The sequence below is a fragment of the Cetorhinus maximus genome, chromosome 1 (assembly GCF_964194155.1).
Source record: "Cetorhinus maximus chromosome 1, sCetMax3.hap1.1, whole genome shotgun sequence".
Classification (NCBI taxonomy): Eukaryota; Metazoa; Chordata; class Chondrichthyes; order Lamniformes; family Cetorhinidae; genus Cetorhinus; species Cetorhinus maximus.
This window is the reverse complement of record NC_135879.1, coordinates 203,770,729-204,025,243: the sequence shown is the minus strand read 5'-3', so window position 1 is coordinate 204,025,243 and position 254,515 is coordinate 203,770,729. Positions and strand designations below refer to the sequence as shown.

Here is a 254,515-nt window from a genome sequence, read left to right as displayed (position 1 = left end):
AAGGGGCAGGTGTTGCATCTTCTGCGTGGGCATGGGGAGGTGCCATAGGTGGGGGTTGAGGAGTAGGGGGCGATGGAGGAGTGGACCAGGGTGTCCCGGAGGGAACGATCCCTACGGAATGCCGCCAGGGGGGATGAAGGGAAGATGTGTTTGGTGGTGGCATCATGCTGGAGTTGGCGGAAATGGCGGAGGATGATCCTTTGAATGCGGAGGCTGGTGGGGTGTTAAGTGAGGACAAGGGGGACCCTATCATGTTTCTGGGAAGGAGGAGAAGGCGTGAGGGCGGATGCGCGGGAGATGGGCTGGACACGGTTGAGGGCCCTGTCAACGACCGTGGGTGGAAAACCTCGGTTAAAGAAGAAGGAGGACATGTCAGAGGAACTGTTTTTGAAGGTAGCGTCATCAGAACAGATGCGACGGAGGCGAAGGAACTGAGAGAATGGGATGGAGTCCTTACAGGAAGCGGGGTGTGAGGAGCTGTAGTCGAGGTAGCTGTGGGAGTCGGTAGGCTTGTAATGGATGTTGGTGGACAGTCTATCATCAGAAATTGAGACAGAGAGGTCAAGGAAGGGAAGAGAAGTGTCAGAGATGGACCATGTGAAAATGATGGAGTGGTGGAGATTGGAAGCAAAATTAATAAATTTTTCCAGGTCCCGACGAGAGCATGAAGCAGCACCGAAGTAATCATCGATGTACCGGAGAAAGAGTTGTGGGAGGGGGCCGGAGTAGGACTGGAACAAGGAATGTTCCACATACCCCATAAAGAGACAGGCATAGCTAGGGCCCATGCGGGTACCCATAGCCACACCTTTTATTTGGAGGAAGTGAGAGGAGTTAAAGGAGAAATTGTTCAGTGTGAGGACAAGTTCAGCCAGACGGAGGAGAGTAGTGGTGGATGGGGATTGTTCGGGCCTCTGTTCAAGGAAGAAGCTAAGGGCCCTCAGACCATCCTGGTGGGGGATGGAGGTGAAGAGGGATTGGACATCCATGGTGAAGAGGAAGCGGTTGGGGCCAGGGAACCGGAAATTGTTGATGTGACGTAAGGCGTCAGAGGAATCACGGATGTAGGTGGGAAGGGACTGGACAAGGGGAGAGAGAAGGGAGTCAAGATAATGAGAAATGAGTTCCGTGGGGCAGGAACAGGCTGACGCGATCGGTCTGCCAGGACAAGCTTTAATAACCCTGGCTGCATGGGGAAAGTCAGAGGGAGAAGACGGTAGACAATACAACAGGCAAACTGGGCCCAGCCAGGCAGTGCTGATGTTTATCCTCCACATGAGTGGCAGTGTCAAAGCCTCCTGCCCCACACCCACTATGTGTGGTCCACATGGTTCCTCACTGCAGCTACACTAACCCTTTACCAGCATCAGCCGCTGGCTGGGAGCATTCCAGTCAATCACTCATCATGTGATACAATTACAGTGGGGGGAGCTTCGACCCAGTAATCCTGTGGGGATGAGGGGCTTCCGACGGGGAGATTGCGTCGAGCGTGCAAGCACCTCTACATGTCTCCTTAATAAAGTTAAGCCTTTTCTTCACCAAACCTGCTGCCCCATCAAGTCATTACATTTGGCGACAAGGGTAAAAACGATTTTTGCCGTGCACTAACATAAAGCTATCCTAACGTGTGGAAGCAAAACGTCTAACCTGATTTGAAACCTGACTACCCCGAACGGGCCCAGTTCTAAGTCGTTAAGTGAGTTAGTGGAAGTTGCACTTTCAAAACAAACCATCTGTGATCATGAATCACTCTGTTATCTCAATCAAGTTTGTTAAACTCAATTCCACCACCTCCAGCATGGTGCCACCATCAGGCACATCTTTCCCTCCCCTTTCAGCATTTTGAAAGGACTGTTCCCTCTGTGACACCCTGGGCCACTCTTCAATGGCCCCCCAACACTCTATCTCTTCTCATGGCAACATTCCTTGCAAACACAGGAGATGTAACTTTTTATCTCCTTGCCCCTCGCTGTCCAAGGTCCCAAACACCCCTTCCAGGTGAAACAGTGATTTATGTGCACTTCTTTCAATTTAGTCTCCTGTATTCGCTGCTATGCTCTACATAGGGAAGACCAAACTCAGATTGGGTCTTCATTCAGTTTCCTTTGCATGTTTCGATTTTAATCTTGTTTCAGCTTTTGGATGGCAGTTGTTCCTTATTCTGCAAATCACTATTCCTCTAGACACATATTTTGTTTCTTTACAATACCACTTCCTTTGGTTCTGCCCCACCAACTATTGTAATTTAATTTTTCCCAGCTTCTGCCCAATCACAGTCCTCCCCTTTGTTCTTTTTCCACCCGCCACGATTTGACCTATTTAAAGTCTATGACATTTCTAACTTTTCCCAGTTTTGATGAAAAGTCATCAGCCTGAAATGTTAACCCTATTTCCCTCTTCACAGATGCTGCCAGAGCCTAGTGTGTCCAGCATTTTCTGTTTTTTCAGAACGTGAGTTGTGAGAAGGATGCAAAGAGGCTCAAGGGGATTTAGACAGGCTAAGTGAGTGGGCAAGAGCATGGCAGGTGGAATATAATGTGGAAAAATGTGAAATTATGCACGTTGGTAGGAAAAACAGAAATGCAGAGTATTTCTTAAATGGTGAGAGATTGGGAAGTTTTGATGTTCAAAGGGACCTGGGTGTCCTTATTCATAAGCCACTGAAAGCTAACATGCAGATGCAGCAAGCAATTAGGAAGGCAAATGATATGTTGGCCTTTATTGCAATAGGATTTGAGCACAGGAGTAAAGGAGTCTTGCTGCAATTGTATAGAGCTTTGATGAGATCGCACCTGGAGTATTGTGTACAGTTTTAGTCTCTTTTGCTAAGGAATGATATACTTGCCATAGAGGGAGTGCAACGAAGGTTCACCAGATTGATCCCTGGGATGACAGGCATATCCTATGAGGAGAGATTGAGGAGACTGGGCCTGTATTCTCTAGAGTTTAGAAGAATGAGAGATGATCTAATTGAAGAATGTAAAGTTCTTACAGGGCTCGACAGGGTGAAAGGGCAAGAAGGATGTTTCCCCCGGCTGGGGGAACCAGGGTACACAGTCTCAGAATAAGAGGAAGGCTATTTAGGACTGAGATGTGGAGAAATTTCTTCACTTAGAGAATGGCGAATCTTTGGCATTTTCTATCCCAGAAGGCTATTAGGTATGTTCAAGACAGAGATTGATAGTTTTCCAGATATGAAAGATATCATGGGATATGGGGATTGTGCAGGAAAATGACATTCAGGTAGAAGATCAGCCATTATCTAACTGAATGGCAGAGCAGTCTCAAAGGGGCCAAGTGGCCTACTCCTGCTCTTATGTTCCTATGTTCCTAATTTAAAATATGTGTGTTTCCTGTGCTGTCCATCCCATTTAACAGTGTAGATTTTGAGGAGATAAAATGTTTTTATTGAAGAAAAGAGCTGCTTCTGCCAAACAAGAACCCACCCAGTCACATAAACCCAATGTGGATTTGTGGTCTGAAGTTTTTCTCCTTCTCCCACCATGTTAACTATTAGTTATTAATACAGTTCATGCTTCTTGCAATTTCCAGTAAATATTTGCGGCATATATTTACTTATTGGCAGAGCAGTACAAATATTTCTTGGGCGATTTACTGTCATCCAAACAACTTGAGGAGTGTAGGTACGTGGAAAAGTAGGAACGTGCTGTTTAATGTGATTCGCCAGTCGTTGGGACGTACGGCCTACGGGACAGGGATTACACCAGCACTGAAATTCATATTCCACATTACTCATTTGTGTGATAGGCAGAATGTCAATTTGGCTTGATGGTAGCATCCTGTTAGTGGAGAATATCACTCGTGTTTCTACTGAACAGTAACAGTGTGAAATGGCTAGCTTCACTTGTTGCTCAAATTTTGAGACACCTTACCTTTCCAAGGTACTCTGAGGTAGACTGGGCACTTTTCTGGACTGAAATTGACGTTCTTAGGCTCATTCATGAGTTTGTGTGATATATGATTAGGGTAGCCATTATCTCGCAGGATAGCTTTGATGGACCATACTTCAGCATCTAGCTTTCTCCAGAGCATGAGCCTGTGCCTCTGTATTATGAATCCAGTATCATTAGCAAAATGCCACCATTTCCTTAATGCCCTGCAATGTATATCTATGAAGTGGTGGATGAAAACAATGTAACGCAAGCATTCCGGAATGGAAAGGAGCACAATTGGCCCTCAGGCGGGGATGCCACCCTCTGCGCCACAAGGTTTCCTGTCAGCTACCTTATTATCCAAAAATCTGTTGATCTCTGTCTTTAATGTACTCAACAGCTTAGCATCTACAACTCTCCCAAAAGATTTGTGGATGCTTACCCCATATGGAAATTAAGAGAACTTGAATGTAATGAGCTAGTTCCACAGAAAACTGCATGTTTGAACTTCATAAGAACATAAGAAATAGGAGCAGGGGTAGGCCATCTGGCTTCTCAAGCCTGCCCGCCATTCAATAAGATCATGGCTGATCTGCCCCAGGCCTCAACTGCTCTTTTGTGCCAGCTCCTCATAACCCTCAACTCCCCGATATTTTAAAAATCTAGCTATATCCTCTTTAAATACTTTCACTGATCTAGCCTCCACAACTCTCTGTGGTAGAGAATTCCAGACATTCACTACCCTCTGAGAGAAGAAATTCCTTCACATCTCAGTTTTAAATGAGTGCCTCCTTATTCTGTAACTATGTCCCCTAGTTCATGATTCCCCCACTAGTGGAAACATCTTCTTAACATCTCCCCTGTCAAGCCCCCTCAGAATCTAATAAATAAAGTCCTAACCTGTTTAGCTGTTCTTGATAAGTCAATCCCTTCATCCCAGGAATCAGCCCAGTAAATTTCTTTTGAACTGCCTCCAACGCCAGTATATCCTTTCTTAAATACAGGGACTAAAACTGTTCATAGTACTCCAGGTGCAGACTCACCATCATCCTGTACAGTTGTAACATGACTTCCCTATTTTTAAACTCCAACCCACTTGCAATACAGGCCAAAATTCCATTTGCCTTCTTAATTACTTGCTGCACCTGCATGCTAACATTTTGTGTTTCATGCAAAAGAACACCCAGATCCCTCTGTGCTGCACTTTTTTGGAGTCTCTCTTCATTGAAATAATCGTTTGCCTTTTGATTTTTCCTACCAAAGTGCATGACCTCACACTTTCCTACATTAAACTCCATCTGCCAAATTCTTGCCCACTCACTCAGCCTGTCTATATCACCTTGCAGATTCCTTAAGTCCTCAAAACAACATGCCCTCCCACCTATTTTTGTATTGTCAGCAAATTTGGATACATTACATTCTGCCCCCTCCTCCAAGTCATTAATATAGATAGTAAATAATTGAGGCACTAGGACTGATCCTTGTGGCACTTCACTAGTTACGTCTGTCCAACCTGAAAAAGACCCATTAATTCCGATTCTGTCTTGTGTGTGTTAACCAATCCTCAACCCATGCTAATACATTACCCCCAATACCGTGAGCTCCTATCTTGCGCAATTATCTTTTGTGTGGCACCTTATTGAATGCCTTCTGGAAATCCAAATACACTACATCTACTGGTTCCACTTTATCAATCCTGCTTGTTATATCCTCAAAGAACACTAGCAAATTTGTCGAACATGATTTCCCTTTCACAAAGCCATGTTGACTCTGTTTGATTGCATTAAGCTTTTCTAAATGTCCTACTATTTCTTTCTTAATAATGGACTCTAGCATATTCCCAATGGCAGGTGTTAGGCTGACTGGCCTACAGCTTCCTGCTTTTTGTCTCCCTCCCTTCTTGAATAGGGGTGTCACATTAGCGGTTTTCCAATCTGCTGGGACCCTTCTGGAATCCAGTGAGTTCTGGAAATATTTTGACCAATGCCTCCACTACATCTGCAGCCTTTAAACCCTTGGATGCAGGCCATCAGGTCCTGGCAACTTGTCTGCCTTTAGTCCCATTAGTTTCTCAAATACTTTGTCCCTCGTGATCGAGACTGTTACAAGATCTTTCCTCCCATTAGCTCCTTGCTTATCTGATATCTTTGAAATGTTCATAGTGTCCTCCACCTTGAAGACCGATGCAAAATATTGGTTTAAAATATCTGCCATTTCCTTGTTCCCCATTTTCAATTCTCCAGTCGCATCCTCCAAGGGTCCCACTCCCACTTTAGTCACTCTCTTTCTTTTCATATGCCTGTAGCAGCTCTTGCTGTTTGTTTTTATATTTCTTGCCAATTTACTTTCATAATCAATTTTCTCCCCTTTTATTAACTTTTTAGTCATTCACTGCTGGTTCTTAAAAAATTCCCAATCCTCTAGTTTTCGCCGCTTTGTATACCTTAGATTTTGAGTGGATACTCTCCGTGACCATCTTTGTTAACCACAGGTGGGTCATCCTTTTCATCGAGTCCTTCTTTTTGACCGGGATAAATTTTTGCTGAGCGTTATGAAATATCTGCTTAAATGTCTGCCACTGCTCATCCACTGACCATCTCCTTGGTCTATTTTCCAAGCCTGCTTTAGACAACTCTTTCTTCATACCTCTGTAATTGCCCTTATTTAAGTTGAGGACACTGGTTTGAGATCAGAGTTGCTCGTCCTCAAATTGAATTTGAAATTCTACCATGTTGTGATCGCTACCTCCAAGAAGATCCTTCACTGTGAGATCTATTAATCCTACCTCATTACACATTACTGGATCTAAAATAGCCTGCTCCTGGATAGGTTCTGCAATGTATTGCTCTAAGAAACAATCCCCGATGCACTCTACAAATTTGTCTTCTATGTTACCCCTGCCAATCTGATTTGTCCAGTCAATATGCAGATTAAAATCACCCATGACAATTGTAGCGCCCTTTTTACATGCCTCCATTATTTCCTGATTTATACTTCGTCCTACAGTGAGGCAACTCTTTGGGGGCCTATGGACGACTCCCACCTGTGACTTCTTCCCCTTGCTATTCCTTGTTTCCACCCAAACTGATTCCACATCATGATCTATTGCACCTATATCATTAATCACCACCGTACTGATAGCTTCCTTTATTAACAAAGCTACCCCACCTCCTTTTCCTTTTTGCCTATTTTTCTGGAATGTTGAATACCCTTGGAGATTGAGTTCCGAGTCTTGGTCACCCTGCAACCAAGTCTCTGTAAGCCTTAAAAGAACAGTATTTCAATTTTACTACAGAGTACTGGTTCATAGTAAGGGGAATAATCATTTTAGGATAGTGTTAGAAAGGTGAGCGAGCAAAGCATCATACACTGGAAACATCCAAATGGAAAAGACTGCATTCAGTGTGGTCTAAGTGCTTTGATGTAGAAGGGTGGCAACAAGAGTCCACTCTTTTCTAAACTTGATTTTTATGAATGACCCAAACATGATTGAAGTAGAATTAACTAAACTGAAAATATTTTGCAATCTAGCCTGAGATACAACATAAATAGGGTGAAGTATATGGTACTTGGTCAAGTACATAAGCCAGTGTAAAAAGACCATAAGATGTAGGAGCAGAAGTAGGCCATTCAGCCCATCGAGTCTGCTCTACTATTCAATGAGATCATAGCTGATCTGATAATCCTCAATTCCACTTTCCTACCTTTTCCCCATAACCCTTGATTCCCTTACTGATGAAAAACCTATCTGTATATCTCAGCCCTGAGTATACTTAATGACCCAGCCTCTACAGCCCTCTGCAGTATAGAATACCACAGATTCACGACCCTGAGAGAATTAACTCGTCACCTCTGTCTTAAATGGGCGACCCCTTACTCTGAGATTATGCCCCCTGGTCCTAAAGTCTCCCACAAGGGGAAACAACCTCTCAGCATCTACCCTGTCAAGCAGATCAACCTCTTGAACCTTCTCTGGACTGCATCCAATGCCAATATATCTTTCCTTAAATAATGGTACCAAAACTGTTCACAGTATTCTAGGTGTGGTCTAACTAGTGCCTTGTATGGTTTTAGCAATACTTCCCTGTTGTTATACTCCATTCCCTTTGAAATAATGGCCAACATTTCATTTGCCTGTCTCTTTATGGGGTATGTGAAACATTCCTTGTTCCAGTCCTACTCCGGCCCCCTCCCACAACTCTTTCTCCGGTACATCGATGATTACTTCGGTGCGGCTTCATGCTCTCGTCGGGACCTGGAAAAATTTATTAATTTTGCTTCCAATCTCCACCACTCCATCATTTTCACATGGTCCATCTCTGACACTTCCCTTCCCTTCCTTGACCTCTCTGTCTCAATTTCTGATGATAGACTGTCCACCAACATCCATTACAAGCCTACCGACTCCCACAGCTACCTCGACAACAGCTCCTCACACCCCGCTTCCTGTAAGGACTCCATCCCATTCTCTCAGTTCCTTCACCTCCGTCGCATCTGTTCTGATGATGCTACCTTCAAAAACAGTTTCTCTGACGTGTCCTCCTTCTCCCTTAACCGAGGTTTTCCACCCACGGTCGTTGACAGGGCCCTCAACTGTGTCCGGCCCATCTCCCGCGCATCCACCCTCACGCCTTCTCCTCCCTCCCAGAAACATGATAGGGTCCCCCTTGTCCTCACTTATCACCCCACCAGCCTCCGCATTCAAAAGATCATCCGCCGCCATTTCCGCCAACTCCAGTATGATGCCACCACCAAACACATCTTCTCTTCACCCCCACTGGCGGCATTCCGTAGGGATCGTTCCCTCTGGGACACCCTGGTCCACTCCTCCATCGCCCCCTACTCCTCAACCCCCACCTATGGCACCTCCCCATGCCCATGCAGAAGATGCAACACCTGCCCCTTCACTTCCTCTCTCCTCACCGTCCAAGGGCCCAAACACTCCTTTCAAGTGGAGCAGCATTTCACTTGCATTTCCCCTAACTTAGTCTACTGCATTCGTTGCTCCCAATGCGGTCTCCTCTACATTGGAGAGACCAAATGCAAACTGGGCGACCGCTTTGCAGAACACCTGCGGTCTGTCCGCAAGAAAGACCCAAACCTCCCTGTCGCTTGCCATTTTAACATGCCACCCTGCTCTCTTGCCCACATGTCTGTCCTTGGCTTGCTGCATTGTTCCAGTGAAGCCCAACGCAAACTGGAGGAACAGCACCTCATCTTCCGACTAGGCACTTTACAGCCTTCAGGGCTGAATATTGAATTCAACAACTTTAGATCTTAAACTCCCTCCCCCATCCCCACCCCCTTCCCGTTTCTTCCCCCTCCCTTTTGTTTTTTCCAATAATTTATAGATTTTTCTTTTCCCACCTATTTCCATTATTTTTAAATCTATAACTGTAATACCCTGTCATCAGTCTTTCCACCTCACCCCCACTAGAGCTGTACCTTGAGTGTCCTGCCATCCATTCTTAATTAGCACATTTTCTTAGATAATATCACCTCCTTTAACACGTCTTTGTTCCTTTTGTCTGTGATATCTTTTGATTATCTGCTCCTATTACTGCTTGCTTGTCCCTACAACCACCCCCCCCACCCCAACTTCTCCACCCCCCCCAACACCCCCAACCTTAAACCAGCTTATATTTCACCCCTCTCCTAACTTTACTCAGTTCTGCCGAAGGGTCATGAGGACTCGAAACGTCAACTCTTTTCTTCTTCGCCGATGCTGCCAGACCTGCTGAGTTTTTCCAGGTAATTCTGTTTTGTTTTTTCATTTGCCTTACCTATTACCTGCTGAACTTATATGCTAGCTTTTTGAGATTCATGCATGAGGACCCCCAAATCCCTGTGCTGCAACTTTCTGCAGTCTTTCTCCATTTAAATAATATTCAGCTCCACTATTCTTCCTGCCAAAGTGCATAACATCACATTTTCCCACATTATATTCCATCTGCCAAGTTTTGGTCCATTCACTTAACCTGTCTATATCCCTCTGTAGACTCCTTGTGTCATCCTCACCTCTTCACTATTTATATTATAAAATAAGGTGATACATAATTACATCTATATTTCTCTCCTTTTTTACCCCAGTAGTTGTTTCTTAGTGCATGCAATGGGTGATTGAACTACACAATAAAAATTAGTAAAATGCAAAATATTTACCCTTTTTATAGTTTAAAAAGAAATTTGAGATTTATGCTGCAGGAGCCAAACTCATTGCGGCAGCCAAAAGTGGCTCCTGCCTATACACTCTAGGAGTCATTGGCTAATTTTGCACTCTCAACAGATACGCTGACTCAGCAGTTCATATTAGAAATTCTCTTGTGTGCTGCACATTATTTTCTGCCATTCTTTTTAAGTGATAAGAAAACAGTGCACGAGAGATACTTTATCAAGTAATATGTGTTCAGAAGGCAAGCTAATTTGCTTAGCGTGCCTCATCAGAAATTTTCTCACAGGTAAATTTATTTCAAAACAGGCCCACCTCCTTCCTCAAATATTGATAGAAATGGTACAATTTAACTGCCCACAGCCACCCAACATATATTACAAAATGAACAAGCAATGCAAGGTTGGAGGGTATGGGGAGAAAGCGGGAGCAGGCTATTGAGTTGGATGATCAGCTGTGATCATAATGAATGGTGGAGCAGGCTCGAAGGGCCGAATGGCCTACTCCTGCTCCTAGTTTCTATGAATCTATGAATCTTGCCTTCCCACCTATTTTTGTGTCATCCGCAAACTTGGCAATAGTACATTCACTTCCCTCATCCAAGTCATTAATATATATTGTAAATAATTGAGACCCCAGCACTGATGCCTGTGGCAATCCACTAGGTCCTATCCTGTAGGTTACCATCCTGAAAATGACGCTCTTATCCCAACTCTCTGTCTTCTATTAGTTAGCCAATGCTCTATCCATGCTAAGATACGACCCCCAACACCATGGGCTCTTATCTTATGAAGTAGTCTTATGTGCAGTACATTACTGAATGCCTTTTGGAAATCCAAATATATTACATCTGCTGGTTCTCCTTTGTCCATCCTGCTTGTTACCTCCTCAAAGAATTCTAATCAATTTGTAAGGCATGATTGCCCCTTTATGAATCTATGCTGACTCTGCTTGATTATATTATGTATTTCTAAATGCTCTGCTAATACATCCTTCAGAATAGACTCTAACATTTTCCCACTGACAGATGTTAAGCTAACTAGCCAATAGTTACTGTTTTTTTTGTCTCCCTTTTTGAATAAGGGTGTTACATTGGCAGTTTTCCAATCCTCTGGGACTTTTCCAGAATCGGAGGAAAATTAGCAGGGCATCCACTCTCTCTGTAGCTACTTGCTTTAATATCCTGTGATGCAACCCATTAGGTCCAGAGGATTTATTGGCCTTTAGCTCTATTAGTTTCCCTAGTACTTTTTCTCCAGTGTTAGTTATTATATTTATTTCATCCCCTACTTTTGCCCTTTGATTTAGCATTTTTGGAATGCTATTAAGTGTCTTCTACCGTGAAGACTGATACAAAGTATTTTTTTAACTCCTCTGTCATTTCCTGGCTCCCCATTATTATTTCCACAGCCTCATTCTCTAAGGGGCCTATGTTCACTTTGGCCTTTCTCTTTCTTTTTATATATTTAATGAAGCTCTTACTGTCCGTTTTTATATTACTTGCTAGTTTATCCACAAAAGTTTATTTTCTCCCTCTTAATTATTTTTTGGTCATCTTTTGTTGGTTTTTCCCAATCCTCTGGCTTCCCACTAATCTTTGCCACATTGTATGTTATTTCTTTCAATTTGACACTATCCTCAACTTCCTTGGTTAACCATGGTTGGTTTAACCCCTTCCTAGAATCCTTCTTCCTCACTGGGATATATCTTGTGAATCATGAACTATTTTCTTAAACATCTGCCATTGTTCATCAACCGTCTTTTCTGCCAAACTCCTTTCCCAGGCCACTCCAGCCAACTCTGTCCTCATTCCTTTGTAATTACCTTTATTTAAGTTTAGCACAGTTGTTTCCAACCCAAGTTTCTCACTCTCAAAATGAATACTAAATTCTATCATGTTATGATCACTGTTTCCTCAGGGGTCTTTTACTCAGATCATTTATTAAACCTGCCTCATTACTAGATCCAAAATAGCCTGATCCCTGGTTGGATCCGCAAGATATTGTTCTCGGAAACTGTCCCAAATACACAATGAATTCTTGCTCATGGCTACATCATTTAACCTTCTTGTAGATTGGGAAAATCAAAGTATCCCATGATTTACATGACCTCGTTATCTTCTGTTTTATTCTCTGTCCTACAACATAGCGACTGTTAGGGGGGGCCTAGAGACTACTCCCACCAGTGTTGTCTTCCCCTTGTTATTTCTCACCTCCACCCTTATGGATTCTACATCTTCCAATCCAAGATCATTTCTTGCTATCGTACTTATTTCATCTGGTACTAACAAAGCTACCCCACCACCCTTTCCTTCCTGCTTGCCCTTTCGAAGTCACATGCCCCTGAATTATTTAGCTCCCAGCTTTAATCTCCTTGTAACCATGCCTCCGTAATGGCTAAGATCATGCACATTAATCTCTATTTGTTCTAAATCATTTATTTTGTTCGAATATTACATGCATTTAAGTAAGGAGCCATTAATTTTGCCTTTTTACCATTTTCCCCTCTTTGACCCTATTTGCTGCTTATTTTTTTATTGTTTGTACATTATCCCTTCCTATCACCCTCTGGATATCAACACCTAAATGGATGCCCTACAATGCTGACATACTCTTTTGCTTTGTAAGCCTACGTATCCCTTCTCCAGAACCCTCCACCCCCTCTATTTAGTTTAAAGCCCTTTATGCAACCCTAGTTATTAAATTCACTAGGACACTGGTCCCAGCACGGTTCAAGTGAAGCCCATCCCACCAGGACAGCTCCCTTCTACCCCAGTACTGATGTCAGTGCCCTGTGAACTGAAACCCATTCCTCCCATACCAATCTGTGAGCCTCGTATTTAACTCTAACTTTTTTTACCCATGGCTCAAGTAGTAATCCTGAAATTATTACCTTGGAGGTTCTGCTTTTTATTTAGCTCCTAACTGTTCAAATTCTTTCAGTTGAACCTCCTTTCTAGTCCTAGCAATGTCGTTGGTTCCAATGTGGACGACAACAACTGGATCCCTCCCCTCCCACTCTAAGTTCCTCTCCAGCTCTGAGGAGATGTCCTTAATCCTGGCACTGGGCAGGCAACACAGCCTATGCTCACAGCTGCAGAGAACAGGATCTACCCGCCCCACTAATTATACAGTCCCCTACCACTGCTACATTCCTATTTCCTCCCCCAACTTGAATGACTCCCTGTACAATGGAGCCATGGTCAGTTCGCTCATCTTCCCTGTATTCCCACCGTCATTCACAGCTTGTAAGAACCTCGTAGCTGTTAGGCAATTATAGGGGCAATTACCCAACAACTGCATGCACTCAGTCCTAGGTTAAATTGAGTTTCCTAGATGAATTTATATGCTCCTAACACAAAAGTCCTAGCTGAGTCACTTAGTGAGGACCCAGTTTCAGCTGCTCCTTAATTAAGCTGCTCTTACACTGGAACCCTTGATAAAACCCTATTTAAGGCTGGCGACTACAGAATTTAAACTGTAGATTTCAGTTTAATGCCAACTACAAACTAAATTAGGTTTGTACAAAATAAAAATTTAGAATTTCTTACCCAACAACTGCATGCACTCAGTCCTAGCACTAAAGAACTAATAAAATTCTTTCAGCTTTCTTTTTTTGATCTGTTCGTGGCTATTTTCTATTTACACCATCCGCTAACACCATAACAGTACTGGAAAGGAAGAATATAAGAAATAAGAGTAACTCAAGCTTATTGGAGCCTGCTCTGCCATTCAGTAACATGGCTGACCTTCGACCTCAACTCCTCCTTCCCCAACTAACCCCATAATCCCTCAGGTTCCTCCTCCTTCTTGAATTCTCTGCCCAAAGGCAGGTCTGACCCATAGCTCCACAGTCCCCACCATGGGTAGGGCAAGGAAGCAGGTCCTGAAAGCACCCTAGCTGGAATGAGGATTGAACCCTGCGCCATTGACACCAATCTGATCCAGACCAATCATCTAGCTAACTGGACCCTAAGGGAATCCTAGTTGCTATGATAACATACACTTTTAAATGGCTGTTGTAACCTGGAGCTATGGATAGTGATGGAATTTTTCCTGCTCTTACTGTCTGACACTGGCGTATATTGGAACGATTTACAAGTTGATACTCAACCTGTTTGGACACGTTATGAACGCACCTTCCTTGGGCTTCAAGTTCTGAAGTGCGAACCCAGAGCTCTGGCTCTCAGACAGGGACACCACCCACTGTGCCACAAGATTTTCTGTCGAGTTCCTTATTATCCAAAAATCTGTTGATCTCTGTCTTTAATATACTCAACAACTTAGCATCCACAATGCTCCCAAAAGATTTGCAACCCTTGGAGTGAAGAAATTTCTCCTCATTCCAATCCTAAGTGGCTGACCCCTTATTCCAAGACCATAAGCTCTAGTACTGGACTCTTCATCCAAGGGAAACATCCTCCGATTGCCTACCTTATTAAGTCCCTAAGTATTCTTAAATATGTTTTAATAAGATCGTCTCTCATTCTTCTAAACTCAGAGGAGTATAGATCTGGTCCACTCAGTCTCTCTTCATAGAACAGTGGAAAACTCATATGCTTTAAATGGGGTTTCAATGAATTTATGATGCTGGAGTTAGAAGGGGCTCCAAGGAAACATAGGATATACAGCATTCGACACAACCAGTCCATGCGAGCATTTATGTTCCACTCTAGCCTCCTCCAATCTTTTCTCATCCAAATCTCCCATCATATGCTTGTCGATTTTCCCCTTAAATGCATCTATTCTATTCATTGCAACTGCTCCCTATGGTAGCAAGTTCCACATTCTCACCACTGAGTGAAGAGTTGGTGAAAACACCTGACTTTTGGAAAGAAAAACAACACTGAATTCTTAAAGGCTTTATTTTAGGGCATTCATTAATTCATATTAATATACTACAATTTTGCTGTTCTATTATGAGTGCCTCTGAAAAATAGAGGCAGTACGTGTGATATAAACAGCTGTTATCACAAGAGATATCATGCTAAAACTGTGCATTACCTGACTTACCTCAAGTTACCCCACATCTGGTGGAAGAGATTCCTATAACCTTTTTGAGTCCCAGAGACTTACAAAAGATAAAAAGGTGGAGAAGGCATGAGTTTCTAAAATCCAAGCATTAGACAGCGCCAGTGTACTTTCCACTTGGTCTCATGACCCTGCAATTTCCCTGGATGTGAAAATCTCTAACAACAGCAGTATGTTCAAGCCTTGTGGCACATGTTTGCCTTTCATGGATTGAGCTGACATTACAAAAGATTTACACTGCCGGAATAATTAGCCAGAAATCCATAAATTTTATTATTTTTTAATCATCTTCATTTAGCACAGAAAAAATTCCTAAAATATATATATATATATATCTATATACACATATTCCTTAATTTATGACAAGGCAGCAATAATAATCTGGTTAAAAAGTTAGAGGAAAATTTAGACTAAATTTCTAACTACTTTTGAAAAAATATATTTAAGAACTTCAGATCTGAACATAAAAATGGCAGTGCAGATTTTCAATGTTGCTTTTTGGAATGTATATTAGAGTGTTATGGTACGATCGTGGGGATAAAATGGAATTCATGCTTTCACATTTTGTAAAGCACCAAATAAAGGGTGAAAGGTTTAATATTTGCAAATGGTAATAAAAGTCACGTAATTTATGTAAATCTGCATCTATGTAAACATTAAAAACACATCATCTGCTCACGTACTCACTGCAAGTCAATAAAACAAAATTAAATTTTTTTATTGCTGTTCTGTGGGGGTGGGGGCGAGTGGGGGGGGGGGAAACCTCCTCAATGCAGATCCTTAAAATGGTGCCCATATTGTAGCATAGCAACTGATGAGCGGACAGCAGGTCATCTCAACTTCAGGTTTAAATATACCTGTGGCTGGCCCCTGCAAATCAGATGGTCTTTGTCTTAGTTATGTGCAAATTGGAAGGATTCCAAATCTCGCAGTGTACAGATGTGAAAGTCTAACGTTAAACACGTTGCAATCTTCCTCCAAGATATCCTGAGAATTATATATTTTTAAAAATCAATATTTTCCCATCTGTACAGTTGCTTTTAAATACAAAAAAAGTCTTTGCAGGCAACAGTACATTGATGATTTCAGCTTGCGTTTGCACCTGCTGTTTCATATGTTCTATTGCTGACACCTGGTTCAGAGTGTGGGCCTTTCTTTCGGATGCTACGGCCCGAAGAAATTAGGTCAGCATAGCCTTGTTGATGTGAGAATGCATAGCCTGATCGACGGTTAGACGCATTCCGCTGGAAAGACCTAGGTCTACTTGGTTTGGGCAAAAGTTCGATCTCATATTTTTTGCGGTTCATTTGAATCTGTCATTAAAAACAAAAGAAAATTTGTTTAATGCATTGCCACCCACTAATTGAAGGGCTTGCTAAGAGATTCAGGTCTGACAAAGCTAAGACGACCTACATCAAACATTTGCAGCAAAGTCACAATGTTGGCCACTGCAAAAGCTCATTGCTGTTTATGTTGCACTTGGCGCAGAGGCAAAGTTTGTTTCATTGCTGGTTTGTCCTTTAACTGAGGTTTACACCAAAAGCTTATATTTATATAGCCCCTAAGTATAATAAAACATCCCAAAGAGCTTCAGAGGAGCATTATAAAACAAGACACCAAGCCACTAGGATCACTGAATCATTACAGCACAGGAGGAGGCCATTTGGTCCATTGTGTCTGTGCTGGCTCTCCGAAAGGCAATTTACCTAGTGCCATTCCCCGGCCTTCACCCCATAGACCTGCCATTCTTCCTTTTCAGATAATAATCCAATTTCCTCTTAAAATGCATTGATTGAACCACCACACTCTCAGGCAGTGCAACCTAGATTCCAACCATTTGTTGTGTGAAAAAGTTTTTCCTCATGTCTTAATTGCTTCTTCTCCCAATTACCCTAAAACCTGTGTCCTTTTGTTCTCATTCCTCCACCAATGGGAATGGTTTCTCCCTATCTACTCTGTCCAGACCCCTCATGATTTTGAATATCTCTATCAAATCTCCTCTCAACCTTATTCATGGAGAAAAGTCCCAACTTCTCCAGTCTATCTTCATAACTCAAGTTCCTGATCATTGGAGCCATTCTTGTGAATCCTTTCTGCACTCTCTTTAATGCCTTCACATCTTTCCTAAGTGTGGGGCCCAGAACTGAACACAATACTCCAGTTGAGGCTGAACCAATGTTTCAAACAAGTTTAACATAACTTCCTGGATCTATGCCCCTATTAATAAAACCTAGGATGCTGTATGCTTTATTAAGCACTCTCTCAGCCTGTCTTGCCACCCTCAACAACTTAAGCACATATACACCCAGTTCTCTCTGCTCTTGTACCCACCTTAGAATTATATCCTTCATTTTAATTGTCTCTCAATGTTCTTCCTAACAAAATGAATCACTTCACTGCATTAAATTTCTTCTGATACTTGTCCACCTATTCCACCAACCTATGTCCTACACAAGAACGCAGGAACATAAGAAGTACAAGGAATAGCCATTTGGCTGCTCGAGATAATGGTTGATCTGATTGTAGCCTTAACTTCACTTTCCTGCCTGTCCCCTATAACCCTCGAATCCCTTGTCAATAAAAAAAATCTGTCCAACTCAGCCTTGAATATATTCAATGACCCAGCCGCCTCTGCTCGCTGAGGGAGGGAATTCCAAACACTAACAACCCTCAAAAGAAATTCCTCCTCATCTCTATCTTAAATGGGAGGCCCTTATTTTAAAACTGTGCCCCCTAGTTTTAGATTCCCCACAAGGGGAAAAATCTTTTCAGCATCGACCTTGTCAAGTCCCCTCAGGATCTTGTGTCAATAAGATCACCTCTCACTTGTCTAATCTCCAACAAGTATAAGCCCAACATGCTCAACCTTGTCTCAGAAGGCAACCCCTTTATCCCAGTAATCAGCCTGGTGAATCTTCTTTGAACTGCCTCCAACGCAAGTATATCTGTCCTTAAATTAAGCAGGCAAAACTGTACACAGTTCTCTTGGTGTGGTCTTACCAATGCCCTGTACAGTTGTAGAAAGACTTTCCCACTTTAATACCCCATCCCCCTAGCAAAAGGCAGCCAACATTCTGTTTGCTTTCTTAATTACTTGCTCTATCTGTAGTTCATGTACAAGGACACCCAGGTCCCTCTGTACTGTAGCGATTTGCAGTGTCTGGAGAGACGGGATATTAGGCCAGATGACCAAAAGCTTGGTCAAAGAGGTAAGGTTTATGGAGCATCTTAAAAGGAGGAAAGAGAGGTGTAGCGAGGGTATTCCAGAGCTGAAGTCCTAGGCAACTGAAAGACATGGGCACTAATTGTGGACCAATTAAAATCATGGATGCAAAAGAATTGAGAGTATAGATATCTGAAGGTTGTGGAGTTGTAGGAGATTACAGAGATAGGGAGGGGCATGGAGGGATTTGAAAACAAGAATGAGAGTTTTAATGACGTTGCTTGGGCAGGAACCAATGTAGGTCAGTGAGCACAAGGGGTGATAAGGGAATGGGACCTGATGAGAGTTGAGACAAAGGCAGAAGAGTTTTGGATAAACTCAAGTTTACAGAAAATAGAATGTGGGAGGACCAGCCAGGAGAGTATTTCAATAGTCAAGTCTAGATGTAGCAAAGCCATGAATTAGGATTTCAACTGCAGTGGAACTGGGAAAGGAGTGAAGTTAGGCAATGTTACAAAGGTAGAAATAGGTGATCTTATGAGACATGAATATGGGGTTGGAGGCACATCTCTGGGTCAACTGCGATACCAAGGTTGCCATCAGACTGACAATCTCAGACTGTTCCCAGGGTGAGGGATGGAGTCAGTAGCTAGGGAATGGAATTTGGAGTGGGGACCAAAAACAATGGCTTTAGTCTTCCCATTATTTAACTGGGGGAAATTTCTGCTTATCCACGACCAGACATCAGATTAGGAGTCTGATTTGGGGATGCGAGAGGGGTGAAGAGGTAGAGCTGGGTCACATCAGTGTACATGTGGAAATTAATGCTGTGCCTCAGGATGATGTCATTGAGGGGCAGCAAGTAGATGAGAATTAGGAGGGGGGCGGGCCCAAGAATAAATCCTTGGCGGGTACCAGGAATAACGTTGAAGGAGCAGGAGGAGAAGCAGTTACAGATGATTCTCTGGCTATGATCCGATAGATAAAAATGGAACCCGGTGAGAGCAGTCCCATCCAGCTGGACAGCAGTGGAGAGGCAATGGAAGAGGATGATGTGGCCAATTATTTCAAAGCCTGCAGGCAAACAGAGAAGGACAAGGATCCAAAGTTTAGCTTTGTCACAGTCACACAGGATGTCATTTGTGACTTTGTTAAGAGTCATTTTGGTACTGTGACAGGTGCAGAAACCTAACTGGAGGGTTTCAAACATGGAGTTCAAGGAAAGATGGAAAGAGATTTGGGAGGTGGCAACACATTCAAGGACTTTGAAGAGGAAGAGGAAATGGAGGTTGGAGATGGGACAGTAGTTTTCAAGAATAGTAGGGTCAACGGATGGTTTTATGAAGAGAGGTATGATGAAGGCAAGTTTAAAAGGAGAGAGGGATCAACAGGTGGAGAGACTGTTTACAATGTTGGCGAACATGAGGACCAGGATGGGAAATTGGGTAATCAGCTGTTAAGTGGGAATAGGATCGAGGGAACAGGAGGTGGAGCTCAAGGACAGGATGAGCTCAGAGGGGACATGAGGGGAGATAGGAGAAAAACTAGAGAAGGATGCAATTTCATGACTCAGGCAGTGGGGAGGGATCATCATAGGATGTTTGGCGGGTGGCCTCATAGAAGGAGGGGCGAGGCTGAGTCAGCTGATCGGATGTACTCTTAGTGACAAAGTAGTCCATGAGCTCCTTGTACTTCTTGTTGGAGGGTGGAGGGGACAGGGGTTTAAGAATACAGTTTGCAGTTGAGAAAATAAATTAGGAGTTATCTTTATCATTACCAGGATCATCCTGGAATACAAGTGGCCCAGCCAGATCTGGTAGTGGATGACTAAACCAGCTCTCCACTATATCCTTTCAAGTCTGCATCCCTTTGACTTAAGGGAGTGGAAATGAGGGCAGTACCAGGGAATCAGCCAGAGTGAGAGAGAGAGAGAGAGAGAGAGAGAGAGAGAAGTGTTTTATTGGAGCCAAGGGCAAATGTGGAAGTGAGTGTACAGTTGAGCAAATCAATAGCTGCAGAAAAGTTGTGGCAAATGGAGGGCTAAATGCTGGACAGAGGTTTTGAAAATGCATTTCTAAGTGAAATGGGGAATAGCTTTTTCCAGGAATGGATACAGGAAGAGGTAGGGATGGGAAAGGAAGAGGGGTGTGGGTGGAGAGTGATGCAAGGAAGTGATCAGAGATGGCCTTATCTGTAATTGATATGCTAAGGCTAGCAAGACCACTTGATATTGGGACATCATAACATTCAATGCTATGGCAAGTGCTGGTAAATGGATTAGGTAGGTAGGTCAGGTGCTTCTCACGTGACAGTACAGACTCGATGGGCCGAAGGGCTTTTTCTGCACTGTGTGATTCTGTGATATGCCAAGGTCAAAGGGGTGGCCATTGTAGTGTACTGAAAATTGCATTGTGCATTTTGTCCACTTAAGGTTACCATACCCATATAGCTGCAGAAGGAGTCTAGGAGGCGAATAAAGGGATCCATGTTTTAACACCATGTGAGGTTCTGATTCTGAATGCTTCTTACTGAATCTTACTGTTTCTTATCAAGAACTTCACAGCCGTGAAGATGGGTTGGTGAGTTTGCATGGAGGATACTTGAGGACAAGAAGGCAGTAAAATCAAAGGAGAGAACACACAATCAGTTGAGATGGAGGCTGAGAAGTTGTTTGGTGTTGTTTGGTGCAGAGGCTGAAGGAAGAAAGCAGTGAAGATATCTTGGCAATCTTGATTACGTCAAAATACTGTTTAAATTTTGTCCTATGCTTGTGCAGAGGCAATCAATAGAGCAGTTGTCTTTCAATTAGCTGTGGTAACATTTTGATCATAAAATCTGGAGGACCATAGTTAAGAAAAAAGGATTCACCAAGCGGTGCACATTTTAAATCTAGTTATCCTTCTTATCCATCACCAAAAAAAAGACAGCTTCTTCTGCACCAGAATATTTGTCACTCCCTCACTCCTCAACTTCTGGAAATTCAGGCAACATTCTTCATATTTCAACCTCTTCAGTTTTAGTCAGTTTTCATCCTTCCCTTTCCTCCTTAGCTCAATAATTCCCCCTTAACCTCACTTTTCATTGACACTCCATCCTTCCTTCCATGTCCTAGTATCTTGGTCACTAACCACCGTTGTTTTTATTACTCTCACTGTGGCTATTGCCTGCCATATTAAAAGAGGTAGAATTGGTCCTATAGAGTGAGGACATAATTAAACAGAATTTGACAGAATTCAGATTAGATAGTTTTTTTGATTTCCTGCCTCTGGTCCATCTGAAAGCCCATGTTAACTAACGTTAGAAATAGTGGATAGTTCACATTTTCAATGTGCTCTGCCAGCAGGTAAGGTTCCTAGCCAGGAGCACAAACTCATTAATTTATCTTTATAGCATTTTTATCTAAACTGAGTGGTAGGCCTGCATATTCCTTCACCATAGGTAATGGGACAGAGAAGACAGAAAATAGCCCAGGAAATTTTGCTTTTCCTCCTCTCCCATTCATCCTGTTATCAACAATCTAAGCTATCAACCCTTTAGCAACATATTAACAGGGGTAGGTCATTCAGCCTCTCAAGTCTGTTCTAATATTCAATTAGATCACGGCTGATTTGTTATAATTTATGCGCCTTGGTTTCATATCCCTCAATATCCTTGTCGAGCATAAATCTAAATCTTTGAAATTTTCAGTTGACCAAGCAATCACATCGTTTTTGGGGAACAGAGTTTCAAACTTTCACAACCCTGTGTGTAGGAGTGTTTCCTGATATCATTGCAGAACTGGCTAGTTTGGTTATGTTGCCTTGTTCTGCATTCCCATCAGCAGCAACTGTTTCCCTCCACTTACAGTATCAAATGCTTCAATCATCTTAAATGCTCCAATTACATCATCCCTTAATCTTTACTCAAGGGAATACAATCCTACTCTATGTATGCTGTATCATGATTAATCATTTAGTCCCCTTGTGAACATGTATTGAATCTTCTAAGGCCAGTACCTCCTTCTGGAAGTATGGTGCCCAGAAATGAATGCAATACTCCAGATATGGTCTAACCAGAACTTCATAAAACTGTAGCATAACTTCCACCCCTTTGTTCTCCTGCTTGCTCGAGATAAAGACCAACATTGACTGTTCTTTTGCCTTTAAACGATGGCAGGGGCCAGGACACTGTGCCTTTCTCAGTACCGCTGACCGAAGACAATAACAGATGGGTGGTATTACTGATTGTGCCATAAGCGCAAGGTAGTACATGGAGAAGTCCTAACTACCTCTTGGAAATACTCAAGTAGGTAGCCTCCAGTTGAGCTCTTCCCAAATCATTTAAGGCAGAGGCATCTTTAGGGTTTCAACTTCCTTTATATTCAGTCATTCCCTGCTCTGGCTCTGCTGAACTGCCACTTAATAAGCAACTTGTCTTGTATTTTTAAATGAAACCCAACCTAGGAAAATGTGACAGGCTTGTGGAAATCCTGAACAAATCACCACCAGTCACAAAGCCACCCTGGAGAAAATTCCAGCTCTTCAATTAGGCTCAAGGAACTAAATGGCCTCCTTGTATTCTTATGCTCCTATAAAGTCTATCCTGCTGCTACAAAAGAAAACATAAATATTTAAGCAACTTAAAAAAAAATCAACTTCACAAATGAATTCAACAACTTTGCTGAAGACAAACGGCATTAAAATTATGAGGGGCCGAGATGGGTATAGACAGGAAAGAACCGTTTCCCCTAGCTAAGGGGTCAATTACAAGGGAGCATAGATTTAAGGTGATTGGTAGAAGGATTAGAGGGGACATGAAGAAAGACTTTTTCACCCAGAGGGTGGTGGGCATCTAGAATTCACTGCCTAAGCTGGTGGTTGAAGCTGAAATGTCCAACTCATTTAAAAAGGTACCTGGATCTGTATCTGAAATGCTGTAACTTGCTAGGCTATGGACCAGGTGCTGGAAAGTGGGATTAAAAATGAGCAGCTAGTTTCTATTTTACTCTTTTTTTGGACGGCGCAGACATGATAGGCTGAATGGCCTCTTTCTGCAATGTAACCTTTCTATGGTTCTGGAAAAAAAACTGAACATCCAAAATGTTACTTTCTGAAAATGGATTGAAACAGTTTTTTCTGAAATTGAGCGACGGTAAATCGTAAAAATTTTGACAACCAGTTTGTTACTTACTTTGTCAGTCTCCGATGGGTTGATTACCTGAATCAGGAAACGGACTGCAACAACAGGGAGGAGACTGACTGCCGCAGTTAATATGATAGTCAGCCATAGGTACGGCTGTCGAAGAGCATTGGGAGCAGCACCTACGTGAAGAATACAATTGAGATTACTACAGAGTTAAAGTCTAAAGCTAAAGTTGAATTTAAAATCACTTTTCTCAGGCTCATTGCATCAAATTTCAATGAGCCTTTTTGCTCTCAGTTAGGTGTAAAAATCTTTGTACCACACTAATTAATGCAAGATATTATGGAAGAGGAGGCCAAAGAGCCCACCTTCATCACATACAGTCTACCATGGACTATGACTGACGATCCTCTACCCTTAAATTTGGCATCAGCCTCAACTTGTAGGTGACCTAGCACCTCTGAGTCAAAAAATGGTGGGTCAGTCTGGCCCACCTGCCCTCTCCAGCAGTGGTAAAAAGACCTCAATCTATTTGAAGAGGGGAATGTTTCTCGGTTTCCTGGCCAATATTCATTCAACAATCAAAACTAGTAAAACAGGTTATCTGGTTACTTATCTCATTAAATTTGTAGGACCTTGTTGTACATCAATTGGCTTCCACATTTCCCTCCATTCCACAGTGACTTCACTTCAAAAGTGATTTGGGACATTAATTGTGAAAAGTGCTATGTAACTTCAAGTTCTTTCTTTTCTTCTCGTAACATTGTAGAACACGGGACAGCACCACAACTTAGGCAATAATCACAGCTCATGAGGAAGATGGTACATTACTGCAGATTCCAATTGTACTGTACCATCAGTACCAATCCAAAATGCTACCCATTACACATATACAGGCATACAAGCTGCACTTTACATTGGCACAGTTCAACTATTTTTAGATTTTCATGTACCCCTGACCTTTGCAATGACAAACCTATTAGCATCCTTGCATACTGAATTAAAAATACTTCTTGCCATTTATTTTTGCCACAAGATCCTAACAGAAACTGCCTTTTAAAACAATTTAAGGCAGTTACTGAGATATGATAGTTAGCTTCAGTGCTCCTGAGCTAGGGATGATGGTGGTAGGTGTGAAATCCTCCAAGGATCCTATTCTCAATTGCTGCATTCATTTCGACAGGGTAGATTTTGGCTATTATGGCATTAGAAGGCAAAAATCTCGAGTACATTGAATGTTATGGCAGACAGTAATAATGAAAATTTCAGTAAAGACACTAGCACCAAAAAAGCCATAGGGAGTAGGGTGTACTCAACAAGGACCATATGAGAAAACATTTTCAGGAGAGGAAAGGGAAAACATAAAACAAACACTCATCTACAGAGAAAATATATTTCAATTCTCACTTGGTTTTCTCCGTAGGCAGATGTGCAAGGCAGAATAATCGGGGCAGCGCCGTGGGTCAGTACCTGCTTGGCCCTACGTGAACAAATTTCTCCCCGCAATGTTTTGCTGGGTATCTATGTACAGTAGAATTATTGTGTCAAACAATTTAAATTTTGGTGGATTTAACGTACAGCAATACCACGGATGTTAGTGCTGTGGAATGGGTGCATGACCACATCCACCAATTGTCAGCATCAGGGAACGGACTAATTACTGAATAAAACAAACTTCAACCAATCCACAGTGCATTTTATCTATATTATCAGAAAAAGCATCCACATTTCTGCATTCAGCATGACTCTCATTTCCCATGCTAATTATCCACATCACTGGTCTTGGCATTAATAGGCAAAAATTGACAAAAAGTGCAAAGTGTTAGGCTGAGCCTTAGGAGTCATTTAAAACTGAATTGAGACGATCCAAACTAATTTCTTCTCGCCGCCTCTGATGTTAATTTAGGAAGAGACTTTTCTGAATGATAAGTGAAAGAACTGTGCTTTAATGTATTGAATCTCACTAACCCCTGTAGATATTGGTTTTTAAACATTCCAGCTCAACCAACAAATTTAAATGATGAAATTTTTTCTTTAAACAAGGAGGCGCGTGGGAGTATAAGTAACATGGACTATTGGACCAAATGGCCCATTTTCTGTGCTGTAAATGCTTCGTAACGTGACTGACCAGTAAAGGTAAAAACCGATGGAAATAGGATATGGATTCCTGCACTGTGAAGGTCAAACATGATGGCAAAATATAAAACGATACTTCCAAAGACTGAAAAGGCATTGATAAATGTCCAGTAAGAGGTGTCCAAAGCAATCTGCAAGAAACAAATTAAAATTTGTGAGCAAATATGATATATAAATACGTTTATATCACGTTCCTGCAACATGTAAAATGTAGCGAATGCTCAGCTTTACATTATGTAATTATGTCATTTATACATTTTGTTTTCTGGATGTTACAAATGAAAACAATACATCACTGAAGAGATGAACATTTGACAGTGGCATTGCCCAATCACTCTGTAATTTATGCACTGATTTAGATTCTAGTTAATTATGCATCAACTGAATGTAATATTGCTTACCGTGCAGAAAACAATGACCTGAAATTTGAGGTAGAGTAATGATGAGGTTATCAGCAATTGCTGTTATTAAAGAGTAAATTGGACAGCAATACCTGGCTGCTGCACGTGCGCAGTTTAACATGGCAATCAAGAGGTTGCTGTTTGAGTTGCCCTACTCGTCCCGAGGCTGCGCTACACTGGTATCTTGCCCCAAGAAATGCTGGGAATGGTGTAATGTTGCAGTTCTCTTCAGACTGGAGGGCGGGTGGATTCCCAGCGGTTATAGTACTAGGACCACTCCTTTCGCTTATCTATATTAATGTCTTTGACTTGGGTTACAGAGCACGTTTTCAAAAATTGCACAAAACTTGAAGCATTGTGAATCGGGAGTAGGATAATGATAGACTTCAAGAGTGTCAGCCTTGATTTTTGTACTAAAGACCTGGAGTGCGACTTGAACCTGGAATGCATGAGTCATGGGCGAAAGTGCTACCAGCTTAGCCACAGCTTACACTCCAGGACAATTTACAAGAGTGGATCCAGGAATAAGGGACTTCCAGTTACCTGGATAGACTTAAGAAGAGAAGGTGGAAAGGAGATTTGATAGAGGTGTTCAAAATCATGAATGGATCAGACAGTAGATAAAAACTGTTCCCATTGGCGGAAAAGTTGAGGACCAGAAGGTATCAAATAGAGGTGAATGGCAAAGTAACCAATGCAGAATTATGGATAAGGGCAGGTGAGTGGGGCTAGCCAAGTTGCTCCTGCAGAAAGCCAATACGGACACATTGGGCTGAATGGCCTCCTTCTGTGCCGTAACCATTGTAAGATTCTATTATCCATTAAAGATTAGAGCTTGTCCGTTCAATTGTAACAGTGCAATAAGTCTTAATGACTGCCAACCCAGCTCTTCTAAACTGACAAATTTAGCATTTACAAATCTAGATTCTAATTTGTTCGGATTTTAATTAGTGTTGAAGATTTTTAATTTAAATAAATCTTGTAAACTTTGTTGGAATTTGAAATGGAGGGAAAAAATGGGATTGAACAGGATAAAACAATTTCCCCATTATATTTTATTCCTTGGGTATAAAGGAAAGTATCCCATATGCCTTCTTACCCACCTATCCTGTTACTTTCAGGAATCTGTGGACATGCACTGTAAGGCCCCTGTGTTCTGCTATGCTTCCCAGTATCCTGCCATTTATTGTGCATTTGTATACCTAGATTGCCCTACCCAGATGCATTACCTCCCACTCTCTGGATGTCACCAGACTCCAATACACTGTTGACAAGAATAGCCAACTTGCTCGCTGTAGTAGAGGGCAGTTGCATATGTGAAATCTGAATGAGGTGTCCCCATCTTTGGGGGAGGAGAAAAATGGAGTAATCCACAAAACTTCTACTTACCTGGAAATTGACAGTTATGATGAGAGATGAGGCTGTAGTGACTGCAAATGACTGGTAATCTGTTGGTGCCTCACCATCCTGACCCATTGTTTGAAGGAATGCTCCATAAGGTATGAAGAAAATGATCAGGGACACAGTAATACCATGAAACAAGCTGAGAAAGAACTTCTTGAAACTGAAGTAAGAATCTTTCTGCCCAGGTATATAAAGCGCTGGAAACCTAAGACTCAACTTGTCGGTGACATCCTAAGGATGAGGGGAAAGGGAGAAAGAAATTGAAAAAAAAAAGGGTAAACTGTGTAACATTACAAGAACATGACAGATGTGGTCCATTTTAATCACACATATTTGGCTTGGACGGGATTTGAGTTTAATTTGTATAATGCTTTGCTTCATAGAACTAATGTTTACATCAGCACAATAAATAAAACAATTTATATTTATATAGCACCTTTAACATAATGAAGTATCCCAAGGTACTTCACAGGAGCATTATAAGACAAAATATGACACCGAGCCACATAAGGAGATATCAGGTCAGATGACCAAAAGCTTGGTCATAGAGGTAGGTTCTAAGGTGTGTCTTAAAGAAAGAAAGTGAGGTAGAGAGTCAGAGGTGTAGGATAATTCCAGAGCTTAGAGCCTAGGCAACCGAAGGCACAACCACCAAAGGAGGAGTGATTAAAATCCAGGATGCACAGGAGGCTAGAATTAGAGGAACACAGGTATCTCAGAGGGTTAGAGTCAGTCATTACGGCGCAGGAGACCATTCAGCCCATCAAGTCCATGCCCATTCTCTGTAGAGTCAGTTTCATTCCCCTGCTCTATCCCGTAACCTGGCAAGTTTATTTCCCTCATCTAATTTCCTTAGAAATCATTGATCATTTCCACTTCCACCACCATTGTAGGCAGCAAGTTCCAGGTCACTACCACTTACTGAGTCAAAAATTTCTTCCTTTATCCCCCTGTATCTTTTGCCCAAAATCTTAAATCTTTGAACCTTTGTCCTTGTAACATCAGGAAATGGGAACAGTTTTTCTTTGTCTATTTTATCTAAGCCTGCCATAATCTTGTACACCTCTATCAAATTTCTCTGCAACTTCCTCGCCCTAAGAAGAACAACTCCAGCTTCCCTGACTTAAGGAGATACTTGCCATAGAGGGAGTGCAACAAAGGTTCACCAGACTAATCCCCAGCTGAGATGGTGGGATTGTTTTATGGAGGAGAGATTGAGGAAACTGGGCCTGTATTCTCTAGAGTTTCGAAAAATGATCTCATTGAAACTTACAAAATTCTTACAGGGCGTGACAGGGTGGATGTAGAGAGGATGTTTCCCCTGGCTGGTGAGTCTAGAACCAGGGGATGGAATCTCAGAATAAGGGGTAGGCCATTTAAGGCTGAGATAAGAAGGAATTTCTTTGCTCATTGGGTGATGAATCTCTGGAATTCTCAAGAGGGCTGTGGAAACTCATTCATTGAGCATGTTCAAGACAGAAATCGGTAGATCCTGGATACTTATGACATGAAGGGAAATGGGGATAACGGGGAAAAATGGCATAGAAATAGATGATCAGGCATGATCTGTTTGAATGGTGGAACAGGCCTGATGGCCAAATGACCTACTCCTGCTCCTATTTCCAATGTTCCTATGACCTAAATTTTAGCTGGAAGTCTTTATCCCTGGAGCCATTCTGGTCAGCTTCCTCTGCACCCTCTCAAGGGCCCTTATGTCCTCCTCAAGTGCAGTCAGAACAGGACAAAATTTCTCATGTATTGTTGTGGGGCTGGAGAAGATTATAGAGATAGGGAGGGCAAGCCCATGGGGGGATTTGAAAATAAGGATGAGAAATTTAATGTCAAGACATTGGCTCCCAGTCAATGTAGGTCAGCAAGCACAGGGGTGACAGGAGAAAGGGACTTACTGCGAGTTAAGACATGGGCAGCAGAGTTTGGATGACCTCAAGTTTTTGGACAATCGAGTGCGAGACACCAACCAGGAGTGCATTGGAAAGAGATAACAAAGGCATGCATAAGGGTTTCTGCAGCAGATGAGCTGAGACAAGGGCAAAATTACAAAGATGGAAGTAAGCAGTCTAATTTATGGCATGAGTATGAGGTCAGAATCTCATCTTGGATTCAAATGTGACACGAAGGTTCAGACAGACTAGCTTAATCTCGAACTGCTGCCTGGAAGAGAGATGGAGTCAGCGGCGAAGGAATGGAGCTTGGAGCAAGTACTGAAATCAATGGTTTCAGTCTTTCCAATATTTAATTGTAGGAAATTTTTGCTCATCCAGGACTGGATGTTAGATAAGCAGTCTGATCATTTTGCAACAGTGGAGGAGGTAAGAGAAATGATGGCAAGGTCAAACTGGGTATCATCAGCACACATACAAATACACACAAAGTATACTGATGTTGAATGTATGAATGGAATATACCTGATCAAGCACCCCAACGACCAATACTGGGAGACTACTGTACAGAACATTGTACAGTGTAATAAACCAATTCTCAAATGCAGTCTGTGCACAAGGAGAAACAGAAAACATTAGATTTCTATAACTCTCCAAATCATAATTATTCCTGAAACATTGGAATGCATATTTATCAGTGTAAAAACAAACTTATTTAAATCACAAAAATGAGTGCTACTCAACAGTAATGCAATAAACGTTGAAAAAATTGAAATGTGATTAAAAAGGTAGACAAGAATAGTAATCCTACCAAACATGACCTTAAGCTAGACCCTGTTTACCATGCCCTTTGAACTATTAACTTTAACTCAATTATTAACAATTAACTCAATGCTTGAATATGTCTCAGCCCCTCAATTCGCCACACCCCCAATGGGCTCTCTTAATCAGGACCCTTGCATGTGTTCCATCACACCCTCAAGCACTTAGCACTGCTGCATGCCTCACACCAATGTCTCTCAGATTGCACACACTGTCAGCTATTCAACCTTGACAGTCATATTAGCCAGGCAGATTGCACAACACTCACTGACACATTTTCCTCTCTTCCAGGGTGGGGAATGCTCATAACCAGTGACAACAGGAGCTAACTGGACAGGGACAGATGCACCTTTATGTCCTGGCACTTGCAGAGGAAATACTGTTGGCCATTATTGAGATGACCATTACTGAGGCTATGGCCGGCAGAGGGTTTAAGCCATTACAGAGGATATTCTCATACTTAAATAGCTTCACATCCCCTCCCCTACATCACACCATCTGCAGCTTGTAAGGAGTGTAAGTATGAACCTCTTACTTGCTTACCCGCCTCCTCCCCTTATTACATTACCCTTGGTGCCTTTTTCTTTCCAGGTACTCAATAAGTCCAACTTTGCAAGCAGCAGAGAACAGCACAAAGGGGGCGACGATGAAGACACACCATCACTCAATTTCACATTCGCAGCCACCAGCTCAGATACTGACATTGCATGTAATTTAGAGGTTGGATTTGCAGATGAGGGTATGATGGAACACATGCAAGAGTCCTTATTAAGTGGGACCTTAGGAGGTGAGTGATGGAGGTGTGGTGAATTGAGCAGGGGCTGTGGCTTGTGCAAAACATGGTATTTGATGATGTATTTACTGTCCTTGTTCACTCGTGTGAAGACAATGGAATTTCTTGTGACACTATATCTTGACTGCTGACGTTGACATCCATGGTTATCCAAGCATATCCGGAGGGCCTTCTCCAGACACAGGGTCATCTCCCCTACTTTCCAACTCCTTTACCAAGACCTCCAGTGCAACAACTGCAAACAGAAAACTGTGCAACCTGCACTGCCTTCAAACCTAAACCAAAAATCACATTTCTGCTCTCAGCCTGCTGCAATGTTCCAGTGAAACCCAGTGGGAGGAACAGCACCTCACATTCCCATTAGGCATTTTACAGCCTTCTGGACTCAACATTGAGTTCAACAACTTCAGACCATGAACTCTGTTCTCCATTTTGATATTTTTTCCCCTAACCCCCCCACCACCGCAGGGCCAGTCCATAACTTGTTCTTATGTTTCCCTTTCAGAAAGCACTGACCTATGTTCTGTTATTAACAGATTGTTATCTGACCTTTCTGCCACTATTAACACCTGCCTTAGTCTTTAACACTATTACCACTCTCTTTGTCCTATGTCCATGACATCTTTGTCAAATCTCTACCGAGTTCCCACCTATCCCTGACCTTCTATTTTGCTCCACCTGCTCCTCTCCAACAGTATAAAACCCATCACCTTTCTACCTGTCTTCAGCTCTGAAGAGGAGTTGGACTCGAAACGTCAACTCTGTTTATCTCTCCACATATGTTGCCAGACCTGAGTTTTGCCAGCATTTTTAAAATTCATTTATGGGATGTGGGCATAACTGGCTTGGCCAGCATTTATTGCCCATCCATAATTGCCCTTGAGAAAGTGGTGGTGAGTTGCTTTCTTGAACTGCTGCAGTCCACGTGGTGTAGGTACATTCACAGTGCTGTTAGGGAGGGAACTCCAAGATTTTGACCAAGCAACAGTGAAGGAGCGGCGATATATTTCCAAGTCAGGATGCTGGGTGGCTTGGAGGGGAACTTCCAGGTGGTGGTGTTCCAATGTATCTGCTGCCCTTGTCCTTCTAGATGGTAGCGGTCGCGGGTTTGGAAGGTGCTGCCTAAGGAGGCTTGGTGAATTTCTGTTTTTATTTCAGATTTGCAGTATCCATAGTGTTTTGCTTTTATTCCCTTTTAAAAGGTGCTGACTAGCTTTAAGCACTGCAGTCTAGATTTAACTGGTGTTAGCCATTCATGACATTGGCTCTGTGCTCAGGCGTCCAGCCAATCTACAGGGCTGTTAGCGCTGGTTGGATGTTAAAATAAATTTACAACAGCAGGTAGCAAGAAGTTGGGGTGCTGAATTTGTTGCAATCAATCGGCATGGTTCAATCATGATTCACAATCTCCTGGCTGTTTTCAGAGGCCACTACATTTAGTCCCCTCCTTAATGATCAAGATATCCTCCCCACAAGTACGGTACAACAAAAATGTACAGTGACTTTACACAATATGCATATGTAAAACTTGAAAATTCAGTTTAAAATTAGAAAATGCAAAATGAAATTGCAGAATTGTTTAGACATATGAAAACAAGGAATCACTTGAGCCCCTGGAAAAAATGTAGCCATGTCTTACAGAATAGTAATAGTAACTTCAACTGGAATCCTCTCCCTTACTATTAATGGCATGCAAATAATTGGCCAATTAAGGTAGTAACAAAGATAATTGAAGGAGTAAATAAAGATGAAGACCCTGATACCATTCCTTCCATCTGTAGCCATGATGGAATTATTTTCCTACTTTCAAGAGCTTACGAAAGTTTTTCTTCTCTATCATACTTTTTTCCACCCATTCCATCCTTTCTCTCTTTCCCATTTGGTGAAGTGTGATTGTTTTCCCACACTCTAAAGCAATGTGCTAGAAGTTGTTGCTGCCATTAATCATTTTACTCATAACTGTGGCAGATTAAATAATTGCTTTTACCTGTGCAGAAAATCCATTGAAAAAGGAGTACCAAAAGTGAACGAGTGTAAAGGCAAAGTTTTTGTAGAAAAAGTAGGTTAAAAACTTGCACATCCGGATGTACGACCATCTCCCATGAACCAGGAGCAGTCGCTTCAGAAACCGAAACTGCCCAAAAGCATAGTCACTCGACATGACAGCCTGCATGCCTTCCTGGCCGCTGATCCCTACGCCAATATGCGCAGCTGTAGCATGGGACAAACAAAACTACTGGTCATCGACACCTTCAAATAAGTTAAACACTGCATTTCTCCAAAACAGATCAAGGAACCCAACCACCACATGATACAGTCTTTTAGTGGTGTATTGTTAGCTGTAGGACCTAGTCCAGTTACATATAGTTTTAAATTGAGAAACCTAGCTGAAAAGGCCAAGGTCTCCAGAAACTAACATTGAAAAAGGAAGCAGTTTAAATTAGATAAAGTAGTCAGTTGATTTTGTGCTGATGGGAACTGAGCTGATTTCAAAGTCTTCTTAAATTCATTAGAACTACAACTTTCATACAATTCTCAGCAATTTAGAAGCATACTTTGGTCCTGTTCTGCAGTAAAGCCCTGACCCAATGTTTTTCAGTTAAGAAAAAAAGCAAACCAACTTATTTTCTCCTGAAGTAATTTAAACAGATCATATTAGGAGTAGTACCAATAATTATCATCATGCACTACACAATATGTAAAGCAACTGGGATATCATGTTTTTAAACCAAACTCATGCTATTTCAAAACAGTTATAAAAGAAAGCATTAGATAGCCTGTTCCAGGTTGCAATCATTCCTTAAATGGTGTTTGTACCAAGCCTATTAAAGTACTGCACAGCCAAAATTAGGAGAGCAAGTGAGTCTGAAAGGCATAGAAATTATAGGCCAGTTAAGGCATAAGGGAGTTTGGCAAGGTTGGATGGTATTTATTTTAATGCCAGGAGTCTGACGAATAAGGCAGATGAGTTGAGGACACATATTAAAACATGGAAGTATGATGTCATTGCTGTCACAGAGACATGGTTGAGAGAGGGGCAGGGTTGGCAGCTCAATATTCCAGGATTTAGGGTCTTCAGCGAGACAGGGAAGGAGGTAAAAGAGGAGAGGGTATTGCAATATTGATCAAGGAATCAATTACAGTAGTAAGGAGGGATGACATCTGAGAAGGCTCCTCGAATGAAGCCATATGGGTAGAACTTAAAAACAAAAAAGGAGCAATCACATTGCTAAGAGTGTACTATAGGCTTCCAAGCTGTCAGAGAGAAATAGAAAAGCAGATATGTAGGCAAATATCAGTGAAGTGTAAAAATAATAGGTTTGTAAAAGTGGGGATTTCAACTTCCCCAACATTAACTGGGTTAGTCATAATGTGATAGGTTTAGAGGGAGCGGAATTCTTAAAATGCATCCAGGACAGCTTTTTAAGCCAGTACGTAGAAGGTCCTACAAGGGAGGGGGCGGTCCTGGACTTAATTTTAGGGAATGAAGCCAGGCAAGTGGTAGAGGTATCAGTGGGGGAGCATTTTGCAGATAGTGATCATAACTTCGTTAGATTCAAGGTTGTTATGGAAAAGGACAAGGAAGGGCTAGAAATCAAGAGTTCTAAATTGGGGGAAGGCTGATTTTAATAAGATCAGATATGATTTGGCCAGAGTGGACTGGGAGCATCTACTTTTAGGCAAATGTGCGTCAGAGCAGTGGGACTCATTCAAGAAGGAAATAGGGACAGTACAGAGCCAACATATTGCAGTAAAGATAAAGGGTGGGACCAACAAATCCAGGGAACCCTGGATGTCGAGGGATATACAGGATTGGATAAAGAGAAAAAGGGAGGCTTATGGCAGATAGCGAGGGCTCAAAACTGCAGTAGCCCTAGAGGAGTATTGAATGTGTAGGGGGGAAGGGGGGAAACTTAAAATGGAAATTAGGAGAGCAAAAAGGGGGCATGAAAAATCATTGGCAGGTAAAATAATGGAAAATCCAAAGTTATTTAACAAGTACATTAAGAGTAAGAGGATAACTAGGGAAAGAGTAGGGCCCATTAAGGACCATAGTGGTAATGTGTGTGTGTGGAGCCGGAAGATGTAGGTAGGGTTCTAAATTAATACTTTGTGTCAGTGTTCACGATTTAGACTTGAATGTAGGAAGGTTGATCAGTAAGTTTGCGGATGACACAAAAATTGGTGGGGTGGTAAATAGTGAGGAGGATAGCCTTAGATTACAGGAGGATATAGACGGGCTGGTCAGATGGGCTGATCAGTAGCAAATGGAGTTTAATCTGGATAAGTGTGAGGTGGTGCACTTGGACAGGACAAACAAGGCAGGGAATACACAATGAATGGTAGGACCCTGGGAAGTACTGAGGATCAGAGGGACCTTGATGTGCATTTCCATCGGTCCCTTAAGGTAGCGGGACAGGTGGATAAGGTGGTTAAGAAGGCATATGGGATACTTGCCTTTGTTAGCCAAGACATAGAATATAAGAGCAGAGAAGTTATGCTGGAGCTGTATAAAACACTGGTTAGGCCACAGCTAGAGTATTGCGTGCAGTTCTGGAATTCGTATTATAGGAAGGATGTGATTGCACTAGAGAGAGTGCAGAGGAGATTTACCAGGACGTTGCCTGGACTGGAGAGTTTTAGTTATGAGGAGAGATTGGATAGACTGGGGTTATTTTCCTTGGAGCAGAGGAGATTGAGGGGGGACATCATTGAGGTGTATAAAATTATGAGGGGCATAGATAGGGTATTCAGGAAGGAACTTTCCCCCTTGGTGGAGGGATCAATAACCAGGGGGCATAGATTTAAGGGAAGGGGCAGGAGGTTTGGAACTGATATGAGGAAGAATTTTTTCACCCAGAGGGTGGTGGGAATCTGGAACTCACTGCCTGAAAGGGTGGTAGAGGCAGAAACCCTCAACATTTAAGAAGTATTTGGACATGCACTTGCGATGCCATGGCATACAACACTATGGGCCTAGTGCTGGAAAATGGGATTAGAATAGTTAGGTACTTGTTTGACCAGCACAGACTCGATGGGCCGAAGGGCCTTTTTCTGTGCTGTAGACCTCTATGACTATGACCCCATTGGCTCAAAATTGAATCAATGGCATACAGGCTCCACTTTAGTTCTCCCCTTGCTAAAATTCCATTTAACACGAGGGATGGGCCCTGTTTTCTTGTTTAGGACCTTTCAAATAGAAATCAAAAGGAAAACAGCCCTGCAAGAGATCTTCAAACTACCAGCCCTCGCTCCACTTACTTTTAATCATGTTAACATCATTAGCGCCATCTCCAATTGCCAGGGTAATAGCTTTCTTGTATTTTTTCACCAGGCTCACCACCATGGCTTTCTGTTTGGGAGTGACACGACAGCAGACTACGGCAGTGCACTGGCAGGCTAAATCCACAAAGTCTTTCTGTCGCTTTTCTTTAGCGGCTTCATCTTTCTGATCCTTTTCCATTTGCATCCTCTTCTCATCCTCTGTTTTTGGCCGCCTGAACCATTTTTTTCTCCTTCTTTTCTTCTCTCTGAGTATTTCATTCTAGAAAACAAGTGTACCACGGGATCATAAGGAATGGAGTGGGCCCCTCAATGAGATCATGGCTGATCTGTGGCCAAACTCCACAATCCAACTTTGCCTCTTTTAATATAATATCTTAGATTAACAAAAATTGACTAATCTCAATTGACCATCATCAATTGCTGTGTGCAGAAGAGACTTCTGAAAGTTCCGAGAAGTGTTTCCTAACTTGACTCTCGAAAGGCTTGACTCAATCCTTTGGGTTATGTCCCCAAGTGCTGGACTCCTCAATCAGTGAAATACCTTCTGTCTAGCAACCTTAGCCACTCTACTTAATACCTTAAAACTTCAATCAAATTATCCTTTAACCTTCTGAATTCCAGTAACTAAAACCCTAGTTTGTGTGATCCCACTTCATTATTTAATCTTTTTGCTAAGTCTGCACTGCAATCCCTCCAAGGCCACATATCCCCAAGCAGTGGTGCTCAGAACTGCTCACAGAACGCCAGGTGTAGTCTCGCCAGTGTTTTGCAAAGCTGTAGCACAATTTCCAGACCCTTGTAGTCTAATCTTCCATTTATAAAGCCCAAGAAAATGAATACTGTGATTAGAGATTTTGATAAAAGGGAATTGAGGCTTTGCTGAAAGAGAGGCTAAGGGGTGCATTTGTCCTTCCTTATCCTTGACACAATGGATGATTATGGTCAGAGGAATAGAAATTGGATTGTAAGGGTAGGAGTCACCAATATATTTCCAATATGAGATGTGGTATCTTCGGAAACATAAATCTACAGAAACTGGCACTTCATGTGGAGAGGGTTTTATTCTTCCGCTGCAACAGGGCTGAGGTGTCAAGATAGTCTGTTAGATGAAAGAGACAACCTTGTTGAAATTAGTTCAGGGCCAAACCCACCTCCCAGCATCAAGTCACCTAAGGAAAACATGCTGGGTAAATTTACCAAGCTGGATCTAAAAACCAACACCCCTCAGACTCCATTAATAATTTAATTTAGTCAGCTCCAGGGAAGAAAGTGGTGTTACAAGGGAAGAGTTGGTGTTTTCCTGGAAAACCCTTCACCTGTTCGGTGGTAACACAACAGGTATAAATTTTAACAGAATGTGCTGAGTGGGAAACTGATGGGATCATTTTGAATGCTGGGTTTACACCCTCCTAATATTATTCTCTCTTGATTTCAATTGAAAATAAGATTGGATAGGGTATAAAACAGAATTGCACCTGATCTAATGAGCTCCCTGATCGGCGGGTTAAGTTAACATTGCAACACCCTTCCCCCCCCAACCCGTACTACGCCTGCCTGGATTGGAATTCAGCTCAGATTTACACTGCCTACTGTTTATTGTTGTAGATTGTTAATATTTCATACATCTTCAAACCGAGACGATGTTTATTACATACCAGCCAGGAACCGGTGATGACCATTGCGGGTTTTTCATCACTATTGAAGATATTGTTTTTGGAAGTGTTAGCTTTTCCTGCTGCCATGCTTGTCCTGTTACTTTGCATGGTGTTTAGTATACCACTGAAAGATCAATTTAACAAATCTCACTGAATTGGACAATTCTGACATTAATAGTGTCATGAATACTGAACTTTACAAGACAGTTATGTTTTGAAATGTACCTTTAACTCCAAGTGAAACAGATAATTCTGAACAAACATCTGCTCAGAGTCATGCCCATGTGTGATGACTGCCATGGGAATAAACTCAAACAAACAGAAACCCATTGAACTGTTGGGTGCTGCTTTTAATACCTTCACAAAGTATCGCACAAAAGGACAGCTGCTGTTTTGAGAAGGGGAGACAACGAGGCTATTGCAGTAGGGAAGCAGGTGGATTGTTTTTCTGTTACCAACCAAGCAGGATGCTGGCGTGAGTTTGGTTCCTGTCAGAATGAAACGGAACAGAACAGATGTGGCTCTCAGAGATTTAAGGAATGGAGAGTCGCCAAGGTGTGCCTTGTTGGGGATAATCGGATCCGCAAAACTCAACAGGGAGTGGAAAAATTGTCGAAGGGCACTAAAAGTTTCGACCTGGTGTGGCTGGAAGAAGAGAATCTGCTGGAGAACTGGGAGTGACTGTGGGACAGTTCCTGTAATAATACATATCTTCCTGAAGTGCGGCACACAGTGAAAGGGTTTCGTAAGACGTTTCGGTTGCGTTAGTTAGCTAATGCAAAACTTAGCTTTTTCGTTAGTTTGATGTATTAATTGTCTGTCAATTAACATTCAATCTATATTGATTTTAGTTTGTTTGTTACAGTAAAAGTCTTAAAAAATGAAATCTTGTCCCTCCATTCTTTCCATTGGTTGCTGGTAAATTCATCCCTTTTCAGAAGAGATAACAAATTGGGGGTTCTTGGGCAATCAAACCCAGAGGCTGTAAAGTGGGTTCACTGGAATTTTCCAGAGTTTAAACAAACATGATTTCACATAAATTTTTGCTGTATTCAGTGAAAAGTCAACATGACCACTTTTAATGCTCAGGCATTTTGCTAGGAGAAAATGTGTCTGTTAATGCCTCAGAACAGTTAATAAAGGTTAATTTGAAGGCTGCGGCAGAGGAATTATGGGTCAACTTGAAATCCTGTGTTAAAAAAGCAGAGTTTGTTGAGTGCTCAGCACTTGAACCTCGAAGAGGAAAAGGGTGATCCCGATAGCACTCAAGTTGAGTTAGCTATACTTCAATAACAAATGAAACAGCTTGAATTCGAGAAAGAGAAAAGAAACAACTTGAATTAGAATTCCAAAGAGCAAGAGAAAGGGAGAAGTTAGAAAGAGAAAGGGAAAAAGAAAAAAAAACATTGATTTTAAAGAGAAATGAGAAAATTTGAACTAGACATTGAAAGGCTTAGGTTACGCGAACCTGGGGTGGTGGAGTTATCCTCAAGTTTTAACTCCTTGCCAAATCCAAACCAGGGGTGTTTGTTTAATGCTTAAATTCAGTGAGGAAGGAGTTGAAATGTATTTGGTGTCATTTGAGAGAATTGCCACAAAAGCGCAGTGGCCAAAAGTAAATTGGGCTATTTTAATGCAAAGTGTATTTGCAGGGAAAGCTTTGGAGGTGTATTCATCTCTTTCAGATGAACGGTCTGGTGACTATGATACAGCAAAAACTGTTGCTCTCGACACTTGGGTTAGTGCCAGAGGCTTACAGACAGAAATTTAGAGAAGAAACATTTCTAGTTAGACTTCTGTGGAATTTGCTCGAGAAAAGGGGGTGGTGTTTGATCGGTGGTATCATTCGATAAAGGTCGAACAAGACTTTGAAAACCTTAGAGAGATGATTCTGATGGTGCTCCGAAAGGAATGGGGTCTCACCTGGAAGTCCCTAATATTTCTAAGATAAGGGTGGCTGTAGTAATGGCAGACGACTGACAAGCTGTCTCACAAGCATATTAGTGACAGACCATTGTTTGGAAGCTCGAGAGAAATGGGAGAGAAAAGAAATCTGATTATAGTGGGGAAATTGGCCCAAGGGAAGAAACAGTCATGCCTCAGGAGTAGTCAGAGAGAATCTGGAAGATAAATTTGATTCAAGAGGATTGAAATGTTATCCTATTCGTAAAAAAGGTTGAATGTTAGAAATTAAAAAGTAAGACTGTAGCATTTCCAAGATGGCACACTGCTCCTCCAGAAAATACTGTCCAAGTGAATAAAACTTCTAACAAGCCAACTAAAGTGGATCAGGATGCAGGAAATAATGGAAGTTTTCTGTTTAAATGTGAAGTGTTCTCATTCTTGTCTGGTGAAACAAGATTTATCCATTCTCTTATATGGAGTTAACTTAAAATGTGGCTTAATTACTAGTCCTGTAATTGTGGGTGTTGTTTTAATTTGCCTGTCGGCAGTATAGATTGCTTATTAGGAAACAATTTGACTGGGGGTAAGGTATTGTCTTCTCAAGTGGTTTCAGGAAAGCCCATTGAGGCTGTTGAAACTGAAGTTGTAATGGAAAAGATGAGTGACTCGGGGAAAAAGAAATCAATAATTTTCTGTTATTTTAAATAACAGAATAATTTTAAAAGAACACTGGAACATCAGGCTATAAAGAAAGAGTTAGTGGCAGTTGGAAACAAGTTAAAGCCATTTGAATTAAAAATGCAGGAAACGCATGAGTAAGGTGTGACAATGCAGAAAGAAACAGTACTCAAAGTTCATGACAAAACAAAGGAAAGGTTCTGCTGAAGGGTCATGAGGACTCGAAACGTCAACTCCTTTCTTCTCCACCGATGCTGCCAGACCTGCTGAGTTTTTCCAGGTAATTCTGTTTTTGTAAAGGAAAGGAATGCTTTGAAGGAGAGTGGGAAAAGCCAAATCCAGTGCTGACATGATAGACCTGTGAGGAAGGACACATGTTCTTGATAGAAAATTGAAACTTCAAAATGATGAAGCAATTGCTTTTGCTAGTGAGCAATTAGACTAAGCACAAAAACAGTGGAAGGGTGTAAAGCAAAAAAAATTAAGAAAACAAAAAGGAGTATCAAGTTTTCTTAGCTGAACATCAAAACAACCTTAAAAGTTTTTAAAGCAGCTAAAGAGGACTTCACTTGACAGATATTGAACTGTTTGCACAAAAGGAGGTAGTATTATCCTGCATCTCCTGAAAAGGAAAACCGAAAGGTTAGATCATGAACTTCAGTGTAAAGGTGATCTTGAATTTAAACAGGTAGAAGTGAATTCAATTCTTATGAACGACAAATTGGATATCTGGTTGATTGAAACTTTTTTCCAAGGCTTGGACATTAAAAAACAAGCAGACACAGAAGAAAATGGAGGTCAAGAGTAAAAAACCAATTAGAGTGGTTCAGAGTCTGTTTTAGAAAGTGAACACAATCCAGTACAGATTTTAAAAAAGCAACAAGAATGCAAAACCTATGTATAATCTTTTAATCAAAGAGAGGGAAAAGCCATACAGACTACTCAAAATGAAAATGCAGATCTTTTGTGGTGATTGACAGAAAATGAATCAACCAGTAGTAAAATAAACTTGCATTGACAAGTTCGGACCCTTAGGACTTTAAATCTTAACTGTTACATGTGATTGGCTGTTATGGGTTAAGTCTTATGATGTTGGCAAGATGGAATGTTTAATGATGAAATGTGACAAGAGGGAAAATGTACTGTGTACAATAAGTTAAGTTGTTAAAGTGCTTAAATTGTTGACATTTTTTGCATTTTATTAGTGTCCTGGGGGAAAAAAATTACTACAGTAATGTTTTTCCATTTTTTGGTGGGGGTTGGGGTGGGGTGGTGGTGGTGGGGGCAGGGTGCAGGTGTCATTCTGTGGCGAAGAACTCATCTCATGACTTGCCAAAGCTTGTCCATCATCTACAAGACACAAGTCAGGGGTCAGATGGGATACTCTCCACTTGCCTGGATGTGTGCAGCTCCAATAACACCAAATAAGCTAAACACTATCCAGGATAAAGTAGCACACTTGATTGGTATCTCATCCACAACATTAAACATGCACACCCTTCACCACTGTGTGCCAGTAGCAGCAGTGTTCATCATCTACAAGATGCACTGCAGCAACTCATGAAGGGTCCTTCACCAACACCTTCCATCTAAAAGAACTAGGGCAGTAGACACATGGGAACACCACCATCTGCAAATTCCCCTTCAACTCACATACCATCTTGACTTGGAATTATATTGTTGCTTCTTCATTGTTGCTGGGTCAAAATGTTGGAGCTCCCTCTCTAAAGGACATAGCTGCTAGGCTGGGTCTGCGGCAGGTGGCGAGGGAACCAACAAGAGGGAAAAACATACTTGAACTCATTCTCAACAACCTGCCTGCCGCAGATACATCCCTCCATGACAGTATCGGTAGCAGTGATCGCTGCACAGTCGTTGTGGGGACGAAGTCCTGCCTCCACATTGAGGATACCCTCCATTGTGTTGTGTGGCACTACAACCATGATAAATGGGATAGATTTTGAACAGATCTAGCAACTCAAAACTGGGCATCAATGAAGTACTTTGGGCCATCACCAGCAGCAGAAATGTACTCGAACACAATCTGTAAACTCATGGCCCAGAATATCCCCCACTCTACCATGATCATCAAGCCAGGGGGTTAACCCTGGTTCAACGAAGAGTGAAAGAGGGCATGCCATGAGCAGCACCAGGCATATTTATTGAGGTGTCAACCTGGTGACGCTATAACAAAGGACTACTTGTGTGCCAAACAGCATAAGCAGCAAGAGATAGACAGAGCTTAGTGATCCTACAACCAATGGATCAGATTTAAGCTCTGCAGTTCTGCCACATTCAGTCATGAATGATGTTGGACAATTAAACAATTCACTGGAGGAAGAGGCTCCACAAATATACCCATCCTCAATGATGGAGGGGCCCAGCACATCAGTGCAAAAGATAAGGCTGAAGCATTTGCAACAATCTTCAGCCTGAAGAGCCAAGCGGATGAGCCATCTTGGCCTCCTCCAGAGGTCCCCAGCCTCAAAGATGCCAGTCTTCAGCCAATTCGATTCATTCCACATGACATCAAGAAATGGCTGAAGGCACTTGATACTGCAAAGGCTATGGGCCCTGACAATATTCCGGCAATAGTACTGAGGACTTGTGCTCCAGAACTTGCCATGCCCTTAGCCAAGCTGTTCCAGTACAGCTACAACACTGGCATCTGCCCGGCTATGTGGAAAATTGCTCAGGTATGTCCTGTACATAAAAAGCGGGACAAGTCCAACCTGGCCAATTGCTGTCTCATCAGCCTACTCTCGATCACCAGTGAAGTAATGGAAGGTGTCATCAACAGTGCTATCAAGCAGCACTTGCTTAGAAATATCCTGCTCATTGATGCCCAATTTGGGTTCTGCCAGGGCCACATAGCTCCTGACCTCATTACAACCCTGGTTCAAACATGAGTCTGAACTCCTGAGGTGAGGTGAGAGTGACTGCCATGACATCAAATCTGCATTTGACCGAGTGTGGCATCAAGGAGTGCTAGCAAAAATTGAGTCACTGGGAATCAGGGGAAAAAATCTCCACTGGTTGGAGTCATACCTAGCATAAAGGAAGGTGGTTGTGGTTGTTGGAGGTCAGTCATCTCAGCTCCAGAACATCACTGCAGGAGTTCCTCAGGGTAGTGTCCTCGGCCCAACCATTTTCAGCTGCTTCGTCAATGACCTTCCTTCCATCATAGGGTCAGAAGTGGGGATGTTCGCTGATGATTGCTCAATGGTCAACACCATTTGCGATTCGTCAGATACTGAAGCAGTCCATGTCCAAATGCAGCAAGATCTGGAAAATATCCAGGCTTGGGCTGACAAGTGGCAAGTAACATTCATGCCAGACAAATGCCAGGCAATGACCATCTCCAACAAAAGAGAATCTAACCATTGTCCATGGACGTTCAATGGGATTACCATCAATGAATCCCCCACAATCAATATCCTGGGGATTACCATTGACCAGAAACTGAACTGGACTAGTACGGTGGCTACAAGAGCAGGTCAGAAGCTAGGGATCCTGTGACGAGTAACTCACCTCCTGACTCCCCAAAGCCTGTCCACCACCTACAAGACACAAGTTAGGAGTGTGATGGAATACTCCCCACTTGCCTGGATGAGTGCAGCTCCCAAAACACTCAAGAAGCTTGACACCATTCAGGACAAAGCAGCCTGCTTGACTGGCACCCCATCCAGAACTATTCACTCCCTCCACCACTGAAGCACAGGAGTAGCAGTGTTTACCATCTACAAGATGCACCGCAGGAATTCACCAAGGCTCCTTAGACAGCACCTTCCAAACCCATGACCACTAGCATCTAGAAGGACAATAGCAGCAGATAGATGGGTATACCGATACCTGGAAGCCCCCTCCAAGTCAGTGACCATCCTGACTTGGAAATATATCACCGTTCCTTCACTGTTGCTGGGTCAAAATCCTGGAACTATCTTCCTAACAGCACTGCAGGTGTACCTACACCACATGGACTGCAGCAGTTCAAGAAGGCAGCTCACCATCACCTTTTCATGTGCAACTAGGGGTGGGCAATAAATGCTGGCCCAGCCAGCAAAGCTGACAAGCCGTGAATGAATGAAAAATAGAAAAATTCAGATTCTCTTGGCTTCAATGTAACAAGGTATAGAAATAATATTTTCCGTATCTTTAATATATAAAAACTAAGGTGCCAGCGCTTAGGCCACTCATAAGAAAGTTACAGGTTAATGCCCCATTCCAATCAATTGAACAAGTAATCTAGGTTGAGAACTCCGTGCGGCACTGAAGGAGTGCAGCATTAATGCCTCCTCCCCTGTGCCCCCAAAAAGAGAGACATAAATCAAGGCTCCTTCAACTTTCGAGGGTGAATGCAAAAATCTGATGGACTGATTATAAGAATATTATGACTAATATTTATTCCTTAAGCAACACTTTCTTTACAAAAAAAAAAATGATAGTCATTTATCTTATTACGTTTAGTGGAACCTTGCGTGCAAATTGGTTTCTGCGTTTTCGACATTATAACTGTGTTTACACTTCAAATGTACTTTATTGGCTGTAAAACGCTTTGGGGATCCTGAGGTAGTTGAAGATGCACTAGAGCTGCAAGTTCATTGTGTAATAAAGAATTAAAAATACTCACTTGATTTGCTCTCCATCATAAATAGTCATTTCATTAGTTAGTAAATTGCAGGAAAACCCAATGTTTTCAGCAGTTTCTAGTTGAAGAGAAAACACCTTTTATTAGATCAAAAATGTATATAAACATGAACATTAGAAGAAATTTTTTTTAATGATGCTCATCAAGGAGAAGAATGACAACTTATGCAACATGGAACAATTCCTATATTTGCTGTCTGTTGTCGCTTGCAAACAATGCAGATTCAAAATTAATGCAGATCAGAGGAGAGCAACCATTCCCAGTAAAAGCAGAAAATGTTGGAAAAACTCAGCAGAGTTAATGCTTCACGTTGTGAAGCTCTAAAGAAGAGTCATACGGACTCGAAACGTTAACTCGGTTTCTGTCTCCACAGATGCTGTCAGACCTTCTGAGTTTTTCCAGCATTTTCTGCTTTTATTTCAGATTTCCAGCATCCACAGTATTTTGCTTCATACCGTTCCCCAATCCTGCCCTCAAAAAGTACATTTTAAAAATCCCAATCATGAAGAATCATTACAGGCCATCAGATCACTGCAAAGGTTATTACTTTATCTGCCTTTGGACCCTTTGCCAGCCAGACTAAAACTGTCCAAACATTTTTCATTAAGAGCCCAAAGAAAGCCAACAGACAAAAACAAGTTTTTGGTGCTTTCAGTCAATGTTGAATTTAGCCCAAAGTCCAGAGGTTGAAAGGAATGTTCATCCCATTATACAATTCCCAGAAATAGGCAAGAAGTTCATGATTTGATTAACCAAATATCATAATTCATAAACCTTTAAAACATTAGCACAAATTAGGAAGACCATTCACTTACTTTTGTTCACCGATCCATATCAACACTAAAACCGGCCCATTATAGTTTCTAATAATTGCAGCTCCTAATTGGTTCTTAGACTATTACAACACAGCATTACATGTTTGCCATAGTTTAGGCCTCTCATATAATAAATCAGAAGCTTCTTCTGAAAGGCCATTTTTGGTTCACAATGAAAAATCTCATCTGGCAAGAATTCAGGATGTAAATTGCTGAATCTTGGTAATGTGATACCAGCAATTGTCCTAGATTTAGTAATAATGCTGGCTCCTAGCTAGTCGGGCATAAACAAACCACTTTGCATGCCTGTTATCCTCGGGTACAAATCATCACTCCATCGTTTTACTTGGGAACTGATTAAAAACTTCGCTGCACCAATCATAATGAAGATTACTTCTCATTCTCAAACATTTGTTTAAGTAAAATTTATGAAAAGATTTTTGGTCTCAGGGAATCAAGGGACCTGGGGAGAGGGCAGCAAAGTGGAGTTGAACCCAAGATTGGCCATGATCGTATTGAATGGCAGAGCAGGCTCAATAGGTCATATGGTCTACTCCTTCCCTTTTTTCTTGTGTTTTTGTGTTTTCAACTGGCTTGTAGAAATCCCTCAATTTTTTGGTAGAAGAACATATTTTAGAACATTACCTGTTCTCAAATTGACTATTTCAACTAACTACTGTTAGCATCAAGGACTCCCATGTTACATCTGACGTAAAGTAAAACTTTCTTTACTCAACTTTGACTAGATGCCTCAGCCCACCTCATAAGAACATCTATTCAGCATAGTGATTAATTTCCATTACCAGCAATCCTGTGACCTCACTGAACGGGAATTGCCAGCCTGGTGTTAATTATTGCCAAGATACTATGGAACTGGGACGAAACTGGCCAAAAAAAAAATCAAACCTTTCAAGTCAGCAGAGGGAGAATATTTGTATTCACTCAATCTTGGCGAATTTGAACCCAGGTCCCAAAGGTTAAACTTTACATCTAAGTCACTTCATCACCAAATCCCCTCCACACTCTTAAATTTTAAGAACTGATCTTGAGGGTTCCAATGAATGGTTGTTGAAATCGCAGTTATCTATATAAAAATGTATTTTTAATGATTAGTTACCTTTTTTGTCCCCTGTTAGAACCCAGATTTTAATATCTCCTCTTTTAAGGGTTTCAATTGTCTCTGAAACACCATCCTGCAGTTTATCCTCTATAGCAGTTGCTCCTAGAAGCTGGAATAGATTGCAAGTATGAATGTCATATTGGAAAAGTAGTAAGCAAAAAAAGATAAAGACCCTTAAATTGTACAACCAGGTACCAGCATACAAGTGCTTCAGATATAGTATGACATAGTTAACAGTCCATTTGACTGAAATGGTCTGCACCTGTCTTCAATCTCCATGAGGTCCCTCCCATGCTACTTTATCACACTCTATGAGCATACACTTCTATTCCTTTCTCTCTCATGTACCTATGCTAGTTGCTTCAAGTACAACTTCCACACGAGGTGTCAGCTGTGGCTCAGTTCATAGCACCCTCGCCTTTGAATCAGAAGGTTGTGGGTTCATGTCCCACCGGAAACCAAGAACTGTGATTGTACTCGAAAAAGATACAATCTGTGACTGTTGATAACTCGAAAGAGTTACAACTTCCACACTCTATCCACACTCTGGGTTAAGAAGTTTCTCCTAAATTTCTTATTGGATTTATTAGTGACCATCTCATGATTGATGTACTTAAAAAAATTCTAAGCACTTCCCTTTCAATTGATGTGTTCATCCACAAGAAACAAGGGGGATAACAAGTGGCTTGCAAGCGAGTAAACACACAACGAAAGGAGGAAATTGAAATTCATAGGGTGAAAAAAGGAAGCTGTTTAACCCTCCACCCCTCATTTCCTGAATGAAGAAACTCAAACAGAGATAAAAGTGCTGACAGCACACCACTGCCACTGAGATCTACTGACTGATGATATGAATGAGGAATGAACCCACAATCTACTGACCTCATTCTTTCGAGTCAGGGAGAGTATGTTCTACACAAAGCTACATTTTTGAACCTGAGCAGCAGGATGCCATCTACTTTTCTCATCGGCAGTGCCTTATTTACATCATTCTTATGGCCAATATGATCAAAAAAAACCAAAGCTAAAATATTTGCTCCAACCCCATAACAGCTATAAGTAAACATTTGTAAAGTTTGACCAAAACAATATGGAAGTGCAAAAATTCCTTATCACACTTAAGATTATAGGTTAATTCCACAAAATATTCTCTGTAGCCTATTTCAACTTAAAAAATTTTAAGTACTGAATACTTCAAGAGCACGAGAATAAAGTTTAAAAAAGAAAGACTTGATGCAGCAAAGCTGACCTCCTATAGAACTATGAAACATATCAAGCCAGACAGAATAATCAGTTTGAATGACAGGACAATCAAAGCTTTACAGACCAAAGGCTGTTGAATAGATAAAAGGATGATATTTAAAAAAAAACTGTATATACCAACAAATTCTTTTCAATTTCTTCACTGACAGCACTAACTGCTTCCTCACGATTGCTTGTGGCAATGTTGGCTGCTTTATATTTTTTATTCCACTCTGCAAACTCTGCTTCATTAATGTCCTTGTATGACAGACACAAAGTTCTGAGCGTTTCATCTGCAAATTCCTGTGAAATACAAATAGGTCTTCATTTTCTGTCCATACTATTTTACTTTAAACTCCAGTGCTCCTTTCTTCAAGTGGAACAAAAGGGCAAGAAAATTCATGAACTTCCACAGAATTGTTTCGATATGAGCAGATAGGAGACAGGCTGTCTGTTTCCAAGGATGCTTTGGTCTCAAGATTGAGTGTCTGCTTTAACCCAGTACTAGCTCACCTGTCTGGGTCCAGAGCATGCTTTCACTACCCAAAGTCTAGGCATACAAAAGCATAACTCAAGGGATGTAACAATGTAAAAGGTTCTGCTAAATCAATTGGATATCATTATACATGCGTTATCTGGAAGGCAAACTGATGAACACTTTAGTTAAGGCAAGACCACCTAAATCCTGAAGCTGCTTCATCTTGGTGTATGTACATTGTAGCAAATCTCACTGTAATGAAAGTTACGTATCTCTTAACAAATAATAAAACTATGCACACTGGCCTTTTTAAGTGGGCTGAGAAATATTGATCTTTCTTGAACAGTCATTTTCTCTATAACCTGACCAGCTATCCATATTCTTCTTCCTAATCCTCACAGCAAGTGGATGGCTCAACCGCCAACAGAATAGAATGGCAGTTAACAAAAAATAGCTGGAGTGGAGATAGCAGAAAAAACTTGTCATAATCTTCCAATCTTCCCTAGATATGGGGGGGGAATGCCAGAGAATTGGTGAGTGGCAAATGCAATAACCTTATTCAAGAAAGAGTCTGAGGTAATTCTTAGTAACTACAGCCTGGTCAGGTTTAACATCACTGGTGGGCAAGGTTTTGGAAACAATAATCAGGGGAAACAAAAAAAAAAAAATCAACAGACACTTGGAAACATTTGAATTAATTATAGCGAGCCAGCACAGATTTGGAAAAGGCAGATCGTGCTTGGCTAATCTAATTGATTTTTTGTGTTGAAGCAACAGAGAAGGTTGATGAAGAATATGCAACGGATGTTGTCAAACGCTTTCATAAAATCCATAAAGACAAAGTATCACAGAAGAGGCTAGTTAACAACATTGAGGATCATGGAACAGGAAGGTCAGTTTCAGCTTGGATAAAATATTAACTTAAGAACAGAAAACAGTGAATTGTGGTAAATGATTGTTTTTCAGACTGCAGGATGGTAGACAGTATGTTCCCAAATTGTCAGTTCTGGGCCCACTGCTTTTTTTTTTGATTCAGTACAAATGGCTTGGATATTGGAATACATTGTAAAATTTCAAAATTTGCCAGTGATACCAAACTTGAGTGTGGATGATATTACTTGACTGCAACAGGACACATATAGACTAGCAGAATGGGTAGACAAGTGGCAGATGGAATTTAATACAGGAAGTGTGAGATGATGCATTTCGACAGAAGAGGTAAGGGAGAGGGAATATAGATTTAATGGCACAGTTGTAAAGAGTGTGCAGGATCAGAGGGACCTGGGGGTTCATGTGCATATACCTTTAAAGTTTGCCACCTGGCATGTTGAGAGAGAATAATTAGCAAAGCATATGGGACCTTGGGCTTCCTAAATAGAGGCATTGAGTACAAGAGCAGGGAAGTTATGCTGAACCTTTTTAAAAATTCTGGTAAGGCTCCAATTGGAGTATTGCATCCAGTTCTGGTCACCCAACTTTAGGAAGGATGCAAAGGTCCTTGCAAAGGTGCACAGATTATTTACCAGAATGGTTCCAGGATTTGAGCTGCAATATTAGATTAGAGAAGCTGGGGCAAAAAAGATCGAGGTGAGATTTTATAGAGATGTACCAAATTATGACAAGTGTAGATATAGTAGACAAAGAAAAATTGCTTCTTTTAGCTCCTGATGGCACAAGGACAAGGGGACTCATATATAAGGTTTTGCACAAGAAATAGTCGGGTGGGGTGGGGGGGGGTGTATAGATGAGAAATTATGAGAAATTACTTATCTTTTTAAACGCATCACGTGGTAATAATCATTTGCCACCTGCAAGGGTGGTGTAAATGAAAACAATGATTTTGAAAGGAAATTGGACGATCACTTGAAGGAAATAAACTTGCAGAGCTATAAGTATAAAGCGGGGAGGAATGGGACTGATCAGATTGCTATGTAGACGGACCGTATTGGCTCAATGGGCCACATGGCCTCTTGCACCCTACTGACGCTGAGCTCCTTTGTCTCGGGAGGAATCAGTCGGCAGAGCTGCTAATTCATGTTCCCATGCCAGTGGAGGGATCACAATGTCTGAACAGCACCATTCAAGCGTGACTTTAGTTCTGTCTAAATTCAAGTCAGAATGCCTACTCTATGCATTTGAAAGGGGGTGCTGAATCCTCTATGGTCCCATCTTATCAGCGACAGGTTCAATGACTGTTCATTAACCCTTTGGGTGAAGTAATAAACAGACTAATCACCTTTTTGTCTCGACAGCTCCAGCGTGCAACCGCAAGACTGATTTTAAAACCATTGTGAAATTACAAACCAAAAATATGCTGCAAAATACACTATATCCAGACCCCTTCCATTGAAAAAAATCAAAAAGCCCAAAACAATGAAAAACAATCACTATCATTTCAAAAATTATGAGACAGCCTTGGAACTTCAAGCTAATAACAGTTCATCAGGCAGAAAAAAATCAGGGCTGTATTAATGATCAATAGAATAGAAATACATACAACAAAAAGAACAGGAACAGTGGCAAGTATCTCCCTCACCTTTAAAGCTTCTTCAGTAGACTCGTGATTTGTACTATTGGGATCTAGTCTCTCATATATCACTGTATCAGCACCTTTACAATAGAGTTTGATTTTACCCTCTGGTGTTCTCACTGAAAACACAAGAAAATAATGGTAACAGTTTGTAACTCTTTTATAAGCAAAACCACAATTTGACCAAGCATTTAAGTTACAATGCTGTTATACAACCAATTGAACATAATTGACCAACTTCTCAATATGAAAAGGTATACCTATGGCTTACTTGTGCTTCCTATCTGAAAGAGGTATTACATATCCCATTTTTGCTTTTCTCTCCATCTATAAGTATTGAAAAACTTGTGTAGAACTCACTTCTTGCAGATGTCACATTTACTTCTTGTAATACTTTCCCCAATCATACTTTGTTAACACACTTCACTATATAAAAAAACATGCACATCCCCCAAACTGCAATGAGCAAAAAAGCAGTTCTGCCAGTAGAATATTAAAATACCTGCATATAGTATGCATTTACTACAAGTATCATATTTACATTTATCATATCACATTTCAGATGTCACAGTTTAGAATACCTAACTGATTGGGAACATTACTACAGCAGATCTACTAGTATAATTTAAAAAGTTGAGAGAAAAACAGTCCATCACTCTTGAAATCCTTCTGTTTCACAGAAGAAAATATGGCTTCTTATTGGAAGATTTCCTCAGTACACTAAATGCTGCAAAAAAACTGTTCTTCCCGAATAGGTTTTCAATTGTTACACACCAGAGATGGGGGCAGGATTTAATGCCCCTCTGCCACCCCTTACCCCGGTGGCGAGTTTCGAGGTGGGGATATTTCATTGGTCAGGAGGGTGCAGGATGGGGCCCCATCTCCACCCAGTTAAGTCCAGGGCGAGAAGGCTTGTGGACTACCTTCATTCCCAGACACTAACTAATGCCCACTTAAGGACCTCATACCGTTGCCGTGGGTGAGAGAGTCGCTCATTCAAAGGCACACAGTGCCTGATTGAGGGACCCGGCATCTAGCTAGTGAACCCCACCCTGCAACCCCCATCCCGCCTTCACTCATTTGTGTGGCCTCAGTGTAGGTAAGTCCTTGTTGAATAATTTAAATAATTTATTATGTTCAATTATCAAGGAATCTGAGTGTAATAATCAATTAATTCAATATGGTATCATGCTATATGAGTCCCTCTCTTTAGGTGCATTCATACTTGACACGTGATGTGTGCCATATTGCCAACGGTCAAAGTAGGGTTACGTTTTATGGTTTTACCACAGGACAAATGTTGAAGAGAATCACTGTTATATTTTATGTCTTGATTAGAGGATACATGTGAAGTCTCTTGTCATTTAATAGCGAAAGCAAATGCTGCAGAAATTAGGATTTAGGAAGGGGTTTGACATTTTTGCTGCATTCCTCTCAAAAGTAAAATAGCTTTAGGTCTCAAACTACAGTTGTATGTCTTAAACTGTATTCGCTTTTGAACTTCAAGTGCCTTAAAGAGAAATTTGCCTTCCTTCTATGTATAAAGCAGATTTTGTGCATTACCCTGGTTTTTATTATCAGTTTCTATAATAGTATTGTAGTTCTGTAGCTTTTGTGACTTTTATTTCTTATGAACATGTAATGTATTAATAGAACATGGTAATTGTAATGTGTCTATTTCTTCCTGAACTTTAGCATACTATTCATCTTTATGTATTGACTTTATATGTACTATAGTAATTTTGAAATTGCTGTATTAGTTTCAGCTTGCGTATCCCTTGTACTTTTAATTATTTGCCTTTAAGTAACTTGCTTCAGGTGTCAGCAGTCAGTATGAAGTTACATATAGGCATTTTGAACGCTTAAGATGTATCAGTTAGGTCTTTTGGGACATGAACCCTAAAGGAAATCAATCATAAGTGACACTACACATCCTCATCTTAAATAAATACCTTATGTTGCCTTGTTATCTTAGTGGAAACACTATAAACTTAATAAAATAACAGGGAAAAGCTATAAAGAGATGTTCCTACATTTGACATCTTCAGAACTAGTTAAGAGTTGATGGAAAGTGACATCAGGAAGATGACCATCACCCTTAAGTGACCAATCAGACATTGATCATGCACCATTTAACCAATCAGGGACTGATCATGTGTTGTTTGAGTCAATCAGAACTAAAGGCTACTACTGACCATGCATGAAAGTAGTTGCTAGCAAGGGTTAATGAGCAAAAACTTTCAGTAGCTCGGTGTGCAGCATGAAGAAAATAGACTTTGGTCAACAGAAGAAGAGGACCCCCAACCAGAAGTCAAGAACCGGTGTTCCAGAGTAAACAGCTGATCTACTTCCCTGTTAAGTATTGTAATTTTGTACTTATTACAATTAGCTTAATAAATTCTGTGGAACTTGTGACAACATAGTTGCACCTGGAGTGGTCTGTAGCTAGTCAGGAACTGCAGGTTCCTTTTAGTTAACTTTCCCAACTCATTCTGACAATTGTAATTGACTTGAGTATTACAATTGAGATAAGTGTGAATTCCAGATCTTACATCAGTCCCTTGTTGATCTTGGGCCTCTGGTGGGTGCATTGCCAGCAGCTGCCACCACTCCTGGTGGTGCTGATGGGCAATGGTGAGCTGCCAGCCTCTGGTTGGCTGGCAGCTCTGGGGATTTCCCCACTGGGGTCCAAAACCCAGGGAAGGCCCGATGCTGGCCAGTTAAGTGCCTGATGGGCAGGCTTTCCACAAAAGAGGTGATCTGGGGCTCCTGCTGGTTTTCCAGTTGGCAGGTGAGACCCCCGTCGCCAACATGAACTTCCACCCAGTTTTTCCCACTAGATTGACCAACTTTCAGGAAACCTTTCAGGATCAAATTAGAAAAACTACTGGGCAACCCACAGAACCAAACAATATTCAAAACATTTTTGAAGTCCTTCCATGGTTCATTCCTCAGTCAGCCAATGTCTCTGCAGCTTGTTGCTCAAGCTGCTTCTGATGCATCCTTTTACAACCCCCATTATCCACCAACTTGATTTTATCAACTCCATCAGGTGACTCCACCTGAACCCTGGAGTTCTCAGCCTTATCTCAGCTCCATATCTCACCCACCTTCCTGCAAGTGCCCAGTTTCAACTCGTACTCTGCCAACCTGTCTCCAATATTGATAAAGAGGATATATTAGAAAGACTGCCTTTAGGTAAAAGTTGATAAGTCACCAGGTGATGGGATGCATCCAAGGATACGGAGAGAAGGAAGGAAGGAAATTACCAAGGCACTGGCCATAATCTTCCATCCCCCCTTAAATATGGGGGTTACAGTGACAGATGACTGGAGAACTGCAAATATTACACCTTTGTGCAAAACAAAAATACATGAATAAACCAAGAAACTATACAGCAATTAGTTTAACCTGGGTGGTGGGAAAATTTTTAGAACCGAAAATCGAAGACAAAATTAACAAGTTACTTGGACCAAGGTGGATTAATTCAGAGAAAACCAGCACAGACTTGTTAAAGACAAACCACATTTAATCTTGTTGATTGAATTTTCTGAAGAGGTAGGGAGGGTTGATGTGGTGTACACAGACTTCCAAAAAGTTATTTTATAATGTGTCACATAACAAGCTTGTCAGCAAAGTTGAAGCCCATGGAATAAAATGAATAGTGGCAGCAAGAGTAAAAAGCTGAATATTGCTGAAAAGAATTGTTTGCAGAGGACAAGTCGCTGTGTATGAATGCATGTCACCTATAACAACTGTAAATGGGCCACATTATGAGCTTGACTGGTTATCTTAAATCGGTTGTTAGTGTCACTATTAGCACACTCAGGATTGTTCAGGCAATGCTATTGTGAGATCTGGTGATAGGACATGGTGTTTGAAGCAGAATTTGTAGCTGAATACAGTTTTCACATCAAGGACATAGATGAACAGACTACATAGCTTGAAAGTGGCAAATGTTCTTACTTACAAATGATGGACATTCGTTTCCTGTCGCTGTTGAAGTCTAACATGGCGAGCACGTCATATGTCCTTTTTTCGTCAAGTTCACTTATTGTAATGGAATTTTGCGTACGTGAAAGAAAGACAAACCCAAAATTCCTGGCTGCAGTAACGAGGGCCCCTTCATCTGGAGAGGCTGCTTGATATACAATTTGCCCTGTTCACAGGTGCAAAAGAAAATGTGATCCAAGTACAGTACAAAGTTTGCAACAGCAAGTTTAAAAATCAATTTCCTCCGTGTTCTCCACTGAAGATCAAAAGTAAGCAATGTTTGTTAAAGTTGCCATCACTGCTCCAATAGCTGACAGGAAACCTAACCAAAAGCAGGATAGGTCCGAGTGCTAATTTTCTTTCCCACGATGGAGAACTTTGTTTCCATGAGGTATTTTTACCCATCAACATCATAAAATTGAACATCGTGTTGAGGAAGCTTAAAGAAGATAAGGCACTATCTCTGACACTCCTCACTCCAGTCACTCCCAAATTATCTGAAATTTACTTGTTCTCAAATGTGAAATTTCGCTTAATATTAATGGGTCTTAATATAGTTTTGCTGGTTACTATAACACATGGATCAGATGTTTTGGAGGCCCAGGATACAGCTGGATGCATTTTTCTTCTTGTGAGGGCTTAATATGACAACACAGAACATCAAAAATATCTTCAGAATCCCATTTACAATGATATATTTCATAGGTCTTTCAATACAGTGCTGCATACCCCTTCTCCCCACCCGCTGATTGAAAAGCTGACTGTTAGAGATTACAGGTCAAATCTTGAATAGTATCTGGAGATCTGTCATACAGCTCCAAAATTCTGTAAGGGTCAATGAGAAACTCTGTGAACCCAATGAGGTGTGTTCCCCCCCACCGCCAACACCCCCCCAACCAAGGATGATATTTTGTAGTTGGCAGATCCTTTGGGGGAACCTAACATGCTCTAATGCCCCAGCATTTTAGTACCAAAATTTAGTAGCAGCATTACAGAAAACTCCAAATTGCTGGAAAATGCTTAAAAAATTCAACGACAGAAGGAAAAAAAACAGACACTTCTGGGACCATAATCATACCAGGAAACACATTTGGTACCAGAAATTGCACCGTCTTGAGAAATTTCTAAAATCTCCAATGCAAAAACATACTTGTGTGTACTTCAGGTTTTCCCACCCCCACCACCATAATGACATTGATACAATCGTGCAGATGAACTTATAATAAGCACATAGCTTAATGTACTACCATTGTGCCTACTCCTGATCATATGTCAGAGGTGAAGCCAGTGGATTTGTTTCCACAGATGTCAACTGAATTGATGCTAGCATATTAACATAAATCCTGAAATTCAATTTAATAAAAGGCAGTTAAACTTACTGACTTGCATTGGCAATGGCCTCAGTTACACATTGTTATCCAAGGCAGTTTTTCCAGTTATATAGATTCTTCACTATTTTGAAATGGTTTGCAATTGGCATTGAACAATACATGAAACTAAGGCCCCAGCTTGCCTGTTCTGGTGCTTGGAGAAGATGTTTAAGAATCTGTGGCACGAATTAAAAATCAGGAAACCCTTTTTCCCCTCTGGTTCTGGCCAACATTCATCCCTCAAGCAAAACCAATCATCTTAAACATTTTAACTGGTGATGGCTATTTGTTTGACCTTACTTTGGTGTAATAAAATGTGGCAGCTTGCACAGTCACCACATTTCAAAGTAATTTATTTTGTGTGACGCACTTTAAAGCACTAGGAGAAAAAATAAGATTCTATAGGTGTCATTGTATGATTTGACCACTGCCACTCCAAAGCAGGATGTCACACTCAGGTACCACAGGTCAGAGCATTGGGTTCACAATGTTCTAACTCCATCTCCAGCCTACCGGCATGGAATCACGGCTTCCCCAATGTCAGTCTGGATTTGGAATCCCTTGTTACATCTTTCTTCCAAGAGCATAAGCATGGCAATAAAACAGTTAAACGGGGATAGTTGCAATTATTTTAATTCAGCAACAAGTACCCAGTGATGAAAAGTTCAGCCACAACAATTAAAAGATACTATCAGTGCTTGTTGTCGCAGTACCATGTGTATTTCCAAGTGTTTGTACAAATCTAACTTCGTAAGACCGTTCAAAATGGGGCACATCATTGTTCTTGACTTACCATTATTATCTTCCACCATCACAGTGTGACAGAGTGCAAGAAGTTTAAAGAATTCCCCTGCTACTGGATCTTTTCCTGAACGGATGAGTTGAGGCAAGTAATGATCATAAAATTTGAGGTTCCCATCAGCATAGTTGTTCCAGCTGAAGTCCACAAGCTGCAAAATAAAACATATTTGCTCTATGAAATTTTACAAACTTTTAAATAATCAACAATAAGCTGCAGACAATGGTTATTGCAATGCCTAACTGGTGAAGATTACAGCTCATCGAGGACTGGATGTCGCTCAAGCTGTCTGACAAAACAGAAATGGTAGAGGGGTTGCCAGTGTTTATGCTCCACTTGAGCCTTCTCCCATCTTTCCTCATTTAAATCTACCATCATAACCGTCTATTCCTTTCTCCCATAATGCTTCTCCAGCTTCCCCTTAAATGCATCTATACTTTTCGCTTCAACCACTCCTCGTGCTAGTGAGTTCCACATTCTCACCACTCTTTGGGTACAGAAATTTCTTCTGAATTCCCCATTTGATTTCTTCTTGATTATCTTTTATTGATGGTCTCTAGTTATGCTTTTCCCCACAAGAGGAAACATTCTCGCTATATCCACTCAATCAAAACCTTTCATAATTCTAAAGACTTCTAATTGGTCAACTCTCAGCTTCAAGAGAAAAGAGACCCAAGTCTGTCAATCCTTTCCAGATACATATACCCACACATTTCTGATATCATTTTTGTAAATCTCCTCTGTGCCCTCCCCAGTGCCTCTATATCCTTTTCATAATATAGTAACCAGAACTGCACGCAGTAGCCCAAGTGTGGTTTAACCAAGGTTCAATACAAGTTTAGCATAAGTTCCCTACTGTTCACATCTTTCCCCCTAGATAGAAATAAAACCTACTGCTTGGTTTGCTTTTTTTATGGCCTTGCTAATCTGTCGCACATTTAGTGATGGAGGTATTTGTACTCAGATTCCTTTATTCCTCTACCTCATCTGGACTTGCATCTTCCAAGTAATAAGTGACTTCTCTATTCTTCCTACTTAAAATGTACTACTTCACATTTATCTGTGTTGAGCATTATCTGCCAATTAACCATTCTGCAATGTTCTGTAATTTGTTGCAGCCCTCCTCAGTTTTGACTATCCTCTCCTCAGTTTGGTGTCATCTGCAAATTTAGAAATTGTGTTTTGATGCCAAGGTTCAAATCATTTATGTAAATTGTGAGCAGAAGTGATCTCAGCACTGACACTTGTGGAACACCACTCCCCACCTTTTGTCACTCTGAACAACTACCCTTTAGTCCCACTCTCTGCTTTCTGCCTTGAAGCCAGCTAGCAAACCATTCTGCCCCTTGTCCCTGACTCCACATTCTCTGACCTTATTCATTTGTCTATTATGGGGCATCTTATTGAAGGCCTTTTGAAAATCCAGATAAAACGCATCTACTGCATCATCATCATCAACTCTGTCACCTCCTCAAAAAATTTAGTAAGGCTGGTCAAGCAGGGATTTTCTTTTTGAAATCCATGCTGATCATTCATTATTAAAACTCTCATTTCTAGATGTTCTTCTTCAGTAAGAATTCCATTACTTTTCTTACCACTGACATTAAGCTGACTGGTCTATAATTCCCTAGATATTTTGTCACCTTTCTTAAATATAGGAATTACATTAGCTAATGGTCCTATTCCTTTCAAAACTTTCTATTTTGATTTATGTGCCTATCAATGTTTCATTATTTTGTTTTATGTTCCTCGATAATTTAATTTCATAGTTCCTCTTTGCCTTCCTGATTGTACTACTTTAAAACTTTTCTCCCAATCTCTTCATACTCTTTCTTATCATGCACTCTTCTTGCTGTCTATGTAGTAGGGGGTCAGTATGTGGAACCTATGAACATACAGATGAACAAAGAGGAGTAGGTCATTTGGCCCCTCGAGCCTGCTCCACCGTTTAATAAGATCATGGCTGATCTGACAGTAACCTCAAATCTGCATCCTGCCTACCCCTGATAATCTATCACCCCCTTTGCTTACCAAGAATCTATCCAGCTCTGCCTTAAAAATATTCAAGACTCTGCTTCCAACACCTTTTCAGGAAGAGAATTCCAAAGACTCATGACCCTCTGACTGAGAACATTTCACCTCATCTCTGTTTTAAATGGACAACCCCTTATTTTTGAACAGTGACCCCCTAGTTCTAGATTCTCCCACAAGGGGAAACATCCTCTCGACATCCATCGTGTCAAGACCCCTCAGGGTCTTAAATGTTTCAATCAAGTCGCCTCTTACTCTTTTAAACTCCAGCGGATACAAGCTTAGCATGTCCAACCTTTCTTCACAAGACAACACACCCATTCCAGGTATTAGTCAGGTAAATCTTCTGTGAACTGCTTCCAATGCATTTACATCCTTCCTTAGATAAGGTAACCAATACTGTACACAGTACTCCAGATGTCATCTTACTGCTCTGTATAACTCAAGTATAACCTCCCTAACTTTTGTATTCAGTTCCCCTCGCAATAAATGATACCATTTTATTAAGCTTTCCTAATTATTTGCTGTACTTGCATCTAGCTTTTTGCGATTCATCCACTAAGACACCCAGATCCCTCTGCATCTCAGAGTTCAGCAATCTCTCACCATTTAGGTAATATGCTTTGCTTTTATTCTTCCTGCCAAAATAGAAAATTTCACATTTTCCCACATTGTACTCGATTTGCCAGACCTTTGCCCACTCACTTAACCTGTCTATATCTTTTGTAGCCTCGTTATGTCCTCATCACAAATTACTTTTCTACCTATCTTTGTATCATCAGCAAATTTGATGCATCCCTTCATCCAAGTCATTTACATAAAATGGTAAACAGTGGAGGTCCCAGCACTGATCCCCATGGCACACAGGCAGATGCACTTGCTACAATCTTCAGCCAGAAGTGTCGGGTGGATGATCCATCTTGGCCTCCTCTGGAGGTCCCCAGCATCACAGATGCCAGTCTTCAGCCAATTCGATCCACCCCGCGTGATATTAAGAAATGGCTGAAGGCACTGGATACTGAAAAGGCTATGGGCCCTGACAATATTCTGGCAATAGTACTGAAGACTTGTGCTCCAAAACTTGCTGCGCCCCTAGCCAAGCTGTTCCAATACAGCTACAACACTGGCATCTACCCAGCTATGTGGAAAATTGCCCAGGTATGTCCTGTACACAAAAGGCAGGACAAATCCAACCTGACCAATTAGCGCCCATCAGTCCACTCCCCATCATCAGTGAAATAATGGAAGGGGTCATCAACAGTGCTTATCAAGCGGCACTTGCTTAGCAATAACCTGCTCACTGACACCCAGTTTGGGTTTTGCCAGGGCCACCCAGCTCCTAATCTCATTACAGCCTTGCTTCAAACATGGACAAAAGAGCTGAACACCAGAGATGAAGTAAAAGTGACTGCCCTTGACATCAAGGAAACATTTGACAGAGTGTGGCATCAAGGAGCCCTAGCAAAACTGGAGTCAATGGGAATCAGGGGGAAAACTCTCCGCTGGTTGCAGTCATACCTAGCACAAAGGAAGATGGTTGTGGTTGTTGGAGGTCAGTCATCTCAGCTCCAGGACATCACCGCAGGAGTTCCTTGGGGTAGTATCCTCGGCCCAACCATCTTCAGCTGCTTCATCAACGACCTTCCTTCCATCATAAAGTCAGAAGTGGAGATATTCGCTGACGATTGCACAATGTTCTGCACCATTTGCAACTCCTCAGATACTGAAGCAGTCCATGTCCAATTGCAGCAAGACCTGGACAATATCCAGGCTTGGGCTGATAAGTGGCAAATAACATTTGCTCCACACAAGAGCCAGGCAATGATCATCTCCAACAAGAGAGAATCCAACCATCGCCCCTTGATGTTCAATGGCATTACCATTACTGAATCCCCCACGATCAACATCCTGGGGATTACCATTGACCAGAAACTGAACTGGACTAGCCATACAAATCCTGACTCCCCAAAGCCTGTCCACCATCTACAAGGCACAAGTCAGGAGTGTGATGGAATACTCCTCACTTGACTGGATGAGTGCAGCTCCTACAACACTCAAGAAGCTTGATACCATTCAGGACAAAGCAGCTTGCTTGATTGGCACATCCACAAACACTCCCTCCACCACCGACGCACAATAGCAGCAGTGTGTACCATCTACAAGCTGCATTGCAGGGATTCACCAAGGCTCCTGAGACAACACCTTCCAAACCCACGACCACTACCATCTAGAAGGACAAGGGCAGCAGATAGATGGGAACACCACCACCTGGAAGTTCCCCTCCAAGTCACTCACCACCCTGACTTGGAAATATATTGCCGTTCCTTCACTGTTGCTGGGTCAAAATCCTGCAACTCTCTTCCTAATGGCACTGTGGGTGTACCTGCACCACATGGACTGCAGCTGTTTAAGGCGGCAGCTCACCACCACCTTCTCAAAGGCAACTAGGGATGGGCAATAAATATTGGCCCAGCCAGCAAAGCCCACATCCCATGAATGAATAATGAAAAAGACACCATTTGTCACATCTTGCCAACCTGAAGACGACCCATTTATGTCTACTCTCTGCTTCCTGTTAGCCAGCCAATCTTCTATCCATGCCAATATGTTAGCTCCTATATCATGAGCTTTTATTTTCCGCAGTAACCTTGATGTGGCACCTTATCATATGCATTCTGGAAATCTAAGTACAGTATATTTACCGGTTTCTCTTTATCCATAGCACATGTTACTTCCTCAAAGAACTCCAATAAGTTGGTTAAACATGATTTCCCTTTCTCAAAACCCTGTTGACTGTGCCTGATTATATTTTTTTAAGTGCCCTGCTATAACATCTTTAATAATAGCTTCTAACATTTTCCCCATGACAGATGTCAAGCTAACTGGCCTGTAGTTTCCTTCTTTCTTCCTTCTTGAATAATGGAGTTATATTTGCTATCTTCCAATCTAATGGGAACTTCCCTGAATCTAGGGAATTTCAGAATATTAAAACCAAAGCATCAACTATCTGACTAGCCACTTATTTTAAGACCTTAGGATGAAGCCCATCAGGACCCGGGCTCTTGTCAAGCCGCAGCTCCAACAATTTACTCAGTACCACTTCTCTGGTGATTGTAATTTTCCTGAGTTTGTCCCTCCCTTCCATTTCCTGATTTATAGCTGCTTCTGGCATGTTACTTGTATCCTCTATAGTGAAGACTGATGCAAAATACCTATTCAATTCATCTGTCATTTCCTTGTTTTCCAGTATCAATTGTCCAAGACTATATTTTAGTCATCCTTTGCTGTTCCTTATATTCTGTCCAATCTTCTGGCCTTCCACCTATCTTTGCACAATTATATGCTTTTTCTTTAAGTTTCATACTATCTTTAACCTTCTTAGTTAACCATGGACGGTGTATCCATTCCTTGGACTTTTTCTTACTCATTGGAATCTATCTATTTATCCAGTGAATTCTGAAATATCCTGTTAAATGTTTGCCACTTCATCTCTATTGACCTATCTCTTAACCTAATTTTCCAATTCACTTAAGCCAGCTCTGCTTACATGCCCTCATAATTGCGCTTACTTAAAGTTTAAAAACACAGTCTCAGACCCACTCCTCTCTCCCTCAAACTGAAAGTAAAATTCAATCATTTATGGTTCATGGTACCTAGGGGCGCCTTCAGAATGAGATCATTAATTAATCCCATCAATACCAAGACTGGTATGGCCTGCTCTCTGGTAGGCTCCAGAACATGCAAAGAAACTGTCCTGATTTCCTGAACTCCTCATCTAGGCTACCTTTGTGCACCTGACTTTTCCAGTCTATATGTAGATTAAAATCTCCGATGATTATCTCTGTGCCCTTCTGACAAGCTCCCATTATTTTTTCCTTTATGCTTAACCCTACCATGTGGTTACTATTATGATGACAATGTCTTTAATTAACATGACCAATGGACACCATGCAATGAAACGAGGAAGGAACTAAGATTAGACCCTTAGGGGATTCCAAAGGTAACAACACACAGGCATTACTGAAGATGTCCTGACTACAAATGGTTAAGTAAGAGTGAAACTAAGTGAGGCAAGTTTCACTGAGCTGGACAATGCAGCTAGACATTGGAGAAGAGGTTTTGGAGGTAAATGGGTGTTTTCAACTATGTCAAAGGTTGTAAGGAGGGAAAGGAGGGAGTGTACCATGTCACTAAGGATATCAATGTGGCTTCAATTAAGGCTATGGGCAGTGGTAGATACCCGATAGGACATGATCAACGGAGCTGCAGCAAAGATGGGCAAGAATTGGAAAACAACACATTCAAGAACACTGGAGAGGAACGGAAAGAGAGTGAGGCCACCTTGATGGAAAAGATAAGAGTTGTTGACACTGTGTACTTGAAACAGGAAAGTCTTACATTGCCCTATTACTGATAAGCAGAAAAATTCAGGTGATAAATCTGCTTTACTAAGGAAACTCAACTCTTGTCCCTTGCCCCTGACCCAACTCCCTGAATAATCATTGCCTTTCATTCTAGCCATGAGGAAACAAAAGGACTTCGCAAATCAAGGGATAATAAATCATAACTCTTCTCCACCAGAAGAAGAAAACATGCATCCAACAAAGCATGCCGAAATGGAAACTATCACTGTGGTTAGACAGAGGTAAACCAAGTATGTGTAATATCTGAACTGTTTCACCATAAAGTATGTTAGTACATCCACATTCGTGAAACTAAAAAATACAAGTTAGTCTGATTCTGAAATCCCATAGAAGAGCAAGTCCTGATTTAAGGTGCGCCATTTTAAGTCATTCTGTTTTAATGTAATTCAGGTAATAGTGCTCATATTCGCAGTTATCATCGGGAGTTTTGTTTTAGCGCTATTTCACGATGAGTCTCACATAGGGTCCTGTGACATGATTGGCACCATTTTGGAGCAGCCACTCCCACTCACTGACCCTCCCGCCAACTCACTTGGTTGTTGCCGACCTTCCCTCTCGCCACCTCTCCAGTTTGCGGCTTACCTCTGCATTCCGAAGCTGTTCTTCCTGCCTCTCACTGCTCATCTAGCGAGTCCTCGCACAAAACAAGGGTTCGGGAGAGGGAAGCATTGAACAGGAGGGTTGGCGATAGGAAGTGGCAGCGAGCACAACTGGCAGTGAGCCGGAGGGTGGGGGAGCAGGAGGGGCAGCGAGCCAGAGGCAAGTAGAAAGAGGCAGCATATTTCTTTCCTATTTTAAAACTTATCTGATTTTAAAAGCTATTTCATTTATGAATAAAGGAATGCAGCAAAGTATTCAAACTTACTAAGTATAATGTTTTAATTTTTTTCCGATGCGAAAGATCCTACAGAACCCAACAACAGCTTTTACATTGGTTATAATCAGAAGATATGATACGCTTAATACTGTTTCATTTAAAGTTGAACTTTTATGGAACAAATTTAAAACTTTAAGCAAGAGCTTATCTGTAAATCTTTTACCAGGTTCTCCCTAACAAAGAACAAACCCTAAAGCCAAGAGTATAGGCTCCTTGACCACCAACACTTCCAATTTGAAATTCTGATCATACTGTCAAAATCCCTCTATGACATACCCACTTTGTATCACTGAAAGGTCCTCCAGACAGACAACTGTCTGAAAATACTGCATTCCTATAACTCAGGCCTTTTGCACATCCCCCACTGCCTTCATTTCACCATTGGTGGCTATGCCCAAACTCTGGGAACTCCCCCTCTAAAATCTCTTCAACCTTCTGGAGAAAGAAAGGGTCAGGTTTATGATCCCAGAGATCGTAACAATCAACTGCTGATACAAGTCTCTCACACTGAACCTCAGTTTACACTCAATGCTTAGCCATTTAATTTGATGAAGGGATCATGCTTGGATAAACTCCCCTACATTTGATGTGCTAAATCGGAATTATACGAGGCACAAAAGATTGCTCACCCACAATTCATTCCATCCCCATTTTATAACCTCCATTTCTCTCACATCAGATGGTGGGCGGAGCAGAGGAAGATCTTACACTTTATCCATCCTCCCTCTGGTAAGAATTGCAAGGCCAATGCCTGGTGCATTCATGTTCCTCCTCCACTCCCTCACATACATTATGCTATAGCCTACTTGTCTACACATCCATCAATAGGTGCATCTATATAGCACCTTTAATACAGAAATAGGCACGGTGGATTGTGGCAAGGTCAGGGGTGGGGAGGTGTTGGGTGGTGTCGGTGGAAGGAAACCATCTAATTTTTCTATAATTTAGAGATAAATAAATTCAATGAATATTCTTTTTATCCTGGTCCCTTTTATCAATGCATCCTAAAACATATTAAACTTGTTAAGCAGAGGTAGGATGAATGGGCTGCACTCAACTTATGGAGTCACGTCCAAGGTAGAAATTCACCTACATGATATTTGAGTATCGCAGAGTGTTATGACCGATGCAGTTGGTAGTGGAGTTATTTAAAAATCCCAGAGGGAAAGTTTCAACAACTGTCATAACCTATAATTTTAACTGTTTGAGATGCAACTCTAAATTCAGGAATCAGACCACCAGTTCTTGAGGCTTTACATTAAACTGATTGAAACATTTCATTAATTTACACAGGTTAAAATATATGGCTACAAATTATAACTTTTAACAAATTCCCAAACTAATCTCCATTAAGACAACGGCAGCCCATAGACCAAACCAAACACCAGGCAAAGCATTTTCACCTTACGAATTCAAAATGAGGTTCTTTTCACTGTGGAGCCAGTTGGAGGCTTACAGCTGCCTTTTGATCTGACATTGACTCTGCCCTGCACACCCAACAATTACTGAAGTTACACCTAGCACCACCGATTGAATTCAAATTCTCATTGTCTCACCAGTCTCTTTGAACTTTACCTTTTAATAATGAAACCCCATTCATTGGACCAATTTTATTAGTAATAAACATATGGCTTGGTAGCTGTTAGAAAGGTGCTAAGTTTTCACTCCACTTCTTGAATGCTCTATTCAAAAAAATGCAAATGCATGCTACCTCCCTTACATATCAAAACTAGTACATATCAAAGCATCCAGACTAGCTGGCTTTAATCTAATTAAGACACACCTGTAGACTAAACCTCTATTTTAAAAGAAAAATATTTTCCATAATATTATATACATTAATAGCTTCCTGACACTGAGAAAAAAAACACATGCTGTTGAAGCTTTTCATCTTGCATTTAAGAGCTTTTACTTATTTACATTATACTTATAATGAAGTTATGAACCTATTCAAAATGCTTTACTATTGCAAAAATGACAAATATTTCATAAGTACATTAATTATTAACAAAGTTCAGTGGGATATTCCTGGTCTACAGCTGCTTGCTATTATCTAACATCTTGCAGAATTACACGCCATCCCAAAAACTGAAAACAAATTTCAATGCAGAATGCAGCAGCAGAACTCTGCATACTTCAAATGTTTGTAGCATGATTTCAGCATCTTCACCTTCAAGTAACTGACTTATTAAAATTAAGCAACCAGTTAGTTTTACCTCTACTTTGTCAGTCTTGTCTCCCGCAACATTGCACAATTCACCTGTAGAAGAAACAGAAAATTATACTGAGAACCTGGGAGGAACTATCAGTGGCAGTCTGTACACTGTTACTAGTTACTGGACTAGTAATCTAGAGGCCCAGGGCTAATGTCCTGGAGACATTTCCAACATTTTACTTTTATCCAATGTTCTGGGGACACTGGTTCAAATCCCACCACAGCAGCTGGTGGAATTTAAATTCAATTAATTAGTAAATCTGTGATCGAAATCTAGTCTCTGTAATGGTTACCATGAAATCATCGATTGTTTGTAAAAACTCGTCTGATTCACTAATTTCCTATAGAGAAGGAAATCTGCCATCCTTACCTGGATGACACAAAGATTGGCCAGGCGGTTAACAGTGAGGTTGAGTGTCTTGGGCTACAGGAAGATATAGACGGGATGGTTAAATGGGCAGATAAGTGGCAGATGGAATTTAACCCTGAAAAGTGTGAGGTGATACACTTTGGAAGGAGTAATTTGACAAGGAAATATTCAATGAATGGCATGACACTAAGAAGCTCTGAAGAACAAAGGGACCTTGGCGTGTGTGTCCATAGATCTCTGAAGGCAGAGGGCATGTTAGTGGGGTGGTGAAAAAGGCATATGGGACACTTGCCTTTATCAATTGAGGCATAGATTACAAAAGTAGGGAGGTCATGTGGGAGTTGTATAGAACCTTGGTGAGGCCACAGCTGGAGTACTGTGTGCAGTTCTGGTCGCCACATTATAGGAAGGATACGATTGCACTGGAGGGGGTGCAGAGGAGATTCACCAGGATGTTGCCTGGGATAAAACATTGAAGTTATGAAGAGAGGTTGGATAGACTTGGGTTGTTTCCATTGGAGCAGAGAAGACTGAGGGGCGACCTGATCGAGGTGTACAAGATTATGAGGGGCATGGACAGGGTGGATAGGGAGCAGTTGTTCCCCTTAGTTGAAGGGTCAGTCAGTGTGTTGTCAGACCCTTGCACACAACAGTTTCCAAATATTTGTCTTTGTGGACTGTGCATACCAGGGAGCCTCAAGGGTCATGAGTAAGCTTTCAAGCCATTGGGCAGCAAGCTAGCTTGAGGCATGAACATACAGCATACTTGGTAAACTGGAGTTACTGAGAGTTACCCCATTTACTGTTTGGATTGACTTCTTGGGTCATCTTTTTAAAAACAAAGATACACCAGTCATCTTGGAATTATAAAAATACTTACTTAAACTTTCACTTTTACTGGGACAATACCCATGGTTCAGTGCTCCTTAACAGAGTTTCTATTTGCACTTCCACTTTTCTACTTTCTACACCCTATAACCACAGAGATTGCATTATGCATCCATTACATTACACAATTGGTAGAACATGGCTCAAAAGCTTACTCATGACCCATGAGGCTCCCTGGTATGCACAGCCCACAAAGACAAATATTTGGGAACCGTTGTCTGCAAGGGTTTGACAACACACTGTTCCACTTTCACTTGGAATATTGCGTTCAGTTTAGAACATGGTGAGAAACGAACTCAAGTTAACTGAGCCCCTTCATTTTTATCACAGTATTAAATCACATTATGTCCATCCCCTGCAGTCGTGCTGCAATATAAATGCAATAATAGCCCAAGAAAAAAAACAGTAGCATTTTAAAAATATTTATCCATTGATGGACATCACTGGAAACACCAGCAATTATTGCCCATCCTGAATTACCCATCCCTAACTGCCCTCGAGAAAGTGGTGAGAACCCCTCTTGAATCACTGTGGTCCATGTAGTATGGGTACACACACACACTGCTTTTGTTTTGGGAGTTTCAGGATTTTGACCTAGTGATGAAGGAACAATGACACATTTCCAATGCAGGATGGTTTGTGACTTGGGAGAGCAACTTACAGGTGGCAACGTTCCCATGCATCTGCTGCTCTTGTTCTTTTAGGCTGTAGAGGTTGTGGGTTTGGAAAGTGCAGTTGGAGAAGTCTTGGTATATTTAGGGAGATTAGAGGTGAACAGGTTTATAATCTATTTTTATATCACAAGGAATGAAGCATACCATATGTAGTGCCACTGATACTACACTTCTTAAATGCCATGATGTTCTGTGTAAGAGTTCCTGTCTTATCAGAGAAGATGTACTCTATCTGCCCAAGCTGCTCAGTCAGTGTAGTTGTCCGTGCTTTGGCTGGAGTATCCTTTTCAGCATAATACATCTGGAGATCCCAGTTAATGAAGTAGCTTTGACCCATGCGAATCACTTCAACACTAAGGGAGAGATTACAAACAATTTTATTCTTTACTTACACATTCATAAACAGCACAAGCAGCAGGTGAGGCCTGTTATGGCTTCAAATGCAATCCACTCATTCTTTTTCCATAAATTAAAATGTATTCTAAGTTTGATCATTTTTTTTTCCTTTTCAACACACCAGGTTTCTACAAGCTGTTCGCAGAAAGGGAGTTGACAATTCAAACTTAGGTCTCCTTGGAATTATTAATAACAACAGAGGAGGCACAGTGGGACTTGAACTCCAGTCAGTCGATCATTCATCTGGGCTTTTGGGTTCCTAGCCCAGTAACATAACCATTATACTACCATTCCCAATTTGTTACTGCCAGGGAATAAGGAGAAAATGGCCACTGAAATAACCTAACAAGCCACTCACTTAAGGGCAATTAAGGATGGGCAATAAATGCTGGCCTTGCCAGCAACACCCACATCCCCCACATGATTTAAAAAGACAAGTTCATGCGCTCAACTTGGTGCATTACAGGGGATGTTTTCCTTTCATGCAGGCACACAAATTTAAGATAATAGAATGAGGCACATTTACCTTACATAAAGTGAAATAGGTACCAGGGTGTTCATAACAATGATATAACCCCAGAAGGTGATAAAACCTCTGTATGAAGGAGACGTGTCCTCGCCATCATAAAGATACCAGGACCGGGTGACATTGCCAATTTCACTTTCCCAGAATGTGTGTCCAATAGCAAGGCCAGTTGACAGAAGAATGAGGAACAGAAAGATCTGGAAAGTAGTAAAACTGCATATGTAGATCACTTATTCTACTAAAACGACCAAAATGTTACTGCATAATTGCACAGTAGAAGGTTTCTGTTTTACCAAATAAACTATGTAATTCATCAGCTGGTCAATTTTGGTCCTTTTGAAGTTAGTTTTTCCTCCATTCCTCATGATTTTGGTATCAGCTCCTGTAAGACAGAATATATAGTGCAACAGGGTTACATTTATTCTGGAGGAGGCTATTATTCTAATGGTTCTTTCTACCTCAGCAACTTTACTAATCATGTTATCTGGAGACTGTAATTCTGTAAGTTAGTTTTTTGGTATTTAAGATGGTACTTTCCTTGCACATCAGGGCATAATGAAGGAATGGGCTCAAATAGTGTAGCAAACAACTGCATTTTAAGACTTCAAATCCTAGGTGGTTACATGCCAATTGCCAAATTAAAAAATAGGTATTTCTGAAAAGTTTACCCTTTTCTTAAGCTCATGAAATATTTATGAAACAGTTTTTTAAAAACCCAGACATGCTCAGAAGAAGTGGAATAATATCAATCCTTATCAGGCTACCTTCTGTCATGAAAAGCTGATTATAGCCACAATTACGTACAGGCATATTGAACTTTTTAAGAAAGAGACCTGTGTGTTTTTAAAGAAATATAAGCAAGAACACTGAGCAAAAGATGACTGATAATGTAAAGTGACCACTTTCTGGAAAAATTCATAAGTGAATTAGACTGACAGACCTCCTCAGAGAACATCGAATGTCATACCTGAAAAGGTGTCATGGCCTTCAAGCAGAGATATTTAAAAGGGTCATAGGAAAGATGCAAAAGACTGAACTTAAATCTCCTGTAGTTGCAGAGACAAGACTGATTACCACATCCCTGTAGTTACCTAAAATTCATCTCCTGTTGATTCATATCTCAGGGTGTGTAAAATGGTCAGAGATCAAAGAAAATAAACACTGGGCACAAGACATGGCTTTTTCCCCTTACAGGAATACACAGGGAAAAATGGGTTAAAAAGCTAACTGCAGAGCAGTGCACAGTGTGTGCTCGCGTGCTAATGTGTGGTGTATGTGACAGCAAGACCAACTAGTCACCCCTGCAGTTGCAGGCGAAATCTCTCTCTCTCTGTGCTGGAGGCAAGGCTCAGGGGAAGCCGCAATCAAAAAGGAAATAGGACTGCTTCTTCAGCTATCCTGCAGAACCAAGTGCCTCCAAACCCATTGCCCAAGTCAGCTCTACTGGAATCACCCAACTTAACGGCCGCAACACTTTACCATCTCGGCCTCACGCCAAAGACTGATTCGCCCTCGAGGTGGGATGTAGTTGCATTGGAGTTGGTTCAGAGGAGGTTCACTAGACTGATACCAGAGATGTGGGGCTTGTCTTATGAGGAGAGGTTGAGTAGTTTAGGCCTGTACTCGCTAGAGTTTAGATGGATGAGAGGAGATCTAATTGAGGTATGTAAGATGCTAAAGGGGATAGATAAAGTAGACGTGGCACGGATGTTTTCCCTTGTGGGGCATTCTAGAACGAGAGGCCATAGTTTTAAGCTAAGGGGTGTTAGATTTAAATGAGAGATGAGGAGGAATTACTTTTCTCAAAGGGTCGTGAATCTGTGGAATTCACTACCTCAGAGTGTAGTGGATGCTGGGACGCTGAATAAATTTGAGGAAACAGACAGATTTTTAATTAGTAACGGGTTGAAAGGTTACGGGGAGAGGGCGGGAAATTGGAGTTGAGGCCGAAATGATATCAGCCATGATCGTATTGAATGGCGGGGCAGGCTCGAGGGGCTGAAATGCCTACTCCTGCTCCTAGTTCTTATGTATATCTTTTTAACTTTTACTTAGACTTAGCTTCTCATTTTTGATTTGTGTGTATTTGTGTTATTATTTTTCTTTGGGTTTTTACTAAGTATTAAACTTACTCTTTCTTGGATTCGAGAAAGCCTGGTTAAATTGGCTCCTCCTTAAAAGGAAAATAAATAATTTGGACTGGGAAAAGGTGTCCATGGGAAAGGGGATCCCTTTCAAATTAACCTTGTTGCGACCAACCGAGGGGGTTGAATAAAGAAGGGGAGCCAGATCATTCCTCCTCACCTGGGAGCATAACAAAATTGGGGTCCCATTCAGGAAGTAAACAAACTGGGGGACCTCGCCCAGGGACTTTTCAAATCATCGCGGTAATCCCCAGGGTGTAGAGTAATAAACATGGTTAAATACCTGCAAATATCACGATTCCATGCGTTGTCTCCGTGTTGCGGACTGTGCAGCCACGCAGTAAGATCGAGTTCGCATCTAGAGGATAACTCTGGTTCCTCCAGTATAAGGTTCCTGTAAATTTGTCCAGTCGATTGTTTGGCTCTTCACAGTCTATCAAACCTAGAGCAAATAAAGTTGCTTGTCTTTGGTCTAATGGAGTACTAAGCATCCTCCAAAAAAATACACTGACAAAAATTACTTATTTTACACAACGTGTAACACTAGTTAGAAAACTATGCAAGCGCGGAATCACAGCTGCTCAGATGGTGAATCACGTTGGAGCGCAGATACCTTCTGTCATTACAGAAGGCTAAATAGAAGTCAACAATGCCGAAACACCATGGCTGATCTGAATGGGTGAGCCGAGGTCTCAATTTGCTGCCAAAACTAAAGAGCAATGCTGATGTCATGGGCATTAGTGGCCTGAGTTAATGTTTGCTTGCAAAGTTGGTCTCCAGGGGCCCTTTCAGAAACACATCTCATAAAACACAACTAGGCGACTCCTCTGCAAGACATTGCTAACTTTGAAGGCAAGGTTACATTCACATTGATCTTACTGCAGTATCTGGGCCAATGGCGAAGCTATCAGCACTCTGTTATTATTGATCAAATCGGACAGCAAATGCTGGCGTCTGCACGTGCATAGTTAATCATGAAAATCTGGAAGCAGAGTTGCTTTGCTGTTACATAAGCTGCAGTACACTGCGACCTCACCTATAGAATATAAAAACATAGGGATGAGGTTTCGCCAAAAGTGCAAAGGCCGCTTGGCCTTTTTCGCCTGCCGCCAACCAACGGTTGGATGGGCAGTGAAAAATTCCAAACAATTAATTGATTAAGGGCCTTAATAGGCCGCTTAATGCTCGAGGGGCCTGCTGCTGACTCCTGTGCGTGCCCGCCAACCGAAATATCACGTGAGTGCGCGATGACGTCAGGACGCTCACCCGACATCATCACGCGTTATTTTACGCTCGAGCGTGACGGGCGCATGCCCGCAAGCCGAGTGCAAAATTCTGGCTATAGATTCTTTCTTGGGATGTGGGTGTTGCTGGCAAGTTATTGCCCCTCCCTATTTGCCCTTGGGAAAGTAATGAGGAACCACCTTCTTGAACTGCTACAGTCCATCTGCTGCTGGGAGGGGAGTGCTAGGATTTTGATTCTGCGACAGTGAAGGAACAGTGATATAGTTCCAAGTCTTAGTAGTGTGTGGCTCAGCGGGGAACTTGCAGCTAAAGACGTTCCTATGCATTTCTTGCCCTTGCCCTCCTAGATGTTAAAGGTCACTGGTTTAGAAGGCACTGTCAAAGTTCCGGGAGTTGCTGCAGTGCATCTTGCAGATGGTACACGCTGCTGACACTGTGCATCGATGGAGGGAGCATGTGCTTATGGTGGTGGGTGAGTGCTGATCAAGCAGGCTGCTTTGTTCTGGACAGTGTCAAACTTCTCGAGTGTTGTTGGAACTGCACTCATCCAGGCAGGTGGTGAGTATTCCATCACACTCCTGACTTGTGCATTGTGGACAGGCTTTGGGGAGACAGGAGGTGAGTTACTTGCCGCAGGATTCTTAGCCTCTGATCTTGTAGTGTTTATATGGCTAGTCCAGCTCAGTTTCTGGTCAATGGTAATCCCCAGGATGTTGATTGTGGGGGATTCCATGATGGTAAAGCCATTGAACATCAAGGGGAGATGGTTGGACTCTCTTTTGCTGGAGATGGTCAGTGCTGGCACTTGTGTGGCGCGAATGTTACTTTCCATTTACCACCCAAAGCCTGAATGCTGTCCAAGTCTTGCCACACATTGGCACAGGCTGCTCCAGTATATGAGGAGCTGTGAACGGCACTGAATACTGTGCAATCATCAGCAAACATTCCGACTCCTGACCTTATAATGGAGGGAGCATCATTGATGAAGCAGCTGAAGAAGGTGGGGCCTGAGGAACTCCCACAGCACTGTCCTGGGACCAAGCTGAATGGCTTCCAACCACCTCAACCATCTTTGTGCTGGGTATGACTCCAACCAATTGAGACTTTTCCCTCTGATTCCCCTTGATTCCAATTTTGTCAAGAATCCTTGATGTCACACTCGGTCAAATGCTGCCTTGATGTCAAGGGCAGTTGGTCTCACCTCCCCATGAGTTCAGCTCCTTTGCCCATGTTTGAACCAAGGCTGTAAACCAAGGCTGTAATGAGGTCAGGAGCTGAGTAGTCCTGGCAGAACCCAAACTGAGCATCATCTGAAAAGGATGTGAAGCTATAGTACTTCCCACTGAACATGCCAAAAAAAAAAAATTACAGCTGGTACATTCAGGTGTAAGTGAATTTTCAAAGGTGTGAAAACTGTCAAGCAACCTCCCAGACAGTAAAAATGCTCTTTTTAAAAGTAGAAGTCTCATTGCTAAAGAAATTATGGCTGGAAATTTAATAAACTACTTCATCTTTGCCTTTTACTTTTCCCTTAACCACACCTTTCTTTCTCTTACTTCATTTCATTTTCTGTACATGAATTAAATATTCTAAATGATGCTTCCTGGTTTAAATTCTGCGTGTCTCATTGAGAATTTTTCAATTTTGTTTGGCGAAACTTACAGTTGTTTGTCCTGTTCACAAATGCCATATATCCAGTGGAGAGTGCTATGTTGAATTAGTTCTTTAGCAACTACAAGTTGCCACTCAAAAGCCTGTGGGCAGTTGTAAGCATAATGAATGGGGCGCACCATTCTTTTCCGCTGACTGCAAAACCTGGGTCATTGATTGAAAATGGATTTGCTGACAGGAACACTAAATTTTGAACTGTGCGTTCAACCATTGTGACTACATTCATGTGAACACACTCACCATCAAAAGATTCTAGATTGCTTTCTTTCTTAAGCAGTCTGTCTGTAACTTCCAATGACATTTTAAACTTCAGGTTAGTTTCACTGAAAGCATAATGAAATAAGATCCATTAACTTAACAGAACAGAGTCGTTGTAAATAATTAAATCGTGTGTTAATTTTCTATTTTGCTAGAATAGAAAAGCAATATTAAATTGGCAATCCGTCACAGTAAGGATGTCCTTCTCAGGTAAATGTAAAATGTTTATCTGTGGCCTGACTAATATTTATTTTTTAAAAAGCACAAACTGATTAACAGCTGCATTTGTATAAAAGCAGATGCTTTCTTGGATCATTCTGCAAGTATCCAACATACATGGAGTGACAACCCCAAGAGCTAGCTTAAGAAAATTCAACAAGATTCCAGGTAGCTTTCAGGAGCAGTAGAGTCCCTCGTCTCATGGGTAGGAACCATACCTACAGTCTGGATCACTGAAAGCATGCACAAGCTAAAGAGACTCAAAAAAAAAGCTTCAAAATGTATACATAGCCTCTACTGATTGCAACCAAATTCAATTTAGCCAATCTAATTGCTAAGGTGAAGGTTACTACTTGTAAGAACATATTTAAGATTGCAACAAAATTTGATTTGTCCTCTCACTAGAGACAGGTCATCTGTTTCTGTAATCCAGATGCAAAAGTCAAAAATAATGGTTGAAACTACGGAAATTTTTAATTTACTCAGTCTGCTGCTTTCTGCCAGATAATATATTGGCCAGCATGGGACTCACATGTACAGACATTTGGATCCCCTGCAAGAAATGTCAGCTTTCCACCTGTGCACAAAATGCTCCAATTCTTTCCATGCGCACTAGTACACAAATTCAAGGCATCTGCATTAACGTTGAGGGGACATCTGGGGTTACTTGGAGAAAGGTGTTACAGGAAGTGATCATTTCTATCAGCAAACATTGTCAGGACTCGGGGAAACACAGACTGTAAATTTGTATGAAACAAAGGCCCTGCCTACATGTGCAAAAGGAATGGTAAAGACTATATGGCACTATTGAGAAGGGAGACAGGGAAATCTTCGGGATTCTTGACTAATAGCCCTTGCTCAACCAACTTCATTCATCTCACTGCTGTTTCTGGATCTTGTTTTTTTAAAATGTCTCTGTTATTGTGGCCATTTCAGAGAGAACTATATTAAGAAAGGTTTTTAAAAAATAAACCTGCAATTACAGTAGAACCTCAATCCAATGAAACCAGTTATGGCGTTATGGCTGAAAAGCATTTATTATCAAAAAAAATGGCGATTGGCAAAAAAAAGTGAAATGAGCAGCCCAAGTCAGCATCAAAAAGTAAAAATTAGACAATTATGGTACCTATGAAGCAATATATTCAATATGCCACTCATTGATTGCATCATGAACTAACTACAATGTGGTGTGTACAGGAGAAGAAGATGCCTAGACTTTACCAAGAGGATTGTCCACCACTGAATTAAAGGCTGGTTGCAAATCTAAGTTCTTACCCATCAAGTTCAGCCGTTTCCACATAACAAAGACTGTTGGGCTCTGAACTGGACAGCAGTAGTATATCAGCCTAAATAATTAGAAAAATATATATATATATATAATCCAACATGACAGAAGAATTGCTAACATTATTTTGTCCAAAAGATGAAACTTACTGGAATAAAATCATCTCTCTGCAAGCGTACAATATCTCCAACTTCTATGTTTCTCCATTTTTCTGGTTTAAACCTATTAAATGTAGAAATATCTCTCATTTACTGTTTTGGTAACCCAGTAACAGATATAATTGACTGCGAAAACAGTGAACTAAAATAAGTTCCAACTCTAAATTTGTTTTACAGAAAGTACCCATAGGTTGGCTTGTTCCAGGTGCCAACTTTTAAGAGAAGATCTACAACTCTGCATTGCTGTAAACTGAAAAGTTGATTGCTCTTTTTTGTATTCATTTTGCAGCAGGAAAGTCTCTACATTTTTGCTATAGTGATGTTCTTTTTTGGCAGTTGCTGTTCTATTCCAGGAGCCAGTTGGTGAAGGGTAGAACTGGAGCCAATCTTTGCATAATTATATGTATTTACAGGAGCTACACATTACAGGCATACACCCCTAACCCCATATATCTGGGACTCCAGTGAATGCCAAGTCAATGCCCATCACCTGCGTACAATTAAAGACAGTTAATAGACAATTAATTGTTGCTATACAATTTTAAAGAATTTTCTCAGGCGCAGACATATGAGCACTCTAAGGTGAATGTAATCCAGGCACACATTCTATCCTAGAAGTGCATTCCTCAATTATTTTTTGCAGTATTTCTTGGGTTATAAAATGCATGCATTGTCTGGAGTTTCTTCAGGATGGAATTTTGATTGGACATTAAACGAAATTCCTGTCTACACGTTTAAATGTAAAGTTTTCTGCAAGGCTGTGAAATATCCCTGCATGATCAAAGCCAAATTGAAGGCCAAGAAAGATCAGGTTTATTTCTTTCAAAAAACTATTGGAAATAAAGTAACAAATATAAACTTTATTTTAACAGCAGCTTTCAGTTTCCTGCCAGAGGCAAAAGGCAACACAAGTGGAAGGCTTACAGCTCCCACTCCGACAGCAGAGGGCAGCAAATTAATTTAATCATTTTCAGATTTGGTAAAAATTCAAAGCAGAATATCTGGACCATAGGGTGAAGCTTGCCTTATCGTCTGTAATGAGCGCAAAGAAAATTTCTTCCCGTGGTGTACTCCAACAGTCTAATTTCTTGGAATGTTTCAAACTCACACCGATATTTAAGAAAGGGCAAGAACAGGATACAGCTTACATTTAGAACACAACGAATAGGTTTTAAAAAATCCAAGATACCTGCCATCCTGCAGAACTTCACATTTCCGATTATTGACAATTCTGTCCATCTTGTGTCTTGCCTATGATACACAAGGCGAATAAACAAAATTATTCAGTGTAGTGTGTAGCACCTTTTTCAATCACAAATTTCTTATGTCCTTTGTACTCTAGGAAGTGTACACTTCTGTACTATTTATACATGGTGCTATGAATTCTTGTTATGTTAATGGTTAATTCAACATGTATGCTTAGGACATATGGCCTCTGTGACTTCGGTCACATCAAAGTCACACTGCAATATGAAGGACTTTTGGCCTGTGTGACTCGAGTCAAATCAAAGTTGCACTATAGCAGGAAATGATGGTTTTGTGACGAGCAAAAGGCAGGGAAGGACAGATATCCAAACTTTGTTACCAGCTGTGATCAAAGGGTATGCTTTAAAATATATGAATCAATGGACTTTGGAGCTATAACTAAATGGGTGTAAAGGTTAAGTCTGGCAAATGGTTATCCAGGAAAAAGTTAACGATGGACTGTTTAGGTTTTGAGGATACCCTATGCACAGGTCCATAACTATTGACAAATGGAATAGTAAGATCAAAAATACAACAGCAATATTAGAATGCAGCATGAACCCTGGCTGAAGGAGATAAATACAGACAGCAGAAACAGGATCAGTGTGCAGATTTGAAGACATAGGGAGAGAAAGAGGAATAAGTCACAAGCCGTCTGTTGCCACTAGAGTCAGTGAAAACCAGAACAATCTGAACTAGATATCAACTGCCTTCTTTTAAGTATAACTTTTGTTGCTTAATGAATGACCCTGATGTCTCTGCATTGTGTTTCCTCATCCAAAATTTATTTTAAGAACATAAGAAATAGGAACAGGAGTAGACCATTTGGCCCCTCAAGCCTGCTCCGCCATTCAATAAGATCGTGGTTGATCTTCTTCCGTTTCGGTTTCCACATTCCCATCTAACCCCGATGACCTTTGATTCCCTTGCCTAACAAAAATCTATCCACCTCTGCCTTAGAAATATTCAATGACCCCGTCTCCACCACCTTCTGAGGCAGAGAGTTCCAAAGTCGCACAACCCTCAGAGAAAAAAATTCTCCTCATCTCTGTCCTAAAAGGGCAACCCCTAATTTTAAAACAGTGGCCCCAGTTCTGAATTCACCCAAGAGAGAAAACATCCTTTCAACATCCACCTTGTCAAGGCCGTTCAGGATCTTGAATACTTTAATCAAATCACCCTGCACTCTTCTAAACTCCAGTGGAAAGAAGCCCAGTCGGTCCAACCTTTTCTCATAAGACAACCCACTCATATGAACCGCCTCCAATGCATTTACATCCTTCCTTAAATAAGGAAAGATTTTCTGTTCACCTCTTCTGTTCAACCTCTTAAAGTACTCGGCAATAGAAATGCCTCACAGTAAGTTTGGCAACACAGTTGGCAAGGCACTGCCTGGCATCAAATTGATCAGGGGTTTGATTACTGGTTCATCTTAAATTAGAAAGGCAGACAAAGGGCACTACAACTAGCCCAGAAAGCCTTGGCTAATGAACATATTACTATTTCCTGACTCCTAAATGCATTGTAGGTATCAGATGAAAATTGAAATCAGACTTTACTGTGATATCGCCCGTTATCAAATAACTTGCCAATATTCACTGTGCTGGCATGTACAAAATGTGAAGAACCAGGCCACAGCTTGAGGCAAACCTCCTGGGAAGGAGGATGGAAAATTGAGGGGAGGGGAAAGAATAATTGATCCAAACTCTAATTCCATGAAATACATATAATTCATCATTATAATCTGGATTTACTTTATTGGTGAATGCGTAAATGGCATAGGATTTTGGGTGTTTCCTTATGCCGAATTTAATTTGGACAAATCGTTCTGGAATCAACCACAAAAGGAAGCCATTCAGCCCATTGTGTCTGTGTCAGCTCTCTGCAAGTACAACTTACCCAGCTTCTTTCCCCTGCCTTTTCCCCATAGCCCTGCAAATATTTCTCTTCCAAGTAAATTATCCAATTTTCTTTTGAAAGCCACAGTTGAATTTGCCTCCGCCACAGACTCAGGCAGTTCATTCCAGATCCTCATCACCCGCTCTGTAAGGACGTTTTCCTCATGTTGCCGAAGTTTCTTTTGCTAATTACCTTCAATCAGTGCCCAGTGTTTCTTGATCCTTCCACCAATGGGAACAGTTTCTCTCTATCCTCTTTATTCAGACCCCTCATGATTTTGGACATCACTAGCAAATCTCCTCTTAATCTTCTCTTCTCTGTTATTCACAATAAGTGGTTGTAGTGGAAGAATTAATCCAGGCTGGTCTTTTGGTTCAAGATGGTTGATTTTCAAGACAGCTTCTCAGTGCTACTAACTTCCTAATAGCTTCTCCACAAAGTGTTCCAGCTGTATCTTTTTATTCTGTTTAGATGGGATAATCAATGCCCATCACCTGTTTAACTAGCAATTATGTTTAACAAGGTGATTGCCATGCAGTGTGATTACTTATACATTCGCTGTGGCTCAGTTCATAGCACCCTCGCCTTTGAATCAGAGGGTTGTGGGTTCATGTCCCACTCCTGGAAACCAAGAACTGTGATTGTACTCGAAAAGAGTTGCAATCTGTGACTGTTGGTAACTCGAAAGAGTTTCTCCATGGTGAACAGCTCCAACTTCTCTAATCTATCCAAAGAACTGATGCTCCTCATCCCTGGAACCCAATCTCATGAATCTTTTCTGCACACTGTTTAATACCTTCATATTCTTCCTAAAGCGGGGTGCCCAAAACTGTACACTACTCCAGTTGGCACCTAACCAGTGTTTTATATAGGCTTAACTTCTTTGCTTTTGTACTCTATGCCTCTATTTATAAAGCCCAAGATGCTGTATGTTTTATTAGCCACTTCCTCAACCTGCCCTGGCACCTTCAGTGATTTGTGCACATACAGCCTCAGTTCCTCTGCTCCTGTGCCCCTTTTAGTATTGTACTCTTTGTCACCTCTCCTCATTCTTCCTGCCAAAATTAATCACTTCACACTTCTCAGCACTAAGTTTCATTCGCCACTAGTCTGCCCATTCCACCGGCCTTTTGAAGCTTATCACCATCCTTCTCACAGTTCATATTACTCCCAAGTTTGTTTCATGTGCAAATTTTTGAATGGTGTCCTGCACACCCAATGGTGATGAAATATATTAAAGTCCATTTAGGATAATATTGTACAATTGTGTTCATTTTACCCCGAAATCTACAAATAACTGGCTTTAATCATAGGACTATTTCATTTGGAGCAATCTCTCCAAGGGATCTTTGACCATGATCCCACCCCTCTTCCTCATTTCCAACTCAAACTCAATCCAACTGTGTACAAAATGCAAGATGTTTTGATCGAGGCCAAACTTAGCCTCAAGCCTGAATTTGCCAAAATCTGGTTGAAGGTATTCCTCAGTTTCAGCACATGATCCTCAAACTGTCCTGTTCTTTTACCACCTCCAACATTTTTCTTTACAGCTAAAGAAACAGTTCAAATAAAATTTTTTAAAAAACAATTTTTCAGAATGCTTAATGATTTTTCTCCTGAATTAGTTGCAGGAATATCCAGGAGATCAATTTTTAATTCCTGGAGATTTCAGAGCATCCTGGAGGGTTAGCAGCCCTACCGAAACACACATTCATTCCAACAGCAAGACCTACTTTCATCTCCACTACATTTCTCATCTCCTTCTCCATCTCGACCTTATCTTCACTCACAATGAAACTCATAATCAATGACCTCATTATGCAGGTTATATTTTCTCCCCACCCCGACATCTTCTTTGCTGACTTTCGAAGTTCCATCCTCAAACTCCAGTTCATCCAGAACTCTATGGCTTGTACTCTACCAAAAGTTCTATTCACTTCTTTGCTTGCCAGCTCCATAGACTTCCACTTTTCCCTTCCTCACCAGGGGCAACAAACTCAAATCCTCATCCACTTCTTTAAATCTCTCAATAGTCTCACTTTTATTTGAAGGTGGGAATCACTAATTCTACTTAAACATCCTTTGGGATTGGCCAGAGTCCAAGGAACTCTGGATATCCACAAGACAAACCGCAAGCTAATTCCTTTAAAACCCTGGGTTCTAAGTTGCCAAAGCCATGAGACTTACCCATTACCCACCTTAAGCTTCAAAAAACCCACAATATTCCAGATTTGGAAATTGAAAACTTTTTTTTTTAACAGTCAACATTCACTTTCAAATTGTTCTCACAACTTTACCATTTGCTCTTCCTCTCATCTCTACTTAAATCATAGATCACAGACCCCAAATCTCATGTTCTTGTAAATTACAATGTATTAGCAACACCAGAACACATTTAATGGAGTTATTTAGATGGAAACATCAGGTTCCAAATGTGCCGATGATACCCAACTCTAACTCAGCACCACCTTTCTCCAAAGCTTCATTGGCTGTGATTGACCACAGTGTTTGTCAGCCATTTTGGTGGGGACCAAAGAGAATGGCTTGGGTCTTCCCAATATTTATTATGTATTGGGAAGAATGAAGCTATTGTCTTTGGTTCCTGTTACAAACACAGTTTCCTATCCACCAACTAGCCCTCTTTCTGGCAAATGCCCAAGACTGAACCAACCCATTCAAAACTTTGGTGTCATATTTGATCCTGAGGTGAGCTTCCGACCAGATCATGTACCTCCATCTCCATAGCATCAGCTGACTCCTAGCCTGCCCGAGCTCATGTACTGCTGAAATCCTCATTCATGCCCGTGTTACATTTAGACTTGACTATTCCATTGGTCTCCTGTCCAGCCTCTGATACGCCATCCTACAAAATTTAAGATTAAACTCAACTGCCTGCACCTTAACCCACGCCAAATTCCATTCACCCATCACCCTCCTCTTCTGGACCTACACTGGCTTGCAGTCTGGCAATGCCACAGTTTTAAAATTCTCATCCACATTTTCAAATCCCTCCATGGTCTCATGCCTCCCTAGTTCTGTAACATCACGTTATATGACGAGAGGTATAAATAAGATAGAAGCAATCCAAAGACTTCTTGTCTTTAAAGGCAATTCTGCACGAAATACACCAGTGTCACATCCTGGATTGAGGATTTGGAATGGGAATCACGACAGCAAAGGAGTGGGAAAAAAAAATCCGACTGACCGTGTTCTATAAAATATCGAGTGGACTGGTGGGAATTGACAGAAACAAATACCTTGCCTCCTTCCGGCGATGAAAAAACACAAGACAGCCATCCACACAAACTACAAAGATCATTTGGTTCCAAGACAGCGTATCAACAATCTTTCTTCCCAAGGACAATTCCACAATGGAACAAGCTGACAAAAGAAACAGTCACAGTCCCATCACTTGAAATCTTCAAGACCCATCATTAGATTATTTCCATGTATAAATTTTCATTACTGGATGATGATCTCGGCAGGTCATGCCTGGTTTAGCTAGTGCCACCCATATAAATGTTGGCGGAATATGGATGTGTGTGTGTGATGCCGACACAAATAAAGCAGAAGCAGGAGGAGGAGGAGGATCAGCATTTCCAGGCAAGCTTTACCATGATCATGTTAGTCAATGGAGAAGGTAGCATAGTGGTATTGCCACTGGACTAGTAAACAAGAGACCCAGGATAATGCTCTGGGGACTCTGATTTGAATCCCACACAGCAGAAGGCTGAATTTGAATTCAATAAAAATCTAGAATTAAAAGTCCAATGATGACCATGAAATCTTTGTAGACTGTTGTAAAAACCCATCTGGTTCACGAGTGCCCTTTAGGGAAGGAAATCTGCCATCCTTACCTGACCTGGCCTACATGCCACTCCAGACCCACAGCAATGTGATTGATATTTAAATGCCTTCTGAAAAGGCCTAGCAAGCCACTCAGTTGTATCAAGCCGCTGCAAAGTCTAAAAGGAATGAAACCGGACGGACCACCTGGCATTGACCTAGGCACCAGAAATGACAATGGCAAATTCAGCCCTGATGACCCTGCAAAGTCCTCTGGGGAATTGTGCCAAAATTGGGAGAGCTGTCTCACAAACTGGTCAAGCAACAGCCTGATATAGTCATCCTCACAGAATCATACCTTACAGATAATGTCCCAGACACCACCATCACCATCCCTGGGTGTGTCCTGTCCCACCAGCAGGACAGGCCCAGCAGAGGTGGTGACAGAGTGAAGAGGGAGTTGCCCTGGGAGTCCTCAACATTAATTCCAAACCCAATGAAGCCTCATGGCATCAGGTCAAACATGGGCAAGGAAACTCCTGCTGATTACCATGTACCTCCCCTCTCTCAACTAAGGAACCAGTGCTCCTCCATGTTGAACACCACTTGGAGGAAGCATTGAGGGTGGCAAGGGTGCAGAATGTACTCTGGGCAGGAGCCTTCAATGCCCATCATGAAGAATGGGTCAGTAATTCCACTAAAGACCGAGCTGACCAAGTCCTAAAGGACATAGCTGCCGTACTGAGTCTGCAGCAGGTGGTGAGGAAACAAAACTTACTTGACCTCATCCTCACCAACCTGCCTGCCGCAGATGCATCTGTCCATGTATCGGTAGGAACGATCACCACACAGTACTTGTGGAGACAAAGCCCTGTCGGTGCAGGCTCGATGGGCCGAAGGGCCTCTTCTGCACTCTGAGATTCTGTAATTTCACACTGACGATACCCTCCATCGCACTTTGGGGGGTGGGGCACTATCACCATACTAAATGGGATAGATTTTGAACAGATCTAGCAACTCAAAACCGGGCATCCATGAGGCATTGTGCACCATCAACAGCAGCAGAAATGTACTCAAACATAATCTGTAACCTCATGGCCCAGCATATGCCCTGTTCTATCATTACCACCAAGTCAGGCAATCAACCCTGGTTCAATGAAGAGTGCAGGAGGGCATGCCAGGAGCAGCACCAGACACACGTAAAAATGTTGTCAACCTGGTGAAGTGACAACACAGCAGTACTTGCGTGCCAAACAGCACAAACAGTAAGTGATAGGCAGGGCTAAGCAATCCCACAACCAACAGCAATGTGGTTGACTCTTAAAATGCCCTCTGAACAAGGGCAATTAGGGATAGGCAATAAATGCTGGCCAAGCCAGAGATGCCCACATCTCATAATCGAATTTTAAAAATACTCACTGGAGGAGGTGGCTCCACAAATATCCCCATCCTCAATGATGGGGGAGCCCAGCACATCAGTGCAAAATATAAGGCTGAAGCATTTGCTATAACCTTCAGCCAGAAGTGCCAAGTGGATGATCCATCTCGGCCTCCTCCTGGGGTCCCTAGCATCACAGATGCCAACCTTCAGCCACTCTGGATGATCATTAAGTGATGGGAGGTATCATCAACAGTGCTATCAAGCTGCATTTGCTCAGCAATAACATTACAGCCTTGGCTCAAACATGGACAAAAGAGCTGAACTCCAGACATGAGACGAACAGTCCCTTGACGTCAAGGCAGCATTTGACCAAGTGTGGCATCAAGGAGACCTATCAAAACTGGAGTCAATGGGAATCAGAGGAAAACTCTCCACTGGTTGGAGTCATTCCTAGCACAAAGGAAGATTTTTGTGGTTGTTATAGGTCAATTACCTCAGTCCCAGGACATCACTGCAGAGGTTCATCAGGATAGTGTCCTAGGCCCAATCATCTTCAGCTGCTTCATAAATGACCTCCCTTCCATCATATGGTCAGAAGTGGAGATGTTAGCTCTTGATCACACAATGTTCAGCACCATTCGCAACTCCTCAGATACTGAAGCAGTCCATGTCCAAATGCAGCAAGACCTGGACAATATATAGGCTTGGGCTGACAAGTGGCAAGTAACATCCGTGCCACAGAAGTGTTAGGCAATGACCATCTCCAACAAGAGAGAATCCAACCATCGCCCCTTGATGTTCAATGACATTACCATCGCTGAATACCCACTATCAACATCCTGGGGGCTACCATTGACCAGAAACTGAACTGGACTAGCCATACAAATACTGTGGCTACAAGAGCAGCTCAGAGGCTAGGAACCCTGAAGTGAGTAACTCACCTCCTGACTCCCCAAAGCCTGAAAACAATGCACAAGTCACAAAGTGTGATGGAATACTCCCCACTTGCTTAGATGAGTGCAGCTCCCACAACACTCAAGAAGCTTGACACCATCCAGGACAAAGCAGCCCACTTGATTGGCACCACATCCACAAACATTCACACCCTCCATCACCTGCGCACAGTAGCAGCTGTGTGTACCACCTACAAGATACACTGCAGGAATTCACCAAGGTTCCTTCGACAGCACCTTCCAAACCCATGACCATGACCATCTAGAATGACATGGGCAGCAGGTATATGGGAACACCACCACCTGGAAGTTCCCCTCCAAGTCACTCACCATCCTGACTTGGAAATATATCGCCGTTCCTTCACTGTCACTGAGTCAAAATGCTAGAACTCCCTTCCTAACAGCACTGCGGGTGTACCTACTCCACGTGGACCACAACAGTTCAAGGAGGCAGCTCACCACCACCATCTCAAGGGCAACTAGGGATGGGCAATAAGTGCTGGCCCAGCCAGTGATGCCAATATCCCACGAATGAATGAAAATAAGTCCCATGCAGTTACTCTGGAATTAGGAACTGTTGATCAATAACAGAATTTGATGCAAAATGCAGTAGTTGTGTTCAGAGCCAGTTAATTTTTATCACTTGGAATTGTTAAAAAATTGATGCAAATTCACTTCTGCTTTGCTGCAGTTGTTAAAATTACCACACGCATACATTATAGATGATGCATGGTTGAAACCCATGACTATTTAATTGATGCCAAGGCACTGCTGCTGTATGGTCACCTATAACAAACTTTGACAGGCAGATGGCGCCAATTCTCTATTAACCTTTCATCGAAAATCTTTCACTCCTCCCAATTTGAATAGCCTCTCCAACTTGCAGAACATGCAGAGATGGTTTTGCTGTTCAGGCAGTAAGCAGGAGGTTCAACGTTATTAGAATGCGTGGTTAGACAAAGAAACAAAATAAATGCTTACAATATCGTCAATAAGGTCCTTCATTGCTGTTATTCCCAGCACCACCACCAAAGGCACCAATGTGGTGTACCAAGCCAAGGTTGAGATCTGAGGAATGGCCTAAAGAGAAAACGAGAAAAAAAATTTCTTATGGAAGCTTAAACCTCATTATCAGATGATAAAATCATTAAGATTCAAGGCGTTCTTTGATCTTTTTATTATTGTTATATCACACAGGTGGATACACACATGATTCAACTGGCTGCTAAATTTTCCACTTGTGCATCACTGCACCAATATGCCTTTAAACAAACCAAGTCAAATTTCCCTTCCCCCAGCTCAAAACACTCAACCTCAAGGAAGCAATCAAATGAGCTATGTGCAATTTTCAGCAAGTCCAAAGAAAAGTAAAACTGCAAACACTGGGAACCTGAAATATCAAAAAACAAAATTCCCGAAAATAAATAGCACCTCAATTCAGTGCCTATGAATTAAAAGATATTGTTCAAATGAATGCCCCTCAGCAGAACTTACCCAAAACATTCATTTAGCTTTCGCTTTCAGACACTTGCGGACATGCTTGCTAATATATTATATTTTTATTTCAGAATAATTAAATTTATTGACCGCAACAATTTCTGGAGCGGTTGAGAATATTTCACCATCAGGTAAGAAAAGTCCACTATATTGGAAATGCCTTTTTGCCTTACATTTACAAGAAATATTTGCTTTCCACCAAGCAAAAGGAAATGTGGAATGAAAAAAGTTTAAGCACTGTCAGTCTTGGCCAGTGAACAGAAAATGAATCTTTAAATGAAGCAGTGATTTTTGTATAGTGATAAATGCAATAAATTTAGTTTATATTTTAAAAAGATAGCACTGAGAGGAGGAGAGGTCATGTAGAAAATTTAGGTTTACAACATTGAGTATATATTTTTTTAAACCACCTACTTGCAGAATGAGAAGGATCAAAAAGTAAGCGTTGGCTGCCCTTTTAAATTGCTCCATCAGGTTACGTGGTAGAAAGGTTAAAACATTGTATTTGTACGTCCGGATAGCATTCCCCTGAAAATAAAATTGAACCATTGTTATAAATCGGAAAATGCTTCAATGCAATGAGGCCTTAAATTCCGTGCCCAGACATTGCTATCATTGTGCATTCTGTCTGCTAAGATTTTGAGATTTAAGGTATTGCAAAAGTTGTTAGGCAGAAGATTAACAAAAGCTACCCATGAAGAGTCTACTTACAGAGTATTTGCGTGTTTTAAAGCAACTATACTTTGTGACAGTGAACTGATTGTTAAAGTTTCTGTCATTTGCTTTGACCTTCCACGTGTATTCTGAAATATAAAGCACAGTGAAGAGAGTTCAAAAATGTTCAAAGTTAAGTGTGAAAACAAAGACATTGAATTAAGACTGCTGTTAACCTTTCTTTAAAAAAATAAACCCTTAGGTTATTGTAGCTTAGTTTTCTTCTTGGGAGAAAATTTTTACTTTTGCAGAGGCAAGATCTTTCTAGGATAGTAACTCTCCAAAATGGTGTTGTCTCCCAACTTTAGCCTCTTGTGCACACTGAGGCAATCTGTGGTTTCAAAAGCCTTTGTTTTTTGAGACAGGCCCTAACTGAAATAGAAGCTCAAGGTCCCCAGGTTTCTGGAAGAGGGTGGTAATTGGATTTCTTGGCTGTGACATCAGACTTCTGGCCAAGGTTGCTATGGAAACCGAAGCTAATTGGGAAGAATAAAAAGGAAAGAGGTCAGGTTTCAGCCTGTGGCTGAAAGAGAGACAGGTACTCTTTGTGTTCAGCGTTTCTCCCAGGGCTCAGAATAGGGTGGAAGCTCTGAAAAGTTGAGTGGGCAGTCCAGGCACAGTGAGGCATTGGTTTTCACCAGGGCTGACCATATCATGTACCGGGGTGGTATGGGGTGGTCAGAAAAGGTCTCTCCGAGAAGCTACGCCTTCAGGATTGTCGTAAACTGAGTAAAGGAGGTTCGGCAGAAGTGCACGCTTTTGGTGATCATCTTTTCGGTGGAACCTGGATGGAGTAGAGCTATTGCGAGAGGCTACCTGATGATGAAATCCTGCGTGACAAAGAGTAGTGGATCTCTCCTGCAGGAAAATAGGGTTGTGAAAGAATTTAGAACCACACGTGGTGTCACTTACATGCTAAGAATGCAAGCTGAGAAATCCGAAAGATTCACCTTTGTCGTTATTAGCTGTTTAAAATGTATAATTTATGGTTTCTGTTGAATATGAGTTGCCATTAGATCACAATGGAGAGAGATGACCTCAGCTCTGGAGATCAAGGTGTAGAATTGGTTCAGGTAGAGATGAGAAATAGTAAAGGTAAGAAGTCACTTGTGAGAATGCTTTATTGCCCCCTAACAGTAACCGCACTGCAGGATGGGGCATACATGAAGAAATAATAGGGTCTTACAAGAAAGTTACAGCGATAATCATGGGTGATTTTCATCTACATATAGATTGGACTAATCAGATTGGCAAAGGTAGCCTGGATGATGAGTTCATAGTATTTTTGGGACATTTTCTTGGAGCAGCATGTTCGAGCGCCATCCAAAGAGCAGGCTATACTAGATCTGGCAATGTGTAATGAGACAGGATTAATTAATGACCTTTCAGTTAAGGCACCCCCTAGCTAGCAGTGATCATATCATCATTGGACTTCACATTCAGTTTGAGGGAGAGAACAGTGGATCTTCGACAAGTGTTTTAAACTTTAAAAAGGGCAATTATGAGGGCATGAAGTGAGCAAGGAAATTAAGTTAGGGGATTGGTCAGTAAAGATGCAGTGGTAGACATTTAAGGAGATATTTCAGAATACTCAGTGAAGATACATTCCAGTGAGAAAGAAAGACTCTGAGGGGAGGACGCATATTTACAGCTAACTAAGGAAGTTAAAGATAATATCAAGTTGAAAGAAAAGGCGTATAATTCCACAAAGAGGAATGACAGGTCAGAAGATCGGACAGAATATAAACAGCAGCAAAGAATGACTGAAAGATTAATAAGGAGAGGGAAATTAGAGCACAAAAGTAACCTAGCTAGGAATATAAAAACAAATATTAAAAGTTTCTACAGGTATTTTAAAAGAAAGCAGTAAAGTGAATGTTGGTCCTTTAGTGAGAGAGAATGGGAAATTAATAACGGAAAATAAGGAAATGGTGGATGAACTGAACAGATATTTTGCATCTGTCTTCATTGTACAGGGTACGAATAACATCCCAGAAGTAATTGTAAATCAGGTGGTGAAAGTGAGAGACGATCTTAAGGCAATCACAATTACCAGCGAAAAGGTACCAAGAAAATTATTAGAACGAAAAGCTGACAAGTCCCCAGGCCCTGGTGGACTTCATCCTGCTGTTAAAAGAATTGGCTGCTGTGATAGTAGATGCTTTGGTTTTAATTTGCCAAAATTCCCTAGATTCTGTGAAGACTCAAGACTCAAGACTCAGACGTCTACAGCACAGAAGGAGGCCATTCGGCCCATCGTCTCCATGCTGGTCAACAAAGATCTGACTACACTAATCCCATTTCGAGCACTTGGCCCATAGCCCTGGAGCTTTGGCAATGCAAGTGAATATCTAAATACTTGAATACTCAAGCACCCTTTCAGGCAGTGAGTTCCAGACTCCCACCACCCTCTGGCTGAAAACTTTTCTCCTCAACTCCCCTCTTAACTTTCGACCTCTTACCTTAAATCTATGCTCCCTGGTTATTGAACCCTCTACTAATGGAAAAAGTGCCTTCCTATCCATCTTATCTATGCCCCTCATAATCTTATACATCTCTCTCAGGTCCCCTCTCAACCTTTGCTGCTCCAAGGAAAACAACACCAGCCTATCCAATCTTTCCTCATAGCTCAGACCCTCCAGCCCAGGCAGCATCCTGGTAAATCTCCTCTGCATCCTCTCCAGTGCAATCACATCCTTCCTATAATGCGGCTACTAGAATTGCATGTAGTACTCCAGTTGTGGCCTAACCAATGTTTTATACAGTTCCAGCATAACCTTGCTGTTTTTGTTTTCTATGCCTTGGCTAATAAAGGCAAGTATCCCATATGCCTTCTTAACCACCTTATCTACCTGCCCTGCTACCTTCAGGGATCTATGATCCCATCAGGGATTTTTGGTCCCATCAGATTGTAAAATAGTGAATGCGACTCCACTGTTCAAGAAAGGAGGGAGACAGAAGCAGGAAACTACAGACCACTGAGCTTAACATCAGTCAGAGGGAAAATGCTGGAATCTACAAACATACAAATCTATTATTGAGGAGGTTATAGCAGGGCACTTAGGAAATGTCAATACAATCAGGTAGGGAGGCAGTAACATGGTTTTGTGAAAGGGAAACCATGTTAGACTAACTTATTGGAGTTCTTTCACAGGATCTTAATGGCACAGGAGGCCATTCGGCCCATTATGTCTGCACCGGCTCTCAAAATGAGCATTATGACCTAGTGCCACTGCCCTGCCTTTTCCCTGTACCCCTGCACATTGTTTCTGTTCAAATAATCATCTAATGCCTTCTTGAATGCCTGGATCGAACCTGCCTCCACCACACTTCCAGGCAGTGCATTCCAGACCCGAGCCACTCGTGTGAAAATGTTTTTTCTCACGTCACATTTGCTTCTTTTGCAAATCACTTTAAATCTGTGCCCTCTCATTCTTGATCCTTTTATGAGTGGGAACAGCCTCTCCCCATCTACTCTGTCCAGCCCCCTCATGATTTTGAGCATCTCTTTCAAATCTCCTCTTATCCTTCTTCTCTCAAAGGAGACCAGTCCCAACCTCTCCAATCTATTTTCGTAACTGAAGTTTCTCATCCCTGGAACTTGAAGAAAATACAAGCAACGTGGATAAAGAGGAACCTGTGGATAGGCTGTACTTAGTGCCACATCAAAGGTTACTATGCAAAATAAGAGCTCCTGGTGCAGGGGGTAACATATTAGCATTATTGATTAGCTAATGGGCATAAATGGGTCTTTTTCAGGTTTTGAGTCTGCAAAGGGGTATGGATAGGATAAAGGATTGGGCAAAATAATTGGCAGATGGAGTATAATGTGGCAACATGTGAACTTGTCCACTTTGGCAGGAAGAATAGAAAAGCAACATATTATTTAAATGGAGAGAGATTGCAGGACTCAGAGGTACAGAGGGATTTGGGTGTCCTGGTACACGAATCACGAAACTTTAGGATGCAGGTGCAGCAAGTGATTCAGAAAGCAAATGGGGTGTTGTTGTTTATTGCAAGGGGAATGGAACATACAAGTAGGGAAGTTTTGCTACCATTGTAGAGGGCATTGCTGAGACCACATCTCGAGTACTGTGTGCAGTTTTGGTGTCCTTATTTAAGAAAGAATATAATTGCATTAGAAGCAGTTCAGAGAAGGTTCACTTAACTGATATCTGGGATGGGAAAGGTTATCTTATGAGGAAAGGTTGAACAGGCTGGGTCTGTATCCATTGGAGTTTAGAAGAATGAGAGGTGATTTTATTGAAATATATAAAGATCCTGAGGGGACTTAATATGGTGGATGCCGAAAGGATGTTCCACCTGTGGGAAAGACTAGGACCAGGGAATACAGTTTAAAAACAAGGGGTCTCCCATTTAAGGCTGAGGTGAGAAGAAATTTTCTCTGAGGATCATGAGTCTTTGGATCTCTCTTCCCCAAAGAGCGGTGGAGGCAGGGTCATTCAATATTTTTAAGGCAGAGGTAGATTCAGGGTTGGTAGAATAAGAAGTTATGGCCACAATCAGATCAGCCATGATCTTACTGAATGGTGGAGCAGGCTTGAGGGGCTGAATGGCCTACTCCTGCTCTTAACTTGTGAGCTCGTAAGAAGATGAGCTTCAAGAGGATGTGTGACATTTAGAAAGGACAGGAAGCTAGGAAAAGGTGGAGTTGTTGCTCTGTTAATTAATGATGGTATTAGTGCATTAGAGAGGGATGACCTAGGTTCAGTAAATTAGGATGTTGAAGCAGTTTGGGTTGAGATGAGAAAGGATAAAGGCAAAAAGACACTTGTGAGAATGGTGTCCAGGCCCCCCAATTGTAACTACACAGTAGGACAGAGTATAAAGGAAGAGATAATGGGAGCTGGAGCTGGTCAGAAAGGTACAGCTATAATAATGGGAGATTTTAATCCACAGAAAGACTGGAAAAATCAGAAGGATAAAGGTAGTTTAGATGAGGAGTTCATAGAATGTTTTTGGGGTAGGTTCTTGGAACAGCACCTTCTGGAGCCAACCAGAGAGCAGGCTATACTTGACCTGTGCAACTAGATGGGATTAATTGATAACCTCAGTGAAGGCACCCCTAGGCAGATAACATCCCAGAAATAGCTGCAAATCAGGAAATGGAAGGAAGGGAGGAACCCGGGAAAATTACAATCACAAGGGAAGTGGTATTGACCAAATTGTTGGAGCTGCGGGCTGACAAAACTCCAGGTCTGGATGGACTTCACCTGAAGGTCTTGAAAGAAGTGGCTAGTGAGATAGTTGATGCATTTGTTTTAGTTTTCCAAAGTTCCCGAGATTTGAGCAAGGTTCCATTAGATTTGAAATAGCAAATATCACTCCTTATTCCAAAAATAGCAGGACACAGAAAGTAGGAAACTACAGGTCAGTAAGCTTAACATTTGACATAGGGAAAATGGTGTTATAACAGGGTACTTAAAAGTTGAAGGCAATTAAGCAGAATCAACATGGCTTTGTAAAAGGGAAATCATGTTTAATCAAGTTACTGGAGTTCTTTGAAGGAGTCGCATGTACTGTATTTAGAATTCCAGAAGGCATTTGGTAAGGTGCCACATCATAGGTTATTGCGGAAAATAAAATAAAAGTAGGTGTTAACATATTGGCATGGATAGAAGATTGGCTGGCTAACAGGAAACACAGAGGGTAGCCATAAATGGGTCTTTTTCTGGTTGGCAGGATGTGACAAGTGATGTGCCACAGGGATCAGTGCTGGACCTCAACTTTTTACAATTTATATAAATGATTTGGATGAAGGGACCGAAGTTTTGGTTGCTAAATTTGCTGATGACACTAAGATAAGTAGGAAAGTAAGTTGCGAAGAGGATGTAAGGAGGCTACAAAGTGGCATTGATAGGTTAAGAGAGTGGGCAAAGATCTGGCAAATGGAGTATATTAGAGGCAAATGTGAAATTGTCCATTTTGGCAAGAAGAATAAAAGAGAAACGTTATCTAAATGGTGAGAGATTGCAGAGCTCAGATTCAGAAGGACCTGGGTGTCCTCGTGCATGAATCACAAAAGGCTAGTATGCAGGTACAGCAAGTAATTAGAAAAGCTAACAGAATGTTATCGTTTACTGTGAGGGGAATTGAATATAAAAGTAGCTTCAGTTGTACAGGACACTGTTGAGACCACATCTGAAGTACTGTGTAACAGTACTGGCCTTCTTATTTAAGGCAAGGTGTAAATGATTAGAAGCAGTTTAGGAGAAGGTTTACTATACTAATACCAGGAATGGGCGGGTTGTCTCTTGAGGAAAGGTTGGATAGGTTAGGCTTGTATCCACTGAAGTTTAGAAGAGTAAGGTGACTTGATCAAAACCTTTAAAGATCCTGAGGGGTCTTGACTGAATGGTTGTGGAGAAAATGTGGGAGAATCTACAACTAAGGTCATGGCTTTGAAAATAAGGGGTCGCGCATTTGAGAGAGAGGAGGAGAATTTTTTTCTCTGAGGGTCATGAGTCTTTGGAACACTCTTCCTCAAAAGGCAGTGGAAGCAGGTGTTATGGCACAGTCAATGGTAAATGCTGAGTTGCTCAAATCCCAAAGGGAAACTTGAAACAACTGCCACAACTTTTTGCAATTTGTATATATTTCGAGATGCAGGCTTTGAATTCAGTAGTAAAAAGACCAAGTCTTATAGGTTTCTTACAAAACTAAATTAAACCTTTATTAATAGAAGAAATGATTTTAAGTACCTACGTAGATCTACAAATTACCACTATGATAACTTCTAAATCCCCTAGTTAATCTAACCCCCGTTACACTTTCGTTATGGCAACAGTTAAGATGCCTAGATTTCAAAAGACCCAAGCAAAGTAACACAGAATATCCTGAAACATTCAAATTCAAAGTAAGTTTTCTTAATTTCAGTTCTTTGTACACAGCAGCTTGAGGCTTAGATGCTGGAGACTTTTCACACTTTAGATCTTAGAATACTTACCCTTACAGACAGCCTTCTCTCCTTTATACATATTTTCCCCTTTGAATGCAAATTCCCATTGTTTCACTGTCTTTGGACTTTACCTCTCTAATAATAAAAATCTCTCATAGTACCAATTTTATCAGTAATCTTTGGGAAAAATAAACACAGTTTCTTAACTTCTCCTGGCTATGTAAAACATTTCACCCCTCCTTTGAATTCAAGCTAGTCTGATTTATTTAAAAATGCAAATGTTCCCTTTACACCTATGTTTACCTACTTAACATTTCAAACATAGCTTATCTTCCGTTACATCAGAGCCTTCATACCAGCTGCCTTTAATTCAATTAAGTCACATACACACACCATTATTACTCTACTTTACAATAAATTCCAATAACATTACGAAAATTATTATATCTTCCTGACATAGGGTCTTTGAATATTTTAAGGCAGAGCTTTATGGAGGGAATGGCAGAGCTTAGCCTGAAGTTCGTTCCAAATACTGTGTAGTTCCAAGCTTATGGGGGCGGGCGGGGGGAGTGAGTGGCCGGGAAGGACACTCTGGACATTTTAAAAGTAATAGGCTTCAAGCTGCTTTTATCCCATTTTCTACAGTTGAACTTTAATTTTAGGTATTAAAGTTATGTTCGAAAAACATGAAGCATGAACTAGATATTCCCAGTTTTCAGATCTTCAGTGTTTACAGTATCTCCCCTTATCAGTTTATTTGCGATGCAGACTGCTTTAAGCTTTTGTCTGCCTGTGGAAATTGATTGAAAGTTCTCTTGAAAGTTTGGTACAGTACATTATAGAATCTTTGATGTCAACTTAAGATGTTACTTACTGAAAATGTTATCGTAGTTGGATGGGCAAGATGCCCCTTCCAGAAAACCATGCTGGCTGCCATTTACTGGATTACTTTGAATAAATTTGCCCTTTATTTCTTCCTGATGATCAATTCTAATACATTGCAAGACTAATGGGGTTGTAATTACCACCATTTGCAGTTCTAATTTCTTTTTTGGAAAATCAATACCACATTTGCTCATTTCCAATTTGGTGGGGGAATGTCCTGTGTTCAGCAGTTTCTTCATAATGATCCTCAGCAATTTTATGGGCTTCATCCCTTTTGTCACCATGCAACCCCAAGCTACATGCTTGTTGTCCCGAGATCCAGCGTTTGTTAGCCCTTTCAGCCAGAGGGATCTTTACACTACGTACTTCTAGCCAGCCTCGTTTGTTGGAAGGCTCATCACCCCACCAATGAGACTACAATTTACTTCCTGGTAACTTCTGTAGATATTCCATTTTTTGCTTTCTAGCCTCGCCTTCTCGCATCGTTACAAGGTTAACTGTGCTTTTCAGCCACCCGTAACATTAACATGTCCAAGCGCCTAAACAGCCTCAAGTTGCCATTTGCTTTCAACTGCTTCCAGCTTTCATACTTATGCAGCTTCATAGTCTTAAAACATGGATTTTATCTTTCAAACCTTTATTCACTTGATCCATCTTGTACAGATACAAATAATCTTATTCCTGGTTAGTCTCCCTTCCTTATTTTTCCTTTGTACAAAACATGTCAATTTAATTCATAGTCTAAAATAACTGATAATTGAGCTTTACCACTTTTTGGTTGCCTTCCCGCCTCCATCTGTTGGTTGATGCGGTTTTGCTCTGCATCTTCCAATCTTTCAGTAGAACTATCCAATTCGTTATCAGTCTCGTCATCACTATATGGCACCACATCGTCAAATCCTCTGCCATCATCACCATCACCAAGGCTGGAGACTCTGTCAGTACTCATCACCTTAGCGGTCCCTGAAAGAGAGAGAAAGGGGCTGAAGTCAAAATCAGAGGAACCGAGCAACAATTTCTAACAGGAGGTGACAAAAGAAATTTTTTTTAAAAATCACAAAATCATTGAGATACCGTTGACCTCCTGTAAAGAATCAGCTGTTTTCCATTTTTAAAGTTAGTATATTTCCTTTGCCCTCTCCTCTGACTTCACGGACCTCCTGTCCTCCTTGAACATCACCCTCCCCATAAACAGTCTGACCCATATTCATAGCAAGGTCACAAAAGGAGGCAACGAGAGTGGCAGGTGCTATCTCAGAACCATAGAACTGTGGAAAAGTTATGGTGCAGAAAGAGGCCTTTCAGTCCATATTGTCTTCGCCAGCCGAAAAAAACATGGGGGAAAAGGAAAAATTAGCAATTCATTTTTAATCCCATTTTCCAGCACCTGGTCTGTAGCCTTGCAGGTTACAGCACTTCAGGTGAAGATCCAGGTACCTTTTAAATGAATTGAGGGTTTCTGCCTCAATTTAGGCAGTGAATTCCAGATGCTGACTACTCTCTGGGTGAAAAGATTTTTCCTCGTGTACCATCAGATCCTTCTTCCAATTATAAAGGAAAGATCATTTTTTCCTAATAATACTGTGGGATACTTTAAATCAGATGTGTGTGTGTGCGTTGAGGGTGTGTGTGTGTATATATAGAGGGTGTGTGTGTGTGTGTGTGTGTGTGTGTGTGTGTATATAGAGGGTGTGTGTGTGTGTATATATATATATATATATTATATATAGATATATAGAGGGTGTGTGTGTATATAGAGGGTGTGTGTGTGTGTGTAGAGGGTGTGTGTGTGTGTATAGAGGGGGTGTGTGTGTGTGTGTATAGAGGGGGTGTGTGTATGTGTGTAGAGGGGGTGTGTGTGTGTAGAGGGTGTGTGTGTGTGTGTGTGTATATAGAGGGTGTGTGTGTGTGTGTGTAGAGGGGGTGTGTGTGTGTGTAGAGGGTGTGTGTGTGTAGAGGGGGTGTGTGTGAGTGTGTAGAGAGGGGGTGTATGTGTGTGTGTGTGTAGAGAGGGTGTGTGTGTGTGTGTGTAGAGAGGGGGTGTGTGTGTGTAGAGAGGGGGTGTGTGTGTGTAGAGAGGGGGTGTGTGTGTGTAGAGAGGGTGTGTGTGTGTGTGTGTGTGTAGACAGGGTGTGTGTGTGTGTGTAGAGAGGGTGTGTGTGTGTGTTTAGAGAGGGGTTGTGTATGTGTGTGTATAGAGGGTGTGTGTGTATATAGAGGGTGTGTGTGTATATAGAGGGTGTGTGTGTAGAGAGAGGGTGTGTGTGTGTGTGTAGAGAGGGGGTGTGTGTGTGTAGAGAGAGGGGGTGTGTGTGTGTGTGTGTGTGTGTATAGAGAGGGGGTGTGTGTATATAGAGGGTGTGTGTGTGTAGAGAGGAGGGTGTGTGTGTAGAGAGAGGGTGAGTGTGTGTGTAGAGAGGGGGTGTGTGTGTGTAGAGAGAGGGGGGGTGTGTGTGTGTGTATAGAGAGGGGGTGTGTGTGTAGAGAGAGGGTGTGTGTGTGTGTGTGTGTAGAGAGGGTGTGTATTTGTGTGTAGAGAAGGTGTGTGTGTGTGTGTGTGTGTGTATATAGAGAGGGGGTGTGTGTGTAGAGAGGGTGTGTGTGTGTGTGTGTGTGTGTGTGTAGAGAGGGGGTGTGTGTGTGTAGAGAGGGGGTGTGTGTGTGTAGAGAGGGGGTGTGTGTGTAGAGAGGGGGTGTGTGTGTGTGTAGAGAGGGGGTGTGTGTGTGTGTAGAGAGGGGGTGGTGTGTGTGTAGAGAGGGTGTGTGTGTGTGTGTGTGTGTAGAGCGGGTGTGTGTGTGTAGAGGGGGTGTCTGTGTGTGTAGAGGGGGTGTCTGTGTGTGTAGAGGGGGTGTGTGTGTGTAGAGGGGGTGTGTGTGTGTTTAGAGGGTGTGTGTGTGTGTGTATAGAGGGGGGTGTGTGTGTGTGTAGAGGGGGTGTGTGTGTGTGTGTAGAGGGTGTGTGTGTGTGTGTGTAGAGGGGGTGTGTGTGTGTAGAGGGGGTATGTGTGTGTGTAGAGGGGGGGTGTGTGTGTAGAGGGGGTGTGTGTGTGTGTAGAGGGGGTGTGTGTGTGTGTAGAGGGGATGTGTGTGTGTAGAGGGGGTGTGTGTGTGTGTAGAGGGGTGTGTGTGTGTGTGTGTGTGTGTGTGTAGAGGGGGTGTGTGTGTGTGTAGAGGGGGTGTGTGTGTGTGTGTGTATATAGAGGGGGTGTGTCTGTGTGTAGAGGGGGTGTGTGTGTGTAGAGGGGGTGTGTGTGTGTGTAGAGGGGGTGTGTGTGTGTGTATAGAGGGTGTGTGTGTGTGTGTATAGAGGGGGTGTGTGTGTAGAGGGGGTGTGTGTGTGTGTAGAGGGTGTGTGTGTGTGTAGAGGGGGTGTGTGTGTGTAGAGGGTGTGTGTGTGTGTGTAGAGGGGGTGTGTGTGTGTGTAGAGGGGGTGTGTGTGTGTGTATAGAGGGTGTGTGTGTGTGTGTATAGAGGGGGTGTGTGTGTAGAGGGGGTGTGTGTGTGTGTAGAGGGGGTGAGTGTGTGTAGAGGGGGTGTGTGTGTGTAGAGGGGGGGAGTGTGTGTGTAGGGGGGGGTGTGTGTGTAGGGGGGGTGTGTGTGTGTGTGTGTGGTGTGTGTGTAGGGGGGGTGTGTGTGTAGGGGGGGTGTGTGTGTGTAGAGGGGGTGTGTGTGTGTTTAGAGGGTGTGTGTGTGTGTGTAGAGCGGGTGTGTGTGTGTGTAGAGGGGGGGTGTGTGTGTGTGTAGAGGGGGGGTGTGTGTGTGTGTAGAGGGGGGGTGTGTGTGTGTGTAGAGGGTGTGTGTGTGTGTGTAGAGGGGGGGTGTGTGTGTTGTAGAGGGGGTGTGTGTGTGTAGAGGGGGTGTGTGTGTGTGTAGAGGGGGTGTGTGTGTGTGTAGAGGGGGTGTGTGTGTGTGTAGAGGGGGTGTGTGTGTGTGTAGAGGGTGTGTGTGTGTGTGTGTAGAGGGGGTGTGTGTGTGTGTAGAGGGGGTGTGTGTGTGTGTAGAGGGGGTGTGTGTGTGTGTGTGTGTGTGTGTGTAGAGGGGGTGAGTGTGTGTGTAGAGGGGGTGTGTGTGTGTAGAGAGGGTGTGTGTGTGTGTAGAGGGGGTGTGTGTGTGTGTATAGAGGGTGTGTGTGTGTGTGTGTATAGAGGGTGGGGGTAGGTGTGTAGAGGGTGTGTGTGTGTGTGTAGAGGGGGTGTGTGTGTGTGTAGAGGGGGTGTGTGTGTGTAGAGGGGGTGTGTGTGTGTAGAGGGGGTGTGTGTGTGTAGAGGGGGGGTGTGTGTGTGTGTAGGGGGGAGGTGTGTGTGTAGGGGGGGTGTGTGTGTGTGTGTGTGTGTGTGTGTAGGGGGGTGTGTGTGTGTAGGGTGTGTGTGTGTGTAGGGGCGTGTGTGTGTGTAGGGGCGTGTGTGTGTGTAGGGGCGTGTGTGTGTAGGGGTGTGTGTGTGTAGGGGTGTGTGTGTGTGTAGGGGGGTGTGTGTGTGTAGGGGGGTGTGTGTGTGTGTAGGGGTGTGTGTGTGTAGGGGTGTGTGTGTGTGTAAGGGGTGTGTGTGTGTGTAGGGGTGTGTGTGTGTGTATGGGGTGTGTGTGTGTGTGATGGGGTGTGTGTGTGTACGGGGGGGGTGTGTGTGTACGGGGGGGGTGTGTGTGTACGGGGGGGGTGTGTGTGTAGGGGTGTGTGTGTGTGTGTGTAGGGGGGTGTGTGTGTGTGTAGGGGGGTGTGTGTGTGTAGGGGGTGTGTGTGTGTGTGTAGGGGGTGTGGGAGGGGTGTGTGTATGTGTGTGGTGTGTGGGTGTGTTGGGGGGTGGGTGTGTGTGGGGGTTTGGGTGTGTGTGGGGGGGGTGGGTGTGTGTGGGGGGGTGGGTGTGTGTGGGGGGGGGTGAGTGTGTGTGGGGCGGGTGTGTGTGTAGGGGGGCGGGTGTGTGTGTAGGGGGGTGTGTGTGTGTAGGGGGGTGTGTGTGTGTAGGGGGGTGTGTGTGTGTAGGGGGGTGTGTGTGTGTAGGGGTGTGTGTGTGTGTGTAGGGGGTGTGGGAGGGGTGTGTGTGTGTAGGGCTGTGTGTGTGTGTGTGGGGGGGGTGAGTGTGTGTGGGGGGGGTGAGTGTGTGTGGGGGGGGGTGTGTGTGTGTGGGGGGGGTGTCTGTGTGTATAGAGGGGGTGTGTGTGTGTAGAGGGGGTGTGTGTGTGTTTAGAGGGTGTGTGTGTGTGTGTAGAGGGGGGTGTGTGTGTGTGTAGAGGGGGGGTGTGTGTGTGTGTAGAGGGGGTGTGTGTGTGTGTGTAGAGGGGGTGTGTGTGTGTGTGTAGAGGGGGTGTGTGTGTGTGAGTAGAGGGTGTGTGTGTGTGTGTGTAGAGGGGGTGTGTGTGTGTGTGTAGAGGGGGTGTGTGTGTGTGTAGAGGGGGGGTGTGTGTGTAGAGGGGGTGTGTGTGTGTGTAGAGGGGGTGTGTGTGTGTGAAGAGGGGGTGTGTGTGTGTGTAGAGGGGTGTGTGTGTGTGTAGAGGGTGTGTGTGTGTGTAGAGGGTGTGTGTGTGTGTGTGTGTGTGTGTAGAGGGTGTGTGTGTGTGTGTGTGTGTAGAGGGTGTGGTGTGTGTGTGTGTGTGTGTGTATATAGAGGGGGTGTGTGTGTGTGTAGAGGGGGTGTGTGTGTGTAGAGGGGGTGTGTGTGTGTGTAGAGGGGGTGTGTGTGTGTGTATAGAGGGTGTGTGTGTGTGTGTAGAGGGTGTGTGTGTGTGTATAGAGGGGGTGTGTGTAGAGGGGGTGTGTGTGTGTGTAGAGGGGGTGTGTGTGTGTAGAGGGGGTGTGTGTGTGTAGAGGGGGTGTGTGTGTGTAGAGGGGGTGTGTGTGTGTAGAGGGGGTGTGTGTGTGTAGGGGGGGGGTGTGTGTGTGTAGGGGGGGGTGTGTGTTGTAGGGGGTGTGTGTGTGTGTGTGTGTGTGGTGTGTGTGTAGGTGGGGTGTGTGTGTGTAGGGTGTGTGTGTGTAGAGGGGGTGTGTGTGTGTTTAGAGGGTGTGTGTGTGTGTGTAGAGGGGGGTGTGTGTGTGTGTAGAGGGGGGGTGTGTGTGTGTGTAGAGGGGGGGTGTGTGTGTGTGTAGAGGGGGTGTGTGTGTGTAGAGGGGGGGTGTGTGTGTAGAGGGGGGGTGTGTGTGTGTAGAGGGGGGGTGTGTGTGTAGAGGGGGTGTGTGTGTGTAGAGGGGGTGTGTGTGTGTGTAGAGGGGGTGTGTGTGTGTGTAGAGGGGGTGTGTGTGTGTGTAGAGGGGGTGTGTGTGTGTGTGTAGAGGGGGTGTGTGTGTGTGTGTAGAGGGGGTGTGTGTGTGTGTAGAGGGGGTGTGTGTGTGTGTGTGTGTGTAGAGGGGGTGTGTGTGTGTGTGTGTGTGTGTAGATGGGGTGTGTGTGTGTGTAGAGGGGGTGTGTGTGTGTAGAGGGGGTGTGTGTGTGTAGAGGGTGTGTGTGTGTGTAGAGGGTGTGTGTGTGTGTGTATAGAGGGTGTGTGTGTGTGTATAGAGGGTTGTGTGTGTGTGTAGAGGGGGTGTGTGTGTAGAGGGGGTGTGTGTGTGTGTAGAGGGGGTGTGTGTGTGTAGAGGGGGTGTGTGTGTGTAGAGGGGGTGTGTGTGTGTAGAGGGGGGGTGTGTGTGTGTAGGGGGGGGGGTGTGTGTGTAGGGGGGGGTGTGTGTGTAGGGGGGGGGGTGTGTGTGTGTGGTGTGTGTGTAGGGGGGGTGTGTGTGTAGGGTGTGTGTGTGTGTAGGGGCGCGTGTGTGTGTAGGGGCGTGTGTGTGTGTAGGGGCGTGTGTGTGTGTAGGGGCGTGTGTGTGTGTAGGGGCGTGTGTGTGTAGGGGTGTGTGTGTGTGTAGGGGGGTGTGTGTGTGTAGGGGGGTGTGTGTGTGTGTAGGGGTGTGTGTGTGTAGGGGTGTGTGTGTGTGTAGGGGTGTGTGTGTGTGTAGGGGTGTGTGTGTGTGTAGGGGTGTGTGTGTGTGTGTAGGGGTGTGTGTGTGTGATGGGGTGTGTGTGTGTGATGGGGTGTGTGTGTGTGATGGGGTGTGTGTGTGTACGGGGGGATGTGTGTGTACGGGGGGGTGTGTGTGTACGGGGGGGGGGTGTGTGTGTAGGGGGGTGTGTGTGTGTGTAGGGGGGTGTGTGTGTGTGTAGGGCGGTGTGTGTGTGTAGGGGGGTGTGTGTGTGTAGGGGGGTGTGTGTGTGTGTGTAGGGGTGTGGGAGGGGTGTGTGTATGTGTGTGTGGGTGTGTGGGTGTGTTGGGGGGTGGGTGTGTGTGGGGGGTTGGGTGTGTGTGGGGGGGGTGGGTGTGTGTGGGGGGGTGTGTGTGTGTGGGGGGGTGAGTGTGTGTGGGGGCGGGTGTGTGTGTAGGGGGGTGTGTGTGTGTGTGTAGGGGGGTGTGTGTGTGTGTAGGGGGGTGTGTGTGTGTGTAGGGGTGTGTGTGTGTGTAGGGGGGTGTGTGTGTGTAGGGGGGTGTGTGTGTGTGTAGGGGGTGTGGGAGGGGTGTGTGTGTGTAGGGGTGTGTGTGTGTGTGTGTGGGGGGGGAAGAGTGTGTGTGGGGGGGGTGAGTGTGTGTGGGGGGGGGTGAGTGTGTGTGGGGGGTGAGTGTGTGTGGGGGGGTGAGTGTGTGTGGGGGGTGGGTGTGTGTGTGTGGGGGGTTGAGTGTGTGTGGGGGGGGTGAGTGTGTGTGGGGGGGTGAGTGTGTGTGGGGGGGGTGAGTGTGTGTGGGGGGGGTGAGTGTGTGTGGGGGGGGTGAGTGTGTGTGTGGGGGGGTGAGTGTGTGTGGGGGGGGTGAGTGTGTGTGGGGGGGGGGTGTGTGTGTGGGGGGGGTGGGTGTGTGTGGGGGGGTGGGTGAGTGTGGGGGGGTGGGTGAGTGTGGGGGGGTGGGTGAGTGTGGGGGGGTGGGTGAGTGTGGGGGTGTGGGTGAGTGTGGGGGGGTGGGTGAGTGTGGGGGGGTGGGTGAGTGTGGGGGGGTGGGGTGGGTGTGTGTGTGGGGGCTTGGGTCTAAGTTAATTAAACTGCAGACAGTCAGACTGCAAGGTTTAAATCATTAAAAAAGGAGTAAGTGTAAAAAAAGACATTTGAAATGGAAATAGATGAGCTAAGTGGGATACAGTGTGAATGGAATTTGCATTTTTAGATATGTTGAGAGGTTGTTTGATTTTCAAAGGGACATGATAAGATGTTTACAACTGGCAACATAAATAAGGCAAAGTTATTAAGTTTATTTTTCCACAAATGCACTGGCCATAATGACATGAAAGATTTTTATATTCTGGGACAAGTAACTTCCAAAGAAAGGTTGAAATAATGGGATTTACAGATCAAAAGGGAGGAAATATATTTAAGGAAAGGTGGAAAGCTGTATGGGGGTGGCTGAGAGAGATCTTGAAAAGTGCACTGTGTGAAACAGACCCGTAGAAAACAGCCTCGAGCCATCCTGGAGAAATTTGCTGTTTCAGAAAGCAAGGTTGTGTTAAAAGCTTGGCATTCCATTGTCGAGTGAGCGGGAGAAAGAAGTTGTGAAATACCTCCCTTATAGCAACAGTGGATGCTTATGTTAATATTGCTGGATGTTTTATAGATTAAGAATCAGTTTGGACTGTTGGCTGAAAGGGGCATGTAGTTGGGAGTCTCGTTAAATAGAAATCTTGTGGGAACTATTATAAAACTAAATGTAACTAACTGTAATCTGGTGTTGAATTGTTTTTAAGTAAATGTTTTAATTTAATGTTTAATATCTAAAGGTGGTAGTGGACACGTTACTTCATTGTACAAACGTCCTCATAATAAATACAAATTGCAAAATCGTTGTGATAGCTTGGACAAGTTTCCCTTTGGGATTTGGTCAGCCTGGCAAATACCATCTGCCATATCATAACATAATCACCTTAAATCTCTGCCCCCTGGTAATTAACCACTCAGCTAGGGGAAACAAGTCCTCCCTGACTTCCCTATCCAGGTCCTTCATAATTTTGTACACCTCAATTAGGTCACCTGAGTCTCCTCTGTTCTGAGGAAAACAATCCTAGTCTATACAATCCTTCATCAAAGCTGCAATTTTCAAGTCCTGGCAATATTCTTATAAATCTCCGCACTCTCTCGAGCTTGTCCTTCCCGTAATGTGGTGACCAGAACTGTACACAAAATTCCAGTTGTGGCCTAACCAGTATTTTATACAGTTCCATCATTACACCCCTGCTTTTGTATGCTATACCTCTCCCAATAAAGGAAAGCATTCCCTATGCTTTCTTTACCACCTTATTCACCTGTCCTGCCATCTTCAGGGACCTGTGGAGATGCACTCCAAGGTCTCTCACTTCCTCAACCCTCTCAAAATCCTCCCATTTATTGAGTATTCCCTTGCTTTGTTTGCCCTCCCCAATTGCATTACCTCACACTTAGCTGGCTTGAATTCTATTTGCCACTTGTCCACCCACTCAACCAAACTATTGATATCATTCTGGAGACAACAGCTATCCTCTTCACAAATCAACTACACAGCCAATTTTTGTGTCATTTGCAAATTTCCCAATCAGGCCTTCCACATTTAAGTCTAAATCATTAATATATACAGCAAACAGCAAAGGCTCCAACAGTGAGCCCTATGGAACACCACTGAAAACAGTTTTCCATTTGCAGAAACATCCATCGACCATTATCCTTTGTTTCCTTTCACTGAGCAAATTTGGATCCAACCTGCCACCTTCCACTGTCTCCCATGGAATCTCACTTTTCTGACCAGCCTGCCACGGGGAACCTTGTCAAATGCCTTACTAAAATCCATGTAGACGACATCTGCTGCGCTACCCTCATCAATCCTCCTTGTTGCTTCCTCAAAAAAATGCTATTTAAGACACGTCTTCCCCTAACAAAACCACGCTGATTATCAGTCCGTGCCTTTCTTAGTGACGTTTTATCCGGTCTCAGAATTGATTCCAATAATTTTCCCACCACCAAAGTCAGACTGATGGCCTACAATTATTTGGCCTACCCCTCGCACCCTTTTAAATATTGACACAAAGTTCACAGATCTCCAATCCTCTGGTACCTCGCTTGTATCTAGTAGGATTGAAAAATGATCCTCAAAGCATCCGCTTTTTCCTCCCTGCCTTCGTTTAACAACCTGGGATACAATTAATCCAGCCATGGTGATTTATCCACCTTCAAGGATGTCAGTTCCTCCAGTACTACCTCTCTCCTTATGCTTATTGTATTGAATATTACACACTCTTCCTCTTTAACTAGAATGCCTGCATCATCCCTCCTCTTAGTGAAGGCAAAGTACTCATTGAGAACCCTGCCCACATATTCAGCATCAACATAAAAGTCACCATATACATCTCTCCCAAACCTTAGTTATTCTCTTGCTCTCAATGTACTGGTACAGCATCTTTGGATGTTCTTAGATTTTACCTGCCAATATTTTTTTTCGTATCCTCTTTGCTTTCCTAATTTCCTTTCTTATTTCACCCCTGTTCTTTTTATACTCCTCTAGGCTTCCTACAGTATTAAGCTTTTTGTGACTATCATAAGCTTTTTTTTTCCTGCTTTATCTTACCCCGTATGCTTCCAGATAACCAGGGGACTCTAGGTTTGGCAGTACTGCCCTTTTTCTTTGTGGGGACATGCCTACACTGTGTCTGTAGAATCTCACTTTTGAATGCCTTTCGCTGACTTGACACCGTTTTCCCTTGTAGTAGCTGTATCCAGCCCAATTTCGCGAGCTCACTTCTCAGCTTTGTAAAATTTGTCTTTCCCCCAATTTAGAACTTTTACTCCTGTTCTGCCTTCGTCCTTTTCCATAATGATGCTAACATTATGGACACTATCTGCAAAATAGGCACCCACTGCTACTTCATCCACTTGCCCAGCTTCATTTCCTGAGACTAAATTGTGACCCTCTCGTTGGGCTGGTTACATGCTGGTTAAAAATGTTCTCTTGAACGCAGTTTAACAAGTTTGTGCCCTCTGAGCCTTTCACACTGTTCGTATCCCAATTAATATTAGGCTAATTGAAGTCCCCAACCATTGCTGCCCTATTGTTTTTGCACTCCGAAATTTGCCTACATACTTGCTCTTCTAACTCCCTTGCACCATTTGGGGGTCTACAATACACTCCTTGCAATGTGACTGCCCCTTTTTAAGTTTCTGAGCTCAACCCATATAGCTTAATTTGATGCTTCATTTAGTATACCATTGCTCCTCACAGCTTTAATTGATTCTTTAACCAATAATGCTACACCCCCCACCGTTTTTATCACCCTCTCTATCCTGCCTGAAAACTCTGTATCCAGAGATGTTGAGCTGCCATTTTTGCCCCTCTTTAAGCCAAGTTCTGTTAAAGTGATGATATCATGCTGCCATGTCTTTATCTGTGCCTTTAGTTCATTGGCTTTATTTACTATACTCCTTGTATTTACATACACTCCTTTTAACACTGCCAAATTCCTTTTGAAAGTACACTTTTTAACCTGTGCTTCTGTCTTTCAGAGTCACTAACTAATTTTCCACCTTCCTTTCCCTACTCTGAATTTGCCCTCAGGTTCCCAGCCCCCTTGTGGTCTCTCTACATAAATACACTCCATCACTGACAAAATCCATCTCCAAATACTTCCTTATATCACCCAGAACCTCCTGATCACTCAAACACCAACCCCACCCCCATAATCCCACAAAACCCAGCTCCTTCTGTAACCATCAGTGGAAAAAACCTCTTCCCTAGTCACTCAAAATGCAGTTGAAATCCCAACTACCTCACCTTGGGCCACTTATCACTGCAAATACATGTGCAGCCATCCACATGATTAACCACTGCTCACGGTTGCCTTGGAGGATGCCCTAATCTTCAGCATAACCATCATTCTCTTCAGATAAAAGCAAAATACTGCAGATTCTGGAAATCTGAAACAAAACCAGAAAATGCTGGAAAAGCTCAGCAGGTCTGACAGCATCTGTGGAGACAGAAACAGAGTTAATGTTTCAAGTCCGTATGAAGAAGAGTCATATGGACTCGAAATGTTAAACTCTGTTTCTCTCTCCACAGATGCTGTCAGACCTGCTTGAGTTTTTCCAGCATTTTCTGGTTTTGTTTCATCATTCTCTTCAGTTCTGATCAATCCATTTGGTTATGATCCGCTTCTGCACCCCAGTTAGAGTCACAGACTCAAGCATACAGATACACAATTGATATAGATATCTGTCATCAGACTGCCAGCGCCACACAAATGCTTTCGGGTCTTGTGGTATTCTGACTGAACTGTCCAATATTCCAGAATAATGCTGGAGAGCACAAACAACCCTTCAGCTTTGTTTCTCCACTGAAACACTTTTCCCTGCTCTCTCCACCATCACCCGCAACAGATCTGAAGAGCTCAAGGACTGCTTTATCACTACGAATGAGACCATGCATGTAGCTGCCTCCAATTCCCATTTCTATCAAACCAGAGACACCTCCTCAACTAATATTAAATTAGGAACAGAGGAGTAGGCCATTCAGCCCACTGAGCCTGCTCCGCCAATCAATATGATCATGGTTTTGTTATCCAGTTTCCCTCATAACTCTCAACATGGCTTCTCCCATATCCTGTCATCAGAAACCCACCTTCTTCCCCATGTTCACATTCTATCCTGCTTACTCATCACCCCTGTTGCTGATAGCTTACAATCTCCCTACTCATTAAATTTAAAATTTCTTTCATGGCCTTAACCCTGCCCATCTGTGCCTCCTCCTACAACCCTCTGAAAATCTGCATTTCTCCAACTTCTGTATGCAGTACATTCCAACTTCCCTTCGCCATATCAGCAGCTAAGCCTTCAATACGTAGGCCCCTCGGTCTGGAATTTGCTCCCTATACCTCTGCCTCTCCATCTCGCTCTTCTATTTCAGAGAATCTCCTTAAAACCCACCCCTTTCACAAAACTTTTCATTATGCTTAATATTTCTTTTAGCGTGACATACATTTATGGCTGATTAAGCTTTTATGTCAATGGAGGTTGCTCTTGCTTCTGCAGACAATGTCTCACCACCACAACACCAATAGTGACTACTCCTAAAAAGCAATTCACGTGTTTGGGAATGCCCAGAGAACAAGGTAGATATCAAAGCAATCTCTAATATTCCTTTTATAAGCCCCTCAGGACTCAGTGAATAACCCCGCAGAGCTACAGCATCCAGCAATCCAGCTGCATACCCAAGGATGTCAATAAAAAGAATATTGAAATCATTAAAATTGACTTCATGGAGGGAAAAAGAAAAAATTGAGGCTCTTACTGAAAGCACAGGAATGCTTAGAGATTGAAGTCTTGGGGGTTGTGGGGATTGAAGTCATTTATTCTTAGAAACATGCAAGAATTAATAATACATGTACAGTTGGAAGTAATTGAATGCTCGATTACTTGGCCCTTGTACAGCAAAGGTCAGAAAAGCTGTGACAGTCTTCCCTGTGTGAAACTAATTTGTGTTTCTGGAGGGCTTAAACCAGGTAACCAACATATAAAATAGCTTTAAGTAGATTAGGGGAGCCAAAAGCAGTGATCAGAGTACCTGGTATTATGGCACAGATGATATTTGAGTATCAGACTAGTAGACTAAGGTGTGACAGTCTGGCACATTCACCGTCTCTATTTAGCAGGGTAAAGAAGTGATGCTGTGCAACCCTGCAAAATCAAAGAGTACAACGTAAAGTACTGGGCACTACTGATTTATACGAGCCAGGCCACAAGAGTGAATTGTACAATTGGTATCTGTTGTGAGATGTGTCGGACATGCTTCTTAGATAGACTGTAGACATACTCTGGTCTCTGCTGAACACTTGTTTATTGCTAATAGTTCTAAACAGGTAATGAAGCAAGCATGTAGCTCTTAGGCATTATTCCATCCTCTCTCTCTCTCTCGAGTCTAACACATGACTGACTAGTGTTAGTGGTGCATCATCTATGTCATACATGAGCATATCGTATCTGTTAACTCTTTATATTACACCTCCAAGTATGCTATCTAATTTTTAACAATAACATGAAAATATGTCTTCAACTATTTACATCGCATTTCTGTAACTCCCTTTTTACAACTACAGTTCCAACTCTTCCTCTCCCCAAGTTGCACTGCTGGTGGATTCAATCTCCCATGGTATTCTCAGCCCTTAAGGAAGACACCTTAGAGACATGAGAGCTTTCTTCTGCATCCGGTAGGACATTATCTGCAGAATAGGACAATACTTCAACAGCATAGCTGTCATTGTTTCTGGGATGCAAAGAGTAGGTTGCAGGATGACTGAACTGCAAGGACAACAAAGACTTTTCAATGAAAGACTGCTGTAAAAGAGAAGACTGAGGAGAATCAGCCTTTGGATTCTCTGGGTTTAGAAGAGAACTCAGGACACTGAGGAACTTGTTGCTCCCTTGAAGGACTCTGGGAAGAAGCTCCAGAAGGGGAACGATCTTCAACTTCAGGAAAGACTGTCACAGCTATATTGTGCACTGCTGTATCAAAGATTGAAAAGGGATTGAAGATCTAAGATTGCAATGAGCCTCGGTGATGAAGGAAAAAATGACCAACTTCCTTTAAGACTGTCAGGAAAAGAGATGATTTCCCAGTGATATTTCAGGAGGACTGTCTACTTTCTGTAGGCAATTAAACAGATCCACACTTCTCTCTGTATGAGGTTGCTCCACTATGGGCAAAGGGACAACTTGTGAAGAACATGGAGACAAGACAGCCTCATCTTTCGTATGGAGACAAATTTCTTGTCAACAGGCACCTCAGGGATAAGATTGCTGTGCAGGATTCTGCAGCCTCAGAAATGGTAATGATTCTGTCATAGCTTCCATGCTGACTTCCAGCTCTGAAGAGAAGATGACTTTCAGCTGGTACTGGTGTATGGGTGGCAATTGACTCACACTTGCAAGGTACCATGATCCTCCGTGGACTCTGACCTGGGCTCAGGCAAAGCATCCTCTGTGGACTATTCTTCATGAACAGCAGGTGAAAAAGTGGACAGTGCCTCCATAGATGCAGCGGAATGGAGATCTGAATATTGCTCAAATTGAAAGCAAAGTTGACTCTTTGAAAAGGGCAACAGAGACTTCAAATGGTGCATCCATCAATAGGAAAGATGAATTATTCTCTAGGACCTCAACATCCATGAGATCACTCAGTACTGAAAGGAAACAAGATGTTCAGCTTCCCAAAGTGGAATACTGGCTAAAAAAAATACCTCATGGCCTGATGCTGCAATTCTCCATACAGACAGGATGTCTTGGGTCTGTATTCACTTTGTTGGTCTCGGCCACAGTGACTTAGTTTGGTTGGATGTGTTATTGGGGTTGGTGGGTCGGGGGTGGAGGCGTGCATGTGCGGTGGTGGTAATGGTCATTACTACTCTGGACCTGGAAAAATAGAAGCCAGAATTCCCATACCAAATTGCTGTTCAGTGGCTTGTGTTGGAAAGTTTACCTGTGGTAACCAGTTTTGGCTCAGCCATGTTGCCAGACACATGAGAGAAGAAATGTCACTTAGCCAAAAGAATATCCGTATCCATGAAATTATTCTACAGTCACTGACAATGCCAGGAGCGAGTTTGGGGGGGTAAAAACAACTTTGAAAACTAGACTATGATGTTAAAAACAATACTGACAAAAATGGTGAAACTTAAAAACAAAAAAATTATGCTGGGTTTACATCATATGAGTTAAGTGATTGTTATTCCACAAATAATTCGACCAGTTGTGTTTGTATCTACATAACAAGCATACAGCATCTAACCCATTATGTCAATTGATCCTTGCAGCTGTAATATGAGTTGGTGACTATTTACTTAGTCAGTGCTTAATTTGATTACGTCTATGAATTATAATTGCTTTAAGTGGTTTGCCTTAATAATTAGCTTTTGAAGTGGCTAATTGAACATGAGCCTCAAGTATGACAGTTATTTGCTTTGTGTATTGGAATGGATTCTAGGACTATAAATAGAAAATGGCTTCAATTATTTACACTAATGTTCAGCACCTATATATTAAAACACAATTGAAACATGCTTCTATTTGGCATGTGTCTATGACAATATGATACTAAAGTATAAAGTTACAATTGTTGAAGTACTTGGGAAGGACTAGTGAAGGGCTTCTTGCAATACCAGAACTTACAATGCCATGATCATTCTTAGTGCAAATGCAGTGCACTGAACATGGAGAACTAAGTCAGGAAGGTTCATGTCATTAATGCAGAAGCAGCTAATAGTGATTATTTTCCCCACTCCATGACTATCCCCTCACTTATGCTATATGTTATTTCCTCAAAATGAACAAGCAAGAAACCCAACTGCTCCTTGTGAAGTCTCATTAGAGCAGTCACAGCTAGGCTTGATAACCATACTTCCTCATTGCTGGAGTTCTGCAAGTTGTGAAGACTACTGGAAAAATAAGAGCAAGAATGGATAACCCTGCTTCATGAATGTTATACTAAGTTTATATCTAACCAGCTGAGGGAATAACATGCATTTTTCCAATAGGCAACAAAGGTAATGATTCTCATGCCCACTGGACTCCAAAATGCCAAAAACATCAGTGGACATGGTGAAGAAGCATGACTTCATTTCAAGTTGTGAATTAAACAGCAATGTTGCTAATGCCTAGTCCACACTACAGCTGCTTCATAACGATTTTGATAAGTATTTGTTTTTAATCTGTATTTTCTCCAATTGGTTCAAAGTCATTGGTCCAACAAGTCAAGCTTGCAATATGTTAACCAACAGATGTGACACACAATCAGCACTTCTTTTTTCTTTATTCATTCATGGGATGTAACTCTTTTGAGTTATCAACAGTCACAGAATGTAACTCTTTTCGAGTACATTCACAGTTCTTGGTTTCCGGGAAACTCTTTCGAGTTACCAACAGTCACAGATTGCAACTTCTTTCGAGTACAATCACAGTTCTTGGTTTTTCCAGGAGTGGGACATGAACCCACAAACTTCTGATTCAAAGGCGAGGTTGCTATGGACTGAGCCACAGCTGACACCTCCTTCATGGGATGTAGGTGTCACTGGGAAGGCCAGTATTTGTTGCTCACCCCTAATTGCCCTTGAGCTGAGTGGCTTGTCACACCATTGCAGACAGCAGTTAAGAGTCAACCACATTTGAAGTCACATGTAGGCCAGACCAGGTAAGGACAGCAGATTCCCTTCCCTAAAGGACATTAATGAACCTAATGGTTTTTTCTTAATGGCATTTGAAAATGGTTTCATGCTCACCTTGACTGAGACTAGCTTTTCAATTCCAGATTATTATTTGAATTCAAATTCCACCAGCTGCTGTGGTGGGATTGAACCCTTGTCCCCAGAATATTAGCCTGGGCTTTTAGATTACTAGTCCAGTGACATGACCACCACACCACCATCTCACCCTTAAAGGAATTACAAATAACTGAAACACATGAAGGATTCAAAATCCCAGTCTGAAATGGCTAATTCCTCATCCTAAGAGCATGGCCCGAGTTCTAGACTCTCCAATCAGGGGAAACAACCTATCAGCATCTGCTCTGTAAAGCTCTCTCAGAATTTCAATCAGAAAGCCATTACAGCACAGGAGACCACCATTGAGTCTCATTTCCCTGCTTTACCTCTGTAACCCTGAAAGTTTCTCTTCCTAGCCCTGAAAGTTTATTTCCCTGAAATGCCTGTTCAACTTCATTTCAAAATCATTTATTATCTCTGCTTCCAACACCCTCATAGGCAGTGAGCTCCAGGTTATTATCACCTGCTGTGTAAAAGGCCACCCAAATCTCTTGCCCAAAACCTTAAAACCTGTTTCCTGTGGTCCTTGTAACATCAGCTAATGGGGAACAGCTGTTCTCTAACTATATTTGTCATAATCTTATACACCCCTATCAAACCCCCTTCACAATTTCCTTTGCTCCATCGAGAACAACTCATTATAAATAGAAAAGGAATTTAATTAGAACAAAAAAGAGCATTAGATTGAAACACACAAGAAATCTGCCCTATTGCAATGTTTCTTCTGAACTCCAGAATATATAGACCCATTTTACTCAATCTCTCCTCACAGGAGTCAGTCTAGTGAACCTTTGTTGCACCACACCCAAGGCAACTGCATTCTTCCTTGGGTAAGATCATCAAAACTGTACTCAGTATTCCAGCTGTGGTCTTACCAAAGCCCCATACAATTACAGCAGGACTTCATTAGTCTAATACTCCTACCTACTTGCAATAAAGGCTAATGCACTATTTGCCTTCTCAGTTGCTTGCACACCTGCATGTTAACTTTGTTACCCCCCAAATTCCATTGCATAAAAATTACTAGTCTCACTTTTCAAAAACTCTGCTTTTCCATTCTTGGATAATTTCACATTTCCTCACATTAAATGCCATCAGTCACCTTGCCCAATCACTTAACCAGTTTGTATCCATTTGCAGTCTGTGCCCTCCTCATATCCAACTTTCCCACCTAGCTTTGTATCATCAATATATTACACTTGGCCCCTCATCCAAGTCATTGATTTAGACTATAAACAACTGAGACCCAAGCACTCATCCTTGCAAAATTCCATAACATTTTCCATTCATTCTTGACAGTTTTCTGTTTGTTAACCAATCCTCAATCCATGCTACTAATATATTACCCCCAATTCTTTGAGCCATTCAAACTTGGATCACAACTTCTGGCTGTGCACCATTCCCCTGCATGATGATCTGCAATCATACAGTGACACCATTGACCCTGGCAACACAAGATGCTAGATCCACATCAATGGCTGCAGAAGCCTCTCTCAATCCTCCTCACTACTGCACCCGCTATGACAACTGCATTTCTATACTTGGCTATACTCTCTCAGCCCACACTCCATTGTACAGTTATTTGCCCCACGATTCTGTGCACCTGCTCTTGTCTGCACACTGGGGGTGTCACTAGCCTCACCAGCATTCAGCAATGAAAATCAGTTTGAGAGAGTCACACAGGGAGGGTCCATGCACTGCCTACCTTCCCCTACCCTGCTAGATGGCCACCCACTTAATACCCTGAACAACCTACAGCTGCGGGTTGACCACCTCCTGCAATGTGTAGGCCAGGAAACTCTCCGCACCCCAATATGCCCAACATTGACTCAAGGTGCTCCTGGAACTGAGAAACCCCGAGGTGAAACAACTGGAGGCATTTCCTGCACAGGTGGCTATCCAGGACACATGAAGCACCCTGAAGTTCCCACATGGCACAGGAATTATATTCAATGAGTATCAAGCCACCTTAATGTATATTTACTTCAAGTTGATAGCTTGGTTTATGGACTTGCTTCTGGCATTGTTTTAAGTATAAAACACCATTATCTCCTATTTACACTTTTCACATTTAACTATATAACTAACTCAAGATATTTTCCTAGGGCTCAGTGTTCCTTCTGCACTGGATAGAAAATCACCCAATTTGTGTCAGTGCTTTGCTATTTCACATGCTTTGTTCGCTGAACTCTCCCTCTATTCCCCTTTTACTGTTGTCCTTCAGTTTAAATAACTTGGCACCTCCCTCCCTCTCTGCACATAGAACATAGAACATCAAAACTAGGAGCAGGAGTAGGCCATTCAGCCCTTCATTATCATGGCTGATCATCCAACTCAACAGCCTGCTCGCGCTTTCTCCCCATATCCTTTGATCCCTTTCGCCCCAAGAGCTATATCTAACTCCTTCTTGAAAACATACAATGTTTTGGCCTCAACTACTTTGTGGTAGCGAATTCCACAGGCTCACCACTCTCTGGGTGAAGAAATTTCTCCTTATCTCAGTCCTAAATGGTCTACCCGTACCCTCAGACTGTGACCCCTGGTTTTGGACTCCCCCACCATCGGGAACATCCTTCCTGCATCTACCGTCTAGTCCTGTTAGAATTTTATAGGTTTCTATGAGATTCCCCCCTCATTCTTCTGAACTCCAGCGAATATAATCCTAACCGACTCAATCTCTCCTCATATGTCAGTCCCGCCATCCCAGGAATCAGTCGGGTAAACCTTCGCTGCAATCCCTCTATAGCAAGTACATCCTTCCTCAGATAAGGAGAACAAAACCGCACACAATATTCCAGGTGTGGTCTCACCAAGGCCCTGTACAATTTGCAGCAAGACATCGCTGTTCCTGTACTCGAATCCTCTGACTATAAAGGCCAACATACCATTTGCCTTCTTTACCACATGCTGCACCTGCATGCTTACCTTCAGCAACTGGTGTACAAGGACACCCAGGTCTCATTGCACATGCCCCTCTCTCAATTTATAGCCATTCAGATAGCCTTCCTGTTTTTGCTACCAAAGTGGATAACCTCACATTTATCCACACTATACTGCATCTGCCATGCATTTGCCCACTCACTCAGCTTGTCCAAATCACACTGAAGCATCTCTGCATCCTCCTCACAGCTCACCCTCCCACCCAGCTGTTTCATCTGCAAATTTGGAGATATTACATTTAATTCCCTCATCTAAATCATTAATATATATTGTAAATAACTGGAGTCCCAGCACCGATCCCTGCAGTACCCCACTAGTCACTGCCTACCATTCGGAAAAAGACCCGTTTATTCCTACTCTTTGTTTCCTGTCTGCCAACCAGTTTTCTATCCATCTCAATACCCCAACCCCATGCGCTTTAATTTTACATGCTAATCTCTTATGTGGGACTTTGTTGAAAGCCTTCTGAAAGTCCAAATAAACCACATCCACTGGCTCCCCCTCATCAACTCTACTGGTTACATCCTCAAAAAATTCCAGTAGATTTGTCAAGCATGATTTCCCTTTCGTAAATCCATGCTGACTCTGTCCGATTCTGCCACTGTTTTCCAAGTGCTCAGCTATTAAATCTTTTATAATGGACTCTAGAATTTTCCCCACTACCGATGTCAGGCTGACTGATCTATAATTCCCTGTTTTCTCTCTACTTCCTTTTTTAAATAGTGGGGTTACATTAGCTACCCTTCAATCTGTAGGAACTGTTTCAGAGTCTATAGAATCTCAGAAGATACCACCAATGCATCCACTATTTCTAGGGCCACTTCCTTAAGTACTCTAGGATGTAGATTATCAGGCCCTGGGGGTTTATCGGCCTTCAATCCCATCAATTTCCCCAACGCCATTTCCCTACTAATACTGATTTCTTTCAGTTCCCCCCTCTCACTAAACCCTGTGTTCCCCAACATTCTGGTATGTTATTTGTGTCCTCCTTTGTGAAGACAGAACCAAAGTATGTATTTAGTTGGTCAGCCATTTCTTTGTTCCCCATTATAAATTCCCCCATTTCTGACTGTAAGGGGCCTAACATTTGTTTTCACCAATCTTTTTCTCTTCACATACCTATAGAAACTTTTCCTAATTCCTGCTCTCACCAAATTCCCATTGTAAAGTCTTCGCTCAATTTTGTATCTTATTCAGCCAGTTATGCAAGTTTATTCACCTAGTTTATGGTCAATCAAAAGTCAAGAGGTAACTTTTCAATTCATTTTGAAGTGAGAGAACTAGAGAAGGACAGGCTTGCAAAGGTTAATTACCCTGTAGCAACTTCATGACCACATGCAAAGAAGCCTCCACATCAATACAAAATTTGGAACAGTCTGCACATCAACCAAATGATAATCTTTCCCATCCAGGATATTGAGGGTGTTAACTGTGGGACTATACAAAGCGATGTGCAAACCATCAATGGTACCCAAGGTCACGGGAAAACCAAAGAACCCTTTAATCCTGGATGGCCTGAATTTGCTGTTGTCTTTTACTGATGCCAAATTGTGTGAATTGCTCCAGCTATGTGACAATGCATGCCATGGACCACTGGGTAATATTACAAAGATCACCAATGACTGCTGTAACTTCATTTCAGGCAAAGTTAAATGCATCCAGGCAGATGATTTTGGGTACAGGTCTTCATGTAGTAACTGCCAGAGCATCCCTATTATGACTTTGGTGAAGTCCACGCTTTAACACCAAGATCCTCACTAAGGCCTGTAAATATTTTTTGGTTTGGGGGAATAGTGGGAAGTAATATCTTGTTGAGCAATGCCTCCTCCAAAGTCACTTGACTTTACTTCATCAGCTCTTGCTGCTCTGCCTTCATTGTAAGACAACAACAAAAACTTGCATAAGATAAAAACAAAATACTGCATATGCTGGAAATCTGAGACAAGAACAGAAAATGCTGGAAAATCTCAGCAGGTCTGGCAGCATCTGTGGAGAGAGAAACAGGGTTAACGTTTCAAGTCTGTGTGGCTCTTCAGAGCTGCATTTTGTAGAACAATGTCTCGAGGCACTTCACAGAAGTGTTATTAAAAGAAACAAATCATCATTGATGAAAATAAAGTCAAATTTCTTCATTTAGTTGTAAATTTCAATTTGGGAATTTTCCAGCTGATCTCTTTCTCAGGTCCATCAAACCTCTCCTCCTCCTTGCACTCCACCCAGGGAAGCAGTAGCACCTTGTAAAGCACACTCACCAGTGATTTCCAATCATAGTTCAATGGTTTCGAGCTTCCCAAAAAGCATTACTCCATGATGTTTCTTTTTGATATCATTCAGCTTGAACACATACTTGAGATTGGACCAACAAAACTATCCTCCGACTGAAGTTCTTGCATAGTGTGTGCCTTTCTTGCACATGTGATACTTCATTTGTTTCACAATTTAATTTTCTGGCCCTATTGCTTTTAGCTAACTGACTTGGCATATTTCTCATACTAAATTTATGCTAAATAATTCATACATGTATCCAAATTTCTTACAGCTGGTGGTGATGCGCCAGTATACTGCACTGGAGCAAAGGTTTTCAGGCTGATTGGGATAACATGGGCAGGCAGCATTTGTCCAGCTTGCATCATTGAAAGTCTCAATGCATCTGGCAGCATCTCCTCCTGCTGCAGCAAGATTTCAAAGTGCTTTTTCTTTACCTAAGTTATCTAGGGAGTGAACCAGAACAACTTTCGAAATTGAAGTTTCATATTTAAATAGGCACCCCCTGTTAAATGTATGTACTGAGAGTGGAAGATAAAGGAATGATTTCAATGCTAGAATTATTTTTTGCTTATTCACTGTTTATAATACCACAGGGCCTCCTCCCAATTTGCAGTATCCACAATGGTGCTAAACCTCAGGACCTACCTCTCCAGTGGTGTTAAGTGGCAGTAATTAGTTTGATACATCTTACATACCAGCTTGCTGGAACAGCTTGGCTAGGGGCGCAGCAAGTTCTGGCTCACAAGTCTTCAGTACTATTGAGAGTATATTGTCAGGGCCCATAGACTTTGCAGTATCCAGTGCCTTCAGCCCTTTCTTGATATCACATGGAATGAATCAAATTGGCTGAAGACTGGCAGCTGTGATGCTAGGGACCTCCGGAGGAGGCCAAGATGGATCATTCACTCAGCACTTCTGGCTGAAGATTGTAGCAAATGCTTCAGCCTTATCTTTTGCACTGATGTGCTGGGCTCCCCCCATCAGAGGATGGGGATATTTGTGGAGCCTCCTCCTCCAGTGAGTTGTTTAGTTGTCCACCACCATTCACAACTGGATGTGGCAGGACTGCAGAGCTTAGAACTGATCTGTTGATTGTGGGATCACTTAGCTCTGCCTATCACTTGTTGCTTATGTTGTTTGGCATGCAAGTACACCTGTGTTATAGCTTCACCATGCTGATACCTCATTTTTAGGTATGCCTAGTGCTGCTCATGGCATGCCCTCCTGCACTCATCATTGTACCAGGGTTGATCCCCTGGCTTGATGGTAATGGTAGAGTGGGGCATATGCCAGGCCATGAGGTTGCAGATTGTGTTCGAGTACAATTCTGCTGCTGATGGCCCACAGTGCCTCACGGATGCCCAGTCTTGAATTGCTAGATCTGTTCAAAATCTATCCCATTTAGCACGGTGGTAGTGCCACACAACACGATGGAGGGTATCCTCAATGTGAAGGCGGGACCTTGTCTCCACAATGACTATGTAGTGGTCACTCCTACCGATACTGTCATGGACAGATGCATCTGTGGCAGGTAGGTTGGTGAGGATGAGGTCAAGTATGTTTTTCCCTCATATTGGTTCCCTCACAACTTGCCGCAGATCCAGTCTAGCAGCTATGTCCTTTAGGACTCGGCCAACTCAGTCAATACTGGTGCTACTGAGCCACTCTTGGTGATGGACATTGAAGTCCGGCACCCAGAGTACATTCTGCACCCTTACCACCCTCAGTGCTTCCTCCAAGTGGTGTTCAACATGGAGGAGAACTGATTCTTCAGCTGAGGGAGGGCGGTACATGGTAATCAGCAGGACGTTTCCTTGCCCATGTTTGACCTGATGCCATGAGACTTCATGGGGTCTGGAATAGATGTTGAGGACTCTCAGGGCAATTCCCTTCCAGCTGTATACAACTGTGCTGCCACCTCTGCTGGGTTTGTCCTGCTAGAGGGACAGGGCATACCCAGGGATGGTGAGGGTGGTGTCTGGGACATTATCTGTAAGAGGATGACTATGTCAGGCTGTTGCTTGGCTAGTCTGTGAGACAGCTCTATCAATTTTAGCACTAATCCCCAGAGGACTTTGCAGGGTAGACAGGGCTGTGATTGCCGTTGTTGTTTCCGGTGCCTAGGTCAATGCTGTGTGGTCCATCTGGTTTCATTCCTTTTTTGAGACTTTGTAGCGGTTTGATACCACTAGGCCATTTCAGGGGACATTTAAGTAGTCAACCTCATTGCTGTGGGTTTGGAGTCACTTGTAGGCCAGACCAGGTAAGGACAGCAGATTTCCTTCCCTAAAGGAAATTAGTGAACCAGATTAATTTTAAGATTAGTATAAGGATATTAGTGAACCAGATGGGTTTTATCAACAATTGACAATGGTTTCATGGTCATCATTAGACTTTTTTTTAAAATTCCAGATTTTTATTGAATTCAAATTCCACCATCTGCCGTGATAGGATTTGAACCCGGGTTTTACCCTGGTTGCCCTGCAGAGCATTACCCTGGGTCCCTGGATTACTAGTCCAGCGACAACACCACTACACCACCGTAGAGATATAGTTCAAAGGCAGCATGTGTGCCACTTACAGGGGTACTTACAGGAGGCAGTGCTCCTATACATATGCTGCCCTTGATCTTTGAAGTGGTGGAGGTTGCGAGTTTGGAAGGTGTTGTTGAAGGAGCCTTGGCTAGTTGCAGTGCAGATTGTAGTAGACACTGCTGGCAAAAGTACACCGGTGCTGAAGGAAGTGAATGTTTGAGGTGGTAGATGGGGTGATCATTGATTTTCTTGAATGTTGTTGCACTCATCCAGGCTTGTATGGAGTATTGCTTCACACTCCTGACTTGTGCTTTGTAAATAGAATACATGCTTTCGGGAGGCAGAAATAGAGTTACTCTGACCGACTTTTGTAATCACAGTATTTATATGATTGGTCCAGTTCAGTTTCTAGTCAATAGTAACCTACCAGGTTGTTGATAGTGGGGGATTCAGCAATTGTAATGCTATTGAATATCAAGGGGAAATGGGTAGATTTTCTCTAATTGGAGTTGGTCATTGCCTGGCACTTGTGTGGCACACGTTACTTGCTACTTATCAGCCAGGCCTGAATATTGTCCAGGTCTTGCTGCTCGTGGACACAGATTGTTTCAGTATCAGAGGAGTCGTAAACGTGCTGAACATTATGCAATCATCTGCAAACACCCCAGTTTTGACCTTATGATGAAGGGAAGGTTGATGAAGTTGCTGAAAATGATAGGCCTAGGGCACTATCCTGAGGAACTCATGCAATGGTGTCCCAGGACTGAGGTGACTGACCTCCAACAACCACAGCCATCTTGGGAAGAAAACTCTCCACTGGTTGGAGTCATACCTAGCACAAACAACCACAACCATCTTTGTGTTAGGTTTGACTCCAACTAATGGAGAGTTTTCTTCCTGATTCCCACTGACTCCAGTTTTACTAGGGCTCCTTTATGCTGCACTCAGTCAAAAGTTGTCTTGGTGTCAAGGGCAGTCACTCTCACCTCACCTTTGGAATTAAGCTCTTTTGTCAACGATTAGACCAAGGTTGTAATGAGATTGGAATCCTACACTCCAGTACTGTCCTGAAGGAGTGCTGCAGTTTCAGAGATGCCATCTTTTGAATGAGGCCTTAAATCAAGGTTAAGGTCTGTTCTCTTGGAGGGTGTAAAAAATCTTACCCGAATATGGCTGGGGGTTCTCCCCTGTGTCCTGGCCAATATTTATCCCTCAAACAACATCACCAGAACAGATGAAGTGGCCATTGTCTCATTGCTGTTTCTGGGTGCTTGTGCACAAATTGGCTGTTGTGTTTCCAACATTACAATCGCAACTACACTTCAGTGGTTATAAAGTACATTGGGATATTAAGTCATGAAAGGTGCTACATTAATGTAAGTTATTTCCTTCCCTGGTTTGAACATGAGGCAACAAGATGGCACCAGTATGTTTTTTTTTCTCCATGACAAAACCTAACCTGAAATGCTGGAATAATAGCCAATTCTTTCAGTGCTCAATTACTGCTGTCCTTTAGAATCTGCCTCAGAACAGGCTGAATCAATCCCAATGAGCAAGGTTTTTCACTCTGCCTCAGAACAGGCTAGTCATGCAGTTAGAATTAAGAGGACTCGCATGTATTGAAAAATAAGAACAAAATCAATTATTGAACCACAAGCACTATTGTTCTTTTAAAGTTCCAATTCAAAGTCTTGCCATCTGGTTCAGTGTGGCAGAATGCCAAATGTGAAGCCCTTAGAACTCCTGTTCCAGGGCACTTACTCTTATGAAGCGATTATTTAACCTCCCATTTATTTTGCCTCAAAAAGTGATCTCAGGATCCAGTCCTCATGTCAGATTGGAATGGGCAAATTAATTTTATGCATCAATTTAACAACTGAAACCAAATGGAGAAAGGGTCACCTTACTTGCCCGAGCTTTTTGATGGCCCTGAGTTTGCTCTTTCTGGTGGATATGTGGGTGTTGCCAAAAAGAGAATAAGCACACATGATCTTCAGAAACTTTGCAGAACATATGATGACAATTGTATATCAAGGTAGCTTGCTGGAGTAAAAGATTAAAAACAGAAGACTATGAATCATAGAGATTAAAATTAACTCCATGAGGCAAGTTCAACAACATCAAGCTACAAAGTGTGCAGAAGTGACCTCATGAATGAAGCCCAAGAATGGTAAAGTTATCGTGGTGTGTTGTACCTATTTGTTTTACAGTAATATGGGGTTGGGTTATACATTAAGGAAAGGCTCCCACCACCCCAGTGCAATTCTCAGGGGTGAGCCTGCATCAGTTTGGCCGGCTAACCCCATTTTTTTGGCTGACAATCCTTTATTTATTGAAGGCAAGGCCTCCACTGCTCTCTGGGAGGAAGTCCTGCCTCAGAGCTGCCAGCCAATTGGAATCTGGCAACTTTGCAGCATTGGCAGCACCACTGGGAGTGATAGCAATGCCAGTATTACAGGAAGCCCAAAGCCCAGGTAACTCTGGGATCTCACCAGAGCTGGCTGCCAGGCTTCACTCAGGGGGGGTGCGAGGGGCATGCTGTACAGGGTGGGGGCGGAAGGGAAAATTGTGTGTGTTTGGAGCAGGGGAGATGGTGGTATCTCCAATTGGCACTGGGCACCCAGAAAGGAGACATTCCCCCCACCACCATTTTGCTGGCCAGCGACCCACAGTGCTCAAGTTATGGGGCTGCACATTTGGTGCAGGCCTCTCGCCTCCTGTTAAATCTGAGCAGCAGTGAATTGAAGCTCCTAACTGGGCATGGATTGCCCCTTAAGGGCCTCAATCAGGCCATGGGCAAGCAGCTTATCTGACGCTTTCCTCACCGCTTGTAAAATTGCAACGGGCAGAGGTAGGCAGGGGGCAGTTACGCTGCAAATAGCAAGGCACACTATTTTTCTGGGTTTTTTTCTCTCCACAGATGCTGTTAGACCAGCTGAGTTTTTCCAGCATTTTCTGTTTTCGTTTCAGACTTCCAGCATCCGCAGTATTTTGCTTTTATCTACACTATTTTGCGGGTCCACCTACCTGCTTTCCTGCCTGAGTGTGGTCCGTAATATCCAGCACATAGTTACAAGTGCTGTAAGCAGGTAGACAAATGTCTCCATTTTCAGAGCTACAGCTGTGTAAATCTCTAGTTAGACTGCACCCAAAGAACTGTGGTTATTTCAAGACACTGCACCTCAGGAAGGATATACTGGCCTTTAAGGGGTTGTAGTGCAGATTCATCAGAATAATGCTGGAGCTAAAAGGAGTTAAATTATGAGAAAAGATTGCATAGACTAAGCCAGGGTTCCCTTGAATATAGAATATTGTGATCTAGTTAAGGCGTTTAAGGTGACTAAAACAGTTGATAGACAAAGTGGAGAAGGAGGTGAACAATGTAGTGCAAAGCTAACTGAAAACCTCTTCCTCATCTTCAAGCAATTGACATCAATAGAACAGCAATTGTTAGAAGTTTTCATTGTATCCACCCAAAAATGTGGAAAATTTCCCAGGAGTATTCTGCCCAATCCAAAAGCAGGACAAATCCAATCCAGCCAATAATAGCCCCACCAGCCTGTTCTCAATCTTCAGCAAAGTAATGGAAAATTCACTGGCAGTGCCATCAAGCAACACTTACTCAGCAATAACCTGCTCATTGATGCTCAGCTTGGATTCTGATAAGATTACTCAGCACCTGACCTCAGTGAAGCCTGTGTCTGAAATGCAGAATTACAGAGGCGAGATGAGAGTGATTGTTCCGACATCAAGACAGCTTCTGACCAGCTGTGACATCTAGGAACCTTTGTAAAATTTAAGTGAATGGGAATCAGTCTGAAACCTCTCCACTGCCTGGAACCATACTTAGCACAAAGGAAGATGGTTGCAGTTGTTGGAAGCCAATCTCCTCAGCCCCACGCTATCGTTGCAGAGTTCCTCTTAATAGTATCCTAGGCCCAACTATCTTCAGCTGCTTCATCAATGACCTTCCCTCCATAACATGATTGCCATGTTCAGTTCCATTCATAAATCCTCCTACAATGAAACAAGCATACGCACATGCAGCAAGAACTGGACAACACTCAAGCTTGGGCTGATAAATGTTACGTGAGAACACAATTGCCGGTAGCGCTAACTTCAACAAGGGAAAGTCTAATCATCTCCCCTTAACATTCAATAGCTTTACTATGGCTGATTTTCCCACCAAAAACATCTGGGGTTGGTGCTAGGTAGGGCAGGGTGGGATGGAGGGCATGGGGGTCACCATTGGTTACAAACTGAACGGGACAAGCCAAATAAATACAGTGGCTGCAAGAGCAGGTCAAAGGCTAGGAATCCTGTGGTGAGTAATTCACCTCCTGACTCCCCAAAGACTGCCATCTACAAGGCACAAGTCAGGAATAGAATACTCCCCACTTGCCTGGATCAATGTGGCTCCAACAACACAAGAAGCTCAACACCATCTGGGATGAAAGGAGCCTGCTTGATCAGCACCCCATCCACCACCTTAAATATTCACTCCTGCTGCCACCATCGTACAATGGCAGCAGTATGCATCATGTACAAGATTCACTGCAGCAACTCACCAAGGCTCCTTTGATGGAGCCTTGCTAACCTGTGCCCTCTACCATTTAGAAGGAAGAGGGCAGCGGGTGCCAACATCACCACCTGCAGGTTCACTTCCAAGTCACACACCATCCTGATTTGGAACTATATTGCCTTTCCTTCATTGTCACTGGGTCAAAATACTGGAGCACCCTTCCTAATAGCAACGAACATACCTACACCACCTGGACTGCAGCGGATCAAGGCAGCAATTAGGGATGGGCAATAAATGCTGGCCTTGCCAGTGACACCCACATCCCATGAATGAAAATAAGGCATGTAATGAAATGCTACCAGTATGATTGGAAAGCTTTCTCGTTGCAATCCCGCCTCACCAATAGGACTCACTTTGAGTATGAAATTTAGCCAAATGAAAAAGATGAAAGCAATGACTGAATCTGGATTTAATACACAACTCACATTGCTTTCATACATAACTGTAACGACAAAAAGTACACTGGCTGTCGGTTGCCTTGGGGCACCCAAAAGTAAATGCAAATTCTTTTCTTTCTATAAGGCACAAAATAAAGCACAAGATCAACATCCTTTGCCTTAAGGATGCATGAAAAACATTCAACCCAAATTTGAATGCCCACTAGGGGGAAAGTGAACTTGGAGATACGGCCGTCAGTCTTTTGCAGGATCCTGCCAAAGTTGTCGAGAATCAATACGCGAGAACCTGAACGCATGCCGAACTGGAGAAACTGTCAGCGGCTTCAAAAAAAGTTTTAAAAAATGACTGATAAGCCCTAAAATTCTGGGGACTCAATTCCTACCCTAAATGCAGGTCCTGTGACATGAAGAAACAAGTTGAATGTTTAGTTAGATTGAAAGGGCATTGACATAGAAGTTCATTGTAAATTAAACTGTAGTCATATCAACATTTGATCACATGTATATAGGAAAATAAAAATAAAGGCAGATATGTTCTTGCCCGGGGTGGTGAAAGAGAAGAATGGGTCTTGGGCATGTTGGACAGGTAGAAAATTCTCCATGAAGGAACGAAAAATGACGGACTCGCATAATCCATCAACAGTGTTGAAATAGTTAAGGATAGGATTTTAAGAAACCATACGTATGAGGAGACTCAACACTCAATATATATACAACTACTGAATTGCAAAACCAGTAGAATATGCAACTAAATAGTCAAAAATAGTTGAATTCAAGTGAAAGGAATTCATGACCAAAATGGTCAGAGCATGCCTTATGTATAGCAGCTTATACTTATCAAGATGCTAGACATTTGAGCAGTGAAACCAGTGCCAAAAGAGCGATCTTTACTGAGGGCTAATTTGAAAAAATACTGGAGAAACATCTTTTCAGCTGTGAAAGGAATGCAAGAGATGATCTTAGAGGTACATAAGATAGTTAACTTATGCAAGTGAATTCACAGTGCAAAAATCTTGCCACAGACCACACATCCATGTGGTACACAATTCTATGCTTTGAAAAAGATAAACACTTGATAGTTTAATGCCATTTCCTTTTTAATTTATATGCTAACTAATTGAAGCACTGTATCCAAATCATCTTCATTTGTAACATAATCCAGTCATTAGCAGGAAACAAGCTCTAAAAACACATTTTAAAATGTTCAAGCAATTGTGTTTTGAGTGCTCTTGGAAGTTTGCCAAGTGCCCTTTTAGAAAGGGATAATGCTCCTGTTGCGAATATCTAGCTCATAATTCATATATTTTAGAACGTAAGAGTTTGGGGAATTAAACTTCTCACTGTAGAAAAATGGGGTCATCTAGTGAAAACTGATACCTTGAAGTAAATGCAATTCAAACAAGCTTGGAGTTTATTAATTTTAAAAGGCAGCATGTGCTTTTGTCTTGCAAGGTCAGAATTAACATTGAAGAACACTTGAACAATGAATGATCATCTCTAAGCTTGTAACAGAGCCAGGGAGTCTGGAGAGGGCAATACATCCATTAGAAATCTACATTTTCTTTTATTATATTCATGGAAATGTGGGCATTGCTGGCTAGGCCAGCATTTATTGCCCATCCCCAATTGCCCTTGAGAAGTCGGTGGTGAGCTGCATTCTTGAACTGCTGCACTCCATGTGGTGTAGGTACACCCACAGCATTGTTCAGGAGGGAGTTCCAGGACTTTGACCAAGCAACAGTGAAGGAACGGCGATATATTTCCAATTCAGGATGGTGAGTGGCTTTGAGGGGAACTTTCAGGTGGTGGTGTTCCCATGTGACTGCTGCCTTTGTCCTTCTGGATGGTAGTGGTCATGGGTTTGGAAGGTGCTTTCTAAGGAGCCTTGGCGAGTTCCTGCAGTGCATCTTGTAGATGGTACACACTGCTGCCACTGTGCGTCAGTGATGGAGTGAGTGCAAGCTTGGGGTTAGATGGGGATGGGGTGCTTTGTCCTGGATGGTGTCAAAGTTCTTGAGTGTTCTGGGAGCTGTACTCATCCAGATAAGTGGAGTATTCCATCACATTCCTGACTTGTGCCTTGTAGATGGTGGACAGGCTTTGAGGAGATGAGTTACTCGCCGCACGATACCTAGCCTCTGACTTGCTCTTGTAGCCACTGTATTTATTTGGCTAGTCCAGTTTAGTTTCTGGTCAATGGTGACCTCAGGATGTTGACAGTGGGGGATTCGGTAATGGTAATCTATTAAATGTCAGGGGGAGAAGGTCAGAGTCTCTCTTGTTGGAGATAGTCATTGCCTGGCACTTGTGCGGCATGAATGTTACTTACCACGTGTCAGCCCAAGCTTAGATATTGTCCAGGTCTTGCTGCATTTGGACATGGACTGCTTCAGTATCTGAGGGGTCACGAATGGTGCTGAACACTACGCAATCAGCTGTGAACATCCCCATTTCTGAGCTTATGATGGAGAGAAGGTCATTGATGAAGCAGCATGATGGTTGGGCCTAGGACACTACCCTGAGGAACTCACACATTGATGTCCTGGGATTGAAATGATTCACTCCCAACAAACACAACTGTCTTCCTGTGTGCTAGGTATGACTCCAACCACCTGGGAGGTTTCCCCCGATTCCCATTGACTTGTTTTGCTTGGGCTCATTGACGCCCCATTGGCCTAACACTGCCTTTATTGTCAAGGGCCGACATTCTCACCTCACCTTTTGAGTTCAGCTCTTTTGTCCATGTTTGGCTGAAATGATGTCAGGAGCTAAGTGGGCCCTGGCAGAGCCCAAACTGAGCGTCAATGAGCAGGTCATTGCTGATTAAGTGCCACTTGACCGTACCATTGGCGACACCTTCCATCAAAAAAAAATCAAAAATCAGCGGATGAAAGATCCAGGCTCTCACAAATAAAGGATTTGCTGAAGTGTGAATGAATTCCGGGGATTATTGTAGCAGATTCTATAGCACAGGTTACTTCAAGAACTAAGCCTTCCAGTGAACTCTCTAGTTGTCGACAGCACTGTTTAAAAATTCAGGAATCGAAAACAATCCCTATAACAAGCATTGTGCTTTCGAAGGACCTAAAGATATTGAGAACGGGGACTTTAAATCAAACTCAGGAGTGCTGCAACATTAAATTTTTACATATAAGGCAGCTATAAAGATTGAGCCCCAAGACAAAGTAACTTTGTATGTTAAGTTTTCAAGTTATTTTCACAATTCCCATGGATTTGTCAACATTTGAGATGAACACTATACTACACTACTTTCTTCAAACACATCCATGTGACAATTAAACATCAAAATAGCCTGCATAAAAGTTTTCCACAAAAAGGTGTTCAAGTCACCTTAAGCAGCTCACCATTACAGTCAGTCTTTCAGGCTCACACCTTTAACTTTTAGTTAGGTGACTTCTTGCAGCCGAAAGCCTATGAACTGAAGCTTATAAAGCTTGTGTCTACCTTAAATGGCATACGATGCCACAGGACTAACAACAGTCCTCTGCTTACAGTGGAAGACAAAAAACATCAAAACTCATGCATTTGTTCCGAGCTTTAAATAATAGCCAAATGGATTAGGAAGACTATTCACGTTATCAGGAGGACACACTGAAGGGACTACAAATTGACAATAGGCTTACACCATGTGCAAACTGAAACTGATGCAATTTCCACCGTCCCCCAACCCAAGTAGCCCATTATGTGATACAAGGGAAATAGCTGATCAGAGCCACTATTCAACTTGCCTGCTGATATAAGCAGTGCAAAACAGAAAACCGAAAAGCATAGATAGATCAAACATTATGATGGAAGGCCTACCTTTCAGTCACCCAACAGGCCATTTGCTGCTGCTAGCTTTTGGCCAATCAAATCACATCTTGTCCAGTTCTTACATATCTTAACGCTCATAATATATTTATTTCATTTATGCATAGTTACATACACACAACCTGAACTTCTGTCATAACAAATCTCTTTGATGGTTTGTCCATTTAAGACGCAATTAATTTGTGCAGACTCTGACAGCCTCACTAACTCACTCAAAACCCAATCACTTGGGGTTAAAATCTAGAGATAAAACTTAAGTTTCACAGTTGACTGCAATGGAAAATGATTAGCATGCCTTGGGATCAAGGTATTAAAAAAAAATAGTTCTTAAAATAAGCAATAATTTAATTAATATCTGGACCCCAGCTTGTATCGCAATCAAATTCTCTGAGCTAAATACGCTGTGACCAGCAGACAGCAGAGGCTGGATTTTCAATTGCCCACAGGAGTATGGCTGGATGCAGACATATTTCCAAATTAGTGTGCTCAGATGGCATGTCAGTCTTGATGTAATGTTTAGTGCCATTTGCAAACTCTTCAGATAATGAGGCAGCCTGTGCTCTCATGCAGCAAGATTTGGAAAACATTCAGGCTTGGTTTGATAAGTGGCATATAGAACTCACCCCGCTGAAATGCCAGATAACCACCAGCACATGTACACAGATACTGACGTACCTCCTCTACCTCCCAGCTGAATGCTGGTGAAATCTGGATTCATCTCGGAAAGCAAAGACTGCCTCATCAACTCTCCCAAATTGCAAGCAACAAGTGTGACAAAAGCAGAGTTTTTAAATCCTCGGAAACAATTCTGCAGTTACCATATAAAATATAAGTAACCAATATAAGATGGCAGTTGACTTCCTTTGATCAAACTCCAAAATGGGAGATCGATCTCAAGGGCTGGGGTTTCAATCCAGGGCCAGGAAGCCAATACCCAGATCCTGACTCTGTGCCACATCAGCATCACTGACACAACACTATTTTGCAATGCAAAAGACTAATTGGGCCAGAGGCAAGTTCACTGCCCAATTACTAGGGCTGGGCGCAACCTAAAAGTGAAACTGGCTCTGGGTGTGTGGATCTCCTGCAATTTTCAAAGCCAATGGAGCATAGAAGTGTTCAGAGGTGACACCATTTGAGTTTTGTCATAAGAGATTTTGACGGATTAAAGATAGAGAAAAACTATTCCCTCTGGTGAGTGGGTTAATAACCGTAAATCTTCGATTTAAAACCATTGATGCACGATTTAGAGACGAGATAAGGAGAAACTTTTCCCACTCAGCAGCCAGGGTCTGAAGCACGAATTAAGAAAAGATAGTGTAAAAACAGAAAATGCTGGAAAAGATCAGCAGGTCTGGCAGCATCTGCGGAAAGAGGAACAGAATTAATGTTTCAAGTCCGTATGACTCTTCTTCATAGAAAAGGTGGTGTAAGCTCATTCCATGAACAATTTTAAAATGGATATATAGACAGATACTTGAAGATTAAGAGATTTAGGGGTTATGGACAAAAAGCTGGAGTATTCACAAGCATGATGGGTTAAAAAGCTTCCTTCTGTGCTGTAATGTTCTGATGCTAAATATTTTGCATTGCAACATTTACAGTACAAAAGAATTCTTTGCAGAGACATTGGAAAGTACATTTTATAACCCAAGTCCTGGGAAAAAGAAATGTCTGGTTTGTGTAAAACTGGTTGAAACTGTCCTATTGCAGTTTATGACATGCATTTTTAAAAGATGTGGATCATCCAACTAAAGTCATGAATGTGGTTATGATAAATTCATTGTTTTAACCAAGTACTGTTTCCTTGGTGATATTTTAGAATGGTATTGATGATCTCAATTTTTGAAAAGGCTAAAAAGGTTTTGAGAAGTGCGTGCAGAGCTTTCAAAGCAGCTCTGCAAAAGCTGAGGAAGTATCTTTTTTCTAATTCTTTCACAGGGCGTTGCTGGCTAAGCCAGCATTTGTTGCCCATCCATAATTGCCCTGGTGGTCAGCTGCCTTCTTAAACCGCTGCAGTCCATGTGGTGTAGGCCCATCCACTGCACAGTTAGGAATGGAATTCCAGGATTTTGACCTAGTGACAGTAAAGGAACTGCAACATATTTCCAAGTCAGGATGGTGAGTGACTTGAGGAGGAGAACTTGCAGGTTCTGGCGTTCTCAAGAAAATGTTTCCCTCATCCTAGAGGTTGCAGGTTTGGAAGGTGCTGTTGAAGACGATTCAGTGAGTTGCCACAGTGCATCTTATAGATGGCACACACTGCTCCACTGCGCAGGAATAAATATTTAAAGGTGGTGGATGGGGTGCCAATCAAGCAGGCTGCTTTGTCCTGGATGGTGGTGTTGAGCTTCTTGAAACACTGGTGGAGCTGGATTCATCCGGGCAAGTGGACAATATTCCATCACACTCCTGACCTGTGCCTTGCAGATGAACCTGTCCTTGTAGCCATAGTATTTGTACAGCAAGTCCAGTTCACTTTCTGGTGAATGGTAAGCCCCAAGATGTTAATAGTGGGGGATTTAATGAAGGTAATGCTATTGAGTGCAAGGGCCCATGGTTAGATTCTCTCTTGCTGTAAATGGTCATTGCCTGGCACTTGTGGCGTGAATCTTACTTGCAACCTATCAGCCCAAGCCTGGATATAGTGAAGCTCAACATAAACTGGAAGAACAGCACCTCACCTTCCAACTAGGCACTTTACAGCCTTCCGGTCTGAATATTGAGTTCAACAATTTTAGATCTTAAAATCCCTCCTCCATCCCCAACCCCTTTCTGTTTCTTCCCCCTCCTTTTTGTTTTTTCCAATAATTTATATAGATTTTTCTTTTCCCACCTATTTCCATTATTTTTAATGTATTCCACCGATCATTTATCTATACCTTTTATGCCCTTTTAGTCTTATTTCACCCCACCCCCACTAGAGCTATCTATACCTTGCTTGTCCTGCTATCCATTCTTAATTAGCACATTCTTATAGATAATATCACCACCTGCAACACCTCTTTGTTCTTTTGTCTGTGACAACTTTTTGTTATCTGCTCCTATCACTGCTTGCTTATCCCAACAACCGCTCCCCCCCCCCCCCCACCCACTTAAACCAGCTTATATTTCACCCCTCTCCTATTTTTTACTTAATTCTGTTGAAGGGTCATGAGGACTTGAAACGTCAACTGTACTCTTCTCTGCCGATGCTGCCAGACCTGTTGAGTTTTTCCAGGTACTTTTTATTTTTTGGTCTGGATATTGTTCAAGTCTTGCTACATTCACACATGGACTGCTCCAGTATCTGAGGAGTTGCCATTGGTGCTGAATATTGTGCAATCATCAGTGATCATCCCCACTTCTGACCTGATGATGGAAGAAAAATCATTGATGAAGCAGTTGAGCTGAGGACACGACTGAGATGATTGACCTCCAACAACCATAACCACCATCCTTTGTACTAGGTATGAGTCCAACCAGTGGCGAGGTTTTGCTGGGGCTCCTTGATGCCACCTCGGTCAAATGGCACCTTGATGTCAAGGGCAGTCACTCTCACTTCATCTCTGGAGTTCAGGTCTTTTGTGCCTGTTTGGACCAAAGCTGTTGTGCATTAAAGGAGCTGAGTGGCCCTGGCAGAACCCAAACTGAGCGACAGTGAGCAGGTTATTGCTAAGCAAGTGCCACTTGATACACTGTTGATGAGCCTTTCCAGCACTTTACTGATGATCCAGAGTAGACTGATGGGGCGGTAATTAGCCGGTTTGGATTTGTCCTGCTTTTTCTAAACAGGGCATATCTGGGTAATTTTCCACATTGCGGGGTAGATGCCAGTAGCTGTACTGGAACCGTTTGGCTAGGGGTTCGGCTAGTTCTGGAGCACAAGTCTTCTATACTATTGCTGTAATGTTGTCAGGACCCACAGCCTTTGTAGTACTGAGTTCCTTCAACTATTTCTTAATATCACGTGGAATGAATTCAATTGGCTGAAGACTGGCATCCGTGATGCTGGGTACCTCCAGAGAAGGCCGGGATGGATCATCCACTTGGCACCTCTGGGTGAAGATTGTATCAAATACTTCAGCCTCGCCTTTTGCACTGATGTTCTGGGCTCTCCCATCATTGAGGATAGGGATATTTGTGGAGCATCCTCCTCTAGTTAGTTGTTTAATTGTCCACCACCATTCACGGGACTGCCGAGCTTAAATCTGACTCGTTGGTTGTAGGTTCACTTAGCTCTGTCTATAACTTGCTTCGTATGCTGTTTGGCATGCAAGTCGTCTGTGTTGTAGCTTCACCAGGTTGACACCTCATTTTTAGGTGTGCCTGGTGCAGCTCCTGGCATGCCCTCCTGCATTCTTCATTGAACCAGGCTTGATCCTCTGGCTTGGTGGAAGTATTAGGGAAACGAATGGGGCTAAAGGCCAACAAGTCCCCTGGACCTGATGGGTTACATCCTAGGATATGAAAGGAAGTAGCTGCAGAGATAGTGGATGCACTGGTAGTAATCTTCCAAGAATCCTTAGATTCTGGAAAAGTCCCAGAGGATTGGAAAACTGCCAATGTAACACTCTCATTCAAAAAGGGAGGGACACAAAAGACAGGTAACAATAGGCCAGTTAGCTTTACATCATCCATCATTGGCAAAATGATGGAGTCTACTATAAAGGATGTAATAGCAGAGCATTTAGAAATGCATAACATAATTAAGCAGAGTCAGCATGGCTTCTTGAAGGGGAAATCATGCCTGACAAATTTATTAGAATTCTTTGAGGAGGTAACAAGCAGGATAGATAAAGGGGAACCAGTAGATGTAATATATTTGGATTTCCAAAAGGCGTTTGATAAGGTACCGCACCTAAGGCTACTTAATAAAATAAGAGCCCATGGTGTTGGGTGTAGGATATTAGCATGGATAGAGGATTGGCTAACTAACAGAAGACAGAGTTGGGATAAGGGGGACATTTTCAGGATGGCAACCTGTAACGAGTGGAGTGCCACAGGGATCGGTGCTGGAGCCACAATTATTTACAATATATATTAATGACTTGGATGAGGGAGATTATTGTACTATTGCCAAGTTTGCAGATGACACAAAAATAGGTGGGAAAGCAAGTGGTGAGGATGACACAAGGAGTCTACAGAGGGATATCGACAGGTTAAGTGAATGGGAAAAAACTTGGCAGATGGAATATAATGTGGCAAAATGTGAGGTTATGCACTTTGGCAGGAGAATAGAAGAGCTCAATATTATTTAAGTGGAGAAAGACTGCAGAAAGAAAGCTGCAGCATAGAGGGATTTGGGGGCCCTCGTGCATGAACCACAAAAAGCTAGCATACAGGTTCAACAGGTAATAGAAAATAGAATGTTGGCCTTTATTTCAAAGGGAATGGAGTATAAAAATAGGAAAGTCTTGCTAAAACTATACAAGGCACTAGTTAGACCACGCCTAGAATACTGTGAACAGTTTTGGTCCCCTTATCTAAGGAAAGATATATTGGCATTGGAGGCAGTCCAGAGAAGGTTCACTAGGTTGATCCCGGGTATGGAGGGATTTTCTTATGAGGAGAGGTTGAGTAGGTTGGGCCTGTACTCATTGGAGTTTAGAAGAATGAGAGACGACCTTACTGAAACACATAAGATTCTTAGGGGGCTTGACAAGGTAGATGCTGAGAGGGTGTTTCCCCTTGTGGGAGAGTCTAGGACCAGAGGGCATAATCTCAGAGTAAGGGATCACCCATTTAAGACAGATGAGGAGGAATTTCTTCTCTCAGAGGGTAGTGAATCTATGGAATTCTTTACCGCAGAGAGCTGTAGAGGCTGGGTCGTTAAGTATATTTAAGACTGAGATAGACAGATTTTTAATCAGTAAGGAATCAAAGGTTATGGGGAAAGGCAGGAAAATGGAGTTGTGGATTATCAGATCAGCCATGATCTCGTTGAATGGCAGAGTAGACTCAATGGGCCGAATGGCCTACTTCTAACTCCTACGTCTTATGGTTATGGTAGAGTGGACGGATATGCTGGGCCACGAGATTACAGATTGCGGTCGAATACAACTCTGCTGATGGCCCACTGCACCTCATGAATGCCCAGTCTTGAGCTGCTAGATCTATTCAAAATATATACCATTTAGCTCGCTGGTAGTGCCACACAACACAATGGAGGGTATCCTCAATGTGGCTTAATTTCCACAAGGGCTGTGTGGTTATCACTCCTACCAATGTTGTCATGCACAGATGCATTTGTGACAAGTAGATTGGGGAGGATGAGGTGTTTCCTTCTTTTTGGGTCTCTCATCATCTGCACAGACCCAGTCTATTAACTGTTTTTTTAAATTATTTTTTCATGGGATGTGGGCATTGCTAGCTAGGCCAGCATTTATGGCCCAATTTCCCCTGATTAAGTGATGGTGTGCTGCCTCCTTGAACCGCTGCAGTCGATGTGGTGTAGGTACACCTGTTAGGAAGGGAATTCCAGGATTTTGACCCAGCGACAGTGAAGGAATGGTGATATATTTCCAAGTCCAGATGGTGAGTGGCTTAGAGGGAAACTTCCAGGTGGTGGTGTTCCCATCTATCTGCTGCCCTTGTTCTTCTAGATGTTAGAGGTTGTGGTTTTGGAAGGTTCTGTCGAAGAAAAGAGAGTGTTTTAGACTCAGCCAGCTCAGTCAATCGTGGTGCTACTGAGCCACTCTTGGTGACGGACATTGAAGTCCCCCACCCAGAGTACATTCTGTGTCCATGCCACCCTCAGTGCTTCCTCCAATTGGTGTTCAACATGGAGGAGCACTGATTCATCAGGTGAGGGAGGGGTGGGGTGGTAGGTATAAATCAGCAGGAGGCTTCCTTGCCTATTCTACTTGCTATTTCTACTTAGTTCTGTTGAAGGGTCATGAGGACTCGAAACGTCAACTTTGCTCTTCTCCGCCGATGCTGCCAGACCTGTTGAGTTTTTCCAGGTATTTCTGTTTTTGTTTTGCTTGCCCATGTTTGACCTGATTTTATGAGACTTCATGGGGTCCGTAGTCAATGTTGAGGACTCCCAGGGCGATTCCCTCCTGACTGTATACCACTGTGCTGCCCCCTCTGGTGATGGTGGTGTCTGCGACATAGTCATACTCAAGGAATCATACCTTACAGACACTGTCAGGCTGTTGCTTGACTAGTCCATGGAACAGCTCTCCCAACAGCTCTCCACAAGCCCCCAGATGTTGGCAAGGAGGACACTGCAGGGCTGACAGGGCCAGGTGTGCCATTGTCATTTCTGGTGCCTCGGTTGATGCCGGGTAATCTGTCCGGTTTCATTCCTCAGCGACTTTTCTGTAACTGTTTGATACAACTGTACAACTTGGTGCACTGGTCAGTGGTGGCATGCTAGGACATTTAATCAAGTCAATCACAATGTGGGCCTGGAGCCACATGTAGGCGACACCAGGTAAGTACAGTAGATTTCTTTGCCTAAAGAACATTAGTGAACCAGGTGGTTTTTTTTCCCCTTATGACAATGGTTTCTTGGCCACCACTACTGAGACTAACTTTTAATTCCAGATTTATTAATTCAATTTAAATTCCATCAGCTGCTATGGTGGGATTTGAACCCATGACCCCAGACCATTAGCCTGGGTCTCTGGATTACTAGTCCAGTGACATTACTACTATGCCAGTGCCTCACTCTTGGCAAGTTTGCATCAAAATTACCAAAAGACAATAATGTATCACAGGAGCCATAAGAGTCTTTAAGTAAACAATGTTCAATGCAACAGCTATAAAGAATTATTGTCTAAGATAAAAGCAAAAAATTGCGGATGCTGGAAATCCAAAACAAAAACAAAAATACCTGGAAAAACTCAGCAGGTCTGGCAGCATCAACGGAGAGGAGCACAGTTAACGTTTCGAGTCCGAATGACCCTTCAACAGAACTAAGTAAAAGTAGAAGAGAGGTGAAATATAAGCTGGTTTAAGGGTCGGGGGGGGGGGAGACAAGAAGAGCTGGATAGAGGGCCTGTGATAGGTGGAGATAATCAAAAGATGTCACAGACAAAAGGTCAAAGAGGTGTTGAAGGTGGCGACAAGGAATGTGCTAATTAAGGGTAGAGAGCAGGACGAGCAAGGTACAGATAGCCCTAGTGGGGATGGGGTGGGGTGAAGGGATCGAAATAGGCTAAAAGGTAGAGGTAAAACAATGGAGCGTTGAGCTTCACTGGAACAATGCAGCAAGCCAAGGACGGACATGTGGGCATGAGAGCAGGGTGGTGTGTTGAAATGGCAAGCGACAGGGAGGTCTGGGTAATGCTTGTGGACAGACCGAAGGTGTTCTACAAAGCGGCCACCCAGTCTGCGTTTGGTCTCTCCAATGTAGAAGAAACCGCATTGGGAGCAACGAATGCAGTAGACTAAGTTGAGGGAAGTGCAAGTGAAATGCTGCTTCACTTGAAAGGAGTGTTTGGGCCCTTGGACGGTGAGGAGAGGGGAAGTAAAGGGGCAGGTGTTGCACCTTCTGCGGTTGCATGGGAAGGTGCCGTGGGAGGGGGTTGAGGTGTAGGGGGTGATGGAGGAGTGGACCAAGGTGTCCCGGAGGGAACGATCCCTGCGGAATGCCGCCGGGGTGGGTGAAGGGAAGATGTGTTTGGTGGTGGCATCGTGCTGGAGTTGGCGGAAATGGCGGAGGATGATCCTTTGAATGCAGAGGCTGGTGGGGTGATAAGTGAGGACAAGGGGGACCCTATCATGTTTCTGGGAGGGAGAAGAAGGCGTGAGGGCGGATGCGCGGGAGATGGGCCGGACACGGTTGAGGGCCCTGTTAACCATCGTGGGTGGAAAACCTCGGTTAAGAAAGAAGGAGGACATGTCAGAGGAACTGTTTTTGAAAGTGGCATCATCAGAGCAGATGCGACGGAGGCGAAGGAATTGAGAGAGTGAGATGGAGTCCTTACAGGAAGCGGGGTGTGAGGAGCTGTAGTCGAGGTAGCTGTGGGAGTCGGTAGGCTTGTAATGGATATTGGTGGACAGTCTATCACCAGAAATTGAGACAGAGAGGTCAAGGAAGGAAGGGAAGTGTCAGAGATGGACCATGTGAAAATGATGGAGGGGTGGAAATTGGTTCTGTTCAGTATTAGGTAAACTATTCCAGGAATGGTGGAGTAGGAGTAAGAGGAAGGGCTTTAGATTTTAATTTAAATTGGCCATTAACTTTTTATTGCCTCTTCCAGACGAGGAGGAGGATGGGGGGAGGGAGAACGGTACAGACAGGAGGATGAAATCCAACAGAAGTCAGCTTTATGAAGCAGTATGGCTTTTCTCATGAAACGTGGATGGGAAAATTTATTTCCAAGTAGTCACAAGATGTGAGCATCACTGGCAGGACCAGCATTTATTGCTCATCACCTTGAGGCGGTGGTGGTGAGCCATCTTCTTGAACCACTGCAGTCCATCTGGTGTAGGTACACGCTACAGTCCTGTTAGGAAGGGAGTTCCAGGATTTTGATCCAGCGACAGTGGAGGAACGGTAATATAGTCCCAAGTCAGGATGGTGTGGGGCTTGGAGGTGAACATCCAGGTGGTCAGGTTCACGCATCTGTTGCCCTTGTTCTTCTAGGTGGTCGAGATCAATGTTGATTAAACCAAGATTATAACTCACTGTAGGCACTCTCAGAGTTTAAGTGAGGGTTTCCCATTATAGCTTCTCAATACGACAAGTCAGTCCACTATGACAAATAAGCAGGCTGCATGGTTATACAGTCAAATCCTAAAAGGTAGAGTCTTAACAATAGAAACGTAATTATCATATCTTTAATGTAGACAATAACCTTAACTCCAAACTCCTCAAATTCTTGGACATCAAACAAAAATTGTTACTCAGTTGGCTGGGTAGCTGAATGGCTCACTTCTTGCAGTGGTTACTGTCCTGGATGAATAATTCTGAGAACAAATCCCACCATAGTAGTTATTTTTTTAAAAAAAGAAAAAAGCTGGTTACAGCTAAGGCAATCCAACAGTGTCAAGTTCAACTTGTTGAGTTACATCCCTCAAGGATGGAAACGTGCCATTTATATACATTACAAATGTAATGGTGGTTAAGTGAACATTACATCTGGAGCTATGAAATGCCCTTAGAAATATATTTATAAATTATTTTCCTCCCGACTTTGCTCGTGTCTGGAGAGATTCATCAGTGCTGCTGCTAGTGGTCATTGGTCAGATCACATTAAAATATTAATGAGTGCATGATTTTTCCCCATAATTTCTCCTTGTACTGCCACCATCTAGCACTTGATTGAGTATACACAATGAAGGATTATCGGATTGTTCAGTGAACTTTAAAATGGTGTACTTGCCCTGAGTATTCGGTCCCTGTGTGAAGTGTTTGGCAGTGTCATAATAATGGTAACATTGGGAGTCCATCATTTCGCACAATGTTTACATTGGGGTATTTTGTGTTCAGCAACTTCTGCTCATGTGTTTTCATTTTAAGTCCCGCATACTGAAATTTTCCACTTCTATTCCAGCATGAGTCTCACTTAGCCAAACTGTGTTTCCCATAAAATAAACCAATATTAGAGCTTTGTTTTATATAATGAAAACAACAGGAAATTATGAATTTCCCATAGACATCTACTGGCTGCCATCTATCAGCAGAATAGATGTTTGTTGTTGCTCTTTTTTAAAAAAAGTCAAATATCATTCTGCATGAGAAGGCAGAAATCACCACTGAGGTAAGAAGTTAGTTCAATAAAAGATGACTAGGTTCTCAGTGTATAAAGTGATGAAACCCCCACATTGATCTGAAATTCAATAGAAATGGTTTAAGATTATGCAATTTGTGAAATTTGTGAATATTAAACTACTGGATAATTTTGGCAATTAAAGAGCAGCTATTCTCATTTTGCCAAATCTTCAGCACAGTATAAATGCTAGTTAACAGTGCAAAACCCTCATGCCCGCCATTTGCAGGTTGCAAGATCGAAGATCTTAAGTTACAAGGCTTGAACAATCGTTTTACCGTATCACTAAATCGAAACCCAAATTGCCAGATTAAGAAATCCAATAAGTTAATGAAGGTTTCCCAGTAGCTCCCAATCTGCACCAACACCTACATTTCAGAAATTGTTATGAACAGCTTACATCAGAAGAATTCTCAACTCATTCTTTTATGTTCTTGGCACAATGACAACAATATTGCTTCAAATCAAAGTTAAAAAAAAAAATTCAGAGGCCTAGCCAAAGGAACAAGATCACATGGATAAGCAAACACTCTGCTGTACTTAGAGATAGAAAGACAGAAATTACAAATGCTGAAAACCAGGCTTTAAAATAATAAATGCTGGACGTGTGCAGCTGATCAAAAACTCTGAAAGAAGATATTTCTCAGGGACAGTCTGATCTTTTGTCTTTTCAAGTGCTGACAGCGGTGTATTTCTAGCATTTTCCTTTTGTATTTCTCTATCCAGCCTGACCGTAGTTCTCAGTTCAACCCACACACTTATTGTCCTGCAGTGAATGGAAGCCAATCATTCATCACCATTGTCAAGGCTAAGGACTCTATTACTTATAATAATGAATACTATTTGAATTGTTGGCATGCAAGAAGATGGCTGTGCAGTACTGTCAATAGCATAGTGAACCTGGAATACAGTGCTGCATAAAGTGGACACTCTGTGGACATCACCTTTTCTGCACCAGATGAAAACATACAAATAAACCAGAACTCTCAAGGGTGCTAAGCTAATATCCAGCATCCTTGTGCATCTTGATGCCCGCTTCGTACCCCTGCCACGGATCGCTGACGGAAAAATATGACTTTCATATGAAATTCAGTTACATGTAACAAACGAACAGATGGCAGCAAAATAAAAAACCCTCCATTCCATCATGCTCAAAAGCCAGCTAAATTTACTCAAACTCCCAGGAGACCTCCCGCATGTTAGGGAGTCCAGATTAAATGGAAGGTGGAAAATAAATATCCAGAGCTCAGTCAGAAAGTTGCAGGTTTAAACCCAACTCGAGATATGAACACACAACCTTTGCAATCATTACACTGTAACATCTGGATCCCCCAAGGATCTATCCTTGACCACTTTGGTATTTCTCATCCACATGCTACCCCTTAGAAATCAACCAAGGATATGACATCAGGTTCTATATGTCCATTGATGATGCCCAACTCTACCTCTCCACCATCTCTTTGACCCCAGCTTCTGCATCTGAGATTACAAAGAAAGGGAGCGGCATTCCAAATTTCCTCCCTTTGTCATCTCCTCCATCACTATGCTCCAAGAAGTCTGCCTCTAGCACCGAGTGCATCCTCCACACCATTTATTGTACCATTTGCTGCCATGCCTTCAACCCGAAGCTCATAGCTTAGAAATTCGCACCAGGAAACTATCCACATCTCTCTCCTTTAAGAGATGCCTTTAAAACACTTCTAATGGCCCCTGCCCCACGACTCCATCCCCATGCTTGGCATCAACTTTTATCTGCTTACAATTCAGTGAAGTGCATAGAAATATTTTTCTACAAGTTATGTAAATGCAAATAGTTGTTGCTCAGCTTTTCTGTATGTTGCACCTACAGCCTATTGGGACAGTCTGATGGAAATACCCTTTGAAATCAAGTTGACATTTTGTTTGACACAGCCGAAATGCATTTTTAAAACCGTGGTTTGCGTATTTCTTCGTATATTTTAAAATGCCATCAGTACAGAGCACAATAAAGATCGTCAGAATTTTTCCAAAATATTGAGACAGCTAGGGGAGGTCTCAAGATCCACAGTATGCAATGTGGCCAAATTTGAAAAGAGCAAGTGTGAACACAAGATAACTCCACTTCTAATCATCCAGTAAAGCCTGGCCTGTAAAAATTCAGATTAAAAAAGATTATTTTATAAATTGCTCTGTAAGGAAATCGAATTGACATGAAATAGGTCTCCAGGAGGGCTGTTGCACTGTAGGGCATTTGTTTTTTTGGAGGTTTACCTTATGATAACTGGCGACTGCCCATCATAAGCCACTTCAATGTTGCTGGGTCAAAATCCTGGAACTCCCTTCCCAACAGCACTGTGGATGAACCTACACCACATGGACTGCAGCTGTTCAAGAAGGCAGTTCACCACCACCTTCTCAAGGGCAACTAGGAATGGGCAATAAATGCTGGCCCAGCCAGCGAAGCCCACATCCAGTGAATGAATAAAAAAAAACTTTAGGCGGCAGCATAAACGTCACTTAAGGCAACTCAAAAAAAAAACAGCTTTGAGGTCTGGGGTAGAATGAAGTAGAATAGGGAATCATTTATTGAATTTCTATCCACGCATGCACAGATTCAGAGATACCTTCCCTCTAAGTTTTGCATAACAAATTCAAATAACATTAAGTTTAATTCTAATAGCTGATTTATATTCAGCCATGTTAGGCCATCAAATTCAGCAGGAAGCAGGAGCATAAAGTGGTAACTCATTGCTAACAATTCGAAGAGTAGAATCCCAATATGTCTCACAAATGCTAAACTTTTGTTACTCTAGCATTCTCTCAAGGCAGACGATGAACCTCTACTGTATTTGTAATGTGCTTAGATTTGAAAGATCACAACAAACAAAATTAACTAATGATAAATGAAATAACTAAGCAACAAAAAAGTTACATGATTGAATTTGTAATTCAGAGGGAGCAAATGTCGTTAGCTTTAAACAATATTGATTCAGCCACACTGATTACAAAATGAAACAAGCAGCTTACCCTTTCTCTAAAGCAGAGGAATAAATTGCAAGCAATTGAAGATTGCACTACTTTGCTGCAAAACCATTTTCCATCCATACATAGTGAGAGGCGTTAGCAGACCTCAGTCTAAAACTTAATTTAGTTAAATCATTCCACTTCTACCATCCCTCAAGAGAAAACACACCTTTGTACCTTCAAAAGAAACTGTGCTCAGCCTTGTATCTGATCATAACTCTCACTCCTATATTTCTTTGATGTTGGCAGCTATAATAACCACAGCTATTAATCATTTGGTAGGCACAGTTATATGCTGTCTGATGGAAAGGCTCCTCTGGCAACAATTCCAGGTAGGCCTCAGGTAAGGCAACAAATTATTCATTTAATGTGGCTCCAGTGCCCAGTCTCTAGTTAACAGACAAATGGAGATAGCACTGCCCACCTTCAGCAATTTGGACCAAACCAGGCCTGATTCAAACTCCAGCCAACAACAGATGTCAACTATCAACATTTCAGCCCCTGTGTTCTTGGAGATATTTCTGCCAAATGGTGAAAATGGGTGCAGTACTACTAAGACCAACTTGTTTGCACATTTTAATCCTACTTGCCAAATACAAGAATTTGAACTTGCCCGGAGGTATGGACCACGAACCTGAAGGTTTAGCACTCAAATGCTGAATAGATGCAATTTTCATTGCAATACACGTATTCCAGAAAAAAAAATCCATATTTGGGGTTTTACTATAATATGTTGCTGCAATATCTGGGGCGGAACCTTGACCAATTTGTCAATCAATTAGTTAGTTGCACATGATTACTTTCATTAAAAGCTGGGCTGGTTTCAGTTTGATTAATGCAAAGATGACTTGTTTACCACACAGTAACAATTTGTGAAGAACGACATTAAACGTCAAAAAGTAAAATCAAGTCGCGAGCCTAACCTGAAGATTGTCAGCACACCACACAGCACAAAGTTCAGCTCTTGTCTACAAACTGTGCTCATGCGCACTTAAAGAAAAAGATAAAGAGTGCACACTGGTTTCTATTTTGCAGTACAACACAATAAACTTCACAAACTGAAAACAACAATGTCTGCTTGAAATTACAGTTGGCAAAAAAAGACGAATGCTTAACATAGGGTAAACACTCCTCTATCCACCAACTAAACCTCAGCATTAAATGTTTATTTTAAATGGGTTAATGCCTTCATCAGTGCAATGTCCATGGGAGCACTTTAAGAACTGGCCTGCTGTTTTCACCAACAGGGTTTAACCCTGTATTTTAGAAGTTTTGAAAACCACAACTTGAAACACAGCAACTTAATCAGTATCTAAACGATCAAAAGTTTCAGCAGGAAATTTCATTCATACTGAGCTTATTTCAAAAATGCTGACTCACCCTGATTACTTTAAAAGGAACTTGGAAAGGTAAAAACTGGCAATTACAGGATGCAGAGTGGATTTTGCAACAACGGCCACTCCCATTATACCTTGTACCCCTATAATAAACTTCACTGCTCAAGATCCAATTAAACACTTCCACGGCACACAAAAGAGAACAAGAAGCCTTGTTCAGCAGTATCGGAACGATTATTTTCTCAGGGTGGAGAGGAGGGTTGGACGTTGTTTGGATACAAGTTTAGGTCAATGAGAAAGGTTTTTAAACAGTCTTTTGTTCCAAATGGGAAATTCACAAGGCTGCTTATGTCTATTAGCTTAAATTCAAATAAAGCAAATGAGAAAAAAAAACAAACAGTCCTGTGGAACAAAATCTCCAAAGCACAAAAAGCTCAACAACCACTTATGGTTCCAATGAAGCTCAAGGAACAGTATCTTTCAAATCAGACATTTAACAGCCTTCTGGACTCACCGCACTTTTATTTTACTGTGGGTCGCAAGACCCCAATGTTGGGACCAAATGGGGATACCGAGCCCGCACTTGCTGGCAGTGGGACCAGCTCAGCCATTTTGCCTATGGGCAGGTTGCCAATGCTGCTGGCCCAGAGGGTGGGTGCTGCTGCTGAGGCAGGTCAAGGATCCAGAGGGCATCTCACCAAGAACGCGCCCTTGGGACAGCTAAATATAATTAAAAATTCAGGATGGATGAGGGAGGAAGACTCCACCCAGAGGGGAAAGCTCTCCAGGAGAAGAGTTGGGTCTGTGGGAGCTGCCTTTCCTGCCCACAGCCTGCCGTGCAGCATTGAGCCTCTGACTTTGAAGACGCCCTGGGCTACCACAAGGAGGCTGCCAACATGGCAGCCACTTAATAGCCCCCTAACAGAATCCTTAATTATGAAAATCAGCTTCCTGCCTCCATTTAGCAAGCAACCAATCCACATCCCGGCCCGACTCAATTCCACCACTGGAATCTACCTGATGATGGGACTGCACCAGGGAGCAGTCTCAACATGCGAGGCTCCTGCTATTTTGCCAGCCAATCTCCACTCTATTCACACCATTTGGGAGTTGGTAAAATTTGAGTTCGACAATTTCAGATGACCTCTGCCCCGCATTTTTGGAAGGCAGCTGTTGGTGATTATTCTGCTATTCCCATTTACACCTCCCGTGTTTTCTTTGCTTGACCCATTACCATTTTTGGTCTTGCACCATCATTTTTGTCATTTAATCTCTCCTGCCTTGAACAGAACTTCTCTTTTTCTCTGCCCCCTCTTTTCCCTTCCTCTGACTTGCTTAAAACCCATCACATTCCTAACTTTTCCCTGTTCTGATGAAAGGCCACTGACCAGCATTAAGTGCTTCTTCCTCTCTACAGATCGTGCCCGACCTGAGTCTTTCCAGCATTTTGTCGTCGTTTCAGATTTCTAGTATTTTGCTTTTCATCTGCTTAGATGCTGCCAGTTTATCAATAACTTGACTGCTATTCACTGCAGTTTGCTGCTCAACATTTAGAAGTACAAACCAAACTAATCAGTTTTCACTGGGAAAACTGCAGAACTGGCTTCCTCTGGGAAAACATCACGTGTTTCCACGTTCTGCCAATTGATATAAGGCACATGCTTCCAGGAGTGATCCAATACAGAAAGAGAACTGGACACACAGCTGTGTTCATCAATGCCTTCGACTCTGCTGCAATTTCACACGTCAGTGTGCCCTCCTCTCCACAGCACAGACTGAAAAGGTCCATAAAAAGATAAGGCCAATCACGAATGAACATGCTACGCATCTTACATGAAAGTCATGAACAGAAAGCAGTCTCCCAGTGAAATGCATTGCTTCCTTTTTGAACCTTGCGTGTTTTGTTTGTATGTTCATATCATAGAAACAAGAAAATAGCCTAATAGACTAAATTCACTTAACAAATTAACACACCTGAATATATTCGCTTTAACTTGCTGTTTCATAGTCCATTGGTAGTCATATATCAGCTAGTAAATTTCAAATGTATCGTTGATTGACGTTACTCCAGGTGAAATGTTGTAAACCAACATGATGCACCTGGACTTCGACCATTAGCATCAGTTGGCAAAATAAACACACGGTCATAAAGGAACACAGTTATTGTGCTATTTGTGAATTGAAGAGGAAGGAAGGTGAGACTGGAGAATTCTACGATTCCATGAAATTTGGAAAACATGAAAGTTAGATTGCACTCAAGTCAGGCAGCATCAGCTCTGAAATGTTAACTGGCTGTTTCTCCAGAGTTGCTGCCTGATCTGCTGAGTAATTCCATTTTTCTCAGCGTACATTCGAAGATTTCTTTTTCACAGAGGATTGTTAGAACATGGAATACCTCACAAAAAGTAGATATGAAGGCTATAATATCCAAGAGGGAACTGGAGTTATTTGAATAACTATAATATAAAATTATATGGACAGGGTGGGGGGTGCAACGAAATAGGATTCAAGTAGTTGGCTTTACTTGAAGCGCTGGCACCAGTACAAGAACGATGACCTGTTGGGCTCTTTCTGTGATGTAATTTCCATGATTTATACATAATTGATGGAGAGGGGAAAAGAAAGAAGATACTACATACTGTCTACCACAGTTTTCTAGAGGGGGCCTAACCAAGATATTTTGCAAGATCTTAACTCCACATTTACTTATATTAAATGTAATTTACCAAATACAGGCCTATTCCCCATGAAGCACATCAGATTGTAACTATTTTTGTGTTTTGGATTATCTCAGATTTATGAGCCAACCTCAAACTTGTGGATATTAATCCTTCATCCAGATTGTTAACATAGGTTGTGAAAAGCAACCCCCAAGGAACTCGACTAGTGACCAATCTCTACGTAGAATTGCTACCATTAATGATGACTATCATTTCTGAGGATGAAACGGATTTGCTGTCCAGCCCAGGGTTGCCCTCCACTTCCACAGGACTTGATGTTGGTACAGGAGCCTAGTATGTGACACTTGGTCAGAAACTTGTGGTGGGGGGGGAAAGAAAAAAACACAAACCACACCATCTCAATCAAGCTACTAACCCATTAAAATATAGTAGCCTAATGAAGACTTCAACCAGAATGCAATGATATAACCTTTTCCAGAAGCTACATTACAAGTCTCTCATAACATTTCCACAGCCAATGTAGTCACACAGTGAATCCCAAATGATCCATTCCAACAACTTTCCTCTAACTGACATCATGTTTATGGGCTGATAATTTTCCATTTTTGACTTACTGCCCTTGAAAATTGGCATGATATAAGCCTCCCATCAGTCCATGTTTACTTTTGCTCAGTTTGAATTTCAACACCCATCACCAAAACTAGGCACAAAGTAAAAGTCAACGCATTTGCTCCTTACTTAGAATTTTTGATCTGCTCATGATTCATCGTTTTTTAAAAGTTAGTTTTTCTGACAACATATTCATTTAAAAGGCACGTAAAGAAATTGTACTGGAGAAAGCTGTGAGGAAGATACAAACAGATAGACAGGTAATCAAGAAGTTGGTAAATGATATGGAGAAGTGTGGACTCATTTATTTTGATGGGAAAATCGAAAAAGTGAACATAGTAAGAGACAGGGAAATGTTGGCATTCAAAGGGATCTGGGTACCCTTGCCCACAAAGTCAAAGTTAGCAAACATTTAGGAAAACAAAATGGCATTTTGGCCTTTTTAAAAGGGGATTGGAATATAGGAGTGAAGAAGTCTTACTACAATTGTATACAGCCTTGGCAAGACCACACTTGGGCCTGAATTTTTGGATGGCTGGGTCTTGCTTCCTGCCATCTGAAGAGTTGGCAGAGATGACCGCCCTACAGCCAATTTACACTCCGATGAGCATCATTTAGGTGGGACTTGCGCCTCTTACTCGGGATGAAGTCCCACCTTAGAGAGCTGCTGGCCAATCTGATTGGCTGGCAGCTCTCCAGTCCGACTCCCCAGTCTCCTGTCCATTGCAGCAAGTACGCTATTCAAGAAGATGTCGGAGACTAAGTCCGGGAACTGGAGGCCCAGTTAACTTCAGGGGGGTCCCAGGATAAGGAGGGTAGGAAAGGCAGAGGGGTGACTGGGATAAAAACCAAAAACTACTGCGGATGCTGGAAATCCAAAACAAAAACAGAATTACCTGGAAAAACTCAGCAGGTCTGGCAGCATCGGTGGAGAAGAAAAGAGTTGACGTTTCGGGTCCACATGACCCTTCAACAGAACTGTTCTGTTGAAGGGTCATGTGGACCCGAAACGTCAACTCTTTTCTTCTCCACCGATGCTGCCAGACCTGCTGAGTTTTTCCAGGTAATTCTGTTTTTGTTTTGGGGTGACTGGGGTCCTGGGGGATAGGCCGAGGAGGGAGGGAGGTCCAGAGGACACCGGACCTTAAGGGTGGAGGGGGAGGCGTCCAACTTCAGAAGGGGGCTTCTGATGGAGGCGCCCCCATGCCCCCCATCCCCTTCCCAACCTGGATGTAACTTTGATATAATTCAGGCTTGTTCAATCTGTCTGCCACCCTAAAAATTGAGGCTGGGTGGGAAACATAAGGACCTCAGCTGGGGCAATGGTGGGCTTCCCATCCAAGGCCTTGACTGCCATGGCATAAAATTGCTGTGTGGTCAAGGTGGACAGGGACCTGGAGGGAATCCCCTCCCCACACCTCCCCCAACCTAAAAACCAGCTGGTGGGGGTGTCTAAAATTCTGGTCCTGGAGCAGCACTGTGTACTGTTTTGCTCTCATTACCCAAGGAAGAATATACTTGCCTTAGTGAGGAGTGCAATAAAGGGTTCACTGGACTGATTCCTGCAATCATCCTCCAAGGGGAGATTGGGTAGAATCGACCTGTATTATCTAGAGTTATGAACAATAAGAGGTGAAACGTTCCTTAAGGGACTTGACAGGGTAGATGCTTAGATGATGTTTCTGCAGTCGGGGAATCATTGAATAGCTATAGCACAGAAGGAGGCCATTCAGCCTTTCAGTGTGTGCGCTGGCTGTCTGCTTGAGTAATTCACCCAGAACCACTCCCCACCTTTTTGCCATCATCCTGCAAATATTTCCCCTTCAGGAAATGATCCAATCCTGTTCTGAAAACCTTGATTAAATTTGCCTCCACCATACACTCAGGCAGTGTATTCCATATCCTAACCACTCGCTGCATTAAAAGGTTTTTCCTTGTGTCTCCATTCCCTTTTTTGCCAATCACCTTAAATCGGTGCTCTTGATTCTTCCACCAATGGGAACAGTTTCTCCCCATCAGCTCTGTCTCGCCCTCTCAACATTTTGAACGCCTCTATCAAATCTCCTCTCAACCTTCTCTTCTCCAAGGAAAGCAATCCAAATTTCTCCAATGTATCCAAACAACTGAAGCTCCTCATCCCTGAAACCATTCTCATGAATTTTTTCTACACCCTGTCTAATGCTTTCACAACGTTCCCAAAGTGTGGTGCCCAGGATTGGATGCAATACTCCAGTTGAGGCTGAAAGATTTTTTATACACGTTTAACATAGCTTCCTTGCTTTTGTACTCAATGCCCCTTATTAATTAAACCTAGGATCCTGTATGCCTTTTTTGGCTGCATTCTCAATTTGCCCTGCCGCCAGTAGTGGGAGTCTTGAGCTAGGCATCAGTCTCAGCATAATAATAGGACAGCCAATTAGGATTGAGATAGAGAGCAATTTCCTCATTCTTTACCACGTTGAATGCATTCAGGACAGATAGCTGGAAATTTGGCAGCAAGAGAATCAAAGGATACGGTGATCAGTAAAGAAAGTTAAGTAGGAGTTAAGGTAAAAAATCGCTGATGATCATATTGAATAGCAGAGCAGGTTCAAAAGGCCATATGGCATATTCCAACTCAGTGGCTCAGTGGGTAGTACTCATGCCTATGACTCAAGGTTTTGGGTCCAAGTCCCATTCCAGGACTTAAGCACAGAAACCAAGGCTGACCATTCAGTGATGCACTGAAGGAACACCACACCGTCAAAGTGCAGTCTTTCAGATGAGAGCTTAAAACAACCAAGGCCCCAAATACCTTCTCAAGTGGGCATAAAAGTGCCCACAGCACTCTTTCAAGGAGGAGCAGCGGAGTTATCCACAGAGTCCTGGCCAATATTATTTATCCCTCAGTCAACATCACACAAGTAGATTATCTGGTCATTATCACGTCATTCTTATGGAAACCTGTTATATGCAAATTGGTTGCTGTGTTTCCTACATTTGTTACAATCCTGGATCAGGCCCCCCAGTTTTTGGTAAGATCTGGTTAGGGACCATTGTTTTGTTTAAAGCAGACAAAGTCTGAGATTCAAGACACTTGCTAAGAGAATATAGCCACAAGATTCCACGGTTTTTGAACAAGCAAAAGAAGGTCAAAAAGATAAAACAACTTATGATATCTATCTATACTCTAACATTCAGGGTTAATACGAGGCACATGTGAATTAACAAGCAAACTGTGGTCGAACACACCATGTCGAACAATAAATAGCAAATGCGACCAAGACAGATCCTGCTGATTTCTCAGCTACCAACTCAGACATCAGTAAACACTGAGTCAACCAATCTCCTTGAAACGCTGCCTCCCTCATGAGGAACTCCAAACTTTTCACTTCGAAGATCCGAGTATCTGAGACAGTCCAAGTTAAAGCAGCTTTAAGGGAATTCGCTCGCTGCATACCAGGGTTTCAATCCCGTATCTTGAGACTCCGCTCCCCTGGATTTCTAAATCTGCACTGCAGCCTCGATTTACTGGCACAATTTCAGCTCTTCAATAGTGGGCTAGCTTCACTGAGCTGGCACTCATCTGGATTTCATTAAGCTCCCATCTCCCCAGCTACACCAACCTATAAATGGCTGAGGGGGCTGCTTCTGAGTCCTAAGCCTTTCCAGCACAGAGCCAGTGACCTTCTGCCACCTTCTCAGAGCCCCAGGACTTCCTGAGCCCTAACTGCACAGAGCTATTGAATGGCTCCGGGGACTTAAAAAATTACCTCTAAAATATTACTATAAACCATGAACTAGGTACTTATAACACATTACAAAAGGAACTAGGCTTCAAATGCACTTCATTGGCCATAAAGAACTTTGAGATGTCCTGTGGTCAGGCAAAGAGCTATATAAATGCAAGTTTTAAAAAATCATTTCTTATGCTCTTATTTTCTTAAGCACAACAACTTGGCTACTTCCATTTTGCTTGCGGTGACTAACCGATTGTGTCACCTAACACAAAATGGAAAAGGATGGCCTAATGTGTACGAGGAAGGCAATTTCAGCTTGGGCCTCTCCCAATGATGGTGTGCAACTCAGACAGAGAAGAAACAGCAATGGTGACAGACATTAATTTCCAATTCCTGTGGGGAGGGGTGGGGAATGCTAACGTGGTGCAAACCTCTTCTCATTATTTTCATTCGGAAGACTTGCATAGAAAACACGAGGGCCAATATAGTTAAAAAAATGTCTCCAATACTATTTACAGGAAAATATTTTATTACAACTTGTATTCATATGCCTGGGGTGTTGCTTTGGGCTGCATTAAAGTGCTTCATTTGGAGTTTGGTGAGAGGGGGACTTTTAAGGGTTACTTTCTATCTAAAGTCTAATCTTGCTTTACTTTAGCAACTAACTAAAAGTTGCTCTTTGGGTTGGGAGAAGGTGAGTTTTAGTCCAGCTTTAAAACATGGGTTATGCAGGCTCTGCTTGCAGCTGCAGCTAGTAAATTAGTTAACTGGCTTAAACAGGTTTTCAGAAGATAATTTCAGGATTACTCCTAGTGCCACATGCTCGCAAGAGAATAGGAGAATAGGCTGGGTGAATGCATGGTTAGATAGATGGTGTAGGAGGAAAGGATTTGAATTCCTGAGGCATTGGCACCAATTCTGGCGAAGATGGGACCTGTACAAGCTGGGACGGGTTGCACCCCAGCAGGACTGGAACCAATATCCTCACAGGGGTATTCGCGAGTACTGTGAGGGAGGGTTTAAACTAGATTTGCAGGGAGACGAGAACTTGAGCAGGGAGTCACTAGAGAGGGAAACAAAGACAGGAATGAAAGACAGAAAAGTAGAAGGCAAAAGTGGAAGGCAGAGGAAACAAGGACTAGCAGCAAATGGGCCCATAGTACAAAAAATGTGTAAAACTGTTAAAAATACAAGTCTAAAGGCACTGTATCTGAATGCACAGAGCATCCGCAATAAGGTGGACGAATTAACAGTGCAAACGGTTGTAAACAGGTATAATATGATTGCGATTACAGAGACATGGCTGCAGGGTGACCAAGGCTGGGAACTGAATATCCAAGTGTACTTGATATTTAGGACAGACAAGCAAAAAGGTGTGATGTGGCCTTGTTAGTTAAGAATGAAAAAGTGCAATAGTGAGAGAGGATATCAGCTCAGAAAATCTAGATGTAGTCTGGACGGAGCTAAGAAGCAACAAGGGGTGGAAAACATTAGTGGGAGTTGTCTGTGGGCCTCCAAACAGTAGTGGCAAGGTAGGGGATGGCATGAAACAGGAAAATAGAGATGCACGTAACAAGTGTGCTACAGTAATTATGGGTGACTTTAATCTACACTGGGCAAAACAAATTAGCAATGATACTGTGGTGAATGAATTCCTGGAGGACGTACAAGTTTTTTTTTTAGACCATTATATCGAAGAACTGACTAGGGAACAGGCTTTCCTGGATTTGGTATTGTGCAATGAGAAGGGTTTAATTAATAATCTTGCTATGTGGGGTCCTTTAGGGGACAGTGACCATAACATGAGAGAATTCTTCATTAGGGTGGAAAGTAAAGTAGTCCGATCTGAAACTAGGGTCCTAAATCTTAAAGGAAACTGCAAAATTATGAGGTGTGAGTTGGCTAAAATAGATTGAGGAACATCATTAAAAGGCATGACGGTGGATAGGCAATGGTTAATATTTAAGGAACAAGTGTATGAAATGCAACAGTTATACATTCCTTTCTGACGCAAAAACAACAGGAAAAGCGGCCCAACCATGGCTAACAAAACAAATTAAGGATAGTATTAGATCCAAAGAGGAATCAGATAAATTTGCTAGAAAAAGTAGCAAGCCTGAGGATTTGGAGCAGTTTAGGATTCAGAGGAGCTAAAGATTGATTATGAGGGGAAAAGTAGAATATGAGAGTAAACCTGCAAGGAACATAGGAGCTTTTACAGTCTGCTTTTATAACTATGTAAAAAGAAAAGGATTAGTGAAGATAAATGTAGGTCCCTTACATTCTGAAACAAGGGAATTTATAATAGAAAACAAGGAAATGGCAGAGCAATTAAACTACTACTTTAGTTCTGCCTTCATGGAGGAAGACACAAATAACTTCCCAGAAATACTAGGGAACCAAGGGTCTAGTGAGAAGGAGGAATTGAAGGAAATTAGTATTACTAAAACAATAGTTCTGGAGAAATTGACGGAACTGAAATCCCCAGGGCCTGATAATCTACATCCCAGGGTGCTATAGGAGGTAGTAGTGGATGTGTTGGTTGTCATCTTCCAAAATTCTGTAGATTCTGGAACAGTCCCGGCAGATTGGAGGGTGGCAAATGTAACCCCACTATTTCAAAAAGGGAGGGAGGGAGAAAACAGCGAATTACAGACCAGTTAGCCTAACATCAGTAGTAGGGAAAATGCTAGAGACTATTATAAAGGATATGATAACAGGACACTTAGAAACGATCAACAGGATTAGACAAAGTCAACATGGATTTATGAAAGGGAAATCATGTTTGACAAACCTACTGGAGTTTTTTTTGAGGACATAACCAGCAGAATAGATAAGGGAGAATCAGTGGATGTGGTGTATTTGGATTTTCAGAAAGCTTTTGATAGAGTCCCACATAATAAGTTAATGTGTAAAATTAAAGCACATGGGATTGGGGGTAAGATATTGCATGGATTGAGAATTGGTTAGCAGACAGAAAACAGAGAGGAGGAGTAAATGGGTCTTTTTCGGCGTGGCAGGCGGTGACTAATGAGGTACCACAGAGATCAGTGCTTGGGTCCCGCTATTCACAATATACATCAATTATTTGGATGAGGGAACCAAACGTAACATTTCCAAGTTTGCTGATGACACGAAACTTGGTGGAAATGTGAGCAATGAGGGGGTGTTAAGAGGCTTCAAGGTGATTTAGACAAGTTGAGTCAGTGGGTGAATACATGGCAGATGCAGTATAACGTGGATAAGTGTGAAGTTATCCACTTTGGTAGGAAAAACAGAACGGCAGGGTATTATTTAAATAGTGATAGGTTGGGAAATGTTGGTGTGCAAAGGGACCTGGGTGTCCTTGTACACCAATCACTGAAAGCAAGTACGCAGATGCAGCAAGCAGTTAAGGCGACAAATGGTATGTTGGCCTTCATTGTGAGAAGACTCGGGTACAGGAGCAAAGGTGCCTTACTGCAGCTGTACAGGGCCTTTGTGAGACCACACCTAGAGTACTGTGTACAGTTTTGGTCTCCTTGCCTAAGAAATAATATACTTGCCATAGAGGGAGTGCATTGAAGGTTCACCAGACTGATTCCTGGGTTGGCAGGATTGTCATATGAGGACAGATTGGGCCAACTAGGCCTGTATTCACTGGAGTTCAGAAGAATGAGAGGGGATCTCATTGTAACGTATAAAATTCTGACAGGGATGGACAGACTGGATACAGGGATGACATTTCACTAGGTGGCCTAGAACAAGGGGTCAGAGTCTCAGGATATGGGATAGGCCATTTGGGACTGAGATGAGGAGAAACTTTTTCACTCAGAGGGTGGCAAACCTATGAAATTATCTACCACAGAGGCTGTGGAGGCCAAGTTACTTAGTATATTTAAGAAGGAAATAGATAGATTTCTGGACTCTCAATGCGTCAAGAGGTATGGGGAAAGCACAGGAGAACAACATTGAGACAGAGGATCAGCCATGATCATACTGAATGGCAGAGCAGGCTCGAAGGGCCGAATTACCTACTCCTGCTTTCCTTGTTTCTATGTTAATGTAATGAAACATCCCAAGGTACATCACAGGAGCATCATAAAACAGAATATGACATACAAAAATATAAGAGAAACCGAATAGTAAAAAAGTAATATGGGTCAATTAAAGCTGAATGCAGCACAATAAAGAAATGGCAGGTTCTTTTTTTTAAATAAAGTGTGACTCTGTCCACTGTGGAAGCTGATACCAAGGATTAGATCAGTTGCCACAGTGGTTAATGGACTGAATGCCAGCCACAACTATAAAAATAGGCCAACAGAACTTTGTGAATTTCATGAAGGGAAACAAAATAATGGGACTCAAGATAGACTAAATGTCCAGAACCTGCTCTGTTTCCACCCCAGAGGGAGTATTAGAAGAAATAAGTGAGGAAATTGCAGTTATGTTTATAATTCCTCAAGAGCCCTCTGGAATTTTGCCTTTGGATTTAAGAATTTCAATTGTCACTCTGTTCTTTAAGAAGTGGGTGGGGGTCAGAAGCAAACTACGACCCGATATTTTAACATTAATTGTGGGGGAAGTTTCTGAGCATTGGAGCAAGCATTAGCTGATCAAAGAAAGCGTACCTTTCTGAATAAATCTGTAACAGATCTGAATAGTCTCAGCAAACTGAGGTGTGTGGGCCAGGGAGTATCCATGTATACCTGTCTATATGAGCTTCCAGACAGCAGAACAAAGTTCTGCATGAGATTAACAGAAATGAAAGTGCACAGAATTGGAAGTAACCCTGTGACATGGTTTGGTAATTGGTAGGGAAACGTTCTCTTATTTGCAGGATGTGACAACTGATGCTCCCAAGGAATCTGTGTTGGGGCCTCAATATCAAAAGGGTGCAGATGACACTATTAGACAGGAGTTAGAAGTTATAAGGGATAACTATCAACATCCTGGGGGTTACCATTGACCAGAAACTGAACTGGACTAGCCATATAAATACTGTGGCTACAAGAGCAGGTCAGAGGCTAGGAACCGTGTGATGAGTAACTCACCTCCTGACTCCCCAAAGCCTGTCCACCATCTACAAGGCACAAGTCAGGAGTGTGATGGAATACTCTGCACTTGTCTGAATGAATGCAGCTTCTACAACACTGAAGAAGCTGGACACCGTCCAGGACAAAGCAGCCCACTTGATTGGCACCACATCCACAAACATTTACTCCCTCCACCACCGACACACAGTAGCAGCAGTGTGTACCATCTACAAGGTGCACTGCAGGAATTCACCAAGGCTCCTTAGACAGCATCTTCCAAGCCGTTGACCACTACCACCTAGAAGGACAAGGGCAGCAGATAGATGGGAACACCACCACCTGGAAGCTCCCCTCCAAGTCACTCACCACCCTAACTTGGAAATATATCGCTGTTCCTTCACTGTCGCTGGGTCAAAGTCCTGGAACACCCTTCCTAACAGCACTGTGGGTGTACCTACACCACATGGACTGTAGTGGTTCAAGAAGGCAGCTCACCACCACCTTCTCAAGGGCAACTAGGGATGGGTAATAAATGCTGGCCTAGCCAGCAAAGCCCACACCCCGTGAATGAGTAAAAAATAAAGGAAACATAGACTAAATGAATGGGCGAAACGTAAGTGAAACTGTGGGAAATGGAGTTCAATGTGGGGAAGTTCAAGGCCGTGCATTTTGAATCCACCATCCAAAAGAAATGCCAACAGAAAATACAAATCTGGAAGCAGAGAAAATAGTGGGAGGAAAATGTTGCAGCACTGAGAATTCCTGCAGTCCTTGATGAGGTTAACACCTAAATTTTGTGTTAGTAAATATTGTACAGGGGGAATTAATGAGCTGTGAAGAATTGCCCGAAATAGCCAACATGTCTCATAGGCTGTGAGCAACACCTTTTAATTAACTCCTATGGTTATGGTAAATGGTTAACATTATTTGCCCAATGAAGGCAGCTGCCCATGATAAGCATAGTGGTACAAGTGGTGGGAACTATACTTAAATCAAACTTTAATTTGCACTGCAGGCATTGGACACAACACAAAGGCTTTGATCATTCACTACAAGAAGAATTCATTTAGCTGCCTTTGCAGCTATTGCATCACCTGATCAGTATGAAACCTAACAAATCTGGACACAGTGAGCACCAAGCAGTAATTGCTAAGTTTATTAGTGGACAAGCTCATTGTCTGAGTATTGAGTCACAATGAGCAAATTGATTAAGATATTAAAGCTACCAACTATTATTCTCCAGATTTTTCCTTGCACATGGCTTGCAGCAATCCAGCTTTCCTAACTAGATGAGTCAATCTCCATCTGTTACACCAGAAACCATGGAGTTCTCTACTGATTGATTAACTCTGCACTGACCAATCTTAACCAGTCATGGTTGGTGTGTTGCAATTGGTTTCAGCATCCCAGGCCAGAGGTCAAGAACCTGCGGCTTCAGAGCTGTGCACAGCTCGCTCAGAACTCATGCAGTTCCTGGCCATTATTAATTGAACCCATTTTCATGGTAATTCAATGGACTATTTTTTTAAATTTTGTTAATATTGTACTTGTGAGAAAGTTTCAATTTACAACTTTTCTGCAAAACAACCTTTAAAATGCTGTTGAAAAACAAGACAAAGGCACATTTCATTATTGCCATTTGAGTGACAGCTTTGCAGTTCTTAAAATACTGCATTTTTGACTAAGTTTTTAAAAAAAAAATTCTTAAGTTGGCCCCTGTTCCAGACTTCAGAGGAAAGGAAAAGTCAGGGTGTCACTTCCACATGCTACCCAACAACTGACTAGGTACATCTGGAGTTTAGTTGTGACACCCACCAAGAAAAATTAGCCTCATACCACTAGTCATTTGGAGCAACACATTAAGGATAGCTATTTCAATGAACTACCACACACAACTCCATCCAGAAAATACTCAGCATGTTCAGGAAGCCAGAGACAATTGAGGCAAAAAAATCCAATTCCAATACAATGAGGTTTATTTTCCACTTAAGCCAATTGAATTTAATACTGTGCTATGTGCTTTGAGTGATGCTATTAACACATCGCCTCAAATCAGTGATAACACAGCAACCACCAACGGTTTCACCTTATTCTGTTTAATTTAAAATATTGTCTTCAGGTGTAAAACTTCGATTATTATACTATCCTCAATTGTCAAAGTTGAAGCACATGTAAAGAACGTTGCACACTTACCCCACTTTCACAGCTGAATTCAAGGAGGGGAAGTCCACCTGCCCAAGAAGAACATACAAAAGGGCACAATTTACATCAGGATACACAAGTCACTTTAACTATGACACCAACTAAGGCCCAGAGTCTCAAGACCAGGAAAAGCTGAGGTCAGGCTGGTTCTTGGGCATAGGAGGCACAGATAAGTCCATTTTTTTTTTGAAAGGTTCCTTGTGAGCTATGAAAAGCAAGTGACTCTGCCCCCTCTGCTCCACGTGATTCAATGCTCACTCATGTGCAGTGACAACATTTCCGTCAGCTTTGGACAGGAGTCAGGGTCGCAGCATGCCAATGAAGAGTCAGAGGTTCACTTTGGCCCCTGCACCAAATTCCCACGCTGAAAAAAAAATGGAGTTCAATTGCCACTCAAGCAACCAAAGGAGCAAACTGCTGTCTTGGGCAATAGGATAGCGTTAGGGAGGTTATATACTTGTAAGCAAGGTTAGATAACCTGTCAGGGAGACAAGCACTCATGTGCTTCATTTCTGTAACAGAAGTAGACAAATTGTATCAAGTTTATAAACAACTCTATCAATCTAATTGCCTGAGTGTTTTACTGACTGCAGAATAAAGCAGCTAATTATACAAACCAAATTTTTTATGACCTAGCGTTAGCCTAGTTGACCCAAGAGATTTTCTTTATTCTTTCATGGCATGTGGGTGTCGTGAGCAAAGTCAGCATTTGTTGCCCATCCCTAATTTCCCTTGAACCGAATGGTTTGCTAGGCCATTACAGAGGGCAGTTGAGAGTCAACCACATTGCTATGGGTCTGGAGTCACATGTAGGCCAGTAAGGACAGCAGATTTCCTTCCTTGAAGGGCATGAGTGAACCAGATAGATTTTTACAACAAATCAAAAATAATTTCACGGTCACCACTGAGACTAGCTTTCAAATCCAGATTTATTAGCTGCCGTGGTGGGATTTGAACCTGTGTCCCCAGCACATTAACCAGGGCCTCTGGATTACTAGTCCAGTGACATCATTATTACGCTACCATCTTACCCAAGCAGGTCACTTGGTGAGGAACAAAAAGATGGTTTCATGAATATACTCCCAGCTCCCATAATCACACTAGTAGATGCCGGAGTCAACCTCCTTAAGGAAGCATTCAATCCCCTCAAGGGTGTTGCTGGCATCACTGGAACCAATTAGATATCTGTAGCAGACCTGAATTCTTCATATCCACCTACATGCCCTTGCCATATCTTAAATCCCATTTCGCTAAATATGTAACTTGTTTCCTATTTCTAGTATTTACTTCGATTACCTCCTCTAGTTTCTCATTCCAGAATGTTACATCCAATTTTAAGCTGGTATCCCCCTGTGCTGCAGGTAGCAAATATGGTAGTTTTCCTATTCCAATTGTATTGATTGCTTTACCTGGGGTTAAATCACATTGATATCTGTTGTCCAAGGGCTTCAGTTTCTCTACAAATTATTTTTCCTGTTATTAACAATTAATACCTCAGTGTTACTTATATTTTCACTTCAACCACACACTTACTTTCAGAATATTCTATGCTTCTTGTTCTGCCCAGATACTAATGCTGTTTTTTTTTGGTCATTACAGGGGTACAAATACTACAAAGTTTTATTTTGGCCCAATGATACCACCAAGTAGTCTGTATCCCAAGATTCTTTAAGTAACAATGTGGTTTGTCTTTTATGACTTGCCCAATTATAGATCAACTTCTACATAACAAAAAAGTGCAGATAGTTAGAACTTAATCCATCCTTCATCTGTCTCAGCTCTGGGATTTGCTTATTAAACATCTGTGCCCCATCACCTCCTTTTCATTGTACTGGAACATCCTTAATATTCTTTGACCAAGTTTTTCGTGACCTCTCCCAATATTTCCTTGCCGCAATGCTGTCAGATTTAATCCTGGGATTCGCCTTAGGACCTTTTACTTTGTTAAAAAGATGCCGTATTAATGCATTGTTGTTGTTGAACTGTTGCTTTCAATATTTGCAGCATGCAACATGGTGTTGATTCTGATATGAAAACAGTATCAATCTCAGTTTGCTACTTTTTGAATTTCTGTTCTACCCAGATGCTGGTTAGAATGTGGAACTTGCTACCACATGGAAAAGCTGAAGTTAAGAGCAAAGAACCATTTAAAAGGGGAGCTGGCAAAGTACATGAATCGAAAAAGGAACAGAAGATAATGCTGATAGCCAAATTAATTGAATCAGGAGTAAGGTTGTATGAAGCATAAATGTTGGCATAGACCAGTTGGGCCAAATGGCCTGTCTGAGCTGTAAATTCGATGTAATTTGGTGACCCGCTGAATATTTCTGGGGTCCAGATGAACAGGCATTATTTGCTTTTACTATTACCAATATTTAATTTATCTACTTAATAAGCTCATCATTTTATCAATAGCCTCTCCTTCCTATTCATTTTGTCCAATTTCACTCTTTTCAGTTAACTTGTACTAATAGGTGCCTTCAGCTCACTAACATTTTTAATAAATCTCATTTCTAGCATGCTGACATGGCAAATGATGTGTGCCAGGCGGACCAAATCCATGAGAGAAACTTGGTCGCGCCATCACAATGGTTTTGTAATTTGTATTTATTACGAGATGTGTGCACTGAATTCAGAAGTATTAAGTCCAAGACCTTTACTGATTTTAAAAATTAAATTAAAATATTTATTAACAAAATAAAAGGTGTCAAGCACATACATAAGACTACAGTTATTATAATAACTCCTAAAATTCCTAATTAACATGACCCCTAGTTACACTCCCTTTAAGGCAATGGTCAAAAATAGATTTTAGATTTAAAACAAACTCAGCAAGAAACACAATACGCTGGACAGTGGAATTTCAAATGGCTTTTCCCCAACTTCAGGTTCGTCACAAATGCTGGAGGTTTCATTAAGGCTATTTCACACACTCCTGTTAAATTTTACATGGCCTTCTGACACATAGCCTTAATATGTAAATTCTATTGCTCCATATGTCTTTGAAACTGTATCTTCCTGACAAAATAAAAACTTTCATGTTGCCATTACATATTGCCAGCAACCTTTGGGAAAAATGAACACATTATTTAGCCTTGCTTATCTGGCTAGTTGTAAACAGATGAAGATCCCATTGAAATCCAAATCTCCCTTCATTTATCTAAAAATGCAAATTCCCTTCAAACTTTACATGCTAAGCCAGTGTCAATGTTTACTCATTAGCAAGTCAAGCACCTAGCTTCTTTTGATGATTTAAAGCTTGCAGTCTACTGTAATTAAATCACACACAGACCAAACTATACTTAACCCCATAAACCTACTGCACAACAAACCAGAACAATATTGTGAAAATTGTTATACTTTCATCACACTCTTCATAATAGATTTTTAATCAGTGGGACACTACCTACAGCATAATAATATGGTTGTGGCAGCACAACTTTTCAGTAGACTAATACCATCATACCTCTTTGCAGGACAATGATTACAAACACCAATGCGACTTGGCAAATTTATCCAGAAATTATTTGAGCCATCGACTAACAAGTCCCCATCTTTCATTTGCAGTCTGTGCTGAGTGAGCTCTCAGGTGGACTGGTGTTAGGATGGTAAAATTGTCAATACATTAAAAGGAAAAACAGTTTGGCCATTACACTTGCTGGCTATTCCTAGCCACTACTTCCCAGAAAAAAAAACTGTCATCCTGGAAATAGGCTCTACCTTGTTTGGGATGCCCCTGAATAGTCAGAAAGTTGCAAGTTCAAACCCGAAGCACAATCCACGATTATACGAGTGCAATGCACAGGGAATGCAGCATTGCCACATGTATGAGCTTCTGCATTATTTTAAGAGGTCAGAGAGTTCTCTATATCCTAACATTCCTGCATCAGCCACCATCAACCACAAATGAAGTGGTACTTTTTTTCAAAAAGTATAAGCTCTTTGTGGAACCTGTAAAGACTGCAAAGAGAACCTCTGTGCACGCCCTTCATCAGGCCCAAGTCATTGTATTTGTTTCTTGGTGTAGATGTTGAAGGACAATCAACCGAAGTAGATGTATATCAAGGAAGGGATCAATACTTTCAGTAGAAAACAAAAAGTTGAAAATAAGAACTAAGTAACAGCAAACCATTTCTACACTTGTGAACAAGTGAGTCAGACATGCCTGCCTGCTATCATATTGTGAGAAACACAATAATGACACTTGCCTTGCAGATGCACTAGTTTTGGCAAGACTTGAGCATCACAATATTATTATTAATTAATACATCATCCACTTCCTCCTTTCTTAGAACTTAACTTTGCAGCATGCCATCAGATATAATGTTCTAGAATTTAAGAACAGCCCTCAATTCTATTGTGATCAGGTATCATTAGCACATGAAAACAAGTTCCATTTTTGACATTTAAACCCCTGCAACAAAAACAAATAATTGGACTCATTTGAGTTTAAACTGCAACATCAGAAAGCCTGAGGGCAATGCATAAACATCTACAAATCTTGAAGTATAAAGGAATAATTTATACAGTTAGAGAGCTGTAAATTACCAATACCACACACTGAACCATAAAAACCAGAGCCACAAAGGTTATGGTGCAGAAAGAGGCCATTCAGCCCATTGTGCCTGTGCTGGCTGAAGAGAGGGAAAAAAAACTAACCACTCATTTTAATCCCACTTCCCAGCACCTGGTCCGTAGCCTTGCAGTTTACAGCACTTCAGATGCAGATCCAGGTACCTTTTACATCTTTTGATTATCTGCTCCTATCACTGCTTGCTTGTCCCCACAACCACCCCACCCTCAACTTCTCTCTCCCCCCCCGCCCCCCACCTTAAACCAGCTTATATTTCACCTCTCTCCTAACTATACTTCAGTTCTGTTGAAGGGTCATGTTGGACTCGAAACGTCAACTCTTTTCTTCTCCACCGATGCTGCCAGACCTGCTGAGTTTTTCCAGGTAATTCTGTTTTTGTTTTGGATTTCCAGCATCCGCAGTAGCTTTTAGCTTTTTGTTTTTACCTTTTAAATGAGTTCAGCGTTTCAGCCTCAACCACCAGCTTAGGCAGTGAATTCCAGAAGCCCAACACCCTCTGGATGAAAAGGTTTTTCCTCAAGTCCCTTATAATCATTCTGCCAATTACCTTAAATCCATAGCCCCTGGTAACTGACCCCTCAGCTAGGGGAAACAAGTTATTCCTGTCTACCCTATCTAGGCCCCTCAATTAGGTCACTTCTCAGCCCACTCAACCAAACCATTGATCTCATTCTGGAGTTGACAGCTATTCTCTTCACTAGCAACTACATGGCCAATTTTTTGTGTCACCTGCAAATTTCCCAATCATGCCTCTCACATTTAAGTCTAAATCATTAAGATATACAACAAACAGCAAGGACCCCAACACGAAGCCCTGTGGAACACCACTGGAAACCCTTTTCCATCTGCAGAAACATCCATGAACAGCTTAGAAAGCAAATAAGAAAACAAAGTGTTTAGACTTGGATTAATGACCAGCAGATAAGCAGAGTTTACAAGTAGCAGCGTTTATATCTTGAAGAAGGCATTCCAAAGTTCTAAAATAAATAATAAAGTGATACGTGGAGACTGAGCATGGAGGAAAAAGAAAAAAAAAGAGATGGATACACAAGGAATTGGAACAAGAAATAAAGCTGGAGGTGGTTTTATGGAGGTTTTTTGAAAGGAGAACAAAATGTGGCAAGGTGAAAAGAACACAGTAACTCCACTTAAAAATCTCTCATTGATTCAGCACTTTTGGACAACTAGAGGTTGTGAAAGATGCTGCAGAAACACAAGTCTTTCTTTTCCTTCAGAGTCCAGAAGTATTGTAGAACGATCATCCATTAATGGCAGAGCAGGGGCAGAGGTGTGTAGAGTACACACTGTAATGTAAGTCAGGAGGTAATCACTAAGGTAAGGCAGGGTCAAGATCAATGGAGCAACTTGAAAGCATGGGCATGAATTTTATTTTAACACAATATTGCTGTGACAAGGACATGAAGGGAGAAGTGGGATTCAATAGTTTAGTAGAAGTGTAACGAAGTGCAGGTGATGAGGGCTGGTTAGTTGGGAAGCGTTGGGCATATGTAGAAAGTGCAGGCAGAAAAACGGTAATGGAAGGAAAAGGGAAAAAGGGTATTAAACAGAGTGGATGGTCTTGGAAGAAATTGTTTAGAAGGAAGGGTGAGAGGCTGTCCAAATGTCACCAAGGGGAAAAAATATGCTTTAGCAATGGCACAGTGCACTGGGTTGTAGAGTGTTCAGAAACGTGTTAACACGTTAAGCACAGCAAGAGTTACAGAAATAAGATTTAAGTGGAACAAGAGCGAAAACAAAAATCAAAATACATCTCATTACATTTTCAACACACTTGGTCAATAGTTTTCACAAATCAGCAAGTTCATCTCATTTACTCAGTTTCCAATACATCATGATCAAATGATCTGTGGATTTAACAGGCTCCATGTGCTAAATACAATTTTCTTGCTCGAAAGTTCATGTAATTATAAAACAGTGCCTGGAAGTGAATGTTAAATTAAACTCTCAGGGAGAATTTAATTACACTTAAATGTAAATTAGAATAATCTCCCTGTTCTTGCAGCTGATTCAAGTTGTTTCATAATAACTGTCCCCAAGGGGACAGAGACACAGAAGCATGAACCATCTTTGCAAAAGCAGTTCAAGAGCTCCTTCTTAAATGCTTTACCTTAAATGACTTCAAGGGACTTATGGTGTCAATGGCAGCTTGGTTCAGATGTGACATTTCTTCCTTCAAGTCAAATTTTCAAGCTTCACTCTCCAACTTCAACACAAAATCTGGACTGACCTGTAGTGTGGTACCAAGGTTATTTTCAGGGGTGCTAAGATCCTATTTGCCTGTTGAGGTAGATATTAAAGATTCATGGCACTTCTTTGATAGAAGAGCAAGGAGCTCTCCTGGTCAACAGTCCTTCCCTCAAGATGGTCATTAATCTTATTTTCCTTGCGGGATCTTGCTGCACTAGATACTGGCTGCACTATTTGCCTACATAACAACTGAGATGCATTTCAAAAATAAGTCTTTGGCTGTAAAGTATAGAGACACATTCCAGCATGGTGAAAGATGTGACGAATGAAGGATCTTGCTTTCCTAATGTCTTAGATAAGCTGGCATAAGGATCCTTTCAGGAGAAACTTTGAGCAGCTCCACTAATAACCAGATGCAATCTGGTCTGAACAGTGCCACTATATTAGTTGCTGACAGTTAAGAAATACCCTTTGTGGTTTAGAGTTTGGCAGTACACCTTAAAACTGTGCTCCTTGAATCTTTTCTCCATTAAACCATCCCTCCCGAAGAGGGTGATTTCTGCTGTGTACATTTCGAAAGACACAATCAGCCCTTGAGCAGCTTATGGAAATGGATATTCAAAGGGTTGTTCAACAGTAAGGCAGCGTGCAAGAAGACAGGTTGTTCATTGAAGCAAAGCCCAATCTTGAGGGGAGACAGTGGTGCAGTGTTAATGTCACTGGATTGATAATGGAGACCCAGGCTAATCCTCTGGGGACATGGGTTCAAATCCCAGCATGGCAGCTGGTGAAATTAATAAATCTGGAATATAAAGCTAATCTCAGTAATGGTGACCATGACAACTATCATCAACTGTCATAAAAACCCATCTGGTTCACTAACTCCTTTTAGGGAAGGAAATCTACTGTCCTTACCTGGTTCGGCCGATATGTGATTCCAGACCCACAGCATTATGGTTGACTCTTAACTGCCCTCTGAAATGGCCGAGCAATCCACTTAGTTCAAGGGCAATCAGGGACAGGCAACAAACAAACTTGCCAGCGATGCCCATATCCCACGAAAGAAGAAAAGGCTGGCCCTGAAACATGCACTGTCCAGTGGGATTCAATGAGCAACAAGTAACAGTTGCTGTTTTTCTTTCTTTTACCCAGAGATTTAGGTAAATTGTCTTATCTGAACTTTTACATGCATTTGATTACCACCATGCAAATCCAGTTTTTGAAAGGGGTTAATAATTTTAAAAACTAAAATGAAGCTAATAGTGCAAGTTGAAGATCGCTGCCATCAGATGGTGAGAGGGGGAATCTAAAAATTTCCTGCAAAGAGCAAGTGTGAATTTCTGATTAGGTCAATTCACCTCAGTTTTTTTTCCTTACACCCCTTTCTTCCTTTAGGATGCTGCAACAAGTTGTCCCAAGGAGTGAAGGGGCAAGTCTACACATTGCACTGAAGGCTTCTATTAGGTAGATATAAAATACTTTCTCAAAAGAAAATATATATTTAAAGGGGAAGCTAGGTAAGCTCCAAAGGGGAATGGAATAGAAGGATATGCCAACAGGGAATTGAAGATGGATGGGTAGAGGCTTACCAGCATAGAGCTGTAGGGCCCAATAACCTATTTCTGTGCAGCAAACTCTTATTAGGAAAAACAACTGTGGAACTACTATTTCAGTAGAACCATTTTATTTGTTCTGCGGAACTTGGGATGATATTTATTGATAGCGTTCCCCTATGTGCTGTGACTACCTATCCATAGCCAAGCTAGTAATGGATGAATGCCCAGGAACAGGGGTGAAAAGAGGTATACTATAAGTAGCCCTGAGCAACATTATGAATATGAAAGCAAAATATTGCGGATGCTAGAACTCTGAAATAAAAACAGAAAAAATGCAGGTCTGGCAGCATCTGTGGAGAGAGAAGCACAGTTAATATTGAGTCTGTATGACACTTCGGAGTTAAAAAGAACCTTTAGAACCTCTGAAGAAGGGTCATATGGACTCAAAACGTCAACTCTGGTTTCTCTCTCCACAGATGCTGCCAGACTTGCTCAGTTTTACCAGCATTTTCTGTTTTTATTATGAATATGAATATAGTGACCAAATATTTCCCTGCAATGAAAACTTTGTGCCCCATTATTGGCTGCCTTCTGTGCTATAATATTCTATGAAGTCAGCCTCTAAACTTATGATTGAATTCTCACTGGTGTTGTGCAGTGGTATAACACCAACAAACAAGATCTCTTCTGGTCGGTTTCTAAAGGTCAGCAATTGGGTGATGCTACACTCCCACCATCTGTGTCACAGCCTCCCCTTTTATTCTTAATGTAATTCAGGCCACATCCATGAAACATTTTCCTGAATATTTCAAAACACCTTAAAGAGGTGTTATTTAAAACAAGTCATCATAATGAAGTAGAGCATTGTCAGTAAGGAGAGCAGATTGGCCTGGGAAATAGCGATGCTGTATCTAAACAAAGGAATGACAAAGAGGGAGACAGGGGCGTGTGAAGGGAGAAAGATAGGAGAGGTGGAACTGTAATCAAGGTATCTTACTTATGCTATTTGAACGAGGCTGAGAACAAGATTTTTTTAAAAAAAACCTCATTCTTTTAAGCCGTGTGTGAAGATGGATTTTTAAAATATTTCTGGGAACATAGTGGTATTCTGTAAAGAAGTGTGTGTGTGTGCGCACGCATGATTAATTAAATTGGGGGAAAGATGGTAAACATGCATTTGTAATGAGAGGCTCTGGTGAAGTGGATTTAGAAGTAAATAGGTTGGGTTTGAAATTTATATTTTAAGATATGTAAGGACTTGACCTTTCAGCTGTTAAATTTCTAAGTGGAGTTTAGAAGTGACAAGGGACTTTCACAAGTTTCATAAGTAAACAAGGAAAGCTCATGAAATGTTATTTTTTTATTCATTCATTGGATGTGGGATTCGCTGGCTAGGCCAGCATTTATTACCCATTACTAGTTGCCCTTGGGATGGGCAATAAAGGCTGGTCCAGCCAACGAAGCCCACATCCCGTGAATGAATAAAACAAAGTGGGTTTTGGTGGGGGGGGAAATGTTTTGTAAGACTGTTATAACTGTATAAATTTAAACCTTGTGTACTTAAGTTCTCTTTTCCTTAGTTAATAAATCTTTTAATTTTTTAAATCCTAAAAGTGTTACTGGAATTCTATGTTTTTGGGATCACTAAGTTTCGCTTCATTTTCTGAATACAAAAAAAGGTTATGATCAGTAAGACAAATTTCAGTTGGCTTGCTCAGCGAATAACATCGGCTGCAGTCGTAACACATGTCACTGCCCCTCCCTTTGCCTAATTTTAGCCTGAGTGAAAGGTGACACCTTCATCTACCTTCAACCCCTCCTTTTAATGCAACTGAACTAATTTTTGCAGCAGTCATTCTGCTCCATTCCAGTTAAATGAACAAAATGTATGCTTCATTTATATAACAGTTTCGAATGATACAGAGCACCATGTACACTCAACAGGTCAACAATGCCTGCTTCTTATCAGAGTCATTCTTTGGTTCTGCCCACTCATCTGCTCATAACATCAAGCACAGGATTTTCATTTCAGTGGCCTGCACTGAACCTTCTGCAAACATCAGGAACACTCTGGCCAGAAGCCTCGCAGAGCAGGAATAACTGGGCATCTGTAAATTCTTGTTCTTGCTCATCTGCAGCCACACAATGTCTTGCAAAGTACTCTTCTGGTGGAAGTGGAGTCAAGAGCTGGAAACCTCACCGATTTCATCACCATTTCCCCTCCCCAAACTCCATTTCGATCGGGGACACTCAGCACACATGCTCCCAATTGCCGCCGCAACCAAGATCAGTTAACCCAGCAAATTAGGAGCTTTCTGATCAGAACTACAATGACACATTTTGCACCTACTCACTAGCTACAGAGATAGTGGATGCATGGGTAGTAATCTTCCAACAATCCTTAGATTCCAGAGCATTCCCAGAAGATTGGAAAGCTGCCAATATAACACCCTTATTCAAAAAGGGAGGGAGGCAAAAAGAACAAGTAACTATAGGCCAGTTAGCTTTACATCCATCATTGGGAAAATGTTAAGAGTCTATTACAAAGGATGTAATAGCAGAGCATTTAGAAATACATAATATAATCAAGCAGAGTCGGCATGGCTTCATGAAGGGGAAATCATGCCTGACAAATTTATTAGAATTCTTTGGAGGAGCCAGAGAAGGTTCACTAGATCGATCCCAGGTATGTAGGAATTTTCTTATGAGGAGAGTTTGAGTAGGTTGGGCCTGTACTCATTGGAGTTTAGAAGAATGAGAGGTGACCTTATTGAAACATTCAAGATTCTTCAGGGGCTTGACAGGTAGATGCTGAGAGGTTGTTTCCCCTTGTGGGAGAGTCTAGGACCAGAGGGCATAATCTCAGACTAAGGGGTCACCCAGTTAAGACAGAGATGAGGAGCAATTCCATCTCTCAGAGGGTAGTTAATCTGTGGAATCCTTTACCGCAGAGGGCTGTAGAAGCTGGGTTGTTAAGTATATTCAAGGCTGAGATAGATAGATTTTTAATCAGTAAGGGAATCAAGGGTTATGGGGGAAAAGACAGGAGAGTGGAGTGGATTAGCAGATCAGCCATGAGCTCATTGAATGGTGGGCGGAGCAGGCTCGATGGGCCGAATGGCATACTTCTGCTCCTACGTCTTATGATCTTATGGAATCAATGGGATAGCCTAAAAAATGGAGACGAGAAAAGTACACACAATGTTGGGAGATGGTAGTATAGGGGTAATGTCACTGAACTAGCAATTCAGAGACCCAGGCTAATGCTTTGGGACACGGTTCAAATCCCACCTTGGCAGCTGGTGGAAATTCAGTTAATAATATCTGTAATTGAAAGCTAGTCTCTGTAATGGTGACCATATCATCAATTGTTTTAAAACCCCATCTGGGTCACTAATGTCCCTTTGGGGAAGGAAATCTGCCATCCTTACCTGATCTGCCCTAAATTCAACTCAGATCCTCAATAAGGTTATTGATTCGTAAATGCCTTCTGAAATGGCCTAGCAGCAAGTCATTCAGTTCAAGGGCAATTAGGAATGGGTAACAAATTCTGGCTTTGTCAGTGATGCCCACTTCCCATGAGAAGAATGAATATAAAAAATGTAATGGTGCATTTAAAATAGTAATTTACAATAAGAGTACATTTCAAGATTTCAATCTAAGAGGCAAACCCTTTCAAGGTTCAACCAATCTTGTGGTAAATAATCAACAAATGCTGATGGAAGTTCACCAATTAATTTCAGCGCCCAATTCGATTGTTTTAAGCTGTAATTGTTTATAGCACTAAGAGGTTTAAAATCAGTATATCAGCTTAAAGAGATGAGTTTATCCAGAGCTGCATGAATTTAAAAACAACCCACTAAAGGTGTACAAAATAATTAAAGGGCTGGGTTATGTGCCTGTTGTCATTCAGAGAGAGAGAGAGAGAGAGAGAGAGAACCATTTCCAGCAGGTTTGACCAGAAGTATTACCCAACAAGCTAAACAAAGAAAAGGGAGTCTGCAGGATATTCACCACCTATACTCTATTAAAATGTTTCCATATTCAAATATTTATCTACTTTATTTTTTCCATTTTATTACATGCTCTATTAATAACTTTATGCCAAGTTCTATGAAAAGAACCATGAAATAGTTCTTTGTTACAGACAGGGGGAGGGAATAATTTAAACAGCCCTGAATTCTCCTCTCACTACCCATCCATAAAAAGAAAGGTGTTTTGATTTTGATTTCCCCCTTTATAAGCAATGGCATATTTCCCAACCCCTCAGTTTTGGCGTGATCCAATCTCTATTAATAGCCCCACAGCAAACTCATGATAGAATGAACTCAAAGCAGTAGTTAATTTCCACACACAATGTTGGGGGGGCGGGGGGTTGTTCCATAGCTCCCTGTGCATTCATACAGTAAAGAAGGATAGATAAAGGCAAGGTTTACAGGGCAAAGACCACAGATAAGAGAATTATTATTTCACATGAGTCCAGAGTCCAGGATTAAAGTCCAATGAGGTATTCCTTCAAAGGGGTCAGCAGGTTGAAAACTGCTGCTGTATAATTCACTTTTCCAGTAGAGTTGACTTCCATGATGAGATGAACACGCAGAGATGAATCAATCAATCAGTCTTGTAGGTGATGGTACAGAGGTTCTTGTAGAAACACTGTAGATGGGGAGACGTATTTAAACCTGGGTAGGACCTCTTTTCTGTGCTGCTGCTTGTAGATGATAAAATGGCAGACTGAACTTTACAGTACAGCAAGGCAATGCAACTGGTTTCACCAGCTAGGGGGTCATGTCACATGACTCCCACCTCTGTCCTGGCTTTGACATAGGGTTTGTGTCAATTTGTCCGTGTCCCCGAGATTGTTAAATGTTCGAACCATTAAGACTTGAAAGGACGGTTATGGGATCCTTTGTCCTAGCAGACAATAGGTTGCAGCTGGTCAGGCCTCGTTTATGAAATACAGCTCCAGATACCAGTGTAAATGTAGTAGGACTGGATTCTGTGCAAATGTGCTTAGGGAATTAAATACATTTGGGTGGAGCATGGACACAACAACAGGACATCTGTTACGTTTCAAATATAACTTGAAGTAGAAATAATAACATTTTGCATTTGAAAATGGAAAACCCCTTTTTCAAAATAGTTTGGCTGCCCTATTATTGCAATGTCAAAAAATTGTGTTGTAAGACAATTGGGAACAAGGAACAGAGGAATAAAAGGTTTAATCACCAGTTGAAATGAAGCACAAAGTATCTGAGCATTAGATCATAGCCTATGAAATTTGAGTTTCTAGATACTTCATAGAGCAACCCAGCACTTTGAAGCATAATGGAAAAAAAAGTATTTAGTCAACAGCATTTTTGATATCTTCAGGCTAGGTGCACAGATCTGATTTCTTCAGCTTTTTTTTTGGAGTTATACTCTGCTCATGCATTCTTTGGTATCACATCTTCATTTAACAAATTAGTACCCTTTAAAAGCTTAGTCAGGAACACAGCAGAGTCAATATGCTATATTATATTGCACAATTTATATAATATTTAAAATAGAAAACAAACATCAGGAAAATAAATTGATGAGAACAAAAAACATTCTGCCACTTCAATTCTCTCTTCCCTTGGAAATTGACTTATGTTTGGACCTCTTTTTCAACATCTGAAGTCCTCTGGTATCTTATTAAAATGGACTTTAAGGGAAAAAGACAAACTTGAATTTATATAGTGCCTTTCAAACCCACATGATATCCCAAAGCACTTTATAGCCAGTTAAGATAAGTACTTCTTTGATAAATTCTGCAGTGAAAAGATAAGACAATGAATGTTGACAAGTTAATCGAATGTGGGAATTCCACACTTGAAATTGAACCTCCCACCCAAGAGCCACACACAAATCCACTAGAACAAATGTCATCATCATAATTAAGCATCCTGGGTAATTTCCCTCTTCCTCCTTAGCCCCAACGCTGCGCAAAACAATAGCATAACTTGACAAGTTACATGTACCATATCAGTGCAAGATGTCCCATGGTTCACAGGAGGCATAAGAAAAATAGCCAAAAGCAGAACTAGTTCCGCTCCTTCAGATTCTTGTGTAAAATATTCAAAGACTAATAATTTCTGCGTATAGTTATCATAACTTCCCATTTACATTGCTTCCTACTCAATGAAGCCCAAGAACATAATCCCAATTGCTAAAAGGGAGAGAATCCCGTTCTAACCTCTTAACTGCAGGGAAAAATCACAAACATGCAAGCCCCATGAATCTGTCACACAGTCAGACCTCCAGAAGATCAGCCATTTTCAGTCAAAATCCTGGAACGCCCTCCCTAGAAGCACATGAACTGCAGCAGTTTTTTTTTTAATTCATTCATGGGATGTGGGCATCACTAGTTGGGCCATCCCTAATTACTCTTCAGAACTGAGTGGCTTGCTGAGCCATTTCAGAGGGCATGCAGTCAAACACATTGCTTGTGGGTCTGGAGTCACATATAGGCCAGACCAGGTAAGGGTAACAGATTTTCTTTCCTAAAGGGCATTAGTGAACCAGGTGGGTTTTTATGACAATCGGCAATGCTTTCATGGTCATCATTAGACTTTTAATTCCAGATTTTTTTTTTTTTAAACTGAATCTGGGACCCCAGAACATGACCCTGGGTCTCTGGATTACCAGTCCAGTGACAATACCACGATGCCACCACCTCCACACCAGTACCTTCTCCAGAGCAATTAGGGATGGGCAATAAATGCTGGCCTAGCTAGTGATGCCCACATCCCACGAATGAATTAAAAATTATATGGAACAGTACTGTCAACAGTAGAATTACCACAGATCTATTGTCAAGTTACTCAATGTTAAGAGAATGAGGATGAAGGTATTGATCGGGGAGAGAGACTGCGAGGTTCTTGAGCAAATTTATATAGGGAGTGACAAGGTACTGGAGGTGTTGGCAGGCTTAAAAGTGGACAAATCTCCAGGTCCAGATGATTTGTGTCCCAGACTGCTGAGGGAGGCAAGGGAGGAGATCGCAGAGGCTTTGACCCAAAATTTTAATTCCTCTCTGGCCATAGTGGAGGTGCCAGAGGACTGGACAACAGCTAATGTGGTTCCGCAATTTAAGAGGAGTTGTAGAGAGAAGCCAGGGAACTTACAGGCCAGTGAGTCTCATGTCAGTGGTAGGGAAACTATTGGAGAAAATTCTGATGGAGGGAATCTATCTCCACATGGAGAGGCAAGGCTTGATCAGGGATAGTCAGCATGGCTTTGTCAGAGGGAGGTCATGCCTAACAAATTTGATTGAATTTTTTGAGGAGGTGACCAGGTGTGTAGATGAGGGTAGTGCAGTTGATGTAGTTTATATGGATTTCAGCAAAGCCTTTGACAAGGTCCCACATGGGAGACTTATAAAGAAGGCAAATGCACATGGGACACAGGGTATTTTGATAAGGAGGATTCAAAATTGGCTTAGTTGTAGGGGGCAGAGGGTGATGACAGAAGGATGCTTTAGTGACTGGAAGCCAGTGTCCAGTGGTGTACCACAGGGATCGGTGCTGGGTCCCCTATTATTCGTCATTTATATAAATGACATAGATGACTATGTGGGGGGTAGGATTAGTAAGTTTGCGGATGACGCAAAGATTGGTTGGGTGGTTAACAGTGAGTTTGAGTGTCTTGGGCTACATGAAGATATAGACGGGATGGTCAAATGGGCAGATAAGTGGCAGATGGAATTAACCCTGAAAAGTGTGAGGTGATACACTTTGGAAGGAGTAATTTGACAAGGAAGTATTCAATGAATGGCATGGCACTAGGAAGTTCTGAGGAACAAAGGGACATTGGCGTGTGTGTCCATAGATCTCTGAAGGCGGAGGGTCATGTTAGAGGGGTGGTGAAAAATGCATATGGGACACTTGCCTTTATCAATCGAGGAGTAGATTACAAAAGTAGGGAGGTCATGTTGGAGTTGTATAGAACCTTGGTGAGGCCATAGCTGGAGTGCTGTGTGCAGTTCTGGTCGCCACATTATAGGAAGGATGTGATTGCACTGGAGGGGGTGCAGAGATTATTCACCAGAATGTTACCTGGGATGAAACATTTAAGTTATGAAGAGAGGTTGGATAGACTTGGGTTGTTTTCGTTGAAGCAGAGAAGACTGAGGGGCGACCTGATCGAGGAGTACAAGATTATGAGGGGCATGGACAGGGTAGATAGGGAGCAGCTGTTCCCCTTAGTTGAAGGGTCAGTCACGAGGGGACAAAAGTTCAAGGTGAGGGGCAGGAGGTTTAGGGGGGATGTGAGGAAAAACTTTTTTTACCCAGAGGGTGGTGATGGTCTGGGATGCGCTGCCTGGGAGGGTGGTGGAGGCGGGTTGCCTCACATCCTTTAAAATGTACCTGGATGAGCACTTGGCACGTCATAACATTCAAGTCTATGGGTCAAGTGCTGGTAAATGGGATTAGGTAGGTAGGTCAGGTGTTTGTCACATGTCGGTGCAGATTCGATGGGCCGAAGGGCCTCTTCTGCACTGTGAAATTCTGTGATAATTGAAAAAAAGTCCTCTAAATTTAACTTCCTGCCATCTGAAACACTTTCAAGTCTCATTCCAAAGACATGAGCACATAATCAAGGCTGGCAATCCACTGCAGTACCGAGGGAGTACTCAAGTATCAGTGATGATATCTTTCCAATAAGATGCAAATGTGAGGCTTTGTCTGCCCTTTTGAGTGAACAGCTAAGATCCTATGAGACTATTCCAAGAGAGAGAAAGGAGTTTCTCCCAGGGTCCTGGCCAACATTTATCCCTCAACCAACTACCCAAGATAGATGATCATTTATTTTCATGTTGTTTGAGGTGCCCCTCTGTGCTTTGGGGTGTCTAGAGGTTAAAAAAAAAAGCATTTACTTTTTGTTGCGGTGAAGAACAGAGCAGAGACTAGGTGCCTCAAAATTGCAGAACTGGGGAGGAATGCTGTCCTTAGGCTGCTCAAAAGTCAAGTTATTGGGGGCCGGGAAGGAACTGATCCATCAGATCACTCCTGGCCACACAGTGTGAGTACATGGCTAATAGAAAATGCAGAGAAATTCATACCTTCCAGTTGTCAGCATGCTCACGGAACAGCTAGCTTTCAGAATGTAGCAGAAAGTTAGTTTTTACTTCTAGCTCTGGCCAAGGATTCTCCACGTCAAGTGTTTGATCCACTTAACTGAAAAAGCAACTTATTAGGATACTAATGGAGCAAAGCAATTTTGGCCCTTCTGGGACTTTCAGTCTCTCATCATACAATTCAAAACTGAAAAAGATGCTGTAAGAAAAAGGCTTGCATTTATATGGCGCTTTTCATGATTTTGGGGCGTTCTAAAGAATTTTACAGATAATTTTCGAGTGTTCTCTCTGTTGCAATACGGGAATCATGGCTGCCACTTGTTCCCATAAACAACAATGAAATAAATAACCAGATCATCCATTTCAGTACTATTTGTTGAGGGACAAATATTGGCCAGCACACTGGGGAGGACATCCCTGCTCTTCAAAAAGCTTCACAGAACCTTTTGCATCAACCTCGGGGCAGACCAGGCCATGGTTTAATATCTCACCTGAAAAACGGCATCTCTGACAGTGCAGCAGCCTCAGTACTGCAATACAGTGCCAGCCTACAATCAGTAGGCAAGTCTACTCAAGTGGAATATGAAGCCATGGGCCTTGTGACTAAGAGGCAAGAGATCCACACACTGAACTAAAGCTAACACAACACTAGCATTGCTTTGGGCAACTACATTTAAATTTAAAACGATTAAGCTTGTGTTCTGAAGAGCCATAATGATTCGAAACGTTAACTCTATTTCTCTCTCCATATACACTGCCAGACCTGCTGAGTTTTTCCAATATTTTCTGGGTTTTTTTCAGATTTCCAGAATCCACAGTATTTCACTTTTATCCGGTAAATGAATACTTTGTTTTGCCTCACCATGGTACCTGCTCAATGTCCTGTCAGATGGGCTACTTATTACATAATGAACACCCATGCTGATGATAACATCTCAGATCCAACCATCAGCTTAATATAGCTCACAGATATTAGCTGGGATTAATTGCAGTGATCTAGTCTGGTAAAATCAGTAAAAGTGCTTCACTCATCAAAGGTGAAGGTACAATGGTCCCATTTCATTTAAGAGGTGGTTAACAGAAACATTCGTTCCTGTAAATTGATTAGACAGATGTACAGCAGACAATTGGCTGTACTTCTTTTGTTGCATGAGATCAGATAAACACAACATCACTTCCAATAGACATAAGCCACGTTTTACAGTTATGCCCAAAGGTTAGCTGATAACAGGTAGTTAGTCATTACAAAATTAGAACTGGGGATGTTTTCTGACCATATAAATGATCATGCTAAGAAGGAATAGGAATCTCTGGAGATATCTCCAAAAGATAAAACACTGTAATATTCACCCAAGCCAATCCTGATAAACTGCCTCAGACCTTAGGTTTAGGTAGATTCTAGTTATTCTTAGCCCACACAATATGAACTCAGTGAGTATCCAGAGTTTAACCAATGCGGTCTCCTCTACATTGGAGACACCAAACGCAAACTGGGCGACCGCTTTGCAGAACACCTGCGGTCTGTCCGCAAGAAAGACCCAAACCTCCCTGTCGCTTGCCATTTTAACACTCCACCCTGCTCTCTTGCCCACATGTCTGTCCTTGGCTTGCTGCATTGTTCCAGTGAAGCCCAATGCAAACTGGAGGAACAGCACCTCATCTTCCGACTAGGCACTTTACAGCCTTCAGGGCTGAATATTGAATTCAACAACTTTAGATCTTAAACTCCCTCCCCCATCCCCACCCCCTTCCCGTTTCTTCCCCCTCCCTTTTGTTTTTTCCAATAATTTATATAGATTTTTCTTTTCCCACCTATTTCCATTATTTTTAAATCTATAACTGTAATACCCTGTCAGTCTTTCCACCCCACCCCCACTAGAGGTGTACCTTGAGTGTCCTGCCATCCATTCTTAATTAGCACATTCTCTTAGTTAATATCACCACCTTTAACACGTCTTTGTTCCTTTTGTCTGTGACATCTTTTGATTATTTGCTCCTATCACTGCTTGCTTGTCCCTACAACCACCCCCCCCTACAACTTCTCTCCCCCCCAACCTTAAACCAGCTTATATTTCACCCCTCTCCTAACTTCACTCAGTTCTGCTGAAGGGTCATGAGGACTCGAAACGTCAACTCTTTTCTTCTCCGCCAATGCTGCCAGACCTGCTGAGTTTTTCCGGGTAATTCTGTTTTTGTTTTGGATTTCCAGCATCCGCAGTAGTTTTTGTTTTTAAAAAAAAATCAGTGCCTTGTTTCAAAATGATTTGAATATAAGGGTGAATCTCTGCATACTTTTACTACTTTTAACTACTCAGTGTTTGAATTTATTCCCTCTGCCTGGCAAAGTGAACTTTGGATTCCATAACAAAAAAAAAAGGCAATCACCAGCTGGTACAAGAAGTTCACCAGACAATAATGGGCTGGATAGTCCAAATGGCCATTTCATCATTGTAGACTTTATGTTACTGTTGTTGCTACAATTAGCATTTATACAACACCTGTAACATAATAAAATTTCCTAAGGCACTTCACAGGAGCATAATCAAACTTGACATTGAGCCATGTATGTGGACACAAGAAGTAAGTTTTAAGCAGTGCCATGAAGTTGGGGAGAGGGTTCAAGAGAATTTGGAAAGAATTCCAGAGCTTGGGAGTTAGTCAGCTGAAGACACTGCCAGAGTGCAGCGGTTAAAATTACGGATGACCAAGGGTCCAGAATTGGAGAAATGTAGAGATCTTCAAGGGTTGTCAGTCTGGAAAAGGTTAGACAGATAGGGATTAGGCCATGGAGAGATTTAAAGATAGGGATGAGAATGTTTGTAAAATAATCAAGGCATGAGGGTCTCTGAACATTTTAAAAATATATAACAGTATAAAAAAATGGCTTATAATAGTGGTCAATTCCAGGATACACGGGCCCAGAAATTTGAGCATGCTCAGTTTTCTGTACATGTGGAGTGCAAGGTACAGTCTCTGCACCCAGATAGTGAGATCAAAAGGTACCTGTTGTTGGGCCTTAGGTCTCATTTCCCCACAGCTGGTGACAAGCAGAGAGCAAGAGGCAGCTTGCCAGGTGAAACATGGTTATAGTTCAGGCTGCTGAGTTACTAGCAGTGCCCTCAGGTACATGAGGAAGGGAACAGCCAGGGACCAGAATGAAGAGGGTGGGGGAAAAAATGGCTTTCATTCTCTTGAAGAAAAGGTTGGGAGGGGCACACCAATTCCTGCCAGTTCCACATTCAGTTCATCTTCTAAAGAATTACTCCGTTAAGCAAGGGACAGTAGTACTGCACCTGGAATTGTAAGGACATACAGGCATTGAAGGAAATACACAAATGGATAATTAATGCAATATCTATCTCAAGGCATTTGGGCTATGAAAGAAGTTAAACAACCCAATTCAAGTTGGGGAATAGAAAGATATTATAGATTTCTTATAAGTTCGGTACTTCAACGATTGTAATGTCCACTGGTTGTCCCTTTAGTTTCACATTCAGCAGTCTGAATCGCATTTCACTGGACTCATTTGGCAGCTTCCTTGTTTAGCATTACTGTGGAACAAACATGGAACAAACAGCAACAGAGAGAGTGGCCAAAGGGGGAGTCGTAACAACATGTAATTGGAAGAGGAGTTTGACAAGGGTACTGTTTATTCCTGCTCTCTTCAATGTCTATGCAGAAAACACGATCAAAGAAGGGTTTAAAAGCAGAGAATTTGGTGTCAAGATTAGTTGGTGGGTGGGTGAGTGGGTGGGTGGGGGCCATGTGGGGCATGGAAAATGAATGACATCAGTTAGATTTGCAGATGACGAAGCACTTGTAAGCAAGCACAGAAGAAGGATGACAAAAATTAATCGATAGGCTAGTGTCAGCACACATGAACTTCTGGATGAAAGTGATGCATATCTCAAAATCACCAATATTCATGTATTCATAGAAGAAAAAATTCAAGTATTTAGACAGCATAATATCTGCAAGATGGAAGATGCAACAAAGAAATAAGAACAAGGATAGTGATGGGAAAGGCCATATTTGGCAAGAAGAGATGATCACTAACTAGAAAGCTGAATAAGCAACTCAAAAAGTGACTTGTAAAGAGCTTGCTTTGGAGATGCGAGATGTGGACCTTACGCAAAGAGGAAACCAATTTGCTAATTAGCTATCAAATGTGGGTTTGGAGGAGAATGGAAAGGATCTGCTGGACAGAAAAAATAAATGATGAAACGTGGAAAGTGAATGAATGAATAAAGAAATTTGTTGAACAAAATGAGGAAATGTAGAGAAACTGGGTTGGACACATTTTAAAGGGGAGACAGACTTGTAAGAGATGTTATGGAGGGAATATTTCAAGGAAAGGGAAGAAGAGGAAAGAAAATATTAATGTTGGATGGCTTGAAAATAGAAGGAAGTTATTGGCAAATGAAAAGAATGGCACAGGATAGAGAGCTATGAAGGACTACAATGAACCAAAGAACTACCTTTGGATAAAGCACACAATGATGATGATGAATAAGTAGATAAAATGAATCACAGTAACCAATTTGAGCGCCACAAATTCTAGAACTGGGGCATTCAGTAAAGTTTAGAAGGAAGCCTTTTGTTGAGCAAACAAAATGTTGGAAATACTCAGCAGGTCAGGCATCAGAGAAAGAGAGTTAATATTTCAGTACTGAAAAATCATAGTCCTGAATTGTTAATGGTGTTACTCTCTCCACAGATGCTGCCAGCCTGCTGAGTATTCCCAGTTTCAGCACCCACAGTATTTAACTCTTATATTGAACAACTTCACGTTCAGGGTGGTGAACACATACAACAGATTGTCCAGGAAGGTGAGGTAGTGTTGAAAGTTAAGGGAACATTAGACACAATTCAGGGAAATTATATTTGAGAGGTAAATGGATTCAGCCAGGTAGATTACAGAATCTTTTCTGGTCCTCTATCAGTCCCACCAGGAAACCAGTTTCTGTGCTGTAAACAACATGAAACAGAATTGCTGATTATTCAATTCATCACTGTTTGAGGGAAGTTTCTGGCACAGAACAGCTACCAAGCTTGTCTATGTACCATACTAATTCATTATGCAAAGTACTGGAAGGTGCTTCAATGCTATGACAAAGACACTATACGAAAAGGTACAAATTATTTTAATCACTTGATTTTGATGCTTGTACAACTGAGACTTTTCTTCTATTGGCCTTGGGCATAGAGTGGACCTGCCAGTTAGATCCCGTCTTTATCAATATAATCAAGACTATGCAAGGCACTATCTCATTCTAAATCACTTTTACACTGAATCAGATGCGTCAACAATGCACCGAGCAGCAGTATGTGAAGATGAAGGGAGGTGACCGAAGGTGTGATAGCAGAGTTAAATTGAGATGACTGAAGATGAGCAGAATTAGTTAATGCAACAGAGGGATTTAGGGACCATTCTAGAGCACAGGACCAAGATGGCTAAGAAAATGAAACAACTTCCAGAGTTTTCTTAACCTACGCAATCATTTCATTTAGACATACAGTATGTGGGGTAATGTAATACCAATGGCTCTCCTAGTGAGCGCACATGCTACACTTGAAACTGCTGTATGGAGTGTTTTACAGTGCTGCAATTATCAAGCAGTTAAAAATCATTCAACAGAGTATCTGTGGACAAAGTTAGCCATTCAACAATTTAACAAAGAAACTGTCAAGTTTAATTTTTAAACCATTTACTTGGCAGGCATTAGATTTCGCCACACACTTTACATTACCTGCATCTTTGTCAAAGGTCTTACATTATCCTTCATTAAAGATGTAGAATGATCCCAATGGACTGTAACAGGAAAGCCACGGCCAACACTGCCAATTGAATTTGTTTAAATTTACTTGGATCTTAACTAGCTGGTCAAGCACTAACAATCTGTAAATGCACAATTTACCTCACCCAAGATCTTGGAATCAGAATTGCAATACAAAAAGGTATTTCTGGCAGCCAAATAGATTATTGCATCAGTGAGCCATATAGACATGCTTTGGTCAGGGCTGTGTAGTGGGTATTGTACACAGTATTCTAGGCTAAATCCAGGCTAGAAAAGGGGAGAAGAGTTTGCCAGATTCCCTACGCAATTCTTGCCATCCACTGGCCTCTGACAAAAAAGTATGTGCGGACATTAGAGGAGGGAAAACCAGATTTTGCTCTGATACACTTTGATCAAATGCCCTGCTGATATTCACTCGGATGAGGTACTGTAGGAAGGCCAACAATGGTGCTGTGCCCACTCAATGAACAATCAATGGCTCCTGAGAGGGAGGAAAAGGGCAAAAAAAAAGATTAACTGAACTTAGATTTGTCCCACTGCTACCTTTTCTGTCCGATATTAACCATGGCAAGGCCCATGCAATTGAGATACTGTGATTCAAAAATCACACGTGATTTTTATGCTCATGAGAGGAGTGCAGGAGATTGGAATCAGCTCCATGGTGCTTTTGCTTTCTTGACTCGACAGGAGGTGTTGAACTTTACAACAAGTTTGAACATTGTCGTGGGTGTAAAATGAAATCAGTGCTCTGCATGTTGGGTATTTGTTTACGTGTGTGCCCTGACAGAAGGTGAACTGTGAGTTTGCTGCCAGCTATTGAAATATAATGTATTGCCATGTGAAGTCTTCTCTCTTTAGGAAAAGCAAACTAATTAAGTTCCTCCTGAGGCATCGAACAATGTTCAGTTTATTCAAATAAAATATCCATTACATTCAATGGTTCAAAAACAATTGCACTATTTGTTAAGACAGAAGATTGCCTAGAAGGAGGCTTCAGCCTAACGTAGTCACGTTCACAGAATTATACCATTGGCAATAACCCGACACTTCTCTACTACTACATCCCTGGGTATATCCTGTCCCATCGGTAGAACAGACCCACCAGAGGTGGCAACACAGTAGTACACTGTTGGGGAGTGAACTTGGGAGTTCCCAACATTGACCCCATGAAGTCTCATGGCATCAAGTCAAACATGGGCAGGGAAACCTTCTACTGATTACCACTTAATGAAGCAGTGTTCATCCATGTTGAGCATCCCTTGGAAGAATCACTGAGGAAGCAAGGCAGACTTTAACTTCCATCACAATGACTGCGTCAGTGTCCAAGCCCTGAAAGGCATAACTGGGCTTGCGGCAGGTGGTGAGAAAACCAACACAAGGTAAAAACCTGCTTAACCTTGCATGAGGTGCATTTCCCTCTCTTTTACCATTACCACGCCAGGGATTAATCCTGGTTCAATGAGGAGTTTAGAAGAGCATGCCAGGAGCAGCAGCATGCATATGTAAAATGCTGGTGAAGCTGCAACATAGGACTGCATGCATGCTAAGTGTAGGAGTTAGGACTTTAGTGTAGTTATAATAATACAGAACCAAGGCATCTAAGTGTACTTTTTGTATTAGGTTTAACTTCTCAGTGAGTAATTAGTTTTGGAACTATACAATCCCTTTTGACTTTTATCACTCATGACCGTACCAACTGAAGGTGTGAGAATATTTTACCGAGCCCACTTTGTAAATACTGATGATTGCTATCCACTTATGTTACACACACTTGGTATAGATTTTTAAGTGTTGCTCACTAATACTCTGTATTAGTTTGATATTGCTTTGCTTAAAGTTAAAAATAACTTTGCAATCTGTTTTTAAAGTAAAATAGCCATTCCAAATACAGCAGCCACAGTGAAACATATCACCCAGGAGGCCTCCAAAAAGCAGACAGTCATTTAAAAGCGACTGATCTAATCAACAACACACACAGATGCAGTAAGGTAAGTGTACGATTTAATTAGGAATTGTCATGAAGCTATTAATGTATATATTATTGGAAAACATTTTTCTTTTAAAATAGAGGTTTAGTCTATGGGTATGTCGTAATTGGATTAAAGCCAGCTAATCTGGATGCTTTGATATGTAAGAGAGATAGCGTGCATTTACATTTTTTGAATAGAACATTCAAGAAGTGGGGTGAAAACTGACACCTAGCTAGCAGATACCAAGCAATATGTTTATATTCCTAATAAAATTGGCACTATGAAAGGGGTTTAATTGTTGGAGAGGTTTAGTTCAGAGGTTGGTAATACAATGAGAATTTACATTCAATGGGCTGTGCTAGGAATAACTTCAGTGTGGTGTGTGTAGAGCAGAGGCAATGTGAGGTCAAAAGCAGTTGTAAGCCTCCAACTGTTTCCACGGAAACCAAAGTGAAAAGAACCTCATTTTGAATTTGTAAGGTGAAAATGATTTGCCTGGTTTGTTTTGGATTTCCAGCATCCGCGGTAGTTTTTTGTTTTTATGATTTGCCTGGTGTTTGGTTAAATCTATGGGTTGCTGTTGGCTTAATGGAGATTAGTTTGGGAATTTGTTAAAAGTTATGATCGTAGCATTGTGGCCATGTGTATATATTTAACATGTGTAAATTAATAAAATGTTTTATTTAGCTTAATACAAAACCCCTCAAGAACTGGTGGTATGATTCCCGAATTTAGAGTTGCATCTCAAACATCACACTTGAAATATAGGTTATGACAGCTATTTAAAATTTCCTCTTGGGATTTTTAAACAACTCAGCTTTACCAACTGCTCGGTCATAACAGAATTCACACTAAATAAGCAAAATCTGAGACAATGAGCTAATCATGCTTCCCACCCAGGAACAATAGACATCAGGAGGAGACCATGCACTGTCATGCCTCACTGAGCCAATCAGAATCTAATCATGCACTGCCTGGACCAGAGTTCAGGGATACCATTGGTCAGGTTGTGGTTGTGATTTGGAGAGGGTTAATAAGGCCTGTTTTTCAGTGCTACAGTGTGCAGAAAAGACAGAAGAATTTCGGAAGAGACAGCATCCCAGCCAACTGAGGACCAGTTGGTGAATCAACTGAGTCCACTGCCTTGTTAAGTGTCACTTTTGTTGTACTTGTTTTGATAACTTAATGAATTTCTGAACCTTGTCTATACACACACTCGTACCCGGAGTGGTTTCATTTTTGGTTAGACCTTGAGTCTTAAATTAATGTTAAATTGGATTTCAGAATCCTGTAAATCTAAGCATTTCCACAAACAACAGGTCAGATCAAAATGTGGTCCTGGCATGTCCAGTCACAAATGGTGATGGACAAATAAACGAGCAAAGGGAGCGGGGAGCTCCCATCCTGAATTTTGGCAAAGCCCAGCTCATCAACACATCAGATCACATCAGTGCAAAAAACAAGGTTGAAGCATTTGCAACCATCATCCACAAGACACTTCTGGCTGAAGATGCATCTTGGCCTCCTCCTAAGGTTCCCAGCATCACAGATGCCAGTCTTCAGCTGATTCACTCCACATGATTTCAGGAAACAGCTGAAGGCACTGGAAACTGCAAAGGCTATGGGCCCTGACAACATCTTGGCAATAGTACTGGAAACTTGTGCTCCAGAACTAGCTGTGCCCTTAGCCAAACTGTTCCAGTACAGCTACAACACTGTCATCTACCTGGCAATGTGGAAAATTGCCCAGGTATGCCCTGTACACAAAAAGCAGAACAAATCCAACCCAGACAATTACCAGCTGTCTACTCTTGATCAGCACAGTGCTGGAAGGTGTCATCAACAGTGCTAGCAAGCAGCACTTGAGCAATAACCTGCTCACTGGTGCTCAGTTTGGGTTCCGCCAGGGCCACTCAGCTCCTGATCTCATGACAGCCTTGGTCCAAACATGGTCAAAAGAGCTGAACTCCCAAGGTGAGGTGAGAGTGACTGCCCTTGACATCTAGGATGTATTTGACCAAAGTGTGGTATCAAGGAGCCCTAGCAAAACTGGAGTCAATGGGAATCAGGGGGAAAACTCTCCGCTGGTTGGCATCATACCTAGCACAAATGAAGATGGCTGTGGTTATTGGAGGTCAATCAACTCAATCCCAGTACATCGCTGCAGGAGTTTTCATGGTAGGTGTCCTAGGCCCAACCATCTTCAGCTGCTTCACTGGCTTTCCCTCCATCATAAGGTCAGAAGTGGGGATGTTCACTGATGATCACACAATGTTCAGCACCATTTGTGACTCCTCAGATACTGAAGCAGACCATGCCCATATGCAACTAGACCTGGATGACATTCAGCCTTGAACTGATAGGTAGCAAGTAATGTTGTGAGATAAGTGTCAGGCAATGACCATCTCAGCCGATGGCTGTTTATCCATGGGAATGTGGAATTCGAAACACAATCAGATCAGCCATGATCTTACTGAATGGCGGTCAGGCCTGAAGGGCCAAATGGTCTATTTCTGGTTTTATTTTGTATGTTCTTAAAAGGGGGAAAGAGAGGTAATGAGACAAAAGAGGTCTAGGGAGAGAATTCCAGAGGTGAGGGCCTTGGCAGCTGAAGACATGGTCACCAATGGTGGAGCGATCTAATATAAAAAAGAATCAATGGCAGAGTTGGAAAACTGATTAGAAGAATTGAAATATGGTGTTCTGGGAAAGATGAGTACTGGCTGATCTCCAAGCTTTCAGCCACCGGTGCTCATCCAAAACTCAGCTGCCCATATTCTAACTTGCAGCAAGTCTTCATCCGAACAGTGCTAACTGACTTACTTGGTTCAAAGCACTGTCTACAAATTAAAATTGTCATCCTGGTTTTCCATTTATGTTATGTATGCAAGTTGCTCCATTACATTCCGTATCTCTGCAATTTGCTCCAACTCTATTACCCTCCAAGATATCTGCATTTCTCCAATTCTGGCCTCTTGCACCTCTCCAATTTCCATCTCCCCAATTTTGGTGGCCAGACCTTCAGCTGAGTCCCTAATGTCCGAAACTCCCTCTTGAAACTTCTCATCTCTCTTTCCTCCTTTAAGATGCTCTTTCATCAAGCTTTTAATTAATTATCCCTCATCAAATTTTGCTTGACAACATTCCTGTGAAGAATCTTGGAATATTTCACTACTTTAAAGTGAAATAATAATGCAATTTGTTGTCAAGCTGAGAACAGTTACTATTTCCAGCCTTTTCTACTTGTACTTCGGATTGGTCACTCAGGTTATGGCATTCATGATTATCAGGTTCCATTTTCCCATATTTAACATTCTTAAAGGCATAGACTTCAATCTCACTATAGATAAACAAGAGCCAACAGTCCCATCACTACCAGAAGAAAAAGGGGAGGAAAGGGAAAGAAAACAATCCTTGGTCACTATTAGCTTATCAAATTCCTCCTAGAATTTTATTGTCATCCTTCCATCCCAAGTCCGGAATGTTATCTTCCAAATTACTCTGGTTCCACTTTGCAAGTTAAAAGTCCCACGTATGCCATTTATGAACTTATATTTAACATGCGGCCAAAAATGTATTAGCTGTATGTTTTTGTTTTGGTTCAATCAACATGTAAACAACACTAGGTATAATGTGATGTTTTTGTTTTGGTCCAATCAACATGCAAACAATACAAGGAAGAGAACAAAATTTGCCTGTGATATACAAATTGCTGGATAAGACTTGGGCGAGTGTCTTAATTAGGTGACTCGGTGCTCTTCAGCTACCTGAATCAAAAAGAAAGTGTCCTAAATCACTAATATTTCATCAGACAATAGTTTTACTGTGGCATGGCCTAACCCAAACAGGCAGAGTCAAAATGTTTCATTTTATTTCATCAAGACCTACGATAAAAAAGTTTGAACAATCCTTGTTTTGTGTGATCTGATAGCAGGGACAAAAAATTGGCTTCAGCATCCCTGGGTTTGAGTTGTGGAAATTAGCCAGGCTTTCAGCTTGTGATAAACGATACAGGGAAGAACACAGAGACCACTGAACAAAGACAGAGTAGATTCAGAGAAACTAGGAGCAGGAGTAGGCCATTCAGCCCTTTGAGCCTGCTCCACCATTCATTATGATCACGGCTGATCATCCAACTCAATAGCCTGCTCCCGCTTTCTCCCCATACCCTCCAACCTTGCATTGCTTGTTCATTTTGTAATATATGTTGGGTGGCTGTGGGCAGTTAAATTGTACCATTTGTATCAAAAACAAAAACAGAATTACCTGGAAAAACTCAGCAGGTCTGGCAGCATCGGTGGAGAAGAAATCAGTTAACGTTTCGAGTCTTCATGACCCTTCGGCAGAACGGAGTATAGTTAGGAGAAAGGTGAAATATAAGCTGGTCTAAGGTGGGGGGGGCGGGGGGAGAGAGAAGTTGAGGGTGGGATGATTGTGGAGATAAGCAAGCAGTGATAGGAGCAGATAATCAAAAGATGTCACAGACAAAAGGATCAAAGAGGTGTTGAAGGTGGTGATATTGTCTAAGAAAAGTGCTAATTAAGAATGGAAGGCAGGATACTCAAGGTACAGCTCTAGTGGGGGTGGGGTGGAAAGACTAACAAAGTTTTAGTTTTAGATTTAAAAATAATGGAAATAGGTGGGAAAAGAAGAATCTATATAAATTATTGCAAAAAAAAGGGAGGGGGGAGAAACGGGGTGGGGATGGGGGGGGGAGGGAGTTTAAGATCTAAAGTTGTTGAATTCAATATTCAGCCCGGAAGGCTGTAAAGTACCTAGTCGGAAGATGAGGTGCTGTTCCTCCAGTTTGCGTTGGGCTTCACTGGAACAATGCAGCAAGCCAAGGACAGACATGTGGGCAAGAGAACAGGGTGGAGTGTTAAAATGGCAAGCGACAGGGAGGTTTGGGTCTTTCTTGCGGACAGACCGCAGGTGTTCTGCAAAGCGGTCGCCCAGTTTGCGTTTGGTCTCTCCAATGTAGAGGAGACCGTATTGGGAGCAACGAATGCAGTAGACTAAGTTAGGGGAAATGCAAGTGAAATGCTGCTTCACTTGAAAGGAGTGTTTGGGCCCTTGGACGGTGAGGAGAGAGGAAGTGAAGGGGCAGGTGTTGCATCTTCTGCGTGGGCATGGGGAGATGCCATAGGTGGGGGTTGAGGAGTAGGGGGTGATGGAGGAGTGGACCAGGGTGTCCCGGAGGGAATGATCCCTACGGAATGCCACCGGGGGGGTGAAGGGAAGATGTGTTTGGAGGTGGCATCATGCTGGAGTTGGCGGAAATGGCGGAGGATGATCCTTTGAATGCGGAGGCTGGTGGGGTGATAAGTGAGGACAAGGGGGACCCTATCATGTTTCTGGGAGGGAGGAGGAGGGAGGAGAAGGTGAGGGCAGATGCGCGGGATAAGGGCCGGACACGGTTGAGGGCCCTGTCAACGACCGTGGGTGGAAAACCTCGGTTAAGGAAGAAGGAGGACATGTCAGAGGAGCTGTTTTTGAAGGTAGCGTCATCAGAACAGATGCGACGGAGGCAAAGGAACTGAGAGAATGGGATGGAGTCCTTACAGGAAGCGGGGTGTGAGGAGCTGTAGTCGAGGTAGCTGTGGGAGTCGGTAGGCTTGTAATAGATATTGGTGGACAGTCTTAGACAATATCACCACCTTCAACACCTCTTTGATCCTTTTGTCTGTGACATCTTTTGATTATCTGCTCCTATCACTGCTTGCTTATCTCCACAATCATCCCATCCTCAACTTCTCTCTCCCCCCGCCCCCCCACCTTAGACCAGCTTATATTTCACCTTTCTCCTAACTATACTCAGTTCTGCCGAAGGGTCATGAAGACTCGAAACGTTAACTGATTTCTTCTCCACCGATGCTGCCAGACCTACTGAGTTTTGCCAGGTAATTCTGTTTTTGTTTTGGATTTCCAGCATCCGTAGTAGCTTTTAGCTTTTTAGCTTTTTGTTTTTACCCATTTGTATCAATATTTGAGGAAGGAGGTGGGCCTGCTTTGAAATAAATTTACCTGTGAACAAATTTCTGATGAGGCACGCTAAGCAAATTAGCTTGCCTGCTGGACACATATTACTTGATAAAGTATCTCTCGTGCACTGTTTTCTTATCACTTAAAAAGAATGGCAGAAAATAATGTGCAGCACACAAGAGAATTTCTAATATGAACTGCTGAGTCAGCGTTCCTGTTGAGAGTGCAAAATTAGCCAATGACCCCTAGAGTGTATAGGCAGGAGCCACTTTTGGCTGCAGCAATGAGTTTGGCTCCTGCAGCCTAAATCTCAAATTTCTTTTTAAACTATAAAAAGGATAAATATTATGCATTTTTACTAATTTTTATTGTGTAGTTCAATCACCCATTTCATGCACTAAGAAACAACTACTGGGGTAAAAAAAGAGAAATATCGATGTAATTATGTAGCACCTTATTTTATAATATAAATAGTGCCTTACATTCAATTGATTAATTTGAAACGCAATGCACATTTTTCAGGTAAATGCAGCAGCAATTTTGCACATATTATAAATGCACAAAGCAATCAATGACCAGTTACAATTAAACTGTTAACTCACCTATCCTCTCCACTGAGCTGCCTTTTGTTTTGAGATTATATCAGTTGAGAAACTAATTTTGACCACGACAGTGGAAAACAGCCTGCTCTTTCTTCTGCAAAAAAATAATGCAACAAGATCTCTCAAGTTCCTAGAATTAAGTCAGGGTCTCAGTTCACTATTTCTTCTGAGAGATGGCACCTCCAACAAAACAGCACTCATTTGGAATTGCACTCAGGGCTCTGGGTGTGTCATGTAATCAAAACCTGGAAGTGGGGCTTGAACACACAAATTTCTGACCAGGGCAAGAGTGCTGCCAAAATAAAGCTGACTTCAAGTCTACCTTTTAAACTGCAGGGTGTGCTGCATGTTCCAGTTAGAGCAAATGCATAAGCTGTCAATTTGAACCCCAACTAGACTCTCGGTCTCTGACGTCGGAGTTCTATTGATTTTGATCAACTTCTACCTCACACACTTGAAGGTTGCAACATTATTAAAACCAAGGCCAATTCAAATATAATCAGTTCAAGATATCCAAAAAGAGACATTGTCTAGATACTACTGTGGATTCTGCTAAAAGGGAGAAACCTATTCATTTTATTACCAGTCAGGCCATCCTATACAGGCAAACCATCAGCCACATGCACACACACACACACACACACACAGAGTCAGGCAATTTCTAACTTGTTATTTAGACACTTATTCCCTCCCAGTTACGACTTCAATCTTATCTAGATGCAATTAGAAGATTATAAATGATTTTAATGAATCTTTGCCAGCAGCAAACAAGAACTCAAATCACGATCCCCACCCAATATGGTTTTGTTCTGCCAGTCCGAAAACAAAGCAGCTCACACAAGCCAACTTACAAAAACACAAGGTGATATTAAAACTGACACTGCCCCACTTAAGCCTTGCATACAAAGCTTACACCATCCAAAGGCAAAAACTTTACAGCGTGTTAGGCAGGCTGGTCACAAATTAAGCTGCTCACAGAACTAAGCCCCATCATTTCATTGCAAAAGGAAAAACAATAAATAAAAACCACAGTACTTGGCAAGGATGGATTTAGAAGCATGAAACAAGTGTTAAAAGAATTTTCAAAAAGTTATTTTCTAGAGGGACATGGGGCATATATTGCACCCTCTTTCCAAATAAAATTCAGACAATTTGCATCGATATTTTGAGGACTTTGTGTCTCTCAAGTACACGTCTATGGCGTTTCTTTCATCAGTTTACTCTAATTTCCTCAATGGACAGTGTTAAATTTTTCTGGCATAACTTGCCTTGTTGCAAATTGCTGTTGGCTATTCTTAACTAAGCCATGCACTTCCAAGCAGATTATTAATTTTAGCCACAAACTACCTATTGATCTTGGGCTGACTTGTCTATAGCCACCAGGCTTATTCCTTTCTGAACAGAGGTGTTACAGTGGCAACCCTTCAGGCACCTGGCACAACCTCTACATTCTTTCATAGATTTTCTAGAGCCTCTGCCATTTCCTCATCGACTCCCTCAGCAATCTAGGATGTATGCTGTGAAGGTCTGCTGGCTTTTCACCTTTGGGAATTCCTACATTTTTTTCAGGGTTACTTCCTTATAAACATCTAATTGTTCCACCACCTCCTCCTCTTCCATTGCCACTGCCATGAATGCAAAGCCGGAGTAATCATTTAGAATTTCCATAACTCCATCATAAGATTTTTTTTTACATCTCCAATCAAATCTACCCTTTCATTAACTATCCTTTTTGGTTTATAAAATGCTTTACACTATGCCTTTTATTACCCAGTCTGTCTGTTTTCATTCACTCTCAACCTTTCTAATCTTCTGCTTCTCCTATATATTATCTATTGTGTGTTTGATTTCCTTGTGTTACTGAACCTAGATTTCAAATATGCCTGACTTTTTAAAAGTTTGATTTTATTTGATTTTTTTCAACTCAGAGGATCTCTACATTTGTTCTATTGATAGGTCTAGTTTGCATCCTAAACATTGCCTGTTAGCACATTCCCAACTATCGTGAACGGTTTTATCTGTCAATTTTTCTTTCCAATTTCTTTGCACGAGTTCCCTTGTTATATCGGTTGTGAGCCATGGCTCAGTGATAGCACCTTTCTCAATCACAACGTCATGGGTTCAGACCCAACTCGAAACACTTCAGCACATAACCCAGGCTAACAATTCAGTGCGTATTCCCTCAGTACTGCACTGTCAGAGTGTAGATGAGATTGTAAAGCAAGGCCATCTCTAATGAGGACATAATAGATCCCAGGGACACTGGGCCCAGTGTTCTCACTGATATTTATCCCTCGTGCATAAAAATTAAACCTAAAAACAGATCACCTAGTCATTGTCTCATGGCTCTTTGTGGGATTTTGCTGTGCATAAATTGGTTGCCATGTTTCTTACATTACAATAATGACCATGCTTCTGAAGTGTAGCCTTTGGCTGTAAAGCACATTGAGATGTTCAGAGGTTTGGAAAGACAAAATAAAGCAAGCCTTTCTTTATTGAAACTTGTTTTCAAGCAATTTATCTTGGCTCTGCTCTGGGTTTTCACATGATGAATCAGCTCATCTGATTTAGCAGCACTAATGATTACATCTAACCAGAGTTGGCATCCCTATCCTTGCCAAATATTTTGTAACCAGTCCTGCCCTACCCTAAGCCATGACATAGTTAATGCTAAGCCACATCATAGTTAATGTTAGGTAATCAGTCAGTTGTGCCTTTAGCTCACCGATATTCTGAATATTTTGTGAATTTACAAATGTACAATTAAATTACCATAGCAGAACAAACCAGGTGAAGCAAGTTTTGAGGAATGTGGATATTTAAAGGTTGTTATCCTCCTCTTCTGCATTTAATAGCTTATTGAAGACTGGGATCGTTCAGACTGAACGAAGGCTCATGTTACACCGATATTCAAAACGGGCAACAAGTGAGAACAAGAAAATGATAGGCCCATAGGCTTGACAATTATACGAAAATTTGCGGCTGACAAATGATCCAGCAAGGGGACTAACTTGAATTGAAAAGTTCAAATAAAAATGAAACTTTAAAAAAAGTGTGGCATATTGAAATCTAGGTTCCGTAATATAAAGGAAATTAAGTGCACATAGATAATATAGAGGGGAAGCAAAAGATTAGAAAGGCTAAGAGCAAAAGAACGCAGACAGGCTGGCAACATAAAGGTAAATTATTAGAATGGTTTGCTATTGACTCTGTATGACCACCTAGAGCAAGTTATTAGACACATTCTCAAAAAGGGGTCATGTCTTACTAAGATGGTTGAAATTTTCAAAAGGTTTGTCGATACCATATTCGTGGCCATCCTCTAGATCTTACCATCTCATGTGGCCACTATTTCTATTGTCCAGAACCAACTTCACAAGGCAAGACCTATTGTTGCCATAAAAACAGAAAAAGCTGGAAAAACTCAGCAGGCTCTAACATCATCTGTGGAGATGCTGTTAGACCTGCTGAGTTTTCCCAGCATTTTCTGGGTTTTTTTTTCAGATTTCCAGCATCTGCAGTATTTTTCTTTTATCCTATCATTGGCATACCTGACACCAGACTCCCAAAGAAAGTGCTCTACTCAAAACTTGGTCATGGCAGGAGACTCCCGGGGGGAAAACGAAAATATTTTAGGGATGTCCTCAAAGCATCTCTGAAAAGGTCAAACATCCCAGCCAACTTATGGGTGTCCCTGGCTTGTGACTGACCAAAACAGAGAGGGTTCATTTGGGAAGGCACCAAACACATTGAGAAGCATCATTGCGGTCACACAGAGGTGAAAACAACACAGTGGGGAGAGCACACAAACCACCTCCCTCACCAGCTACTCATATTCCCAATCCTCCAGGCACCAGCTGCCCCACATGTGGCAGAGTCTGCACATCGCTCATTGGACTTAGCAGCCATGTCAGAACCCCTCAAAACTGAGTGGAAGCAGGTCATCCTCAATCCCAGGGGACTGCCAGGAAGATTATCTAGATCACAGGTAAGGCAATCTTTGACAACTTCCCACTGCTTCAAGTATTGATAATGCCGTTCAGAATGCAACATTCCCTCAGTTTACAGTAAAGGCATTTATAATCTTACTTTACACATAAATTTCCAAATAAAGGGCCATGCAGATTCACCGAATTGGGCTGAACTAACACTCGAGTTTTCAGGGCAGTGTTTTTTTAATATTTACTAGAAATGCACCTAGAATTGGTACTTAAAGAGTTGTAGAAAATGCTCAAGCGTATATTGGAAACAGATAAACAACTTCATGTGCTCAAGCTTGCACTAAAAGATTTCTTTCCAAGTCACAATTTCAAGCTACGAAAAGCCAGAAAAATCTTACTCAAGATATGTAAGTGAAAAAACATCTTGTTGGCCTGCTTAGAAGGGAAGTTCTGCTCAGTTTGTCAGCAGATGAAAAACAATTGAAGCTCAGTTAGATTGCTCTTTTGCTTCTGGATAAAGAGTTATAGATTCAAGCTAGGCAGCAATCTGCTTCAATGGCCTGTTGCTCAACATGGTAGCAAACCAGAAAACAGGACTGCCTCCAATGGCAATTTAGCTTCCAATGACCTAATAAATTAACAGTACATCACCAAGACAGATGGCTTCTGGAGATGAGCAGCACCACCATATTTACCATGCCAGGTTCCCATAGCAGCAGCAGCACAGTTAAGTATACAAATTATTAAATTAAGGCTCCCAAGTGTCAAATTGAAAGTGCCTGAAGATATGGATTTTGAGAAGTATATTTTGAAAACAAATTGAAGGGCAAAGATCAGGCAAGGAATAGGATCAAGCATCTGAAATCTATCACAAAATTTGCTTGGATATTGGGTATTAAAGGCAGGTGAGTAAACTGTTAAATTAGAGAGGAATTATGACTTCTTTTATAATCATTTATGGGATGAATACTAGGCCAGCATTTATTGACCATCCCTAATTACCCTCGAGAAGGTAGTGGTGAGCTGCCGTCTTGAACTGCTGCAGTCCATGTGGTATAGGTGCAACGACAGTGATTGGCCAAAAGCAAGAAAGTTGGCAATTTAAACAAGAAGTTTTATGGGAGACACAGGGAAGGGTGGGTGGGGGTGAGAAAGTGGATGGAAAGCGATGGCCAAGCATATGAGTTGGACATTTCTATGAATAGAAAGACAACAGAAGGCCTCAAGCAAGGGTGGCTACGGGAGATGAATTTTATACTGAGATGACACACAGGGCTAAAGGAAAGAATGGAGGATATTAGAATGAAAATCAACATGAGGGGCAAAATGGCAAAGAACAAGAATTTTACTGACGGGTTTGTGGGATGGAGGAGGGTAACGTGCTTAAAACAGCTGATGCCAGCAGAGTGAGAGTAAAGACAAGGCCTGATTTCAAGTTCATGTATCGACGTGCTGTTGCTGTGAATCTCATCGCTAGAACACCAAGTCTTCCATGACCCTCCATGACATTTGGCAGTGTCAGTCAAGTCATCCTCCCCTGATTCTTTGTTGGACCAACATTGCACGTTTTACTTGTCCCAAAGTAGTGAACGCATCTTTAACAAGTTTTTCCTCCTAACTTCACACTTGACCTCTGGAGTTCACCCAAGGATCCATTTTGGCCAAATCGCCCACAGACACACACAGCCAGCTTCCAAAGAATTGCTGGAGAATTTAACACTGGCTTCAACATTATACATAGCAGCTTGCAGAACTCCACAATATCAAATTTTCTAAAATACACAGCTCAAATCATGTCCGTATTAACTGTTTTTGTCCATCACCCTCTACTCCAGTGACCTGCAGCAGCTCACTATACCTTCATGTATAAAGTTTTAAAATAGTCTTCATCTATGAATCTCCTTGTAGCCTGCATCCCACTGCACCTCATAACACTTATCTTCTCCTCTTTGCCAGTATGACCCTAGTTATCCTCACATTCCTCTTACTCCGTCTGTTCAATTGTTGGTAGGAGCGATTTCAGCCTCACACTCTAGAATTACAACTCATCTTTAAAAGCCTCCCAAAAGCCAAGTTTTTGATGTCTTGTCATCCCAAAATACATAATGAATTTTACATCCAATACGCTTTATAAATGCAAGGAATCTGCCCCAGAACATGTTTTCTGTTAGTCCAAATTCATTGAGCAAGAATGTGATTATGAAGTTGGACCTAACTGGTGGTAAAGAAACCAATGAGAAAGTAAAAATATTTAACACCGTCAAGTTGTAGAGCAAAACTTCAACATACTTTGGAATTGTGGAAGGTGCAGTCTCGACAGAGACCAGCTTTAGACTCATGTACAAACTCACGGATGACAGAAGTAACTCTACCACGTTAAAATCCATAAATGTACTTCAAATACAGAATCAAATTGGTAAACTTACAGGTAAAAGCCAATCACTCAAACGAAACATCCCATCACAGGCAAAGCATGCAAGGTCTGATCTCAGCCAGATGACACGTCATTCAAACTCTTGCATTCTCAGAGGCAATCTCCAAGCAAGTAGCCTTTTAATTTGTTAATCATAAGAACATCAAAGGTTTTTTTTAAAAATTAGTTTTAAAAGCATAATTCAGAAATGGAAGCCATTTACCAAAAAACATAAAACCCACAAGTCGCAGATATTCTCGTTATATCTACTTCACATCATACTTATTTTAACACTTCTAAAGCAGAATGTAATACAGGCACAGGAAATAATTAGTTTCTAAAACTCGTAATTGATTAGATGAAAGTTAGCCGTTGAAGTACCTTAAAGTCGGGCACGTAAACAACAGATTTTACTTAAATCTTAAAAATCACAAACTAACACATTTACTCACTTTCACTTAGCAGTTTACCCTCTATCAAACTCACCTTTTACAAAACCAGTCAATGAAAGTATCGTACCAGAGCCCCTCCAAGTTAAATGCGTCCTCTCACTTTGTGTGCTCCACCTGAAAGATTTGCTTTCAGTATAATGGCCTCTGCTAATGCAAGCACCTTGACAAACTAGTTCTTCAACTTTTTTTCTCCCCTCTCTTCCCCCAATACAAAAGCAAACATTTATGACATTTTGTTGATCAAGGAAACAGAAGAACACTTCCTTCTCCTTTAAGGCTGGGATGGAACTGAAGTCACGTGACTCCAGGTACCGTCAGAAACATCAACCACTTTGTTCTCACTGTACTCCATTTCTGAAACTTCATTTGTATGTTCTCGGGTTACACTGGGAATTAATTAGGGGACTCTGTTACAAGGTAATAGTGGTAAAGCTTTAAACTTCAGTTTCAAAGATTTATCATTTAAGTTTCTTGACTGTCTAGGAGAAATGTAGAAATTAATTTATGATCGTTTAACAAAAATAAAAGGTGGAACGGTAGCTACGCCCTCTGAATACCTGAAGGCAGTTAGTCTGAGGCAAAGTTGCTCAATAAAGTAGTAAGCCCTTGTAATGTTTTTGAAATGGTTTGGAATGTGATTGAAGATATTTTATGAATAAAGTATATTTTTACAAAAAAAAAAATCAAGCCGGATGAGAAAGAGGGCTGAGATTTGATGGATATATACAAATAGCTTTTTTTTTTCTTTTGTGATGTTACCTTATCCCAGTTTTATCTGAGCGCTTGGCAAAAAGGTGGTGCCAGGCGTTGTTACTAGGTAACAAATGGCCCCTGTTTGTAAATTTAAGACAGCTGGTTTCAGCTAGTTTGTATGAAGAAAGAAAGGAAATTGTTGATGAGGTTTGGAACCAGAGGAGATAGTAATTACCAAGAAAACTGCAAATAAAGGGGTTTTTTATTTAAATTAGGGAAACGGTTAAGAAAACTTTCACCTCTTTTTCCATTAATTAAAACAAACCCTCATTTTTTTCTTTACTATTGTTGAGACAATACAAAAACCTACATTTACATGGCACCTTTAATGTAATGAAATGTGCCAAGGTGTCTCAAAGGAGCATTATGAAACCAAGTATGACACTGACACACATAAGGAGATATTAGTTCAGACGACCAAAATCTTGGTCAAAGATAGGTTTTAAGAAGTGTCTTAACGGAGGTAAGCAAAGAGAGACAGAATGCAGGGAGCATATTCCAGTGATAGGGGCCTAGGTAATGGAAGGTTATCAATGGTGGAGCAATTATAATTGGTAATGCACAGGAAGGCAGAATTAGAAGCACGCAGATTTCTTGGAGGGTTGTGGGTTTGGAGGTGATTATAGAGATGGGGAGCGACAAGGCCATGGAAGGATTTGAAAACAAGGATGAGAATTTCAAAATCAAGATGTTGCTTGACCAGGAGTCAATGTTGGTCAGTGAGCACAGGGGTGATAAGGGAAAGGGACTTGCTGTGAATTAAGAAATGAATAGTAGAGTTTTGGATGACCTTAAGCATACGAAGGGTAGAATGTGGGAGATGGGCCAGGAGTGCACTGGAATAGTCAAGTCCATAGGACTTGATGAGGGTTTCAGCAGCAGATGCGATTAGACAAGGTGCAGTTGGGCAATGTTACAGAGGTGGAAATAGGGGGTCTTAGCAAAATTGAGATTGGAAGTTCATCTCAGGATCAAATGTGATACCAGTATTGACTTAATCCAGACAGTTGTCAGGGAGAGGGATGCTGTCTGTAGCTAGGGAAGGAAGTGGGCTCAAAAAAAATGCTTTCAGTCTCCCCAATATTTAATTGGAGGGAACTATTCATCCAGTACCGGATATCGGATAAGCAGTCTGATAATTTGACAACAGTAGAGGAGTCAGGAAAGATGGTGATGAGGTAGAGCTGGATATCATCAGAGTACATGTGAAAATTAACCTGTCTTCAAATGATGTTGCCAAGGGGCAGCGTGTAGATGAGAAATAGGTGGGGGCCAAGGATCCTTGGGGGATACCAGAGGTAATGGTGCAGGAGCAGGAAGAGAAGCCATTGCAAGCGATTCTCTGGCGATGACGAGATAGCTAAGAATGGAACCACATGTTGTCCAATTAGGCGACAGAAGAGAGGCACCGTAGGCGTGTGGTGTGGTCAGCCATGTCAAAGGCTGCAGACAGGTCAAGGAGGATGAGGAGGGAAAGTTCACCTTTGCCACAGTCACATAGAATGTTATTTGTGACTTTGATAAGAGCTGTTTTGATACTATTGGCAGGGGTGTAAACTGAATTGGAGGAATTCAAGCATGGAGTTTCAGGAACGATGAAAACAAATTTTGGAGGTGACAAATGTTCAAAGACTTTGGAGAGGAATGGGAGGTTGGAGACAGGACGGCAGTTTGCAAGGACGGAGGGGTCAAGGGCTTTTTTTGAGGAGAGGTATGATGATGGCAGATTTAAAGGAGAGAGACAACTCCTGAAGAGAGAGAACCATTTATAATATCAGCTAATATGGAGGCCAGGAGGGGATGTTTGGTGGTCAGCAGTTTAGTGGGAATAGGCTGGAAGAAGGTGGGTCTCATGGACAAGATGAGCTCAGAAATGGCATGAGGGGAGTTAGGGGGAAAAGCAGAGAAAGATGTATGTTCAAGGCCTGGGCAGGGAGGAGCATTAAAGGAAGCTTGGCCAGGTGGGCTAGTGGAAGGGAGGAACTCAGCAGAGACAGCTAATCAGATTGTCACAATCTTAGTGTCAATAAAAGCCATGAGCTCCTCACACTTCTTGTGGGTTGAGGGTGGAGGGGACAGTAGAGAGGGGTTTAAGAAGATGGTCTGCAGTACAGAAAAGGAGCTGATGGTTATTCTTTCATTCCAGGATGAATCTGGAATAATGTGCAGTTTTAGTAGATGAGAATGGGACCTGGGAATGTTTTAAGTGGGTCCAGCCAGATCTGATGGTGGATGGCTAAACAGTTTGTCTGCCATATCCTTTCACATCTGCAGCCCTTAGGCTTAAGGGAGTGGAGATGAGGGCTGTACTGGAGGAATGGCTAGGGTGAGAGAGGAAATAATGGTTTTATTGGGTATTCGGACATCGAAGGTGGAGGGAAAGACAGAGTTAACGTTTTGAGTCCTTATGATTCTTCTTCAGAGCTAAAGAGAAGTAAAAATGTGATGAATTTATACTGTTTAAGGAGGGGGAGGGGGGTGGTCCATTTTTACTTCTCTTTAGCTCTGAAGAAGAATCATAAGGACTCAAAATGTTAACTCTGTCTTTCTCTCCACAGATGCTGTTAGACCTGCTGAGTTTTTATAGCATTTTTTGTTTTTGTTTCAGATTTCCAGCATCCGCAGTATTTTGCCTTTATCAAAGGTGGAGGTGTTGGCATGATTTAGCAAATCAGTAGCTGCAGAAATGCTGCGGTGAACAGATGCTAGAGATTAAATAGTTGGTATTTTGAAACTGCAGTCATAAGTGAATTGGGGGATAGTTTTATTTCCAGGGACGGATACAGAAGGAGGTAGGGGTGGGGTGTGGAAGGAGGGTTGGGTGACGAATGATCCTAGGAAGTGATCAGGGATGGCCTTATCTGTGATTGAAGCTATGGGAGTAGTAAGACTACGTGATATGGCAAGGTTAAAGGGAGTGACCGTGAATATGAGTTGGAGAGAATACATGGAGGGAGAGATTCAGGGAGGATAAGAAGGCAGTGAATTCAGAGGAGAGAGATTGTGCTGAGTTGAGATGGAGTTTGAAATTATTGAGGATGAAAAGTCATTCAGTGCAGAGGCTGAGGGAAGAAAGCAATGAAGAAATCTTAGTGATAAAACTTTTTTATACCTGGAAGGGTGATAGTGAATGATGATTTTGAAAGAGTTGAGAGGGTGGAATGCGGTGAGATGCTCAAAGGAGGAGAAAATGTCAGAGGAGTAGGGGATCAGACCAATGTGTGACCTTGTGAGAAGTGTCACACTGTCACTGCGATGGTCTTAGTGGGCTGAGTAGTGAAAAATGTCACCAGGCAGGGAGGCTTCATTAAGGGGAAAAGTGTTATAATTCCTCACCCAGGTCAGACATTAGGGGTCTATATTTGTTAGCCCCCCAAAAAATGCAGGGATTGTGATGCATGATTAACCCCATGCCCATTGATTTCATGCCAACTTCATGTTATCTGTTCATTTGAGTGATTTCTACAGTCAGCACTAACTGTACTGTCATTGATTAGACACATCAGCAGGGGGCCAATATGGTGAGTGGTTATCTCTCATCATTTAAAGCTAGCCTGCTTTGCTCAAAGCAAGTCTGTACCTCTTAAATGGGAGGCGAATTGTGCAGAAGCAAGAACAGTGAGTTATAGTTGAAGAGAATCTGATCTGGAAAAGAGTGAAGAAAGACACAGCATTGGAGAACATGGTCTCCAGGGTTGAGAGATGCTGCATTGGTGGTTCTGGTGGAGGGTGTGGAAAGGAGAATGGATACCTATACAGAGCAAGGAAGGAGGCTTTCAAACACACAGTGAAAAGACAGTGGGAGCAGACAGCCATAGCAGTTCAACAGAATTACTATTGATGAATGCACCCCCTGCCCTGCACCCTCGACATTCTCAGGGTTACCATTGACCAGAAACTGAACTGTACTAGCCATATAAATGCTGTGGCTACAAGAGCAGCTCAGAGGCTAGGAATCCTGCGATGAGTAACTCACCTCCTGACTCCCCAAAGCATGTGCACCATCCAAAAGGCACAAGTCAGGAGTTTGATGGAATACTCTCCACTTACCTAGATGAGTGCAGTGGAGGATTCAGCGATGGTATTGCTATTGAAAGTCAAGGGCGATGATTAGATTCTCTCTTGTTGGAGATGGTCATTGCATGGCACTTGTGTGGTGTAAATGTTTCTTGCTCACTGCCTCTGGAGTGGCCACCTGGAATGTACAATCCAGGAAACACTCATCCTCCTTGAAGCTCTGCAGTGACTCCAGCTGCCCCATAAGCTCAGAAATCCTGAGCTCGAGCTCAAGCAGCTGGAGACAATTTTACGCATGTGGTTTTCCTAAGGCAGCTGCGATGCCGTGAAGCTCCCGCATGTTGCAGAAATTGCAAGCAACAGGCCTAAAATGCCCATCCATGATCTAAGATAATCTCAATTCCCTCTTGGGCTGAGAAAATAAGCAAACGAGAGTAGCGGAGTGATTGTGACAGTGGCAGCGCACTTGAATTGCACCTGTTTAAGGTTATAGTGCCTATGTTAAGAATATTGTGCAGCTGGGTTGTCTGAGTTGGTAACAATGGCATATCAGAAATTCAGGGCTGGATTTCACCAGCCCTCTGGAGACAGGCTGGAAGATGGGAAGGCTGTTGAAATGGTGGAAGACATCAGGAGGAAGCTTGATGTTTTCCTGCTGCCACAGGATATTCCCAACTGGATGCATGTAGCCAATTAATTCAATTAAATTTCTGCACTTTTTGGCATTTTACCAGGGTCATACGAACATACGAACAAGGAGCAAGAGTAGGCCATTCAGCCCCTCGAGCCTGCTCCACCATTTAATAAGATCATGATAGTAACCTCAAATCTGCATCCCGCCTCCTGCCGATAACCTATCACCCTTTTGCTTACCAAGAATCTATCCACCTCTGCCTTAAAAATATTCAGTAGTGAGCACCTTTACTGGTCATGCTGCCCAGCTGCAAGCCTTCTGACTGGGCTGCAGCTCTGGGAGGCAGTCCGCTGTCTTTAATTGGGCAGCAATCCCAACAGTGGAACTTCCTGGACTCACCTAAAACTCCATCTCCGTGTCCATTTTCCCACCTCATTGCTCCTGCCTTGAAAGCAATGACAATTAAGGTCAGGGCATAATGTCACAGGTGGCAAGAAGACTTACCCAAGTTATTAGTCCTCATGTGTATGTTTGAACAGAGTGCCATCAGGGTATTCAACTGTTAAAAGGGAATTTGAATATTTGAAGAAAATATAAGCATAATTGATATGACACAGCCTCATTACATGTGCTGTTGTTTGAAACTCAGTTCATTGGTTGTCTTCCAGTGACACAAGGTAATCGCATATAGAATGCTTGATTTTCCTCCGTGGCACCTGACATCATTTTCCTTCTGTGTGGAGGAGAGCTCATGATGTGGGCACATCGAATTATGGTAAAATAAAATGAAACAGCTGCAAAGAAATCAGAAAATAAAACAGATCTGTCAGTATTTATGGAGCGAACAGGCAAAGACGTTTTAAGCAAAGCCCTTCTTCAGGACTGCAGTCTTATTGAACAAGTTTCAAAGGTTTGAGTCTCTGTACTCTGACCATTGCTAAACTGATAGAAGAAAGATTTCATCGGATAACCATTCACAACAGAGGAACTCTGGAACTGAGTTGTTGACAAATGAGTACGTCATTTTACGATGTTAATTGTATTTGAAAGGTTAAAAAAGGCGGTTGTTAAAATAAGGCAACAATGAATCAGGTAAGGAAATTACAGGTGACTCATCACACATTGCAATTCCCATGTCTGTTTTCAGGCCTTATCTTGAAGCAGTGTCAAATTTCCACCTGAACAGTTTTCAGTGGCTGATTAACCAAAGGGCACAGATTTAAGGAGATTGACCTGATGCAACATGAAGAAAAGCTTTCTCACGCGGTGACCACCAGATTGTGAGCCTGAGCCTGTTCTAGATCTAGGTCCCACCGAGGTGTGTGTCTCTGCACTGGCGGAGGGTGTGGGTAAGCACTGTGACTGGTCTTCCAGGCTACTTATATCCAGCTCTTCAATGGACAAGGTGTCCTCTTGACTGGAGGTGAGGACCTGGATGCAGCTGAGGGACTGGCTGGCTGAGGGCATCAGTCGCTTGGCAGAGCTCCCTGTGAACCAAAGTAGAGATAATTAGTGCATGGCAGCAGAGTCAAAAGCAGGAGAGAGAACACTCACAGTTGCATTGAGAGAGGGATGATGTGGTGCAGGATCCTCATGTGGGTATTCAATGCCGACCTCATCGTCGTGGCAAGCGTGGTCCATGTCCTCACCAGTCAGTGCGATAGCACACTCCTTAAAATGAAGGGCCTAATGTGGGATACTGCACCACCAGACTGAGACCTCTCCCTGCTGATGTGAGCAGGCTTCTGCTGCTCGAAAACAGATGGAGAGAGTGTTAACAGGACACATGGCACTTTGTGGAATGTTTGTGTGGTGAGCGGAGCCATGGATGGGATGGGGATTTTTAAGAAAAATTCATTGAAGAGGTATGTGCTTCGCTGGCTGATCCAGCATTTATTGCCCATCCCTAGTTGTCCTTGAGAAGATAGTGGTGTGCTGTCTTCTTGAACTGCTGCAGTCCATGTGGTGTATGTAACCCCCAGGATGTTGATAGTGGGAGATACAAGCTCCAGAGGATATGAGCCTGATGGAGATTTGAGGGTGTGTATGAGAGTTAATGGTGCTGTCCCTTGAGGTATGAGATCCCTGTGGATGTGTGATGGGTTTGTGAGTGTGTGAGTTGAGTGATGAGGTGGTTGACTTACCCTGGCGGAACGGACGAGAGCATTATTCCTCTTCCTGCACTGGATGCCTGACCTCCTCTGTGCTCCGGTGGCACTGACTACCTGCCACCGCCCCCCAGGCCAAATTAGTGAATCTGGTGGACCTCCTACGGCCATAGCGGGGATGGAGGACATCGCAGCATCCTCTGACTATGTCAGCAGGAGCCCCAGAGAGGCATCACTAAATTTGGGGGCTGCCATCTTCTTTGCTTTCAGGGCCATTTGTTGCCTGGAGCAGTCCTGGTCTGAAGACATGAAGTAGGCTGTGCTCTGGTGCACTTTAAATATGGCGCCCAGAGCGAGGAAGCACTGAAGCAGATCTGAGCCTGCCCACGAACGATCTGGAGTGGTTCCCGTGAATGCATTATTAATGAGGCAGAGCGCACCGGGAATGGGACAATGCGGTGCGAAAATCCGCCATTGCAGCCATTGGATAAAACTACTTTTTTCTTTGCCCGCTCCCGCATTTAGCGTAAATCTGGGATGATTCCGCCCATTATCTTCTGTCTTCCTAATGTTTAATTGGAGGAATTTTCAGCTTATCCAGGATATCTAACCAGCAGTCTAACAACACAGAGGCAAAGGACAAGAGAAGTAGGAGTGAGACAGAGCTGGATATTGTCTTGTCTTTGGATGATGTTTCTGAGGGGTAGTTATGGGGATGAATGGTGGTGGGGCAAGGATGTTACTTTGGGGCTCAGGAAATGATGGTGTGGGGGCAGAAAGATGCTGGAGGTTCTCTGGCTGTGACTAGTATCAGGCAAGGGTAGTCTCACTCAGCTGGACAATGGAGGAGATTTATTGCAGGATAATGGTGTTGTCAACCATGTCAAAAGCTGCAAATTAGTTGAGAAGGATGTGGGGCGATGTTGCACGTCACATTTACAAAGGATGTTATTTGTGTCTTTGATTGTGGCCAGTTCATTACTGAGACAGAGGTAGAAAACTGATTGAGAGGTTCAAAAATAGAGTTGTGAGAAAAATAGGCATAAATTTAGGAGGTGACAACATGTTCAATGGCTTTGAAGATGAAAGGGAGAACATAAGAAATAGAAGCAGGAGAAAACCTGCTCCGCCACTCAAACACGATCATGGCTGATTTTCTGCCTCAAGTCCACTTTCCCACCCACTCCCTATGTCCCTTGATTCCATGAGAGACCAAAGATCTAACCATCTCAGCCTTAAATATGGTCAACGATGGCGCATCCACATCCCTCCGGACTAGAGAATTCTAATGGTTCATAACCCTTTGAGTAAAGCAGTTACAAACATACAAAACAGGAGCAGAAGTAGGCCATTCGGCCCCCCAAGCCCGCTCTGTTATTCAATAAGATCATGGATAATCTGTTTGTGTTTCGAGTTCCACATTCCCATCTATCCCCGATAACCTTTGATTCTCTTGCCTACTAAGAATTTAGCTACCTCTTCCTCATCTCATTCTGAAATGTTTGATCCCTTAATCTGAAACTGTGCACCTGTGTTCTAGATTCTCAGGGGAAACAACCTCTCTGTGTGAAGCCCCTTCAGGATCTTGTATGTTTCAATGAGATTACTTCTCGTTCTTCTAAGCTCCAGAAAATGTAGACCCAATTTACTCAGTGTCTCTTTAGAGGGCAGCACTCTGATCTATCTAGTGAACATTCACTGTACCACCTCCAATGCAAATATATCCTTCCTTAGATATGGAGACCAAAACCGTGCACAACCCTCCAGGTGCAGCCTCATAAAAGCTTTGTATAATTATAGCAAGACTTCTTGTAGGCCAACCCCCTTGTAATAAATGCCAGCATACCATTTGCCTTCCTAATTGCTTCCTGTACCTGCATGCTAACTTTCTGTGTTACTTGTACAAGTACACCCAAGACTCCCTGAATATCAACATTTAGAAGTCTCACATCTTCTCAAGAATATTCTACTTTTGAATTGCTTTAAACTTCCCCACATTAAACTCCATCTGCCACCATGTTGTCTAATCACTTAGTCTGTCTATTTCTCTTTGCAACCTCTTTCTATCCTCTTGCATTCCCACCTAACTTTGTAATATCTCAGTCTTTTTGTTTAAGTTATAGGAGGTTGGAGTTAGGGTAGTAGCTTGCAAGGCAAGGAGAGCCAAGGGTGGGTTTTTTGAGGAGAGGTGTGATGATGGCTTTTACAGAAGCAGGAATCTCAGCCAAATATGAGATAGGTAAGAAACAGACTGAAGAAGAGCAAAGAGTAGTTCTCGTTAGGGGAGTTATGCCAAGCTGGGACAAATATTGAGTGTAGTAGACCAGAGATCAGTGCTAGGCGCTTTCTGATCTATGTTGACATGGATATAGAAACAGCATGCAAGTTGTTCAAATTCATCGATCAAAGAAGTTGGAGGACAGTTAAGTCTTAGAAAGCTACTTCGGTAGTAGAGAAGGACAAGTGCTAAAACGATGGAAAATGAAATTCAGTGCATGTAAGTATCGGGTATTATTCATTGGAAGAAAAATGGGGCACATGTTCACTCAATTAATTGTGCTGAAGCAGCTAGGGTAGATGCTGAAAGAGATCAAGGTGCAATAATAGACTCAGTCATTATCACATCTTGTCATTGCAGAGCAACAATTGACAAACGGAGCCATATAGTTAGTAATCTGGTCAGGCAGCAGTTTCATTCACTTCAGCTCATCAAAGCACAAGTTCTTTTTTTATTCATTCATGGTATGTGGCTGTTGCTGCCTAGGCCAGCATTTATTGCCCATCCCTAATTGCTCTTGATAATGTGGTGGTGAGCTGCTTTCGTGAACCGCTGCAGTCCATGCATCTAAACATTGGAATCTGTGCAAAGAGTGGCCGCAATGACTGAACTATGAGCAATGGTTATTAAAACATGAGCTGTTCAGCTTTGGAATGAAGCAAATGAGATGGTAGTCAGATAAATAAATACTTAAGTGAGGTAGGAAATGTTAACTTGGAGCACCATTTCAAGTTAAACCATCGTTGCATGTCAGGCAGATATCAGCAAAATACTGCAGTTGCTGGAAATCTGAAATAAAAGCAGAAAATGGTGGAAATATTCGGCAAGTCAGGCAACACGTGTGGAGAGAAACAGAGTTAACATTTCAGCTCTAAACTAAAAGCGCAATACTGTGGATACTGGAAATCTGAAATAAAAACAGAAAATGCTGGAAAAACTCTGCAGGTCTGGCAAGATCTGTGAAGAGAGAAACAGAGTAAATGTTTCAGCCCATTGACCTTCTGTCATAACAGTTGATGTGTTGTGATTCTTAAACCAAGTTTGTTCTTTCAGTAATAATAATTGTTTTAACATTGACTATACAAGTTCAGTGTAATAAAAAGCTTACTGCCAATGGTGCTCTCAAAAGTCCGGATGCCAGTCCAAAATACATCAGTGACCCTAACCCTGGGTGTGGAAGAGGGCCAAAGGTGCAAGGGGCAGCCTGGTCCAAACTGCCCCAGTACACAAGTTTGACTCTCAATCTATAGTTCCATATTGCAGTGTATTATCCATGTAACTGAGCTCCCTCTGTGATGGAGGACCCAAAAGTAATTAATTGAAACACAAGAGAAAATAGAATCTGTAAATTCCCTTCTAGATACTTAAAAAAATTAATTTCACCTAGTTTGAATAGAATTGTCGAGTAAGTTATTAAATAATTTGTGTTGAGCAGCTATAGAATCTAATGATTTTGATTCAGCTTGCAGTGTAATGCTTGTGAAAAAGTTAGTTTTTTTTTAACTTCACAGAATTCACTATACTCAGCAGCTTTCATATTCTCAGGTTAGACTACTTTTTTGAAAAAAACATGGGAAAAGCCAGAATTACAAAATAGGTCAGTCAACTGAATTGTTTATTAGTGTGATAACATCAGGAAAGTAAAGAAAAGCATCATATTGGACTGATGAAAACCAAGAGAACAACAAGTAGAGGTCAAGAGTCAGAAATGCAAACTACTTTCAAGAAGAGGTAACTAATGGGTTTCAATTTTTAAAATGCATTGTTTCATTTCATATGAGGTTTCCAAATGCTTATTTTCTTAAGATCAGATCACTTTTATATGGTCTTCAGGTAACATTTGATTCCTTCCAATTATTATTGTCCAAAGTTACCTTCCTTGGCAGTCTCATGGGAAATTATTTGTCAGAAAGTCACAGAACCATGAAATATAGTCTGTAATAAGTACATCAGGACCATATCTCTCTCACAGACATGAGGAAGATGGTCTTGAGAGATCAACAAGCAGTTTATTCTTTTGTCAGTTACATGTATGGTTGTGGTTAGCAGATCACATGTGAGAATAGGGTTGTTTACTCACACTGAGAAAATATGATCTTCAGGTGATCTGATAATTATCATTTAGCAGCAACTAACTGAACACAATTTGCCCAGAATAAATTTAACAATGATGATAAAATACTGAGGTGACTGTATACCCAGAAAGAAAGTTCACAATCTAATTTAACAAAATGACCCGGTGATGATACCCATGGAGTTGAACATGCAGTCGAAGTCTTCATCACAAGCAAATGCTCGAACTTCTACTTCGTACTTAACTACTGCAACTTGTTGTACAGATATAGCACCTTTAATATAGTAAAACATCCCAAGACACATTACAGGAGTGATCATCAAACACAATTTGACACTGAGTCACCTAAGGAGATATTAGGACATGTGTGCAAATGTTTGGTTATGCAAGGTAGGTTTTAAAGAACATCTTAAAGGAGGAAAGAGAGATAGATGGGCAGAGAAGTTTAGGGAGGGAATTCCAGAGTTTAGCGAAGGTGGAGCATAAAATAGAAAATCTCAGATGATATTCTGCCTTATTTGAAACACTTGTAAGCAACAGATGGTAGTTGGCGGGATTTAAATTAAATTAATAAAATCTGAAATGAAGTGCAGTTCAAAGGCAATTCGGAATGGGCAACAAGTGCTGGCCTTGCCAGCGACACCCACATCTCATGAAAGAATAAAAAAAATTCACCCCTGATTTTCTATGTGGCAATCTGCACTGCTGCCATCTGTGGGTTACTTATACCTGCCTCAGACAGTGTGAGCAAGGTGGGCTAAAAATAGAGAAAGTTGGAAATGTTCAGCAGGTCTCGCAGCCTTTGTGGAGAGAAAAACAAAGGCAATGTTTCAGATCGCTTACCTTTCATGAGAAATGAATAGAAAGCAAGGAATATGACATTTTAAAAATGAGCGAGGAGAGTGTGGAAACTTCATGTAAAATAAAAACGAGTAGGGAGAGTATGGAGACTTCATTTAAAATAACGAGCGGGAAGAGTGTGGAGACTTCATTTAAAAAACAGGCAGGGAGAGTGTGGAGACTTAATTTTAAAAACAGAGTGGGGAGACTTCATTTTTTAAAAAAATGAGCAGGGAGAGTGGAGATTTCATTTTTAAAATGGGCAGGGAGAGTGTGGAAACTTGATTTTAAAAATGGGTGGGGAGAGCGTGGAGATTTCATTTTAAAAATGGGTGGGGAGAGTGGAAATTTCATTTTAAAAATGGGCAGGGAGAGTGAGGAGATTTCATTTTAAAAATGGGTGGGGAGAGTGAGGAGATTTCATTTTAAAAATGGGTGGGGAGAGTGAGGAGATTTCATTTTAAAAATGAGCAGGAAGAGTGGAGACTTCATTTTAAAAATGGGTGGGGAGAGTGAGGAGATTTCATTTTAAAAATGAGCAGGAAGAGTGGAGACTTCATTTTAAAAATGGGTGGGGAGAGTGAGGAGATTTCATTTTAAAAATGAGCAGGAAGAGTGGAGACTTCATTTTAAAAATGGGTGGGGAGAGTGAGGAGATTTCATTTTAAAAATGGGTGGGGAGAGCGTGGAGATTTCATTTTAAAAATGGGTGGGGAGAGTGAGGAGATTTCATTTTAAAAATGGGCAGGGAGAGTGTGGAGACTTCATTTTTTAAAAAATGAGCAGGGAGAGTGTGGAGACTTCATTTTAAAAAAGGCAGGGAGAGTGTGGAGACTTCATTTTATAAATGGGTGGGGAGAGTGTGGAGATTTCATTAAAATAAACGAGCGGGGAGAGTGTGGAGATTTCATTTCTTCATTTAAAAATAGAGCGGGGAGAGCATCTGATTGGTGAGTAGAATTGGTGAGTATTTCTAGTCTTTAATGTAAAATTAAGGTCTTTAGTTTGTGTTTAGGTCTCTAATCTTTATTTTCTTTTTCTTAATAATAGCTTGTAAAGTATAAGATCGATACTGGTGTGCAAAAAAAAAAGAATTACAATAAAGTATAAAGAGCGGGGGAATCTTCAAGTGTAAAGAGCAGGGATACTAGAGTAACTAATTAATAAATTACATTAAATACGATAGTGATGACAGGATGAGTGATGTGTTGCTGCTGTGGTATGTGGGTGCTCCTGGACACCAAGGTGATCCAGAGCGAACGCACCTGTAGTAAGTGTTTGCAGCTCAAGGAACTTCGGATCCAAGTTGAGGAGCTGGAGTTATCTGGACACTTTGCTCCAGGAGGCGGTCACACCCCTCAGATTAGGTAATTCAAATTTGGTCAGTGATCAGGGGCAGGAGGGTGTGACTGCAGGTGAGGCAGGTAAGGGAGGTAGCATTCGAGGAGCCTCAGCCCCTGCAATTGTCCAACAGCTACGATGTTCTTGCGAGCTGTGTGGACGAGAGTGGGGACTGCAGGGAGAATGAGCAAACTGACCATGGCACTGTGGTACAGGGAACCATTCAAGTGGCCGGAGGAAATGGGAGCATAGTTGTTCTAGGGGATAATATAATTAGGGGGATAGATACTGTTCTCTGCAGCCGTGAGCATGAGTCCTGTAGGCTGTGTTGCCTGCCCAGTGCCAGGATTAAGGACATCTCCTCAGGACTGGAGAGGAACTTGGGGTGGGTGGGGAGGGATCCAGTTGTCGTTATCCACGTTGGTACCAATGAAATGGACAGGGCTAGAAAGGAGGTTCTGCTGAAAGAATTTGAACAGTTAAGAGCTAAATTAAAAAACAGAACCTCCAAGGTAATAATCTCGAGATTACTACCAGAGCTACGGGCAAACTGGCATAGGGTAAATACAGTCAAGGAGTTAAATGCGTGGCTCAGAGATTGGTGTGGGAAGAATGGGTTTCAGTTCATGGGGCACTGGCACTAGTTCTGGTGTAGAAGGGAGCTGTTCCGGTGGGATGGGATTCACTTTAACCATGCTGGGACTAGTGTCCTGGCAAATCAAACAACCAGGGCTGTAGAGAGTGGGGGTGACGTAGGCTTACAAAGCAAAAGGATATGGCAGCATTACAGGGCAGCTATTTAGGTAATGATAGCCATAATGTGGCAGGAAGGGACAGAGTGTACAAACATAAAAAAATGGCAGTAAATAGGGCCAAAGGGGGAAAAAATGGTAAAAAGGCAAAATTAATGACTCTACTTAAATGCATATAGCATTCGGAACAAAATAAATGAATTAATGGCACAAATGGAGGTTAATGAGTATGATCTTATAGCCGTTACGGGGACATGGTTACAAGGAGATCAAAGCTGGGAACTAAATATTCATGGATATGTGACTTTTCAAAAGGACAGGCAGGATGGAAAGGGTGGTGGGGTAGCTTTGTTAGTACAAAATGGAATAAGTATGATAGCAAGAAAACATCTTGGATCGGAAGTTGTAGAATCCATATGGGTGGAGGTCAGAAATAACAAGGGAAAAAAGACACTCGTGGGAGTAAGGAGGAGAGGGGCCAAAGTGAACATTGGCCCCGAAGAGGATGAGGCTGGGGAAATAATAATGGGGAACCAGGAAATGGCATAGGAGTTGAATAAATACTTTGCATCAGTCTTCACGGTAGATGATACAAATAGCATTCCGAAAATATGAAATAATCAAGGGGCAAAAGGGGGAAGGAAATAAATACAATAACTATCACTAGAGAAAACGGCACTAGGGAAACTAATGGAGCTAAAGGCCGATAAGTCCCTGGATCTAATGGGTTGCATCCTAGGATATTAAAGGAAGTAGCTACAGAGACAGTGGATGTGCTGGTCGTAATCTTCCAAAAATCCTTCGATTCTGGAAAATTTCCAGAGGATTGGAGAACTGCCAGTGTAACACCCTTATTAAAAATGGTTAACTATAGGCCAGTTAAGTTAACATCTGTAATTGGGAAAATTTTAGAGTCTATTATAAAGGATGTAATAGCAGAGCATTTAGAAATGCATAATATAATCAAGTAGAGTCAGCATGGTTTCATGAAGGTGAAATCATGCCTGACAAATTTATTAGAATTCTTTGAGGAGGCAACAAGCAGGATAGAAAAAGGGGAACTAGTAGATGTAATATATTTGGATTTCCAAAAGGCGTTTGATAAGGTACCACACATAAGGCTACTTAATAAGATAAGAACCCATGGTGTTGGGGGTAGTGTATTAGCATGGATAGAGGATTAGCAATGAAAAGGAGACAGAGAGTTGGGATAAGGGGGGCATTTTCAGGATGGCAACCTTTGGAGTACCACAGGGATCAGTGCTGGAGCCACAATTATTTACAATATATATTAATGACTTGGATGAGGGAAGCGAATGAACTGTTGCCATATTTGTGGATGGCATAAAAATAGGTGGGAAGGCAAGTGGTGAGGATGATATGAAGAGTCTACAGAGGGATATAGACAGGTTAAGTGAGTGGGCAAAAACTTGGCAGATGGAATATAATGTGGGAAAATGTGAGGTTATGCACTTTGGCAGGAAGGATAGAAGAGATGAATATTATTTAAGTGGATAAAGACTGCAGAAGGCTGTAGCACAGAGGGATTTGGGGGTCCTCGTGCATGAATCACAAAAAGATAACATCCAAGTTCAGCAGGTAATACGGAAGGCAAATGGAATGTTGGCCTTTATTTCAAAGGGAATGGAGTATAAAAATAGGGAGGTCTTGCTAAAACTATACAAGGCACTCGTTAGACCACACCTAGAATACTGTGAACAGTTTTGGCCCCCTTATCTAAGGAAAGATATACTGGCATTGGAGGCAGTCCAGAGAAGGTTCACTAAGTTGATCCTAGGCATGGAGGGATTTTCTTATGAGGTGACGTTGAATAGGTTGAGTCTGTACTCATTGGAGTTTAGAAGAATGAGAGGTGACCTTATTGAAACATATAAGATTCTTAAGAGACTTGATAGGGTAGCTGCTGAGAGGTTGTTTCCCCTTGTGGAAGAGTCTAGGACCAGAGGACATAATCTCAGAGTAAGGGGTGCCCATTTAGGACTGAGATGAGGAGGAATTTCTTCTCTCATAGCGTAGTGAATCTGTGGAATTCTTTACCGCAGAGGGCTGTAGAGGCTGGGTCGTTAAGTGTATTCAAGGCTGAGATAGACAGATTTTTAATCAGTAAGGAAATCAAGGGTTATGGGGGAAAGGCAGGAAAGTGAAGTTGAGTATTATCAGATCATTGAATGGTGGAGCAGACTCGATGGGCCGAATGGTCCATTTCTGCTCCTACGTCTTACGGTCTTATAGAAGAGACAAATGGAAATCCCATTAGAGAGAAGAGCAGAATTTTTTCAAAACAAAAATAAAAATACCTGGAAAAACTCAGAAGGTCTGGCAGCATCTGCGGAGAGGAACACAGTTAACGTTTCGAGTCCGTATGACTCTTCAACAGAACTAAGTAAATGGTTATACTGGGAGAGAAGTGACAAAGCTAAATATTAGCCAGAGGCACTGTTCTTGGCCCCTTCTATTTCTCATTTGCATTTTGGCAGCATCATCTGAAAACAGTGCCAGATTCTACATGTTCACTCATGACACCCAGGGCCATCCCTCTTACTGACTGCAATGCCTACACTTTGTCATGCTGCTTGTCCAACACTGGATGAGCAGAAATTTTCTCCAGTGAAATACTTGGAAGACCAAAACCATTGTTTTCAGTCCCGGCCACAAACTCCACCTCCCCCCCCGCATAGGCTGCTGATCTAGGCTTACTGTAATATTTGATCCTGAGTTTATAATTCCATATTCACACCATTACCCAAATCACCCACTTCCATCTCCATGACAACACCCATCTCTGCCCCTGCCTCAGGCCATTTGTTGAAACTGTCATCCATGCCACTGTTATCTCCAAACTTTGATTATTCCAATACAAGAGTAAAATAATGCAGATGCTGGGAATCTGAAATAAAAAATAGAAATGCTGAAAATGCTCAGTAGTAATGCTCTAGCAGCATCTGCGGAGAAAGAAGCAGAGTTAACACTCCTGCTGATCAATCAGAGGACACTAATGTCTGTTCCCTGTTGGGTAGTTGTGTTTTGCTACTACAACAACAATAACTTGTACTGATGCAGTGCCTTTAACACAGAATAATGGTCTATGACAAACTGTCACTATGCATTGAACGTCACCTCAGCTATTGTATCATTAAGATAATCTTACTGTATGTTATTGTAGTAATTGTAAGTTAAATAATTTTTTACTGTTATGGGGATCATGTGACTATACAGACGAATCAGCCCTAAGCGTGGTGAATTTAGGGGTGGAGCTTTATAGCCTTGGAACAAGAATTTAGCCTCACCAGGAGTCTGTAAATAAATTTCATTGTTTCTTACAAGAAACCAACCCTGCATTCCAAGTTTATTATAATTGGCGACGAGGATAAATAATGCCAATGCAGCACCTCGCCTCGCAACTGTGAGTATTCCAGTATTTTAAAGGAAAGAAAGACAAGAAACATAGTCACCAGCAATGCCTCACTTTGGCAGAATTGACCCAAACGACTCATCCATCGAGGATTGGAGTCATACGTAGAGCAACTAGGCTTCTACTTTGTGGCTAATGAAATAACGGCGGAGGAGAAACAGAAGACAATTCTCCTCAGTGTCTGTGGGAGCAAAACCTATAACTTCATCTGTAGTTAAACAGCTCCAAACATGCCAAATTCCTGATCTTTCACAGAACTAGTCGACCTCGTGAAGAGACAATTTCAACCTAAACCCTCGGTGATCATGAAAAGATTCAAGTTTAACTCTTGGGTAAATGCCCCCAGTGAGTCAATTGCAACATACATCGCGAACAGAGCACTGCGATCTCGGTGATACTTTAAACACCATATTGCGAGATCGTTTGGTTTGTGGCATAAATGACAATGCCATTCAGTGCCGTTGCTTGCAGAGATTGATATACACCTGAAGCATGTCATGGAGATAGCGCAAGCAATGGAGAGTGCTGAGAGGGACTTGCAGGCTCTGCAGAGTGTGTAACATGCAGCTAGGGCAGGAACCTGCTACCAGGCATGCCACGAAGATCGGGGAGGCTACCGCAAAGCGGGACACGGTCCCTACCGCTCGAAAAACAAAAAGAAATACTGGAAGCAGCTCACCAGTAATCCAGAAGTTGAAGTGTTACCATTGTGGGGTAAGTCATACACCCAAAGCCTGTAGATTTGAAGAGCCAGAATGCCACTATTGTCACAAAAAGGACATGTTGTTAAACAGTGCAGAACTCAATCAAGACAGTCATTCAGACAGCAAGTCAAGTTAAATGAAGTGCACAATATAGATGAGCCAGAAACTGCTGAAGCTGACGTTTATTCCCTACACAACCTGAAGGCCAGGAAAACTGAACCAAACACTGTTACACTTAAAGTAAATGGAAAGCGTCTACTGACGGAGGTTGACACAGGAGCATCGACCACAGTGGTGGGAGAACACATCTTTAAACACCTCAGAGAAGGTACCGAGCCATTGAGTTTGGAGAAAACCACTGACCAGTTAAAAACATATACAGGAGAAGCAATACAGGTGAAAGGCATCACCTCTGTACCTGTATCCTACAGGCAACAAACAGCTCAGCTACCAATAATTGTTGTAACAGAAGGACCTAGCCTTCTGGACCGTGATTGGTTCAAAGAAATCAAACTAAACTGGTCGGAAAATTTTTCAGATCAGGACAGGAGGAATTCCAGAGTTGCTGAAAAAGTATGACAGAGTATTCTGAGATGAATTAGGGAAAATCAAAGGTCTACAAACTAAAATATACATGGACTCTGAAACAACACCCCAGTTTTTTAAGGAAAGATCTGTGCTTTACACCCTAAATGAAACAGTAGATGCGGAATTATGTAGTCTGGAGAAGTTAGGATTAATGCAGCCAGTCCAATTTTCAGAATGGGCAGCACCTATAGTACCTGTGCTGAAACCAGGCCAAACCATTCGCAGCAGCAGAGATTATAAATTAATGGTGAAGAAGGCTGTGAAATTAGACAAATACCCAATCCCAAAGATTGAAGATCTGAATGCTAAACCTGCAGGAGGAAGATCTTACACTAAACTGGACATAAGTCATGCGTATCAAGAGCTAGAGTTGGACAACACATCAAGAAGTTGAGTCACCATAAACACGCATAAAGGCCTGTAAAAATATACACATCTACCCTTCGTTGTGTCATCTGCCTGTGCAATTTTCCAAAGAAACATGGAAAGCCTACTACGAGGACTTCCCCGAGTTATAGTGTATCTGGACAACATCCTAATTATAGGATCAACAGAAGCAGAACATGTGGCAAACCTGGAAGAGGTTCTGTAGAGATTTTTAGAGGCTGGCGTTCGTTTAAAAAAAGAAAAGTGCACCTTCCAAACAAAGGAAGTTACGTTTCTGGGTCTTCGAGTGGTGCCCAAGGGTTGCATCCATTAGAGGAGAAAGTCAGGGTAATCAAGGAAGTGCCCTCTCCTACCAACGTCATGGAGATCAAGTCTTTTTTGGGCATGGTAAATTATTACGGTCAATTCTTGCCTAATCTATCTACAGTGTTAGCCCCCTTTACACTTATTATTGAAGAAGAACCACAGATGTTCCTGGAAGGCACAGCAAGAGGAAGCCTTCACAAGAGTCAAGAAGTTTTACACTCGTGTCTGCTAGTGCACTATGACCCGACTAAGGAATTGATGCAACTTGTGATGCAGTTACCCGAGGAGTGGGAGCAGTATTGTCACACAAGATGGAGGATGGATCTGAAAGACCAATAGGATATGTATCCAGAACCCTTTCTGCATCTAAGAAAGGTTGCTCACAAATTGAAAAAGAAGGCTTATCTATCGTATTTGGAATAAAGAAGTCCCATCAGTATTTGCACGGTCGACACTTCACCATAGCATCAGATCACAAGCCACTGTTAGGGTTGTTTAGTGAAGATAAGGCAACCCCACCGATAGCCTCTGCTAGAATTCAAAGATGGGCTTTAATTTTGTTGGCATACGAGTACACTTATATGCACAGTCTGGGTGTGCATGTAGCAAATGCAGATGCCCACAGTCGTCTCCCTTTGCCAGATAGTATTACACATGAACCAATACGTCAAGAGGTAGTACTTGTGTTGAACTTCCTGGACTCCTCATCAGTCTGCGTGAGACAGATAAAGAATTGGACAAATCGGGATCCAATTTTAGCAAGAGTCCATGAACAGGTATTACAAGGATGGCCAAATGCAAAAGTCCCAGAAGAATTCAAACCTTTCTTTGGGCGTAGATCTGAACTGAGTTGTCAAAACAGTATCTTGTTACGGAGAGCAATAGCCGTTATCCCTGTGCAAGGAAGAGAACCATTATTGGAAGAACTTCATAGTGCGCATCCTGGTATTTTGAAAAAGAAAATGCTTGCATGAAGTTATATCTGGTGGTCAGGTATAGACAGTGATAAAGAAAAAATGGTGAAACACTGGGCAGAATTTTGCCCTTGGTGGGCGTGCAGGCCCCACCAGCTCGGCGACGGGTGGACAGCTGACCCCCCGCCACCGAAACGGGGCCTGCTGCCATTTTGAATGGGCAGGCCAATTAAGGCCCACCCAGTGGCCTGCCTGACAGCAAGCGCTATGCGCTTCCTGTGCAGGGGGGGAAGGGAAGCCCCAGCTGTCAAAGTGCGCTCTTTCGTGCATGCACGCGAAAGAGTACACTGTTCCTTGAGACAAAGTGCTGTCTCAGGGAGATTAGTGACAGTGCCCAAAAGTTAAAAAATAGAGAAATAAAAATATTATTAACATGTCCCCCTCATGTGACAATGTCACACAAGATGGGACATGTTAATAAATATCACATTACATTTATTAAAGTTTTTAAAAAGGAACATGAAACCTCATCCCGCCAGTGGATGAGGTTTCATGTATTATCAGAAGCCCGCTGGGGCTCCTGGCTTGCCCGCCAGCCTTAAGGTTGGACGGGCAGGGCCTTTAATTACTTTAATGACTCTGTCAATGGCCTTAATTGGCCATTGACAAGTCGGTGGGTGGACAGCTGATTTCGCTGACCGCCCGCCTTCCTGAAAATTTAAAGGGACCGGGATGACGTCGGGGGTTCCTCCCGACATCACCCCGTGTCATTTTCCCGTCGGCGAGCGGGCCCCATCCCCAAATCGTCGACGGGAAAATCTTGGCCACTTTCTCCATGTCATCAACAGCAGAAGTTGCCCATTTTAGTTACATTGCATCCGTGAGAATGGCTTGGTTGACCCTGGGGTAGACTATATATAGACTATGTAGGTCCATTTCTAGGTACCATGTTTCTTGTGATCATCGATGCACATTCAAAGTGGATGGATGTGTTTGAAGTTAGATCACCTACATTGCCTGCAACCATTGAAAAGCTGCGCCAGAGTTTCAGTGTTCATGGTTTACCTGAAGCTATTGTGTCAGATAATGGTGCTACTTTCACTAGCACTGAATTCCAAAGATTTGTGAGCCTAAATGGGACTAAACACATTAGAACAGCACCGTACCATCCCTCATCCAATGGGTAGGCAGAAAGAGCAGTACAAACCTTTAAAACAAGCATAAAGAAACTATCAGAGGAAACATTAGAAATACGAATTTCAAGATTCCTGTACAGCTATCGTACAACTCTTCATGCGACCATTGGTTTAACACCTTCAGAATTGTTAATGAAGTGCCGACTTCGTGCAAGATGAGCCTAATATTCCCTAATTTAGAGGGGAACATGGAGAGAAACTAGGGCAGTCAAAAAGTGAATTATGATGTTCACGGTAAAGATCGAGAGTTTACTGTGGGAGAGACACTTTTTGTACGAAATTTTGCAACTGGACCGAGATGGGCCCCTGGTACAATCGTCTCTGAAACTGGACCTTTATCTTATCACGTAGAAGTGGAAAACAGGATTGGTAGGAAACACATGGATCATCTCAGGAATCAAGAAACCCCCCAACAACCAGTTAATCTACCTGAAATCAAAGTTGAAACTTCGACCCCTGAGGTGCCAGATCGACAAAGAATATACATACCCGATGTCTCTGTTGAAGTAAATAATTCTGAACTGCCATTGTCTAAGGATGTCCCTGATGCTGCAGTTCCTGTTCAAACCAATCCAATGGAAGAACCTCTAGCTGTGGATAAAAGCAAAATGCTGCGGATGCTGGAAATCTGAAACAAAAACAGAAAATGCTGGAAAAACTCAGCAGGTTTAACAGCACCTGTGGAGAGAAACACAGAGTTAGTGTTTCGAGTCAGTATGACTCTTCTTCAGTTGTGTTCCTTGACTTGAATCCGAAAACCTTCTCAAAGATTAAATTTATAATGGCATGAACTGTATATAATTGTATGTAATATGGGTTAAGATGTAAATAAGAGGGTAAAACATAATTAAAGGGGGTGGAATGTAGTAATTGTAAGCTAAACCATTTCTTACTGTTATGGGGATCATGTGACTGTACAGACGAATCAGCCCCAAGCGCAGGGAATCTTAGGGGTGGAGCTTTTTAACTTGGTCTTGGAGCAAACATGTAGCCTCAGCAGCAGTCTGTAAATAAAGCTTACTGTCCCTTACAAGAAACCAGCCCTGGACTCCAAGTTTATTACACTTATCTACATATTACGGTGTCTTGGCAGGATCTACATCCTCAGCATGACTAATGCTCTGTATTACTTATTGATTAATCAGGGTGACATTGCTATTTTCCTCTTTCTAAATTTACCACTCCCAGTGTGACTTCTTTATGTTTCATTGAATGCCAGATTCCTCTGTGAAGCACAAAATTGTTCCACATAATGCTTGCACTGCCAGTCACATGGAGAAGCATAGGAGGCAGTTGGGGGAGATGGTGGCATAGTGGTATTATCATTGGATTGGTATTCTCTGGGGACCTGTGTTTGAATCCCACCATGGCAGATGGTGAAATTTGAATCCAATAAAAATCTGGAATTAAAAGTCTGATGATGACCATGAAACCATTGCTGATTGTCATAAAAACCCATCTGGTTCATAAATGTCCTTGGCCTTCATCCTATAGGGAAGGAAACCTGCCATCCTTACCTGGTCTGGCTCCAGAACCACAGTAATGCAGTTTACTCTTAAACAAAACTACCCTCTGAGTGTGGACAATTAGGGATGGGCAATAAATGCTGGCCTAGGCTTGATTTCAACATCCCATGAATTCATTATTGTACTGCCAGAGATGTGGCAGGGCAAGAGCTCCATCTTACCACAGCCCTGTATCAAAACCTATGGTGTTCACACCATGAATAGCACCATTGGGTGCCCATGTCAGGGACTAAGTGGGATGGTAGTGTAATACATTTCCACTCCATTTACGAGAGATTGCAGATCATACTGGGCCAAGTATTTCCAGGCCTCATTTCCTAGTTCACTGTTCCCTTAATGCAGATGGCAATTGATTTTTCATGGATCGATCGCCATTTTGGGGCTCCACATAAACCCCTGTACAGTGAGTACATTTGCAAATGCAGTTACCGTACTTCTGTTCATCTAGAGAGGCTTTTTGAGTACTTCCCTTTAAACAGAAAAGCAATTTTTGTAAGTCCAATATCTGTTTATAATATGTTGTTGAGGGAGCTTGGATCCTTCCACCCTTAGCCCTAGAAGTAATGTCAGGATGGAGGGCTTTGGGTGGAATCTGCTTACTTATTTAAATGATACTCAGTGGAAACCAAGCTATTCCCCTGTTTGAATGTAGTCTTTACATAAATTGCTCATAATTTGAAGTCTGTCATTGTTAAGATTGCTTTTAACTTTCCTGCTTGCGTAATAACTATATATTAGTTACAACATTACTTTGAGGTAAAATGAAGCAACATGTGAACTAACATAACTAATTCTTATCCAACTCTATAACATGCTCTCCTGCATTATTCAGAAGGGTGTTGCTTCAAGTCCAACTCCAGAGATGAACTGACACTCCAATCCAATAATAAAGGAGTGCTGTACTTTCAAAGGTGCTGTCTTTTGTGTAAGACATTCAACCAAGGCACCACCTGCTCTATCAGGCGAATGTAAAAGATCCCATGGCGCTATTCTGAGAAAGAGCAAGGGAATTATCCCTGGTATCCAGGTCAATATTTATCCCTCTGTCAACATCACAAACACAGATTGTTTGGTTGCTGTTTGTGGAACATTGCTGTGTTCAAATTTCTTACAGCATTTCCTACATTACAACAGTGACACGACTTAAAAAATAATTGGCTGTAAATGCCCTAGACCTAGGCTTCCTAGATAGTGGAAATAGTTTCTCCATATCTATATTATCTTGAAAACTTTGACCAAATCATTACTTAACTTTCTAAATTATAGAGAATACGACTCCAGTTTGCTTAACCTCTCCTCACTGCGTAGCCCTTGGTGTTCAGTTTCCTCAGAAAGGTGTGGTAATCTGATGTGTAGTATATCTTTAAGAAGAGTGTTATAATGGAAGATCACATGATCTGAGTATACAATAGCAGAGTAGCGCGGGCTACCTCTGTAGTTAGTAGCCTGTAGCATTATGACACAGCAGTTGGTAACGGCTGAGTTATTTAAAATCCCATAGGGAAATTTTTTAACAACTGTCATAACATATTTTCAATTGGTGTCCAGCATCCGCAGTATTTTGCTTTTATTTTTTCAATAGGTATGTTGAGATGCAGCCCTGAATTCAGGAATAAAACCAACAGGCCTCGAGAGGTTATTTTTAATATAAACTTATTAATTTAACAAAGTATTAAACGCATACACATGTCTACAAATTACTACTATGATAACTATTAAACAAATCCCCAAATTAATCAATCCCAGGTCCCAAGGCAACAGTTAACCCATAAATTTAAACAGACACCAGGCAAAGCACACTTTATCTTACGAATTCAAAATGAGGTTCCTTTCAATTTGGTTCCTTCGCACCGTGGTAAGCTTACAGGCGGCTTAGATCTTACATGCCTCTGACTTCCACACACAAAACTCTTTTCTGTACATACCTAGCCTTCCCTTTGAATGCAAATTCTCATTGTATCACCAGGCACTTTGAACTCCACCTCTCCTAACAATAAAACCCCTATCATAGTACCTATTTTATTAGTAATATAAACCTATGGCTTGGTGTCTCCTAGCTAGGTGCAAGATTTCACCCCCATCCTTTGAATGGTTTATTCACTAAAATGCAAATGTACCCTGTACCTTACTGTTTAACATCTCAAAACTACTAGACATCAAAGCACCCAGACTAGCTGGCTTTAATCCAATTAAGACACACACACTCACACCCACAGACACAGATCCTACCTCAAGTCCAATTTAAAATAATTTCCAATAACGTTGGGCAGAATTTAGCCCTTGGTGGGCGGGCCCCACCGGCTCGGTGGCGGGCGGGCAGCCGAACCCCGCCCCCAAAATGGGGCCCACCGCCATTTGGAGTGGGTGGGCCAATTAAGGCCCGCCCAGCGGCCTGCCCAACACGAAGCGCTATGCTCTTCCTGTTCCAGGGCGGGAGGGAATCCCCAACTGTCAAAGATGGAGGGCTTTGGGTGGAATCTGCTTACTTATTTAAATGATACTCAGTGGAAACTAAGCAATTCATTCTACCATATTCCCCTGTTTGAATGTAGTCCCTACATAAATTGCTCATATTTTGAAGTGTGTCATTGTTAAGATTGCCTTTAACTTTCCTGCTTGCATAATATCTCTAAATTAGTAACAACATTGCTTTGACGTAAGATGAAGCAGCATTTGAACTAACACAACTAATTCTTGTCCTACTCTATGACATGCTCCCCTGCATTATTCAGAAGGGTATTACATCAAGTCCAACTCCAGAGATGAACTGACACTCCAGTCCAATATTAAAGGAGTGCTGTCCTTTGGTTAAGACATTCAATCAAGGTCCCACCTGCTCTATCAGACGAATGTAAAAGATCCCATGGCGCTATTTTGAGAAAGAGCAGGGGAATTAGCCCTCGTATCCAGGTCAATATTTATTCCTCTGTCAACATCACAGACACAGATTTTTTGGTTGTTATCACATTGCTGTTTGTGGAACATTGCTGTGTTCAAATTTCCTACAGCGTTTCCTATATTACAACAGTGACTCGACTGAGAAAAAATAATTGGCTGTAAAGCTTTTTGGAATGCCCTGAGGTCAGCCAACTTTTCTTTCCTATTTTCTTTCACATCTAGCAGTTGCTCCATTTTCATATCTGTAAAATGGGATTTACAAATACCCTGCTCAGTGATCCTGCCTTCTGCAAATTTCTGCAGGATACAGCTGATTGTATGGCCTGGGCTGGTGCAGTAGTTGCACCTACCACTTACACCGGGCCACTTAACTGTCCCCCATCAGCTCCAGTGTGCAAACTGCATGCCTTCTTGCAACTGGGGAATGAAGTGCAGTGCAAAGAGACCAAAAATATGGGAAAGAAAATAAATTAAGAACAGCAGGAGGGCAGAAAATGTATATCATTTGGAACTGGATCTCAGCCAACTCTCCACGTTGGTTACAATAATGAAACCTAGCATATGTAAAACACATTTCCTGACTCAGTCACCAGATCACATACACATATCTTCCTGAACTTCCATGATGTGTTAATGACAACACAGAAAGATCATTTAGAGCCTCAGGTGTTTAGCTATCAGCCTATAAATATTGTGTCCACATGTTTGTTCATTATCCTTGTATTGTTCCTGTCCCTCACTGCCATGTTCCTGCACGGTCTGTTTTCTTCCACATTACAACACATAGGTTTCAATGTCAGTTAGCTAGGCTATAATGCAGAACAGAATTATATGTTTACACAGAGGTTTAATACTGTTTGGCCTGCTTTGTACCTGCCATTTATGACTAGAACCTGAGCCCATGATGTCTAATTGGTTATGTACACAATTCCAACAGCCATTAAACAGCATTCTCATTTCTCTATACCGTACTTCTGTTCATCTAGCGAGGCTTTTTGAGTACTTTTTTTTTAACAGAAAAGCAATTTTTGTAAGTCCAATATCTGTTTACAATATGTCTCAGTTAATATCTGATGTGTTCCTTTGCATGTTGTGACAATTTCTTAATCACTAATGGGGTACACACCTATGAGAGACAAAAATTGCAGGAGGCAGACTTTACTGTCACAAAAAAATGAGGGTGGTGGGGAAATAGAAATTGACAAATATAAATTGATATGAAAGTCAAACTTGTTTTGAAATTTACAAGTAATTCGCACCTTCACCAAACATATAAATTTCAGATACTGTATATTTTTTTGCCAGTTCTTTCCCTCCACCCCAATCCTCTCCTGAAGGCGCCAGCGTAATTCTGAAGCTGGCTTATGTCTGATCAATCTCTATGTGCCAGCCAAAGCAGGTAGACTATAATCACGGATCAGATTACAACCTGTTCTCTTTCTGTGTTCACATGTAACATATTTCCTGGCAGCGATCACAGATAAATATCTGATTTTTTTCACTGGTTCTGGCTTGTTGGAGCCGCCCCATTAGAAATCCATGACATACATGAACTATGGCAAACTAGCTTTGGCTAGCTTTATTTGGACAAACTCCCATGATAAGGTTATCAAGAAACAAGAACGGTCATACACATGAGCTTTGCTGAAGATTGAATAAAGGCATCACCCGTGGTGCCCCCTGGTCATATGGATGAGAACCGCCCCAGGTTTGATCCAAGTGTCTGCCTAGTTAGCTAACCTCAGCTGGGGTTAGGGAAGAGAGTACCAGCCGTTTACTACCCTTTGTGTGAAGAAGAGTTTCCTAATTTCACCCCTGAAAGGTGAGTCTCTGATTTTTAGAGCATGCCCCTAGACCTAGGTTTCCCAGATAGTGGAAATAGTTTCTCCATAACTATATTATCTTGAAAACTTAGATCAAATCATTACTTAACCATCTAAATTACAGAGAATGTGACCCCGGTTTGCTTAACCTCTCCTCACAGTGCTGCCCTTGGAGTTTGGGTTCCTGAGACAGATGTGGTAATCTGATGTGTATTATACCTTTAAGAAGAATGTTATATTTGAGGATCACATGATCTGAGTATCCAATAGCAGAGTAGTGCGGGCTACCTCTGAAGTTAGTTGTCTGTAGTCTGTAGTTAGTAGTTAGCAGAGTGTAGAGATAGAGTTTGAAGTGTTAGCACAGGTTAAGTTGCTGCTGAGCACCTTTGAAAAATAAGCACAGAGTTTCTACCTATGAAGTGTCTGCTCCTCAACTCTTTCATTAGTACCAAATCAGCCACGCCTTACAACAAACGTGCGAACAGGAACCAACAAACTGGTGACTAGGATCTAATAAAAGGAGTCTAGGCACCTTCTAAACCCTCGTCTGCTACCATCTAGAAGGACAAGGGCAGCAGACATATGGGAACACCACTACCTGGAAGTTCCCCTCCAAGCCACTCTACATCTTGACTTGGAAATATATCGCCATTCCTTCACTGTCTTTGGGTCAAAATCCTGGAACTCCCTCCCTAACAGCACTGTGGATGTAACTACACCACATGGACTGAAGTGGCTCAAGAAGGCAGCTTACCACCACCTTGTCAAGGGCAATTAGGAATAGGCAATAAACTGTGGCCTAGCCAACAATGCCCACATCCCATGAATGAATATAAAAGGGTACAATTCCAGTAACTCTATGCTGCACTCCCTCCAAGGCCAATATATCCTTCCTAAGGTATGGCACCCAGAGCTACTCACAGTACTCAAGATGTGGCCTAGCCAGGCCTTTGTATAGCTGAAGTGTGACCTCCACCTCCTTGTATTCTACTCCTTTAAGTATAAAGGCCAGCATTTCATTAGCCTTTTTAATTGTTTTCCATAACTGCGTATGACATTTTAATGATCTATGCACCTGGTCCCCAACTCTCTTAGAATTCCCACTGTATCTAGCCCACAATATATATTAATGATTTAGATGAAGGAACTAAATGTAATATCTCCAAATTTGCAGATGAGACACAGCTGGGTGGGAGGGTGAGCTGTGAGCAGGATGCAGAGATGCTTCAGTGTGATATGGACAAGCTGAGTGAGAAAATGCATGGCAGATGCAGTATAATGTGGATAAATGTGAGGTTATCCACTTTGGTAGCAAAAACAGGAAGGCAGATTATTACCTGAATGGCTATAAATTGAGAGAGGGGAATGTGCAACGAGACCTGGGTGTCCTCGTACATCAGTCGCTGAAGGTAAGCATGCAGGTGCAGCAGGTGGTAAAGAAGGCAAATGGTATGTTGGCCTTCATAGCGAGAGGATTCGAGTACAGGAGCAGGGATGTCTTGTTGCAGTTGTGCAGGGCCTTGGTGAGACCACACCTGGAATATTGTGAGCAGTTTTGGTCTCCTTATCTGAGGAAGGATGTTCTTGCCATAGAGGGAGTGCAGCAAAGGTTTACCAGACTGATTCCTGGGATGACGGGAATGAGGAGAAATTGAGTCGGTTAGGACTATATTCACTGGAGTTCAGAAGAATGAGGGGGGATCTCATAGAAACCTTAAAATTCTAACAGGACTAGACAGGGTAGATGCAGGAAGGATGTTCCCGATGGTGGGGGGTCCAGAACCAGGAGTTACAGTCTGAGGATACGGGGTAGACTATTTAGGACTGAGATGAGGAGAAATTCCTTCACCCAGAGAGTGGTGAGCCTGTGGAATTTGCTCCCACAGAAAGTAGTTGAGGCCAAAACATTGTATGTTTTCAAGAAGGAGTTAGATATAGCTTTTGGGACAAAAGGGATCAAAGGGTATGGGGAGAAAGCGGGAGCAAGCTATTGAGTTGGATGATCAGCCATGATCATAATGAATGGCGGAGCAGGCTCGAAGGGCTGAATGGCCTACTCCTGCTTCTATTTTCTATGTTTCTATGTGTCTATGTTTTCACCATTTATAAAGTACCATATTCTATCCTTTCTCGGTCCAAAGTGAATGACCTCATATTTGACTACATTGAAATCCATCTGCCACAGTTTTGTCCATTCATTTAATCTATTAGTATCTCTTTGTAATTGTATACTTGCATCTACACTACTGGAAAACTGCCTATCTTTGTGTCATCTAATGACTCTAGTAATGTACCAACAACAACACCTGTTAGGCAAACTGGTCTATAATTCCTTGGTTTCCCTCTCTCATCCTTCATAAATAGCAAAGTGACATATGCAAGTTTTCAATCTAAAGAATTCTTAAATATAAATAATGATCTCTTAGGTGAGGTACTGTAGAACAATAGCACTACATAACTTTACAGTACAGCAGGAAGCCATTCGTCTCTGTGTACACTAGAGGTGCAATTGTCCCAGATTTACACTAAGTGCAGTCACGGGTAGGAAAAAGGATGTTTTACCCACCGGCCGCAATGGCAGCATTTCATGCCATATCATCCCAATCCCACCTCAATAATTATGCATTCCTGGAAAGCACGGCATTTCGATGGCGGGCGGGCTCTCATTTGCCTGCCACACTGTCACCTCGCTGATTCATCATGCTGGGTGCCATATTTAAAGTGCAGCCGTGTGCAAACTCTCAGCATTCCCAGACCACGACTGCTGCAAAGGAAACATGGCCCCATAAGAAGGTTGCAGCCCCCCTGTTTAATGGTGTGTTCTTCAGGTGCCTTTTGGTGAAAGCCCACCATGATGTCCTCTACCCCCTCTCAGGCAGCTGAAGAGGCAGCAATATCCCAAATCCAGCATGAGAGGCGGTGGCAGCGGTGGTCAGCGCCAATGCCCTGCTAAAGAGAACAGCCACCCAATGCCACAACAGGATCAATGGCCTCATCTAATCTGCTAGGGTAAGTCACTCTCCTCATCACTCTGAACTCACACACTCACAAACCCATCACACATCCACAGGGATCTCACACCTCAAGGGACAACACCACTAACTCTCATACACACACCCTCACATCTCCATCAGGCTCATATCGGCTTGAGCTCATGTCCTCATGCCGTCAATGTCTCTGTTCACCACACAAACATGCCACGCAGTGCTATGTGTCCTGCTCACACTCTCTCCATCTGTTTTCATGCAGAGGAAGCCTGCTCACAACAGCAGGGAGAGGTCGCAGACCGGGGGTGGAGTGGCCCCCATTAGGCCCCTCACTCACTTTGAGGAGTGTGCCATCGCGCTGAACTGGTGAGGATGTGGACCGTGCCTGCGACAGTGGTGAGGTCGGCGGCAAAGACCCTCATAAGGATTCTGTACCACATCATCCATCCCTCAATGCAAATTTGAGTGCTCTCTCTCCTGCTTTTGACTCTGCTGCCATGTACTAATTATCTCTACTTTGGTTCACAGGGAGCTCTGCCAAGCAACCCCCCTACAGGTTTCCTTTGCAGCAGTCGTGGTCTGGGAATGCTGAAAGTTTGCGCATGGCTGCACTTTAAAATATGGCTCCTGGCATGATGAATCAGCGAGGTAATGCTGTGGCAGGCAAATGAGAGCCCGCCCGCCATCGAAATGCCGTGCTTCCCAGGAATGCATAATTAGTGAAGCGGGATTGGGACGATATGGCATGAAATGATATCATTGCGGCCGACGGGTAAAGCATCCTGTTTCCTGCCCGCGACCACACTTAGTGTAAATCTGGGACAATTGAGCCTCTAGTGTACACAGAGCTGAATGGCTTCCTGCTGTACTGTAAAGTTATGTAGTTCTATTGTTCTACATTCTGCACCCTCAGCCAGGCAGTCCCTCAGCTCCATCCACATCCTCACTTCCAGCCAAGAGGACTCCTCCTCCATTGAAGAGCTGAAAATAAGTAGCCTGAAAGAACCGTCACAGCGCTTACCCACACTGTCACCAGCGCAGATCGGTGAGACCTAGATCCAGAGCAGGCTTGGGCTCACAATCTGGTGGCTACCGCATGGACACGTGTTCGCAGCAGGAGGAGGCAGGTTCAATGAGTTCCCTGGCACTCAGAGGACTGCAGGGGAAGAGGCATCTGTGAGGTCCGAGTCAGATGACCAGTCTCTGAATTTGGACTTCCAACTCATCCTGGAGAGTCAGCAAAAGTCTGGAGAATATGATGCCGAGCTGTTGGAAGCCATCAACAGAGTGGCACGCGAGTCTGAGGAATGCATCCATCTGCTCTCTGATGTAGTGATGCCCACATGTGCATGTATGGAGGTCTCCAAGGGGACGATGGCAGGTGCCATGACAACTCTGATCCAGCAGAACGCAGAGATGTATGCAGGCCTGCACTCCATTGCATTAGCCATGGGTGAGTTCCTGCAGTGGCGATGTGAGAGGGAAATGGGGCAGCTTGACATCCTTCCAGGTGCTCCTTCCCCTCAAGGAGTCAGGCCGGGGCCCTCAGGCACCCAAAGGGAGCAAGAGCGGCAGCTGGCTACCCCTGGGTCATCTGCTCAGGAATCTCAGAGGCTGTCCTCTCTTTCCGAGTCCCTTTTGCTTGCGACCCCCTCAACCTCGTCCCCTGTCACCGCAGAGGGACCAGCTGGCCCACAGGAGGGCAGCCAAAGCAAGTGGAGGCCCCCAAGGCCTCGGCTCTGCTGAGGACCCACGCTGAAGTCATCAGATGCAACAGGGCCAACCATTGCACAGGCTGTCTCCATCCCTGTTGCGGATGTCAGGGCAGCACCTAGGAGTCTAAGGCTTTCAAAGGTTAAGAAATTCTGATCACAGTTGGTTGCACAGGCGAACACATTTTGTCATTTTACAATCAGGAAATCTACTCACTTTCACTGAATAATGTGTAATGGTGTCTGTCAGCTTCATTTACAGGCCTCGCGAGTCCTCTCACTGCATTCCAACCCCCCATGACCCCACTAGCAGTTCAGCTGCATGTAGCTGGCCATGAGTAATTCTGGAGGGAGGCATGTGTGTGTGTGTGTGTGTGTGTGTATGTGTGTCAGGGTCTTTCAGAGCCTCATGCAAGCACTCCTGCACATATGTAGATTCTTCACCTTTCACACATCTCAAGGTCCTGAGCATTTTCAGTGCTGGCTGCTGGGGTTCTCTTTCAGTTGTCCATCTGAGCTGACCTGCATCTCCACGCACCCACTGATCACACTCCCATACAGCACCTGATCTCCCCCAACATAACTCTCATTTCACTTTCTATTTAACCATCATGTTAGTGCTACAGTTTTCTTGCTCTCACCCATTCTTTCCTCACCCCCAATCACCCATGTTCTTTCCCCCATCACTGTCGACCCCCTGGCATCAGCTTCCACCTCCACTCCATGACCTACCAGTCACAACCCTTTTCTTCCATGGATATCCATGCACATTCCCCTCCATCCCGAAAATCCCACCCCCATTCACATTCACCTTCCCAAACTCCTCCTTCTCACCCCTAGGATATGTGTCTGCCTCCAAGTCCCCACCAACCACCCTCGCCATCCCTTCCACTGATACTGTCACACTCGCACCCTCACCCTCCCACCCTACTGCCTCACTCTGCCCTCGGTCATTCTCACCATTTCCTCGTACCACGCCCACCCTCAGTTCGCTCCCCAGGAGGCAGTCATGGACTCATCAGAGCCCTCCCTTGCACGTTCATCTGGACATCTTCCCACCAACCCTCTCCAGACACCTTCCCCCCTTGGAACTCTTTTCACTCTTGGAACTCCTTCCCCAATCACCCGCAGAACTCCCCCCCACCCCAACCGAACTCCACCCCATCTTTTAGTCCTTCTCCACCCCGGTCTCCCCCTCCCGACTCTCCTCACCTTTAGACCTTCCCCCTTCCTGACTCCTTCCTTAACCCTTACTTCTTTCTCCACACTTTCTCCTTCCTCCCCGCCGAACTCCTTCCCTTTTCCGCACTCCTTCATCTCCCTGGGCTCCTTCCCCTCTCCGCACTCCTTTCTTCCTCCGGACTCCTTCCCCCCACCGAACTCCTTCCCTTGCAACTTCCACCTCCATTACACCTACATCCCCCGTTACCTGCTCTTCCCCAGTAGTCCCTCTCCCCTCCAAAACCTCCCCCCATACCTTTGTTCCCTCAACCCAATGTCACCCCTAACCCCTTTGTTTCCACCCTCCCAACCTTACCCCCACAACACCTTTGTTCCCCCCTCCCAACATCACTTCCCTCCCAACATCTACGTTCCTCCCCTCCCTACCTCGCACCCCCACCTCCTGTCACCTCTTCCTTTCCCAGTCGCTCCTAGATGTTCCTCCCCCCTCCCCGCCCCCCCTCTGCCAGTACATCTTCATCTCCAAACAGAGCTGAACCTTCCTCTCCACCCCCTTGCTCCCTTGACCATCAACTGTTGTGAGCAGACCCTCAACGGTGACTTTCCAACTTCTGTGAGCTGTTTCATGGCACAGCCACGCCCATGAGAATCCACCCAGCATGCTATGGATGCTCCCCCAGGGTCCAGTAACTGTCGGGCTCCAGCATCTTCTGCTCCTCAGAGGTCCGCGATGTGGGCAAGGCCCTGGCAGTAAGTCTCGACTTCTGCACATCACACTTGTCAAGACGTGTTCTACACAGGCGTGTTTTCCCGGCACTGCAGGCGGATGATCCAGCGTGGGGGATAATTCCGATGGGCTGGCCTTCTAATGATATGCAGATGTATTATAACGAGGTTCCCGACGTCTGACGGCAGGAAACATGGCCCGCCATTGATGGGTAGAGCGGCGATTGCAAACTGGTTTCACAACACCGTGAAACCTATTTTTGGCCTTCACACCATATTGTCCATTCATGTCACCGAACACACAGGCACCGAAAACTTCGCCCGAGGTCTTTGCGAAAGAAATCCAAAAATGATCTCACTGTCAGATATTTTCCAGATTGTCTGCTAGTTTCCTCTATTTATCCAGTTTTCATTTAAAGGATACAATGGTCTCTGCCTCAACCACTGCCAGTAAGACTTGCATCCTTCTCCGACCCTCACTCCTGTCCTCACTAACAGTGTTTCTGGAACCATATGGGCCTGTGACTCAATGCGCGGAATTTTATGGCCCTGTTCACAGCGGGGGGGATGGGGTCGTAAAATACGGCAAGCCATTCAAAATTCCATTGACTCAGTCCTGCCGGTGGGAGGGGCTGTAAAATTCCACCCAATATCTTCAGTGAAGGAGTGGAGAATACTGGGGAGGAAAAGTAAATTGTGAATGTTCGTAGCTAGGTTGGAAACAGTCATAGCGTTGCATTTCTACTTTACAGATAAAAAATAATGAAGATGGGTTAAAGTAGTTTTGATAGTTTAACAAACATTGGCACAGTTAATTATTAAAATTGTGAACCAAACTCATCTGTTGATGAGATCAGGTCAATTCTAATGATTGTTTATGGACCACACTTTAACCTTTCAAGAATTACGGAGTTTGGGATCCCTGGTGTAGAAGCTAGATTTGCACGCCTACCAGCATCTCATGAAATGCCTGTGGTCTTCAGTGATTGAACTGAGGCTCTGACACTGTTTCACAGCCAATAGGGAACAAATTGAGTATCATGCTCTCTGAGACATAAGCCATTACTTAGCTTTACGGGAGCTGATGGGGATGGCCCACCCTGTCGGCTTGACGTTCCATTGCCTTTAGCTGTGCACATAATTGGTTACCTTGGAGGTGAGATGCAGTATAGGAGAGTTAATTTCTTCATTCAGCAAGTAATAAAGAAATTGTGAGTGGCTGTCACAAAACTTAGTGAATCAAGGAACTTTCCCACAATGCACCATGTCACCATGGTAACCAATCCTACTTTCTTAATTTCTCGATAAATAGGGAAACACTGCATGGCACCTCCATGGCAACCAATTACGGTCACTTCCAAAGGTGATGGAATGCTAAGGATGCAGGTGAGAACTATCTCCATCAGCTCCTAGGAAGCTCGCCCCACTGTGGCCAGGCTTTAACCAGCCCATTAGATACAGGCAGGGAGGCAGGAAGGTTGGTAAAATGGCTGCAGAAGACATCAGATGGGAAGCCTGATACATTCCTGTCGCCACAGGATATTTCAAAAGATGGGAACAGCAGTGGCTTGGCCACCTGCTGACCAGAGGCAGGTGGCCAATTAATCCAATTAATTGGCTCATTAATGGTAATTTTACCATTAATGCCGCATCCGAGTAGCACCCCACCACATTGGGGAGACCGCAACATCCCACTGAAGGGCTCCCAGTAGCAATGGCCAACCCTGCTGCTCCGACGCTGCTGCTGGAGGGCTGACTCCTCCATTCACCAGGGCCTGTGTGCCAGGCCAGGACACATTAGAAGAAATTCTTACCTGTCCTTAGAGGATGGCTCAATATGGAGGCACCCTCTGCTTCTCACTGCAGTCTTAGCAGTGGTCACCTCTATCAGTACTGACGAGGCTGCAGAGCTGCACGTGCATGGATTGAGCTGGTAGTTTGGAGAGGTAGGCCGCCATCCTTAATTGGACAGTTGTCCCAGTTATGGCAGTTTTACATTTTCACATTCTTTGGGACCAATGTGGCTGTGCAGAGATGAAAATGTGAAAACCCGGTTCAGGTGACTGAGGGTAGAGCGCCATCGAGAAAAATGGCCCAGGCAAGGGACAGGGAGAGAGGGGAGGGAGAATCTTTCTCTCCCACCATGTGTTACGCAGAGGGATGAGATAGGGGGAGTGAATCCCACCCACCGAGCGGGGCGGGATTTTAAGAGCAATTGTGTGCTTCCCGCCACACTAGTTATGCACGCGCATGTTCCCTGTTGAGTCATGGTGGGGCCGGCAGGAAGTCAGGTGCCAGATTTAAAAGGGATCCAGACAGCCCTTCACTAACGGGAAGAAGGAAAGGATGAGAAGAAGACAGCAAGCTGTGGCTCCCTGCTTCAGTGATGCATCCCTGCAGACGCCATGGAGAGTCTGCTCCAGCAGAACGCCGGAGATGCGTTCGGACATGCACTCCATTGCTGTAGCCATGGGTGAGCTTTCGTAGTGGCCATGCGAGCGGGGATGGGGCACCTCAACCTCCCTCCAGGTGCCCCTTCTCCTCAAGGAGTCTAGGAGGGGCCCTCAGACACCAATTGGGAGAAGGAATGTTAGGTCAACACCCTGGGGGCATCCGCCCAGGAATCTCCAAGTGTGTCCAGGCATTCCCCTCTGCCTGTGACCTCACCAGTTCCAGCTGCTCAGGTTGAGGATCGTGCTCCTGCCCCTGAGCATGAGACCCAAAGCAGGCTGGGACCCCCAGGCCTCGGCCCTCCAGAGGACACCCGCCGAAGTTATCACATACAACAGGGCATGGTGGTCACTGTGCTGTGGACGTCAGGGCAACACCTAGACATAGCGGTATAGTCAGGAAAATTAAAAAATATTGAATGAGACCTGGTGGCATGGGTGTTCAATGATTGTAAATAGTTTCTGCGCTCCCAAATATATGTTATTCTGCACTGTTTGGAGTCTCCTTGGTTCATTCTTGCTGCTAGTATTTTAAATGGTTACACACACTCCAACCTTTCCAGGGTGTGGGCCAAGGTTTTTTTTTTATTTATTTACAGCATGTTGGCATCGCTGGCTAGGTCAGAATTTATTGCCCATCACTAATTTCCCTTCAGAAGGTGGTGCTGAGCTGCCTTGTTGAACCGCTGCAGTCCATGTGGTATAGGTACACCCACAGCGCTGTTAGGGAGGAAGTTCCAGTATTGTGAACCAGCGACAGTGATGGAACGGTGATATATTTCCAAGTCAAGATGGTGAGTGGCTTGGAGGGAAACTTCCAGGTGGTGGCATTCCCACTAATCTGCTGCCCTTGACCTCTTGTCCTTCTAGGTGATAGTATTTGTGGGTTGGAAGGTGCTGTCTAAGGAGCCTTGTTGAATTCCTGCAGTGCATCTTGTAGATGGTGCACATTGCTGCTACTGTGCATCGGTGGTGGAGGGAGTGAATGTTTGTGGATGGGGAGCCAATCAAGCGGGCTGCTCTGTCCTGGACAGTGTCAACCTCTCCCTTCCCCTAACAAATGGCTGCATATAGATTCATCAATCTTTGACAATGGTGATAATTGCCATGTGCAAGCAGCCTCCCATTCACACAATTCCGCTTGCATCCCCTGTCCTCGAGACTCTTTGGACAGACCATATCACAATAGAAAGAGTAACCGTCATAGTCGGCGGCAGTCACTCAGAATCGAGGATGACATCACTCAGGATTGGTGAGACTTCAGATGACGTGAGGAGCCCAATTCTGAATCCACATGTTCTTCCGCAGTGGGGGCACGTTGTTGTGCAGGGGACTGGAAATCGCAGCTGGTTGGCTTCCTTCTCCTCTCTCTGCCACCGCTGTTCTGCCTCTCTGTCAAGGCGCTGAGCCTCAAAGTGACTTGCGCCTTGATGGACCAGGTGGTGCCATGCCAAGCAATCGGCAGCATTCTCCTCCCAGTCAGTGGTGTTAATGCCTTTGTGCTTTAGGGCGGCCATGAGCGTATCCTTATACCTTTTCCTTTAGCCACTCTTTGAGCGTTGGCCAACGGAGAGAAGCGAACCTGCCGAGGGAGGCGGCTTTCGGGCACCGCATGCATTGGCTTGTCCATCAGAGTTGGTTTCACAGGAGCAGGACTTCAATGCTGGTAGACACAGCTTCATGCAGGACGCTCACATTAGTCTGGCGGCCCTCCTATTTGATCCCCACGATTCAACGCAAGCACCACTGATGGAAGCTTTCAAGGACCTTAATGTGCCGTCAGTAGACAGTCCATGTTCCACTGCAGTAGAGGAGAGTGGTCAACACAACGGCCTTATAAACTAGAACCTTTGTTGTCTTCCAAAGGTCCCTGTTGTCAAAGACACATTGGCGCAGCTTGAAGAAGTTTGCGCTGGCACGGTTGGACACCCTTATCGATGGTAGTCCCTTGGAAGAGGCAGCTGCCCAGATAAGGGAAATGCTGCATATACTCCAGAGCCACCCCGTCTAAATGGATGGCGTAGGGGATGCTCAGCTGGCCTGGGGAAGGTTGGTGAAGGACCTTCGTCTTGGCGATGTTTAAGGACAGGCCAAGGCTCTTATATGAGATGTTGAAGAGGCTTGGCCTCAATGAAGAGTGGAGGAGGGCATGCAAGGAGCAGCACCAGGCATACCTAAAAATGAGGTGTTAACCTGGTGAAGTTATAACACAAGACTACTTGCTTGTCAAACTGCACAAGCAGCAAGTGATAGACAGGGCTAAGCAATCCCACAACCAACGGATCAGATCTAAGATCTGCAGTCCTGCCACATCCAGTTGTGAATGGTGGTGGACAATTAACGAACTCACTGGAGGAGGAGGCTCCACAAATATCCCTGTCCTCAATGATGGGGGAGCCCAGCACAGTAGTGCAAAAGATAAGGCCAAAGGATTTGCTACAATCTTCAGCCAGAAGTACCAAGTGGATGATCCATCTCAGCCTCCTCCAGAGGTCCCCAGCATCACAGGTGCCAGTCTTCAGCAATTCAGTTCACTCCACGTGATATCAAGAAATGGCTGAAGGCACTGGATACTGCAAAGGATATGGGTCCTGACAATATTCCGGCAATAGTACTGAAGACTTGTGCTCCAGAACTTTCCGCACCCCGAGCCAAGCTGTTCCAGTACAGCTACAACACTGGCATCTACCCAGCAATGTGGAAAATTGCCCAGGTAAGTCCTGTACACAAAGAGCAGGACAAGTCTAACCCAACCAATTGCCACCCCATCAGACTACTCTCGATCATCAGTAAAGTAATGGAAGGGGTCATCAACAGTGCTATCAAGCGGCATTTGCTTAGCAATAACCTGCTCGCTGATGCCGAGTTTGTGTTCTGCTAGGGCCACTCAGTTCCTGACATCATTACAGCCTTGGTTCAAGCATGGACAAAAGAGCTGAACTCCCAAGGTGAGGCATGAGTGACTGGCCTTGACATCAAGGCTGCATTTGACCGAGTCTGGCATCAAGGAGCCGTAGCAAAACTGGAGTCAATGGGAATCGGGGGAAAACTCTCCACTGGTTGGAGTCATACCTAGCACAAAGGAAGATGGTTGTGGTTATTGGAGGTCAGTCATCTCAGTTCCAGGACATCACTGCAGGAGTTCCTCAGGGAAGTGTCCTCGGCCCAACCATCTTCAGCTGCTTCATCAATGACCTTCCTTCCATAATAAGGTCAGAAGTGGGGATATTCGCTGATGATTGCACAATGTTCAGCACCATTCGTGACTCCTCAGATACTGAAGCAGTCCATGTCCAAATGCAGCAAGACCTGGACAATATCCAGGCTTGGGCTGACAAATAGCAAGTAACATTTGCACTACACAAGTGTCAGGCCATTTCCAACAAGAGAGAATCCAAACATTGCCCCTTGATGTTCAATGGCATTACCATCATTAAATCCCCCACTATCAACATCCTGGGATTTAAAGCACATACATAAGTCTACAAATTACTACCATAATAACTCCTAAAATCCCTAATTAATCTGGTTTCTAGTTACATCCCCATTAAGTGAACAGTAAAAAAAAAGATTTTAAACTGATCCAGGCAAGTCAACATAATACCTTGGACAGTCAAATTCAAAGTGGCTTTTCCCAGCTTCAGTTTCTGTAGACAGCAAGCTTAATGCACAAATACTGGAGGCTTCTCACACTTCTGTTTGATCTAACAATGCTTCCCCTGACACATAACCTCATTCTCCTTTATACATGTTTCTCTCTTTTAGTGTAAATTCCATTGTTCCCATATGTCTTTGGAACTTTACCTTTCTCATAATATAAATCTTTTCATGGTGATAATATTGTCAGTAACCTTTGGGAAAAATAAACACACTGCTTAGCCTAGCTTGTCTGGCTAGGTGTAACATCCTACCATCTCTTTGAAATTCAAACTGCCCTGATTTATCTAAAAATGCAAATTCTCCTCACCTTACATTCTAAACTTTCAGCCACGCTATGTATTTTGAATTTTAAACCTAGCTTCTTTTGATAAATCAAAGCCTCCAGACCAGCTGTCTCCAATTCAATTAAATCCCCCACACACATACACAGAGAAGCTATCTAAAACCCCACTATTAACCTACTTCTACAATAAACCACAAGAATATTATGAAAATGTTTATACTTTTGTGACAGTGAGCCGTCATGCTGCAGTCATTCGCAAACTTAAGGTCGTGGAAGTCCGTGGTGGTGAGTTTGTATTTGCCCAAAAGTGACCAAGGTTGAAGAACTTCCCATCCAGATGATGCTGAACGCTGACACCGGGTGCTAGATCATTTCGGATGAAGTGGATAATGATCGTCAGGTAAATGGTGCACGAGGTGGGGGCGATCACACAAACTTGTTTGACCCCGGTCCGGATGTGAAAGCTATCAGTTTCAGATTCTCCACGCAGGATGGTGGCAGCCATGTTGTCATACAGGAGTCTGATATGAACATACGAACAAGGAGCAGGAGTAGGCCATTCAGCCCCTCAAGCCTGCTCTACCATTTAATAAGGTCATGGCTGATCTGATAGTAACCTGAAATCTGCACCCCACCTGCCACATATAACCTACCACCCCTTTGCTTACCAAGAATCTATCCACCTCTGCCTTAAAAATATTCTAAGTCTCTGCTCCACCCCCTTTTCAGGAAGAGAGCTCCAAAGACTCATGACCTTCTGAGTGAAAAATTTTGCCTCATCTCTGTTTTAAATGGGCGGCCCCTTATTTTTATTTTTTATTTTTATTTTTGAAGGTAACTATTCTAAAGGGTGTGCAGGAGTAGAGAGACCTGGGCGTATACGTACGTAAGTCAGTGGCAGGACAGGTAGAGAGAGCTGTTTCTAAAGCATGCAATATTTTAGGCTTCATTAATTGGGGCATAGAGTACAAGAGTAGGGGGTTATGATGACACTGGTTAGACCTCAGCTGGGGTATTGTGTACAGTTCTGGGTGCCGCTCTATAGGAAGGATGTGAACACATTGGAGAGAGTGCAGAAGAGGTTTACGAGAATGGTTCCAGGGATGAGACACTTCAGTTATGAGGAAAGATTGGAGAAGTTGGGACTGTTTTCCTTGGAGAGGAGAAGGTTAAGAGGAGACTTGATAGAAGTTTTCAAAATCATGAGGGGTCTGGACAGACTAGATAGGGAGAAAACGGATCGAGAACCAGAGAGCACAGTTTTAAAGTGTTTTGCAAAAGAAGCAAATGTGAGGTGAGAAAAAGCTTTTTCGCAAAGCTAGTAGTTAGGGTTTGGGATGCACTGCCTGGAAGTGTGGTGGAGGCAGGTTCAATTGAGGCATTCAAGAGGACATTGGACGATTATTTAAATAGAAAGAATGCGGAGGGTTACGAGGAAAAGACAGGAGGTTGGCATTAAGTTAAAATGCTCAGAGAGCTGGTGCAAACATGATGGGCTGAATGGCCTCCTTCTGTACTGCAACAATTCTGTGATTCTGTAAAGAGTGACCCCTAATTCTAGATTGATTCACAAGAGAAAACATCCTCTCCACATCCACCCTGTCAAGATCCCTCAGGATCTTATATGTTTCAATCAAGTCACCTCTTAGTCTCCTAACTTCCAGTGGATACAAGCCTAGTCTGTCCAATCTTTCCTCATAAGAAAATTCACCCATTCCAGGTATTAGTCTGGTCTCAGGGGTCTCAAGATGGTGACAAACCTCAACATGCAACCAAAGCATTGGAAGACGATCAATAGAGCTTCATAATTTAAAGAATCAAACGCCTTGGTTAGTTCGATGAAGGCAAGGACCAATCCTTGACTTTGCTCCCGACGTTTTTCCTGGATCTGTCCAGCCACAAAGACCGTGTCCACAGTACCCTGGGATGATCGGAAGCCACACTGGGTTTCCGGGGGGATCTCCTCAGCGACCGGATGATGGTGATTCAGGAGGACGCGGGCCAGAATCTTACCTGTGATGGACAGGAGGGAAATCACCCTGTAGTTTTCACACTCAGATTTCTTCCCCTTCTTGTGGATAGTAATGATGGCTGTGTCCTTGAGATCCCCGGGGCTGTCCTCTTTGTCCCAGAGGCAGAGGATGAACTGGTGGAGTGGTGACGTGAGCTGATACCTGCCAGCATGGTGGACCTCTGCAGGTATACTGTCTGGCCCACAAGCTTTGTTTGTTTCCATCTGTTGGATGGCCCATTTAAGCTCGCTGATGGTGGGCGGATCACTGAGGGAATCCTCCAGATGTGTTGTGGGATGGCTTGGAGGGTCTTCTTCGATACGGTGAAGTCCCGATTGAGGAGCAGTTTGAAGTGCTCCTTCAGACGCTGACGGATGGTTTCATCATTCTTGAGGAGCCAGGAGCCGCCTTGTGATCGGAGAGTGTTTTGTCCAGTCAAGCGGGGTCCATAGATCATCTTGGAAGCCTGGAAGAAGTTGCACATGCTGTGTTGGTCGGCGCAGGCCTGAATCTCGTGCCACATGAGCCCTTGTCAAGCAGGTCCATTCTCACAGGAAGATTCAGGTTTGCAATCCAACTTGGCTGCCATTTACCTGTATGCCCCCTGTAGGCATCTCTTACCTCCCTCCCCCACTTCTTCCCTAACTCTGCCTTGAGCTAATTACCAATGGCTCAGAGTGAACGGCAGCTCTACACCTTGCTGGGATTTCATTGTCATGAGAACCCTCCGGGCCAGACCTGCTACCATGTGTCCTTCACCAAATACTGAGGAATAGCAAATGAGAAAGCCCTCGTACACCCTCCACGTGATTATCAGGATTTCCCTTTAGTTGTCCAGTTGTGCTGACTTTCAACTCCACCCACCTGAGCAGACCCTCTCTCACCTTGATGTTTTGCACTTGGACATCGAGTGCATTGCCTTGGTTTGGGGTTGGCTCTATCTCAGGATGGTTTGTGCTTCTTTTCAAACTGTCTACATCACATTTTACCCTCCCCGTGTCACCTACCAACACACCCCCATCACTGTCAACCCCCTGATGTCACCTTCACTCTCCTCTTGGTTCCTCTTGAGCCTCCCCTATCACTCTTGAACCTATAACTGTTAATCTGCATAGGGCTTACTTCCCTGCTGAGCCCACCCAGTCACTGTTTCTATGCCCACCCTGATCCTCCCCACTCCTCTGATCCATGTCACCATCCTTGTTCCCCTTAATGACCCCCCAGGTGAGAACTATATGCGCCATTCACAGATCCTGACCCTCCCACCCAACCACGTCCCACTCCCCCACCTCACAGTCACCATCACCTCCTATTGCCAGCAGCCCCAGTTCTCCCCCAAGGATCCCAACGTCGACTCGGTTGACCCCTCGCTCTGAAGCACACTGGCCCTAACCCAGCTCCCCTACCCCTCCCCTTCCCTCCATTCCTTCCTTCCCACCTCACTCCATCCAGGCCCCTCCCCACCTTGTTCTCATTCAGACCCCCCCCTTATTTCCATCTGGACCCCCGCTTCTTCTCCTCTGCTGCCTTCCTACTTCTTCTCCTCCTGACCCACCCCAACCCCCCGCTTTGTGTCATGCACCCACCACCACCCTCATGTCTTCCACACCCAACACCCCCCATTTTATGTATTGCACTCACCAGCAGCCCCTCCCCCTTCATGTTTTCCAAACGCACCGTATCTGCGGCCAGCTCCAGGAGTGCAGCCAGCTTAGACCCCAAGTAAGCACTTTAAAATTCTTCCTCACCAGGTGCACGGCACAAATGTCCAGTCAGGTTACAGAATGACGCGAGTTCCCACTGGTGGGGGGGAAGATTTGACGTGGGTGCACGATTCTGGTCTGTTGGGGCTTTAATGAGCATGCACGAGATGCAAAGTGGGTTCCTGCTAAGCTTCAGCGGGAAACCCGATCCGGCTTCCTGACGTCGGGAAACTGATTTTTCGCTCCCCGCCAAATCTTCCACCTCCGCCCACCACAAGTCCCGCTGATGGCGGGGTTGGCAGGGGGGATGATTCCGCTCCTGGTCTCGCGCCATAGTTGACTGGGGAATTCACCAATCAACTCCATTCTGACTGTTACCCCCAGCACTCTAAACAAAGACTTGTTCCAGAATAAATGATCCAAACGTTATTTAGGCAGCCGGGGAAGACAAAGATTTTAAAAAATAATAAATTGGGAATGTAAAGAGTTAACTCTAAAAAAGCGACTGGAAAGTTACTGCATACTAATCCGCTGCACAGGCATCTTTATTTGATACCAATTTGATACTTCAATAGGAGAGTGGCTCTATAGAAGTTGTGGATGTGATGAATCAGTTGAAGAATTCTGCTGGAATCATAATGTCAAGGTATATCATATTCTGTTTGAAAGATGGCTCAGTAAGGTTGTGATATGTACAGTTCTATTATAAGTTAATTAGGGCCAGAAAGGTATGAATCATTTTTGCATTTAGCTTTTGCTTCAGGTACCATAGCTGTGAGATGACTGTGAATGATTCTCACAATAGGTGCTTGGTATGGTGCAAGTTCAGTCCACTGTGACCAGTCTTGTCTCTGTTTAGATTTAAATGGAGAAGGCTGCAGAATTGACTTACTGCAGAGCACCAAGAGAAAGGCCTGAGATCTAAACTGAGCACCACACAAAAAAAACACTGAGGGAATCTAAGAAAATTATGTCACACAGAGGAGTACATCACGTTACAAGGGGGAGCAGCAAGGATAAGTTACAGATAAACATATAATTTAACCTACTTATAACTTAAACAAGATCAAGTAATTAAGCCTTAAGTTTATTTCTGGTATGTTTAACTACTTGTCTAATAAATAGAAGCATGGCAGGGCACTTCAATCCTATAGGATGCACATTCTGTGCCATGAGGGAACTGCAGGATGCTTTTTGTGTTCTGGACAAGTGCATGTGCAGGAGGTGTGATCAATCTGAGGAGCTCAAGCTCCTGATTTTGGAACAACTGCAGTGCATTGGCAAGGCTGAAGGCTACATAGATAGCACGTTTCAGGTGGTGGTCACCCTGCAGCTTAAGGATGTTCTGGCAGAGAGGGAATGGGTGACAGCCAGACAGACAAGGAGGACCAGGCAGGATTGTACCTCACTCTCTGAATGGTATATTAAGTTCTGAATATTAGTGAGGATGATGCTTCTGCTGGTGATTGCAGCCAGAGCCAAGTCCTCAGCACCATTGGTGGTTCCGCTGTACAGAGAGCATAAGAAATAGAAGAACAAGTAGGTCATTTGGTCCCTTGAACCTGCTCTGCCATTCATTAAGAACATGAATGATCTGATTGGGGTTTTAATTCACTTTTTGTCTGCCCCCCATAACCTTTGATTCCCTTGTAGTTCAAAAATCAATCTAACGCAGCCCTGAATATTGTCAATGATGTAACCTCCACTGCTCTCTGGGGAAGAGAATTCCAAAGATTAATGATCCTCTGAGAGAAGAAATTCCTCCTCATCTCCATCTTAACTGGGAAACCTATTATTTTGTTCCAGTACAGCTACAATTATGGTATCTCCCTGGCAATGTGGAACACTACCCAGGTAAGTCCTTCCACAAAAGCCAGCCAATTACCACCCCATCAGTCCACTTTTGATCATTAGCAAGGTGATGGAAGTGGTCATTGACAATGCTATCAAGCGACATTTACTCAGCAATAGCACGCTCACTGATGCTCAGTTTGGGTCCCACCAAAGCCACTCAGTTCCTGATCTCATTATAACTTGATCCAAACAAAGGAGCAGAATTCCAGAGGCGAGGTGAGAGTGACTGCCCTTGACATCAAGGCAGCATTTGACTGAATATGACATCAGGAGTCCTAGCAAATCAAAGTCAATGGGAATAAGAGCGAAAACAGTCCAGGGTTGGAATTCTACTGAGCAAAAAGGAAAATGGTTGTGGTTATTGGAAGTCAATCATCTCAGCTCCAGGACATCACTGCAGGAGTTCCTCAGGGTAGCGTCCTCGGCCCAATCATCTTCAGCTGCTTCATCAATTACCTTCCTTCCATCATAAGGTCAGGAGTGGGGATGTTCGCTGATGATTGTGCCAAATTCAGCACCATTCGCAACTCCTCAGATACTGAAGCAGCACATGCCCATATGCAGCAAGACCTGGACAATATTCAGGCTTGGGCTCGTAAGTGGCAAATAACATTTGCGCCACATGAGTGCCAGGCAATGACCATTTCCAACAAGGGAGAATCTAACACCGCCCTGTGACATTCAATGGCTTTACCATTGCTGAACCCCCCACTATCAACTTCCTGGAGATTACCATTAACCAGAAACTGAACTGGACCAGCCATATAAATACTGTGGCTACAAGAGCAGGTCAGAGGCTGAGAATTCTGCAGGGAGTAACTCACCTCCTGATTCCCCAAAGCCTGTCCACCACAAGCTACAAGTCAGGAATGTGATGGAATAATCCCTACTCGCCTGGATGAGATCAGCTCCACACCATCCTGGACAAAGCACCCTGCTAGATTGGCACCCAATCCACCACATTAAACATTCATTCTCTGCACCATCAAAGCACAGTAGCGGCAGTGTGTGCCATGTACATGCAGCAATTCACCAAGGGTCCTTCGACAGCACTTTCCAAACCCATGACATCTACCACCTAGAAGGACAAGGGCAGCAGGTGCATAAGAACACCACCACCTGCAACTCCCCTCCAAGCCACTCACCATCCTGACTTGGAAATATATCACCATTGCTTCACTGATACTGGGTCAAAATCCTGGAATTCCCTCCCTAATAACATTGTGGATGTACCTGCCCAAATGGACTGCAGCGATTCAGGGAGGCAGTCACCATCACTTTCTCAAGAGCAATTAGGGGTAGGCAATAAAGGCTGGCCTATCCATCAATGCCCACATCCCGTGAAGGAATAAAAGTAATCTGTGCACCCTAGTTCGAGATTTCCCAACCAGCTGAAACACCCTTTCAGCATCTACCCTGTCAAAGTTCCTCAGAATCGTATATGTCTCAATAAAATCAACTCTCATTCTGCTGAACTCCAATGAGTATAGGCCCAACCTACTCAACCTTTACTCGTAAAACAACTACATAATCCAAGGAATTAACCTAATGCACCTTCTCTGAACTGCCTCTAATGAAAGTATATCTCTTCTTAAATAAGGAGATTAACTGTATTCAGTACTCCGTGTGTGGTCTCACTAATACCCTGTACAGTTGTAATAAGTCTTCCCTACTTTTATACTCCATTCCGCTTGTAATAAAGCCCAACATTCCACTTGCCTTCCTAATTACTTGCTGTACCTGTATGCTAACTTTTCGTGATTAATTTATGAGGACACCCAGATCCCTCTTACTGCAGCATTCAGCAGTCTCTCTCCAATTAAATAATATTCTGCTTTTCTAATCTTCCCACTAAAGTACACATCACATTTTCCCACATTATATTCCATTTGCCAATTTTTTGTCCACTCAGTTAACCTATATATATCCCTTTGCAGACTCTTTGTGTCGAACTCACAACTTGCTCTCCTACCTACCTACCTACCTACCGGCCATCTCAATTTCTTTGCCCCTCTCACCCACTCTAACCCGTCCCTTTCTGAACTTACTGCATTCCGTTCTCTTAGGTCCAACCCTGACTTTGTTATCAAACCTGCTGACAAGGGTGGTGCTGTTGTTGTCTGGCATACTGACCTCTACCTCGCAGAGGCTGAGTGTTAACTCGCAGACACTTCCTCCTACCTCCCCCTGGACCATGTCCCTACCACCGAACATCAAATCATTGTTTCCAGGATTGTCACTGACCTCATCTCCTCTGGAGATCTTCCCTCCACAGCCTCCAACCTTATAGACTCCCAACCCTGGACAGCCTGCTTCTACCTCCTCCCCAAAATCCACAAACAGGACTGCCCTGGTAGACCGATCATGTCAACCTGTTCCTGCCCCATGGAATACATTTCTTCCTATCTTGACTCTGTTCTCTCTCCCCTTGTCCAGTCTTTTCCCACCTACCGCGATTCCTCTGTTATCCTATGTCATATCAACAATTTCCAGTTCCCTGGCCCTAACCACCTCCTCTTCATCATGGACATCTAATCCCTCTACACCTCCATCCCCGCCAGGATGGTCTCAGGGCTCTCCGCTTCCTCCTTGAACAGAGGCCTGAACAATCACCATCCACCACCACTCTCCTCCGTCTGGTTGAACTTGTTCTCTCACTGAACAATTTCTCCTTAAACTTGTCTCACTTCCTCCAAATAAAAGGTGTGGCTATGGGTACCCACATGGGTCCCAGTTATGCCTGTCTCTTTATGGGGTATGTGGAACATTCCTTGTTCCAGTCCTACTCAGGCCGCCTCCCACAAACGTTTTTCAGTACATCAATGACTGTTTCGGTGTCACTTCATGCTCTTGCCTGGACCTGGAAAAATTTATCAATTTTGCTTCCAATTTCCATCCCTCTATCACCTTCACATGGTCCATCTCCAACACTTCCCTCCCCTTCCTTGGCCTCTCTGACTCCATTTCTGGTGATAGACTGTCCACCAATATTCATTACAAGCCCACCAACTCCCACAGCTACCTTGATAACAGTTCCTCACACCCCGCTTCCTTTGAGGATTCCATCCTATTCTCTCAGTTCCTTCGCCTCCGTCGCATCTGTTCCAATGATACCACTTTACAAAATGGCGCTTCTGACATGTCTTCCTTCTTCCTTAACCAAGGTTTCCTACTGTGGTTGACAGGGCCCTCAGCCGTCTCCAGCCCATCTCTCACGCCACTGCCCTCACACCTTCCCCTGCCTCCCAGAACCATGATAGGGTCCCCTCTGTCTTCACTTTTCACCCCACCAGCCTCCGCATTCAAAGGATAATTCTCCGCCATTTCCGCCAACTCCAGCATGATGCCACCACCAAACACATCATCCCCTCACCCCCCCCGTCAGCATTCCATCGGGACCATTCCCTCCGGGACACCCTGGTCCACTCCTTCATCACCACCAATAACTTATCCCCTTCCCACGGTACTTTCCCATGCAACCACAGAAGGTGCAACCCCTGCCACTTTACCTCCTCCCTCCTCACCGTCCAAGGGCCCAAACACTCCTTTCAGGTGAAGCAGCGCTTCAATTGCACCTCCTTCAATATGGTCTACAGCATCCGCTGCTCCCAATGCAGTATCCTCTACATCAGGGAGACCAAAAGCTTCGCGGAACACATCCAGTCTGTCTGCAAGTATGACCCAGCCCTTCCGGTTGCTTGTCATTTCAACACACCACCCTGCTCTCATGTCCACTTGTCCGCCCTTGGCCTGCTGCAATGTTCTAGTGAATCCTAACGCAAACTGGGGGAACAGCACTTCATCTTCCAATTAAGTACTTTACAGCCTTCGGGACTTAACATTGAGTTCAACAACTTCAGACCATGAACTCTTTCCTCCATCCTCACTCCTTTTTTCAATCCCCTTTTTTCTACATTCATTTTTATTTTTTATCCACATATTTATTTTATTCATCTATCCATGGTTTTATACCCTTTTTTATTCCCCCTTCTATCCCGTTTTCTATTTTTTTTTCCTAGCACCACCCCATCCCCTACAGGGCCATCTGTTACTTGTTCTATGATGCTCTTTCACACAATGCTACCCTTGTTTTGCTATTATCACATTCTGCTTTCTTACCTTTATGCCACTATCAGCACCTTTTTTAGCATGAAACTCTACCATTAACACTCTCTTTGTCCTTTAGTTCATGACATCTTTGTCAATCCCTCCTTTGTTCTCACCTATTGCTGGCCTTCCATCCAGCTCCACCTGCCCCACCCACCTTAAACAGTATAAATTTCATCACATTCCCACTTCTCTTCAGCTCTAAAAAAGGGTCATACTGACTCAAAACATTAACTGTTTCTCTCTCCACAGGTGCTGCTAGAGCTGCTGAATTTTTGCAGTTATTTCTGCTTTCGTTTCAGGTTTCCATCATCTGCAGTATTTTGCTTTTATTTTGCTTTCCTACCTTCTTGTTGGAAATGGTGGCTGAGTTGGTACTATAGATAGAGTTGATCAGCAGACACTTCAGAACATGAGAACATAAGAAAAAGGAACAGGCGTAGACCATTTGGCCCCTAGAGCCTGCTTCATCATTCAATAAGATCATGGCTGATCTTCTTGCGTTTCGATTTCCACATTCCCATCTAACCCTGATAACCTTTGATTCCCTTGCCTAACAAGAATCTATCTACCTCTGCCTTAAATATATTCAGTGACCCCGCCTCCACCACCTTCAGAGGCAGAGAGTTCCAAAGTCGCACAACCCTCTGAGAGAGAAAATTTCTCCTCATCCCTGTCCTAAAAGGGAGGCTCCTAATTTTAAAACAGTGCCCCCTAGTTCTGGACTCACCCACAAGAGGATACATAATTTCAATGTCCACCTTGTCAGGGCCATTCAGGATCTTGTACGCTTCAATCAAATCACCCCTCATTCTTCTAAACTCCAGTCAGTCCAACCTTTCCTCATAAGACAACCCACTCATTCCAGGTATCATTCTAGTAAACCTCCTTTGAACCACCTCCAATGCATTTACATCCTTCCTTAAATAAGGAGACCAAAACTGCACTCAGTCTTCAAGGTGCGGTCTCACCAATGCCGTGTAGAACTGAAACATAACATCCTTCCTTTTATGTTCAATCCCTCTCGTAATAAAGGAAAGCATTCCATTAGCCTCCTTAATTACTTGCTCTGCCTGCATACTAACTTTTTGTGACTCATGTACTAGAACACTTAGAGAATTATGCAGATGTTCTCCATTTAAGTAATACTCTGCTTTTCTGTTCTTTTGCAAATTTAGCTACCATGAATTCACTCCACTCATCTAAGTAATTGATGTAAATCATAAAAAGTTGAGGCCCCGGTGGGGTCATCACATCCTGCCAATCAGAAGACCCATTCATGCGTACTCTCTGCTTTCTGCCAGACAGCCAAACTCCTATCCATGCTAATATGTTACCCCCTACACCATGCGCTTTTATTTTCTGTAATAACCTTTGATGTGGCACCTTATCAAATGCCTTCTGGAAATCCAAGTACAGTACATCTACAGGCTCCCCTTTATCCACTGCGCATGTTACTCCTTCAAAAAACTCCAATAAGTTGGTTAAACATGATTTTCCTTTCACAAAACAATGCTGACTCTTTGTGATTGCCTTGAGCTCTTCTAAGTGCTCAGCTATAACCTCCCTAATGATCCATTCTAACAACTTCCCCATGACAGACATCAAGCTAATTGGACAGTAGTTTCCTGTTTTCTGCCTCCCTCCCTTCTTGAATAGAAAATATAAATATAAATATAAATAGCAAATATTTCCTCTTGGGTGGAAATTTTACATTTATTAACAAGCAGCACTACATATGTGCTCTCAACTCAAACTCTATCTCTGCACAACTAACTACTAACTACAGTCTACGAACTACTGACCACTGAGGTAGCCCACGCTACTCTCATGTTGGGTGTTAAAGATCATGTGGTCTTCCTTAACAAGCACTATTCTTAAAGGTATATTATACACTAATTAAAACCATAATTACCACATCCCTCCCCCTTTACTAAAATATACGTTTTATATTTACAAGTACAAATTTCTCAAAACAGCAAAATATTTACAAAAATTAACAAATTCAGTCTATCTGCTGGTTTCCTTATGCGTGTGGAACATCTCGGCTCTACAACTTCAGATGCTTTGTCAGGGACCTCCCTTTCTGGAGTTGCCTGAACGTCAGGTGCTTTGGTGGGCATCTGCAGTTCTGTATCCTCAACTCTTACAGGAACATCAAACGCGTCTATACTAGATTGAGTTCTCTCAACAGGAAATGCTGACCCGGTCGTGAACACTGGTGGAATCAATTATTGGTGAACTGTTTCTCTCTTCCTTAAATGATCCACATGTCTCCGTATGCCTTCCACCTCCACGTGGTAAGATAGAGGTCCAGTCACTGCGCTTATTTCACCTAGTAACCACTTTGGTCCTTCTCCAAAGTTCTTCACATATACCGTCTCTCCCACAGTAAACTTCCTCTCACAACTATACCAGTCGTGCCTAGTTTTCTGGCTTCCCTGACTCTTTTCTACCTTCCCCTCTAAATTCGGCATTATTAACTCAATCTTATCCTGAGACGGTGTTTCAACAATAACTCCGCAGGTGTGACACCTGTTGTTGTATGAGGGGTGGTCCTATAACGGAAAGGAAAGCATGCTAGATTGGTTGTTAAGGAATCTTCAGTTAACTTCTTCATGCCTGCCTTGAACTTTGAACCGCCCTTTCAGCCAGTCTGTTTGAGGAAGGGTGGTATGGTGAAGTTTTTACGTGAGTGATACCATTGAGGCTGGTAAACTGTTGAACCTCAGCGCTGGTGAATGCCATGCCGTTATAAGAAATGGCTACTTCTGGTAGTCCGTTGATGGCAAAACTTTGATGTAGCTTCTAAATTGTAACAGTCGACATTGGTGACTTCACCTCATAAATGTCCATCTATTTTGAGTGGGCATCAAGAATGAGCAGAAAGATTGTTTCTATGTAAGGTCCCATATAGTTAATGTGTAACTGCACACATGGTATTCCTAGCCACTCCCAAAGGTGTAACAGAGCTGTTGATGGTAACTTTTGCAGTTGCTGACATTGCACACAATTTTTCACTAAACTCTCTATTCCCCCACCCATCCCAGGCCATCAAAGGTAGCTGCGTGCTATGGTCTTCATTCAGGATATTACTGGATGTGCGCTGTGTAGTTCAGTTAACAGTGGCTGCCTTCTCTTTGGATGTACTATCAGTCTTGTTCCCCACAATAAGATGCCATCATGGCTGGTTATTTCATGTCATCTGTTGAAGTATGGTTTCATTTCATCAGATACATGCTCTTGTGACCAACCATGAAGCATTTGGTCTCGTACTTGAGATAGAACTAGGTCCTGACTTGTCTTGTCTCTGATCTGTGGAGCACATACCAGCGAGGAATTTAAGAAATTTAACAACAAAACAAGTTCCTGTGGAACTGGGATGTCCTCATCATTTCCTCGTAAAGGCAAACAACTAAGTTCACTGGCGTTTGTGATTTGATTGCCAGACCTATGTACGAAAGTGTGCTCATATGCTGCTAGGATTAAAGCCCATATTAGTACTTCTGTTTCATCTTTCTACATGCCTTCTTCTTTCTTACGCAGACTTTAATCTCGGCCTTCTTTTTGACTTCACTGTTGGCCAGACTTCTCCCAGATGCAAGCTCAACTTGTCTGAACTCAGCGGCTGCGTCTCCCAAAATGTCTTTGTCTGCTTCTTAAAAAATTCAGCGACTTTCACTTTCAAAGCCTCTTTTGCTTCGTGTAGCTGATTCTTCAGCTCTTCCATCTCTTTTTTGTATTTGTTTGCTGCCTCCTGGAAAATTGAACATTGTTGTGGCTTCTCTGCCAACTCATCCCCCAGCTTGTTCAGAGAGGTGCTGAATTATTTTCGTTTCTCTTTGTGTTTTTCCAGTGGTACAAGCTTTGACCTCAGAGAATCTTGTAGTATGTGAAGGTCTTCCAGCAGGTTTTCTTTCTCCTTGAGCCAGTTTCACTCCAGGAGGCTTTGCCCCTCGCCTGCTACTACCATCAAGGGTAGCTCTGCCGAATTGCTTCCATAATGGACAGTTACTCTAATGCCTTTGACTTGAATGTCTTCATCCATGTATGTTTTTAATTGGGTTGTTATTTTTTCTAAATTTAATTGTTTGTTCACCATTATTCAGATACCTGAAGGTATGTTCCGCAATTACTGTAGTGGAAGCTCCTGTGTCCACTTCCATTCTAACAGGTCTGCCATTTACCCTCACTGTTACAAATATTGGCTCTGCCTTTCCAACTCTCAGATTAAACAACGAGTAAATATCTGAGTTTGTTGTTTCAGGCTCTTATACATTGTAGACCTCACTGGTTTTTTTCTTTTGTTGAAAAGCCTGTTTGAATCTTTCCTTGCACTGTGTCATTATACATCCGATTCTGTGACAAAAGAACATTCAATTTTTTTTAAACTGCCAATCCTTAAAAGACTGCTTGTTTCCATCTCTATGGAAATTATTCTTTCTTTTCGCTGCTGAGTCATGTTTCCTCATTTTGCGGCTAACTGTTGCCTGCTTCTCGGCAGTGTCTTGCATTTTCGCGCCCTTTTTTGGCAGGGGCTTCCCACCCGATGTGGGGGACGGCGCCATTTTGTGTGCCCTGAATCTCTTACTGTGCTTTCCATGGTCAGTGCTATCTCCAGCACCTTCTTAAAATCCAAATTCATTTCAGATAATAATCTGTCCTGAATTGTGACCTCATTCACACCACACACTAAACGATCTCTGAGCATATTTGTTCAGAGAAGTACCAAACTCACTGTCATGAAGCTATTAATGTATATAATATTTTGGAAAATATTTTTCTTATAAAATAGAGGTTTAATCTGTGGATGTGTCTTAATTGGATTAAAGCCAGCTTGTCTGTGTGCTTTGATGTGTACTAGTTTTGATATGTAAGGGAGATAGCGTGTATTTGCATTTTTTCAATAGAGCATTCAAGAAGGGGGGGTGAAAACTGACGCCTTTGTAGCAGCTACCAAGCACTATGTTTACATTACTAATAAAATTCGTACAATGAAAGGGGTTTCATTGTTAAAAATGAAGTTCAAAGAGGCTGTTGAGACAATGAGAGTTTGAATTCAATCAGTGGTGGTAGGTATAACTTCAGCAGTTTTTGGTGTGCAGGGCAGAGGCAATGTGAGATCAAAAGGCAGCTGTAAGCCTCCAATTGGCTCCAGAGTGAAAGGACCTCATTTTTGAATTCCGAGCTGATCTCCCTAAGGCAACACTTAGCACAGAGGCACAGAGGCACACGCCTTGGTTGGATCTGGATCTAGAGCTTGGATTGGGTTCAACAATCTGGCGGTCACTGCATGGACACATGTCTGCAGCAGGAGGAGGGAGGTTCAGCCGAGCTCTCTGGCACTCAGAGGACTGCTGGGAATGAGATCTGAGTCAGGTGACGAGCCTCTGGATTCAGCCGTCCAACTCATCGTGGAGAGTCAGCAGAAATCATGTGGACACCACGCAGAGCTATTGGAAGCCTTCAACAGAGTGACATGAGAGTTGGAGGACTGCGTCTGCCTTCTTTCTGATGAAGTGGTGCCCACATGTGCATACATGGA

At 42.7% G+C, this 254,515-nt stretch overlaps 1 protein-coding gene across 6 annotated transcripts; it reads right to left on the bottom strand.

The window, feature by feature from the left end:
* Nucleotides 1-14,908: 14,908 nt before the first annotated feature.
* Nucleotides 14,909-198,006, bottom strand: atp8b1 (ATPase phospholipid transporting 8B1). Of its 6 annotated transcripts, none has more exons than XM_078552016.1 (28): nucleotides 197,757-197,918; nucleotides 96,781-96,975; nucleotides 88,206-88,297; nucleotides 87,909-88,022; nucleotides 86,979-87,077; nucleotides 77,923-77,984; nucleotides 76,725-76,797; nucleotides 76,566-76,636; nucleotides 75,054-75,136; nucleotides 72,181-72,339; nucleotides 70,047-70,135; nucleotides 69,754-69,950; nucleotides 68,976-69,184; nucleotides 66,901-66,944; nucleotides 57,347-57,503; nucleotides 55,161-55,349; nucleotides 51,197-51,309; nucleotides 48,321-48,485; nucleotides 46,938-47,049; nucleotides 44,988-45,063; nucleotides 37,775-37,898; nucleotides 36,096-36,378; nucleotides 32,821-33,044; nucleotides 29,744-29,827; nucleotides 27,303-27,548; nucleotides 25,505-25,643; nucleotides 23,425-23,555; nucleotides 14,909-16,405 (listed from the first exon to the last, which is right to left on the bottom strand). In XM_078552016.1, exons 2-28 carry the CDS (start codon nucleotides 96,959-96,961, stop codon nucleotides 16,178-16,180), a joined length of 3,744 nt encoding a protein of 1,247 aa, XP_078408142.1. In that variant the 5' UTR covers nucleotides 96,962-96,975; nucleotides 197,757-197,918; the 3' UTR covers nucleotides 14,909-16,177. The 6 variants fall into 6 exon arrangements, with proteins under 6 accessions (XP_078408142.1, XP_078408172.1, XP_078408159.1 ...); XM_078552046.1 differs by lacking the exon at nucleotides 197,757-197,918 and adding an exon at nucleotides 197,284-197,307; XM_078552033.1 differs by lacking the exon at nucleotides 197,757-197,918 and adding an exon at nucleotides 194,468-194,527.
* Nucleotides 198,007-254,515: the final 56,509 nt, after the last annotated feature.

Excerpts from the sequence above, each read along its gene's own strand:
- atp8b1 (XM_078552016.1), bottom strand. The coding sequence starts at position 96,961 with ATGAGTACTGACAGAGTCTCCAGCCTTGGTGATGGTGATGATGGCAGA. Across the intron at positions 88,023-88,205 it reads TTAAAACACGCAAATACTCT|GGGAATGCTATCCGGACGTA; the intron begins GTAAGTAGACTC and ends TTTTATTTTCAG. Across the intron at positions 25,644-27,302 it reads TCATAACTGTCAATTTCCAG|ATTGCTTTGGACACCTCTTA; the intron begins GTAAGTAGAAGT and ends TGTTTCTTGCAG.